Raw genomic sequence first — 277187 nt, 5'->3', positions numbered from 1 at the left:
AGGAACGCATTGATGTTTCGCAGCGAAACTACCTATGGGTCGTCTTAACAACCCGCGTGGAGTCATAACTTATACCAGCAGATATTACGCAGTTTTTAATTTTTGCGGGTTATATTTGTGAACACGAGTTAAGTGTGCGTATTACATTAGAATTGGTACCTCTAACGCTGGTACAGTCACATCGCTCGATACATGTACACGTGTTTTATTCTGTAGAGTGCGCTGATAAGAATACAACACTTTTTAAGGTCATTAAAAGTACGGCTTAAATAATTAGGAAGTATTCGTTTTCAGTGTAGTTTCATCGCAGTGACTATAGTGGAGATTATCGAAAAATTAAACTACATATTTGTTGAAATTAAATTATATACGAAACCGCTACTGGAGTATTAGGTAGATTTTGTAGAAGATTTCATTTTTCCCCCCTACCTATTCGCCAGTAGCCTAGGGGGGTTATTCCCGCTACTTTCGGAGGGGTAAGTGAGCTCACGAGCTCAACCTCAGAGTATTCGCGTTGAGTAGATCCGGCGAGAAACTCAGTAGGATGTGTCTAAAGGTTAGTTTACTCGTCGAACTATTCATCGTAATTGACGAGTTCGACGAGGGCAGTGACCGGTGCTTGAGGGTTCTAAAAGCACGGAGATCGGATAGGTAATTAGCGGCGGTCACAATAAGAGGTTTATTGTATCACGCCACTTTGTGGAAGTACATAGGTATTGACTCAAACTTATTGATTATTAATTATGGAGAAATCTAGCATGAATGAAACAACTACATTTTTTTTTATTGCCTAGATGTGTAGACGAGCTCACAGCCCATCTGGTGTTAAGTGGTTACTGGAATCCATAGACATCTACAACGTAAATGCGCCACACACCTGGAGATATAAGTTCTAAGGTCTCAGTATAGTTACAACGGCTGCCTCACCCTTCAAACCGAAACGCATTACTGCTTCACGGCAGAAATAGGCCGGGCAGTGGTGCCTACCCGCGCGGACTCACAAGAGGTCGTACCATCAGTAAAATTAAAATCATTTTCGCATATTATGAAGTTTTAAAAATAGCCACTTGTTGCTCTAACTACAAACTCTCTTCCCTGCATTAAAAAAGTTCTATTTTAATAAAAAAAAATAATTACTGTTTATTAAATATTAAATGTTGGCAACTTCTTGTTTACCACTTTCATTTATACATAGCGTATCAGAGAGGTTGACTTTGACAAATATCAATTACATAAATTACGTACCGTATTTAATTTGAGACTTAAATTTTGTCTTTTATTTTTTTAATTATTACTATGACATTGATTTTAGTAATATAATGCTTAAGGGCAAAAGATGTCGTGGGAAACGACCGTGATCATGTTTTCATTTTTTATTGTTTAGATGGGAGGACGAGCTCACAGCCCGTCTGGTGTTAAGTGGTTACTGGAGCTCATAGACATCCACAACGTAAATGCGCCACCCACCTTGAGATATAAGTTCTAAGGTCTCAAGTATAGTTACAACGGCTGCTCCACTCTTCAAATCGAAATGCATTACTGCTTCACGGCTGAAATAGGCAGGGTGGTAGTACCTCCCGGTCGTGGACGGGCTTGCGGTGCGCACTCTGCGTGCTGTGGGTCTCGTCTGCGGGGGAGTTGCTGGACTTCGACCGGGCGCGTCCGTAGGTGGCGGATCACGGGCCTCTGGGCAATAGTCACAGGGGCATCACTCCTTCTCTCCCGTTGTGTTACGGCGGGAGAGATTGAGCGACGCGGACCAAAACCAGCACCGGGGGCTACACGCTCTCCTCCCCCTTCACCTGCTGAAGGGTGGTTCTTCTGGAGATGCGTGGGCCTCCACTTTTTTCCCTTTTCTTTGTTACTTTATTGTTTTGTTTTTACTGTCCCTTGGTTATTTTTATTGATCTTAAGTTTTACCCTGTCTCTTTCTCTTCTTTTGTTTCCGTTCATTGTTTTATTTTACACGCTTTTCTATTCTTCTTCGCCTGTGGTTTTATTTTGTTTTATTTGGTTTTATTTTCATCTTCTTTCCCTCTCATACCCAATTCTAAGCTCTGACACCCGGCGAGAGAATGAATGGCTGGTGGGGGACCAGTCGTTAGGGTGTCCCAGGGAACCGTACCCCGGGTTAAAAAAATAAATAAAAATTTATGTAATGGCCAGTTTAAAAAAGTTATTACCCCAGGAGGGTACCTCCCGCTCAGCGGGAGGAGAATCCCTCCGTGTGGCCGACTCGTCGGACGCACGCTGCCCCGCGTATTCTGGGGGGGGCAAAAACTGCCTAGACGTCAGGTCCGGGAAGGACGGAGTTCAAAAGAAGAAAATTATGTCCGAGAAGGACCCTGAAGTAAGCTCCTTAAGAGCCGATGTCGTGTCGGACAACGATATGGCCACAGTTGGTTCGGCCCAGTCGTCGACCCATTCGTCGCCGACACGACGACGGCGGAAAAGGGTGCTCAATATAAGCTCGGACGGGCTGAGTAGCAGCTCCGGCTCGGAGGCTCAAGATCCGAAAGGTGTGAAGCCCAGAGCAGTCACGCCGTCAAAGCGTGGACGGGGACGCCCTGCGACCACAGGGCAGTACGTTGGCATGGCCGCTGCCAGGCAAGCGTACCTCAAGGCACAAAAAGAGGAGAAGGAGCTCACTGAGAGCGCGCGCACCACACGCCACAAGAGGAGAGCGGCTGAAGGGTCCGTCCCTAAGCCCGATGCCGAGCGTAGGCTCCATCAAAGTGCAGAGGTGGCCCTGATGGTCGCCGCCAAATCCAGCAGCCCGAAGGGCACGTACGTGCGTGCACTGAAGGAGTTAGCAGTCACTGTCAAGGAGGCCACGGAGGACCTTGTGGGCTACACCGCAGCCGAAGAGGCTAAGAGACTGCGAGCGGTCAACGTCAAGCAGGAGCAGGAGATCCTGCAACTGCGTAAGGAGCTCGATGAAGTTAGAAGGGAGTTGGCGAGGGTTTCGCAGGTGCTAGCGTTGCCCACATCGACTGCGACCCCGGCCCCGAACACCAAGGAGGAAGAGGAGGAGTTGCGCCTACAGCGCATTATGCGAGCTGTCGGCACTATGCTCGACGCTCGCTTTGAAGGGCTGGAGGCACGGCTTCTACCGGAGCCCCGAATGCGACCACCGCTAGCGGCGGACAAGCAGAGGAGCCGGGAAGAATCGTCTAATCCCCCTGTCGTCGTTGACGCTGCACCGGATGCGGCACCGTCATCAGTGCCACCGATGACATTGGCGAAAAAGAGGATGCGTGGCCCCAAGAGAAGTGTCACCGCGCAAGCGGCTTCATCCGAAACGCACACCTTCCTCCCGGCTCCAGCTTCCATGATCGAGAGCTGGTCAACGGTCACCCGTAGGGGTGCTCGACCGAGGGAGGAAGCAGTGAGGACGGTTCCAGCGGCAGCTATCGCTGAAGCGGAAAGGAAAGACCGGTCTTCTGTAAAGAGGAAAGAGAAGAAGCTGCGCCCTCCACGCACTCAGGCCGTTGTCCTCAAGCTGCAACCAGAGGCCGTGGAAAGAGGACTCACGTACCGCACTGTACTCGCCGAAGCGAGGGCCAAGGTAGATCCTGAGGCACTTGGAATACCCATCCAGCGCATCCGGTCTGCAGTGACTGGGTCTAAGGTGCTGGTAGTGGAAGGTGCAGACCAGAGCGCCAAGGCCGATCTCCTGGCCCAAAAGCTTCGTGAGGTTCTGCCCGCAGAAGGGGTCATAGTGACCAGGCCAGTAACGACTGCAGCCATCCGCATCAGCGGACTGGACGACTCCCTGATGCCGGAGGAACTTACCGCGGAGCTTGCCCGGATTGGCGAATGCGCTCCTGATGCGGTGAAGATCGGAGACATCAAGTATGGCCCAGGCGGGATGGGTCAAGTATTGGTCCGGTTGCCCGTCGTTGCCACGATGAAGGTTCTCGCCGTTCCAAAACTGAGGGTTGGTTGGAGCGTGCTCCGCGCTTGTTTGTTAGAGGCTAAGAAGCTACAGTGTTTCCGATGCCATGAGCTAGGGCACGTGAGCGCCCGATGTCCTTCGTCGGTCGACCGCAGCCGGGATTGTTATCGGTGCGGCCAGACCGGCCACGTAGCGGCCGGCTGCTCTCTTGCACCACACTGCGCTGTATGTACCGCTGCCGGCAGACCGGCGGACCATGTCTCCGGGAGCAAGGCTTGTGCCAAGTCCCCGAGACCGAGACTTAGAAGAGGAACTTCCGCTGCACTTGAAAATGCACGGAGGCAGCCCGGTACGGCTATGGAGACATCGAATGGCGTCCTGCTATGACAGGTGTCCTTCGATTCCTGCAGGGGAATCTCAACCATTGCGCCAGAGCTCAGGACCTTTTGTTCCAGAGCATGGCGGAGGGGTTGACCCATCTTGCGGTGGTCGCCGAGCCGTATCGGGTCCCTTCGAGCCCCGATTGGGCGGCCGATTTGGAGGTCCGAGTGGCAATCATCCGGCGTTGTTGTGTGGGTGCTCCGCCTACGTTTGCCGTTGTTGAAAGAAGTCGCGGCTTCGTTGCCGTCCTCTGGGCCGAGATATTCGTGTTGGGAGTGTACTTTTCCCCAAACAGGACGCTCGCCGAGTTTGAGGTTTTCCTCAGCGAGCTCAGCCGCGTCGTTGGAAGGTCGCACTTCCGACGGATTCTCGTTCTCGGTGACCTAAATGCCAAGTCATTGTCTTGGGGTTCCTCTAGGACGTGCCCCAGAGGTAGAGCGGTGGAGGAGTGGCTGGTCGGAAGCGGTCTCCTCATCCTCAATCGCGGTACGGAACTCACATGCGTGCGACGTTTGGGCGGGTCCGTGGTGGACGTTACATTCGCCACGCCTGACGTCGCATATCGCGTACGCGGTTGGGCGGTGATGGTTGGCGAGGAGACCCTCTCCGACCACCGTTACATCCGATTCAGTGTCGCCGCGACCCCGGTGGGTTCTGTTCGGGGCTTTTCCTTGCCCATCAGTGGCAGCGCTAGGGGTCCTCGTTGGGCCCAGAAGCGCCTCAACATCGAGCGTCTGCGCGAGGCAATGTCGCGGGTGTGTGACGCTGCTATGCCTCGCGTGAGAGCTCTCGCTCCTAAGCGCCAAGTTCATTGGTGGACCGAGGAGATCGCCAGCCAGCGCCGGCTATGCGATATTAGTCGTCGCACATACCAGCGATATCGACGACGAAGAACGCGCCGGGACCCCAACGAGGAGGACCGCCTGTACGAAGTGTACAGGACGGCGATAAGAACCCTGCGCTTGGCTATCGGGGAGGCGAAGGAGGCCGCCTGGAACGACCTACTGGCCTCGCTGGACCGTGACCCGTGGGGGCGGCCCTACAGGCTGGCGCGTAATGCGCTTCGCTGTTGGGCTCCTCCCGCAACCAGCACCCTGCCGCCGGAAACATTGCAGCGGGTAGTCGGGGGTCTGTTTCCCGATTTATCCGGGACGGCCTTCGTCCCCCCTGTGATGACAATGGCGCGGAATGCTGATAGCGAAGAGCTTGAGGACGTCTCCCAGGTGGAGTTCGATTTGGCTGTGCAGAGGATGCGGGCTAAGCGCACGGCACCCGGTCCCGATGGGATCTTGTCCCAAGCGTGGGCGCTCGCCTTGACAGGTGACGGCTTGGGGCCTGCCCTCCAAGGGCTATTCAGCAGGTGCCTCCGTGAGGGCAGGGTCCCAGAGCCATGGAAGACTGGTCGGCTTGTCCTTATTCCTAAGGAAGGCCGGCCACGTGACGAGCCAAGCGGGTACCGCCCAATCGTCGTGCTGGACGAGGCTGGTAAGCTCCTCGAGCGCATCGTCGCCAGTCGCCTCGTCCAGCACCTCGAAAGCGTTGGGCCTGACCTGGCTGCTAACCAATATGGTTTCCGGAGAGGTCGCTCCACCATGGACGCGGTCTTGCGCGTCCGCCACCTCTCCGATCGTGCGTGCTCCGAGGGGGGCGTGTTGTTGGCTGTGTCGATTGATATCGCCAACGCCTTCAACACGATCCCTTGGAGCACGATCGTGGAATCGCTCCGGTTTCACCGCGTCCCCCCTAGTCTCCGGACCCTGATAGAGGATTACCTCTCAGGGCGAAATGTAGTCTTCCCCGAGAGGAGGGGGTGGGGACGGAAAGCGGTGTCGTGCGGGGTCCCGCAGGGGTCGGTACTGGGACCACTCCTGTGGGACATCGGTTTCGACTGGGTCCTGCGCGGTGCTAGCCTACGTGGCGTCGACGTAGTGTGCTATGCTGACGACACGCTGGTGACGGCCCGCGGAGCCGACTACAGAGCCGCAGCGATCCTTGCGACGGCGGCGGTCTCCACCGTCGTTAGTCGCATTCGGAGATTAGGTCTTGAGGTGGCCCTCCGCAAGTCCGAAGCGGTGTGCTTTCACCCAGTCCGAAGGGGACCTCCTCCGGGAGCGAATCTCATAGTCGGCGGAGTATCGATCGCTGTCCAGCCGAAGCTCAAATATTTGGGCCTTGTGCTGGACAGTCGATGGCGTTTCGACCACCACTTTGGTGAGTTAGTCCCGAAGCTGCTGGGGATGGCGGGCGCACTAGCCCGTCTTCTCCCCAACGTCGGTGGTTGCAGCGCCGGCGTCCGGCGTCTGTACCTGGGGATCGTGCGCAGTATGGCTTTGTACGGCGCTCCCGTGTGGTCGCCCGCACTCTCTGCGCGCAATGCAGCTTTGCTGCTACGAGCGCAGCGGGTGCTCGCGTTGAGAGTCATCAGGGGGTACCGTACGATCTCCCGGGAGGTCGCCTGCGCCCTCGCCGGTTCCCTTCCTTGGGATCTCGAGGCTGAGGTAGCAGCTGCGGTATACCGGCGCAGAACACAGTCCCTGAGTCGGGGACGGACGCCCGGCCCGTCGGCTGTCGGTCGGTGGAGGCGTGCTGCGCGTCATCTGGCGTACGCCAAGTGGAGGGAGCGGTTGCTGGAGGAGCTTGGCCAAACTTCAGTCACTCGCCGACGCACCCTCGAGGCCCTGGTGCCCGTGCTGGAGGCATGGTCAGATAGACGACACGGCGTGCTCTCCTTCCACTTAACGCAGGTCCTCTCGGGGCATGGTTGCTTCGGGAGGTACCTGTGGAAGGTCTGCAGGAGAGAGCCACATCCGGGTTGCCACCAGTGCGGGCATCCGGACGATGACGCTCAGCACGCACTCGAAGCGTGCCCGCGTTGGGAGCGCTCGCGGCGAGACCTCATCGCGGTGCTGGGGAGAGACCTCTCCTTGCGGGCTGTCATCGCCCGCATGCTAGAGGACCAGAATTCTTGGGAGGCCATGACCAGGTTTTGCGACCTGGTCATGGCGTTCCGTGAGGCTGAGGAGCGCGAAAGGGAGTGGTATCCCTCTTCGGCTTCACAGCGAAGAAGGCGGAGTGGGCGGCACGGGCGCGAAGCTCCCGTTCATCTCCCGTAGGGGCTGTCGGGTGCCGGGTGCGGGGGTGCCCGGTACTCGGCTGTTGGTCCGGTGGTGAGGCGGCGCAAGGTGGCTCCTGTGCACCGCTCACGGTGTGTCTCCGAGACGACGTCCTGCGGGATTTTCCCGGGGATGGAGTGCCGTCCTATTAACAGGATGGGTACCGGCGACGGCGAGCCTTCGGCGCGCACTGTGCGGTACCGTGGGTTTCGTGGAGTCGGAGTGGTGGGGCTCGATGGGGTTTAGTCGGTAGTCGTTCTGCGGGGCAAGTGCTTCCTTTTTCAAGGCGTAGTCTCCTGTGAGAAATTGGGGGAGGTGAAGGACCTCGGCTCTTCTCTTCTCCCCTTCTTCCTCTCAGGAGGCGCCGGAGTCCGACATAACCCGGTCCGTTACCCCCCTCGACCGGGTATCCGTAAATGGATTCCCCAGCGTTAAAAAAAAAAAAAAAAAAAAAGGTGGTAGTACCTACCCGCGCGGACTCACAAGAGGTCCTACCACCGGTAAAAACCGGTAGGTGAGGTATTAAAATTTCAGATACCAAAAACAACAACAAAAACAATTTGACCATTATGTCTTGAGATATAAGGGCGTGTTTTGAGAAACGATTGTCTAGCGAGTTAAGCTTGCATAATCCGGCTGACTGTGTTGCTTCCATAGCCGAGAATCAATCAAATTGGATCTTTTAAAATCGTATTTGGGTGACTTTATCTTTATCCGAATAGTATTATGGGTCAGTCGACATTTTTTTGAATGCCAATCAGCATCACTGGATGTGGGTTGCGCTATGCCGATTATTGTGGCGAATCTTGGGAGTGGCATATGTCCAGCAGTGGACGTCCGTGGGCTGAGAAAAAAAAGCCAGTATCCCGCTGCGTAACATATGAAATAAATTCTCAATTATATTGTATGCAGCCTTTCAAAAAAGAGCTTATCGCAAAAAAGGTGTACGGTGGTAACCACCACAATATTCGACGCTTGAAAGGCAAACGTGACTAAGCGACAATAACTACTTTGTACTTAAATGATAGGCAATAACCATACTCGATGCGCAAAAAATATATATTTCTAAGTCTATTAAAATCAGTTCAATCCTACAGCTAGATTCGTTAAAATATAATTTTTTTCAGGTATTTCTCAGGTATATTTTATATTAATTTCAACTTTAAATTAGTCTACTGTAAAGTTCACGTATTGTCGCTTAGTCACGTTTGCCTTTCAAGCGTCGAATGTGCAAAAGTAGTCATAAAATATATGTCGCAGAATGTGCCGATATCTTCATTATTTCTCGACATAGTAGGCGTGTGGTCAGTAATCGTGCAAAGAGATTGCGCAGCATGAAACGATGACAGTTCCAAGACGTGTTCACTCTTCCTAAATCAGGCTACTGTTTTTCCCTTACTATGCTGATAGCCTTGAGAGGCTATTTCAACTTCGGCTTGACGTGTAGATGAGGTCGCGGGGCTCAAACCACGAGGTGTTGCTAGCAGTGGCCCCAGCAAGAGCAGTGTTTCGCAGAATCTGCCTCCGGATCGGAAACGCGACCCACTGAGAAAGCGTCAGACAACGAATGTGTCTCTATTCCACTCGAGCGTTGATACCTCGACTCTGCCGAAGGACACCAACCGAAGCTGATGATGAGCAGCTCGCATCCACTAGGTGGCACTTTTTTGCTTCGCTTGTCATGTCGGGGTCTCTTTCCTTCTACTTTGCCCGTCACAATCAAGAAGGAAAGAGACAAAGAAAAAGAGAAAGAGAGCAGCTGAGGACCGGACGAGATGGTAACAGCTCACGAGACGGGCAACGGTCAAGTTTCAGGGACACGACCTTCAGCAATGAAGAAAACGACGAAGAAGAAGTCATGTCGGGATGCGGCGCATAAATATCGAGGCGATCAAGATATCGCACATTTTACCCAAGGAACTCAGTAATATAAAGCTGTAAGGTGTCCGACCCGCATCAATAATTCGATTTATTTTCAATCCGAGCCCTTACCGGAAGCAGCCGAGGGCTGTTTGAGACATTTCGTGTATTTTTACCTCAATATATGATTACAGCAGCGAGAAGAATGATAAATATTTGAGAATTAGCAAACATGTACCAGAATTACTTTTATGGTTTACGTAAAGATATTATGATGTGAATTTAGATTTATTGCTCATACCTTTTAGTTTAATTATGGATACATCATTCCAACTGTAGCTTCTTCTGTGCAGTCAGGGTCTACAGAGGCTACTACGCTAAAAGTCTGAACGATTAGGTTCACGTAATCCAAAGGAAAGCCAAGTGTTTTGGATCCCGCAACAAGCTTAATCAGACTTAATCAGGCCAAGGGTTAATAATTTATTAGGTTAATAATCAACGAGACTAGTTATAATAATTCAATTTAATTAACAACAAAACATTAGTACACAGCTGTAACAATGCGTTAACTATGCTAATTCAATTACTTTAAGACTAATACTTAGTATCTTTAAATGCGGAGCAGCGATACATAATATAATTTAACTGTTAGCTATTAAATAAATAAATAAATTAGTGCTATTTACAGTGCTCGTGGGTACCTCAGAAATCGAGTTAACAATTAATGTTTTTTTTACACTGGCAATCGAGCTATTACACTATTTCTGTCACTCATTATTCCATTTTTGAATTTGACAGCTTGCAAAATTTGACAACGTCAAACGTCAATGTCACTTCAAAAACTAACAAAAACGATTAGACGGTGTTTCTTTCGTAATGAAAGTACAAGTACATTTCTTGTTCAAAACCATACATATGGCTTGATTTCCAAAAATCGTGTAATAGATCTCTGATTCACGTTATCCGTGTGGAAGCTGCAACCTCATTCATCTGTCCGCCGTCACGATTAATCCTTTTTGACGATAGTCTGAAATTGGATTTAAATTTTAATGTAACAGTTATTATAGGTCTACTAGAATCTGATGGCAAAAAAAAGTAAAAAAAATAGCGATTTTCATATGGCAACAAAAAAAAAATGTCATCTGTCAAAATTGTAATTTCGAGGAATTGTTTTTGGTTTGGCTTCAAATTTCCTTTAGAAAGTGGTGAAAATGTCGAAGAAACCTCTTCGATCGCAAGCAAGAAATATTATTTTCAATGTTTATCAAAGAATAATAATTGATGAACAAGGTGCAGAACAAACACAATCGATATTGAGCCATGTGCAAGCGTTGACTGGTTAGTAGGAATGACACGTCTTGATACTTTGGTTTATTGCATTTTCACATATATTATGCATACTAAACTTTAGTTTATTTCAGGTGTTTTAAGACGAATTGTTGCTGAAGGCAGATCTAACAGAGGCGTATTTAGCACGCCCGATAAAAAGAAGAAAGGTGGAAAAAATACTGCGTCTTCCTCGTCTTCCTCTTCCGATGAAGACTTTTATGGATGTGCAGTATTTGGAACCATTTTCAAGTTCTGATAGCCTATAATTAATTTATGAATTCATGAACAGAGTCATTGGAGTTTTCATCTAAATTTCGAACCCCACGTTCGCCACAGTAAGATTTTCAAACATTACCTATCCATGATCATTGCATAAATTTTTCTATTTGCATGTATTACAAACAGAATCAGCCGCTATAAGAAAAAAAAGTATCAAAACGCTTTACTCCAATTTTCCCAGTATTGCTAGCGTCAATTTCTTTTTTCCCTTTTTGCTATCAGATCCTGGTAGACCTATACTTTCCAAGTGATCGAAATTCAACCATAAACGGCCGTCTGGTGTAGTGGTAAGTGACATGGTCACTACACAAGGGGGTCGCGGGCAAGGGAAAGTATTTGTATGAAAAATATAAATGTCTTTTCCAGGGTTATGGATGTGTCTTAAATATATGTATTTGTATAATAAAAATCTTACATTTATTTCCGTTATCTGGTACCTGTAACACAAGTTCTTTACGAACTTATCACGGGACCAGTTAACGTAGTGTGATTGTTAGTAAATATTTATATTTATTTATATTTATAATTACTATCTTGAAAACTTAGATTTATTTGATCTCATACTATTATCCATTTTGTAATTTGTTTGGTTAAAGATGTATACAAGATCGTGTGTTCGTCAAAAACCTACCCGTGGGGATTAGACTTTCACCATGAGTTATTCTGATTATAATTTTCTAGGGTTTGATTTTTATTACACGATGTTATTCTTTCACCGTGAAAGTCAATCGTGAACATTTGTTAAGTTCGTATTTCATTAGGAAAATTGGTGTGGCCCGTGGGAACACTTATTCTTTGGGCCACGATGACACAAAAGTCACGCCCTAACGCTAATTAGTCACGATATTTGTTAGACAAGGATAGAGTGTTAAGAAGCAGTTTTTTTTTATTGCTTAGATGGGTGGACGAGCTCACAGCCCACCTGGTGTTAATTGGTTACTGGAGCCCATAGACATCTACAACGTAAATTCGCCACCCGCCTTGAGATATAAGTTCTAAGGTATAGTTACAACGGCTACCCCACCCTTCGAACCGAAACGCATTACTGCTTCACGGCGGAAATAGGCGGGGTGGTGGTACCTACACGTGCGGACTCGCAAGAGGTCCTACCTTTAGCTATAAACATAACTAAACATTCTGTGCTGTACTCAGTAGAAGCAGTCTAAGTAAAGCATAGTATTATCGTTGTAAAATCATAGCACAGTTAAAACATTAAGCCCAAAGAGGTGTGGGACTTTCAGTAAGCTAATGAGAAATTTATCTTAATAAATTTCCTGTGCGCTCTAACTAGTTAGGTACTTATTACACTGAACTTTGATCTTTGGATTTGCAGTCATATACACATGTTAGTTAGTGTTGTGAAACTATTTTGTGGAGTGAAGTGTTCAAGATTACCAAGAATAAAGGTGAAAGGATCGAGGACTTTTGAAATCAGTTGAAATTATGCATAAGGCTTGGGTCGTTGTAAGTGGTGCATTGCGCTGCGGAATTGGTTCTGTAGTGTCGGTAGAGCAATCTAGATCAGTGTTTCTCAACTACTTTGCTGCTCAACTGTACCCTTTTGTGTTCTGCTAAATTTTAGAAATCTTAGAGTAAAGTTTAAAGCGGAGTGAATTGTAATTAATCTTTAATGCACCCGAAGACCCAGTCCAAAGAGTTTTCTACATCTGACTCAAGTTTTGATCGTCTCTCCTGCACCATGCTCTGAAAGAGACCCTAATGTCCAAAATATTGCAAGTCCTTCGTGCCGTCATCCATGTCTTAAATCAAAGTAGCAATGCATGCCACCAATAAATAGCATGTCAATGATATTGTTACGTCATTAAGCGTAACGCCATGTATCGCCGAATAGCCGAACGAGTATCGAAATATCTAGTAACATCTAGAACGCTCGAGAAGTACAACGCCATCTATTGCCAGATAGCGGAAGCACACATCGAAGGTACTTGACGTGTAAGGAATGAGTTCGACGATTCTAGGGATGTCGTAACGACTACAAAAGCTTTGCAGAGATGGCACGCAGTCAGTTAGTAATCGGAGCTACTCGAAGCGAGACAGCGAGCTGATCACCTGAAGCGAAGCGGAAGAAGTGAATTGAGAATTTTAAAGTGTTTGTGAAGTGGTCTTAGTGTTGTATACAACAGTTTTAAGTTGCACTTCGGTAGATTTTTTTACTTATCACGAACCTCAGCGAGTAACAATATATACGATAAAGCGTGGGGGAGAGCACGCAATCTTGTGCAACGTTGATGATTATGCTATCGGAGCAACAAACATCGACGACGACTGTGATGCTTCGGTAACTCAAAAAGCTAACGATCTACTTGCAGACTTTCTCGAGGATCGGGGTTTCTCGGGGATACCGTAGGCTGGTAACTTTGACCTAAATGCCAGACGCTGTCGAAGGCCTTTAAGATCAAAAATCACAGCTTAAGCTTCGTCCTTGGTACCCAAGGCTTCGCTCAACGGTGTGTAAGGTATACAAGAAGGTCGCCAGGTGGGCGACCGCAACGGAATTTTTACTGATCAGCTGGCGAACCTCAAGATGCTTCAGGAGTTGCGTATATAAATACGCTTATTCGCTCAATCAACTTGGAAGCCAAGCAAATTAAAGCAAGAAGCCCAGTTACTCTTCTTGGGGATAAAGTAGGTGGTCTTTTTTCATAGAAGACGGAACCTTGTTAGTGGTACAAGAGAGGTGTTAACTAAGAGGCGCATGTTTGACAAAACCACTGCGAAGATGCGATCTGATCCACTCAATTTACGTACGTTTAGATGTAGCGATCCACAATGGGAGCTTTAGAAGAAGGAAGGGATAAACGCATCCCCTGAAACACCATGTCTTTATGTCCATCCGCGCACACATCAGGATGATCAAAGGAAAAGCAGCAAAAAATACCGCCCAACTCTTTGGCATCTAGTTATGGTTCGTTGCGAGAGAGCGTTATGGCAGCACGGATAAGTCAGTAATCAGACGATCCAAGTGGACCGTCCACCTCCACACTATATTCAGCTGGGTGAGTGGTCAACAGTATGCTTAGTGCGAGTTTTTTAACGTTCTCGATAGCGTAAAAGTTAGCTCATATTTGTATGGAATGGGATCGTTTGCGTACGTTTGCCGCTAGGGGCGCTGTTCCAACTGCATACAAAATTGGCTTAACTTTTACGCTATCGAGAACGTCAAGAAACTCGCAATAAGCACACAGAACGTTCAACAAAGAAAGCTCGTATCTTTCAATATCTGGAACAGGGTAGGGCTGTGTCACCAGCTGGGAGAGGCTGTAGGCCAAGGCTGAAGGCTAATGCTTCTAGAACGCAATCACTTTACATCTTGAGTGTTAAAGTTTCCAAGGACCACCACCTCCGCAAAAAAATACTGCTGAAGCACGCGGTCAGACACCTCTGTGTGTCGTAAAATTTTGATATCGTTAAAAGTGTGCTGCGAAAAACTAAAGGTTGAGAATCACTGATTTATACAATCAGATTTCACGACATGGCATCACACTTTGCGCAGCGCTGTCCCATGTGACTCATAAGCAGCTTCGAAAGATCTCACTCCTCACATTCAGTTTGCAATTTCATAACGCTTTTCAGTTTAACTCCGTCGTAAAGCACCAGAATCATAACGAACGTACAATTGATTATTCTTTTTTCAGCTTTATTCATCGGAAATATGCTCTCAAAACGTGGTTCTGTTACGAAATATTATTTTGAATAACAATGGCGATAATTTTAAGGTTCCAATTTATTGAATTATTTGAAAAAAATATATTGCCGTCTGCATTCAATTACACTGATTCATTTTCTTTTGTATTCTAAAGCTGTTATTTCCTTCAATGTTACTTTTAGCTTAGCTTCCGGAATTTGAACTTAAAAAAAAGAATAATAATACAAGAGCTCAAAACTTTATCCCCGTTGAATATCATCTACCTTGGCAAATGCGAGCGAAGTTTTAGCTGTACATTAGGGAATGTCTTAATTTTAACGCATGACAACTTATTGACAAAACTAGACAGGATATTTGTATCTAGACTACGTAGGTTCGTAATTTTGTACAATAGTACAGATCTTACCAAATTTAATGCAGCAATATGACGCAAATTACTAAATTCTATGGCTTTGAGCTTAACAGTAGAGGATGAGAGACCTAAGAAGAAATGGATGGATTCCGTGAAAGACGATATGTGTAAGAGGGGAGTGAGCGAAAAAATGGTATATGATAGAAGAGTATGGAAGGAGAAAACATGTTGCGCCGACCCCAGGTGACTCTGAGAAGGGCCAAAATAAAATGATGATGATCTTAACAGTAGAAGTAATTTCTAACAAGTGTTAAATACGAATTAATTTCAGAAAGCATGGAACCTGGTACAGAATTAAAACTCCGCCAGTGTCTAATCATTTGATACACCTAACACGAATTGTTCATTACACTGACCTGATATTTCACAATTCTTTACAATTGCTTCTAAATGTTAACGATAACATTACAAATTCCGGTATAACAAATTCACAAAAGAAAAACACAATCTCTTACGGAACAGTCTATCAAACTGAAAACCCCCATAGCATATCTAGCTAATGGATTCTCCGCAAGGCAATCCGTCAATCTTTACATTCAATACTCCGTTCAGTCTTAATTTGTGTATCTCACCGTTTTCAGTGAAAAAGACGGGGCTTTTATCGAAACTCACGAAGGCTGTGTAAGGAGTGCTGTCCAGTTGAAAACAGAAGATATATTGTTACTAGTCTTTATGGCTTTAGATTTTATCTCATCATATATTGTGAATTTAAGTTAACTAGTGGTCCCTTAGTAGTCGGAATTCCACTATAATTAATTGAAATTCTAAGTTTGAACATTATTAAAGTTCTATTGTCAAAGACCATTTTTATTAATTTCATATAGTATTCATAATTCACTATTCACTATTCATAATTAGACCAAAGACTTTAATAATAAACAAAAGTGTCTAAATTTGTGTATGTGTGTCAAATACAATATGGTAGTGTGTGTAATGTTTTTTTATTGATTTAATGTATTTTTTATAATTACAGAAAATATTAACATTCTGCACTCCTTCTCTATATTCTTTATAAGTTTGGGAAATATCATACTCGTGCGCAATTTTCGTAAAAAGGGGTACAAAGTTTTTGCTTCACGTGTTAATATAATAATACAGATTGCACAAATTTGTTCAAATGGTTTTTGGGATGAAGGTTGTGAAGTTTAAAGCCTTTAAGTGTAAATTATTTAGGGTTACGAGGTACACATTTTATTTGTTGGAAAACTATTTGAAGAGCTCATAACTTACGTATTATTAAGCGTCTACTGCACACAGATCTAAACGTGAATGCGGTCACCAAATTTGCGTATAAGGGTAAATGTTGCAGAAATTGTTTTAGAACATCGGTAGGTACTTCAATCCAGTGCATATGTTAGTATTATTTCACTTAATTATTACTGGTGGTAGGACCTCTTGTGAGTCCGCGCGGGTAGGTACCACCGCCCCGCCTATTTCTGCTGTGAAGCATTAATGCGTTTCGGTTTGAAGGGTGGGGCAGCCGTTGTAACTATACTGAGACCTTAGAACTTATATCTCAAGGTGTGTGCCGCATTTACGTTGTAGATGTCTATGGGCTTCAGCAACCACTTAACACCAGGTGGGCTGTGAGCTCGTGCACACATCTAAGCAATAAAAAAAAATAAAAAACTTAAACTTAGAATACTTAAACGAAATATACCTGAACGGAGATGACAGAAGATTTATTGTTATATATAAGACAACTAGCTGACCCGGCAAACGTTGTTTTGCCATATATGCGCCATCTATTGATTACTTACTCAACCCAGTCGAAAGGTATCGACATCTGTTAGAATCATTTGGAGTTAACAGATAATTGTGACTGTCAAATAATAACAGACAAATAATTAGCAATAAATTAAAATTGCGACTATAATTTGAGATTTAAACTATCCTATCTCTCAAGTTGGATCGAACTGCAAATGGTGTGCGAATTTTATTATAATCGGTTAAGTGGTTTAGGAGTCCATTGAGGACAAACATTGTGACACGAGATTTATATATATTAAGATGAAAATAACATAACTGTATTGAAATATAGCTTTGATGAATCTATGATAGCATACGCTTTTAGTGGTTGTCAATCATAAGCTTTGTATTCCTGATTTTCACTTCAAATTAAGATGGCTTTATTTTGATAATCTTTTATCGTAAAATCCCTAAATATCCGTATATTTTATTAGAATTCGTGTTTTTTGATGCAAACAAGTTTCTTCTTTCTTCTTCTTTCTTAAAAGTCTTTTTAAAAGTTATTAATTGGTTTTTAATTCAGTTAGAGAGGTGATTTGATGAAATAAATGCGGAAATATTGATTATAGCAGAAAAGCCATATACAAGTCTAGAATAGGCATCTCTAATTTCATCTCTTACGGTTTTTTGGCTATCACCAATGTAATGAACAAACCAAATTAATCTATGTAAATGATAAACGATAATACAAGTTGAAGAATGATTATTTTTTAATGAAAACAGAAAATTAGGTAAACAGAAAGAAATACAGACAGACAACGTCAAAAAGCCATGAATAAAAACTAAATCAGCTATCAAAATAGCAAAGAGGTCCGCAAAACCAATATTTCCTCATTGAAATGCAAAAAGAGAAAGAAGTCTACAGATGCAAACAACAAATGCAAAGAGATCTGTCTATGTTATTCATGTTGCTGACGTTTAGAATCGATGATAAGTACTTACCACTGGGTGACACCCACTTATTACCCTTTGACGGAAGAATCAGAATATAAGTGTCAATAGTCATAGCAAGTGATTTTGGTAAACTGATTTACAAAATCACACCCAATACAAGTATGCTTTACACTAAACACCCACAGTTTAGAATTCAGAGCGATGCATTTTGTTTAAAATAAGAAGTAGGTTATTTAATAATTAAAGAAAATAAATATGTATCATGCTGTGTCAAGGTGTAGGCTGATTTGTTCTGCAATAAATATAGCAATTAATATCATACCTGTTATGAATACGTGCAGCTATTCCATTACAGAGGCAAGTTTTCAAAAGTCCTGTCATACCCCGCCGAAGCACCCTGGTATATTTACAATTTGGGTTATATATTAGGTTAGAATACCGCCAAACCATTGACAATGTTAGTGTATTATTTTAAACCATTTTAACTTAACGATAAATGAAAAAGGATTGTGTGGTTTTATGAAACCATGGTTAAAAGTGAAACTTTTTTTCACATTATAGACATATAACTCTGACAAATAACATTTACATTAAACACAAAAACAAACAAAATAGCGTGGAGCATTGGCACAAATGAGTCTATACACTACACGGTCAGCTGCTGCGAACTATAGGCGCCGCCATATTAGCCTTGGCTGCTCTGATGAGCGCCTTTCATTTTATCCCTACTCCGCGACCGACCGTCACGCGACATGCAACACACAGACGAAAAAGTTTGAGACGATGTAATAAAAAGTTTCACTTTAATAAAATATATTAGACGAATTTGATTTGGGAAGAAACAGCTTGAGTAATTAACTAGCAGTGCGGAACTAACTAAGTAATGGCTAAAGTCTTAAAGAGATTTTAAATGTATCAGATTCTAAATGTTTGCATTTGTGAATAGATTTTATGAATGAAGAAAGATGGACTAACGCAACGCGGCTGACTGAGTTTTGTCTCTTCCGCTTTAAGCTTAATGCGAATGAACAAAAGTTTAAAATTTGTATTGACACTAGTGTGATTTTCGTGGATTATGGAATGTTACAAAGCATTTACTAACGAATGCGTCAAGAACATTTATTGAAGACGCTATTCTGTCGGTGCATGTGTGCTAATTTTTTTTAATTAATAAATCTGCTGTCAATAAAGATGTTCCGAATTTTAAAGCAACAGAATTTTTTTTTATTGCTTAGCCCATAGACATCTGTGACGTAAATGCACCACCCACCCTGAGATATAAGTTCTAAGGTCTCAAGTATAGTTACAGCGGCTGCCCCACCATTCAAACCGAAACAGGCAGGGTGATGGTATTTACCCGTGCGGACTCACGCGAGATCCTACCACCAGTAATTACGCAAATTATAATTTTGCGGGTTTGATTTTTATTACACGATGTTATTCCTTCACAGTGGAAGCCAATCGTGAACATTTGTGTAGTACGTATTTCATTACAAAAATTGGTACCCGCCTGTGGGATACAAACACCGGTGCATCGTTAGATACGAATGCCCCGGTCATCTTATCCTTTAGGCCACGACGACTTCAGAAGTATAAAACTAATTAAATTTATTCATGCATTCCCACCTGATGAGTGAATAGCTTCTTAAGTCCAATAACGGTGGCCAAAAGTAAAGCGATCTTGGATATAAGGAGAGCCTTCCCGACCATAAGCGTGAGCCCCTTAAAGAACAAAGCGCCGAGGACCCCAATCTTCATGGCTGCCAGACCTATGAAGGGTCCAATTTTGTTTTGCCGGCGACCTGTTTCGATTGCTTTCGGTGCTTTGAGAGATACTCCTGAAATTTTAAATACGACATTAAATTTGCGTTTAGAAGAAAGCTTTTATGTGCGAATTACATCTTGGCTACAATCCCTATCCTATCTACCGCTTTTGCTATTGAATACTTTACAGCTTTTAATATGAATTTAATTCGAACTTAATATAAGAACAGACCGCAAGCAAGCAATAGCTTAAGATTATTTGTTAAAGTTCCGATTCTTCCATTTTGCTCTAAGAGCACCAAAGAGAATTGGTGCTATATTTCACATGAAGTTCAATTTATTGGGATTCACGAGATCAGGTTCTATTTTTAACCGAAGTTCAATATGGTCGTTTGGCGGTGAAGTTTTTGTAATCTCGCATCTTATAACACAGGTACCAATTCAATATAAATAAAATAAGCCCTAATACTATTTATCATAAACCATAAGATGATGTTAATGCATTTCAAAATAACAATAATCTATCGAAGACCTGTTAATGTATATAATTAAATATTCTATTAGCGCACATACTGAGAGCACTCTGAGAACAACCGAAATTAACTAAGATTCCTTCCCTAAGTGCCCTAATTATAATTTGATACGTGACATATAATTACCGTGTACGTAATAACAAGGTATAGAATTATTCAAGGCTTGGTAACTGTAAATATGATAAAAACAGTTTTCATCATGGATTTGGTTTAATCATTTTCTTCTTGGAAACGCTTGCCAAAATCATGATCAAATTGAATTAAATCACGGAAATGTTATGTGGAAGTCCCGGCGATATTAGAAGCGCTCTCTCTCTGGAGGTGGTAGGGACTAGTTTGGCATACTCGTGTTATTTTTAGTTGTCATTACGTGACTAGAATCTATAGTGCTAAGGACTTGCAGCAAAGGTGGAGACGACTAAATTTGTATAGAGGTCTTATTGTGATTATTGTAAGGCTAAGAATTATATTGATTGATTAATTGGATGGTAGCAATTAAAATGGGCAAGGCCGTTCGTCACTTGGCACATCTAATGGGTTATCAATGGGGCAGCCCGAGAGACCAAATCAAAACAGGAAAATTTAATCCAAAATGAGTTGGTTTCGATATCAAAAAATTTAATTTAACATGAATGCAATTTGCGCTTGTATAATGTCAAAGTATATTTAATGTCGGATCCAACAGCGTCACAGTCCTGAGAAGAAATGTCTCAAACATACCTAGTCATTATTGCCATTAGACATGAATACCTATGTTGTTAGTATAAGCAGAAGGACGGTTCATCATCTTGTGACATCTATGAGCTATGAATCCATTTGTACCATTTCTCCAAAACCACTTCTACCCATTTATATTATACTGGCGATCCACCCTCGCTTCGCTTAGGAAACTGCAATTTATTATTGATTTCTCCACTATTTAATGGATATTATTACACGTATAAACCTTCCTCTTCAATCACTCTATCTATTAAAAAAAAAACCGCACCAAAATCCGTTGCGTAATTTTAAAGATTTGAGCATACACAGGGATATAGGGACAGAGAAAGCGACTTTGTTTTATACTATGTAGTGATAAATATACTCAAAAGCACTGTTTGACTTACCAATACCGAAGTTTCCATCATTGTTCTCTTTACCAGACATCACCAGGTCCGCGTTGTTCAGTAGCCTGTACCTCAGAGACCTGGTGGTCGCGAAGTTCCATAGCTTATCCATGATAAGTTGTTGGGCTTGGTCTTCGATAGTCGAGCCGGCTCTGGCTAGGGATTCTGGTTTCACTGGCAACGACGCTGCTGCGCCATTACTAGAAAGTAATAGTCCTTTTTTTAAAGAGGAATTCGAAGCTCTGCTCACAGTGTGCTTCGTGGTAGGAATAGGTATGATGGTCATACAACTACATTATGCCTCACCACCACAAATTACACCTTTTTATTTGTGGCCCTCATATTTGTTGCGTTATTAAGTTTCGAGTTACGATTTGTGTAGTAATGGATGTCTAAGGTGTATTTTTTTTATTGTATAGATGGATAAACGACAGTTAAAATACTATCTACTTCCATTTGGCTTCATACAAAAGAAGATCGTCGATATTTACAGGATTGTTGAAAATTCCGTTCTAACGAATGGTTTAAAACCTTTGGGTCTACGAAAGGACTTTCATTATTTGTTCTATTTATATTTGTATTGTATATTGCACGGAGAGTGCTCTGGGGAATAGGTTGAGATGATCCAATCACCTCATTTTTATTTACTCATTTATTTATTTACACTTCATGCATTGTATACATTGGCGGACTTAATAATTGAGGCATTCTCTAGTTTTCATCCAAAGGGAATTCAGAGGGAAAAATGCATTGAACTATAAATTTTACCATCGCACTGCCCGTCATTGGAGTAGTGTTCACCCATACTACATAGAACCACAGCGTTAATCCAGTAGTGTGCTTCTGGAGGTATTTTCTGCCACGTACCGATGTGAGTTCCTCTCTGTGTTTCCTCTCTTCAAATGAGGTTTGTGGAGGGTACGCAATGGTGGGCAGCGAATTGATTGAGCTCCTGGCTTTACTGGCATCCATGAGCCACGGCTACTACTCAGTATCAGACAAACCCACTGAGTTTCTCGCCGGATCTACTTAGTGGGTCGGATTTCCAATCCGGTGGTAGATTCTGCGAAGCACTGCTCTTGCTAGGGCCAGTGCTAGCAATACCTCTGGTTTGAGAGCTCACCTACACGCTAGGGTAACGCTGATATAGCCTCTCAAGGCTATTAGCATAGGTATGGGAAAAAATACGCCATCTTGCTTTTCTCTGTCATCCTTTTTTTCCTTTTCTTACCGTTTTCTGTCACTCACATCTTAACGGTCCGTTCCACAGGAGATATAGCTAACACTGGTCCTAGCAAGAGCAATGCTTCGCAGAATCTACCACCGGATCGGAAACGCGACCCACTGAGAAGATCCGGCGAGAAACTCAGTGGGCTGTGTCTATGGGTCAGTTTATCGTCGCTTGCGAAGAAGGGTTCGGCGAGAACGGTGCTTGAGGTACCTAAAAGCACCGTTAATAGATCGGGAAGATGGCGTAGATGATTGAATGAGCAAGGCTTTAAAAAGATGTCACTAATTTTTAATATAATAACAGAGAAGATTTTAGAAGAGAGCAATAAAATTGCAACAGTGGAATAGTTTTATTTGATGTGCCATGATCCCAATTCTACATATATATTTAAACATTTATATAAGTATGTTTATTATTCTCTGGTATCCATCTACCTTCAGAAATATTAACAAAAAGCACAGATTTATCAAAATCAGCCGGCATTTTGAACATTGTACTCGCTTTACCACGAATAATTGAATTAGCATCCAAACGACGTGAATACGTAAATGCAGCCGCAGGAACCGTAATGGAATTATTATCTAAAATATACATATAAAAAGGACGTTTGTCATTGTTATTGCCAGTTTTTTCCAGCAAGAAAGCGCCTTTTACTATCTCTTCACCCGTCACCGCAGCGGAGTTCGTTTCTGACATTGCTGATATTCGATATGAGCGACGATAACCACTCACCATCAGTTGAGCCATTAATTTATGTTTTTTTTATCATTGCTTAGATGTGTGGACGAGCTCACAGCCCACCTAGTGCTCATGGTTACCGAAGCCTATGGACATCTACAACGTAAATGCCGTCATTCACCTTGAGACATGAGTTCTAAGGTCTCAATATAGTTACAACGGCTGCCCCACCCTTTAAACCGAAATGCATTATTGCTTACAACATAAATAGGCGGGGCGGTGGTACCGACCCGCGCGGACTCACAAGAGGTCCTACCACCCGTACTTATATTGGCAATAATAATGTAAAAGCCTCCCTAGAAAGGCGTAGCTCCTTCACAGCAGTAATAGCCTCATTAGTCGTAGCTATCAGTCCAAACTTTTAACAGAACTAAATAGCCATAAATTTTATGAAATGTTTCACTGCATTTCTGCGTATTAACCGAAACAAATCCACAAACAGCTACAGGTACACAGCATGCAGAATATTCTGTTCAATCTGCATCGGGTCATCCAGGCATCCTCTGATGCGCTTACAAAATTTGTGAAATGTGAATTTTATTTGGGAAATATGTTTCGGTATAGCCTTTGAGAATTCGGTTATATTGTAAAATAGGTCCGTGATATCACTATTCCGCTGAATTTAGTTTGGTGGTTTGTAACAAACCTATTTCAATAAGATAGCATTGATTTGGAATTGGCCATCATTAGCTGGTTTATATTTTGGTTTTAAGAACATTGTAATTTTCATCGTCTAACTTTGCTTGGACTGGGAATAGACTATTTCTTTTGACTTTCTCTTATTAGTTTTCTATTGTTTTTTTCTGTGTGAAAGACAATAAATGATTTTATTATTTTAGATTATTAAATTATATGTTATACGAGAAACCTTATAAAGGCTCTGATGGTCTATGATTATCCTTAATTACTCGGCTAATAAGACAATAAAGTATTAGATTCCAGATGGGCTGTGAATTTACCTATCCACCCATCAACAATACGTATGACAGTTGGATAATTGGTCATCATACCTCTCATCGACAATCAAGACGTCGTCACTGATCTGGACTGCGGCAGTTTTCAGCATCCTATCGACGTATCCGACCAGCTCGTGGACGATGCATGAGGATGTATCTCGGGCAGCGCACTTGGCACTCAACCCCCGCTTGATGGTCTCTTCGGAGGGCTGGAAAAGAATTGTTAACCAAAGTTTATTACCCAAAGACCAATATAACCAAAGAATTTTATGGCTGTATATTTATTTGCCACCCATAGAGCCTATGTTTTTTTTTTTGTATTGCCGTTGCAGGCAGATGAGCATACGGCCCACCTGATGGTGTTTGGTTACTGTCGTCCATGGACTTCAGCAAAACCAGGGGCAGAACCAAGCCAATGCCCAAAAATAGCTTATATCCTCCCTTAGCTATCGCGCAAGTTACGTTTCACTAGTTTTTAACAGAGATAAAAAAAACTTAAGATTCCTAAGGTTTTCGTCAGACATATTATACTGTTGAATTTGTTAATAATTAGCTATTAAATATATACGAAAACCTCACATACGTTTGGCTAAATTATTCGGCAATTAACATTTTTTTTTCCTGAAAATGTAGTCTATACGTTTAGGTGATGTTACAAAAGCAAGTATGCGATATTTTTGAAAGGCCATTAACGCAATGTTATTTACAAAAGCTTCCCAATAATTAGCTTAATTAAGCCGAAAAAAATTAGCTTGCAATAAATCTACGGACCAATGTAATTACATAAAATCTATAAAATTAAGCAGTAAATTTTTCTAACGCGAAAATAGTCGTAAATATGAAGTCGATTAGGTTTTCCGCACACAAAATAATAGGAAACCAGATTCGAACTGCTTTAATTTGGGTAGCCGAGCTCACACCAACTAAGATAGCTATTGCATCAACAGGGCAGTAGAGGCTTATGGATGTCAGAAATATTAGGGGTACAGCAGTGCCACTTTTTCGGACACATCGTCCGAGTCTGGGAGACAGACATGAATTAGGTCGTGGGCAGAATGCATGCAACCATACGCAAGCGGTGCGCATCCTTGGTACGCAGAGTACGGGCCAGCTCCAACACGGTCCTGGCCATGATTGCAAACAGACTGGACTGCTCCTATATAAGACATTGTTGTAATAAGCACCTGTCTCTCATTAATCTAAAAGAGTGACTGGTATGGTGGCGGTTACTCAGTTAACATTATTTCATTATTTATTGTATTACTTCCTTTATTAATTTTAATTTTATATTAGTAGTTGACAATTTTAATTTTAATAATTTTGATTTGGTTTCATTTTTGTTTGTTTCTGTTTTTAGTTATTTTGATAAATTGTAATTTTAGTTTTACTGTATTTTGTATTTATGTTGTAGTTATGTGAAATTTTATGGGCTTAAGTTGCCCGAAATAAACGCATTTCATTACATTTCATTTCATTTCAGAACACTAGCCAGATGGTGAGGTCTGGTTAAGGAAGTGGTTGGTGGTAGTCTATACCATGCGGTCTATGCCACCCATGATCGAACACTGTGTTAAAAGAAAGGAAAGGAAAGTCACATGTGGTCGAGATCTTCAGTTTTCAGGGAACGATGAAGCAGAAGAAGAGCCACCGCCCAAAGATAAGGACTCTCTTCAAAACCTATTTGAAGAAGAATAAACCATAGTACTTGGGGAACATGGCTCAGTGAAGTTTGTTCCAATTTTGGTTGATACGTTGAAAAAATTACTTGACTGATCTTTAGCCATTACGATCACCATAAGCTCTACTCTAGTGACGGATGAAGGTAAAAGGAGGTGAAGGCCATCATTGGCTCTTAAAGCGACAAATGACCGCCGACCCTAATGGAAGGCGTGCCGGAAATGCTACCATTTCTCAGCGACCAACTGTACATAATTCCTGACCCCAAATAATCTAGGTAGCACTTATAGTCGGAACGACCCCTCGTGTTTTTGAACGCTTTATGGTATAAATAAACGCGAACACGATTAAGCTTTTTCCATTTAATATATATTTGTGGGGAAAGCGTTTCGAACTAAAAGAATAAGTTCGAAAAGAATAAGTTGTTCTATTGTATCTTATGCTTTTAAGATGAGTCTTCGTCGATTGGTGATGATAGGATTATGGACCCGCTAATGTATATATTTTTAACCCACAGATATATATAGCCCACTGAGTTCTCGCGGAATCTTCCCAGTGGGTCGCGTTTCCGAACCGGTGGTAGATTTTGCGAAGCAACTCGCTCCTGGCCTTTTCATTTTTCATTATTATTATTATTTTTTTAATTGTATTTTTTGACTTGTTTTTTCTTTTATTGTAAATATTTTTATTTATTTAAAAAAAAAAGTATTTGAGAAAAAACAAAAAGCCCGCTGTGTTTGTTTCGCCGGTTCTTCTCAGGACTGTGGGTTTTTTTGGAACCGGTGGTAGAGTTAACATTGTTATTTGTATTTTGACATTGAACAAGTGTGTCATACTGACATCTAAGTTGCAATAAATGATTTTGAATTTGAACTGCTCTCCTACTAGTTCGGTGAATCTAGAATAGCCCCTCGAGGTTACTAAAATAGGTAGAACCAACCAAAAAATCTTGACTAATTATAATCTCTCAAAGAGTAAACGAGCGAACTGAAAGACCAGACTAAGCACTTTACAAGATACTGATTGTGTCGCATCGCTTTTAAGCAGCAGCGTGAATTAATGCTAACACCCTAGAAGCCTTTACTTAATAGCTTAAGTTAGTCGATAATGATCTTAACTCACAATCAGTTGGACCGTTACTATGAATGGCTTGAATTAACACCTCTAAAGTTTGCCGTTAATTTTCGACCACGAAATCAAATTAAGACATTATTACGTCGGTTTCATTTTGATATATCTGTTAAGATTAACAAAATATAATTGGGAAAGATGAAAGAATAGCATGTGTATACTCGTATTGTTTAATAATTAATATTATATTATTATAATTAATATAAGTCATCTATATATATAAAAAAGAATTGCTGTTCGCTAGTCTCGCTAAAACTCGAAAACGGCTGGACCGATTTGGCTAATTTTGGTCTTGAATTATTTGTGGTAGTCCAGGGAAGGTTTAAAAGGTTTAGATAAATATGAAAATGCTTGGATTTAAATAAAAATAACAATTTTATTTTCCCTTTGACGTGTCTCCCGTCGGACGGATTCCTTTTCTTTGTGTCTTTTATTTATCGATTGAGGCACTACGAAGTCTGCCGGGTCAGCTAGTTATAAATAAAACACAAGATTACCTTATGCAGAAATGAGCTTCTTAGCTAAATATAGTCAAGCTGAAGTTACGGATATCGTTTAGAAAATAAATTAACTATTCTAATGGAGTTGAAGTCGTTGTGGCCTAAAGGATAAGATGCCCGTGCACTCTTATCGAGCAATGCGGTTGTGCCGGTGTTCGAATCACGCAGACAGATACCAATTTTTTTTTAAAGGACCTAATTTGCACTGTCTTTCACACAAATTGCACGACGAAAGTATAGTCTGCGGTTTTAAAAAAAAAAGGGTGCGCGTGCAACTTGGTGCACATGTGAGAAGTTAAACTTCTTTTGCGGTGTGAGGTAATGTTGTTTTCATTATTTCATTATTGTTCATTTTTCTTCCTTAAATCAAATTCCTGTTGTAATATGGAATGCTGTGTATAAAAGAAATGGCGTCTTCACCATTTATATTATCATCATCATCAACAGCCCACAGTCGTCCACTGCTGGACATAGGCCTCTCCCAATCTACACCACTGAGCCCGGTCTGCGGCTCTCCTCATCCACTTCTTGCCAGCCACCGTGCGGAGGTCATCGCACCATCTATATTATATATATTTTAAATTGTATATAGAAATAATAAAATATATTTTTTAATTCTTCATTAAACATAAAATACAAGATAGTTAATATTATGTTACTGTCTACAGGAGCGATGAGAAACTAATAACAAGCTACCTAGTGGTTGAAGCCCGTAAACAGAACGTGTATAAGAGAAAAGTCCTAACTCGCTCTCTCCCTCTCTCCAAGGTCGAGTGGTTCGCGAGACGCTGTCTATTTTCTCACTCTCACTCGTCCTAAATTGTATCTTTTGTCTTTATCTGTAACGAATCTGTCGCAAGTTAAATTTTACTCTCAACGCGCCTAAAGAAGTTTCACTTCACAAAACGCAATGTGGTAGCGCGTATTCTATGCCCGCATTGGTAGGTACCACCATAGTGCATATTTCGGGAAGAAACAACTTGATTTTAATTTCGTCTGAAAATCACTACATAGTATAAAACAAAGTCGCTTTCTCTGTCCCTATATCTGTCTGTCCCTTTGTATGCTTAAATCTTTAAAACTACGCAACGGATTTTGTTGCGGTTTTTTTAATAGATAGAGTGATTGAAGAGGAAGGTTTATATGTATAATAACATCCATTAAATAGTGGAGAAATCAATAATAAATTACAGTTTCCTAAGCGAAGCGAGGGCGGATCGCCAGTATAATATAAATGGGTACGAGTGGTTTTGGAGAAATGGTGCAAATCGATTCATAGCTCATAGATGTCACAAGATGATGAACCGTCCTTCTTCTTATACTAACAGCACAGGTATTCATGTCTAAAGGCGATAATGACTAGCTATGTTCAGACATTTCTTCTCAGGACATCCACTTCCCAGGAAATACTGTTATCAATAATAAATTACAGTTCCCTAAGCGAAGCGAGGGCGGGTCGCTAGTTTATAATAAGCTCTTTAATTCATAAAAGAAAGCATGTATGCACACCATTAATTACTGGCGAAATGTGAAGCCGTTAATTGCCGTAACTAACTGTCAGTGCAGTAGCGATGCATTCATGCGCGAGTCACAGTCGATGCGGCTAAACTACACACAGGCGATCTGTTCCGATGATTTGTTGGACATGTTACAAACAATAATTATAAATTTTCACTTAAAACTATGTAAGCTTAGATGTATATTTTTTTGTTACTTAATAATATTATGTACATATGTACACATTTTTCATTATTGCAATTTTATTTTTATATATTACTAGCTGACCCGGTAGACTTCGTAGTGCCTCAATCGATATATAAAAGACCTAAACTTTTGTATAAAATAAACTTAAAACAGACAAAAGGCATCGTCCGATGGGGGACACATGAAAGGAAAAACAAAATTGTAATTTTTATTTCATTCCGAGCATTTTCATATTTATCTACCTTTCAAACCTTCTCTGAACTTCAAAATTAGCCAAATCGGTCCGGCCGATCTCGAATTTTAGCGAGACTAATGAACAGTAATTCATTTTTATATAGGTAATTATATAGATTAATTAAAATAAATTACGGAATACTATAACGAATCTTCTTGTTTACGTAACTAAAGCTAACACTAGCAAAATAAATATTCAACTATTACTTATGAAGATTTCTTAAGTTATATTATGTTCTTGTTAATAGAATCTCACAACACGTATTATGATATGTAGTGCTTTCTCTCTGTTTGTTATGCGGTCATATGAATGTAAAAATGACCTTATTTCAATACGTTATTAGAAATACCAAAAAAAAATTATCATAATGAAACATAACTATGATTTTGTGACGGCAAACATTATTTTATACTGAGATACTTTAGATTTGTGGTTAGTTTAAAAAATATAAATATGCAAGCACCGAACAAAATACGATGATTTAAGTCAATCAATCAATTGTAATTAATCAAGCCGATGTAACCGAATCGCAATTAACGTGTTAAGTTTAAAATAACTAATGCGATCGACTTATACCAAAGTTGTATCATTAATAAAGGACTTCAAACTGTAGTGAGTCAAGTATTCATGTTTTTTTATAAAGATTACTGGTAGCGCGATGGCTTTTCAGTTTCACAAGGACAGGTGGGCGAGCAAAGGGTAAGCCAGGAGGCATGGGATTTGCTAACGGCTGCCCTAAAAACTCAAGAGCAGCTTGCTTCGCGAATGAATCTAGTATCAGATAGAAATCGCGACCCGCTGAGAAGACCCGGCGAGAAACTTATTGCCTGACCTGTCTGATGGTCGAACCAAAGGTCCGTACGTCCCTAATTATATCGAAGGGGTAATGAGGCGTTGAAATAACCAAGCCGTATAATATGGTGCTTGAACAAATGAGTTCTAATTTAGACGGTAATCCCTTTTACTAATATTTGGGCCTATTGTGAGTCCCCACTTATAAAAGTACGCCGACTATCTCTGCCGCAAAGCGTTCGTCCCAATTTTGATAGTAGGTCAGCTATTCCATACATTTGAGTACGAGCACAAGTTTTAAGATAGGTAGTGTTGTTTACATATATGGACTGCACATACACTGTTTTAATACGTTTATGTTTTTTTTATAGCTTTGGTTGGTGGACGAGCTCACGGCTCACCTGGTGTCAAGTGGTCACCGGAGCCCATATACAGCTACAACGTATATGCCGACACTTGCTTCGGGAGCTAAGTTCTAAGGTCTCAGTTGTAACAGTACAATAGCTGCCCCGCCCATTCAAACCGAAACGCATTACTTCTTCACGGCAGAAATAGGCAGGGCGGTGATATCGACCCCTGCGGACTCACAAGACGTCCTATCGCAAGGATGTTTTCTAATAATACTGCTTTCACTGTTTTGCGGCTAGATTAGTTCACGATCAGTTGTCAATTGGGTATCGAGGACTAAAGATGCTCATTACCAGCCCCTTTGAGAAGTGACGTCAAACTAAATTGTGTTTATAAATTTGCTACCCACCCGGCTTGGCTCGGATTCATTCAATCGACTACGCAATTAGCAATCACGTGTATTTATAATTTTTTAAAGTACAATTTTCATAGATGATCTTATTCGCTTTTTAATTAATAAAATTTCTATATCTCCTACGAGATTCGGACCTCAGAATAGTCGCATGGGTCAACATATAACGTTTAATTTTCCACTCAACAAGGCACCGGCCAAACATGGTTCAAATGAAACTTGACCGCATTAAAAACCCTCCAAATTCCTATAAGATCTCGCTCCAATCAATTTGATTTTTATAATAAAAGACAGCTTTGATAAAGGCTTTAAAAGACCCTCAACCGAACTTGCCGATAAGTTATTAAATTTCAATCTCTTTCAACGAAAGCTTTATAATGATTAATATTCAAACAATTGAATGGAAGGTTAAAAGGGTCAATTCCATTATATTTTTCACTAAAGAGCTCGATAATAGAGACGTATAAGGAGATAAGATACTAAGGACGTATCAGCATCGCCAGGAGGTGGCGTCCTTTAGGCCATGACAAATTCAACAACCATCCGGCCTGTTTCTAACGCGAAGCTGTCATGCATTGCAGTTAGAAGGATGGGGTATTCCTTACACAATATAACTAAGACTTAAGCCCCAAGATCAGTGGAAGTATTCACGTTTTGATTTTTAATGAGCCCCATAACCCCCATTACACACTTTAATCAGATGGACGCTAGCTTCTTCGCAATCTAGGAAATAAATAATGAATTGCTTAAGAAATATAAGTGCCTCGACTCGAATATTCTGAAATAATTATTTTTACTAATTTTTTTATTTTATTTATTTTAATTATTTTTACTGGTGGTAGGACCTCTTGTGAGTCCGCGCGGGTGGGTACCACCACCCTGCCTATTTCTGCCGTGAAGCAGTAATGCGTTTCGGCTTGAAGGGTGGGGCAGCTGTCGTTACTATACTTGAGACCTTAGAACTTGTATCTCAAGGTGGGTGGCGCATTTACGTTGTGGATGTCTATGGGCTCCAGTAACCACTAAACACCAGATGGGCTGTGAGCTCGACCACCCATCTAAGCAATAACATTTTTTTTATCTAAGAACTACGAAATAGCTAAACAGACCTAGATAATCACTGATTCGTCTTAAAGCACGTTTTTGCTAACAGTAATGTGCAGTAGTTAAGTGGGATCACTTTATTCGTGTGATGCCGAAAGATTTAATTGTTAAATCTCTATCTTGTAAAACAATTTAAGTCTAATCACAAATTATGTTGTTCACACAACAACTGCTCCACCTAGGAACATACAACATGCCCAATCATTTCTGTAAATTGGTAAAAATTGGCAGGCCATCATTCATGAAACCGTGTTAAGAAAAAATAGGACGCGGTTGTATGGATCAATCTCTTAACGCACCGGGCAATCAGCAGCACCTCTGGCCAATATGATTTCGGAAGTAATTAATCTTAAATTCCGATCATTATCTTTACTTAACTTGAAGCTCAGGTATTTGCCGCGAATTTAAATAGTACACCCCATAATTAGGTTATATTAGTGATACATAAGGTATGGAATAAATGCATATCCTAAAGTTTCAGCAATCGCCAAATTTCAAATCGATCAGATAAATGACTCATGAATACTATAGCCCATTTTTAAATGAAGAACTCACCTCATTACTGATGTCATTTTAATTGACGACGCCAAAACCACAAAATTATTTTTGTATTAAAAACTCAACTCACTGCAATGAAGGGTGCCGAACTCACAAACTCATTTTTGAATTAAGAACTCACCTCATTACTGTGGTCACTGCAATGGACGATCCCAATGAGCCATATTGACAGAAATACCACGGTTTTCATTTTATTTTCGATCAGTGAACAAGTAGAACACCAGGGAGACTGATTTATGAAAATGCAGACTAGTGTTGCGAAGCAAATACAAGCGTGAGTGGTGCTGCACGATTTTAAAAGACAATGCATTTGTGGATCGAGTGGGGAGTTACATATTAATGTGTCTGCAGAGAAAAAAAAGGTTAAATAAATTAGCAAATTCAACCGATTTATATTGACCAAAACGTTAAGAGAAAATTAGTAAAACTAATGTTGAAAATTTTATTGTACTTTCTTTGAATCGTGGGCGACTCAGAATCTGAAAAATGGGCGATTTTTATGATCAGAAATTTTGCTCTGGTATTCATAATTTTGGTATTTTACATTATTTCATATTATGATATATTTTTTGTTCCACCTTTTTAATTAGAACACGATTGACTGATTCACGGCACAAAAGAAATATGTTGGCCCAAAAAAGAGGCTTCTTTACAAAGCACAAGTCCTAATTTACCACGCTTGGGGTCCTGCGGTCAGTTGACCGAAACTCTTAAACAGCTAGCTTCTTCCAAGGAATTCCCTTGATAGACAAGACATTCCAATGGCCGGGAATTCCTGTTTCTAGCTATTTTGAGCCGTGTAAGGGTGCGAATTTGAGTCTCTTTATACTCTATCGTAAGTTTCATACTCTGAGGAGCTTGGGATGCTATGCTACTACTATCTTTTTCTTTTTATCATCATACTTCTCGTAACCGTTCTAAAGTTCCTCCAACTCACCTCGAATCACTTTTTTTTTATTGCTTAGATGAGTGTACGAGCTCACAGCCCACCTGGTGTTAAGTGGTTACTGGAGCCCATAGACATCTACAACGTAAATGCGCCACCCACCTTGAGATATAAGTTCTAAGGTCTCAGTATAGTTACAACGGCTACCCCACCCTTCAAACCGAAACGCATTAATTACTGCTTCACGGCAGAAATAGGCAGGGCGGTGGTACCTACCCACGCGGACTCACAAGAGGTCCTACCACCAGTCACTTAGACCCTTTCAGAGGTCATTACTTCCCGTACTATCAAACTTTAAAGTCTTTCTTTAAACATGGATTAAGCAAAGTAATGTACTTTGGTTTTGTATTTGGAATTACTTGTGGCCGCAGTATCGTTTATCTCTAAAAGCTATATAAAAAAATAGTGCTTTTTGTGCTGTCTTTTGTTATGGGATTTGTCTAGTGGCCTTAAACAACAATTACCTACGCCAAGAAATTCGTGATCAGCGTTAAGCTTGGATATAATTAAATGAAAAAGTACTTTTACTTCAAAGACCATGATTTTTTATTTAATTACGTAATGAACATTTGTAATTCAATTCGCGTGATCACTAATTTTTTTTTCAACTATAATCTATCTATCTATCTATAAATATAAAAATGAATTGCTGTTCGTTAGTCTCGCTAAAACTCAAGAACGGCTGGACTGATTTGGCTAATTTTGGTCTTAAACTATTTGTGAAAGTCCAGAGAAAGTTTAAAAGGTAGATAAATATGAAAATGCTCGGAATTAAATGAAAATAACATTAAATATTTTACACAAAAGCTTAGGTCTTTTATTTATCGATTGAGGCACTACGAAGTCTGCCGGGTCAGCTAGTAATATATAAAAAAATGCGACAGTATGTTGGTTTGCTCGTTCTTGTTTCGCTCAGCGTTGAGACAGCGGATCGTTGTGATATTTTGTATAGAGACAGTTTATGGATCACAGGTTGATGTGGGTTACTTTAATTTTGTAAAGATAATCCTAGAACTGCGATGAATTGTGAGGAATATCTAGCAATTGCAATGGTTAACAAACAAACAGAGATATGATTGAATCAAATGGAATTTCATCAATGTCTGTTACGACTACTATTTAACTCATCTTGTTTAGATTCTATAGATTATCTTTGTCACGAACGATTTAGTTTGAAAAGCCATCGCATTTTCTTTTTCAAACGAGTTCTGAAGGTGTATCTCTGTCGTATACAAAAGCTGGACCGCTCTCACGTTTGTTGTCAATGGACTCCTAGTACCAGGCGGGTGGTGACCACGCCTGTCAATCTAGAGAAGGTAATAAAAAAAGCGATCAGGGGTATGAAATTCAAAGGTATTAAACATGATCGGTAAACGAAAAACTAAAAGATCAAATGAAAAAAACCGTCGTCTCATACATTATTGAAGACGCGCATTACAGCGGGGAAACTGATGAAAAAAAACACTTTGAAGCGATCGTAGGGTTGGCAGGTTTCAAATAATATTGAAATAATTTATTTTAATATTTTTGTTGTTGAGATTACAGTTTAATTATTAGTATTTTTAATTTGTTTTTTGTGTAATATGACATTTCGTTGGTTTCATTTTAATTATAAGAGGATTCCATTATGTACTAATTTAATTAATTTTTTTATCGTTTAGATGGGTGGACGAGCTCACAGCCGACCTGGTGTTAAGTGGTTACTGGAGCCCATAGACATTCACAATGTAAATGCGCCACCCACCTTGAGATATAAGTTCTAAGGTCTCAAGTATAGTTACAACGGCTGCTCCACCCTACAAACCTACTGCTTCACGGCAGAAATAGGCAGGGTGGTGATACCTACTCGTGCGGACTCACAAGAGGTCCTACCACCAGTAAATAACTTATTAATTTTATATTGACGAAATCAGCTGATCTTATACAATGGACGGGCATGTTGTGAGCTTAGACGCGTAAAAAAAAATACTTAAATAGCTCCCGGTTCATTATCAAGACTATTAAAATGTTAAAAAAATATGTAGCCATAGTGATGCCAACTTCATTTGCTAACGTCTCTTATATAGTTATATTTTACTGCTTCAAACCCTCCATCAAATTACGCTGGATGCAAAATTGTCACTCGTAAAAATTTAAGTACGGTTTTCGTAAAAACTTGGAGTAAGGATATAACTGTTAGGCCATGTGTATTTGTAGCAGCCTGTCTTTAATATAAAAACTAATTTGTTACTATAGCTCGCGAAAATGTTTTGATAGTCGTCGTGGCCTAATAGATAAAACGCACCTGTCCTGGTGAAACTGGAAAGGCCTTCGGGCCACCAGTAATCTCTCAATCATAAAAAAAAAAGATAAAACGTCCGGTCTACTTGTATCGAGTGATGCTACGGTGTCACGGACACGTACCAATTTTTCTATTGAAATACGCACTTGATAAATGTTCACGATTGCTATGAATGATGAAGGTGTGATCAAAATCAAATTTACCAACATATAATTTGCATCATTAATAAGTACTCAAAGTTTTAAGGTTTATTGAATTTCCCCCTTAAAGTATATCCATCTTGTTGTCGTCGTATACATTGAAGTCGTCGTGGCCTGAAGGATAAGACGTCCGGTGCATTCGTGTTGAGCGATGCACCGGTGTTCGAATCCCAAGCGGGTACCAATTTTTCTAATGAATTACGTACCCAACAAATGTTCACGATTGACTTCCATGGTGAAGGAATATCATCGTGTAATAAAAATCAAACCCGCAAAATTATAGTTTGCATAATTACTGGTTGTAGGACCTCTTGTGAGTCCGCGCGGGTAGGTACCACCACCCTGCCTATTTCTGTCTGCCTATGCGTTTCGGTTTGAAGGGTAGGGCAGCCGTTGTAACTATACCTGAGACCTTAGAACTTATATCCGAAGGTGGGTGGCGCATTTACGTCGTAGATGTCTATGGGCTCCAGTAACCGTTTAACACCTGGTAGGCTGTGAGCTCGTCCACCCATCTAAGCAGTAATAACAAATGTTGAGTATTAGTGGTATTATATAAGCGGCAGATACCTTGTGTGTGCGTTGTCTAACCACAAAGTGAATACAAGAACAAGGATATTGGGCATTGGTTATCCAGATCAAGACGACTGTAGATTGTCTAGTGCCGTGGTTGGAGGTGACTAAAGACACAAGCTTCCAAGGGTCAAGATGCCGATGAAGTATCGGTTTATAGGCTGGTGTGCATTAGAAATGATACCGCTACGCCACAGTGAAACCACCCTTCGTGCCGGCCCAAATGGTAGGCGATATTATAAAGTAATTGACTATTGTATAGCTTCTATCGGAGCGCACGTCTTTGTAATCTATATATTAATGCGTGAAGCAAAAACTTTGGACATATTTTTACGAAAATTGTGCGGACGAAAGCGTATGAAAGTTCTCTCACTTTTAGAGAATATAGAGAAGGAGCGCAGAATTTTAATCTTTTTTTATTTAGCATAACAAATACATTAAACCAATTAAAAAGCATTACACACACTACATACCATATATTTAACACAACACATATATATGAATATAGATAATATACTGTGTTTATTGTCAACATTTTGTTATTGTTTAAAGTCTGTGGTCAAATAGAGAATATTAATATTATTTTTCTTTAATTTATGTGTTGAACGCGAGCTACATAGTAGGCGTAGTGGGGGTGTCAGGTTATTTTCGTTACGGAATTTCTTGATTCGGTCGCCGCGCTCAAGGCCCGCGATTAAATCTATGCAAATAGCTTAAAAAGCCAGTGGTTACCCTAACGGATGATTACTTATAAATAGCGACGGTGGAAAGCGACACGCGATGCACGAAATACTTTTCATGTACTCATCAATTATGTATTCGTATGTACATTGTGATTTTACTTGAAGTACGCTGAAAATTCGTGTTCACTTTCTTATCGAGACGAGAGCTTGTCAGCGTACGTCAGACAATCGTGCGCTCGGCATCTGTTACACAATCGACTTTAAATCGACGTGGCCTAACTTAACATCAAGTGGGCTGTGAGCTCGTCCACCTACCTAAGCAATAAATATAAATAAAAAAGATTTGTGGTGTGGGACACCGGATAGGAACGAAGTTCGTTATTATAAAAATATTAATTTTAAGTTCTATTCGAGGTATAAAGAAAATAAAACTGGAGGTTTCGCAACAACCCACGGTCATTCGGTAACGTGCGAACTTATTGTGGTACACTTCATTCACGGTTGTTTGCATAAGATAAGATTGCGCAAACGAACGCTCTGAGATCGCGTTTTTTTTTATTGTTTTGTTGGGTGGACGAGCTCACAGCCCACCTGGTGTTAAGTGGTTACTGGAGCCCATAGACATCTACAACGTTAATGCGCCACCCACCTTGAGATATAAGTTCCAAGGTCTCAAGTATAGTTACAACGGCTGCTCCACCGTTCAAACCGAAACGCATTACTGCTTCTCGGCAGAAAAAGGCAGGGTGGTGGTACCTACCCGCGCGGACACACAAGAGGTCCTACCACCAATAAAGGCCAGGTCCCAGTATACTCTCTTTTTTTTTTTAAGTTCACACATTACACTCAGGCCACGGAGATATGGTATATATTTCAGATTACATTAGTATTACTAATGGCCTATTAGGTCTGTCATTGAAAGTCAGTAAAACTAATACAGCATAGCAGACCGGTATTTATTGCCTGGCCATCAGCGCGCCTTCTATATCACACTAAAACCTAGGTCGTAAAATTTTTATACTTCAAAGCTCACGTACATATAAAGATAGAAGGCCCTAAATGCTGCCAAATATGAAAGGGATACATTTAGTTCTAAATCAGTTTTCGTGTTGTATTCTTTTTAATTAAACAGATTATTAAATTACTCGACCCGAGATTCTCGTGTCGGAATGAAATGAATGAAAATTCTAGTCGTTTGAGTTAAAAATATTTTCCGTGACACACTGCCTTTTAGTTTGGTAAATAAGTAAATGCGATTTATTAAAGTTATACTTCTTTAGGCGCGTTATGAAAAATTGATGAGAGTGAAATTTTACGATTCGCGCGCACCGTGACACAAATTAACAGAAATGAAGTTTCCCACTAAATCGCTCATTACAATACGACCGACGTTACTTGGCGAGTCTGAATATAGCCGCAGGTGAACTTTCCGAACCGTACCGAGAATTACCGAATTTATACGATGTCAAGAAAAGGGATGTCCAATATGCGTATTTGAGGATGTTGTTTAATCGATTTTTTTTCAAATTGACTAAAATTTAAATAAAAAAAAAGAAATAAATTTAATAAAAATAAAGTATAAGTTTTTACGCGCGTACATAAATACACGCACCCTTTTTATTTTTGTGGCGTAGATAGTTAAAGTAAAAGATCATGGTGCTTAACAGTTATACTGTAAAGAAACAACATCCTATGTTTTGAAGTGAAACTTCTTTAGAATCGTTGGGTGTGATTTCAAACTCGATGAAACGTAACGAAAAAAGAAAGTGCCGCGATTGGCTTGCCGAAGCGTATTTCTCTTGCTAAATCAAACTTATCTGGCGTAGGCTTACCGTGATTATACAGGCGGTTCCCCCAGGGTGAGCCTGCTCCATTGCACTGCGGAGTGATTGACCCTTGCGATTATTTAAATTTTTTTTTCACTTCTGCTGAGCGTGACTTGTGCACACACACTTTTTTTTTGGTCAGGAGGAAATAGTCACATTTTCGCCCTCCACTGGGGATGGAGGGCAGGGCATGTCGGATTCGAACTTACTAAAACCTCCTGTCGCTCAACAACGAACGTCCAAACCTCGCATGAGACAGAACTCATGAAAAGGCAAAGGGGGGAAAGGGAAGCGTTTAGTGCGGAGCACATCTCTCCCATCACCCTCCCCCTAATTCTAAGTTATTACTGTTATTTCTTTTTTTTCCTACCTTCTTTTTATTCGCTGGTAGTCCGAGGGGCTATTTCAGCTTTTTCGAGTCACTGGTTGAGCTCACTAGGCTCAGCTGACACCGGTGTTATAGTGGTAGGAGTAGGTGAAATCCAATTTTTTTTTCAAATTTTCCACACACTGAAAAAAAAAAGGTGAAGTGCATAATTGATGATCAGGTCTTATAAGGATTCTAAGTATTTTATATATAGCCTAAGGCCGCATATAGCCTAAGATATAGTAGTAGTATAGTAGTATAATATAACACACACTATTTAAAGTATGCTCTTATTATTTTTACATAGGAGCCTTTTAACGCGGCTTGCGGTTGGCTGATAGAAATCGTCACGAAACGAAAAAGCGTTATGCCACGTCCAAGCGACGGTCTCTCTCTATCCCTTTCTATTATGTTTAAGTGTATATATGCTCTGGAGCTATGTATATGGTACATGGAGTGTTCTGAGGAATTGTTTGAGAAGATTCCATCATCTCGTTTTTACCATCGCACCGCCCGCCACCGGAGCAGAGTTCATTCATACTGTCTAGTGCCACTGCGGTCATCCCCAGTGCATTTTCAGAGATATTTTTTGCCACGTACCATTTGGCTTTGGAATGAGCTTCCCTCCACGGTGTTTCCCGAGCGCTTTGACGTGTCCTTCTTCAAACGAAGCTTGTGGAGAGTACTTAACGGTAGGCAGCGGCTTGGCTCTGCCCCTGGGATTACTAAAGTCCATGGGCGACGGTGACCACTCATCAAGTTGGCCGTATGCTCGTCTGCATATCCTATTTGGTACAGACGAACTTTTCGTGGGGGCGGTTGTATCTCAATAATTCATTTAGTTTTTTCACACAATTACATTAGATGAATAATATTTAACAATAGGCAGCAGGTTGGCTCTGCTCCTGGCATTGCTGATGTCCATTGGCCGTGCGCTCGTTAGCCGGCAAGGGCAACAAAAAAATTAATCCTGTGAGTTACGAACACCTTTTAAAAATTTGATGGCCCATATTAACACAATATATTTTTTGTACTACGAATATGCTATGCGTCCTATACGCCTGTGTGAAACATCTCGTAAAAAGCTTTTACGACTCACATTGTTCCACGCCGTATTGTTCGGCTGTATTCAGTCGGAATACTTGTGGCTATGATTATTCGTATTTACCCGTCCTCATCAACTCGAGTGGTCGGGACAGCGTAATGAGCAAACGAATTCGCTGGAAGAACGAATTAACTGTGTGTATAACAATATTCTTTTTTAAGTTCAGTTGATTAGGAAGTGTCGTGTTTCTGAACGTGACTTTAGTCAAATGTCAATGTAATTTGTCGTTAATATATTATATATTGAAGTTAATATGTTATATAGTATAATTTGAAGTCGTCGTGGCCTAACGGATAAGACGTCCGGTGCTTTCGTGTTGAGCGATGCACCGGTGTTCGAATCCCGCAGGCGGGTACCAATTTTTCTAATGAAATACGTACTCAATAAATGTTCACGATTGATTACCACGGTGAAGGAATAACATCGTGTAATAAAAATGAAACCCGCAAAATTATAATTTGCGTAATTACTGGTGGTAGGACCTCTTGTGAGTACGCGCGGGTGGGTACCACCGCCCTGCCTATTTCTGCCTTGTAGAAGCTACATACGAATGCACCGGATATCTTCCGGTGCATTCGTATGTAGCGAATATATCACTATGCTTGACGATTCGCAATACAAATCTTGTCGAAAAGTGAGACCAATAAAGGGAATTTTCTGTTTTTCTTTTAGTAGAATTTGTGATTGATTGGATATAGATATGAGGTTTACGACGAAGAGAAAATCTTTCACCGAGCGGGTTATATTGCTCGGTAGACCGACAGTCCGAATGTTGTTGTTCGGAACTTGTATATATGCAAGCTTATCTTGAAAATGTCGTAAGCGAGATTAAGGCATCTGTCAAATATCTTGTGTTGTAACATAGCCACAAAAAAACACTGTATATTTATAACAAAACAATTACATAGAATAATTCTCATAATTTAGACATTTTCTCAAAGGCAGACAGAATATAAATTTAATTAATGCTTCATACGTACCTAATATAATTTAAACGTAATACATGCTTTTATCTCAAAATTCAGGCGAAGATACAATGTTTGATGTTCTAAAATTTAACAGACAGAATATCTTAGTGAAAGTACATATCGTATTCCAATTAACTTAATGCCTGCAAATAAAACGATTGTTTAATAGTTGAGAAAAAAGTTTAATAATAAATGAGGAAGAATTATTTGTAGTTGAACTATTTGACGTATCCATCATTGTCATATTTAGAGAAATTATTTAATTTATTGAATATTAACGTAGTTGTCTTTATATACTGTTTGTCTATTAGAAATAATTACTTTTTATTTATTGCTTAGATGGGTGGACGAGCTCACAGCCCACCTGGTAAAGTGGTTACTGGAGCCCATAGACATCTACAATGTAAATGCGCCACCCACCTTGAGATATAAGTTCTAAGGTCTCAAGTATAGTTACAACGGCTGCCCCACGCTTCAAACCGAAACGCATTACTGCTTCACGGCAGAAATAGGCAGGGTGGTGGTACCTACCCGCGCGGACTCACAAAGGTCCTAAGTCCTACCACCAGTAAAATGCAGGCAACCGTAGATTTCTTCAAAGCAAATTTGGATGTAACTTAGATTGCCTGCAATATTTGATCAAATTACTATTTGATATGCATGCAAATGGTGTGCATTCATTATAACAAAAATGCAGCTTGAATTTGATATGAGCGAATACATAAAAATAATATTAATTTGTTGTTTGACAATTCATTGGGTAATTGTTAATGCTGCTAATTGATTTTTAAACTCCTGCAATTCTAAAATTCTATATTTTCTTGGTATTGTACATCTGAAGTTAATTTAAAATGTGTAATGAATAAAATTTAACATTATTAGTGTTTAAATTTAACATTAAATTTAACATTTTTAGTTAAATTTAACATTATTACTGGTTGTAGGACCCCTTGTGAGTCCGCGCGGGTAGGTACCACCACCCTGCCTATTTCTGCCGTGAAGCAGTAATGTGGCTCGGGCAGCAGTAACTCGGGCTGTGAGTTGTAGTGTATGAGTAAGTTGCACACCAAAGTCTTCTTCGTATTTGACAAGTTCGAAAAGCACGGTGACCGATCCTAGAAGAGCCTAAAAGCACCAAGACTAAATAAACCGAACAGCTGAACTATTTAACGTTGCCCCTTACAAAATCAAGCAGCAATTTATCGTTCTGACACTAATGTGACAATAAAATGCTATTAACTAATTCCACATACGCTGTGTTGTATAAACAAGGGTTGTTGAAATCAATTTAAATCCCAGAAAACTAAGCCAACCGAAGGAAGGCGAAGGTACTCATAAAAATGCGTGTTATCTCGCTATTGTGGTCTTCTGTCCCCGGGCCACTGTTCTGGATTGCTGTAGTCGTCGAGTTTAAAGACACATGGACACAACGCTCAAGTTTGATTAGCAAAGTTCTTGCGAAAACAGTGCCGCGCACGCAACAGCAAAAAAACCGATTTATTTCAAAAATACTGGGTTTTTTTTTCCGCGCGTGGTTCGAAGCCTCGACCCAGTTCGCCTTTTTCACCCGTTAGGAGGCGCGTTGTAAATTTTCACAAAGCCGAAAGATGGCGTGGATCAAGCAAGGGGATATTTAGTCGGTTCCCTAATCTTGGCTTGAAACATGAGATGTAAAGTACCACGCCCAAATTAGTATGGAGCTGAAAGTCAGCAATGCCCTGCAATGCCCGAATTGCAGCTCTATGCCATATGATCGCTTTTTAACAGTATTTATATGATATCTAGATTTAATGTCATATAAAGCACAGGTTCAAAAGATATTGGAAATTAAACATGATAACTTCCTAGTGGTTTTTTATACATTTTATCGCTTACAGACAACATTGCTATTAGTTTTTTACTAGGAGCTTCATGATCAGTATTGGTTTCTGGTGATATTAAGATACAGGTTGCGAAGAAAATAAAAAAGTAGTTAGGTAAGTGCTTATACTGTCAATGAAGGATAGGTGAACAAACAAATAGTCCCATAAATGGCGTTGGTAAAAAGTAAAATCTATATATGTATGAAGTTTATTATAAAATCATATTTTTATTTGGTTTTGTTGTAAAGCAGTATATTATTATTCGATTATTTAGTAATCACTTTTATGACTAATATCAATCATGTTGAGTTTTACATAGGCCAAAAGACGTGATTCCAGACCGTAATAAATAAAGCATGAATAAAATTAATGATTAAAAAAACGATGATACGTACTGCAATGACAATAAGAAGTCTTATTTTTTTAATTTTTTTATCCAGTGCTTCATATGATTTAAAATTAACAACATAACTCTAGTTTTTATTTATTAGAGCAATTTTGTAATATATTTTAACTAAGCATTTCTGGGGCAAGAAATGGGCATTGTCCTTTACTGGATACATTGAAACAAACTCAATCATTCATTGTTTAAATCATCCCATCTTGCCCTCGCTGTATATAGTTTTAGAACAGATCTCTTAATGGAATCACTGGTTTCAATAACAAGACAAACAAATTTAAAAATGTAGTTTTTATTATTATTTACAAATAAATTAATAGAAATAATAATATAAATGCATTCAAAAGTATAAAATTATTAATCTAAATAATATTTAATACTGCGATTATTAACGAATTAAAACTATAATAAATAAATAAATTATCAGTCACAATTTCCCTTAACCCGTACCACTCGAAGAGAAACTTCCCGTGATCTCGGGTGAAAAAAAGTCACAAACATAAAAAATATAATCCATCCCTATTTTAATAGAAAATCTGAAATAGCTGAAAGATTTGTTTTAAGATCAGCTTAAACTGATACTGTAGGCTGGTAAGCCTGAGCAAGTCTGAAAGTGGCACCTGTGAGAGAGAAGCTAAGAAGTGCGCGTTTGAGATACTATGGGCATGTGATGAGACGAAATGAAAATGAGCTTGGTAAGAGAGTGATAACTATGAATGTGGAAGGATATAGAGGAAGAGGTAAATCTAAGAAGAAATGGATGGATTGCGTGAAAGATGATATATGTAAGAGTGGAGTGAGCGAAGAAATGGTATATGATAGAAGAGTATGGAAGGAGAAAACATGTTGCGCCGACCTTAGGTGACTAGGAGAAGGGTATAAGAATGATGACTGTGGGCTGATAAGCATAATGAATAAATTGTTATTGGGCATTATTTGAATTGTCTACGTTCAAGCCACTGCCGGACTATGGTATAAGTCAAATAGAGAGAGAGTGAGAGATAGAGAGAGAGAGCGATCTCTTCCAGACAATCATCAGGTGGACAAGAATCATTTGGAAACGAATTACGCGCGGTGTACCAATCCTATAAGTCCCCTAAGTCAAATATAATCCGAGTTAAGACTCTAATGTCTTGACTATAAGCTGACCCACCGTTTTCCATGCAGTATGTTTGAGGGCGTAAATGACGCTTGTACCTAACTCAGTTTTGTGACTTTCTTACACCTGTGCGAAGTCAGGAGTGTAATTAAGCAACAGCGCCCGGGGCTGTGATGTACATAGGGGCTGGTGACGGCCTGTTCTTTGGAGAATACGCTCGGTTAGACGCCCAGTCTTTTCCCCCTGCTCCCGAGGAGTAGGCGTAGCTGCTGCCGTAGTCCGAATTGAAGTCGCTGCTATCGGAGCTGCCGAAGTAGGAATAATGCGGCATGGAGTGGTGCTGCGGAAGAAAGGTACATTCATGAATTGACTGACTCGGTGATGTCCCTGACTACTGTACCGAGGGTTGTGGGTTCGATTTATACATCGGGAAAACATGTTTTTATTTATTTATTTTTAATTGCATACGAGTTACCGGAGCCCATAGACATCTACAATGTAAATGAGTTTTAAGGTTTTAGTAAAGTACAACGGCTTCAAACCGAAAAGCCTTACGGCTTCACGACAGAAATAGGCAGGGTGGTGTTACCTACCCGTGTGGACTCACAAGAGTTCCTACCACCGATAAATCTAACATTCCTTTAATCCTACGATACGTCAAGAGAATAAGTAAACATATATGTTATACTTAATTACTCTTTTAGTGTATTTGTTTCCAATAGTAGAGTGAACTTTAAGGCGTACCAAATGATAATTTACATTAAATATAAGCAGTAGACATAGACATTGTGCATAGCATATCTGTATATTGGTTACGTTGTAGATGTCTATGGGCTCCAGTAATCACTTCACACCAGGTATGCTGTGAGTTCGTCCAAATATCTAAGTAATAAAAAATAATAATAAAATGAATAGAAAGAAAAATACAAAATAACCTATCCATGAGTTGTGCACACGCTATGTTTGTTATTTCGGAAATAAGCATTCAAGACGAACTGTTTAAAAACACCCCGTATTTCTGAGAGGAATTTCATTAAACTTTACCGGAAAAAAAAAACACACGTGTGGCACTCGAAGACTGCCGCGGTAAAGCTATTGCATAGCATTTTTTATCAACTTATGCAATTACAAGTCGACAATAATAATTTAATATTAAAACAACAATAAAATAAGATCCGGTGAGAAACTCAGTGGGCTAACTTTCAATGAATCTGCTACATTGTGAGTATTCCATTTTGACCGCGTACTCACTAGAAGGCGCTACATGGGATAGAGACACGCCTTTGGATGCTAGTTTTAACTCTCATTCGTCCAGAATCAACGGTTTAGCTAGTTTATTTTTAATGCCACTCCAATCACTGAATGAGTAGTAGGAGTAGTAATAAAATTCTTCGACTAAGCGATAGAAAATGGTACGCCCAACGCATTGTAATATGATATAATTTTCTATTTTACAATTCCGTTTGTCGCCGATAGATGGCGCTTGACGCAAAACCTGAATCGCGCTATCGTTGTGTTACCCACGAAATTATACCACATATTTTGATAGTACATAAATCGGAGTTTAGACTTCTTACTTTAAACACTACACAAGCGCAACGTGTGAATGTGTTGAACGCGAGCCACATAGTAGGCGTAGTGAGTAGACTTGCGCAAAACATCACTTTCCAATGTAATGTGATATGACATCACTTTTACAGACAGGTGATATTACTCGAAAACATTACACATCACTCTTAACATTACTCGGTGCGTTCAATAGATACTGTGACGACGAATACATTGTATCTATACACCCGAATCATTACCTAAGTGATGTGTATCAACACATGTCATGTGTCATTGCAGTAGTGTATTACAATACAAAGTATGAACTTTGTATTGTAATACACTGTTATATTACTTGACAGAGATTGACTTACTTAATAATATAATAATTTTATTTACGTCGTGGCCTAAAGGATAAGACGTCCGGTGCATTCGTGTTGAAGCGATGCACCGGTGTTCGAATCCCGCAGGCGGGTACCAATTTTTCTAATGAAATACGTACTCAACAAATGTTCACGATTGACTTCCATGATGAAGGAATAACATCGTGTAATAAAAACCAAACCCGCAAAATTATAATTTGCGTAATCACTGGTGGTAGGACCTCTTGTGAGTCCGCACGGGTAGGTACCACCACCCCGCCTATTTCCGCCGTGAAGCAGTAATGCGTTTCGGTTCGAAGGGTGGGGTAGCCGTTGTAACTATACTGAGACCTTAGAACTTATATCTCGAGGTGGGTGGCGCATTTACGTTGTAGATGTCTATGGGCTCCAGTAACCACTTAACACCAGGTGGGCTGTGAGCTCGTCCATCCATCTAAGCAATAAAAAAAAAAAAAAAAAAAAATTACTTAATATAATTTATTGTGGGATGAACGGATTTCATATGGCGACTTAGACTGCAAATTGAGCTCCACAATAATGTTAATATACGAGAGCAGTAGATGCATTGTTTCGGCGCGATATCCTCAAATTGCATCCAAGGAGGACTGTACTTTCATTTAGACGCCGTTATTTCTTTCACTTATTAAACACGCATTAAAACAAATAATAAAACTATCTTCAAACAAGTGCTTAAGTAATTCAAATCAAACACAAAAATTAATATGAAATATTACTAAACAATTACGAGCGATTAGCGATTTTACATAAGTTGCGAATAAAAAATTAAGTAAGTACTTGCGGGAAACTACCGGCTGGCCGCATGAAAAATATAAACACAAATACCTATATTAAAATTCAGACGTACCATAGGTATAAAAATGTACCTAGCGGCCAGGACATACGGTTCCAAATCACTAGGAATAATTCCGTGTCGCTTGCTCATTTATTTTGCGTCGATCGGTCTGTCTCCCTCGCTCGGTTCCGTTCGTGTATTAAGCAACATTACACGACAAAGAAAGAAACATGTTGGGTGATGGTGTGATGTTTGTTTCCTTCGCGTAATGTGTGATGTTGCATTACATCGTAGAGTAATATTACCCGAGTAATATCACTCGCATTACTTACACATGTCTAGTAGTGAGGGGTGTAAGGTTTTTTTTCGTTATGGAATTTGGGAATTTCACGATTCCGCGCTCAAGGCCCACGATAAAATCTATGCAATAGCTTAAAAAAACAAAATCAAAATAAATCAAATGAACTTGTTAATTTATCGAAGCGATAACGCCCGTGCATTTTATTGAAAATAACAATCGATATAAATAAAAGCTTTCGAGTTATTTCGAGTGTTTTAGATAAGGAAGCCCATTTGACCTTCCATATTACTTGCTTATTGAAAAATGTTAAAAGGACTGCGAGACATGATTAGCATTCACTTATTGGAACGTGAGAAAGGAATTGCGAGAAATACGATTAAATTCCGATATCCTTTATTGGTGTTATAAGGAATCGATCAAGGACCTTTAAAGTATCATAAAGGGGATTGCCCACTCTCCATAGTGTGCTAGGCCCAAGATGGACATCAAATATTACTATAAAAATGTACTCATTCAAATTCTTAAATGTATTGGATATCTAAAAAATATATTGAAATTGGCGCCACTATTATAAAAAATATAATAAAAATAAAAACTCGTTTTGAGGTTAATTTTCAATATAAATAAGTGTCGGATTGTGAGATACTTCAAGAACTTTTCTTTTCTTAATGTTTAAGATGTTCCTAATGTATTTTTATCCAACAGGGTATAAAAAACACACTTGATTCTTTAAATATCTATATTTTCTTCATCTTCATACACAATTAGTATCATCTAAAAATAGCAAAAGAGAGCATATACACGGTTTTAAATCTCGATCAGGGTAAAACCACAATTCACACAATGTTTTTAGTCGTAGTATGAAACGTTATTGATAAAAGTAAAATAAATCGAAGAAAAATCAAAACACATCCATTTTGTACGCAAGCACAACACCACAAGCAGCAAGCGAAGTGTCAGTCAGTCAGATTAAATTCAATGTTGTCAGTATAAAGAAAAATAATTACATGAAATTCATATATCGATTATTTTTTTAAATAACCGATAATTGATTTATATCTTAATCTTTTTTTTACGAGTACACATTATTTTTTATGTTTTTGTTTTAGTTGTACATATTTAAATAACAACTAGTAAAGTTTTTTTTATTGCTTAGATGGGTAGACGAGCTCACAGCCACCCTGGTGTTGCTAAGTGGTTACTCGAGCCCACATACATCTACAACGTAAATGCGCCATCCACCTTGAGATATAAGTTCTAAGGTCTCAAGTATAGTTACAAGTTAAAGTCCAATGGGTATGTCTTCGATGTTATTTTATGTGCATAAAATCCATTAAAGTCGATTGATTGATGATAATACTTAAAATGATTTATTTATATGTTTTATTTATATACTCAAAATATTTACTTCATACGTAAAAGGTTTTGAAGCTGGCAATATTTTTCCCGCAAAAATAAAAATCCTTGTTTTTTCAATAGAGTTACTTTTTTTAAACTACTTATTGTAAACTGTAGTGGCGCTTATTTGCAAGAAAGTAAATGCATATTTATTTATGACACAATTAATGCACTAAGTATTTTTTCTGTAATCTATTGTCCGCTTTGGGCCTAAAATGGGCCATCCCCTTTACGATAGGTAGATAAATGATATTCAGTTTTATCAAGTATTTTTGTTTATTTTTAATGATACGCAATGTAATTTTAAATCCGCAAAATTATAATTTGCGTAATTACCGGTGGTAGGCCCTCTTGTGAGTCCGCACGGCCTATTTCTGCCGTGAAGCAGTAATGCGTTTCGGTTTGAAGGGTGTGGCAGCCGTTGTAACTATACTTGGGACCTTGGAACTTATATCTCAAGGTGGGTGGCGCATTTACGTTGTAGATGTCTATGGGCTCCAGTAACCACTCAACTGTGAGCTGTGAGCTCGTCGTGACGTCAAAAACACACTGAACTAGTCGGGGACGCGAGACCGCGTGGAGTGCTTCGTGGTTTGTAGGCGCCGCTCGGAGCCGCTTCGGCAAGCCAATCGCGGCACACTTATTTTTTCGTTTCGTTTCATTTTGTTTCATCTTGTTTGAAATTCCATCACAACGATTCTAAAGAAGTTTCACTTCAACAAAATCTTAGAAGTTTACAGCAATATCTAGTGAGTCTAGTGAAAGAGGAATTAAGCTGATTCAGCCGAAGAAAACACAATTACATCAAGATTAAATATTACTACGTTTGCTTTATATGATTAAGAATAAATTGAACACGAAAAATGCCGACAAAAAACGTATTGTAAAGAAATATGAGGCAAAATAATACAAAAGATTCACCGTTCACTCCTTTGGGATCATATCGGAGGGAAACCGTCATTCAAAATGTCTAAGCATCTAGCTACTAACATGGACGTTAAAATTTTTCGATAGAGCTTCATTAAAAGCTCATCGTTTTGTTTAAAGCTGTTACAGCAGCCTATGTCAACGCGAATCTCACTGCAAGCTATGAGGCATTTAAAAAAAATTCTAATTGTCTTTATGACTGGTTTTATAGAAAAGTTCCTGGTCACCTTCCTAGTCGAATTCGTGGTTTACGACGATGAATTTGGCGAGCAAACTAACCCATAGACACAGTCTACTGAGATTCACCGGAGCTTCTCAGTGGGTCGAGATTCCGATTCGGTGGTAGATTCTGCGAAGCACTGGTCTTACAAGGGCTAGTGTTAGCAAATTCTCTCAGGCTCAAACTTTTTTTGTTGGAATGAAGGATTACTGGTAGTCCGGAGTCCTTTCCAGTTTCACTAAGACAGGTGGGCAAGCAAAGGCGCAGTCAAGAGGAAAGGGATTTGCTAACAACAGTCCAAGTGCATCTGAAGGAGATCTAATAACTCAAGGGCAGCTGTTGAATTCATCTATTTGCCTGGGCGTAGCTGGAATAACCCCTACCAGTGAATAGGTAGGAAAAAAGTGTGTTTGTGTGTGTGTGCAAGTCACACACGGTAGAAGTGAAACTTAGAAATAAGATATAGATATACTGACTATCTCACTACACAGGAGCATACATATGGACAATGTTTAGTAGACGATAGTGGGGATGCTACGAAGAGTCGCACAAAGAGGAAACCGAGAACGTCTAATGAATTCTATCTCATTCTCTCGCCGGTTGAATCCTATACATTTATGTGTTCGTGTCTCTACGGACTTATTTTTTCGTTTCATCGAGTTTGAAATCACAACGATTCTAACGAATTTTCACTTCAAAAAATACGGTAGTACCGTATCTGACCGGCAGATGCTGTTTTAAAATAAAACAATTCGGTTTTACTCAAGAGTATAATATGGAGAGCGTATTTACAAATGCAAACAGTAACAGTGCAAAATAAAAATCTAGGAAGTTTACCGTAAATCAAAATTAGTACATACGACGTAACTTATACGCGCAATTTGAAAATCTATTAAGTTTGATGTGGTTTGAATAAATAATAAATATTTGGTTATCTATATATTAATACGTGAAGTAAAAACCTTTGTATCCCTTTTTACGAAAATTGCGCGGACGGAGGAGTGTGAAATTTTCCACACTTATAGAGAATATAGAGAAGAAGTGCACAATGCTAATATTTTTTTTAAATAATGCATAAAAGATACATTAAATCAATAAAGAAAACATTACACACACTACATACCATGTATTTGGCGCACACACGCATGCATACTATTTATTGTCAAACTTTTGTTCTTGAGGTCTGCTGTCAAATTGAGATTAAATATTGTTTGTCTTTGTTCATATTTTTTATAGTGTAGTCTTGGCGAAATTTGTGATTATAGAAGTATAAAATACAATCATAATAGTGTACAAACTTACAATTCCAATTAATTATAATCGAATTTCGACTACTGCGGGACCTCTAGTTTTTAATAACTTACTCAACTCAACTAATTTATTATATTATAGTTTCATTATTCATTCCTTGCAGTGTGATAAGTTTTTGAAAAAAAGTCTGAAATATATTGAAATTTGGAGATGACGTTCCTTTCCTTAATTTAACGTCCATTTATTTTCGTTTAGTTTCGGTTCAAAGCGACGGCTATCTGTTTTTGCACGCGAAAATATTTGTTAGGATAAAAGATATATAGATCAATGTATTTTTTTGTGTTTCGCGCTGCCCATATTTGTTTACTTTCTATTTACATTATCGTGGAATTCAATAGCATATTTTTGCATTGCTGCTTAAGCAAGAACAGATCCTGGATTATTTAGTGGAATGATTGTAGGACGCTAACCAGCTAACGAGATTAATGTATTCTTCTTCAAGCAAGCTATGTCGAAGAGTTATGATTGAGGAATGAATGATTAGCGTTGAGAATTTCGCTTGCTGTTTCTGATGCTTCTAGCATCGCTGTAGCTTCGATTAAGAGAATGTATGTAATTAAATTGAACATATATTATGAATAGGTTGCCTTATCAATGCTCATTTAAGTCGTTTTCATACACATAAAACAAAATCTTTTTTTTTTTAATTTAAGAAAACAAATCAGTGGAATTCATTTTGCGTTTTCAATTTTCAAAATTTCCAACAACAATAAAGTTCGAGAAAAAAACGTCGTTCGCGCCATTTTAAATACATATTGTTGTTGATATTTCTATATCTGTTCGGTCTTGTGGTTTGTCACGCACGAATTGTCGGTTATGAATCGTGGGAAAATTTGAATCGATATGAATGCTCAGAAAATTACAGTTTTTTTTTAGCTATTGCATAGCTTTTATCGTGGGCCTTGAGCGCGGCGACCGAATCATGAAATTCCGTAACCAAAAAAAACCTAACACCCTTCCCTCCGCCTGCCATGTAGCTCGCGTTCAACACATTCACACGTTGCGCTTGTGTAGTGTTTGTGAATAAGCGCGCGGCGTGACGTCACACTGCATGCGCATCATGAAAAGTCTGCCCATCTCTCTCTCGCGCGGTCTAGCTTATGAGTGTGAAGGGGACTGTTAAGGTTTTGCTTTTATTAATGTTTAATATAGCGTGGTCTTGTTTTATTATTGTTTTAATATTAAATTATCATTGTCTAATTATAATTGCATAAGTTGATAAAAAATGCTATGCAATAGCTTTACCGCGGCAGTTCCCGAGTGCCACACGTTTTTTTTTTCTTACTTATTCGTTGGTTGCCTTCTCGCCGAGGGGTAGGTGAGCTCACGGGCTCAATCTGAGAGAATTTGTTAACACTAGCCCTAACAAGAGAAGGGTTTCGAAGAATCTATCTGGTGGTAGGAGCTCTTGTCAGTTCGGGTAGGTACCACCACCCTGCCTATTTTTGCCGTGAAGTAGTAATGCGTTTCGGTTTGAAGGACGGGGCAGCCGTTGTAACTATACTGAGACCTTACATCTTATATCACAAGGTGAGTAGCGCATTTGCGTTGTAGATGACTATGGGCTCCAGTAGCCACTTAACACCAGGTGGGCTCATATAAGGAATGAAAAAAAAAAAAAAACATTGTACCGACTCCGAATCGCGACCCACTGAGAAAATCGTCGAGAAACTCAGTGGGCTGTGTCTATGGGTCAGAATATTATATTGAGTGTTTCTCAGACAAGCGTATAGTAATCGTTTTTCTGTGGTTTTTGGGATCTGTAGATACAATTAAAACCACTTTTTTTTCTTCTGGAACGAAGTTCCTTATGGGACGGTGCGGAGGGCTACCCTAACCAGAAAAAAACGTCCGTAACGTAAGATTTTTATTAATAATGCACACAGTGTACGACTTAACTTTGTAATAACGTACAAAAAATAACATATTTTTTTATCATTCAATTACCACGATCTCAGAGCGTTCGTTTGCGCAATACCTACACTAACTCTTATGCAAACAACCGTGAATGAAGTGTACCACAATAAGTTCGCACGTTACCGAATGACCGTGGGTTGTTGCGAAACCTCCAGTTTTATTTTCTTTATACCTCGAATAGAACTTAAAATTAATATTTTTATAATAACGAACTTCGTTCCTAACCGGTGTCTCACGACACCACACGTCTTCTTTTTATTGCGCTTCTAGGCAGACCAGGATATGGCCCACCTGATGGTGAGTGGTACCGTCGCCCATGGACTTCAGCAATGCCAGGGGCAGAGCCAAGCCACTGCCTACCGTTACTTTAACGGATTAAGCTCGCCTCTTTTATTACCATATTTTAATTTTTTGACGTTATCAATAAATACCTCACAATTTTCGTCCAGGTTCAACTGGTTTGAATTGTGTATAAAGCTACCAGACGTATGGACACAGAGTAGTTTAATATAAAGAGAGAGATAGAGAGAGACTATTGAAGTGTAGTGTATATATCTCTTCACGTGAACGAATGAGATAAAAACAAAAAACAAAACATTCTATAGTTGAGAACTTTTGCGGCTTCAATGCATCGATCGAAACCAAAACGTCGTATGTCAGGACTGCTGAACGAAACTGAACCTCTGGAATATGGTAGCAAAGACTTTTTGGCTAGTCGCAAAATTTTCATAAAAGACCGTTTGGCTTTGGCGCTGTTATTCAATAATAAACTTTCTAACGTTCCGCTAAAGTTTTATATTGAAGTCGATACATGCTATGTTTACCAGTGATTTCCATATCCACCCTGTATTGTGGTTATATTATTGGCTTCATTAAATTAAATATTAAATTTCTTAAAGTACTTAATTTATTAGCCTTAATGCACATTAATTTAAGTGAGCGGACTTTTTTTTTATTGCTTAGATGGATGAACGAGCTCACAGCCCATCTGGTGTTAAGTGGTTACTGAAGCCTACATCTACAGCGTAAATGCACCACCCACCTTGAGATATAAGTTCTAAGGTTTCAAGTATATTTACAACGGCTGCCCCACCCTTCAAACCGAAACGCATTACTGCTTCACGGCAGAAATAGGTGGGGTAGTGGTACCTGCCCGTGCGGACTCACAAGAGGTCCTACCACCAGTAAACCTACATATATGCCATTTAATTGCCAGCATCCATGGCTGACAGTTATCACTTACCACGCAGGTCATTTGTTTATCTGCCATTGACTTCTAAAAACTCGGCGACAAACCCGATAATAAGCCATGAAATAAGTTCACGATTAGAACTCGCCTTGAAAAAATTAAAATTGTCTTCGCTGAGCTGACTCATTTGCACTTACTTTGTCACGTCCTTACGGATCCATTAGATCCAATAGCTCTTGCATTAGATACCTTCAGCTCTAACACTAGGAGCAGGCTGAGGAACCCCGGTAACAGTACTCGTCGAACTCGACAAAGAGTTCGACGTGCAACCTAACCCATGAATCAGCTCGCTGAGTTTCTCGCCGGAACTTCTCAGCGGGTCGCGATTCCGATCTGGTAGTAGATTCATTCGCAAAGCAGCTGCTCTTGAGTTGTTAGGTCTCCTTCGGAGGCGCTCGGGCGGCTGTTAGCAAACCCAGCCCTCCGGGCTGAGCCTTTGCTCGCCCACCTGTCGTGGTGAAACTCGAAAGGCCTCCGGGCCACCAGTAATACTTCAACCATAAAAAAACTTACTTTGCAAGCCTTTAATGTGCTCAGTAGATTCGGCAGGAGGAAAGCAGCTGCCAGCAGCAGCTTCTTGATTAGCATTACTGCCAGCAGGATTGGAAGCAGCAAGAACTTGCTCTTGATCACAGCGAGCAACGTTAGCAGCGGTATTACAACAGCCAACTTCTTCTTTTTACCACGACCTGCAAATAATATGTGATGAAACTATAAATTTTTGTTGTTTTTAAGCTATTGCATAGCTTTTATCGCGGGCTTTGAGCGCGGCGAACGAGTCAAGAAATTCCGTAACGAAAATAAAACCTAACACCCCCACTCCGCCTACCGTGTAGCTCGCGTTCAACACATTCACACGTTGCGCTTGTGTAGTGTTTGTGAATAAGCGCGCGGCATGAGGTCGCACTGCATGCGCATCATGAAAAGTCTGCCCATCTCTATCTCGCGCGGTCTAGCTTATGAGTATGAAGGGGACAGTTAATGTTTTGCTTTTGTTAATGTTTTAAAATATAGCGTGGTCTTATTTTATTATTGTTTTAATATTAAATTATTATTGTCTAATTATAATTGCATAAGTTGATAAAAAATGCTATGCAATAGTTTTACCGCGGCAGTCCCCGAGTGCCACACATGTTTTTTTTTATTTGCATAGATGAGTGGATGAACTTACGGCCCACCTGAATTAGTGAGTGGAGCACACTGACATCTACAACGTAAATGCATCACCCACCTTGAGATATAAGTTCTAAGCTCTCCATATAGTTACAACGGCTGCCCCACCCTTCAAACTGAAACGCATTGCTGCTTCACGGATGAAATGGGCAAGGTGGTGGTACCTATCCGTGTGGACTCACCAGAGATCCTACCACCAGTAATTACGCAAATTATAATTTTGCGGGTTTGATTTTTATTACACGATCTTATTCCTTCACCGCGGAAGTCAATGTGGAACATTTTTAAGGTATGCATTTCATTAGAAAAATTGGTATCTGCCTGTGGTAATCGGATACTGGCGCATCGCTAGATACGAATGCACCGGACGTCTTATTCCTTTAGGCCATGACGACTTTTATACCTCGGTCTAGTCATCTTTTTTCGTTAAAACAAATTTAGAAAATTCGCATATTAAGTCAATTTCTGAACGAATGTCTCATGATTGTTTTATTGAGAGCACGCTCAGTTTAATTAACCGTGATTAAAATAAAACGGTAATGCTCTTATTTTATAAAATCGATTGCCGAGATTTGTTTCGTTTCCGGATTGGAGGGTCACGGCCCGCATTTCCGAACCACTAAGCAGTGACCTATCCGTATTTGTGTCGATTACAATTATACCGCTCTTTTGTTGGGTTAATTACGAGATTTCAATCGTTTTCCATTGCGATTCCATCTTTGGTCGTAAAAAGTGGCACACTTTTGCTAGTAATAAAGTAAATCTGAAGTAAAAGTGGCACACTTTTGCTAGTAATAATGTTAACGACGATGAATTACTGGTGGTAGGATCTCTTGTGAGTCCGCACGGGTAGGTAACACGACCCTGCCTATGTCTGCCGTGAAGCAGTAATGCGTTTCGGTTTGGAGAGTGGGGCAGCCGTTGTAACTATACTGAGACCTTAGAACTTATACCTCAAGGTGGATGGCCGCATTTACATTGTATATGTCTATGGGCTCCGATAACCACTTAACTCCAAGTGGACTGTGATCTCGTCCACCCGTCTTAGTAATAAAAAATAAATAAATGGAATAGTCGTTTTTGGAAACATATACTAATACCAAGTATATACCCGTAATACTTTGGAAGGGTTAAAATTACTGACAAAACCTACAATTTCCTATGTTGAACCTTTGGTTTTTACAACCATATTCGCCAAATATTACTGAGAATATGTAAACAGGGGCGAAGTCACGTCTGAAAGTTATCGGTTGATACCATTAACACGGTGTCTGGTTTAATGTGGAGGATGAAGCGGAATATTTCCTTTAAGAATAAGCGAGGCAGCCTTTGCCCAACATATATTATTATAAAAAAAATAATAATAAAAATAAATAAATGAATATCAGTGAATAGGTAAATACGCATATTTGTTTAAATAAATGATAGACACTTTTCAGTTATCTCAGTTGAAAAACCCAACCCGATTCTCATGAAACTAAAGTAAAATTTCTATACTCCTAAATGATTTCAACAATAATGTCTTAAAAGTTAACACTGATCAAAGTAAATTAGCAGCTGACTCTGATATTTAAACCGCCAATATTCGCTGATTTGTTTTTAAAGCCTTAAGTTAGTGGTAGGAGATTAGTAGTCTAAAAAAAGACATCTGTTTCGCCTTTACTCCGACCTTGAATCACTAAAGTTATCAATATCATCAGGCGGGCCGCGAGTTAATCTACTTCTATAACGTGGGCTATAAAGTGGTTTAAAGATTATTCACCTACCATCCTATGGGTATCGGAATCGATTTCCAGAGATCTTTTCTGCTACCTACCATCCGGCTTTGGAATGAATTCCACTCTGCGTTGTTTTCCGAGCGCTATGACATGTCCGTCTTCAAACAAGGCTTGCGGAGAATACTCAATGGTATGCAGCGACTTGGCTGTGCCCCTGACACTGCTGGCGTCCATGAGCGACAGTGACCATTTACCATCAGGTAGGCTGTATACTCATCTGCCTAAATAGGCAATATAAAAAAAATCTAGTCTCAAACTGAAGGTTTGAATTTAAATCATGTTTTTGCTTGGACGGTTAAGCAGCTCCGCAGCCCTTAGATATCACAACGTAAGTATCGCCACCCACTTTGGGATATAAGGTCTAAGCCTTAAATTGTATACTGTTCCATCCCTCAAATAGGCAATGGTTGTGGTAGCCACTTTGGCTTACAGCACGACTAATCACTGCAGTTAATGAACACGTTTCTAGAAATAGAAATATCAATATAGTTTATGTCGCTTGCAGCTTGCGCCACACGTAAAGTAAAGGGCTTAGCCCACAAGGTTACCTCGATAAAAACTTTTCAAATATAACTCCACATAACCGTATCTGTATGAAAATCTTCTAGAAACTCGAAATACTATTGGGTTTGTTTTTCGAAACAATAGGATGTTGCATTATGCATTATCATAGGGTGTCTGAAAGCGAGATCATTCGTAGGCATTCCCTGCTCTCCCTAAAAGATTAATTATACGTAATGTTAGAAAACAAAATAAGGTGAATCTTATCTTCAGGGTTAGAGTCCGGCTAAATAAGTTTCCCGATAGTTCGACCCTCTACAAAAACAAGCTGGATAATACCAGTAATATAGAGTTACTTCATTGTTATTCTATATAGGTAGGTTATAGGGAGTATTTTTGTCAGAGTATTAATAATGTACGATTTTTGGTACACACGCACCGGTATCAGCAAATCAAGAACAGGTATGTAAATCTGTTTCTGGTTCCCCCAGCACAGAGAATCCTAGCTTGAAGCCGACGGCCTTTTTTTCCTATTCTAGTAGAGGGTTTATACTGGATTCACCAAGCGAGTAGGTAAGGGCTCTAACCTGGTGACGTTGCTAACACTAGCCCTAGCAAGAATTTGCAGCTTCATAGAATCTACTACCAGTTTGGAAACGCGACCCACTGAGGAGATCCGGCTAGGAACTCAATGGGCTGTGTCTGTGGGTTAATTTACTCGCCAAACTCTTTGTCGCAAGCGACGGGTTCGGCGAGAATGACGACCGGTGCTTGAGGTACCTAAAAGCACCGTCAGTGGATCGGGAGGATCCGAAAGGACGACCGTATGTGATTAGTCTCGGATTATATTTCATTGATGTAGTTCGTATTTCTGTTCTTCGCTTGTTGTAGACCTAATTAAAGCCACTTACACGGTTTAATCTTGCGTTTTTTGTCATTGTTATTGTCATGGTTTTTCTTTCGGACGTTTTCGAACACATTACAGTATGCGCGATCAAGGACGTTTTATTTATTTACGTATATCACACATTTAGCGATACTCAAAGTAGTGGATTCAGTAATGCATCATTAAATACTCTGGTTTTAGATCGATTTAAATGGCCGATGAGAAAATAAGGTAAGGCGAGATATCGGGGACGAGGTGAAAGTGTTTGCGGTTTAGTAGCAAACAGACCGGGGAATGACCCTAGGGACGGCTTCGTACATAGTTACCGCTTAATTAGGGTTGTTAAATTCCAGTTATCCCTTGCCCCAAAAATAATATTCTATATATGGTAATATAGCGTTTTGGAGATAGGCTTTATCTTACTTCATTACCGCTAAATAGAATATGAAATGCACGAGTATTCAACCATTGCACCGTATAAGTTTTGAGGAATAATCGGAGATCCAGCATATTTTCTTCTGTTCTGGATTTTTCTTTTTAGCGATCTGGTCCAGCGCATCGTTGATATGACCTTCCAAGTGTTTCCACTGTGTATCAGCGTTAGCGTGAATGTGCGTTGGAGAATCCTTCAAGATAACCTCTAAGGTACAAGTGGCCACTTTAAGTAGACGAAAAAAATAAATTCAATAATATCTGAGAGCAACCTTTTATGAGTTAAAAGCTTCAATTAATTTCTAAGGGATAATTAAAATTAATTTAAGATACCTCTTGAAACAAAATATCGGTGATTTTTTTTTGTAATTAAATCAATACAGACTTTTGCTTCGACCACACGATACAGTACGAGGAGAGTCCATAGTTCTTATAAAGAGCGAAGTGTAGCCCTTTATAATAATTAAGTTGAACTATTAAATCTTCCATTGATTTGAGGCGTTATAGAAAGCAATGCGTGGTGTCGTGGTCTAGATTCCCAAGATACATAAAATATGTATAAATCGTATTTAGAAAAAAAAAACTACTTTATCTTTCTGTTTTTAAATTAGATAGGTAAACGAGCTAACAGTCCATCTGATGTAAAATGATTGCCGAAACTAGTTTTTTATTTTTTTTTATTGCTTAGATGGGTGGACGAGCTCACAGCCCACCTGGTGTTAAGTGGTTACTGGAGCCCATAGACATTCACAAACGTAAATGCACCACCCACCTTGAGATATAAGTTCTAAGGTTTCAAGTATAGTTACAACGGCTGCCCTACCCTTCAAACCGAAACGCATTACTGCTTCACGGCAGAAATAGGCAGGGCGGTGGTACCTACCCGCGCGGCCTCACAAGAGGTCCTACCACCAGTAATAATAGATATTACAGCGTGACTGTTTTGAAACAGAAATAGGCAGGAGGGCGGACATTTATAAAGTAAATGGTTTTTTTTTCTAGGATCAGATGTGTATCTGTCAAACGTCCTGTATTCTTCTGTTGCTAAATACTGGTTTTAGACAAAGATATTTAATGCTATGGCATAATTCTAGTAGCGATGGTGGGCTTATAGTCTCACTAGTCTCTGCAATAAGAGCAATCGCCAATCCTCTTTCAAAATCGAGGGCTCTTCTAAAGCATCCCCTGAACAGAATTGCACAGTTTATTGACAAACGAAATATCAGCTATAGACTAAGTACTCTAAAAGACCGGAAAACATCGTTAAAAGACAGGAAATTGGGTCCACTTCAAACCCAAACCCGCTCGCAAATTTAAAAGGCTGTGTAAATTGGCGAGTGACTTTGAGGTTGTGTTTGAGTGTTTCGCAGAATTAAACTTTACAGCGAATCAATCTAAATTGATGGTTTTCGTATTAATGAGTACTGTTTCCTAAAAAAAAAAAGAAACGCAAAATTGGTGTGATTCTAGTTAGTGATCATCGCCAAATGATAGAGAAACTATCTTGGGTAAGCTATTGTGCATGGGGAAGATATAGTGCTATCTATCTAACAGCACGTGTGGTAAGCCTGTGTACCATAGACTCCACTACCCTGCCCATATGTGCTGAAAAACAGTCATGGGTTCGGGTTCATTGATAATTCGACCTCATGTCTCATGATGTCTGGCGGTAACTACGTTGTGATGTCTATGAGCTCTGGTTACCACATCATCAATTTATTTCATTTTCAGATTCACTGCAAGCTAAACTATTATTATAAAAGCTCACCATCATCAGCCGTTTCCTCCTCCACGGTTCTGGCTCCCTCTGGTATTTCCACCTTCAGACCTTTGACGTTCAGGAAGTCCTGCACCAGCCGCATCAAGTATTTAGCAAACTCGGCCCATTCAGACAAGAATCCTCTTGGTTTTACGTCCCTTACTGTTTTCTTCACGCCCAAGCTGTTGATGGTTTCCACATCTAACGGGACCAGACTGAATAGGTTTGTCTTGATCGTTTCGTTGTTGTTATCTCCAAAAAAGGTTTCCTTGATGACTTTGAGGCCCTTGTACTTGACACAAGAAATAGCCTCTCCCTTAACAAAGCAGCTGTCCTTGACGTACCGGAGATATCCATCTTCGGTCACATTTGACCGGGACAGTTGCAGTGTCGCCATGAATAAGACGATGAGTAATCCAGACATTTCTGGAAGAAAGGCAAAGGAAAATTTACAATAATATGGACAAACAATCCATATTCAAGGGTCTAAAATAGTATTTTTGAGACAAGGACTGATTGAGCCAGATGAGAAATCACCAAATCTTTGACGAGGGTCTGACTATGATTGGGATTGAAACTTGGGATCCCGTGGGATTGCAGTCACTAACCACTAAGTTTAACTTGCAGTTGATGCTATCTGTCATCTCAAAGCTGACATTCGTATTATGATCATGACATTAATTGAACTCAGGGCAGACTGACATCTATACTTACATATAAAAATGAATTGCTGTTCGTTAGCCTCGCTAAAACTCGAGAACGGCTGGACCGATTTGGCTAATTTTGGTCTTGAATTATTTGTGGAAGTCCAGAGAAGGTTTCAAAGGTAGATAAATATGAAAATGCTCGGAATTAAATAAAAATAACAATTGTGTTTTTCCTTTGATGTGCCCCCCGTCGCCGCGTCGGACGGATTCCTTTTGTTTGTTTTAGGTTTATTTTATACAAAAGTTTAGGTCTTTTATTTATCGATTGAGGCACTACGAAGTCTGCCGGGTCAACTAGTAATTTAAATAAAATACCTGCCTAAGCTATTAATTGAATTTCTTTTACTATCGTAAATTAGATTAGCTGATTGTTCTAAAGTTGGAGTCTAAAGGCATCACCATGATAGTATTATCCTTCAAATCGAAACGCACCATGCTTTGCAGCAGAAATAGGTGGGACTCATGAATTAACCCGTGCGGTTCCTATTTAAAACATTATGTAAAAGCATCTCAAGAACTAAGTTTAATTTCCGACCACATTTTTATTAAATGAAGAGTTTCAAGCCTGCAGAAAACTTTACTATCTCGAGCTTTAAGCCGTTTTGTGGAAGTCCTAAAGTTGGGTCGTTAAGCTTTTAACGTGGCTTAATTAATAATGAGCTTTATTGTCTTAGGAATACGGGTTGTGCGCTACTCTGATTAAGCATTTGAAAACTATGGCTTCACTTTATGAAGACAGGAGTAATTAACGTGTGAAAATTAATTTTCTTCAAATGATATAATTAGTTCATATACATAGTTGTAAAATGTCCGGTCTATGTTTGAAAAAACCTTCTACTCATACCAATTGAGAAATTATATTCGGTAACTTCAGACAAACCTATATATATTACCAAGAGCCACCCATAATCTGAAAAAAGTTCTGAACAGAAAAAGATCTAACGAACTTAGTCAGAGCCAATTCAAACTATCTGAACCGCTAAAGACCGCAAGCAATCGAATCGTTTTTAATACGCTTTTATCTTCAGACGTGAGAATGTTTGTAGCGGAATCTTTGAACTTGATTTGGACCCCCTTCAAAACGTCGGATTAACTCGAAATTTGGTATACTTATTAAGGACCGATGACAATTCAACATAATATTTTTTCTACAAAATGAAGCAGTGACGATGCGAATATGAAAAATAAACGACTGGAATTAACGGCTCGATAAAATAAATAAAATATTATTATATTTCTGAGATTAATTGAAAATTGTATTTTTTATACACGAACTCACCCGAGACGCCTCTGATGAATCGTTTTGTAAAACCAGAATGGTCACAGAAGTTAAATGGAAAATAATTTTGAGGCAGTCTTTCGTTGAGTGAGCATTCATCAAAAGGGAAGGGAAAAAGAGATTAATCGACCCTGTGAAGAATGATGCGAGGACCTTTGGTGTGACATGTTTAAATGTCAGAACAAAAGGATGCCAAGAGAGACAATGATAACATTGCGCCGATCCAGTATCACTACATAGTATAAATCAAAGTCACTTTCTCTGTCCCTATGTATGCTTAAATCTTTAAAACTACGCAACAGATTTTGATGCGGTTTTTTTTAATAGATAGAGTGATTGAAGAGGAAGGTTTATATGTATAATAACATCCATTAAATAGTGGAGAAATTAATAATAAATTACAGTTTCTGAAGCGAAGCGATTGCGGGTCGCTAGTTATTCCTATATAGCTCATAATAAAGCAGTGAATTCTAACTATAAATTGTAAAATTAGTCTCTTCTGCAACTCCATAGTTTCTAAGAAATGTGGATGTCCATGATGATCTGAAGCTTGACTCAGTCAGTAAATATTTACAGTCGTAGTACATTGAGCCACTTTGAGAAGACGGTACGACATGAAAATCCTCCTGTCGTGGCTGCAGGAAATTACATACCCGATCCTGTGGACCGAATGGTAAACAGTCGATGTCGCTTCTTACTGGTGGTAGGACCTCTTGTGAGTCCGCGCGGGTGGGTACCACCAACCTGGCTATTTCTGCCGTGAAGCAGTAATGTGTTTCGGTTTGAAGGGTGGGGCAGCCGTTGTAACTTACTTGAGACCTTAGAACTTACATCTCAAAGTGGGTGGCGCATTTACGTCATGTATGTCTATGGGCTCCAGTAACCACTTAACACCAGGTGGGCTGTGAGATCGTCCACACACCTAAGCAATAAATAAAAATTATATAAATAAAAAATAAAATATAAATAAAAATAAAAAAAACTATTTTCAGTCTCTTGCCTTTCGCATCCAATCATTACCAGGTATTTTGACCAGGCCGTCAGTCCATTTCATTGATTTTCTGGCCACGTTAGGACATCTAGTACGAGGTATTCACTCCAGAACTTTTGTGCCCCACCGGTGGTTAGCGTGAAATTATATTATTAAATTCCAGTAAAATTACTACTTAGTATTTGTTAATATTTGAGAAATTTAGTAATAAAAGTTTGTTTGTTGGTCTATACATAGTACAGCGCTGCCCATGCTTACTGACAATATGCCCATAATTAACAATGAGCCGGTGTTCGAATCTTACGGACAGATACCAATTTTCCTAATTAAAACAATACATATCCACGATGACGAAGTAAGATTCCGTTTTGCTTAGATGGGTGGACGAGCTCACAGCCCACCTGGTGTTAAGTGGTTACCGTAAATGCGCCACCCACCTTGAGATATAAGTTCTAAGGTCTCAGTATAGTTACAACGGCTACTCCACCCTTCGAACCGAAACGCATTACTGCTTCACGGCGGAAATAAGCGGGGTGGTGGTACCAACCCGTGCGGACTCCCAAGAGGTCCTACCACCAGTGAAAAAATAAACAAACCTACAAAAATAATTAACGGTCTAATTAAGGGTGTAGGGCGTCTTTTGAGCCCGCACGGATCGTGAAGCGGTAGTGTCTTTCAGTTTGAAGGGTGGGACAAGCTTTTTCTATAGAAATGGGGACTTAGAACTCATGTCTCCAGGTAGCAAAATTTGTTTTGATACACCGACAATCTGATGTTGTTGTTCGGAACTTGTATATTTGCAAGCTTATACACCGTATTTTTTTTATTGCCTAATGAGGGTGAACGAGCGCACGGCCCATCTGGTGCTAAGAGGTTACCGGAGCCCATAGACATCTACAACGTAAATGCCACCACCTACCTTGAGATATAAGTTCTAATGTCTCAGTATAGTTACAACGGCTGCCCCACTCTTCAAACCAAAACGAATTACTGCTTCACGGCAGAAATAGGCAGGGTGGTGGTACCTACCCGCGCGAACTCACGAGAGGTCTTACCACCAGTAATTACGCAAATTATGGTTTTGCCCGTTTGATTTTTATTACACGATGCTATTCCTTCACCGTGGTAACTGATCGTGACCATTAAATTAGTTGAGTACGTATTTCATTAGAAATATCGATACTCGCCTGCGGTATAACAAATGTACACGATTGACTTCCACGGTGAAGGAATAGCATCCTGTAATAAAATCAAACCCGCAAAATTACAATTTGCGTAATTACTGGAGGTAGGACGTCTTATATCTCCGCATGGGTAAGTACCACAACTCTGCCTATTTCTGTCGTTGTCTGAGCATACGAAATCTGAATATCGTGTTTGTTTTAAATAAATTAGAAAAAATTCAAGTATCATCTTGTAGGTTCGCAATGTTTAATTAGTACTTCGTTTAACATTAAAACTAATGAATAAAGAGAGACACTTCTGAGCACCTACTGCCGAGAACTTAGTTTCTAACAGCACTTAAAACGGAGTTTAAATTTAATTTGAATGTTGCAGTCCATTAAAAAAACTAGGCGAAATTTAAAATTACCACGGAATTCTGTTTCAATCTGTCTTTTCTGCATTAATTAATAAATAATTAAGCATTATGGAGAAGACTTTCTCCATTAGATTATAATGGAAACACGGCAGTAGCTTAACACGTTCAATAAACATTTCCATAGAGTCATCATTTGGGTCTATTTTAGCAATAGTCGGTTTGGCGGAAGCTCCGGCATTGTTAATATCCATGAAAAAACATGACCACTCACAATTAGATGGGTATGCTTGTTGGCTTATAGTACGAGTACTGTCAGATATTGTAGTCACTGTACTTGCTCGACTGCAGGGGTTTTAATTCGTTTCACCACTTTAATAGCGCTTTTAGTAGGTCAAATGAGGCTGGAAATTGTGCTTCACACAGCAACGACACCGAACAGATCTTTGGGCGGTTTTGGCAGATCTGATCTAGTTCTAGTCATGCTTATTTGGTATAGTTAGCTAAATAGATATGTAGCGACGCATTAAGAGCATACTCTGAGTTTCTTACTGATTGTTTTCAGTAATGAAATTGTATTCTGGAACCGATGGTAAAGCTGTGGCGATTGAAAGCGCTCGTAAAGGTCTAGTTGAACAATTTTAATTGATTTTGTCACTCCATCTTACCAAGTACGTTCGCGATTTGAAATAATCACCCAATGATTAAAAACGTGTGGCACTCGGGAACTGCCGCGGTAAAGCTATTGCATAGCATTTTTTATCAACTTATGCAATTATAATTAGACACTGATAATTTAATATTAAAACAATAATAAAACAAGACCACGCTATATTAAGCATTAATAAAATCAAAACATTAGCTGTCCCCTTCACACTCATAAGGTAGACCGCGCGAGAGAGCGATGGGCAGACTTTTCATGATGCGCATGCAGTGTGACGTCACGGCGCGCGCTTATTCACAAACACTACACAAGCGCAACGTGTGAATGTGTTGAACGCGAACTACATGGTAGGTGGAGTGAGGGGTGTTAGGTTTTTTTCGTTACGGAATTTTATGATTCGGTTGCCGTGCTCAAGGCCCAGGATAGCAGCTATGCAATAGCTTAAAAATCTGGTCTTTTTAGTTTTGTTCTATTTGCTTCCAAATCTCTGTAACATGAGTAAGTAATGTAACTTGAGAAAACTTAGTTTCAAAAGCACATGTAGGTACGTCGAAGTCAATGATACGACTATTCGAATACTTGGAGAAATGTTTCACGTGAACATTAGAAACATAACTCACTTCACGATTGACAGATTTAATGCTTTTAACTTTTTGTAGTAAGTTAAGTAGTAATTAATACCACACTCGTTTATAATTTTGCCATTTGTCGGTACATCACATCCATTGCACTCAAGGTCTATTGACCTCTTTTATTTGATGTGTGAACGAGCTCACGGCCCACCCTGTTTTAAGTGGTTACCAGAGGCCACAGATATCGCAACGCCCATGCTTTATTTCCTACCCAAGTTTAGTAACCTTAGAGGGTTATGCCAGCGTAACCGGTCGAGTAGGTGAATCGATATTATACTATTACAATTACGATACGATACGATACGATCACGATACCATACGATACGATACGATTACGATACGACTACGATACGATACGATTTTGAATCGATGTTAATGCTTAGTATTACAGTTTTTTTTCCTACAAATTCATCGGTTGCTTAAAGGGTTATTCCGGCTTCTTGCGCACGGGTAGGTAAGCTCACGGACCTCCCACTTGAGGACGCTAACATTAGCCCTAGAAAGAACTACCACCGGCTCGGAAACGCGACCCTCTCAGAAGATCCGGCGAGAAAGCCAGTGGGCTGTGTCTGTGGTTTAATTTACTCGCCAAACTCTTTGTCACAATCGACGGGTTCGATGAGAACGGTGACCGGTGCTTGAGGTATATAAAAGCACAGATAGTGGATCCCGAGGATCCGAAATGACGTGTTTAGAGCGACGTCAATTTTTACTATCGCCAATACTGCCCGTATTTAACTATAATAGCTGCCCTTCAAAGTAGAACGCATGGTTGTCGCGCGACTGATATGGGCAGGATTTTGAAATACATTCTGCTAGCCCACCACGCGTGTGTCTGAGACAGTTAAAAAAAACAGAGATAAAGGCAAGGCTGTAATTATTTAAGAAAATGAGTAATGGAATAGGTAATTCAAATTAAAAGTGTTTTTCATAATATGACAAACATAATTCAAGTTAAAAAAAATTCTACCTCCGGTCCCAAATGTTCATCCAAATGTTCTGAACCGGTGAAAAAACTCAACGGGCATGTCTTTATAATGAGCGTCTTGTTAATTTTTTAATTCATCAAAAAAATAATTCAAAGATACAAAACAAAAGGAACATTACCTAATTACCGTAATAGAAATGAAACGGCGGGGAGCGAAAGCCTCTTCCCAACCCCCGTGTGCTTTTTTAAGTCTTAAAAGTTTGTCGTCGTTCCATTTTTTTGCACTAAACTTTAAGCTTGGAAAGACAAAATGATTTTACAAATAATTATTTATTTTATGATAACAGCTGATGCGATTGACAATCTATGTATGTTATAGTTTGTGTGTTTTGATGTTTGGTACTTTTTGCTGGTGGTAGGACCTCTTGTGAGTCTGCATGGGTAAGTACCACCACCCTGCCTATCTCTGACGTGAAGCAGTAATGCGTTTCGGTTGGGTTCGGTCGGGGCAGCCGTTGTAACTATACTGAGACCTTAGAACTTATGTCTCAAGGTGGGTGGCGCATTTACGTTCTAGATGTCTATGGGCTTCAGTAATTACTTAACACCAGGTGGGTTGTGAGCTCGTCCACCCATCTATGCAATAATAAAATAATAAAAACGGAAAAAAATGCAAGACTACTTTCTAGCTGTCATCATCATCATCATCTTGATCATCGATCAATCTGTCATCGGAGCTCATGTGCAATGATGTAGATTAAAAGTCTTAATCTCTGTAATCAAGTTTTTTACATATTTTTTTCTAATAAGTGTAAATAGAATTTTTTTATTTAGTGAAAATTACTGGATTTCATATTTCTTAAAATTATTCATTGTATTTTTATTCAAATCTTACTATTCTAATTTTAAGATTTTGTCAACTATTGCACTGTCGATTGCACCTATAATTGAGGTGACATCTGCCATGTACTTATTGTCAATTTGTCAATATTTTGTATTGATGATCACTTTGTTAGTGCAACTAAATAAATAAATCTCGCATTAGGATCATTGCCGCAGTTACTGTTTCATCTTTCAAATCGGTTTGTGATTCCCACTTTAGGACACGGTACACGCCACACCACTAATGATTAGCTGGGAGGTTAGAAGTTAGGGTGTCAAATAGGAAAATAGGTGAATCTTCTGGCACTGCTTTAGAATTCTAGAGAAGCAAAAGCGTGATTGCGTCTGAGACTGGTCAAAAGTAAAAATTGCATTTGTAAGTGAAAGTCAAATTGCAATATGAAAAGTATTAACTAATGGACACATTAAAAAATAAAAATTGTCTGGACAAATTAATTCTGTAACCACACATCGCTAACTCACCTATTGTCGAACCGCAAAGCCACGGACTCAAAAGACCACTTCACTTTTGAATATGAAATACAAAAACATCAACTTTCAAAATTTGGAACATGAAATTTCTGAAAATAAGCTTTTGAATTTTGCTCCGTTCCACCCGACGATCATTTGATAAATGACTTATTTACGTCGCTACAACGCTATTTAAATGATCCGCAAAATGATCTACAGACGATTTAGCTGCATAGTGGAACGGATATAATCCGAATCATTTCGATTTGTTTAACCGAGTACCGTCTGCGGTTTCGTAGGACCTCAATTTGTATTTTAACTTGAATGATTACAATATAATGATACTTTCTTCGTAATTAAAAAAGTTCATGCGCAAAATACGTGACCACGCCAACAGGTATTTGAAGCACACGCATGCTATTATTATGCACGTAAATGCGACAAAATGTGTGCTTAGATAAACTAAAGACCATGATACTTCGCACGTGAATGGTACGCTCTATACCGCTGGATTGTATGTGCGATTTGTTTGTATTTAACATAGATCGACTGGCGAACAGCCCTAGTGTTGTTAAGAGGTAATTGGAGCACATAGACATTGCAATGTGAATGCCGCTACCCACCTTAGAGAAATGAGATTAATGTCGAATTTCTATGGTAATAACGCAAATTGTCACTTTTACTTTTGATTTGTATTATATGATGATCTTCCTTGAAAGTCATTCATATATATCAGTTGAGAATCTTTTTCATTAAAAAAAAAGGTAACTGTCTGTGGGATTCGAACACCGGTATAGTGGCGTAACTTGATACGAACACAACGGGTGTCTTATCCTTTAGGCCGCGATGACATAAAGTCAACTATCATTTACTTAACTATGCTTAGTTGGACCGCTTATTTTGGGGCATTTGGAACTCCAAGACTAATAGTAACATGGATAGCTATTATGAAATAAATGTAGAGAAAATTTATCACCGGCACGATCCCAATAAGGTCTCAATTATATAGTATACTAGTTGTACCCGTCCGCTTCGCTGGGCATTTAAAATTAATATTATTATTTCTCATCCCCACAAAGACTCTCATGATTAACGCTCCCGCAACTGGTGTAGGGAGTCCAACACTCATATAAATATTAGCTTATCCATTAAGTACATGTATTTTCTACATGGATACCAAGTTTCAAGTCAATCGGATGCATAGTTCAGTAATTATAAAGGAACATCCGTAAATAACACTGCAGATTTATATATTAATATTGATATAACCTCTATTATAGTACATTATAAGGTGGATTTCAGATTGCTTAGCGACAGAAATTGGTAGGGTAGTGGCACGCTCTATGGGAGCTCATCTTATTTCCAACCCCTACTAATACTGATTGGCAATTGCAGTACATTGGTATGAGAATCAGATAACGCTAATAATTATTGATGGTGTATCCTCTAGTTGGAAAGAGATGGGTTGGTGCTGATCTAGGTGTCATGCAGGGCCTATTTAATTATTGGTTCTATCAGATGGTTTAAAGCTGTTGTTATGTAAGCTAGGTCAGGTAGGCCCCGTATTCCGTATCCCAAAGCCATTGGATACTGTAAAGATCTACCTAGTGAAAACACGTGTTGGTCCTCGTCAACTCTCAAGCCGACTTTGAAGTAGCCCGCCACTGTTAAGGAGCGTGATCCAACTTTTTGCTCCAATTTTAACTCCTTCCGTTTAGCTTTGGTTTAATTCCTTTGCCTCCTTTTAGGATAGGTGAGCTCTCAGGTTGAATCCGTTACTATTCGTCCACGTGTAGTTGGAATATAGTCCCTTAAACTATCAGCAAATAGGTAGGGAAAAAAGTGGGATTGCAGAAGAGTTTTAGTTTCAAACTCCACGATAATTCACTGTCAAGAGTCATCCAAGATGGGAGGAATAAAAAACTAATAACTCTGACTAACAGAAAATTACATTCTTTGAATGGTGTCTTGTAATAGAATTTTCCTCGTTATAAAGTTTCACTTACGATTTCTAAGCAAATATTTATTCCGCATTGATACCACAACGCTGTGTACTCTTGTTACATTATCTATATATTAATACGTGAAGCAAAAACTTTGTATCCCTTTTTACGAAAATTGCGCGGACGGAGGAGTATGAAATTTTCCACACTTATAGAGAATATAGAGAAGAAGTGCACAATGCTAATATTTTTTTAAAATAATACATAAAAGATACATTAAATCAATAAAGTAAACATTACACACACTACATACCATGTATTTGACGCACACACGCATGCATACTAATTATTGTCAAACTTTTGTTCTTGACGTCTGTGGTCAAATTGAGAATAGATTAAATATTGTTTGTCTTTATTAATATTTTTTATAGAGTAGCCCTTGGCGAAATTTGTGATTATAGAAGTATAAAATACAATCATAATAGTGTACAAACTTACAATTCCAATTAATTATAGTCGAATTTCGACTACTGCAGGACCTCTAGTTTTGTTAAATCAGTAAGGAATAGCACACGTGTAAAAGGACACCTATAGACATTAGTAATGTCAGGAACACTGTAAATACTTTGGCCACCGCTAAGGGCTATTTTGTCAATGAAAAATTTAAAACTTTCTTTCTGACATTTCTCTTTTTGATTCTCTTTTGTGATTATTCAGAAAATAATTAATTATCTTAAGTGGCAGCCTACTTCACATTGTTGATCAAAATCTCCTATGTACTTAAAGCACTATTGTCAGACTTTAATGCGATTTGTCTTTTGGACGCTATAATAGTATACAAGATCCTCAATTGATTCCAAAGAAGACAAATAATGCAGCTACTGCAGTAATGTTATGTGCAAAATGCTTCACTGCCTAGAGACGAACAAATTGAACATTAAATCAAGTCTACTTTTAAAAAACAAAGAAATACCCTACATATGAACAGGTTTTAGGACAAGCCTATAGACTCACGAAAATAGATAGTAGCAAATATAAACCTTATTTTAAAAGAGCTATGATCCACGTTACTTACTTATGATGCAGATGAATGCAGGCTTAAAAGCTGAAAATCCCTCTTGTGCACACGCATTAAAGTCAAAGAGCGTAAATCAGTTCATGCTTACTTCTGGAACCTAAAGCTATGCGACAAAAAACGTGTTTACGAAGACTGCTGTAGTCTGTGGAGAACAAAAGAACCAAAAAAAGTGGTCTTGATATTTTTCTAAATTTTACGGAACCGCTCAAAGATCAATGTATGCAGGCTGTTTTTTGTTTTTTTTTTAATTCTTAGATGGTTGGATGAGCTCACAGCCCACCTGGTGTTAAGTGGTTACTGGAGCCCATAGACATCTAGAACGTTAATGCGCCACCCACCCTGAGATACATGTTCTAAGGTCTCAAGAATAGTAATAACGGCTGCCCCACCCTTCAAACCGAAACGTATTACTGCTTCACGGCAGAAATAGGCAGGGTGGTGGTACCCACCCGCGCGGACTCATAAGAGGTCCTACCACCAGTAATTATAATTTTGCGGGTTTGATTTTTATTACACGATGCTATTCCTTCATCGCGGATGTCAATCGTGAACATTTGTTAAGTACGTATTTCATTAGAAAAATTGGTACCCGCCTGCGGGATTCGAACACCGGTGCATCGCTTCAACACGAATGCACCAGACGTTTTATCCTTTAGGCCACGACGACTTCATAAATATTGTCACACCGGTAAGAGTAACGCCATCTATCGCCGAATAGTCGAACGAATATCGAAGGATCTAGTAGCATCTAGAACGCTCGAGAAGTACAACGCCATCTATTGTCAGATAGCGGAAACATAGTACTCGGCTTTTGTGGAATATTCTAGACGATTCTAGGGTTTTCGGCTTGACTATAAAAGCGTTGCAGAGATGGCACACAGTCAATTAGTAATCGGAACTACTCGAAGCGAAAAAGCGAACGGATCACCTGAAGCGAAGCGGAAGAAGCGAATTGAGAATTTTAAAGTGTTTTAAGTGTTGAATATAGTTTTAATTTATACTCGGTGGAATTTTATTTATCCCGAACCCCAGCGCGTAACAATATTGATTGGAATTGGAATATTGATTGATTGAACATACACAGTACAAAGGCCTACGCGACTGAGCAAAAGGAAATCGTGCGGTTTTCATCTCGCGGTTTAAATTTTGTGTAGTAATTTATTTAATGCACGCCTTAAATAAAATGTGAAATAGAACGTAAAAAATATATTTAGACTAGCTTTTGCCCGCGACTTCGTCCGCGCGGAGTAGTTACTTTGGCATAACGCTAAATTTTACCCGCGACTTCATTTACGTAGAAAGTGAAAATCTTTTTGAATAGTAAAACGTTAAGGAACTATTTAAGGTACCAAAATCACGCTTTTTAACCGACTTCAAAAGAGGAGGCTATCAATTCGACCACCATTTTTTAACTTTTTTTTTGTTGCCTCTGTAGGCAGACGAGCGTACGGCCCACCTGATGGTAAGTGGTTACCGTCGTCCGTGGACTTCAGCAATGCCAGGAGCAGAGCCAAGCCGCTGCCTACTGCTTAATACTCTCCACAAGCCTCGTTTGAAGAAGGACATGTCATAGCGCTCGGGAAACACCGTGGAGGGGAGCTCATTCCATAGCCGGATGGTACGTGGCAAAAAAGACCTCTGGAAACGCACTGTGGATGACCGCAGTGGCTCCAGGTAGTATGGATGAACTCTACTCCGGTGGCGGGCGGTGCGATGGTAAAAACGAGATGTTGGTATCATCTCGAACAATATAATTCCTCAGAGCACTCCCCATGAAACATGCGGTACAAAATACAGAGGTAACCGAAGTCCCTCCGCAGACTCAGAGGTTCCAAACGATCCGTGAGAATGGGATTATCGATAATCCGAACGGCTCTCTTCTATGTGTGTTCACCGATTTCTCGAGAATGCTTGAACCGATTCTGTGCTCTTATCTTAGCGTGATGTTATATATCCTATAGCCTTCCTCAATAAATGGGCTATCTAACACTGAAAGAATTTTTCAAATAAAACCATTAATTCCTGAAATTTGCGCGTTCAAACAAACAAACAAACTCTTCAACTTTATAATATTAGCATAGATTTGCTTACTTACTTTACCAATGGCACGAGAACGTGTCAAAAAATACATGAGATATTTATTAATTACAAATATCAGGTTATTATAGGTTATTATATACTAATGTATTAGTACAAACGGCCGCACAGTGGGTCGATACTGTGATTTTAGTGACTTAGGGACCAACTTTGTTTTTTTATAATTTTTTTTATGTAGATGGATAGAGCTCGTTAATCTCAATAATAATTGTTTTGGGCAAAAATTACAAAAACTTTATAGTTTGGTCAGAAAAATGTGTTTTGTGATTTTTTTGTATGGAGCGGGTCACATTAAATTAAATTCCTGCTAAGTACCGCGAGGTCCCGCTTTGAAACTTTATTTTCCTTATACCTTGTCTAGTCTACTATCATTTGATGCTATGAACATGTGCATAAAGTTGCAACTCTGCCAAATAAATGGATCGAACAAAATTAATAAATACATAGAATAAAAACCTTTTTTTTTTTTTTCGTAAGTGCTTTTAAGTTAAATTTGATATGGATTAGTAAGTAAAAGCACGTAATGATACCCATAATTACATAATACCTAACAACAATACATTTAGTAGGTCTCTAATTAAGCAATCTCTCTAATTATTAAGATAGTTAACATTATTTAATGAGGATAATTAGTTAAGTAGCCATTACTGGGTAGTAAAAAATATAGTAAACATTTGTTTGTCTCTGGAAGTATAAAGTGACCATGTTTATTATATACTAACTAGTGTTCGTTTATTCGTACTACTACTAACATCTCGTGATTGTCGTTGTGATCTTGCTGTTTCCGTTATAATTGATAATTTTGTTAACAATTTAGGATTATTTTTGATTTTAAGAGAGCAACTACAGTCGCTGTCTGATAATAAAAAACTCTTTCAATTCCTACAAAATCAAATAAACGTGACCGAAGAGAAAAATGTTGAGCTCCAAAAATTCAGTACGCAATTTTGTTCAAATATAAGTGCAATATGGAAACGAAGTAGTCGCATGTTAGCACAGTTTATAAGAAAAAAATGTGATTGGTTAGAATGTGCAATAAACTGGCCCGAAGGAATGATACCTGAAGCTATCAACACTGCACATGAAAGGCTCGAGATTTCTAATACTGAAGATGTTGAAAATGTACCACCCTCAAATGTACTACAGAAGCCTCGACATCTATTTTTGCACCTCGAAAACCTTTTGAAGAATTGGGATCCAGGCAAAAACGAAGGCGCATTGAACAAATTTACCAATCGCTTTCGTTATCCCCGGATGAAATGAAAGCTAGAATGAAACACTAGAAATGAAGATGTAGGAGAAATAATGAACCACTTGTCAAATCACCCCGAAGATCTAGAAAAAGTTAATGAGTATTTAATTACAAGTAAAGTGAAAAGTAGTACATATTCTCCCGATAAGGCAATATTAGTTTCACTTAAATTAAGTGGCAGTATATAAACCTAAGAGAAGCAGCAAGTGAAAATGGGTCTGATTTATACCCTTCTTAATATAAAATTAAGCAAGAAAAAACCAAATGTTATCCAGGGAAAGACGAGGTAATTATTACTGAAGAAGGAGCTGCTATTAAAATGCAAGCATTACTAAACTTGGCGCTATATAGGCTTTTAGATGTGATTACTTCGGATTTGGACTCTGCAAGAGAGCTACTGCTTATAAGCAAATAGGCTTTGATAGAGCCCCAGGTCAAAGTAATTATAAACAAAAAACTGAAACAGAGTTTGATGATTCATCTATTTTCATGGTCAGTCTAGTTCCTATAAGGCTTCAGAAATTTGATGGAACAATTGTTTGGGAAAACGACCTCATCAACTTTTTATTGCCGTCCAATAATGTTTAAATTTACAAAAGAAACGCAGTCAACAGTGACAATTATAAAAGCTAGCATAACAGAAGAAATAGAAATACTTCAGCCATCAAAAATCAAACAAGTTGAAGTTAAGCATCAATTGCACATGATGATGATGGACGGCAAAATAACCTCATATTTTTCAGAAACATTTTCTGCTGTCTGTGATATTTGCAAAGCAAAACCGTCAGAGTTTTTTGGAGTGACTTGCTTATCAAAGAGAAAATAATGAAGAAATATTCCAGTATGGAATGCCATCTTTACATGCCTGGATAAGATGCATGGAGTGCTTACTTCATATCGGTAAATATAATTTTATTACTTCACAATTTTTTTCATCGTATGTAGTTTCCTGTGAGATTATTTTTTATATGACACTTTTTTGTTTGCGTCTTATCGTTTGGACTTCAAGAAATGGGGTTGCAAGGGGGGATGACAAAGAAAAAATATCAATCAGAAAGAGCGCTATACAGCAAGCTATGTTTAAAAAGGAATGCGGTTTACTTATAGATGTTGTCAAGCAAGGAGTAGGAACAACCAATGATGGCAATACTGCCAGAAGATTTTTCAGGGATGCAGAAGAAACAGCCCGCATAACAGGAATACGTAAAGATTTAATAGAGAGGCTTCACGTGATTCTTCACTCTGTTGCATCTGGAGAGCGCGTTTCCAATTTTTCGGAATTTTTTAGATATACTGCAGAATTGTATGTTAATATATATCCCTGGTATTATATATGCCTTCCAGTATCCATAAATTGTTGGCACATGGCAGTGATATATAATAATGAAGAACTTTGGTGCCATTCGTATAGGTGAACTCTCGGAAGAGGCAGCGGAAGCTCGCAATAAAGATTTTCGGAAATATACAGAGAGATGTTATTCAAGAATGAGAAGTAGAACGTCGACTAATGAGGATATTTTACACAATCTTCTTTCGTCTTCTGACCCAAAGATCAAAAGGTGAAACAAAATATATAATATTTAGAGAGATTGCATAATTAGAGACCTACTAAATGTATTGTTGTTAGGTATTATGTAATTATGGGTATCATTACGTGCTTTTACTTACTAATCCATATCAAATTTAACTTAAAAGCACTTACGAAAAAAAATATAAAGGTTTTTATTCTATGTATTTTTTTTTTTTTTCGATCCATTTATTTGGCAGAGTTGCAACTTTATGCACATGTTCATAGCATCAAATGATAGTAGACTAGACAAGGTATAAGGAAAATAAAGTTTCAAAGCGGGACCTCGCGGTACTTAGCAGGAATTTAATTTAATGTGACCCGCTCCATACAAAAAAATCACAAAACACATTTTTCTGACCAAACTATAAAGTTTTTGTAATTTTTGCCCAAAACAATTATTATTGAGATTAACGAGCTCTATCCATCTACATAAAAAAAATTATAAAAAAACAAAGTTGGTCCCTAAGTCACTAAAATCACAGTATCGACCCACTGTGGGCCGTCTGGTGTAGTGGTAAGTGACATGGTCACTACACAAGGGGGTCGCGGGTTCGAATCCCGCCAAGGGAAGATATTTGTATGATAAATATAAATGTCTTTCCAGGGTTATGGATGTATATTAAATATAACTATATGTATGTGTATAATAAAAATATTATATTTATTTCCGTTATCTGGTACTTGTAACACAAGGTCTTTACGAACTTATCACGGGACCAGTTAACGTGGCGTGACTGTTAGTAAATATTTATTTATTTATTAGTACGTAAGTTATTGGTATATATTATTGGTATATAAATCAAACTTATATATATCATATTATATTTAAACCGTATATATCTGTTTATTGTATGTATTCAAAAATCACTCGAATTTTCAGTGTTCATCTTTCTTGTGTAAGCTGAATAAAAAAAACAGCTGAAAGTCGATAATCGAATGTTGTACATTTTTAAAAGAATAACCTCAAAGGTGCCACTTGAAAAAAATTTCACTCAAAAATCTCAAACAATGAAGGTTCTATGTCAATTTTCGAAATACCTATTATAATATTAGGGCAATTTCATACTTTCGTCTTCGCACATTAAAAGTGTACAATTTCCAAAAATTTTCGAAATTGAGTTAAAATGCGAAATCATTTGGTATTACCAGTATTTTTCTCATAAATACTGTCAAAAGAGCGTAGTTTAGTTTTAGTTTTTTTTTTTAGTTTACCTATATTTTGACTACTATTTACAAAATTAATACATAACTTTATCTTACTTTAAAAGACAGATAATGTAACTGGCAAAAACTAAAGAATAAATGTTGCAAAGATGATTAATATTAAAAATATCATATGTTAAACCTTTAAAACACTCTTATGTAAAATTTAGTAAGTTTTGAGATTATACAGTTTTAATGCGAGAAGACGCTTCAACCTCTAGACAAACACACCTAGGTACTGAACAGCAATCACCTTGTCATATATGGACTCTAACCGCGATATTAACCTTAACAACCTAGTTCACTCACTACCTCCTAAAATCTACTATTAAAGTCCAAATAAAATTTTCAGTAACCTTGACAATGAATTACGACATATTTTACTGGTGGTAGGTGGTAGGTGGTATCTCTTGTGAGTCCGCATGGGTAGGTACCACCACGCTACCTATTTCTGCCGTGAAGCAGTATTGCGTTTCGGTTTGAAGGGTGGGGCAACCGCTGTACTGTCAACACTGTGGCCTTAGAACTCATGTCTCAAGGTGGGCATTTACGTTGTAGATGTCTGTGGGCTCCGGGAACCACTTAGATCAGATGGGCTGTGAGCTCGTCCATCCGTCTAAGCAATTAAAATATATTTGAAGAAGCATTCATTTGACTGTAGTATCCATGTCTTAGTTTCTATTTATCTACTATACATAAAACCATAGGTATAATTCTTGTTTACATTACACCATAATAAGACTTTCGTGACTTTAAAGCCAGATAGGTATTTGATGAATATATTAAATATATTACATATTTTTGTACTGTAGTCCAAACTAAAAGAACAAGGTTTAGGGTATAATTTTAATACAAAAAGGCAGCAGGTGCTTGTTTGTTTATCCAAATCGAGTTGGGTGGATTTCGGTAGAAGTTTTACTTGAATTTTCCTTATAATTTAGTATTTTATTTAGACAATTTACATGGGCATGAATGACTCAGAATATTTTATCATCAAAAATTTTCAATATTAATACTGCACTAACGAGATTTTATGTTCTATTGGTTATTGACTATGATTACCGGATCAAGGATTTCGGGATGGATCTCTCATCATTCAGTATCTGCGTAAAGTTTATTTGATGTTATCTAGATTCAGCTTCATCTGATGAAGATGGACAATTAACACCACAAAATGGAAATGACCGCAGGGCGTGAGAAGTAGAGGTCGCCTGGGTGCCCAGTGGCAGGACGAGATTGTATCCAAAGCAGAAAGAGACTGGATGACCATTGCTAAAGATAAGAAAAAATGGGAATCTTTGGAGCATTCTTTGGAGACTTTTACCCTGTGGAGGTCCACATTAGAAGAAGATTAAATTGCATGAGTAGTAAATTTATTATGGTTACTTAGTAATATTATAATGGATATTATAATGCAGTAATATTATAGTGGATTAAATACTAATAGTGAGTCCCAAGTAGGGGTGGTTGCAGAGCACAGGGAGCTAAATCTCTCGTCGGCTCCACGCCATAAGAGGAGACTAGGTAGTACGGGTTCGGTTTGCCTTGTTCAGGTCCCGTAGGGGCCTCTATGTGCTTGGTGCGGAGTTGCTTGGTACTCGACCGAGAAGTCTGGTGGTGAGGCGGCGCATAGTAGTTTTGGTGCGCTACCAACAGAATTCGTAACATCGATGGGGTTTAGCTTTGAGACGAAAACCCGTTCTATTACCAGGACAGGTACCGGCGAAGGTGGACTCATGGCGCGCATGGTGGCGAGCTTAGTCAGTAGCCGTTCTATGAAGCAGTTGCGGGATTGCGTGCTTTTCGACTCTTGCGTGCTTTTCTTAAGGACTAATTTATTTTGAGGCGAGGAAGTCCGACGTATTCCGGTCAGTATCCCCCTCAGCTGGGTAATCGTTAACCGAGTTCATCAATGTAAATTAAAATAAGGATCGCATGCTTTGATTTAGATATAGATCCGCAACAGTAGCAGTGTTTCAACAGTGCTCTCATTAAGTAATCTAATTTAAAAAACTGTTGTAGCCCAATAGTATTATTGCATATCGAAAATCTGCACGGACAACTATCTATCTACCTATAGTATAATAGTAGTAATATAATATAGTAATATATTTAGTATACCTAGTATATCTAGTATACCTAGTATATCTAGTATACCTAGTATATCTACTATACCTAGTATACCTAGTATACCTAGTATACCTAGTATACCTAGTATACCTAGTATACTTAGTATACCTATAGTATCCTATCTATATCTGCCGGGAAGCAATCCAGAAAGGCACTCCAGTTGAAGGATAGGTCATTGAAGGCAGCTCAACCATGATCTTGTCTGTCCATCATAGCCTGTCGATGAAAACAAGTATTTTCTTCATTTTCCGCTTGCCGTATACATAATTAGATCGACAATTACGTTTTAATCTCGCGTTTATTATTGCCATTATATTATTTTCGACGTTGCAATACCTTACAGTTTTCGTGGTCGCGAATAACTATCATCGATTATTGTGCAAAGTACCGTCTATATTTTCTACTAACGGCCCGCTCCAGCTTCGCTCAGGGTCTTTAATAAAAAAAATCCAAATTAACAATCATAAATACACACACATCAACCCTTCTATTTGCGTCAGCTTAATAATAAAGAAAATCATAAAGATAGTTTTGAACAATCTTGGGTTACATTATTGGAGTTTTAGCAAGGATCCCTATTTTTAAAAAAAGAATAATAAAAAATAAAGAAAAATAATAAAAAAAGAATATAGCCTATGTCACTCGGACATAGTATAGCTTCCAAACAGTGAAAGAATTTTTCAAATCGGTTCAGTAGTTTCGGAGCCTATTCAATACAAACAAGCAAACAAATCTTTCCTCTTTATAATATTACTAGCGGCCCGCCCCGGCTTCGCTTGGGAAGTAGCGTACGCGATGTAAAGAATTTTAGGTAATTTTTTTACACATTGAATCACATTATTGGAGTTTCAGTAGGGATCCCTAATTTTTTGAAAATATGTTATAATAAATATAGCCTATGTCACCCGGGGATAGCGTAGCTTTCCAACAGTGAAAGATTTTTTTATATCGGTTCAGTAATTTGGGAGCCTATTCAATACAAACAAACAAACAAATCTTTCCTCTTTATAATATTAGTATAGAAGTATAGATTAAAAAAAAGATTCCTAGACTTTTACGTTTCATTCTACACAGAACGAACTAACGGTACCTTGAGATCTGGCAGTTAATTCTGACTCGGACTTTCATTGAATTTAATTAAAAGAAGAATATACGAAAGACAATAATTTTAAATCAATGCATATTGATTTCCTACCGCATGAAGCGATCACGTTACAAAGTCAAAACCCAGGGACGCGGTTAATTTATCGAATAATTAAGTACACAATAAATTGAAAAGGGTTGTGTTAAACTAAGGGTCGGAGGGATGAACCCGAAGTACCCGCATTTGTTTTGTATCTGTTTCAAATAATAATATTAATATTAATACGTCTCGTTTAATACATATTATATTAGGATAAAGAAGCTTTGTGTATATAATTTACGAAATTTTAATTACTAGAGGTCCCGCAGTAGTCGAAATTCGACTATAATTAATTGGAATTGTAAGTTTGTACACTATTATGATTGTATTGTATACTTCTATAATCATAAATTTCGCCAAGACTACACTATAAAAAATATTAACAAAGACAAACAATATTTAATCTATTCTCAATTTGACAACAGACGTCAAGAACAAAAGTTTGACAATAAAAAGTATGCATGCGTGTGTGCGTCAAATACATGGTATGTAGTGTGTGTAATGTTTTCTTTATTGATTTAATGTATGTTTTATGCATTATTTAAAAAAAATATTAGCATTGTGCAGTTCTTCTCTATAATATTTTCTATAATTGTGGAAAATTTCATACTCCTCCGTCCGCGCAATTTTCGCAAAAAGGGATACAAAGTTTTTGCTTCACGTATTAATATATAGATATTTCGACTATGTGTGTTACCTATGAGATAGGCAGGGTGGTTTTGAAGTCGTCGTGGCCTAAAGGATAAGACGTTCGTGCATTCGTATCTAGCGATGCACCGGTGTTCGAATCCCGCAGGCGGACACCAATTTTTCTAATGAAATACGTACTTAAAAAAGTTCACGATTGACTTCCACTGTGAAAGAATAACATCGTGTGATAAAAATCAAACCCGCAAAATTATAATTCGCGTAATTACTGCTGGTAGAACGTCTTGTGAGTCCGCACGGGTAGGTACCACCACCGTGTCTATTTCTGCCGTGAAGCAGTTATGCATTTCGGTTTGAAGGGTGGGGTAGCCGTTGTAACTATACTGAGACCTTAGAACTTATATCTCAAGGTGGGCGACGGCTTACGTTGTAGATGTCTATGGGTTCCAGTAACCACTTAACACCAGGTGGATTGTGAGCTCGTCCACCCATTTAAGCAATAAAAAAATAAAAAAATAATATCTATACGCTCTCCTTTGAGACTTCAGTATAAGAGGTGCTTATTGCGAGTGCACTGTTTATTTTACTTATTACCCTACGGACGCCAAGTGAACTCTAGAAGGAATATAATAAATTGCTTTCGAGAAAATATTAAATTTAAAAAATTACTCGAGTATACATTTTGCTTTTGAAGTACGCACATAATATATATAGGAACTGAATAACACGGTGCGTGTGTTTTATTGTAAATATGTTTTGTAGTTTATCGCCTAAGGCATGCGCCGCAGCTAATGCTATCTTGTGCAAGCTATGTAATAATAACAGAGTTTTAAACTCCTTTACTTTCCTGTTTAACTTTATTTACGTGATAGGCGTAATAGCATCAGCTAGCTCATAAAAAAAGGAATCATTAGTTAGCAAAGCAAAAAAAAAATACATGTGTGCAATTCACACGTGGTAGAAGTGAAACCTTCAAAAATTAAAATCCAATATTCTAAATGTCTAACTATATGTAAAATTTTGTCATTAGTAAATAATAGTAAATCATCTTTTATAGTATGAGGCAGCGCCCTCTGTGAATTGATATTTTAACTTCACGTATAATGCTAAATTAATATTCACTACAAGAGGTTTCATACACACGCTAGTATTAAAAAATCTGCTAGATGGCGCTGTATTAAAAAAACTCTCTATGGACTTATTTTTTCGTTTCATCTAGTTTGAAATCACAGCGATTCTAATGAAGTTTCACTTCAATATAAATTAGTACGTTTCCAAAGCAATGAAGAAACGCGTGATTGATCATTGCTTTTTTGCACTTAAAAACCTCATAGGCGCATACCAATGACCTTACGGTGCCTGGTTTCCAATGGTTATGGTCATCACTGCTGTCAGAGGCACATCTGAGTTGTTCCCGAACACTTTAGAAAAAATGTCAAACGTTACTGGGAAATAGATATAAAGCTCAGGCAACACTTTAGAGTAGACTCCAATCCAGAGCCAAATATGGAAAAATGATCTTGAAGAATTGGTTGAACAGTACTTGGTTGAAACAGTGGTTTTAAGTAATATAGATGAAACCGCGGACGATGCGTTTAAAAAAAGAAGATGAAGGATGTGTGTGAAACGTTAGTTCTTAGCTCGTTAGTTTCTTCGGTATTGCCGGTTATCTTTATGACGCGTACATTCGATCTGGACACACCATTCGATTTCCACCCGGGGATGGATACGGAACTTGCCCAGCATGGTATCTTTGGTGCCTGCAAAGGATTAAATAAGCGAATAATTGCACATACGCACCTGTGACTACCACATCGAGTTTCTGAACGCGTGAACTGTTTTATAGAATCACTGTCACGTCATTTCGGACGCTCCCGATCCACTGGTGGTACTTTTAGGTACTTCAAGCACCGGTCACCGTTCTCATTGAACCCATTGCTTGCGACAAAGGGTTCGGCGAGTAAATTAACCCACATACACAGGCCACTAAGTTTCTGCGAAGCAATGCTCTGGTTAGGGCTGAGGTTAGCAACATCTTCAGGCTAGATCCCCGTGAACTCACCTATTCGCCCGGTAAATCTAGTATGACCTCTCGAAGTCACTAGAATAGGTAAGAAAAAAAGGGCTCGAATTGCTTCCGTTTTCGTGTAATAGAAGAAGTAGAATGGTTGTTGGCTTACTTAATGCTCGGCTCCCGCTTGTAATCGATGTGTGTGCATGGAATGTCGCTTTGCTCTGTCATTGATCTAAAACGTGGATATCGATTAGCCTGTCAAATGCCATGTATGTAACTTATCTCAAAGACGGTACAACGAGTTCATTTCAAACAAGTAAAATCAATCTTTTTTTATATGTATCTTCGCTTGATAAGTGTACCGCACACCTTAGCTCACCGTTGTTTACGTAATCATCTAAATTTATTATCGCCCTTTGCCGTTTCACAAGCTTATCGGGCGTGTTAAAACTATACTAAAGAACGGATCGTAATGGGGTATTTCTACAGCGGTAATGTCTTATAAATATCGGTTTCGTTTTTCAAATTTATTTTAAGAAATGCTTAAAATCAGATCGTGGACTTCAAGGATGTTAATACCATCAAACTAGAATGCGTTCGATATTTCCGCAGTCTTACAGCCTCTGGTTCCATTTGTTCGTGTATCTTTAGCATCAGTGATCATTAGACTAAAGGCTCTAGCTGCCGAAGAATATGGCAACTCTGTTTGTTTATTTCAGTCGTAAGAATTAACTTGACCATTGGCCAATTTTGAATTGTCACCAATTGTAATAAAATACCATATTGCGTGAGGCTTTTGGACTGTTTGAAGAAAGGCAGCAACACGTTCGTGCTGTGTGACGTAATGAGAAAACTGAGTATAAATATTAAAGCCTTATTTGTTTGTATTTACAGCTTTGTTAATATTAGCACTGTTTATTGTTGCGACATCTTCGAAAAAGTACAGGGAGGAGAAAAAAAAGTATCCAAAGGACACGCCGTTCTGGGTGACTAACTTCTTCGTGAAAGGATGCAGGAACTTTTTAGAAAACTGCCCTCCGTCTTATAAGTGAGTTGTTGGTTTATGGTCTATATATAATAGGGTCGTAGGGCATATTGTAAAAACGGGTGGCGGTAGTCATCATACAACGCAAGATATTTGACAGATGCCTGAATCTCGCTTACGACATTTTCAAGATAAGCTTGCATATTATTATATACAAGTTCCGAACAACAAAATTTGGACCGTAGGTCTACCGAGCAATATCACCCGCTCGGTGGAAGATTTTCCCTTTGTCGTATACCTACACACGCATGGGTGGGTACAAACTGCCTGCCTTTTGTGGCTACGAAGTAACTCGATCTTTCAGTTTTAAGATTGGAACTTGGTCTAAGCAACTGAGACTTTACTTTGGGATTAATTCATGTCTATGGGATCCGCTAATAGTTTAACACCAGATATCTTATAGTTCTTGCCGATCTGAGATAATAATTAACTCTCAGACACAGCCCACTGAGTTTCTCGCCGGATTTTCTCAGTGGGTCGCGTTCCCGATCCAGTGGTAGATTCTGCAAAGCACGGCTCTTGCTAGGCTTCGTGTTAGCATCGTCGTCAGGTTTGAGCCCCGTGAGCTCACCTACTAGCCACGGTTACGCTGAAATAGCCTCTCAAGGCTATCAACTTAGGTAGGAAAAAAAAATGATAATAATTTACTGTTTTTATGTCAAGAAAACAGCTGGTCTGCGCTCAGAACTACGATGGTGATTACAAGAATTTCCCTAACTACTGCGAAATGCAGTACGAAAACTGCAACACGTGGCGAAGTGAGTTATGTTTTATTATCTCTCAGTAATTCCGGGTTTGATTAGTGAAGGACCACAGAACTTGGAATTCAGTGGACAGTGTATCTTAAGCATCATCAAACGCATGAGGCTGAAGATGCACAGCGTATTAAGTGAAGCGTATTTGTCAGGTTCAAAGCCCCCAATCCGGTACAAACCCCTTTAATTTCCGTTTTTTTTTTTTTTTTATTGCTTAGATGAGTGGACGAGCTCACAGCCCACCTGATGTTAAGTGGTTACCGGAGCCCATAGACATCTACGACGTAAATGCGTCACCCACCTTGAGATAAGTTCTAAGGTCTCAAGTATAGTTACAACGGCTGCCCCACCCTTCGAAACCGAAACGCATTACTGCTTCACGGCAGAAATAGGCAGGGCGGTGGTACCCACCCGCGCGGACTCACAAGAGTCCAATTACCAATACTTAATTACGTTAATACTTATTAATTCCTTAATTCATAATACCTTACCTCTTTCGGTGTATTATCCGCGTACATAGTTAAGTACATCGATCATACAGTGTACACAAGGCGTTACAAGTTCTGATTGCCAAATTTGCATGCCGATGAAACTGAAGCGTCGAAGACATGATACGTGATTATACTGAGATTGTCGTGGAGATACGGCGATCTCGTGAACTTCATGGTAATAAACTCCTTATCCAATATACACCAGTATCGATTAAATGAAACTAGGAAAATTTAAGACAGCGATTACTTGTATCAAATAATTCGCGTCCAAGCTGTAATTTTACACTAATTTTTAAATTTTAGTTATACATAATTTGCGTAAAACTTTAGGTACTCGTAACTCTTGTTTTTAAGCCGTTCAAATTGTAACCGGTATTTCAACACATACGTACTAGTATACTATCGTACTAATAAATAAACTATTTATTATTGTTCATTTCAATTTCCATCTCAATCTTAATCTCAATCTCAATCTCTATCAGTCTCAGTCTCAGTCTCAGTCTCAATCTCAGTCTGTCTCAATCTCAGTCTCAGTCTCAGTCTCAGTCTCAGTTTCGGTCTCAGTTTCAGTCTCAGTCTCAGTCTCAGTCTCAGTCTCAGTCTCAGTCTCAGTCTCAGTCTCAGTCTCAGTCTCAGTCTCAGTCTCAGTCTCAGTCTCAGTCTCAGTCTCAGTCTCAGTCTCAGTCTCAGTCTCAGTCTCAGTCTCAGTCTCAGTCTCAGTCTCAGTCTCAGTCTCAGTCCCAGCCTCAGTCTCAATCTCAATCTCAATTTCTCTGACTGTAATAATAATAACTGTAATATAATAACGCCTCATTTAGTCTACGGAAGCTGGTGACAAAATCAGCATGACTTTAAACTCTATTGCCATAAGCAAACATTCCTGCAAAATCTTCGAATGACGCTTACGACAATTCCTAGAAAATTTATATATTCAACATCGTCCGGTTCAAATTCAAAATTCAAATTCAAAATCATTTATTTCAACTTAAGATGTCAGTATGACACACTTGTTGAATGTCAAAATATAAATAACTAGCGACCCGCCCTCGCTTCGCTTCGGAAACATTAAAACACAAATGAAACCAAAAAAAAAAATTAAAAAATAAAAAAGTAGCCTATGTTCATCAGGGACAATGTCGGCTTCTAATGGAAAAAGAATTTTTCAAATCGGTCCAGTAGTTTCGGAGCCTATTCGAAACAAAAAAACAAACAAATCTTTCCTCTTTATAATATTAGTATAGATATAGACAATGTTAACTCTACTACCATCCATCGCTCTTCCAAGCGATAATTTCTCAGCTGAAGATCTGCACTTTGTACTCTTGTACTATTTAGTACACTTTTGAAAGACCATCAAAATTAACTCCACCGCGGTAATTATGGTAAACAAAGAGCACTGACTCACAAAGTGTTTAGCTCAATTCTAATAATATTTAACTACCCGCATATCTGTTTGATTTGTTTACACGATACCGTTTGATCTGGTCGTGCCGCGCCGCTTATTTTCACAGGCCACCTGCGCCGTTCATAATACTTTTACGCACGTCAGAATATGAGCGCCGAAATCAGCTCAGTTCGTTTACTAAATATACGGATATTTTTATTTTTGTAACGTCCCGTATCATGGCTTTGTCGCATTTAGCAGATCGTGCTTAGCCAACTTCGACTGGATCTAGAGCATTCTTTATTTTACCATGAGTTTATTTATTTGCACCAACAAAGTTATCATCAACTAGCGACCCGCCCTCGCTTCGCTTCGGAAACATTAAAACACACATGAAACCAAAAAAAATAAATAAAAAATAAATAAAAAAAAGTAGCCTATGTTCATCAGGGACAATGTCGGCTTCTAATGGAGAAAGAATTTTTCAAATCGGTCCAGTAGTTTCGGAGCCTATTCGAAACAAACAAACAAACAAATCTTTCCTCTTTATAATATTAGTATAGATATCATCAATATATTATCAAAGTGATCATCGACCAATTGACAAGAAGTACGTGACAGTCACCTCAGTTGTAGGAGGGAGAGAATTGACAATGCAATAGTCGACGACATCTTGAAATTATGAATATATTAATACCTAACTGTAATGCATAAGTGAGCGTACGGGGTATGTGGTGTTCAGTGGTCATAAGACCAAACAGAGACCACGACTGAAATGCCTCTGGAATTAATGGTAATAAAATTGAAGTTTCAGTGTCACGGGCATGGTTCCCATCTATACAGTCTTACCACCACTAATATCGCGGATGAGAATGCTACTACTACTCGGCATGAGCAAGAAGTAACTGATAGTAGCCAGAGTTGATCTAGACCGCGTCTTCTCTGTTGAATGATCTGGACAAATTTCCGTTCTATCTAAGTTTTTGCCCGTTTCTCTCCTTAAGCCGATGTTTGCAGGTGGATTTAGGCGCATACAACGATGTTGCCTTTTATTTTTGACAAGTTACCTCTAAGCACTAAGTTTTCAACTCGGGTTATTTAAAATTCAGTGGTTTACCTCGAACCGGTAACTACTTAATAATTGATCCTGCTTTTGTTACTAACCGTCAATCCGTTCACAACTGAAGTAATGAATGTCAATATTATTGACAGTATACGTCTGCTTTCCTGTTTTATTGAAGCCGATAAATTGTGTCTTAATTTTGTCTATTCTTTGACAGACTGGAGAATCTTCAAAAGGGAAAAATGTTGATTATTTTTAAAATGGAATATAAAATAAAAGCATTACTTTGTCTATTGTCTGTTTTTGTGCATCGTAAGTAGATCCCGTAAATGTCATTTTGTGTTTTATGTGTAACCAATTAATAACTGTAGGTCTGGACTCACTTACATATCAAGGATCTCAATTTAAATTCAAGCTTATTGTACTCGTGTTTATCTGGCCCTGGATGATCGAGGTCTACAGATTTACGAGAATCATCCATTGATTTAAAGTCATCGGGAATTAAAGAATAAGTTTATCATCAACCCCTATTTCTTTACTGCTCGATATGACCATGTACTTAACAAATTTTAATGTTCACGATTGACTTACACTGTGAAGGCATAACATCCTGTAATAAAAATCGAACCCGCAAAATTATAATTTGCGTAATTAGTGGTGGTGGGACCTCTTGGAGTTCGAACGGGTAGTTCACCCTGCCTATTTCCGCCGTGAAGCAGTAATGCGTTTCGGTTTGAAGGGTTGGGCAGCCGTTGTAACTATACTGAAACCTTAGAACTTATATCTCAAGGTGGGTGGCGCATTTACGTTGTAGATGTCTATGGGCTCCGGTAACCACTTAACATCAAGTGGGCTGTGAGCTCGTCCACCCATCTAAATAATAATAAAAAGACCTCCTTACTGTTGAATGTCTACATTCAACCCCTATCCGCCAGTTGCAGCCGAGTCAGTCAAGAGTAGAACAGCTTAGTGTGCTCAATCTCCAAATCTTAGCCACTTTTGTCTCTGGACTGGTCCAAACCTAGCTGAGTGAAAGCATCTTACATTAATTTTCATTAAAAGAACAAGAATGACTCACCAATCCATCCACCAATGACCCAAACATCTCGCTTGTAAATTTAGAGCCTTTTTTTCTTTATTTAAAACTAGCGACCCGCCCTCGCTTCGCTTCACGCGATCAAATTTTCGAATTCCTCCGCGACAATCTTATAGATATCTTGTTAGTGCAGGAGACCTGTCTTAAGCCCTCGCGTCGCGACCCGAAAGTCGCGAACTACGTCATGGTTAGGAATGACAGACTCACCGCCTCGAAAGGCGGGACTGCCATTTACTATAGACGGGCCCTGCACGTTGTCCCTCTCGATACTCCCTCGCTCTTACATATCGAGGCGTCAGTGTGCCGTATCTCGCTGACGGGACACCAGCCGATCGTCATCGCATCCGTTTATCTCCCCCCGGACAAGCCCCTCCTGAGCAGTGACATCGAGTCACTGTTCGGCATGGGAGACTCCGTCATCCTGGCAGGCGATTTAAATTGCCACCACACTAGGTGGAACTGCCATCGTACAAACGTTAACGGTAGGCGTCTCGACGCGTTTATAGACGACCTCACCTTTGAAATAGTCGGTCCCCCAACTCCAACATGTTATCCGTATAACATCGCGCTCCGTCCGAGCACTATAGACCTGGCATTGCTTAGGAACGTAACTCTGCGCTTGCGTTCCATCGAAGCAATGTCAGAGCTCGACTCAGACCACCGACCTGTCGTTATGCAGCTCGGTCGCCCTCACAACCCAGTCACTGTTACGAGGACCATGGTGGATTGGAATAAGCTGGGCACGTGCCTAGCCGACGCCGCTCCGCCAATCCTCCCTTACGGCCCGGATTCGAATCCATCCCCCGAGGACACCGTCGAATCCATAAACATCATTACCGATCACATCTCTTCCGCGATCATTAGATCTTCAAAAGAAGTCGATGTGGAGGACAGCTTCCACCGCATCAGACTGTCCCCCGATCTTAGGAATCTCTTAAGAGTTAGGAACGCGGCAATCCGGGCCTACGATCGTCTTCCCACGCATTCAAACCGGATTCAGATGCGTCGTCTACAACGCGAAGTCCACTCCCGCTTAAGTGACGCGCGTAACGATAATTGGCATAGTTATTTAGAACAACTCGCGCCCTCCCACCAAGCATACTGGCGACTAGCAAGGACTCTCAAGTCCGAAACTACCGCTACTATGCCTCCTCTCGTACGCCCTTCAGGCCAACCACCGGCATTCGATGACGATGACAAGGCTGAGCTGCTGGCCGATGCACTGCAAGAGCAGTGCACCACCAGCACTCAACACGCGGACCCCGAACACACCGAGTTAGTCGACAGGGAGGTCGAGCGCAGAGCTTCCCTGCCGCCCTCGGACGCGTTACCCCCCATTACCACTGACGAAGTTAGAGACGCGATCCACAACCTCCAACCTAGGAAGGCACCAGGCTCCGACGGCATCCACAACCGCGCGCTAAAATTTTTGCCAGTCCAACTGATAGCAATGTTGGCTACAATTTTAAATGCCGCTATGACGCACTGCATCTTTCCCGCGGTGTGGAAAGAAGCGGACGTTATCGGTATACATAAGCCGGGCAAACCGAGAAACGAAACTTCTAGTTACCGTCCGATTAGTCTCCTCTCGACGATAGGAAAAATTTACGAACGTCTCCTTAGGAAACGCCTCTGGGATTTTGTTACCGCGAACAAAATTCTCATAGACGAACAGTTCGGATTCCGCTCAAAACACTCGTGCGTACAACAAGTGCACCGCCTCACGGAGCACATTCTGATAGGACTAAATAGGCGTAAACAAATCCCGACCGGCGCCCTCTTCTTCGACATCGCGAAGGCGTTCGACAAAGTCTGGCACAACGGTTTGATCTACAAACTGTACAACATGGGAGTGCCAGACAGACTCGTGCTCATCATACGAGACTTCTTGTCGAACCGTTCGTTTCGATATCGAGTAGAGGGAACTCGTTCTCGTCCCCGTCAACTGACTGCCGGAGTCCCGCAAGGCTCCGCGCTCTCCCCGTTATTATTTAGTTTGTATATCAATGATATACCCCGGTCTCCGGAGACCCATCTAGCGCTCTTCGCCGACGACACGGCTATCTACTACTCGTGTAGGAAGATGTCGCTGCTTCACCGGCGACTCCAGATCGCAGTAGCCACCATGGGACAGTGGTTCCGGAAGTGGCGAATAGACATCAACCCCACGAAAAGCGCAGCGGTGCTCTTCAAAAGGGTCGCCCTCCGAATATCACTTCGAGCATCCCACTCCGTAGTAGGCGCGCAAACACCTCCGCCGTTAGTCCCATCACTCTCTTTGGCCAGCCCATACCGTGGTCTCGAAGGTCAAATATCTAGGCGTCACCCTCGACAGAGGGATGACATTCCGTTCCCATATAAAAACGGTACGCGACCGCGCCGCGTTTATTCTAGGACGACTCTATCCAATGCTTTGTAGTCGAAGCAAACTGTCCCTCCGCAATAAGGTAACTCTCTACAAAACTTGTATACGCCCCGTCATGACGTATGCAAGCGTAGTGTTTGCTCACTCAGCCCGCACCCACTTGAAATCCCTTCAGGTTATTCAATCACGATTCTGCAGGATAGCCGTCGGAGCGCCATGGTTCCTTAGGAATGTGGATCTCCACGATGACCTGGAGCTCGACTCTCTTAGTAAGTATCTACAGTCGGCATCACTGCGCCATTTTGAGAAGGCGGCACGACATGAGAACCCTCTCATCGTAGCCGCTGGAAATTACATACCCGACCCAGTAGACCGAATGGTAAACCGTCGACGTCGCCCAAAGCACGTCATTACGGATCCTCCTGATCCATTAACGGTGCTTTTAGGCACCACAAGCACCGGTCACCGTCCTCGTCGAACCCGTCGCTTGCGACGAAGGGCTCGACGAGCGAACTAACCCATAGACACAGCCCACTGAGTTTCTCGCCGGATCTTCTCAGTGGGTCGCGTTTCCGATCCGGTGGTAGATTCTGCGAAGCACTGCTCTTGCTAGGGTCAGTGTTAGCAACTCTCCGGTTGAGCCCCGCGAGCTCACCTACTAACGTTAGGGCGAAGCTGAAATAGCCTCTCAAGGCTATCAGCATAGGTAGGGAAAAAAAAAAAATAAAAAAAAAAACGCTTCGCTTCGGAAACATAAAATTTTATTATTGATAGCTGAGTTCCGCGATGCTATCCGCGGTTATTGTCGTACTTCGGGTGACACCGCGGGGCGAAGCTAGTCTTAAAAAAGTAGTCTTAAGTTACTCTTTATATCATCAGTGAAATTCTTGTCAAAACCAGTCCAGCCGTTCCAGAGATTAGCTAGAACGAACAGACAGACAGATAGGCAAACAGACAGACAGACAGATAAAAATTGTAAAAAATGTTATTTTGGTGTATGTACCGTATATTTGTTCATATGCATTTAGTAAAAAGCGATTATTTCAATATTACAAACAGACACTCTAATTTTATTTATATGTATAGATTAGCAATGTTATATCAAAATCATTGTTCTAATACCAAACCAGCGATGTTTCCTGCGGAAAACAAGGTTAAGGCGAAAGCTTGCAAGGTTTTTCTCGAAGTCTCTAACCGCGAAGGCTTTTCTGAATGCAAAAAACAAAAATGAAGTCCGGCTATGCGCCGAGAAAGGTTCCCTTGCGGTAATTCAATGAGGGAAAGCTGCTCCCAGATCGACTCTTGATCTCCTCCGAACAGATGTCGAAGGAAAATATTGTGAAGGAACAAAAAATTGTTAATTTTTTTTCGAGACGCAAATAAATTATCAGTGTGGCGTTTATTATTATTTTATTACTAGATGACCCGGCAGACATCGCAGTGTCACAATCGATAAATAAAAGACACATCAAGAGAAAAACAAAATTGTTTGTTTTTATATAATTCCGAGCATTTTCATATTTATCTACCTTTTAAACCTTCTCTGGACTTCCACGAATAATTCAAGACCAAAATTAGCCAAATCGGTCCAGCCGTTCTCGAGTTTTAGCGTGACTAACGAACAGCAATTTTTTTTTTTTTTTTAATTATCTTCAGTGTCACTGTTTAAGACGATAGTGAATCCTAGTCCTGCGAAATTAGTGCTCCATATAAGTCTTTTTTTTTATATTTACTAACAATCACGCCACATTAACTGGTCCCGTGATAAGTTCGTAAAGAACTTGTGTTACAGGTACCAGATAACGGATATAAATGTAAGATTTTTATTATACAATATACATCCATAACCCTGGAAAAGACATTTATATTTATCATACAACTATCTTTCCTTGGCGGGATTCGAACCCGCGAGACCCCCTTGTGTAGTGACCATGTCACTTACCACTACACCAGACGGCCGTTGTTTCATTTTTATTTAGAGATTAGGCGTACGGTTCCTGCTTCTGCTTATTTATTTTGCGGAACAGTAATAAGTTCGCGTATACATACGTAAATACATATATATGATATCCGAATAAAAACATACGGACCGTTTGCGGAACAATAAATGTATGGACGTAGTACGCTCGACGAATCTCCACATTGTCGTTATCCGTAAAAGCCACATTCAAGTTATGACGTATACGGGTTTCGGGAAAACGGTTCGAAAAAAATTCACACACAACTCGATACGACTATTAATTCATTCATTTCAATGTTTTTTGTTAATTTTTATATTTTTAAGCTAATCACATATTTTGTCACTTTTATGCAATCCATGAATTTCAGTTTGATTATTGTCTATTAACTTTCTATTTTTGTGTATCTGAAGTAAATCTGTTGTATTCTTTGTACGAGGAGCACTGCTGCTTGAGATACAGGTTTTATCACCTAGTTCAAGCACAGATGCACATTATGATTATGTTTCTACTTCTATGTTAATAATAAATAGATAAATAAATAAAAAATAGGTTGTCTGTAAAGTCGGTTTACTGACGATAGTTGAACGTGACAACGTCATAAGAAAATACTGATGGAATGGTTTCATTTTTCAATTATCGCAATTATCGTTGCTATAAACAATTGAGACCACATTCACTTTTCACTGAACTTCATACTTGACGAAAACATGTAAATGTATTATTGTATAGCAGCTGTCCACGCGGATGCATCGCTCACTCAAGTAGGAGAGAGACAGATGTCGAACGCGGAGGCCGATTGTGCCTCTTTGTCGCTCGTTGCGCGCTCTCGCTTGCACTTCAAGCCTTAAATGGAACGCCTCAATGAGTCATGTTTTTTCGTTCGTACAGCCGGCTCCATTGAATTATAAGACGTTGTCACGTGAAAAATAAATTATGGCGGTGTTCGATTCTCGGGGAGGTACCAATTTTTCTAATGAAACACGCACTTGACATATGCTCACGATTGGCTTCCATGATGAAGGACATTACACACATATTAAAATACACTAGTAGAATAATTGAAAGTTTGCACAAATTGGTACCAACGCTCAAATAGTTTTTTATTTTTTTTTATTGCTTAGATGGATGGACGAGTTCACAGCTCACCTGGTGTTAAGTGGTTACTGGAGCCCATAGACATCTACAACGTAAATGCGCCACCCACCTTGAGATATAAGTTCTAAGGTCGCAGTATAGTTACAACGGCTGCCCCACCCTTCAAACCGAAACGCATTACTGCTTCACGGCAGAAATAGGCAGGGTGGTGGTACCTACCCGTGAGGACTCACAAGAGGTCTTACCACCAGTAAAAAGAAAATTTCTGCAGGTAAGCAGTGTTGTTTCAGTTTGCATAGTACAATCAAGACTCCAACCTCATGCCTCAACGATGGTGGCGATATCCACGTTGTGATACTCATGACCTGTGGCACCCGCTTAACAACAGGTGGGTTGTGCATTCGTTCACCCGCATACGCAACAATTTCATTAAATTAGTATCGGAGGAATAACATAGATTCTTCTGAGGTTTTCTTTGCAATACTTAACGTCAAGTCAACAATGGTTTTATTGCCCGGCACAGCTGTCTAGTCTAGATTTTACTGTCCATTTTATTATTACAACTCCATCATGGGAGCCCCCATAAAACGTAGCGTGGGCGTAGCAGCAAACATTACAACAGTATAAGTACATTGTAATCACGTATTGAGTTCCAAGGCTATTGTTAATTTTTTTATGTCACTATGCTTGAGGATTCGCAATACAAATCTTGTCGAAAAGTCAGACTAATAAAGGGAGTTTTCTGTGTTTTCTTTTAGTAGAATTTGTGATTGATTGGATATAGATATGAGGTTTACGACGAAGGGAAAAATCTTCCACCGAGCGGGTGATATTTGCTCGGTAGACCGACGGTCCGTATGTTATTGTTGGGAAATTGTATATATGCGAGTTTATCTTGAAAATGTCGTAAGCGAGATTCAGGCATCTGTCAAATATCTTGCGTTGTATGATGGCTACCGCCACAGATATACGTATTTTTGGTGAGGATCCGACTTCATAAAAATAAAGATTAAACTAATGTTTATTTTTATTGCCCTTGTAAGCAGACGAACATACAACCCACCTGATGGTGAGTTAGCGTCGCCCATAGACTTCAGCAATACCAGGGGCAGAGTCAGGCCGCCGCTAAAATGTGAATATCGTCAATCAATTCATTTAATGTGCATTGTTAAGGAAAACTTAGTAACTACTGGTCAAATCTTGATAAAATTTTAATGAGGCCACACGGAAAGCACTACTAGCTTGCAATGAAATAAAATATTTCTCAAAATCGATTCACCTGGAGAAAGTTCGGAAGTAACACACTGTTAAAAAATGAGGTAGGTGGATGTAAGTAGTAAGAATTTCTTGCATGAAAACTTTTTGGAACGAATTTCTTGTGAGACGATGAGGTACCCTAACCGGAAAAAAACGTCCGTAACGTAAGATTTGTATTAGTAATGCACACAGTGTACGACTTAACTTTGTACAAAAAATAACATATTTTTATTATATATTTTTTATAAAACATTGTGAACAAAACAAAGTTGAGAACTTCGTAAAGTAGCTTTTTTTTCATTTTTATCAATAAAAAAATCATAATAAAAAATGTATACCCGAATGATTATTTTCTTTATATCTCGAATAGAACTTAAAATAAATATTTTTATAATAAGGAACTTCGTTCATATCACGATACCACACATCTTTTTAATTTTTAGACAGTTCTGTTCTTTTCAGAAACCAGGAATAGATTCTTGTCTAGTTTCTATTAATACACTCACAGTCGATTGGGTTTCCTTCACAATAGATATTACCATCATTGTGGAAACCGAACATGAATATGTATCGAGTATTCGTTTAAGTCAAAAAAAAAAGCGTGTGCGATCGAGAATTTCCAAGAATGAAGACCCTCACTACAAAACAGGTATCTGTGTTGGAAATTTTCCATTTAACAGATAATAGAAAAAACCTTTTACAAATGTGTCACACGCTGACTATAAATATGTATAAAACGACTAGGGGCCCGCTCCGGCTCCGCTCGGGTCTTTAACAAAAATTTCAACGATAGTTGACGTTGTTTTATTTTTTTAAATAAAAGAACTCTTATTGCAGCATAACTATAATAGTTAGACATATGCTGTCGTGACACTTTTTGTAAATAACAATGTGTTCTACAAAGTCGTAGTACATTATTTTATTCTATCATCAATAGTTTTCGCAGGGCACGCGATTTAAAGAATATTTTACGTAATTTTTTTACACCTTGGGTTATATTATTGAAGCTTTATTGAGTATCCCTAATTTTTTCAAAAAAGATTATAGCCTATGTCACTCGGGAATAGCGTAGCTTCCAAACAGTGAAATAATTTTTCAAATCGGTTCAGTAGTTTCGGAGCCTATTCAATACAAACAAATAAACAAATCTTTCCTCTTTATAATGTTAGTATAGATATAGTTATAGGCTCACTTATTGTTAAAAACTTTACCGTATGTAATCGATACTTTGGCCAAGGAAGTAGAAATTAGGTTAAATTAGCTTACTAGCTTTTACTGACAGTTCTGTTGCATTGACATGGAGAAATACACCTTTCGTTCTTCAATGGATAAATAAAAGACCTAAACTTTTGTATAAAATAAACTTAAAACAAACAAAAGGAATCCGTCCGACGAGGGACACATCAAAGGAAAAACAAAATTATTTTTATTTAATTCTGAGCTTTTTCATATTTATCTACCTTTGAAACCTTCTCTGGACTTCCACAAATAATTCAAGACCAAAATTAGCCAAATCGGTACAGCCGTTCTCGAGTTTTAGCGAGTCTAACGAACAGCAATTCATTTATATCTATATAGATGTTATTCCTTCACCGTGGAAGTCAATCGTGAACATTTTGTTGAGTACGCATTTCATTAAAAATTAGTACCCACCTGGGATTCGAACACCGGTGCATCGCTCAACACGAATGCATCAGACGTCTTATCTGTTAGGCCACGACGACTTCTAAAGTTAGTGCTACAGCATCTCAATTTTGATATTACACCGTGTAGATCAAAAATGAAACAACGAAATGATAAAGGATATATCTTGAGTTCTTCATACATACATCTTCGGATCTTTTCCATTTATTTTTATCATTAATCACTCTGCCTTATATTGTTGCGATAAAGAAATCTCGTGTTGAGCAATTTGTTCTTGTCGCTTTTTGAGATTAACATCATTGTGGGTGGGACGCGGAGTGAAATGTGAATTACGTATTCTATTACAGTACTAAACATAGAGTCGTAGCATCTACAGTGAAATTTTGATGGTACGATTCCCGCATTCTAAGGCTCAATCAAATCGTTATATACTCGCTCCAGATTGTCTAAGTTCCGTTTTTGTTATTGACCTTGTCGACAGACGAGGGTACGGCCCATCTAATGGTGGGTGGTCAGCGTCGCATATACTCTAGTACCTCCTAGGCGTGGACACCTCGTATGGGGTTCAGCCCCCGGCCCAAAAAAAAGGCAATCTGACCTCGTCTGTAATCCAACAATATTTCACACCATTAACCGAAAATTAAAAAAAAAAACCATTGACACTAAACTTATCTAGCCTTAGCGATAATTCTCGACCCAGCTGGAGACTTTACGATGGCGCGATCCTTATCAGCTCAAGAGAATTTGAAGGCCTAAGCCTCCCATCGTAAAACCGGATCAGAGAAACGACATGTTGATACAAATATTCGGGTTCCTCGTTTTATGGCTGGACGAGGGGGGCTACAATCAATTTTGGATTAGGTTAATTTGACAATTGACCTATCTGAATAATTAAGGTCGGTTTTTGTAGGCTTTTTTCGGGTAGATGTAATTATTGTTCTTGGCATGATAATATGACGAACTCACAGCCGACTCACTGCAAGTGATACTGGATTTATTCATTCGATATTATTGTGATGGTAGTCACTATCGCTCAATAATGTTAGCTGGATCAAGGACAGAGAAACTCGTGCCGATGGTTCGAAATTTTAACAAAAGCTCAAAATGTAAAACAACTTTTAAGCATGTCCGTGATTTTGATAAACCCTAATACATACTATATAGCATATAATATAACATTGAAGACGTAATAAGATTTAGTACACATGATTTCAAAGTTTGTTCCAATGTGTAATGGATTACTGTTATGAATGTAACAATTTTTTACAATGAACCGATCAAAAACTTCAAACGGTTTTGCATAAAAGTCTTTTCAGAATAATATGAGTCCACGCTTAAGTTGATGATAGGCTCAAAAATAATTAGACGATTTATTAAGCGCTGGCTAGTATGGGTGCTCCTTTAAAATTCAACTAGACGATGACCGAGCTATGCTTGTTTTTTTTTTTTCGCCATCTTGTTGTGCCTTTAAGGCGGTTAGTTGCCCTCAATTAAGAAAAAATAGTATTATTATTCGCCAATAGATGTCGGGAAGAGTTGATTATTGAAAACACGAATAAAACAACATTTTCTGAAAATACATCGTAGCTTAATCGATTTATCGCCCCCGAAATCCCCTGTATACTAAATTTTATGAAAATCATTGGAGCCGTTTCCTAGATTCAGATTATATATATATAAATATACAAGAATTGCTCGTTTAAAGGTATAAGATATTTTTTATAGACAATTTGCATATATATTTTTTATAAAATTTCAATCAGTGGAAACGAGCAGGAGCATGTTTCAATAACGAGTTCCTTTGAGAACAATCCCGTAGTTTTATCGTTTTTACATTAACCGATACGACAATTTTATTATAATAGTAGCATCGACACAAGACGAATGCTCGATTGCGTCTATTAAAATTTAAAAATTAAAAATAATCCGTCTTAGCCTAAAGGATAGGATGTCCGGTGCATACGTGTTGAGCGATGCACCGGTGTTCGAATCCCGCAGGCGGGTACCAATTTTTCTAATGAAATACGTACTCAACAAATGTTCACGATTTACCTCCTCGGTGGAGGAATAACATCGTGTAATAAAAATTAAACCCGTAAAATTATAATTTGCGTAATAACTGGTGGTAGGACCTGGTGTGAGTCCGCAGGGGTAGGTACCATTGCTCTGCCTCTTTCTGCTGTGAAGCAGTAATGCGCTTCGGTTTGAAGGGCGGCGTAGCCGTAGTTAAACGGAAGACCTTCTCATGTCTCGAGATGGGTGGCGACATAGATGTCCATGGGCTGCGGCTACCACTCAACACCAGGTGGGCCGTGAAATCGTGCACCTATCGAGGCAAGACAAAAAAAAAACCCACTTAACTTCAGGTAAACCGTAAGCTCGTCATCCCACCTAAGCAACAAAAAAACTGGTTACCAGTGCATCAGCATAAACCAATGGTACGACACGAGTTTTCGTAAGAAGCGTCCTTGGTAAGAAGCGAAGAAGTCCTTAGCATTGCTAACGTCGTGACCACTCACCATCAAGTAGACTCAAAAAGAAAATATGCTGTCGAATCAAACTACGGTTCATATTATTTATTTTCACACATAATTTACGCATATTTGTCGTAAAAAATAGTTTTAAGGTTGTCGATGTCGCCCAAAACACGTCATTACGGATCCTCCCGATCCATTAACGGCGCTTTTAGGTACCACAAGCACCAGTCACCGTCCTCGCTGAACCCGTCGCTTGCGACGAAGGACTCGACGAGCAAATTAACCCATAGACACAGCCCACTGAGTTTCTCGCCGGATCTTCTCAGTGGGTCGCGTTTCCGATCCGGTGGTAGATTCTGCGAAGCCTTGCTAAGGCCAGTGGGCCACTCCAGTTTGAGCCCCGTGAGATCACCTAAATGTTAGGGCAAAGCTGAAATAGCCTCTCACGGCTATCAGTTTATGTAGGAAAAAAAAAAGTTTCAAGTGTTCCGATATCGGTAGCTTTGCATCGACGATATAATTATCGTTATCGTGTCGGTCAATAAAAAACACTCTTATATAACTTTGACTTTACAACGATCTTGCAATGTTTGATTTTCACAAGAGTTCAACGTTTTGTGTACGTTGCGAAATTCCCCGAAGAAAATTCTTTTGTTTATATTTTAAACATTCTCTCCTCTCTCTACACAAAATAAAACATAAATATATTTCATACTTTATAAATTCAAATACAATTATGCATTAAAGGTGTGGATAAAATAATAAATTAAGGGCTGATCTAAATCCTTTTTACAAAAAAAAAGACTTAAATTTTCGGCAAAGGAATCGCACGCCGCTGTTTCAATACTAAAACTGTTATTTGAACGCCATTGGGACTAGGCTTTTAGTAAGCCGCGATTCCGATCCGGTGATAGATAAACTCGTGAGGCAGTTACCTTTAAGCTATTTAGCTGCTCCCGAAGGTGCTAGGGTAGTTGTTAACAAGCCTTCCCCCCCTGACTGAGGCTTTGAGTTCGCCCGTTCCTTCGAAGATCTGTTCATCGCAAAAACAATCAATAGAAAAAAAAACACGTGTGGCACTCGGAGACTGCCGCGGTAAAGCTATTGCATAGCATTTTTTAACAACTTATGCAATTATAAATCGACAATAATAATTTAATATTAAAACAACAATAAAATAAGATCCGGCGAGAAACTCAGAGGGCTAACTTTCAATGAATCTGCTACATTGTGAGTATTCCATTTTGACCGCGCACTCACTAGAGGGCGCTACATGGGATAGAGACACGCCTTTGGATGCTAGTTCTAACTCTCATTCGTCCAGAATCAACGGTTTAGCTAGTTTATTTTTAATGCCACTCCAATCACTGAATGAGTAGTAGGAGTAGTAATAAAATTCTTCGACTAAGCGATAGAAAATGGCACGCCCAACGCTTTGTAATGTGACATAATTTTCTATTTTACAATTCCGTTTGTCGCCGATAGATGGCGCTTGACGCAAAAGCTGAATCGCGCTATCGTTGTGTTACCCACGAAATTATATCACATATTTTGATAGCACATAAATCGGTGTTTAGACTTCTTACTTTAAACACTACACAAGCGCAACGTGTGAATGTGTTGAACGCGAGCTACATGGTAGGCGGAGTGAGGGCTGGAAGGTTTTTTTCGTTACGGAATTTCACCATTCCGCTCTCAAGCCGCGTTCAAGTCCCACCATAAAATCTATGCAATAGCTTAAAAAAACACCACTCAACTGCTTAAAATTTACATTGAAATAGCTTTTAAGCGCGACTCATGTTCCTCGTGTCTATTGAAAGGAGAGACGGCTAGCACTCACCTTGACAAGGATGGAACACACAATTTGGTTAAGGCACTAATTATGGTAGGCAGCGGCATGGCTCTGCCCCTAGCATTGCTGATGTCCATGAGCAACGGTGACTACTTACCTTCAGGTGGGCCGTATGCTCGTCTACCTACAAAGGCAATAAAAATAAAAATCTTATTATTACAAAAACGGTTCTGCTGTCATGCTGATTAAAATCAATGGGCTTAGTGAAGTCTTTCATGGCTGCTGGGCCAAGGGACCTGGGTTCGATTTCCACATCGGGCAGCTTTTTGTGATGAAGAGGTTTGTGCGAAGCCTAGTCGTACGCTGATGATGCTGTGACAGAAGTTAACCTGGAGTTCCAGCAACAGCCGGACCAAGTGTTATCGGAATCAGGTGGCCCAAGCAACTAGATTACAGATAGACATTCATTTTCACACATTATGTTAGAACAAAATATATAGAAGAAATAAATCGATTTCGATGATAAGGCTCCGAAGTACAACCAGAAAAAATTAGAAAACTTATTCTATCCCTTTTTCGCAACACAAGGTAAGCATAGGTCATATGACGTCATGATTCGCTATAGTGTCCTCTCTGTCTTGATGAAATTCCAGGTCACCGTCCTCGACGAACCCGTCGCTTGTGACGAAGGACTCGACGAGCGAATTAACCCACGGAGTTTCTCGGTGGGTCGCGTTTCTGATCCGGTGGTAGATTCTGCGAAGCACTGCTCTTGCTAGGGCCAGTGTTAGCAACACTCCCAGTTTGAGCCCCGTGAGCTCACCTACTCGCCGGGACATAGCCTCCCAAGGCTATCAGCTTAGGTGGGGAAAAAAAAGATGTGTGGTATCGTGGGATACCGGATAGGAACCAAGGTCCTTATTATAAAAACTAGACGATGACCGATGATTTTTTTTTTTTTTGATAAATTGTATTTTTTAGAAATTATATTTAAATACGAATTACATATTTATAAAATGATGAAATATTCCAAGATCGTTTAGGCATTTTTAAGAGCATTTTTAACAACGCTATCTGCTGAAATAAGCAGTTAGCTGCTCTCAATTATGAAAAATAGTATTATTAGTCGCCAATAGATGTCGGGAAGAGTCATAAAGTTGATTATTGATAAAGTTGATTATTGAAAACACGAAAAAAACAACATTTTCTGCAAATAAATCGTAGCTAGATCGATTTATCGCCCCCGAAATCCCTTGTATACTAAATTTTATGAAAATCGTTGGAGCCCTTTTTGAGATTCAGATTATATATGTATAATATATATATATATGTGGGAATATTTAGGTGTAACCATTGGCCACACCGACCTGACAGATGACAGATGGTGCATGAAGTATAAGTGACAGATTGATTAAGACGAAATAAGAAAAGACGTATATTTTTGTGAACTGATGATTAAATAAAATTTAACAAATTCGCTAATTTCATTGTGCACCGCGATCCCACATATATATATATACAAGAATTGCTCGTTTAAAGGTATAAGATATTAATTTTAAGTTCTATTCGAGGTATAAAGAAAATAATTATTCGGGTATACATTTTTTATTATGATTTTTTTATTGATAAAAATAAAATAAAAACTACTTTACAAAGTTATCAACTTTATTTTATGCACAATGATTTATAAAAAATATATATGTAATAAAATAATATACAAAGAAACAGTACTATATATTAGACACTGTATAGCACTCACACTAGAACTATACATAAATAATAAAAATCTTATGTTATGGACGTATTTTCCCCTCCGCATCGTCCCATAAGGAAATTCATTCCAAAATTAAATTAAAATGTTTACAAAATCATGTAATTTTTGTAATTACTGGCGTGTTTTATGCCAGCACAGAGAAGTGCTCTACCTAAGGCGTTCATGAAACCGTATTTTTTTAATTAATTAATATGCATTTTCTTTACAATTATGAAATTTTAATATGGTAAATTTTATGATTCAACCCGATGTTCGCTTACACGATTTTATTAGCTTGGTGTATACGTAAGTATGCTTGTATGTAAATGATTTTTTTAAAGTTTTTTCAACGATCTAAACCGTCGAATTAACTTTAAAATTTTGCCACGAATCAATGAATTTGCATGCAATTAAGAATAAATAAATTTTTGATTATATGCTATATAATCGTGTGCTTTGCTGTTTTAGCGTGCTTTTTTACTTCTTAAGCTATATATGTAATATTACTTTTTAATCCTTGGAAACCATTACACGCTATACCCGGTGGTAAGTAGTAGTCAGCGCCACGTGGGCAAACGCCAAAGGCAACGTAACTACCACGATTTATTTTGAGATATCAGGTCAAAATCTCAATTGGACTGGATGCTAGAAATTTACAAAAACTTTGATTAATTTAATCAATCGTATTTTCTCTCGGCAATTTGCCTTTACACGTGTAGCTAGACCAAGAAAAAACTTCATATTTTTGAAGTGAAACTTCTTTAAGCCCGTTGAAAGTAAAATTTAACCCACAACAGATTCGTTACGGCTAGAGAGAAAAGATACAATTTAGGAAGAGCGAGAGTGAGAAAATAGACAAAGCGTCTCGCGAACCACTCGACCGTGGGGAGAGGGAAGGGACAAAGTAAGCTAGGTCGTTTTTCTTATACACAGCATTCTCTATTACGAGAGAAATTTGATTTAAGGATGAAAAATTAAGAAGACCACTATACTACACACCGCAAAAGAAGTTTCACTTCTCTCATGTGTACCAAGCTGCACACTTTCCATTTTTGTTTTTTGTCAGAAATAGACATGAGCGAGCGTAAGTACCGATGCTCTGCTAATATCTAATTAGAGTACAGGCACTAAGCCCTATTGTCAACGATTGCCAGCTCCAATATGTCAACAATTCGTGAAACGTATGGTACGTTTGTACGAACATTGGACCAAAATTCTCACTTTTTTTGTGCACAAAGGCGCGGGCTCCCCTCGTATAATATGACCAGTACTAATTGTCTACGTTGGTAGCCTTGCTTGGTCTCGTGTTGGCTGAGCTCGGCCAACAGAATTTATAGCTAGCTTTACAACATAAGGAACTTATTCAATTGTAAGACGTTCGAAAATTCAATTACAAAGACGATCTAAGGGTTCGATCGCGCGCACATCGTGAATGTAACACACAATTAAAGGGAAATGGAAGCCATTACCGGGTACAATAGAGATTGACAGTCGATTGTTGGTACACAAACAATGTACAACAGAATACTCATAAAATATATATTGTTTGACGGCGAATCCAAAACGTTGCAGTCATCAGAGATCATCATCTACTTACATTTTATTCAGATGCACAATAACACCACATATAGCTTTACTGGAGATAGCTTACTGGAGCCCATATTACTGGAGACCTTAGAACTTTTATCTCAAGGTGGGTGGCGCATTTACGTCGTAGATGTAAGATTCAACACGTACGCCAAGAGTCAACCACGGAAATTTGATTTATTTCAAAGTAATGGCATAGCTTTCTTTTCTTTGAGACAACTTTTGGACCTTCTGTAATACTTTTGATGCAAGAATGTTCATTATTCGTAAAATAATGACCTGAATGTATTCATCTGTGATATATTAGTGAAGGACATTGCTGAGAGTAAAATAAGTTATTATATTATTTTTTTAATTTACATAGCTGTACTTAACGCAAAAGCAACTCGTTTGAATTAATCACCGATTTATAAAAATAATAATAATACTAATCTTACTGGTGGTATCACCTCTTGTGAGTACGCACGGGTAGGTTTACTGGTGCATCACTGCTTCACGGCAGAAATAGCCAGGGCGGTGATACCTACCCGTGCGGACTCACAAGAGGTCCTAATACCATTAAAAAATTGGTTTATATTCTCTTTAATGTATGTAGGTATCATTGGGTATTATTATTTTTTTGTTTGTAATAACAATTTACTTTTTTTATATTGCTTTAGTATAATACAATCTTTTTATTACTACAATATCGATATAAACTTATAAATCGAGTGTTACTAAGTGAATATTCCATTGACAGTTTTCTCTTTTTGTTCTATATAAGCAAAGAAAAAGTTCACAAGTTTATTATTTACGTTATCTTGATTAAAATCTTTTGTTTTTCTATCGGTCTACTGGGAGTAAGGTAGCAAGCACAGAGAGAGAAGTCATATTATCAGGACCACATTGCGTCATATTTTTATTTATTTTTTATTGCTTAGGTGTGTGGACGAGCTCACAGCCCACCTGGTGTTAAGTGGTTACTGGAGCCCATAGACATCTACAACGTAAATGCGCCACACACCTTGAGATATAGATATGGTTAAAGCTACAATAGCTGTTTAACATTTTAATACGCTTTTATTAGCTTCAGACGTATGTATGTTAGTATGTAACGGAATCTTTGAACATGATTTTGACCTCCTTCAAAACGTCGGATTTACTCTAAATTGGGTATACTTATTAGGGATCGATGACACTGCATATTAAAAAAAATATAGAAACAAATTATTAATAAATTTGAATTAAAAATAGTGTAAGAAAAAATGATTTTATTGTAAAAAAAGCGTGGGGTGCATGGTATCAGTAGTTATAAATATTTTATGAACAGATATGACTAGAAGGGTTATTTTGATAATATCCTGAAAAGCACCTCAAGCTTTTTTTACAATAAAATCATTTTTTCTTACACAATTTTTAATTCAAATTTATTAAAATTTATTTTCTAGTTTTTAGTTGGATTTTCTATAAAAGCGTATTTTGTTAGTTTTTTTAAGCTATTGTTTATTTTGTTTGGAACGTGTGACTGCTTCACCGCAGACGTAGGCCGAATTGTGGTCGCTACCCATGCGGACTCACAAGACGTCCTACCGCCAGTAAATTCTTGATGAATATAGAACTACACCTTATAAGATAAAATCGATCATAGCTGTGTTAAAACAGAGATAACTACGTCAATTACTTAATAGTAGACGGTAGGTAGCGGCTTGGCTCTGCCCCTGGCATTGCTGAAGTCCATGGGCGACGGTAACCACTCACCATTAGGTGGGCCGTATGCTGGACTGTCTACAAGGGCAATAAAAAAAATCGAAAGTATATTTTATTTTTAACTAGCTGATCGATAAATAAACGACCTAAACTTTTGTATCAAATAAACTTAAAAGAAACAAAAGTAATCCGTACGACGGGGTACATATCAAAGGAAAAACAAAATTATCATTTTTATTTAATTCCGAACATTTTCATATTTGTTTACCTTTTAAACCTTCTCTGGACTTCCACAAATAATTCAAGACCAAAATTAGCCAAATCGGTCCAGCCGTTTTCGAGTTTTAGCGAGACTAACGAACAGCAATTCGTTTTTATATACATATAAGAAAGGATTTTATTAGCTTCATCCATATCAATCTACATATTGCAACACTATTTACTTAACTAAACTTAATCAGCTTTATCTGTTTCGTTAATGTTATGATTATTGTTTAACTATTATAAGCGTAACGGATGTAAATGATAGTTTAAGACGGTATTAATGAGAATTGATGCACAAACTTTCTACTGTAAACACGAGTAGTACTGCTCTACTAGAGTTAGTGTTAGCAATGTCGTCAGGTTTGAGCCCCGTAAGCTCACCTTGTGAATCTAGAATAACCCCTCGAGGTTAATAAAATAGGCAGGAAAAAAAAAGTCGCAAAATTTATTCATTTTTAAAATTATTTTTACATAAATTTTCAGTTGTATCAATATTATGTTTAAACTCCACTTTTAAAGGTTTTTTTTTATGAATTGTAAACACATTTAGATACTTTTTCATCGCCTCCGTGCAAGCGGTTCAAATTATGAATATTCATTTTTAATTTTAAAAAAACGTTCTCTCGGAACACTTAGTTCGCGCTCAGAAGAGCATTCGAGCCGAATCCAGAATTTGAGCTCATCTTTCTAGACGAATTACGGCATTTACATCGTCTATAGCAGGGTTTCCCAAACTTATTTTGTCTACTGCCCACTTTGGGAATAAATTCATTTTTGGCGCCTCTCTTTTTTCACCTACCTAAAAACCACTATAGTGAGAGCTCAGACGGTGTCTAAAAGAAGAAATTACACAACGCCTCCCAAACCTCTACACAACGCTCCCTTTTCTTCCGGATCTCTTACCGCCCCCTTTAGGCCTGCAGCGCCCACAAGGGGGCGTTATCGCCCACTTTGGGAAAGGCTGGTCTATAGTATAAACTAAAAAGCACGTGAGGTACAACCGATTTCGCTAAAAAAATCAAACAAAAAAACTATAAGCCGTCGATCACACGCTTTATTATTTTGTTTACGAATTGAAGAGGAAAACGAAAAATAGATTTTATTTTTATTTTCGGCTTATCATTTTGTCTATAAGCTTGTCGTTGTGTCATTAAAACGCGTCTCCGGCTGCGACGGTGGCATCGCAAATAACGACTAATGTTTCAGCGCGACGCTCAGTTTATCGTATTGTTGATTGTACTTACATTGCCCGAGATACGGATAGAACAGTACGATAACGCGTTATTTAATCTACGCTATTTATGCTCATAGTTAGCGGACACCATGAATAAATATAATCTTATCATTAATGCATGTAAAACTCTACGTATTTTGTAAATAGACGTATTATGGCTGTTCCAATTTTTCGTTGGATTGGGTGGCGTGAATTTATCGGCCACATCTGAGATCAAAATATCAAATATATTTTTTATGAACAGTTATGATTTATTCCGGAAATACGCAACAGTAGTAGCAATATCGTTTAACTAATCTTAATATTTTTATTATTTGTAAATTATTTGTACATTGGCTTTGTTATTAACCTTGGCATGCAAATTGATTTGAGTGTCTTTAAAATTCACCCGAAAAATATCTTTATTGATTATATCCTGTTATTTCAAACACCGATCATTTTTCACAGGCAGTCCAAACAAGATCGCGTGACTGAGTTCACTATACCGTTCTCTGTATACAACGCTTCAGGTTTTCAGAGCTCAGTCGTTCAGCAATTCAGTTAGCGTGTACACTCCGAGAGGACCGCACGTCCCTTCAGTTCGAACCTAAAAAATTAACATTCGAAACTTTCATAAAAAAACATCGATTTTGGTTTTAAATTATTGTTCGCGATTTTTCGGTGGTCAATCGTGTTATTGCCAAAATAGGTGTGACGGTGGGTGATGGTGAGGTCCGGGAGGTATGGTCAGACCGGCCGCCGTGCAACGGTGCCGATGTCAACTGGACAGTATGCTATTTCCACATAAAAGCCATACTCAACATCCTCATGCCTTTTTATGATGACATGGTTAGTTTTAGATTAATTTTTCTTAATCCCTAAATAGCACGCTTTCAGGAACTTTAAAATTAAATCGAGACGCTTTAAATCTTGCGTAAGCTTTAGCATGGTCATGTATCAACATTCGGTTGACTGGAGCTTCTGATATTACCGTGAGATCAGCGTGATACGTGTGCTTATGAGAAACATGCATACTAGTCATCTGGGGTACTATTCATTATTCAGACGCTTCACGAGAATAGGTTAGCTCACGGCCCACCTGACGTTAAGTGGATGCTTGAGCCTTAATTACTGCAACCAGTATGCCATCACTTGTGTACACGAGGTGTAAGCTTTAGTTATGAAACCGAAAATCGTGAATGCTTCCGAAGTGTGCTTCCAAAGTTTTGAATAACCGATTAAATAGGCAGAACTAAGTAAATAGACTCCAGATACTGCTTGTGCTTTTTCCGTGAACTTTTCAGCGAATATAATTTAAGTTAGTATATTTTTTTATATTCATCTCGTCGTAGTTAGCAAAGGAAATCTTATTCTCTAGTGATCACCACCGAGATCTGCACCACGAGGATGTCTTTGTTTATTTATTTTGAAGATAAATAATTTATATTTATTGCTAAGCTCAGTACCAACAGTCACAAGAGATTGATCATTTAAAAAAATCAGTCTTACTTGACAGTACTAGAAAATTTATAGTGAATGTCAATTTGTCAACAAACAAAGTAAAACTCTGCATTTAAGGCGTCTGTTAATATCAATTGTGGTAATATAATATCAGAACGAAATCGTTATAAGGCGGTCAAATGAAAAGCTTTTAAGAAACTTAAAAGCTAACTGCGTCTCAAATCATGTACAAGCTTTCACAGTCGCGAGTGATAGCAAAATATCTTCGTAACAATAAAATTAATCTTGGTTTTTCTAAAATCATTTTAATTAGCGAAGAGTACAAACATCAAAGTGTCTTTATATTTAGAAATTAATTTTTATTACGTATTTATTTTATAAAATCGCGTCATAAAATTGCAATTAACAGTGGAAAGGTGTGATGGCAGAGAATGCCTGCAGTTGTAGCAACAAAACAGTTAATAAAGGGGCTATATGCATGAGAGAATATTGAATCAGGAAGATGATTGTAACTTTCATCATCATCACCATCATCATCAGCCCACAGTCGTCCACTGCTGGACAAATACCTCTTCCAATCCACACCACAATAGGTACTTAACCTAACTTTAACTCTAGTAACTTTTTTAATACCTAATAATATCCGAAGCGTCTATGTTACGACCAGAGAAGGCCACCACTACCACATCGATGTTAATCGGCTTGTTTTTATTGCTTAGATGGGTGGACGAGCTCACAGTCCACCTGGTGTTAAGTGGTTACTGGAGCTCATAGACATCTACAACGTAAATGCGCCACCCACCTTGAGATATAAGTTCTAAGATCTCAGTATAGTTACAACGGCTGCCCCACCATTCAAACCGAAACGCATTACTGCTTCACGGCAGAAATAGGCGGGGCGGTGGTACCTACCCGCGCAAACTCACAAGAGGTCCTACCACCAGTAAAGCTTATTAATAAAAAAACTAGAGGTCCCCAGGCCGGTCACCGTTCTCGTCGAACCCGTCGCTTGTGACGAAGGGTTCGGCGAGTAAATTAACTCATAGACACAGCCGACTAAGTTTCTCGCCGGATCTTCTCAGTGGGCCGCGTTATATAAAAAACAAAAACAGCGCCATCTTGAAAATAAAAGTCATTGATATTACACAGACAAATTTATTTACATTTAAAACGTTTATATTCACAGTGCTATCTATGGCTTGTATATGAATATATCGACCTCTGAAGGCCAGAGTCACGTTTTATGATGAAACATGACTTATCTACCTGGAGCCACTGCGGTCATCCACAGTGCGTTTCCAGAGGTCTTTTTTGCCACGTACCATCCGGCTATGGAATGAGCTCCCTCCACGGTGTTTTCCGAGCGCTATGACATGTCCTCCTTCAAACGAGGCTTGTGGAGAGTATTAAGCGGTAGGCAGCGGCTTGGCTCTGCCCCTAGCATTGCTGAAGTCCATGGGCGACGGTAACCACTCACCATCAGGTGGGCCGTATGCCCGTCTGCCTACAAGGGCAATAAAAAAAAAAATTAGTGTACGAAGATTATTTGGAGGTTCATAATTTTGCAAAATTGATATAGGATTTGTTACCAAAGTACTTTTGTCTTATGTATATTCATTCATACGTGGTGTGAATACTGAAAATAGTTTTGTGATTGAATAAGTCAATGAACGCCGACGTACCTAATTTGTTATTGGAAAAAAAACAAGTATTTTAGGAATGACTAGTGATTAGTATCTTTCTTATTTGCGTGCTAGATTTTATAATAATACCGGCTGACCCGGCAGACTTTGTAGTGCCTCAATCGATAAATAAAAGACTTAAGCTTTTGTATAAAATAAACATAAAACAAACAAAATTTACCACCGCATCGGTATCGCGATCCACTGAGAAGATCCGGCGAGAAACTTGAGCTCAGAGCCCACAATGGAATTTACTAGTGGTAGGACCTCTTGTGAGTCTGCACGGGTAGGTACCACCACCCCCCCTATTTCTGCGGTGAAGCAGTAATGCGTTTCGGTTTGAAGGGTGGGGTAGCCGTTGCAACTATACTGAGACCTTAGAACTTATATCTCAAGGTGGGTGGCGTTTTTACGTTGTATGCAAATAAAATTGTTAAGTATCTTTTTTAAATTTTGATAAAACCTAATTAAAAAAATTTGATAAATCCTAGGGAACGTAAAGGTTAGCTTCACGGCTTAATCTCGTATTTTTTATTGTCATTATATTATTTCTGACGCTTCGAATATTTCACGGTTCTAGTGATGACGGACAACTAAATTGTCCAAACGTCGACATCTGAATTTTGCTCAAAGCGTTCGAAGTGACAGAAATAAATGTTTCCACATAATAATATTTTTATCATCAATACATAAATAATAATATATTCGCGTCTAAGCGTTGGTGATGTAGGCGTTCACTAGAACTCATTTCACGTTTATCTTATCCAGAACTTGCGTGAAATGTTTCAAATATATATTTTATTGCTTAGATGTGTGGACGAACTCACAGCTCACCTGGTGTTAAGTGGTTACTAGAGCCCATAGACATCTACAACGTAAATGCGCCACCCACCTTGAGATATAAGTTTTAAGGTCTTAAGTATAGTTACAACGGCTGCCCCACCCTTCAAACCGAAACGCGTTATTGCTTCACGGCAGAAACAGGCGGGGTGGTGTTACCTACCCGCGCGGTGATTATTTTGTACAAATTCAACATTTCAATTATCTCGACAGTTTATTGTACAATAAAACGCTTTGAACCCTAACATTTTCCTTTTGGAGTCAAAACCACAAAGTCCGTTTGATACCTAAACGAAATTTTCAATTTACCCTTCCTTTTAAACTCTGTTACATTTGTTTAAAATGAAATCAGAAGAGTTTAGGCTTTATGACTCAATTTACCATGTTTTATTTCCATTGTAGACACTTATTATAGACTGACAATCCGTGGGGTAAAAAAGTACTGGAGTGGAGATCTCGTACTGGACATTATAACAAGGGTAGTTAACCAATGAGATGTGGATAGACGACCTGGTCATAGTGGCTGGTAAGGATGCGATTTGATGCGAACCCGGTCACTGCCCTCGTCGAACCCGTCACTTGCGACGAAGTGCTCGACGAGTAAACTAACCCATAGACACAGCCCACTGAGTTTCTCGCCGGATCTTCATAGTGGGTCGCGTTTCCGCGATCCGGTGGTGGATTCAGCGAAGCACTGCTCTTGCTAAGGTCAGTGTTAGTAACATTTCGATTTGAGCTCCGTGAGCTCAACCACATGCGTTAGGGCGAAGCTGGAATAGCCTCTCAAGGCTATCAACTTAGGTAGGAGGAAAAAAAAGATGCGAAGTAGACCTTGTACTGGGCGTCTGGGTAGACAGCCAATGAAGTAAGCCGACGACCTGGTCAAAATATCTGGTAGGGTCTGAATGCGAAAAGCAAGAGACCGAAAAGAATGGAGTACATAATATGAAGAGACCTACACTCTGCATTGGGTGGATATGGGTTGAAGAAGAGAGGCAGATTGGAGTATACGGCTCTCCTATTTGTCAGTGGGTACTGGTACTCAATAAGCCACGGATGTTGATGCCTGTATTTTTTTTTATTGCTCATGTAGGCAGACGAGCATACGGCACCACCTGATGGTGAGTGGTTGCTATTGCCCATGGACTTCAGCAGAGCCAAGCCGCTTCCTACCATTCAGTACTCTCCACCAGCCTCGTTTGAAGAAGGATATATCATAGCGCTCGGGAAATAACGTAGACGGGAGCTCATTCCAACGCCAGATGGTACGTGGCAAAAAAGATCTCTGGAAACGCACTGTGGATGAACGCAGTGGCTCCAGGTAGTATGGATGAACTCTACTCCAATGGCGGGTGGCGCGATGGTAAAAACGAGATGATGGTATAATCTCAAACAATTCCTCAGAGCAATGTCAACTGTATCTGACACTGACACTCAGGAGTCCAGAAAAGCCTTGGATTATCTACGCGTGTCATCGTTGGTAGCTAACACGAATATTTAGAGAGGGGACCAGATGTCCTATTATCTGCCGAACGTAATCTTCAGTCGCAGATAAATACACGATGTTTTTATCAATACTTCTTAACCTGCTGTAAAGATAAGGTTCCAATAGCCAAAATGTTTTGTCAAATTTACATGATAATATGATGTGTTTTATAATTTACGATTAAAAATATATTTGTTCGTTGTTGAGTTTATCAATGGTTCACGGTAACTCTTCGATTCGAAGTAGGCCGGAAGCTGGTCTGGTCTACTTACGCAACAGTGAAAACTGGAAAAATATAAACACGTCGATTGGAAAATTTCCCAAACCTTCTTTATATCTATACATAAAAGTATTACTTTATTTATATCAAAATACAGTTTAGCTCAGTAAAACTATAGCACAAATTGAGTTGCTCTATAAAGAGAAACAACACATCTTTTTATATTTTAATATTTCAAAATATGCTTTTATATTTCTACTGTTCCTTCTAATGTTCTGATATTTCAATATTCGAAATTCTATTTATGTCATCTAAAGATGAATGTTATAAATAACATATTAACTTCTTTTAAGATTAATCGTATAGAGGTTACATACATATAAATAAAATTGGGGTGTCTGTTTGTAATATTGAAATAACCCCTTTTTATTACATGCATATTATAAATATATATTATATACGGTACGAATACGTACACCGAAATAACATTTTTTACAATTTTTATCTGTCTGTTCGTTCCGGCTAATCTCTGGAACGGCTGGACCGATTTTGACGAAACTTTTACTGATTGGTAGCTGATGATATAAGGAGTTACTTAGACTACTTTTTTTAGACTCGATTTTCCCCGCAGCGTTACCCGCGCTACGACAATAACCACGGGGAACATCACGAGACTCTGCTATCAATAATAAAATTTAATGATTCCGAAGTGAAGCAAGGAGAGGCGCTATTCTTAATAAGTTTATTAAGGAAAGAAAAATTGTGATTTTAAACCAAATCAAATTTATATCAATGTGGACTGAATTTCTAGTCAGCTATTATATAATTCGTATTAGTATTTCAAGTGTTTATAAGAAATTGGCTCTGTCCCTGGCATTGCTGATGTCCATGGGCGACGGTAACCACTCACCATCAGGCCGTATGATCGTCTGCCTACACGAGCAATAAAAACATGTAACTATACCAAGACCCTAGAACTTGTATCTCAAGGTGGGTGGCGCATTTACGTTGTAGATGTCTATGGACTCCAGTAACCACTTAACACCAGGTGGGCTGTGAGCTCGTGCACACATCTAAGCAATAAAAAATAAAAATAGAAAACATTTTGCGAAGGATGTCTTGTGAGTCCGCACGGGTAGGTATCACCACCCTGCCTATTTCTGCCGTGAAGCAGTAATGCGTTTCGGTTTGAAGGGTGGGGCAGTCGTTGTAACTATACTGAGACCTTAGGACTCATTTCTCAAGGTGGCGGCATTTACGTTGTAGATGTCTATGGGCTCCAGTAACCACTTAACACCAGGTGGGCTGTGAGCTCGTCCACACATCTAAGCAATAAAAAATAAAAATTAAAAACATTTTGCGAATTTGTGTTTTTCACGACACGCTGCTATACCATAAGCATCTTTAGTGTGAATTAACTTAAAAAAATAGATATCCCTAGCGACATTTAAATCCTGATATTCGACCACAGAGGATAATAACCCAAAAAAAATTGCATCCAAATTAAGCGCCAGACTCAAACTGCTTATCATCGAATGACCTATCTATACACGCATCATAAATGTTACAAAGATATACGTAATCGTGCTATTGATATTTAATAATAAATTATATCGACATTGTAACATTATATGGGTATTACGTACAACCGCGTATAGACGATTTGGGAGCTAAGCATGTTTACGGATAGTGTGACGATATTTTTGCTATGTTCACTGTTGCGTTAGGAGTCCAGACCGGCTCCCGGCCTATTTAGAATCAATTAGGTCGTCGTAGACAACTTGGAACGTCTGATGGTCACTGGGAAAGTAGAAGGAAAACGTCCTAGAGGCCGGAGCCCCAAACGTTGGTCCGACCAGATCTCCGAGCAAACCAGCGGACCACTTAGCGCTGCACTACACCAGGCAACTGACCGGAACCGATGGAGGCTGACAGTAGACAAGCTAAAACGGAGTCACGATCCTCAGCAATGAGGGAGCGATGGAGAAGAAGAAGAAGAAGGTCGTCGTGGCCTAAATGATAAGACGTCCGGTGCATTCGTATCTAGCGATGCACCGATTTTCGAATCCCACTGGCAAGTATCCATTTTTTGTATGAAATACGTATTTAACAATTGTTCTGGATTCACTTCCACGATGAAGGAATAGCAGTGTGTAGTTTACTAAACAAAACCGCAAAATTATAATTATCTTAATTACTGGTGGTAGGATGGCTTGTGAGTCCGCGCGGGTAGGTACCACCACCCTGCCTATTTATGCGGTGAAGCAGTAATGCGTTTCGGTTTGAAGGGTGGGGCAGTCGTTGTAACTATACTGCGACCTTAGAACTCATTTCTCAAGGTGGCGGCTTTTATGTTGTAGATGTCTATGGGCTCCAGTAATTATTTAACACCAGTTGGGCTGTAAGCTCCTCCACCCACCTAAGCAATACAAAATAAATAAATAAAATAGTTTATCGCAACATATACATATCACAAACCGAATACCCACTGACGCGTAAATAATGATGACTATGTAAATATCACGGACGAACTTGGAGGCGTTGGCCTCAAAAAGATACTTCACTCGTCGAAGCTTCGCAGAGAACGTTAACACTTCCCAAGCGAGCTGGGAAGCCATTGCTTATTCAGTATGGATTATAAAGATTCGATTAGAACCACATACGGGAAACAGCAAATTCCGTTAGGTCTTTGGCAATATATTGCACTCGCAGAAGTCGATTTTCTCATTTAGGTATTCATTTAGGCGGGAAATTGAATCGATTTGAGGTAACGGTCCGGTTCGTAATATAGTTAGGAGACCTCTTAGAAGACCCATCTAAAGACCTCTCAGTGCTCTATGTTTTGAAGTTTCATATGACCGAACTAACGAGAGATATTTTTACAATCTTTATTAAACATCTACTACCTATCAAAGCTGAAAGGCGATTGCATGCAGCAGAGATGCAAATGTTGCGATGGATGTGTGGAGTAACGAGAATGGATATAATACGGAATGAATATGTTAGAGAAAGTTTGAAAGTGGCACCTGTGACAAAGAAGCTGAGAAGTGCGCGTTTGGGATGGTATGGACATGTGATGAGACGAAATGAAAATGAGGTTGCTAAGAAAATGTTATCTATGAATATGGAAGGATATAAAGGAAGAGGTAGACCTAAGAAGAAATGGATGGATTGCGTGAAAGACGATATGGATAAGAGGGGAGTGAGCGAAGAAATTGTATATGATAGAAGAGTATGGAAGGAGAAAACATGTTGCGCCGACCCCAAGTAACTGGGAGAAGGGCAGGATAATGATGATACCTATCAAAGCCAATGATCGGACATTTACTCCACTATGCTTTCTTAACCATTGTAATGGCGGTACCATTCATCATTTTCGGTATCAAAGGTAAGCAAAGTATCGAGCATTGTGATGTCGCCTTTTAAACATGATAATATAAATTGGATTAACATAAACCGAATCCACATTTGATTCAACTACGCTTTAGTGCCTCTTAAATTCATAGCTCTCGTATATATTTACAATGGTGCTGATTGTTACGACTGTGTCTAAAGTTTTAAGTCCCATCGTAAATAGCTGTTGTGGGGTTTTATAGGATGTATATTACCGTCTACATTGATACAAAGCTAGTCTTAGTTCAGTATCGATTTTTTGTTTTACCTATTCGCTGGTAACCTAAGAGGCTATTCGAGTTACGTCCGGACGGATAGGTAAGCTCACGGGCTCAACATGAGAGAATTTGCCAACACTAGCCCTAGCAAGAGTGCTTCGCAGTATCTACCACCGGATCGGAATCGCGACTGACCCACTGAGAAGATCCCTATTGTATTGTATTGATCAATTGATTGACAGCATTGAATTGTCTTAGCTGTTATAAAATAAATAATAGTTTAAGAAACCTAACAAAATACGCTTTAATAGATAATAGTTTAAGTAAATAATTCCAACTAAATAAATAATAGTTCAAAAAGCGTGGGGATATTATCAAAACAACCCTTCTACTCATATCTGTTCATAAAATATTTATAACTACTGGATACCATGCACGCCACGCTTTTTTACAATAAAATATTTTTATCTTACACTATTTTTAATTCAAATTTATTAAAATTTATTTTTCATTTTTTAGTTGAATTTCAATTTTTCCATCATTTTTTTAATTTTTTTTTAAATATTGAATTGTCATCGGTACTTAATAAGTATACCAAATTTCGAGTTAATCCGACGTTTTGAAGTGGGACAAAATTATATTCAAAGATTCCGTTACATACTAATTAATATTACTAACATACATACGTCTGAAGCTAATAAAAGCGTATTAAATACCAAAATACGATACGACTGTCTTCCACAATATACAAATGAGTTTCCTCTAAATGTACTCCAGCAAAATACACGAGAAGTAGCTTAAGGCTATTAGGCAAAAATACGTACAAAATATACGCCGCCTAAATAAAAATGGCAAAACACGGCTGGTTAAAACTAGAATTGAGAGAATATATTATTTTGCTTTTAATTAACTAGAGAAGCTTGCTGTAATCATTTCCAGTACGTACGGCAGTTTTGTCTCATACAGCTATGTGATTATTATTTTTTATTGGTTAGATGGGTGGACGAGCTCACAGCCCACTTGGTGTTAAGTGGTTACTGGAGCCCATAGACATCTACAACGTAAATGCGCCACACACCTTGAGATATAAATTCTAAGGTCTCAAGTATAGTTACAACGGCTGCCCCACCCTTCAAACCGAAACGCATTACTGCTTCACGGCAAAAATAAGCGGGGTGGTGGTACCTACTCGCGCGGACTCACAAGTGGTCCTACCACTAGTAAATTTCACCTCGAATTCCACCTCGAATGGCACCAACCTATCTCTTTTGAGGGGAGGGGAAGAGGCAGCAGCATTCTCTGAGTATTATGCCAGCGTAATATAATCGCCAATCAACATTTAATAATGGTAAGGTCCGGCGGCTAGGTGTCCTCTCCCCCGGTTAAAGTTATGGGGTGACCTATCGAGTCGAGGTTGGTAAAATATCGCGATCCAAAGTGGCAAGCTGATTCTAGTCCAGCGGATTCCAGTGGATTGATGGGCCGCTATACCGTGACGTCTTAAATAGTATCATCTACTTCGTCGCCCAGGCGTCCTTGAAGTGAGGCGAGCGTAGGCGTGGTAATCCTTCCTATCTCTCCCAAGTTCTGTGTCGAGTGGATTTCGAGTTCTTGGGAGAGAGTGCTAAGGGTGTTCCATGGCGAGGGGCCGTTCCCATCTTAGTCGTCCCACAAAACCACGTGCCCCATTAGCATGAGGACTTCGTAAGAGATTCAGCCAATTCGACCAAAAAAAAGGGTGTCACCATCCCATGTAATTCTGTCATTAAGCAGTCATGCATTCCGATTTGAAGGGTTAAACAACTATCTTTCTATACGATTAGGATTTCCCCTTCAAATCTCAAGATGGGTGGTGGATTCACGTTGTTATATCTATGGGATCCTGTAATCACTTAAAATCAAATGGGCGTAAGCTTGTTCACTCACGTACGAAATAAATTTAGAGAAAACAAAACACTTTTGTGTCCCGGATGGCATAGTAGTCGTGCAAAATCAATTGACTTTCTGACTGAATTCAAGGTTGGTTGGTGATTGGAAACCCAATATATTAAAGCGACTGGTGGTAGTGGTAGTGGTGGTAGTGGTGGTGGTGGTGGTGGTTTACTGGTGGTAGGACCTCTTGTGAGTCCGCGCGGGTAGGTACCACCGCCCCGCCTATTTCTGCCGTGAAGCAGTAATGCGTTTCGGTCTGAAGGGTGGAGCAGCCGTTGTAACTATACTGAGATCTTAGAACTTATATTATCTCAAGGTGGGTGGCGCATTTACGTTGTAGATGTCCATGGGCTCCAGTAACCACTTAACAACAGGTGGGCTGTGACATCGTCCACCCATCTAAGCAATAAAAAAAAAAGCGAAACTGTATTATATCGTGTACCAAAAAAAAAAAAACACAATTGCTACAAGAAAAATAAAACCAGATCCAAATCTTGTATGTTCCGCCCCGAAATTCAATATACCACGAATATGACATGTTACATTAGTTTTATCGTTCGGTCCCAAGAATCGCAGGAAAAAAAGAATGTAATTCACGATAATCGCCAAACTAAATCTGCAAGGGCTCGGCTAATAGGGCTGAAAGAAAGTTTGGTCAGCCTTTTTTTTATATTCCTTTATTATATTAATATTTATTCGAAGCTTAGGTAGTAGCGTAAATATCGCAACGAGCCAGTACTTCGAAGCGTGAATAGCGCTACAATAATTGCTATTCTATGATCAAAATAGGAGTCATTTATTTGGGCAAGAATGTAAGAATGGATAGTGGCTATGTTTATTTCGTCGCAGAGGTTGTTAGTAGGAGTAGGAGTTTTTTTATGGCTTAGATGGGTAGACGAGCTCACAGCCCACCTGGTGTTAAGTGGTTACTGGAGCCCATAGACATCCACAACGTAAATGCGCCACCCACCTTGAGATATAAGTTCTAAGGTCTCAAGTATAGTTACAACGGCTGCCCCACCCTTCAAACCGAAACGCATTACTGTTTCACGGCAGAAATAGGCAGAGCGGTGGTACCTACCCGTGCGGATTCACAAGAGGTCCTGCCACCAGGAGTTGCGCATTCTTCTTCAGCTTAATTGCATTATGATAATTTTGATAGAAGACAAGCCCTTAATAACAAGGGTATTGTGCGATTTTTTTTTCCAAAATTAGCCGTTGTTATGTTGTTCGGTGGGCATGCTTCACTACATAGTATAAAACAAAGTCGCTTTCTCTGTCCCTATATCCCTATATCCCTATATATATATATATATATATATATATATATATATATATATATAATAAAATCCATTAAATTGTGGAGAAATCAATAATAAATTACAGCTTCCGAAGCGAAGCGAGGGCGGGTCGCTAGTTATAAATAAAATGAAAGGAAGACAGACAGAATCAACTTAAAACCAGGAAGGTAGTGGACAAAGAGAAGTCTGTCTTTAAACACATACTCTAGAAATTCTCGTTGCGCTCTCTTGAGAATTCAAAGTGAAAACAAATAGTTTTTTTTTTTTTTTTTTTTTTATGATTGAAAGTTTACTGGTGGCCCGAAGGCCTTTCCAGTTTCACCAGGACAGGTGGGCGAGCAAAGGCTCAGCCAAGAGGGGTGGGATTTGCTAACAACTGCCCGAGCGCCTCCGAAGGAGACCTAACAACTCAAGAGCAATTGTTTCGCGAATGAATCTACTACCGGATCGGAATCGCGACCCGCTGAGAAGATCCGGCGAGAAACTCAGCGGGCTGATGCATGGGTTAGGTTGCACGTCGACCTCTTTGTCGAGTTCGACGAGTACGGTTACCGGGATCCCTAAGCCTGCCCCTAGTATTAGAGCTGAAGGCATCTAATGCAAAGGTTATTGGATCTGATGGATCCGTAAGGACGTGTCTAGGGCGTCGACGGTGACTGGCTCCTGCATGATCAGGATTCGGGGAGTAGTCAGCGGCGGCAACGATAAGGCGATTATCATGACGCATAGCCTTATCGAAGTATCGTTCCGACGCTGACTTCATGTATTTCCGAATTGATTCGAGGCCCAGGTCGTCGTGTAGGTCAACGTTCCTCACGAACCACGGAGCCCCGACAGCTAACCTGCAAAAGCGGGATTGTAGGGATTGGAGGGTGTCTATGTGTGTGCGGGCCGCGTGAGCGAACACCACACTCGCGTAAGTCATGACGGGCCTTATGCAAGTTTTGTAAAGTGTCACCTTGTTCCGAAGGGACATTTTACTCCGCTTACAGATCATGGGGTAGAGTCTACCGAGAATAAACGCGGCACGGTCACGGACTGATTTTATATGCGGGCGGAATGTCATCGATGCATCCAGGGTAACGCCCAGGTACTTGACCTTCCTGGCCCAGGGTATGGGTTGTCTAAAGAGAGTAATCGGGGGTGTGAGATTCCTCCTCCTAATCCGGGAGGAAATTCGTGTGGAGCTTCCCCTCTGAAATAGCACCGCAGTACTTTTCGCTGGGTTGATGTCTATGCGCCATTTTCGGAACCACTGTCCTAGGGCTAGGGCTGCGCTCTGAAGCTTCTTCGCGATTAGGGACTTATTTCTACTAGAATAGTAAACAGTCGTGTCGTCGGCGAATAAAGCTAAATGGGTCGGCGGCGACCGGGGAAGATCGTTGACGAATAAGCTAAATAGGAGGGGTGAGAGGACAGAGCCTTGCGGGACTCCAGCTGTGAGAGGTCGTGGGGAGGAGCGGGTTCCCTCGACTCGATATCGAAAAGAGCGGTTCGACAAGAAGTCCCGTATGATGAGCACGAGACTATCCGGCACGCCCATGTTGAATAGTTTGAAAATCAAACCATTGTGCCAGACTTTGTCGAACGCTTTTGCGACGTCGAAGAAGAGAGCTCCCGTGTATAACGGTTTTGGTCGATTAAGCCCCACAAGAATGTGCTCCGTGAGGCGGTGCACCTGTTGAACGCATGAGTGATTTGTACGGAATCCGAATTGTTCATCGATAAGAATGCCCTTGGATGAGACGAAGTCTCTGAGGCGTTTGTAGAGCAGACGCTCATACAGTTTGCCTAGAGACATGAGGAGGCTAATCGGGCGGTAGCTCGTCGGATGATTTTTTGGTTTACCGGGTTTATGTATGCCGATAACGTCCGCTTCTTTCCACACCGCGGGAAAGATACAGTTCGCCATAGCGGCATTGAAAATAGATGCCAACATCACGATGAGTTGGACGGGTAGAAGTTTAATAACGCGGTTGGATATACCGTCAGAACCGGGAGCCTTGCGAGGACGTAGGTCTTTGATCAAGTCTTTAACTTCCATCGGGGTGACGGGTGGTAACGCATCAGAGGGTGGCAAGGAGGCTCTGCGTTCTACCTCACTGTCTACTAATTCTACATGAACAGTTACGGGAAGAGTGCCCGTACAATTGACAGTTATGGCACTGGCTAGGAGTGCCTTTTTTATGGGGGGCTTCGACAGCGATACCAGAGAGCCTACAGACGGTCTGTGTGTTAAAGATTTTCTTACCCTCGGGGGTAGGCTGGAGAGCGACTAGAACCATATTATATGGCTCCCTACCGCGACCGGTGTGCATACGGTGCACAGAATTCACTGGTAGGCCTTGTTCTAACAGGTCGGCTTTTACGAGCTCTACATCTAACTCTTTAGGGATTCCGCGTATTACAACGCGGAGTTCGCGCTCCTCCTGGAGCGTATACGTATGGAAACTTATACGCTCCTTACGGAGGTAAGAAGAGAGGGCCCTATGGTCGTCGGGTGTTTGAACCTTAATTTGAATGCCGTTCGCGAGGTTACGGGCATTCGTGAAATTTATATTTTTGGCCTTAAGGGCCAGGCAAACTCGATCCCAAGCTGCCTTCTCCTGAAGGATAACCGGGGGAGGGGTCTGGGTTTTATTTTGTGCCACCGGACGCGGCGACGGAGTGGCACGGGCTGGGGGCGCAACGGGAGTCTGAGGGCGGGGGCGCGACGCGTTCACGGCTTTGCTAATTTTAGCGGCCGCGGGAGCTCGAGACTCCGCGGCACGCTTCTTACCCTTCTGTACCAGGGTGAATCCATCCGTCGATGAGGCGGGGGCGAGGTCGACCTCCATGTCCGAGTCAGAGTCGGAGCACGAGGAGGCGGGTGCAGGCGACCTACGAGCAAGTGTAGGTGTTTTAGAGGGCGCGACGGAGGCCGCGGATGATCGCTCAGCTGAAACGATGGTCACGGCGGACGACGCAGCAGCTTTTCTCGCCAGTATAGGCGACACGGGAGCGGCAAAAACAAATAGTATTCCGACCCTAAAAGTACTGAATGTGATCTCAAGAGGAAAAACAAATGAAATTTAGGGTAAGCACAAAACCTAAGTTCTGATTTGATTATCGAATGTTATCCGTCCGAGCGGGACAAAGTTGCACCAACAATGAGAGTTAGGGAAGCTATTAACATATTTTCTTGTATTTTGTAAACGACTAGCCGTGCTCGCCCGTTTCGCTGCGCATTTAAAATTAACATGATTATTTGTTGTCATTATTATTTATTAGGGAGTCCAACACTCATAAATAAATATTAGCCTATCCATTAAGTACATGTATTTTCTACATGGATACCAAGTTTCAAGTCAATCGGATGCATGGTTCAATAGTCATTACGGAACATCCGTAAAAACCACTGTAGATTTATATATTAGTATTCTATTATATTTTAAAATAATTCTTCACACTAAAATTATATCGTTACATCTGGTTGCTTTGTGATTGAATTACTCAAAATAATTCCTTCACCGGTATGATCTTCTTGGACACATGCTATGATCGTCTGGATTTAGAAAAACTGGTATCGGTCCAAAATCTAAATTTAGATAAAATAGTTAGTTATTAGGCTGCATTCCAATTCCAGTTTGAGGCATGAGTATTACAACCCTGTTGAGACACCCACCTCATGTTTCAAGGTAAATGGTGATATTCACATTGTGAAATTTGTTCTCTTCTTAGTTGGACACTCTTGTCAGAGTGATTGTGGTTGCTCTGATGATGTACACATAAAAACATTTTTAGGTCCCCAATGTTTTCAAGGATTGTCTTCCTGGTGATACGCTTCCAGATCTGACGGTTCGAATCGTTTTGAGTCATACATACACTGGATCATAGTATTCCAGTTGCTTCCTTTGTGTAATATCTGTTGTTGATGATATTTAGTGACCTCTATAATCTCAGGTCTAATATAAAAATGGAAAAAATTACGTCATCAGCATTTTTTGGACCACGAATAATTTATCTCTTACCAACAATAGTATCAAATGACGTTCTATCTCTAATCTCCCATTCATCGTTTCACTGTGAACAAAAGGAAATTAAGGGAAGTTTGAAAAGGGTTACTTCCTTGACATCAATGACGCGGTCGCGCTTTTAAGTGGTAGCTTAATTTATTAACTACTAGCGACCCGCCCTCGCTTCGCTTCGGAAACTTTAAAACACACATGAAACCAAAAAAAAAAAAAAAAATTAAAAAAAGTAGCCTATGTTCATCAGGGACAATGTCGGCTTCTAATGGAAAAAGAATTTTTCAAATCGGTCCAGTAGTTTCGGAGCCTATTCGAAACAAACAAACAAACAAATCTTTCCTCTTTATAATACTATTTATTATTATAATAATATAGTATAGATTCGTAAAACATTGAAAGAATAAAGTGCTTTTAAAATTTATAGATGTATTTCGTGTTTATACTCAATCGCTCACTGCCCTGCATATTTCTGTAGTGAAAAAGTTATTTTTTATTTTTTTTTATTTCTTAAATGGGTGGACGAGCTCACAGCCCACCTGGTGTTAAGTGGTTACTGGAGCCCATAGACATCCGAAACGTAAATGCACCACCCACCTTGAGATATAAGTTCTAAGGTCTCAAGTATAGTTACAACGGCTGCCCCACCCTTCAAACCGAAACGCATTACTGCTTCACGGCAGAAATAGGCAGGGTGGTGATACCCACCCGCGCGGACTCACAAGAGGTCCTACCACCAGTAATTACGCAAATTATAATTTTGCGTATTTCATTTTTATTACACGATGTTATTCCTTCACCGTGGAAGTCAATCGTGAACATTTGTTGAGTACGTATTTCATTAGAAAAATTGGTACCCCCCTGAGATTCGAACACCGGTGCATCGCTCAACACGAGTGCACCGGACGTCTTATCTATTAGGGCACGACGACTTCATAAGTTATCTATTAAGGCTTCTCTTGTTAGAAGGATTGTTACCCCTATTTCAAGGTTAGACTTTAGGTACATTAGAAATACAATTAGTACTTACCCATGTATTCCAACTACGCCAGCAGATAAGCTAATAAAATTTTCGACTTTGCTTTCATTACCCGATGTTATTTCTTCATCAAGGCGAATGCGTTTGGCAATTACGTACGTATTTATTTAGAGTAAATCACATTCAGTATTTGAGCGAACGAAGAACCACTCAGCACGAGTGTGGGGGAAATTAGTATAATAAACGAATAAGCATATCGAGGGAAGGAATTGGTTAGAGCGACATTTTAGGAGAGCCAGTTTTGAAGTCGTCGTGGCCTAACGGATAAAACGTCCGGTGCATTCGTGTTGAGCGATGCACCGGTGTTCCAATTTCAGGCGGGTACCAATTTTTCTAATGAAATACGTACTCAACAAATGTTCACGATTGACTTCCACGGTGAAGGAATAACATCGTGTTATAAAAATCAAACCCGCAAAATTATTATTTGCGTAATTACTGGTGATAGGACCTCTTGTGAGTCCGCGCGGGTGGGTACCACCACCCTGTCTATTTCTGCCGTGAAGCAGTAATGCGTTTCGGTTTGAAGGGTGGGGGAGCCGTTGTAACTATACTTGAGAGCTTAAAACTTATATCTCAAGGTAGGTGGCGCTTTTACGTTGTGAATGTCTATGGGCTCCAGTAACTACTTAACACCAGGTGGGCTGTGAGCTCGTCCACCCATCTAAGCAATAAATAATAAAAAAAACATTTAAAGTTTATAATTTGGAAAAGATATAATGCCAAAAAAGACGTCTTCACCTATTCGAATGAGATAAACATAATTGAAGTTCTATTAAAGTTTCAACATCGAATTGTTGATGTTAATATTATTAAGCGAAATGTAGCTTAAACCCAAAATAACCTTTCACTCCTCGATATTATATCCCAATATTTATAATACAGTAACCTATAATACGTGAAGTATGTTTTTTTCTATTTATTTTTGGAACGAAGTTCCATATGGGACGGAGAAGTATCCTAACCGGGAAAAGCCGTCCGTAACGTAAGATTTTTATTAATAATGCACACACTGTACGACTTAACTTTGTAATAGCGTACACATTAGTAATGCCCACAGTGTACGACTTAACTTTGTAACGTACAAAAAATAACATATTTTTTTTCATTCATTGACCACGATCTCAGAGCGTTCGTTTGCGCAATACACTAACTCTTATCCAAACAGCCGTGAATGAAGTGTACCACAATAAGTTCGCACGTTACCGAATGACCGTGGGTTGCTGTGAAACCTCCAGTTTTATTGGAGTTTACTCCTTTAGAATCGATTTACATATATAGGCCCGGGGTATGAAAATTATGGGGACCAAAATCGTACTAGCATGTCACACGAAATGCGTTATGCGCCTGATTGCGCATGTCACACGAAATGCGCGCCGGGCTGCTGCGCCGGCAGTCCGCCACAAAGCCTCGTACTGATCGCGCGTTTCTCTCATTATTGTATTTTCATATATTTGTTAGTCGTTTGTTTTGTGTCTCGTTAATTTGTTAATAATCTGTAGTGTATCGTGTTGTCGTAATATAGAACTATTTCTCGTATTGTTTCGTTTAATTTTTTATATCCAGTAAACTCCAGTCGTGCGTCGGAGCGGACACACACACTTTTTTTTCTTTATATCTCGAATAGAACTTTCAATTAATATTTTTATAATAAGGAGCTTCGTTCCTACCCGGTGGCCCACGACACCACACATCTTTTTTTTTATTGCTTAGATGGGTGGATGAGCTCCTAAACCCATAGACATCTACAATGTAAATGATGTAAATGCCGCCACCCACCTTGAGACATGAGTTTTAAGGTCTCAATATAGTTACAACGGCTGCCCCACCCTTCAAACCGAAACGCATTACTGCTTCACGGCAGAAATAGGCAGGGTGGTGGCACCTACACGTGCGGACTCACAAGAAGTGATACCATAAGTAATTACGCAAATTATAATTTTGCGGGTTTGATTTTTATTACACGAAGTCAATCGTGAACATTTGTTAAGTACGTATTTCATTAGAAAAATTGGTACCCGCCTGCGGGATTCGAACACCGGTGCATCGCTACATACGAATGCACCGGGCGTCTTATTAACTGTTCGTAAAACATTGAAAGAATAAAGTGCTTTTAAAATTTATAGATGTATTTCGTGTTTATACTCAATCGCTCACTGCCCTGCATATTTCTGTAGTGAAAAAGTTATTTTTCATTTTTTGGAGTTTACTCCTTAAGAATCGATTTACATATATAGGCCCGGGGTATGAAAATTATGGGGACCAAAATCGTACTAGCATGTCACACGAAATGCGTTATGCGCCTGATTGGCTCCTGATTGCGTGATGCGTGCGCGCGCCAATCAGGAGCCAACGCGCGGCCGCGTTATCGCAGGTGACGCCGGGCTGCTGCGCCGGCAGTCCGCCACAAAGCCTCGTACTGATCGCGCGTTTCTCTCATTATTGTATTTTCATATATTTGTTAGTCGTTTGTTTTGTGTCTCGTTAATTTGTTAATAATCTGTAGTGTATCGTGTTGTCGTAATATAGAACTATTTCTCGTATTGTTTCGTTTAATTTTTTATATCCAGTAAACTCCAGTCGTGCGTCGGAGCGGACACACACACTTTTTTTTATTTCTTAAATGTGTGGACGAGCTCACAGCCCACCTGGTGTTAAGTGGTTACTGGAGCCCATAGACACCTACAACGTAAATGCGCCACACACCTTGAGATATAAGTTCTAAGGTCTCAAGTATAGTTACAACGGCTGCTCCACCCTTCAAACCGAAACGCATTACTGCTTCACGGCAGAAATAAGCAGGGTGGTGATACCCACCCGCGCGGACTCACAAGAGGTCCTACCACCAGTAATTACGCAAATTATAATTTTGCGGATTTCATTTTTATTACACGATGTTATTCCTTCACTGTGGAAGTCAATCGTGAACATTTGTTGAGTACGTATTTCATTAGAAAAATTGGTACCCCCCTGAGATTCGAACACCGGTGCATCGCTCAACACGAGTGCACCGGACGTCTTATCTATTAGGGCACGACGACTTCATAAGCTATCTATTAAGGCTTCTAACAAGATCATTGTTACCCCTATTTCAAGGTTAGACTTTAGGTACATTAGAAATACAATTAGTACTTACCCATGTATTCCAACTACGCCAGCAGATAAGCTAATAAAATTTTCGACTTTGCTTTCATTACCCGATGTTATTTCTTCATCAAGGCGAATGCGTTTGGCAATTACGTACGTATTTATTTAGAGTAAATCACATTCAGTATTTGAGCGAACGAAGAACCACTCAGCACGAGTGTGGGGGAAATTAGTATAATAAACGAATAAGCATATCGAGGGAAGGAATTGGTTAGAGCGACATTTTAGGAGAGCCAGTTTTGAAGTCGTCGTGGCCTAACGGATAAAACGTCCGGTGCATTCGTGTTGAGCGATGCACCGGTGTTCCAATTTCAGGCGGGTACCAATTTTTCTAATGAAATACGTACTCAACAAATGTTCACGATTGACTTCCACGGTGAAGGAATAACATCGTGTTATAAAAATCAAACCCGCAAAATTATTATTTGCGTAATTACTGGTGATAGGACCTCTTGTGAGTCCGCGCGGGTGGGTACCACCACCCTGTCTATTTCTGCCGTGAAGCAGTAATGCGTTTCGGTTTGAAGGGTGGGGGAGCCGTTGTAACTATACTTGAGAGCTTAAAACTTATATCTCAAGGTAGGTGGCGCTTTTACGTTGTGAATGTCTATGGGCTCCAGTAACTACTTAACACCAGGTGGGCTGTGAGCTCGTCTACCCATCTAAGCAATAAATAATAAAAAAAACATTTAAAGTTTATAATTTGGAAAAGATATAATGCCAAAAAAGACGTCTTCACCTATTCGAATGAGATAAACATAATTGAAGTTCTATTAAAGTTTCAACATCGAATTGTTGATGTTAATATTATTAAGCGAAATGTAGCTTAAACCCAAAATAACCTTTCACTCCTCGATATTATATCCCAATATTTATAATACAGTAACCTATAATACGTGAAGTATGTTTTTTTCTATTTATTTTTGGAACGAAGTTCCATATGGGACGGAGAAGTATCCTAACCGGGAAAAGCCGTCCGTAACGTAAGATTTTTATTAATAATGCACACACTGTACGACTTAACTTTGTAATAGCGTACACATTAGTAATGCCCACAGTGTACGACTTAACTTTGTAACGTACAAAAAATAACATATTTTTTTTCATTCATTGACCACGATCTCAGAGCGTTCGTTTGCGCAATACACTAACTCTTATCCAAACAGCCGTGAATGAAGTGTACCACAATAAGTTCGCACGTTACCGAATGACCGTGGGTTGCTGTGAAACCTCCAGTTTTATTGGAGTTTACTCCTTTAGAATCGATTTACATATATAGGCCCGGGGTATGAAAATTATGGGGACCAAAATCGTACTAGCATGTCACACGAAATGCGTTATGCGCCTGATTGCGCATGTCACACGAAATGCGCGCCGGGCTGCTGCGCCGGCAGTCCGCCACAAAGCCTCGTACTGATCGCGCGTTTCTCTCATTATTGTATTTTCATATATTTGTTAGTCGTTTGTTTTGTGTCTCGTTAATTTGTTAATAATCTGTAGTGTATCGTGTTGTCGTAATATAGAACTATTTCTCGTATTGTTTCGTTTAATTTTTTATATCCAGTAAACTCCAGTCGTGCGTCGGAGCGGACACACACACTTTTTTTTCTTTATATCTCGAATAGAACTTTCAATTAATATTTTTATAATAAGGAGCTTCGTTCCTACCCGGTGGCCCACGACACCACACATCTTTTTTTTTATTGCTTAGATGGGTGGATGAGCTCCTAAACCCATAGACATCTACAATGTAAATGATGTAAATGCCGCCACCCACCTTGAGACATGAGTTTTAAGGTCTCAATATAGTTACAACGGCTGCCCCACCCTTCAAACCGAAACGCATTACTGCTTCACGGCAGAAATAGGCAGGGTGGTGGCACCTACACGTGCGGACTCACAAGAAGTGATACCATAAGTAATTACGCAAATTATAATTTTGCGGGTTTGATTTTTATTACACGAAGTCAATCGTGAACATTTGTTAAGTACGTATTTCATTAGAAAAATTGGTACCCGCCTGCGGGATTCGAACACCGGTGCATCGCTACATACGAATGCACCGGGCGTCTTATTAACTGTTCGTAAAACATTGAAAGAATAAAGTGCTTTTAAAATTTATAGATGTATTTCGTGTTTATACTCAATCGCTCACTGCCCTGCATATTCCTGTCTTGAAAAAGTTATTTTTCATTTTTTGGAGTTTACTCCTTAAGAATCGATTTACATATATAGGCCCGGGGTATGAAAATTATGGGGACCAAAATCGTACTAGCATGTCACACGAAATGCGTTATGCGCCTGATTGGCTCCTGATTGCGTGATGCGTGCGCGCGCCAATCAGGAGCCAACGCGCGGCCGCGTTATCGCAGGTGACGCCGGGCTGCTGCGCCGGCAGTCCGCCACAAAGCCTCGTACTGATCGCGCGTTTCTCTCATTATTGTATTTTCATATATTTGTTAGTCGTTTGTTTTGTGTCTCGTTAATTTGTTAATAATCTGTAGTGTATCGTGTTGTCGTAATATAGAACTATTTCTCGTATTGTTTCGTTTAATTTTTTATATCCAGTAAACTCCAGTCGTGCGTCGGAGCGGACACACACACTTTTTTTTATTTCTTAAATGTGTGGACGAGCTCACAGCCCACCTGGTGTTAAGTGGTTACTGGAGCCCATAGACACCTACAACGTAAATGCGCCACACACCTTGAGATATAAGTTCTAAGGTCTCAAGTATAGTTACAACGGCTGCTCCACCCTTCAAACCGAAACGCATTACTGCTTCACGGCAGAAATAAGCAGGGTGGTGATACCCACCCGCGCGGACTCACAAGAGGTCCTACCACCAGTAATTACGCAAATTATAATTTTGCGGATTTCATTTTTATTACACGATGTTATTCCTTCACTGTGGAAGTCAATCGTGAACATTTGTTGAGTACGTATTTCATTAGAAAAATTGGTACCCCCCTGAGATTCGAACACCGGTGCATCGCTCAACACGAGTGCACCGGACGTCTTATCTATTAGGGCACGACGACTTCATAAGTTATCTATTAAGGCTTCTCTTGTTAGAAGGATTGTTACCCCTATTTCAAGGTTAGACTTTAGGTACATTAGAAATACAATTAGTACTTACCCATGTATTCCAACTACGCCAGCAGATAAGCTAATAAAATTTTCGACTTTGCTTTCATTACCCGATGTTATTTCTTCATCAAGGCGAATGCGTTTGGCAATTACGTACGTATTTATTTAGAGTAAATCACATTCAGTATTTGAGCGAACGAAGAACCACTCAGCACGAGTGTGGGGGAAATTAGTATAATAAACGAATAAGCATATCGAGGGAAGGAATTGGTTAGAGCGACATTTTAGGAGAGCCAGTTTTGAAGTCGTCGTGGCCTAACGGATAAAACGTCCGGTGCATTCGTGTTGAGCGATGCACCGGTGTTCCAATTTCAGGCGGGTACCAATTTTTCTAATGAAATACGTACTCAACAAATGTTCACGATTGACTTCCACGGTGAAGGAATAATATCGTGTAATAAAAATCAAACCCGCAAAATTATAATTTGCGTAATTACTGGTGGTAGGACCTCTTGTGAGTCCGCGCGGATGGGTACCACCGCCTTGCCTATTTCTGCCGTGAAGTAGTAATGCGTTTCGGTTTGAAGGGTGGGGCAGCCGTTGTTATATCTCTTTACTCAGCGCTTAAATACACAAAAAATATATATTGAATATTGATTCTCATAAAAGACAAAACTCTGCAACTTTTTAACAAAGCCTTTCTGTCCACCTTCATTTTCGAATCAAAACATTAGCAGACAGAAAATCAATTACTCGAGAACAACGCACAGATTTTTAATTTAATCTTTTAATAACCATAATATTTACATTCTGTGTGCGATGTTAGGTAGCGCTATTAATGTTTGCACACATACAATAAGTCGTACAGTGGTTCTCAACTTTTTTAGCGCGCATGACATATCGGAGGGCGTTTGTTTAATTTCTAGTAATTTTAACTCAGGAAATGTTTTTGGCTCTAGTAGAAGTTTTCTCAATTTTTAGATGCATAGTCTTCGTTATATAAGGGTGAGAAAATATTTTTTAAAGTCTCAAGATCTTTAACAATGTAAATAATATTAATCACCTTATCCTTATTTGAAGCCGCATCTAAATTGGTTTGTTGGACTCAGTTGTCAATTAAAGTTGCGTGTGATCTGAGCTTGATAGACCGTTGTAAGTGAAAAAAAAAGTTAGTTCCATGCACATGAAAAATAACATGAAACCTTTACAATTTTAGTCTGGTAAAATGGTAATGAAATCGAATCAGACAATTCTGTATTCAACTAACCAAACAAAAACACCTGAAGAATTCAAGAAAATTGGATGAAAATGTAGAATCAACTCAATTCGCTTTTTTTTGTTTACAATTAGCTTCAACACTGTATTCATGAATAATCTCATTTCTAACGCTATGATTCATATTTCCTCGAACAAATCGACAAGAAATAAAAGTGGCGTAAAAACATCGGAAGAATGTACTTTAATATTCATGAATTTCAAATAAGAATTCTCCCGAGTTATTTTACAGCTGAAAACCATCAATCCATGTGAATGACAAAAATTGCTTCCTCTAGCATATATTTCTTCTGTAAATACTATATTTATAAGATTATAGGTTCTAAAGAGCTCAATCCTACATTACACAAAAGACTTAGTTGCTTATTCAACAAGTTATATAATATTAAAATAGTAAAAACGTGTGTGTTCTAATTTCCATACGGTGTCGGGTCTAAATTGTTTAATTACAGTTAAGGGATCGTTTATAAACGGGAGAAAGAGTTTAACATTTTTATTCCGATTAAAATACACCCGGTTGAATTATTTCAACCTGCTGGTGAAACCGTGGAGCATAACTGAATAAGATTATATAATTCTAAACACTGGACGTATCTGTCAGTTTTGATTAATGACGACAAAATGAATAATATAACCAATTTGTGGGGACTTCAAAGTTTAGGAGCCACTGTCCTAAATTATCAGGTGTTATGTCTGTAAAAATTTTCTGGTACGCAATCAAGTCTGCGCAATATCAGCCCTGAGTTATGGGTTTAATTAATATTACGGCTTTTACGTACGCCGTTCCGTAATGTTTATTACAGAACTTGTTTGTCAAAGAATATATCGTCTTTTCGCATTGAAAGTGTACAATTTCTTAAGATATTCGAAATTGAGTTAATATGCGGAATCATTTGATATCACCAGTATTTTTCTCATAAATACTGTCAAAAGAGCGTAGTTTAGTTTTTTTTTTTTTTTTTTTAGTTTATTTACCTATGTTTTAACTACTATTAAAAAAATTAATACATAATATTATCTTACTTTAAACAACAGATAATGTAACTGGTAAAAAAAAAAAAAATTTGCAAAGATGATTGATATTAAAAATATCACAATGTTTTAAACCTTAAACACACTGTCCCGTAAATTTAGTAAGTTTTGAGATTATACAGTTTTAATGCGAGATGACGATATGTATGCTTAAAGGAATGAGTGTGTGGTCCGAAGCGATCGTGCGCTGTTTTTAGTCCATAAAAACGTGCTCTACTGTCTTTTTTGAGTAATTACACTGAGCAATTATTTTTTAGTCGCAGATCAATTGGAATTTTAGGCAGCTGCTTGGCTAGCCTCTTAGGATAGCTGATGGGGCGGTGAAGAGATGGGGCAGATACTCATCTGATTAAAACGGGTAGGTACAACCACCTCGCCTAATTCTGCCGTGAAGCAGTAATGCGTTTTAGTTTGAAGGGCGGGGCAGCAGCTATACTGTTAAAACTGAGACCTGACAACTCACGTCTTAAGATGGATGGTGCTATTTACGTTGTAGATGTCTATGGGCTCCAGTAGCCACTCAACATCAGGTGGGCCGTGAGCTCGTCCACCCATCTAAGCAATAAAAAAACCTTAACTCTAACTGAAACTGTATCAAGAAAACATTTTATCAACGCAGTTGAGATTTTTGTCATGATTTAAGATAGACATTAGAATTCATGATATTTTGTTTATGAGGTTTGGAAGCTTCGAGAAAGCTGTCTGATTGATTGCACAGTATTTGGATTAAACAAAATTAGGGGCTCGAAATTACGGACGTAGCACGCAATGTGCAAAATAATCGCACCGGTTAAATTAATTAAAAATTACGATCTTCATTAGCTGCAAAGAACATTTCCATAATGTATTCAAGAAATATGAAAGGAATATTATTCTTTCCGGACGGCTTGGGGCTGAAAGGTTTTTACTCTTAATTAGCGTTTTTCATTTCGCATTAATTGTACAAAGCTGTACAAAAAAAAATTTGAAGCAGACTTTCGTATTATTGAAATTCATTTTAGCCATTTCTCGTTTATTGCCTTGAAACAAAATTATATCAATAAAAAACAATGCAAGGAAAACATTTAAAAATAATGCCAATTACTACACTTGAGACCTTAGAACTTATATCTCAAGGTGTGTGGCGGTCAGTATAGTTACAACGGCTGCCCACCCTTCAAACCGAAACGCATTGCTGCTTCACGGCAAAAATAGACAGGGTGGTGGTACCTACCCATGCAGACTCACAAGAGGTAGCCACCCAATGGGTAGTGGTATCTTTTATCCACTTTTATAAAAATACCTACAAAAAGCGTCTAAATACCATTATGGTTACGTCAGAACATGTTAAATACCGAAATCATATTTCCAATAAGCCATGATTCTCAGAATCAAAATTATTTTCGTTCAACTAGGCGTTTACAGATTCTGATGCTTTCAAATAATCATGACTTCACTAACAATTTAGAATGCAGTTTCAGTACTGAGAAGAATCGACAAAAACTCAAGGATATAGTCTCGACCATTTATATTCCAAAACAGAAATCCAGATTTTGTATTCTTATAAAATTTTGATTTTAAAATTTAAAATTGTCGTAAAGATACGCGCAGGGGTTCGGGATAAATAAAACTCCACCAGAGTACAACTAAAAACTGTATTCAACACTTAAAACACTCAACAAACACTTTAAAACTCTCAATTCGCTCCTTCCACTTTGCTTCAAGTGATCCGTTCGCTGTTTCGCTTTGAATAGTTCCGATTACTGACTGACTGTGTGTCATCCCTGCAACGCTTTTATAGTCGATGTCACATCCCTAGAATTATCGAGGATATTCCACACATTTCTAGAATTGTGTTCCGCTATCTAACAATAGATGACGTTGTACTTCTCGAGCGTTCTAGGTGCTACTAGATCCTTCGATATTCGTTCGACTATTCGGCGATAGATGGCGTTACTCTTACCGGCGTGGCAGTAAGATAACTTATTAGCAAATCGTTACACAAATATATTGGAAAGAGACACTAGTAAATTAGGCGTATTAGCTCGGGTCTGTGACTGGAGTTTACTGTTTAAATGGGATAGTCATTGATTTTACAATAGGTAAACAAGGTGAATAAATACATCTACTAAAACATGTATAAATTTTACTATGTAAAATTATGTTAGGAGCCGTCGTGGCCTAACGGATAAGACGTCCTGAGCACTCCGTTTGAGCGATGCACCGGTGTTCGAATCTCAGGCGGGTACCAATTTTTCTAATGAAATACGTACTCAACAAATGTTCACGATTGACTTCCACGGTGAAGGAATAACATCGTGTAATAAAAATCAAACCCGCAAAATTATAATTTGCGTAATTACTGGTGGTAGGACCTCTTGTGAGTCCGCACGGGTAGGTACCACCACCCTGTCCATTTCTGCCGTGAAGCAGTAATGCGTTTCGGTTTGAAGAGTTGGGGCAGCCGTTGTAACTATACTGAGAGCTTAGAACTTATATCTCAAGGTGGGTGGCGCATTTTACGTTGTGGATGTCTATGGGCTCCAGTAACCACTTAACACCAGGTGGGCTGTGAGCTCGTCCACCTATCTAAGCAATAAATAAAATAAATAAATAGTACATTAGTTATACAAACGCTACCATCTATGAATTTTTTCTATTTAAATAGCACCAACCGAATTTATTTACATGATACATTTAAATTTACATTAGCGTAGTTAAAATGATTGACTCTCAACTAATATTTTCAACGCTGTGCTAATTATTCCAGTACTATATTAAATTAATGCCATCTTTGCCAAAGTTTGGAACATTAACTCAATGTGTAGCAAAATATATGCAAATTTTAATGTGAAAAATAACTCTTAAAGCAGAAACAAGATGGTTCAAGACAATTGAATACAATACAACATTTTTAACGTGTTGTGTTATAAAATATATTTTATTCTACTTAAGTAATAAAAAATGAAACTTTTTTGGGTGCTTTTCAGGATATTATCACAATAACTCTTCTACTCATATCTGTTCATAAAATATTTATAACTACTGATACCATGCACCCCACGCTTTTTTTAACGATAAAATCATTTTTTCTTCTCTTCCTATTCGTACACTCTTGACAGAGTGGTTGTGGTCATGCATCAGTCGGATACGACCTGCTCATGACTCTCGTGGGAAATTAGTGCAGTGGTTTCCCGTTGCCTTCTGCACCAGCATTTTAGGGGGTTTTTGATCCCTAAGGTTTCTGACGCCTCTTCCGTACAGGTTGTCCTGACGGGTGTGTATGGTTATACCGCCATTGCTCGGTCGCCATTGCCCCGTTCGTTCTCTAGCAGGGAGCACCACGGCAACCTGTTGGTCGCCGCCGCCATCCGGCGCGTGCAGGTGGGGTTGTCAATAGGGCCGGTGAAGGTAGCATTCCGATCTCCCCTTACTCCCCATTTTTTCTTACACTATTTTTAATTTAAATTTATTAAAATTTATTTTCTATTTTTTAGTTGGATTTTCTATAAAAGCGTATTTTGTTAGATTTTTTTAAACTATTATTTTTAGTTATTTTAGTTTGTAGCAATAAAAAAAAAAAGTTAGGTTTTATTATAGTATGTCTTTAATATCGTTACTAAATCCTTTTCTTTCTTTTTTTTTATTGCTTAGATGGGGAGACGAGCTCACAGCCCACCTGGTGTTAAGTGGTTACTGGGGCCATAGACATCTACAACGTAAATGCACCACTCACCTTGAGATATAAGTTGTAAGGTCAGAATAGTTACAACGGCTGCCCCACCCTTCAAACCGAAACGCATTACTGCTTCACGGCAGAAATAGGCAGGGCGGTGGTACCTACCCGCGCGGACTCACAACGGGTCCTACCACCACTATCCTGTATTAAATACGTAAAAAATAGGTATTTCAAATAATAAATAATAGTTGTGAACAGAGAAAAAAGTAATATTGTAAACATGAAATAAGTTTTCTATAGGTACTTGTATTGCATGTTTCGATAGTCAAAATCTGTGATCAAAACCTGAAGAAGACTTCGCTATCTAGTTAAGACTAAAGTTGTCATTGTCTCGCCGCGTGTTCTGATAGGTATTTCTCTCTGGAACCTTAACGATTAGCGGCTTGGGTCATAGATACCTCTCCCAGCCGCAATCAATTTTTTTTGTTGTACATACTGTTGCATATTGCATAGCGCTGTCCTTTTTTTGTATATAGTGAATTTAAAATTGTATTTGAAAATACACAAAACAAGCTTAGAAGATCTATATATTAATACGTGAAGCAAAAACTTTGTATCCCTTTTTACGAAAATTGCGCGGATGGAGGAGTATGAAATTTTCCACACTTATAGAGAATATAGAGAAGAAGTGCACAATGCTAATATTTTTTTAAATATTGCATAAAATATACATTAAATCAATAAAGAAAACATTACACATACTACATACCATGTATTTGACGCACACACGCATGCATACTATTTATTGTCAAACTTTTGTTCTTGACTTCTGTTGTCAAATTGAGAATAGATTAAATATTGTTCGTCTTTTTTAATATTTTTTATAGTGTAGTCTTGGCGAAATTTGTGATTATAGAAGTATAAAATACAATCATAATAGTGTACAAACTTACAATTCCAATTAATTATAGTAGAATTTCGACTACTGCGAGACCTCTAGTTTTAATAAATTTCTATGATATTTTTGGAAAAGCGTTATTGTGTCTTTTGCTTTTTGCCTTTTCATTCAGCCACGGCACGATGGATCAATATCATGTTGTAGATAAAGATAGTTTATGGCCGAAGAGTGCTGTGAGCGACTTTTATCGTAAAAAAAGTACACTTTCACAATTCCAAATTGAAGCCGCAAGCAGATCTAGCAAAAGCATTTTACGGTTCGTTAGACAAGTTTAAGGGTATATTTTAAAGTTTGAGTAATGTAATGTTTGAGTAGTGTTGTAATCTTTTGATTTTATTGCTATGAATTACGGGCTCCTAATCTTTTTTATTACACAAGATGGACTAAGAATATTATTATAATACAACTGTAACTTCGAGCTCTTGTCTCAAGGTCTTATGAGTTCGTCGTGGCCTAACGGATAAAACGTCTGGTCCATTCGTGTTGTGCGATGCACCTGTGTTCGAATCTCAGGCGGGCACCAATTTTTCTAATGAAAAAATGTTCAGGATTGACTTCCACGGTGAAGGAATGACATTTCGGTTTGAAGGGTGGGGCAGCCGTTGTAACTATACTTGAAACCTTAGAACTTACATCTCAAGGTGATTGGCGCATTTACGCTGTGGATGTCTATGGGCTCCAATAACCATTTAACACCAGGTGGGCTGTGAGCTCGTCCGCCTATCTATGCAATAAAAAAGGAGAATACTGGTGTTATGATGTCTGTGAGCTCCGGTAGCCACTTAAGGGGCGGTAGCTCGCCAAGAGAAATAAATAAAATCTTTATCTTATTTGGTTATCTGGCTTATTGTCATTCATTAATAATATAACATTTTTCACAACGACGCGTTTTTTTATCTACACTTTTCTGCATTTGATCAACAACATTAAAATTTTAGTTTTAATTAAACCAAAAATTATCTCTACCGAAAATTCGCATTCATAATTCGTTTCACAAAATTCAACAGCAGCATTTCAGTAAGAAGCCCGTCAATAACTCACAGAATGATTCGCTATTCTGTAAATAGCATGGTAGATTAAAATGCGCTTTATTTGACACAATGAGCTTCGTTTTATTATTACGGACCAAAGTTGCTCATTTTATCTTTACAGTACCCAAACGGAAAAAGTGTACAAGCTCCTTCTAAGCTTGTATTAAGACAAGTGCCTACGCCTTAACTTAACAAACAATAACTGAAAATCACTTTTTTTATTGCTTAGATGGGTGGACGAGCGCACAGCGCACCTGATGTTAAGTGGTTACTGGAGCCCATAGACATCTACAACGTAAATGCGCCACCCACCTTGAGATATAAGTTGTAAGGTCTCAGTACAGTTACAACGGCTGCCCCACCCTTCAAAACCGAAACGCATTACTGCTTCACGGCAGAAATAGGCAGGGCGGTGGTACCTATCTGCGCGTACTCACAACAGGTCCTACCACCAGTAATTACGCAAATTATAATTTTGCGGGTTTCACTTTTATTACACGATGTTATTCCTTCACCGTGGAAGTCAATCGTGAGCATTTGTTGAGTACGTATTTCATTAGAAAAATTGGTACCCGCCTGCGGGATTCGAACACCGGTGCATTGCTTCAACACGAATGCACCGGACGTCTTATCTTTTAGGCCACGACGACTTCATAGCTCATACTGCCTATTTCTCCTGCGAAGTAGTCCTGCGTTTCGTTTTCAATAATGGGACAGCTTACTTCACTGATCACTTTACACCAAACAGGGGAGTGCTCTGAGGAATTGTTTGAGACGATCCCCTCATCTCCTTTTTATCATCGTACCTCCCGCCGTCGGAGCAGAGTTCATCCATATTATCTGGAACCGCTGCGTTCATCGACAGTGCGTTTCCAGAGGTCTTTTTTACCACGTACCATCCGGCTATGGAATGAGCTCCCCTCCACGGTGTTTCCCGAGCGCTATGACATGTCCTTCTTTAAAAGAGGCTTGTGGAGAGTATTAAGTGGTAGGCAGCGGCTTCGCTCTGCCCCTGGCATTGCTGAAGTTCGTGGACGACGGTAACCACTTACTATCAGGTGGGCCCTATGCTCGTCTGCCTACAAGGGCAATAAAAAAAAAGCGATTTACCCATTAAGCAATAAAAAGAATCATTAATCTGAATAGATAATCGGACTATAGTTTAATAATAAATCTGAACATCGGCTAGCCATGTCTATTCCTGGGCCAACGTAAATTCACACCTACATTACTTCTACTTGATGTAACCAATACAGGAAATCGGACCTGTATCTGTAGTTTATTATTAACAAGGCTAAAATAAAAACAAAAATCGGGGAAGTGTGTTTCGAACTACGCACAGTCTTGAATTGAACCTTCGACTTTAGAATGAGCTCCCCTCCACGGTGTTTCCCGAGCGCTATGAATGTCCTTCTTCAAATGAGGCTTGCGGAGAGTACTTAACGATAGACAGCGGCTTGGCTCTACCCCTGGCATTGCTGAAGTCCATGGGCGACGGTAACCACTCACCATCAGGTGGGCCGTGTGCTCGTCTACCTACAAGGGCAATAAAAGAAAAAAAACTTAAGTAAATGCGCATTTATGACATATATTTTACATTGCACCAATACGCCGTCTAATAAAACCAAATAGACAATATCGATCAATTCGCGTAATGTTGATTATCAAGTAGACGATTGAAGTCGTCGTGGCCTAAAGGATAAAACGTCCGGTGCATTCGTATGTAGCGATGCACCGGTGTTCGAATCCCGCAGGGGGGTACCAATTTTTCTAATGAAATACGTACTCAACAAATGTTCACGATTGACTTCCACGGTGAAGGAATAACATCGTGTAATAAAAACCAAACCCACAAAATTATAATTTGCGTAATCCCTGGTGGTAGGACCTCTTGGGAGTCCGCACGGGTAGGTACCACCACCCCGCCTATTTCCGCCGTGAAGCAGTTATGCGTTTCGGTTCGAAGGGTGGGGTAGCCGTTGTAAATATACTGAGACCTCAGAACTTATATCTCAAGGTGGGTGACGCGTTTACGTTGTAGATGTCTATGGGCTCCAGTAACCACTTAACATCAGGTGGGCTGTGAGCTTGTCCATCCATCTAAGTAATAAAAAAAAGTATTGTGCTCTTAAACAGCTAAGTAAGAGCTATCGGCCAGCTTTTACCACGAAGAAGTCGTACGTTCTCCTCAAGACCTCACGCTTCAAGACAACATAAAAACTTATCTAGTTTTAGTGAGAATTAAAAAACAACAAAAAAAAGTTAATTGAAATTATCTGTTTCAAGAATTATCGTGCTTTAAATGGAGCTTAGCAAAAGAAGCTTACACACGCAATCTATCTAGTCTGCTGGGGAATTTCTCGATCGAGAAATTTCTAGAATCTTGAATCGATCGAAGCTTAATCTAGCAGAAAGTCATTTAGCTAAGTTACTATTTCAAAAATGTTCACACATTTATATTCATCTTGACTTTCTTTAGACAAAGCATTAACTTTAGTATATTTTCTATTTTTAAGGTTATTTTTATGTTCAAATAATCAAATCAAATGTCTTACAGAAATTTCAAAAAATTGCTCACTCCGTCATATTTCTTAAGGAATTTACTAGTTGTTCTTATTCGTAGATCTTGAATGGCAACAATGAGACCCGCAGGAGTTGCTCATTGGAAGTTGTTGTGCAATTCAAATAATAAAAACCAACACAAAACCTTAGATTAAGTTTGTATTTCATTTACTAAAATTCAAACTAACATAGCTTTTGATTATAATTGCTACTAAAACAATATGAGTCTCTGCAAGTTGAAATAAAGTGATTTAAATTCATGAAGTCTTACTTAGAAGTTCAATAGAACAACTTTCGGTGATCGATATACCCAGCGAAGAAGCTCTGCGAAGGATTTCTTTGTGTCCAAATTTTTTTCATCTTCTTCAGCCCGTGTCCACCCAATTCTAACTGTAGGTCTTTTCGAATGCACCCCATTCTCTTCGGTCTCTTGCCTTTCTCATCCAGTCCCTACCAACCATTTTGACCAGGTCATCGGCCCAACTCGTTTGACTGTATGCCGACGTTACGACGTCCAGTACGAGGTCTCCACTCCAGTACTTTTGTGCCCCACGGATTGTCAGTGTGACGGCATATGTGGCTGGCCCACTTCCACTATTTCCGAGCAATCATTTTGGCTATGCCAGTCAAACCAGTTCTTCTACGGATTTCGGTATTGCACACTCTATCCCGTAGAGAAATGCCTAACATAGCCCGTTCTGTGGCCCTTTGCATGACTTGCGTGACGTGACGTGTCCAAATAATAATGCTAATAACAACGTTTTAAACCAGTTTTCGGGACAAACGCAAGTACCGGTTTTTGATCTCGATCGTGCTAATACTAAATTCTTTCGTGAATAATTTAAATGCCGCTTTGAAGGGTGGGTATGTCTATGGTACAATATAATGGAGAATTCGAAATCACGTGTCAAGGTTGGTCACGTTATGATGCCAATTATAAAATTTAAATTTAGTTTCTGGCCTTTTTTATTATTATTATATTTATTTATTTTTAGCTTAGATGGGTGGACGAGCTCACAGCCCACCTGGTGCTAAGTGGTTACTGGAGCGCATAGACATTTGCAACGTAAATGCGCCACCCACCTTGAGATATAAGTTCTAAGGTCTCAGTATAGTTACCACGGCTATCCCACCCTTCAAACTGAAACGCATTACTGCTTCACGGCAGAAATGGGCGGGGTGGTGGTACCTAACGGTGCGGGCTCACAAGAGGTCCTACCACCAGTACATTCAATTAACTCTCTCCTCTTCTTTATCGGTTTTGTAAACCTCTAGACTAAATTCATAGTGTTCGATTAGTGAATTCGGCTTAGCCACGTGCTCGTCCGCCGTGATAACATCATAAATTGCAGAGAATCGGATTTATTGTCCATCCATTTTCAAACCGTGACGTCTTCAATAAATACATCTTTCTTTCTCTATTTCTTTCACGTCAGTTACAAGGTGCACAATGTTAAATTGACCATAAATTTTCTACACACGAAGACATTTGACTGTCTCTCTACCTCTTCCGAGAGAGCTGTTTTTGTTAAACTAAATATTATTATACTTCCGCAATAAATATACCAATGTCGATAAGCAGGAATGTATAACACTAAAGATACAATGAAATTTGCGATAAAAAGAAATATATTCAAAGAAAACGAATAAAAAATAATTTATTCGGCCCAATAAAAATTCCTGACCTTATAAATTCGACAAATAAATTATTAGGAATAGGAAAAATACTTTCGGGTTTTTTTTTACAGATATCTGTGAATTATGTTCCACCTCATAAATCATTTGTTCGAAGGTTTCGATCGTAAAGATTTTTGAATCTGAGACAGACCAACGGCGTCTTTAGTTCCTAACGATATGAATAATTGATTATTATTCTTTTATAAGACTGTTTTTAGTACGGATTGGAGTTCTGAATTGGATTGCAATTATATTGTTAAACCATGATACCGTGCTTAGAAGTTTTGTGTGCGCGTTTTTAACCATTAAATCAGACTGTGGAGGAAGGAAGGCATAATTTGAAGACGAAAAAAATAAGTAATTCTAATACATACATCCCAAAAGTTTACATTCGAATCCGTTTCTTTCTAAATTCGTCGATAGATTTATATTTAACATATAAACATTCATGAGTATCTGTGTTGAATATAGCCATAAAACAACGTTATTTTTGGTAGCGTTTACGTATGCTTTCTGGAGTGGCAATATAGAGATAAATAATGGATTGAGAGGACGGCCACACCTTTTTTTTATTGCTTTGGTGGATGGAAGAGCTTACAGCCACACAGTTACTGGAGCCCACAGTCATCTACAAGGTAAATGCCGCCGCCCACCTTGAGATATAAGTTCTAAGGTCTCAGTTACAACGGTTGCCCCAACGTTCACACTGAAGCGCGTTACTGGTGGTAGGACCTCTTGTGAGTCCGCGCGGGTGGGTACCACAACCCTGACTATTTCTGCCGTGAAGCAGTAATGCGTTTCGGTTTGAAGGGTAGGGCAGCCGTTGTAACTATACTTGAGACCTTAGAACTTATATCTCAAGGTGGGTGGCGCATTTACGTCGTAAATGTCTATGGGCTCCAGTAACCACTTAACACCAGGTGGGCTGTGAGCTCGTCCACACATCTAGTAATAAAAAATAAAAATAAAAATGCTTCACAGCAGAAATAGGCAAGGTGGTCTTACCTACCAGTGCGGACTCACAAGAGGTCTTACCACCAGTAATTACGCAAATTATAATTTTGCGGGCTTGATTTTTATTACACGATGCTATTCCTTCACCGTGGAAGTCAATCACGAACATTTGTTAAGTACATTTCGATTCGTAGGGTAGGTTTTGGGTATGCTAGGGCTTGTCCAACTTTCTCTATCTAGAAGCAGTGGTACATTCAGCCTCGAATAAGAAAATAAACTGCGACATTAAACGATCGCGATCCATTACTTTGATCTGTGCCTAAACGAGAAAAGACAAGACAAGAACTCAAACTAATGCTTTTTTTTAGCAAGGATACTGATTCTGACCAGAAATGCAACCAGGATCCCGTTGTAAAGAATCACGTAAGACTGAACGATCGAAGGTCACTTGAACGGTCTTTTGTACTATTGTTGTCTTATATGAGAACGGTCAATTCGTTCTTTTTCGTCTTTTTGTCCGTTTTTTTCGAAGTAAAAAAATGTACTGCCGTGCCGCTGGTCACGTCCGCCCTCGTTCCATTTCTTTTCGAATTATTTTCAAATCTCTGTCTTAGTCTGTCTATGTCTAGTCATTATAGGTCTTATGTCCTGTCAAAGAGGTTGCACGCCAGGACAAATACCATCAGATTAATTGACAAATCAGAACTGTATTTGTGCTGGGAAAAATAGCCCACAGTTAGTAGGACTGGCGGTAAAACGAGACAAGGTATATAATATATAATACTTTAGAACGAAGTTCCTGGGATGCGGAGGGGGGGGCGGGGGGGAAGTGATGGGACGATGCGGAGGGATACCGGGAAAAAACGTCCGTAACGTAAGATTTTATGTTTGTTATCTCATAACTTTTGTTTGACTAGGTGAATCGATTTTGATGGTTCTTTTTTTATTAGAAAGCAGACGCTTTCCGTGTGGTCTCATTTCAATTTAGTCCAGTTCTGATAATGGTATCCATGAGAAAACCATATAAGCCTTAAATTAGCATTTAGTACGTGCGCGACAAATAGATCAATATCACGCCAACCGATTTTGATGATTACTGTTTTAGTGTATATTAATTTGTTTTGGAATATCTTTTTTTTTATCAATAAAAAAATCATAATCAAAAATGTATACCCGAATAATTATTTTCTTTATACCTCAAATAGAACTTAAAATTAATATTTTTATAATAGGGAACTTCGTTCCTATCCGGTGTCCCACGACACCACACATCTTTTTTCACCAGCGGGTACTGCGTCCTTGCTAATAAGCTATTACTGTCACTGACAGACACTGGATATGACAATAACAACCGCAGAAAAACTGCTGCATACCACTTGGGAAATCTCGAAACCTTGTTTGAAGGAGTCTATACGAATATTATTGTGTAAGAGAAAATTGGGATGCGAAGGACGTTTATTATTTTCTTACTTTTACACGGGAAGTTTTCACTTGTGTTAAAATTCAAACATTTTTACCTAGTACCGTTTTTATGTATCCTGTGTCCTTTTCTATGGTACTATGTTGTCAAAGTATGCATAATTTTATGTAGATGGGTTGAGTAGTTTAGATGTGAACGCAATATATTATATGCATGGTTAGATTGGTGGTGAAGCGAACATGCGAGAATAAAAAAATGAGAAATCCACCCTAAATGTCACAATTGGTGGAGAGTTCTAATCCATACTGTCATCAGCCTGCGGAGTATCTCGCTGGAAGAAGTCAGAGGGTCGCGATTACGATCTGGTAGTAGATACATTCGCGAAGCAGCTGCCTTTGAGTTGATAAGTCCCCTTCGCAGGCGCTCGGGCAGCTGTTAGCAAATCCCATCCTCTTGGTTGAGCATTTGCTCGCTTCCCTTACGAAAATTATATATATTTTGATTTTATTTTTATATAACGATGTTATTCCTTTTTACTGAAGGACTTCCTACTATACTGAGATCTTAGAACCCATAACTCAAGGTAGATGGCGGCATTTACGTTGTAGATGTTTATGGGCTCCGGTAAACACTCAATATCAGGTGAGCCGTGAGCTCGTCCACCCACCTATGCAATAAAGAAATAAATAACAAAATCATGGAAGCCATTCGTAAATATATGTTAAGTGCGTATTTCATTAGAAAGATTGGTAGCTGCTCGCAGGATTTGAATACATTTATGGTCACATTGCTTGCTATGAGTACACTGGACGCTTATGGAGAAAATGATGTTTAACATAATACGTCATTTCTTCATACTTTATAATTTTTCGATCTATATAAAGATCTTAAACGGAAATTCGGATCACACAACTTACCTTGGGTAAGAGAGAACTCGAAGTTGATCGAGTCGTATGGATAACGAACAGACCCGGGCGATACAGTAAATCTATCATTGGAGATCATTACATCGTTTACACAGATGTCTGTGCCAAGGACCCTCAATAAATGTCGATTTGTTTACATTTAATTAAACAGAACAACAAATGCTAAATGCTAAATGACGTCACTCCGCCAATAAAACCGGGCTCTTGTGAGAACATTTGAATACAGTTCGTTGCCAGACTCGCTGCTTTGTAAAATACTTGAACATCCTGTTTTATAGTCTTTTATTGCCTAGATGTGTGGCGAACTCACAGCCCACCTGGTGTTAAGTGGTTTCTGGAACCCATAGACATCTACAACGTAACTGCGCCACACACCTTGAGATATAAGTTCTAAGGTCTCAGTATAGTTACAACGGCTGCCCCAGCTTTTAAACCGAAACGCATTACTGCTTCTCGGCAGACATAGACGGGGCGGTGGTACCTACCCGTGCGGACTCACAAGAGGTCCTACCACCAGTAATAACGCAAATTAAAATTTTTCGGGTTTGATTTTTTTTTTTTTTTTTTTTTTTTTTTTTTTTTTTTTTTTTTTTTTTTTTTTTTTTTTTTTTTTTTTTTTTTTTTTTTTTTTTTTTTTTATTGCCTTTGTAGGCAGACAGGCATATGGCCCACCTGATGGTGAGTGGTTACCGTCGCCCATGGACTTCAGCAATGCCAGGGGCAGAGCCAAGCCGCTGCCTACCGATTTTATTCCTTTTTTATCTTTTATTTATTTATTTATATCCGATTTTATTACACGATGTTATTCCTTCACCGTGAAACGTAGTCCATCGGGATTCGATTCCCGGTCGTCAGAGTCGTCATTCAACTGTCCTTGTTATATTTTTATAAGATACTAACTTTTCCCCGCGACTTCGTCCGCGTGAAATAGTTACTTTGGCAATATGCTAAATTTTACCCGCCTCTCTTCATTTACGTGAAAAGTGAAAATATTTTTGAATAATAGAATGTCAAGGAGCTATTTAAGTTACCAAAATTTACGCTTTTTAACCGACTTCAAAAGAGGAAGTTACAATTCGACCATAATTTTTTATTCATGTATGCTCACCGTTTTCTCGATAATGCTTGAACCGATTCTGATAGTTATTTTTTCTTTTTTTTTCGTTCGAACGGGTAGACTTCCCGAATGGTCCTGTTTCCGCAGCGCGCGCAGTAGAAACTCTCAAAAAGGAAAGAAGCCCCGATTTTGAAACCTTCTTTATTGTTGCTCCGCCTGCATTGGTTTTAGCGTGATATATATAGGCCTATAAGCCTTCCTCGATAAGTGGACTATATTTTTTTTTTATTGCCCTTGTAGGCAGACGAGCATACGGCCCACCTGATGGTGAGCGGTTACCGTCGCCCATGGACTTCAGCAATGCCAGGGGCAGAGCCAAGCCGCTGCCTACCGTTTAATACTCTCCACAAACCTCGTTTGAAGAAGGACATGTCATAGCGCTCGGGAAACAACGTGGAGGGGAGCTCATTCCGTAGCTGGATGGTACGTGGCAAAAAAGACCTCTGGAAACGCACTGTGGATGACCGCAGTGGCTCCAGGTAGTATGGATGAACTCTACTCCAGTGGCGGGCGGTGCGGTGGTAAAAACGAGATGCCGGTATCATCTCGAACAATTCCTCAGAGCACTCCCCATGGAACATACGGTACAAAATACATTGAAAGAATCTAACATTAAAAAAATTTTTCAAATTGGACAAGTAGTTGAGATTAGCGCGTTCAAACAAACAAACTCTTCAGCTTTATAATATTAGTATAGATTTGAATTTCGCAGACTGGGATTCCTGATCTTTGTAAAATATGTGTATGTTTCGGCTCTCCTAATCCATTGGATTGTTGATCGATATGAGTACTTGTCTCGTCTCAAGTGATTACAGAATTCGATATACATTATAGATCGAATTCCTACCGTCTTGAAAGATGAGGCTTGTCTAAGCTGAATTCAATCGCAACCGGGCCACTATGGCTCGGTTTCTGCGCTGGCCGCAACGCACCGTTGCCATCAGGGTCATTCGCGGATATCGCACCGTCTCCTTCGAGGCGGCGTGTGTTTTGGCGGGGACGCCGCCATGGGAGCTGGAGGCGGAGTCGCTCGCTGCCGACTATCGGTGGCGCAGCGAGCTCCGTGCTCGGGGCGTGGCGCGTGTCCCCGAGAGTGAGCTGAGGGCGCGGAAGGCCCATTCTCGGCGGTCCGTGCTCGAGTCGTGGTCGAGGCGATTGGCCAACCCCACGTGGGGGCTACGGACCGTCGAGGCGGTTTACCCGGTCTTTGATGACTGGGTGAATCGTGGCGAAGGACGTCTCACCTTTCGTCTGGTGCAGGTGCTGACCGGGCACGGATGCTTCGGGAAGTACCTGCGCCGGATAGGGGCTGAGCCAACGACGAGGTGTCACCATTGTGGACACGACCTGGACACGGCGGAGCATACGCTCGCTGTCTGCCCCGCTTGGGAGGTGCAGCGCCGTGTCCTGGTCGCAAAGATAGGACCTGACTTGTCGCTGCCTGGCGTCGTGGCGTCGATGCTTGGCAGCGATGAGTCATGGAAGGCTATGCTCGACTTCTGCGAGTGCACCATCTCGCAGAAGGAGGCGGCGGGGCGAGTGAGGGAAAGCTCTCCTCACTACGCAGAAACCCGCCGCCGCCGAGCAGGGGGTCGGGACCGGGGTCGTATCCGTGACCTGGCCCCCTAAGAGCTAGGGGTCCCACCCGTTTTGTGCGGGGAGAGACCCAGACGTGGGGTGGCGTGCTTGCACGCTCACCCGCAATAGGAAGCCGGGTGATGGCAGACCGCGTTCCCCCGACCGCTCTGGGGGAAGGTGTAACGCGGCGCCATCAAAGCGGGCTCTCGGCCCGCTGAACGAGGGAACCGGTGGTCGTTTCGCTGGCGGCCACCGGTCCGGCGTCCGTGGGACGGTGGGATGGATGTAATGTGCTCTGCGTCAACCCTGTCCCGCCGTTTCAATAGCCCCGACTGGGCTCCGGCCCGGTCCGAGGTAGGGCGCCGGTTGTGAGCGGCAGGAGTTTTTAGTGAGGTTCAACTCCCACATACCCCACCTGCCGCGCGGGTGGGGATCCGGCGATTTTCTCCTGTGGAAAAAAAAAAAAAAAAAAAAAAAAAGCTGAATTCAATAGCTTCTATTTCAATTCGACGACATGACTGTTTCTTTTTTTTTTTATTGCTTAGATGGGTGGACGAGCTCACAGCCCGCCTGGTGTTAAGTGGTTACTGAAGCCCATATACGTCCACAACGTAAATGCACCACCCACCTTGAGATATAAGTTCTAAGGTCTCAAGTATAGTTACAACGGCTGCCCCGCCCTTCAAAACCGAAACGCATTACTGCTTCACGGCAGAAATAGGCAGGGTGGTGGTACCCACCCGCACGGACTCACAAGAGGTCCTACCACCAGTAAAATTGATGGCAAAATCAGGGAGAACGGTTCTACCCATCAGTCATGACCATCAGTCAAATCATAAGAAATTGAAAATTTCGTCTATTGTGTATTGTTGGAAACCCAACAAAATTGGTATAAAGCCTTTTTTATTGTTGTGGTTGTGGTTTTGACATTACGTTTGAATTTGAATTTTGGAATGTCTTAGTTTTGTCAATTCTCTTTTTTCCGTGCTATTGTACGCGATTTATAAAATTGTAAAAATATACAAATTTTATACGTGCAATCCTCGCGAGTTTATTTATCAAGTTCCTTGTCCATCCTAATCATACAGTCCACTACATGTATTACATAATCGAATATTATTTATTATTCATAGTTTCTTAAGAGAATCTGTCAACTCCAGATGTGGTACGACCGTATTGGTGGCGCTTTGATATGATTTATGTACCACATGATGCCAACGCAATTGAGTCCATTGTATTCTAAATATTTTTGCCGAAAAATTATCTAAAAAAGAGTTTAGAATTAGAGAAGAGTAATGGACTAATTAGTGAATTCCGGTACCATATGACTGTCGCAAGATGTCATTGTGTAAAATATACCCAATTATCGCCTTCTTCTTCTATATCGTTCGCTCACTACTGAGGATCGCGACCACATATGACGTTCTTCCACTGTGTTCGATCATGGGTGGCATGGACTGCATGGTAGAGACTACCACCAAGTGCTTCTCTTGCCAGATCTGACCATCTGGCTGGTGTTCTGCCCACGGCACGCTTGCCTTCTATTCGACCCGTAATTTTGAGCTTCTCTAATTCATGTCTGGGAGACCGCATGATGTCATCGCCTAATGGTAATATAACAAAAACCTCCTCGAAGTACCAGCAATAGTAGCAATGGTTGATCTACACAATCGAAACGATTTAGAAAAATTCTGATGTACAACTTTCCAAATAAACATTTATTTTTCAAAACCTTATGCGGAAATCATAGTTTCGTGCAAAAATAATTTCATATTATAAATGTCCACATACAAAATCATTATCATTAATGTAAGATTATTTTCATTAAATAATAAAGAGTCTGTATATAAATAATAACTAACTTAAGTTTATAAAATGATTAATTCGATTCCTAAAGCTTACTCAGAACTGCTTTTACCATCACAGCCTTTCCCTCTTGCAATATACGAAATCTTTAGCTTCATAATAATAATATTTTCATTTCTCCAAATTAATCAGATCAACAAAAAACCTATTTTAAATCCAACGCAATGCATTTTATCTTTCTAATAAACTTAGAAAAAAACATTCTTTAACAATTTTTTTAACTTTCCTAGTACGGTACAGATCATGTTTCTGATGTTTGGCTTGCTACGACAAACATAATGGAGTGGATATTTGTCAATTGACTTTGTAAATATCGGCATTCCTTACTCGTACTGCCAATTTTCCGGTCATAATGGCGGAGTTAGGGACTATAAGGCCGAGTCCTTGATGCCTATTCAGTGGAGGTCTGGACTGATGAATGAATAATAAATAAATAATGCTTTGTTAAAAAAAAAGTTGTGTGGTCTCGTGGGACACCGGATAGGAACGAAGTTTCTTACTATAAAAATACTAATTTTAAGTTCTATTCGAGGAATAAAGAACATAATTCGGGTATACATTTTTATAATTTATTTTTTTGATTAAAAAAAAAACTACTTTATAAAGTTAATTATTCACAATAATGAGTTATAAAAAATATATAATAATACTATACAAAGAAACAGCTATTTATATGAATAATAATAATAATAATCACGTAGACACTGTATTGCCATCATACTAAGACTATACATAAATAATAAAAATCTTACGTTACGGACGTTTTGTCCCGGTTACGGTACCCCTCCGCATCGTCTCATAAGGAACTGCGTTCCAAAAACATCATTTTGAAATACCTCTTATAGCTTTCGGAAGGCCACGTTTTACGTAACAAGTAGGTACTTCATCGTTGATTATAATGATACTTAATAACTCCATGGTTTGTTTTATTTATAATCATTTTTCGAATTTTAATATTCGAACGGAATTGTCTAGCAAATAGTTTTTAGTTTTTTTTTTTTTTTTTTTTATTGCTTAGATGGGTGGACGAGCTCACAGCCCACCTGGTGTTAAGTGGTTACTGGAGCCCATAGACATCTACAACGTAAATGCGCCACCCACCTTGAGATATAAGTTCTAAGGTCTCAGTATAGTTACAACGGCTGCCCCACCCTTCAAACCGAAACGCATTACTGCTTCACGGCAGAAATAGGCAGGGCGGTGGTACCTACCCGCGCAGACTCACAAGAGGTCCTACCACCAGTAATTACGCAAATTATAATTTTGCGGGTTTCACTTTTATTACACGATGTTATTCCTTCACCGTGGAAGTCAATCGTGAACATTTGTTGAGTACGTATTTCAATAGAAACATTGGTACCCGCCTGCGAGATTCGAACACCGGTGCATCGTTTCAACACGAATGCACCGGACGTCTTATCTTTTAGGCTACGACGTCTTCAACGTCTTATTCTTGTTATTCTACGTCTTATTCTACGTGTTATTCTTCATTCTCACATTCCAATGCCACGCGTTCCCCTTAAGTAAGCATCAAAGTTTTTAATTACAATCGCGATTCTCGGAGTGCCTATACTTGATTTATGTGTGGAAATATAATAGGTCTTTATTAAAACCCTGTTAGCCGTGATATATGGCGATCTGCAACACATTAAATTTATATTGCAACCAGCAGACCACCCCAAACGTGATCGGATTACGAACTATTTTTCTAGTTTGCACGATACAATAAAAATCTTCCTAGATTTTCTGGATAATCCTATTTAATAGGAGATTTATAACGCGCTTGTTATTGGTACATAAGGTTGTTTATTCTTAGCTGTCGTTTTTATATATCATTTATCCTTAGACGGGTAAACAAGCTAACTGTAACTGTACTGTTTGGAGCCTCTGGGTCTGCGGAGGGACTTCGGTCCCTCTGTATTTTGTACCGTATGTTCCATGGGGAGTGCTCTGAGGAATTGTTCGAGATGATACCAGCATCTCGTTTTTGCCATCGCACCGCCCGCCACCGGAGTAGAGTTCATCCATACTACCTGGAGCCACTGCGGTCATCCACAGTGCGTTTCCAGAGATCTTTTTTGCCACGTACCATCCGACTATGGAATGAGCTCCCCTCCACGGTGTTTCCCGAGCGCTATGACATGTCCTTCTTCAAACGAGGCTTGTGGAGAGTATTAAGCGGTAGGCAGCGGCTTGGCTCTGCCCCTGGCATTGCTGAAGTCCATGGGCGACGGTAACCACTCCCCATCAGGTGGGCCGTATGCCCGTCTGCCTGCAAAGGCAATAACAAAAAAAAAAAATTTGAGACCTTAAAACTTATATCTCAATTTTTGCTAATGGGTGGACGAGCTCACAGCCCACCTGGTGTTAAGTGGTTACTGGAGCCCATATACATCTACAACGTAAATGCGCCACCCATCTTGAGATATGAGTTCTAAAGTCTCAGTACAATTATAACGGCTGTCGCATTCTTCAAACCTAAACACATTACTGCTTCACGGCAGAAATAGACATATTTGATAAGTGTATTTCAATTATTTTAATTGACTTTGACAAGGACAGCACGAATGTCAGAGTATAGCTAAACATATTCTGCTTATCGCTGAGAAATTTACACAAATCTCTTTTGGAAAAAGATCCATTATGATGCTTGAGAAACAATGAGAAAGAGAGCTGTCTTCAGAGTTGAATGGTACTTAGCGAAACGCCACTACCTTACGCTTTGTGGCTGAAATCTCTAGTTACAGGAAAATAAACATGAAAAGACATGCTTCAAGTTGTCTATGAACACCGATGCTTCTTAGAATCCGTCAGCTCGACTATCCAAATTTGCAGGATTACATCGAGAAGTAGGTTATAAAAGACCCAAGAACATATTTAAGACATTTTTACGGTTTTTTATTGTCTTTACATGCACGTATACACATATCTATATATATAAAAGAAAGTCGTGTTAGTTACACTATTTATAACTCAAGAACGGCTGAACTGATTTGGCTGAAAATTGGTGAGGATGTAGCTTAGAACCAGGAGAAGGACATTGGATACTTTTTATCACGTTCCCGTGGGACGTGACATAAAACGTGGTATAACAAAACGCAACTGATATGGAATAACAAAACGCAACTGACAGCTAAACATAATATATTCAATGGATAATTATAGTAGAATTTTGAAGTTAACCGGTTGATGTCAACTGACAGCTAAACGTTCTATAGTTAATTATAGTAGAATTTTGCATTTAACCGGTTGATGTGTGTGAAACAAACCGTGTGGCGGAACAAAGTTCGCCGGGTCCGCTAGTATATATATATATAAGTATAGTTTGCATAATTACTGGTGGTAGGACCCCTTGTGAGTCCGCGCGGATAGGTACCACCACTCTGCCTATTTCTGCCGTAAAGCAGTAATGCGTTTTGGTTTGAAGGGTGGGGCAGCCGTTGTAACTATACTGAGAACTTAGAACTTATATATCAAGGTAGGGGGGGGGGGGGGGGGCATTTATGTTGAAGATATCTATGGGCTCCGGTAACCGCTTAACACCAGGTGGGACATGAGCTCGTCCACCAACCTAAGCAATAAAAAACATATTATTTCGGACATTTTGAATACAGAACAGGTTTCATGGTCACTTACAACTAAAGTCTTAATTTATGGACATTCTAATATTATATTTTGGTAACTGCTATCTACTATTCTACAAAACAAAAATTTTTGTAGGCTAATATTCTCCAAAAACATTCAGTCGTAAAAATAGTTTAACCACGTCTACGGTTTGCGAAAGTGGAAGAAAGCATTATAAGCACAAGAAATACTCGCTATAGAAGCTTTGAGTATATATAAAGCTCGCCTCGACAGACAGACTTTAACATAGGCGAGATTATAATTATGGTAATTGCTTATCACGAGAGTCTATTTTCTTTTTAACTTCATTAATTTCTTACTTTACTAAAGAAGATGTTGGCCTAATTACATATTTTGGTTTTTATTTATTTATTGAGTAGATGTGTGGATAAAAGGCGTGGGACGCCGTAGTTGGAGGCCGGGTTAAACCGTACAAATGACACCTTAGACCTCATGTCTCAAGACGAGAGTGATTGACGGACCTCAAAACGGTCTGGTAGCCACTAGGCTACAGTGAAGGAATAACATCGTGTAATAAAGATCAAACCCGCAAAATTATAATTTGCGTAATTACTGGTGGTAGGACCTCTTGTGAGTCCGCACGGGTAGGTGTCACCAACCCGCCTATTTTTGCCGTGAAACAGTAATACGTTTCGGCTTGAAGGGTGGAGCAGCCGTTGTAACTATATCAAGACCTCAGTACTTACATCTCAAGGTGGGTGGCGCATTTACGTTGTAAATATCTATAGACTTCAGTAACCACTTAACACCAGGTAGGCTGTGAGCTCGCCCACCCATCTGTGAGTTTGGGTGGCCTGTGAGTTTGATCATCCGTTCATGTAATAAAATAAAGAGCGCATTTATTCTTTTAATTAACAAACAATATATTGGATATACCGTGCGATTTTTCTTTTAAAAATAGAAAAGGATTACCATACATTTTTTATCTCAAATTGTTAAAGTAAACGATCTCACACAAAGAAGTTCAGAGGGATAAAAAATCGCTATTGCTTCAACGCTAGCGTTCGTTCTGACAGAACACAGATTCCTATAATTTTAACGTGTTTAATGCCCCACGTCATATTAATTATGAAATTTTGTTTTATTTATCGAATGAGCGATGCTTGGACTAGTCAAGAAGCGGTAGATGTCAGGGTAAACGATGTAGGTAGATTATTTTTCGTGGATATTTTCGTTTGGAACAATAAATATTCGTTAAGTATTGTATCGGTTATTACATTGTTCAGACCTTGTCCGCTCTTTTGATGTGGATTTTGTATCTATATAAACTAGTGTTCCCCCGATAGTCGAAATTCGACTATAATTAATTGGAATTGTAAGTTGGTACACTATTATGACTTTACTGTCAAAAACTACTTCTGTAATCACAGATTTCGTCAAGACTACACTTTAGACAAACATTAATAAAGACAAACAATATTTAATCTTTTTTTTTAAGAGATTTTATGACCTGGTAACTGAGACCTTTAAGTCATGTCTTATTTTAATTTATATTATTCATATTTTTATGAAAAATGATATTATGGAGTGAAATGAAATGAAGATGATTAATTTGAGACATTAATCAACTGGGACGAAATTAAATGAAATGAATTGAGATGATATGGGATGAAATATAATCTTAGTAAAATGGTGGTCATTTACTATGATTTTTTCAGTGGACTTTTTGGAGGATCCCGAGAAGTTACGTCCAGCGGTTTTGTTTCATTTTCCCACATTTGTGCACTTTCACAGATATTAAACAGTTAATGAACCACCATTATTACACATTTGAGCCCGAAGAAACACTAAATAGACAAAATAAAACAAATCACACAACTTCACTCCTCGCGTTCCCGCCAAAAAGTCCCAATATTTAATCTATTCTCTATTTGACCACAGACTATAAGCAATAAGAAAAGTTTGACAATAAACAAATAGTATGCATACGTGTTTGTCTTAAATAGATGGTTGTGTGTGTAATGTTTTTTTTTAATTGATTTAACGTATTTTTTATGCATAATTAAAAAATAATAATTCTGCACTACTCTATATTCTCTATAAGTGTGGATAATTTCATACTCCTCCATTAGCGCAATTATCGTAAAAAGGGACACAAAGTTTTTGCTTCACGTATTAATGTATACATGCCGCTGGATATTTTCTACTATTTCCGACCCATTTAGAGTAATTCCGATCTGTTTTCAATCATAGCTATAGCATGAAAGCCATTTAAAATATTCCGGCTCATCTAGATTAATTGATATGTTCGAAGTACTTGCTATATAGGTCGATGATCAGTCGAGGCGTTAAACCGCGTGCGAGGCGGTTTCGTCTCTACTGCAAGATAAGTCTAGAATCAGCTAAGACTTATAAATATTTTCTTCAGATTTGAAAGTAATAGGGTCGATTTTTTTGTTCTCTATATACTAAGCTGTCTATAGGAAGTTTTTATTGAAGTTCATTTTTTTTTTTTTTCCTACCTATGCTGATAGCCTTGAGAGGCTACTTCAGCGTACCCTAGCTTGTGTAGGTGAGCTCGCGGGGCTCAAACCGGAGAATTGCTAACACCGCCCTAGCAAGAGCAGTGCTTCGCAGAATCTACCACCGGATCGGAAGCGCGACCCACTGAGAAGATCCGGCGAGAAACTCAGTGGGCAGAAGTTCATTGATCGAGCAGATTTGTAGTTAAATTCAATATTTTAGGCAGTCGGTTGTTGATTAGGAAATGTGACATAGGAATCCTTAGCTAGTATCATGATTCTTTGACTACATCTTATACTTTATAGTAACCCGAACGGGACGATACATTATTTTTTTATTGCCCTTGTAGGCTGACGAGCACACGGCCCACCTGATGGTGAGTGGTTACCGTCGCCCATGGACTTCAGCAATTTCAGGGGCAGAGTCAAGCCGCTGCCTACAAAACTGTTCACATTATCAGTTCAGTTTCAAATCACATTAACTTTTCGAGCCCTTCATACATTTCCGGGTATGATGCAATATTAAGTAATATCTAAAATCCCGTGCAGAATGTCCATAACCTTTCCTGTCAATCCAAGAGGGGCTTTATTAAAATTCAGGAAGTGTGGGAATTTTTCGATGCTTCCAATACGCTGTGCGTGTGACGATTCTTAAAATTGCGCTTTTGGTCTAAAAATAGGAAGGTTCATAGTTCTCACGTTACTTCTTTGAGACTTTCGCCTTTATTTTTAATTTCATTTTTTTTATTGCGTAGATGGGTGGACGAACTCACAGCCCACCTGCTGTTAAGTGGTTACTGGAGCCTATAGACATCTACGACGTAAATGCGCCACCCACCTTAAGATATAAGTTCTAAGGTCTCAGTATAGTTACAACGGCTACCCCATCCTTCAAACCGAAACGCATTACTGCTTCACGGCAGAAATAGCAGGGCGGTGGTACCTACCCGCGCTGACTCACAAGAAGTCCTACCACCAGTAATTACGCAAATTATCATTTTGCTTCCCCGTAGAAGTCAACTGTGAACATTAAAATTTGTTGAGTACGTATTTCATTAGAAAAGTTGGTATCCGCCTGGGGTTCGAACACCGGTGCATCGCTCAACACGAATGCACCGGACGTCTTATACTTTAGGCCACGACGACTTCCTACCTACCTACTGCTGCCTATCAAAGCCGTGCCTTTCAAGTTAAACTTATAAACAGCAGGAAATATTATATTAAATGCCTTTATGTCCGCATACAGAAACTTGAAGCTGTTCAAGTTTCCAGGGATCGGATTATACGTGGCGTGTATAACTTTACGACGCAATTCAAATATGGGACAGCTGCTCTCAAATAGTTTAACGGTTGTAAAATCGATTAATAGTCTACTCGATTTAGGACTATAAGGATATCTGGTAGCGCAAACAGGCTTGTATTGCCCAGGCATACGAGCGTGCGGTCCCCCTGATGGTGAGTGGCTACCATCGCTCATAGACGTCAGCAATACTAGGGGCAGAGCTAAGTCGCTTTGGACAGCTGGCATGGTGACCATCCTTCCAATATGAACGTACATATCTGAATCACTACATAAATGCAGAATGCGATAAATCCTAGATAAATAAATAAATAAATATTTACTAACAATCACGCCACGTTAACTGGTCCCGTGATAAGTTCGTAAAGAACTTGTGTTACAGGTACCAGATAAGGGAAATAAATGTAAGATTTTTATTATACACATACATATATTTAATATACATCCATAACCCTGGAAAAGACTTTTATATTTATCATACAAATATCTTCCCTTGGCGGGATTCGAACCCGCGACCCCCTTGTGTAGTGACCATTCACTTACCACTACACCAGACGGCCATTTAAGATGGATTAAAAGTCTTGTAAAAGAAAGGTTTCTTCTTCAATTCTTACCAATAATTGTTACCAATAATTGCGCATTGATGAAGTTTTCGTTAAGTATCTTTATCACACAACTAGCGACCCGCCCTCGCTTCGCTTCGGAAACATTAAAACACACATGAAACCAAAAAAATAAAATATTTTTTTTTTAAAAAAAAGTAGCCTATGTTCATCAGGGACAATATCGGCTTCTAATGGAAAAAGAATTTTTCAAATCGGTCCAGTAGTTTCGGAGCCTATTCGAAACAAACAAACAAACAAATCTTTCCTCTTTATAATATTAGTATAGATATTAATTATTCATGATAATTCTTCAGTATTTAATGTTCGTATTTTAGGCTATTCGCACAATGTTTTTAACTGCTTATATGGGTGGACGAGCTCACAGCCCACCTCGTGTTAAGTGGTTACTGGAGCCCATAGACATCTACAACGTAAATGCGCCACCCATCTTGAGATAAGATAATTCACGATTGTTCTCGATGCCGTCGTTTTCAGGTCGATTAATGGATGATAAAATTTGTTTGCCATGTTTTGATGTTTTTGTCACGCACGTTTTATGTTTCCGGAACCCATAACGCATAAAATCCCCGCTTTTGGGCAACGAACGTAGGCGCTTACTATGTAACAAACACAGATCGTCCTTTTTGAAGTAAAAACTTCTTTAGAATCGTTGTGATTTCAAACCGGATGCAACGGAAAAAACGACAGGTAAGAGACACAAATACAAAAATGTGTAGGATGAAGCCGGCAAAGAATGAGACAGAAATATACATACTATTTAATACAGCGCCATCTGTGAGATTTTTTAATACTAACGTGTGTATGAAAGCTCTTGTAGTGAATTTTAATTTACGATTATACGTGAAAATAAAATATCAATTCACAGAGGGCGCTACCTTACAATTATTTACTAATGAAAAAATTTTACATATACTTAAGACGTTTAGGATAATTATATTTTAATTTTGGAAGATTTCACTTCTACCACGTGTGAATTGCACACATGTTTTTTTATTTTTTTATAATAACTCGTAAGCTATATTCGTGCTGAAAATTTATCTCGGCTTTTTGAATTTATTATGTCCACCCAATGATTTTCCTCTTTTTATATATAAAACTAGGTTTTGCCCGCTACTTCGTCCGCGTGTATTAGTTACTTTGGCATAATGCTAAATTTTACCCCTCACTTCATTTACGTAGAAAGTGAAAATATTTGGAAACATTCTTTATTGGTGCTCCACTTGTATCGGTCTCATGATATTATATAGCCTATAGCCTTCCTCAACAAATGGGCTATCTAACACTGAAAGAATTTTTCAAAGCGGACCAGTAGCTCCTGAGATTAACGCGTTCAGACAAACAAACTCTTCAGCTGTAAAATCTATATAAATAAAAATGAATTTTCTGTTTGTTAGTCTCGCTAAAACGCGAGAACGGCTGGACCGATTTAGGTAATTTTGGTCTTGAATTATTTGTGAAAGCCCAGAGAAGCTTAAAAGGTAGACAACTATGAAAATGCTCGGTTTTCCCTTTGATGTGTCTCCCGTCGGATTCCTTTTGTTTCTTTTAAGTTTATTTTACACAAAAGTTTAGGTCTTTTATTTATCAATTGAGGCACTACGAAGTCTGCCGGGTCAGCTAGTATAAGTATAGATATCATTGTGTTCACCACTCCCCAGTGCCCTGATAAGAAAGAAGCCGCCCTTAAACAATAAAAAAACACTGACAACATGTTTGCTTTAGATCAATACATTAGTGACGTATTGAAAACAAGTTTTCCAATGTTGGGTCAAACGGAATACCGGGAAAATGTTGAAAGCTTCCCAATCTTTCGGGGCATAAGATTTATTGCTTGTCAAACTTTCTACGGGAGACTTCGTCAATATCATTAGTTTTGTTTGAGCATACGTTAATAAAAAAACATGCTCCATGATATCAATAATATTATTGATCAACCGGATCAGAATCTCTTGGAATATAAATCAAATATTGAACATGCGAACAACACATTGCGGTCATCTGCAAAATTAAAATATAATGAAAACAAACAAAGTTCGCAACATATATACTTACTCAGTATAATATTGTAACATCTATATATTAATACGTGAAGCAAAAACTTTGTATCCCTTTTTACGAAAATTGCGCGGACGGAGAAGCATGAAATTTTCCATACTTATAGAGAATATAGAGAAGAAGTGCACAATGACAATATTTTTTTTAAATAATGCATAAAAGATACATTAAATCAATAAAGAAAACATTACACACACTACATACCATGTATTTGACGTACACACGCATGCATACTATTTATTGTCAAACTTTTGTTCTTGACGTCTGTTGTCAAATTGAGAATAGATTAAATATTGTTTGTCTTTTTTTTTTTTTTTTTTTTTTTTTTTTCGGGTAGAGGGCCGAACCTCCTACGAGGTCCCCGCGCAAAAGGGGCGCGCGGGGTATGTGAGACTCAACGATCTGCATGGTGTTGTGAGCAGACCGCGGGCCCAAGGATTTTAGGACCCACCCACTAAACGACTCCCCTGCACTCTTACACCCGACGCCCGATCCCCTCCGAGGTCAGAACTCGGATGAGGTAGGGGGGCTACCGCGGTCAACACTACAACCAGACGGCGCGGCTCACCCCAAGGACGCCCAGCCGACGGAGCCTTCGAGGCGAATCGAAGGCTCTGAAACGTCGGCCGTCTCGGTACGGCAGCCCGTCGGGCCGCCCAGACGGTGCCGCTGGTGTCCCGGAATACCCCGCTGGACCAGAACCAGCCTGCCGGGTCGGGACGCGATACACCGTCGACCGGTCGCTCTATTCACTCCACGGCAGCGCGCTAGAGTGCTGGTAGCGCGCCGCGCGGCCTCACCCCCTCAGGTCGCCCCTTGACCTTCACCGGGGGGAGGCCGCCACCTACAGGGGCCGGGACGTGCGGGCGTATTCCCGCCTCCGGCCCCCGGCTCGACGGCGACGGATCGGTGCGGAAAGGGAAGAGCTCTCCCTCTCTCGCTCCGCCGCCTCCTTCTGCGAGATGGTGGACTCGCAGAAGTCGAGCATCGCCTTCCAGGACGCGTCGCTGCCGAGCATCGTAGCCACGACGCGCGGCAGCGAGAGGTCCTCACCTATGACCGCGACGAGGGCGGCGCGTTGCTCGTCGAATCCAGAGCAACGCGCCAGCGTGTGTTCCGCTGTGTCATCCTCGTCGCGGTCCGCGCAGTGATGGCACTGCGCCGTCGGTTCCCTTCCGGCTATCTTGTGCAAGTACCGGCCAAAACAACCATGGCCGGTCAACATTTGCGTCAGCCGGAAGGTGAGGCATCCGCGGTCGCGGCCCACCCAGTCCGCGAGGACCGGACGGACCGCCTCGAAAATATTGTTTGTCTGTATTAACATTTTTTTATAGTGTAGCCTTGGCGAAATTTGTGATTACAGAATTAAAAAATACTATCATAATAGTGTACAAACTTACAATTCCAATTAATTATAGTCGAATTTCGACTACTGCGGGACCTCTAGTAGTAACATATTGTCTCTCAAATCGTTGACCACTAATACTGGTTAGTTTACCTTTGTTTTCATAATAAGCCAAAAAGCTACTTTCGAAAAGGTTTAGTGTATCACTGTTAGTCAAGCACATTGGGATTGTCAACTGGTCAACTTTTTATTGCTAGATACCCATCTATTTTTTTGGATGCATAGATAGTTAATGCCCTATATAGGTTATGGCTTGCCTGATGAAAGATGGTTATCGGAGTACATAGACTTCTTTTTTTTAATTTTTTTTATTGCTTACATGGGCGCACGAGCTCACAGCCCACCTGGTGTAAAGTGGTTACTGGAGCCCATAGACATTTACGACGTAAATGCGCCACCCACCTTGAGATATAAGTTCTAAGGTCTCAAGTAAGGTTAGTTACTGGTAGGGATTATAATGGCAACTATCCTGCACTTATATGTATACCAGTTATACTCAACATCACGTTTGCTGTTGTGTGGTCAGATGCCCGTAGACATCAAGAAAAACCGTTTAAAAATAATAATAATGATGGTACTTGTCCTCATGTAAATATACAAGATAATAATTTATAAAAAAAACAAATCCAGTAACGTTGTTTCAAGGCAATCTTTATAAAAATGTTCAAATTTCAGCCAACGCAAAAAAAAACATCATTCCACCGCTTACAAGCAAATTAACCTGGATTCTAGTTTTTAACCTCGATTTTATATACAGTATTCTCCTGGCTTTTTAGCCGAATATGCACAACGGTCTAAGTAGGAGCTTGTTTTAGTCATAGTACTGTAATTTGACCCGTCTACTTTGAATGGAGGCTAATGTTAATTTAATGTTATAATTATAAAAAAGCATTTGTATGAGTGTCTTCTTTAAGGAGTGATCTTAGAAAAATTCGAGCCTTTTTAATTGTTTTTTTTTTATTTATTTTTTATTGCTAGATGGGTGGACGAGCTCGCAGCCCACCTGGTGTTAAGTGGTTACTGGAGCCCATAGACATCTACAACGTAAGTGCGCCACCCACCTTGAGATATGAGTTCTAATGTCTCTAGTATAGTTACAACGGCTGCCCCACCCTTCAAAACCGAAACTCACAAGAGGTCCTTTTTTTCTTCTTTTTTTTTTTTTTTTTCCGGGTAGAGGGCCGAACCTCCTACGAGGTCCCCGCGCAAAAGGGGCGCGCGGGGTATGTGAGACTCAACGATCTGCATGGTGTTGTGAGCAGACCGCGGGCCCAAGGATTTTAGAGCCCACCCACTAAACGACTCCTCTGCACTCTTACACCCGACGTCCGATCCCCTCCGAGGTCAGAACCCGGATGAGGTAGGGGGGCTACCGCGGTCAACACTACAACCAGACGGCGCGGCTCACCCCAAGGACGCCCAGCCGACGGAGCCTTCGAGGCGAATCGAAGGCTCTGAAACGTCGGCCGTCTCGGTACGGCAGCCCGTCGGGCCGCCCAGACGGTGCCGCTGGTGTCCCGGAATACCCCGCTGGACCAGAACCAGCCTGCCGGGTCGGGACGCGATACACCGTCGACCGGTCGCTCTATTCACTCCACGGCAGCGCGCTAGAGTGCTGGTAGCGCGCCGCGCGGCCTCACCCCCTCAGGTCGCCCCTTGACCTTCACCGGGGGTCACAAGAGGTCCTATCACCAGGCGTTTTTTTAAATTTAATGTTGTAATTAAAAAAACGCCTTTGTATGAGTGTCTTCTTTAAGAAGTGATCTTAGGAAAATTCGAGATAAAGCCTTTTTAATTGGATCCACTGCATTTACCCGCCTTGTGTTTCCAGATCTTTCTTCCGCTACATACAATCCGACTTTGAAATTAACGTTTTTCCATAGTGTTTCTCGAGCGCTATGAATACTCAGTACGCAACGGTTTAGCTCCGTATTTGGCGTTGATGACATCTATGAGCATGAATGATGACGTACTATTAAGTGGATCACATGTTCGCTTTGTCTATCAAAGCAATAAAAATGCAACTGAAACTCCTAAACCACTTAAACAACTACGAGGGTCCTAGTTTCAGCATCACAAATCTTCTGCTGGCTAAAATTACCATACTGTTTCTTTATTCTATGAAGCAGTTCGTCTTTCAGCTTTGAAGAGTCGGGCATACTCTGTTTTTCATTTTCCTGAAAAGCCAGGCAATTATCCGCCAAAAAACAAGGTGAAAAGACCAAGCGCCCAATCTGACGAGTTCGTTCCCGGCACACAACAGAACTATTATTTACTCGGCCGCGATTCCAGCCCGACGGTAAGGTGCGTGCTACACTGATAACTCAACTTTTGTCTGCTATAGCGGATTTAAAAAAAATCTACAGTTTGAAATATAATCTTATCCTCAGGGCCACATAATTACTTAACAGAAGGAACTGGTATTAGTGAATTTCCGAAAACGTAAAGCTCTTTACCAGCAAACTTCAAATTGAATTTGAATATTTTAACATTAGAGTCCGAATATGCGGCAGACGGCCCGCGCTTCTCAAAGTTTAGTCGAATAATTTAAATAATATTAACGATTCAGTGACTAGTAAGTATATTTGGAAAATGAACTGACTGGTAACAATGGCTTGTTTGAATCGATCATAAATTGTAGAGCTACATGGCTTGCATAATAACTGTTGGCATGCAAACGTATTCTTCAAACATAATCGCGTCCCTCAAGGAATCTCTATATATAAAAATGAATTGCTGTTCGTTAGTCTCGCTAAAACTCGAGAACGGCTGGACCGATTTGGCTAATTTTGGTCTTTAATTATTTTTGGAAGTCGAAAGAAGGTTTAAAAAGTAGATAAATGAATGAAAATGTTGGGAATTAAATAAAAATAACAATTTTGTTTTTCCTTTGATATGTCCCCCGTCGGACGGATTCCTTTTGTTCGTGTTAATTTATTTTATACAAAAGTTTAGGTCTTTTATTTATCGATTGAGGCAATACGAAGTTTGCCGGGTCAGCTAGTAATAAAATATAGTTAAGGGCCTTTTCAATTTTAATTTGCAAGAGTTAATCTGCATAGATATAAATTCATCTATCTAGAAATAATCCCATGGCGATAGTAAAATCGTTCTTCGAATAATATATCTGAAAGCTTTCAAAAGATTGGATCGTTCCAGGTAATGTTATTGTTCTATGTTAATGTAATAGGTTCTAGATGGAAGTGCGTTTTAAGCTCCCGCATTTGAAATGTGTGACTAAGGTTTTTATTCATAGCTGCTAGAGGTTGGCTCGTTGAACTATCCGTGCAAGAAAATGAAGCGGTCGTAGAAGAATCTAGACTGAATCTGAACGGTCTAGACACAGAAGGTGTATGCTATACGCCAGAATCCCCTGGTCCAATGGGTAGTAAAAGGCAATTAAGCACGACACCGGAAAATGGGCATTTTTCTTTTTTCCTGCCTAAGCTGGCGGTATAAAGAGACCATATCAGTGTAACCTTAACTAGTAGGCGAGCTCACGGGGCTCAAACCTGACGACGTTGCTAACACGTACCCTAGCAAGAGCCGTGCTTCGCAGAATCTACCACCGGATCGGAGACGCGACCCACTGAGAAGATCCGGCGTGAAACTCAGTGGGCTGTGTCTGTGGGTTAATTTACTCGCCGAGCCCTTCGTCGCAAGTGAAGGGTTATACGAGAACGATGTCCAGAAAATGGGCAGCAGCATCTTGTTACTATTATACTACTACTATGTTACTATTATGAAAGAGGGTGACAATATTCACATTATGAGGTCTATGTAGGCAAGTCATAACCTGTATAGGGCAGTAACCCATCTATCTATCTATCTATGCATCCAAATAAGTAATGAAATCTACCGAAAAGCAAGAAAGCGGTACATTACCATCTATCCATTTATATAAGCTCTGAACTTTTTCGTGCACCCCTTTAATGTACCCTTTAAGTAGCAATCCTGGGGTTCTCTGTGAAACATTATTTTGATTTGAGAATTATTTTCTACTCGCTTTCTGATGGATTCACAAAGAACTAAGTTTTCTTCAAATATGTACATGCTACCAACCCATCCTTCTTCCTTAAGGAATGGTATTGAAACCATTTCTGTATTATTATTGTATTTCATTATATAACTCATAAGTAAGTTTACGAAGTTTTGAGTGATGAAACTATTCTAAACACGGTGAAGGAATAGCATCGTGTAATAAAAATCGAACTCGAAAAATTATAATTTGCGTAATTACTGATGGTAGGACCTTTTGTGAGTCCGCACGAGTAGGTACTACCACCCCGCCTATTTCGGCCGTGAAGCAGTAATGCGTTTCGGTTTGAAGTGTGGGGTAGCCGTTGTAACTATACTGAGACTTCAGAACTTATATTTCAAGATGGGTGGCGCATTTACGTTGTAGATGTCTATGGGCTCCAGTAACCACTTAACACTAGGTGGGCTGTGAGCTCGTCGACCCACTTAAGCAATAAATAAAAAAACTACATTTCTCCTTTTTAACGTGTGTAATTTCAAAACAATATATTTTTGATTAGCACACAATGGATACTCTGTCCAAATATTAGTTTTACAAGAACGCGGGCTGGGCTTTTGCGGATCAGTCATTTCCAAGGTCAGGAGCTTTTTATTTGTATTACCACATTGAAATTGAAAGCCGATACACGCATGCAGATAGTTTACACAGACGACCAGACGACCGGTCAACATAGCCAGCGTCGCCCTAAACACGTCATTCCGGATCCTCCCAGTCCACTTTCGGTGCTTTTAGGCACTCGAACCCGTCGAATGCGACGAGTGGTTCGATTTGCAACTTAACCCACACACACACAGCCCACTGAGTTTCTCGCCGGATTTTCTGAGTAGTTCGCGATTCTGACACTGTGGTAGGTTTTAGCGAAGTACTGTTGTAGGGTAGATCTTAGTAAAGGGTTTTAGTTGAGCCTTAGCTCGCATGCCAAACCTGCGAAACCAAAGAAGCTCCTCATTGCTATCGGTAATTTGGCAGAAAAAAAAAGATGTGTGGTGTCGTGGGACACCGGGTAGGAACGAAGTTCCTTATTATAAAAATATTGATTTTAAGTTCTATTCGAGGTATAAAGATAATAACTATTCAGGTATACATTTTTTATTATGAATTTTTTATTGATAAAAATAAATAAATAAATTACTTTACAAAGCTATCAGCTTTATTTTATTCACAATGATTTATAAAAAATATATAATATAATAATAACATACAAAGAAACAGCAAACTTATACAAATTTATATAAATAATAATAATTAAGCCTAATTATGTTATGTATATGATAGCATAGAAAACCGTCATCAGGTAGATTATACATTAGATACTGTATAGCCATCATACTAAGACTATATATAAATAATTAAAATCTTACGTTGCGGACGTTTTTTCTCGGTAGGCTACCCCTCCGCATCGTCCCATAAGGAACTTCATTCCAAAAATTAATTATCTATTAATATCACAAGATCTATGGCAGACTCGATGGTACAGTAGTTAGATGCTTTGACGTTGGGCCGAAGGTCGTGAGTTCGATTCCCACATCGGGCAAACAGTTGTTTTGTTCGCTCGTCGTCTGGGTCTTTGTGTGTATATTTAAACCTTTATAAGTATGTATGTACCAATAATACAGAGAATCCTAATTTGGGCTCGAATGACCGTGCGCGATTTGTTCCCTAGTTATTTTTTAGTTATTTATTTATGGCTGTATTCATCCTGTGACGTAACCGACGTCTTGGACTCCACTTAACAAGCAGACAGTCGTTCACTCACCCAGAGCAATATAAAAAGAGTAACAAAAATACAAATAGAAATATTCTCACTGTGCCCATAACTTTACAATTTTAGCATTCTTTGGCTCGTTTTTGACCTAGTTATTGAAAAAAGATAAAAACTCGTTTTTTAAAAAGACACCGCTGTACGCTCGAAGCGGAGAAAATCTGCCGACGTTATTATGAAAGGCTATAAATTTTGCTATTGCAATGAAAGCGAAGTTTTGACGTCAGAGCCTGCTAAGCCTACGCGGGTCGGTGCCACAGTCTTGTGTATTCTTGTTGTAACAGGGCTGTTCTTTGCAGCTTAAAAGGCCTAGTCAATATTCTGATTGAATGAATTTCCTAATGAATATCGTATCAAAAGATTGAAGCCTTGATTATTTCCCCAGCTACTGAACCAAATTTTGACTTAGGAATAAAATGGAGGAATAAAATGATCGGGTCTCCGACCGTAGTCAGAGTATGAGCTACGACCAGTACATAATATAGCGGCTACGGGATCAGGAATTGGGTAGAAAGGCAACTGTTGGGGCTTATAATATGCGCCACGACCAGTAGGTACTTGAAATAGGGAGCTACAGTTTTAGGAATAAGGTAGAAAATAGGATGTTGATATTCCTATAATTTGTTCATAGGGAGGGGAGTTGCTGTAGATGAAAAAGACTGTGATGTGATTTTTTTATCACCTACGGTACACCAACACGCGTCCAACCTGACCCGATGAGTAGGCCCGTCTTTCAAGGATAACAGCAATTACAGAGACATAGCCAAACGGATACCTATAGTTGAGAACTCAACTTTGAAACTTCTCTCTCTCTCTCTTAATTTTCAAACTTCAACAGAGAAAGCTATGTCACAGCTTTCAGAAATGAAAGTGAAAGTGATTTCATTTTTTTTTTATGGCGTAGATGGGTGTGAGGCGGATGCGAGCTCACAGCCCACCTGGTGTTAACTGGTTACCGGAGCCCATAGACATCTACAACGTAAATGCGTCACCCACCTTGAGACATAGGTTGTAAGGTCTCAGTATAGTTAAAACGGCTGCCTCACCCTTCAAACCGAAACGCATTACTGCTTCACGGCAGAAGTAGGCAGGGTGGTAGTACCTACACGTACGGACTTTTTTTTTTTTAAGAGATTTTATGACCTGGTAACTGAGACCTTTAAGTCATGTCTTATTTTAATCTATAATCTTAATTTTATGAAAAAAGATATTATGGAGTGAAATGAAATGAAAATGATTAATTTGAGACATTAATCAACTGGGATGAAATTAAATGAGATGATATGAGATGAAATCTAATCTCAGTGAAATGGTGGTCATTTACTAAGATTTTTCAGTGGACTTTTTGGAGGATCCCGAGAAGTTACGTCCAGCGGCTTTGTTTCATTTTCCCACATTTGTGCACTTTCACAGATATTAAACGGTTAATAAACCACCATTATTACACATTTAAACCCGAAGAAACACTAAATAGACAAAATAAAACAAATCACACAACTTCACTCCTCGCGTTCCCGCCAAAAAGTCCCGTACGGACTTACAAGAAGTCCTACCTACCTACCTATTTACAAATTATAGTTAATTTTGCGGGTTTGATTTTTATTACACGATACTATTCCTTCACCGTGGAAGTCAATCGTAAACATTGGTTAAGTACGTATTTCATTATAAAAATTGGTACTCGCCAGCGGGATTCGAACACCGATGCATCGCTAGATACGAATGCACCGGATGTCTTATCCTTTAGGCCACGACGACTTCATAAGTGATTCAAGGAATTCCAGGGAGTAGGGTAATTTTTATTTCGGTATTGATTAGTGCAATGCTAAAATCGAGATCATCTGATAAATATTCTCAATTCCTCTTCACAGTGAAATAAACGCTATAAAATACATAGTTAATGACACACGCTATGTATACCGATAAAACCTAATTTCCAGTCTGTTATAGTAATAGTAGTATTATTATCACTTTCATCTCCTTATTTAATATAATTACTAGATGTTACGACACATTACTTATTGCAATACTTTGACTTCTATCATTAACAATTGCTCACGCTAACAAGTTCGATAATAATCCCGCGAGTCATTCATGTTTCCGTCAGTTCATACAAAAATACTAGATTGCTGGGTTCATTTACAACGTTTTTAAATGGAATTCAAAAGTTGTTGGTTGACTGGCGGCTTACGTGATTTTCCTGTTGATTCTAGTTATTCCGAATGCTTTTTAAAATGTAAAAAAAAATATTTTCATGAATAAGACATCTGCAGGATTGGATGTCTCATGTATTAGTGGAAAAATTGTAAATGCTGCAGACTTTATTAAATAAATATCATGTTAAGGTTAAATTGGGTTCGTTAACATTCGACTGTGGTGCAGTACTTAGCGCCTAGGGTCATGGTTTCGATTCCCACATAGGGCAATTGTGTTAATAAGAATGTTTATCAGCCTCCACTACCAATAACACAAGGAATCTTAAGTTGGGGCTGAATAACCGTGCGTGATTTGTTCCCAGTTATTATTATTATTAACAGACATAACCCATACCCATAGCCGCAAGCACTTATGCACTACGGGTTTTTTTTGTTTCCACTGGAGAAAATCATCGGATCCCTACCCGCGTGGCAGGTGGGGTATGTGGGAGTTGAACCTCACTAAAAACTCCTACCGCTCACAACCGGCGCCCTACCCCGGATCGGGCCGGATCCCAGTCGGAGCCATTGAGACGGCAGGACAGGGTTTACGCAGAGCATATTACATCCTTCCCGCCGTCATTTCGGGGAGAACGGTTACCATTCCTAGCGATTTCAATTAAATTATTAAATAACCCATTTTTAATACGACTTCGATGGTATTGAAATTGAAAATAATTTAAAAGAAACTCTCCCTCTGCTCACAAACGTAAGAAATCAGCCAAAGAAAGCCTGTGAGAACGTTCACGTAATATTTTCTGTTAACAGCCGTCTGGTGTAGTTGTAAGTGACATGGTCACTACACAAGTGGGTCGCGGGTTCGAATCCCGCCAAGGGAAGATATTTGTATGATAAATATAAATGTCTTTTCCAGGGTTATGGGTGTATTTTAAATATGTGTATGTGTAAAATAAAAATCTTACATTTATTTCCGTTATCTGGTACCTGTAACACAAGTTCTTTACGAACTTATCACGGGACCAGTTAACGTGGCGTGACTGTTAGTAAATATTTATTAGTTAATATTTATTATTTATTTATTCTGTTACAATAAATTATAGTTATTTTGGCGATATATATAAATATTTAAAACACAAGCCACACAATAGCGTGTCGTCGGTTGGTCTTAGGACTGTGGCCCTTCTTGAAAGCGATGGTAAAGTTCCAATGAGTACGCTAAAATAGAATTATAAGACAAGAGTAAGATCGTGCTCATCTGCTCATCCTTTTTTTCCTAACTAAGCCGATAGCCTTGAGAAGCTATTTCAGCGTAACCTTAACTAGTATGCGAGCTCACGTGGCTCAAACCTGACGACGTTGCTAACACGAACCCTAGCAAGAGCCGTGCTTTCCAGAATCTACCACCGGATCGGAAACGCGACCCACTGAGAAGATCCGGCGAGAAACTCAGTGAGCTGTGTCTGTGGATTAATTTACTCGTGAGGCCCTTCGTCACAAGCGACGAGTTCGACGAGAACGATGACCGGGGCTCATCCACGTCATATCCGAAGCTCACATAAAGACCCAAATTCATCAACATCAATCATATGATCAGATACTAGGATTAAGTTAAACTTTGATTACATTCCGCGAGAGCCGCCTCTGCTATTTGAAACTTCTCAATTTCATTGCAAGAATAATGCTTTTTGAAATTGAATTTCGAATAGGGTCAACCCACGCAGCGCAAATTGACATTGATATGGTGTCCCTACCATTCCCATTGCCAGAAGATGCTATGTTTAGTTTGAATCTTAGTTAATGGGGCCTATATTTGTTGCTTTTACGGCTCTAGGTGAATACAATATGATCTCGTAGCGTTTTAAAGGGATGTTGGTGTCACCTTTACCCAAACAGACATGAGGTCGAAAGTTTTTGTTGTATATTGTTGACTCGGTTGTGTCCCGAACATAGGTAATGAGCGGGAGCGACCATTCACCATCAAATGGTCTTTATAATCGTTTGTCCAAAAATTCTCCAAAATAATTATAATAACAGCTGTCCTGCGCTCCAAACAGGAATGTGAATAGAACATTACCTCCTCGTGGTACCTACACGTGTAGAGCCCCAATATGCTCCAATCCCTAATGGCATTCCAGATCTACAAGTTTTGAATGGTAGGACGTCTTGTGAATCCGCACAGGTAGGTACCACCGCCCTGCCTATTTCTGCCGTGAAACAGTAATGCGTTTCGGTTTGAAGGGCGGGGCACCGTTGCACTGTAAAAAACTGAGACCTTAGAAGTCACATCCCAAGGTACGCCGCGGCATTTAACACCGGTAACCACTTAACACCAGGTGGGCCGTAAGCTCGTCCAGCCTGAGCAAAAAAAAAACTAAGCATGTAGTGTATAATCAATCACCCGATACAAAAACACGTTCCAACGAAAACTACGTCAATCGGAATATTCGTAGTGATCCTAACAATTATCTTTATTACATGTCCCTGATTATCTAAACATACAGAAATACAAATATTTATCAACCGTTATTATTGTATATAGCGTCACCGTACAATATTTTTCACTCGTAGAAACTTTTATCTTGTGACGTCTCTCTACGCTTATTAACTCTGTGGGGTAAATCGCACGCTGCTCTGTTTGTTTAATATACAACGCTTACGGGCCGGTCAGTGGTTCTCAAATTAGGAATGACTCCTTTTAAGCCAATGACATTTTAGGTGAGGAAGTGGCCTTCAATGTGATTAATGTTTGTGCTCTTGTTTTCAAGAATTTTGGAAACAGGAGCGGCGTTGATAAAAACTAATAATGAGTTTTCGTGGATTTGTTAGTAATTTATTTAGATATCCCTTACCAATAACCAATTCTAGGGTTGAGGGCATTAAAATACTTTTGTGTGCTTATTACGAGTTTTTTAACGTTCCCGATATCGTAAAAGTTAACTCAAATTTGTATGGAGTTGGAACGTTTGCCTACGTTTGCCGCTAGGGGCGCTGTTCCAATCGCATACAAATTTGAGTTAACTTTTACTCTATAGAAAACGTTAAAAAAGTCGCACTAAGCACCCTAGTCGCTTAGAGTGATTGAATAATAATTACTGGTACACGTGTAGGTAATTTTCCGATTCCATATTTCCTATAAATGCAGGGAAACACAGTATGAAACCTTTAGAAAAATAACCAATTAGCACAATTACAATAATGAATTAAAAAAAATAAAAACCGAGAAATAAAGTCGATGCTCTTCTCTTATTAACTAGCTTATTTTCTTATTTTCTGAGGGACGTATCCGACATGTTTTTTTTATTGAAACACAGTTGACTCGATTGAACTCTTTCAGTAAATTATATTTATTTTTGGCATATACACACATACATACACTTGGCATATACACAAGACCACGGGAATAAATAAATAAAATTTTTGGTGTTCCGTTTGATGCTTAGAGAACATTTCTAAAAGATAGATGTAACGTATTATTGTTAATTAAATTATTGAGAAAATAAATAAAGACTTCGACTAAAAGTAAATATAGGTTTCAAAAAGACTGACTACAAAGTCAACTACATCGGAATGAAAAACAACGTTGATTTTTAACACGATATTATTAGCTTGAACACTTCAGGATCTGGTGTATTCGAAACGCTTTCACTGGTGGTAGGACCTCTTGTGAGTCCGCGCGGGTAGGTACCACCACCCGGCCTATCTCTGCCGTGGAGTAATAATGCGTTTTGGTCTGAAGGGTAGGGCAGCCGTTGTAACTATACTGAGATCTTAGAACTTATATCTCAAGGTGGGTGGCGCATTTACGTTGTAGATGTCTATGGGCTCCAGATGGGCTGTGAGCTCGTCCAACTATCTAAGCAATAAAAAAAAAGCTTCCAGTTCTGGAAGCACGTCTCATCACGTCACTCATCCCACTGAGTTTCTCGCCGGATCTTCTCAGTGGCTTAGTATTCCGATCCGGTGGTAGATTCTTCGATGCACTCCTCTTGCTAAGGGCTAGTGTTAGCAAATTCTCTCAGGTTGAGCACGTGAGCTCACCTACCCGTCCCAGCATAGCTGGTATAGCCTCATAGGCTACCGTCTAATAGGTAAGGAAAGAAAAGGAAGTGTGTTTCCACAAGGGCAGTCTTCGAAATATTGAGGACCTAATGACCTCTAAGACTATCTAAGATTAGATAGACTAGCTTGACCTATATTTTTTTTTTTTTTTTTTTTTTTTTTTTATTGCCCTTGTAGACAGACGAGCATACGGCCCACCTGATGGTGAGTGGTTACCGTCGCCCATGGACTTCAGCAATGCCAGGGGCAGAGCCAAGCCGCTGCCTACCGCTTAATACTCTCCACAAGCCTCGTTTGAAGAAGGACATGTCATAGCGCTCGGGAAACACCGTGGAGGGGAGCTCATTCCATAGCCGGATGGTACGTGGCAAAAAAGACCTCTGGAAACGCACTGTGGATGACCGCAGTGGCTCCAGGTAGTATGGATGAACTCTACTCCGGTGGCGGGCGGTGCGATGGTAAAAACGAGATGCCGGTATCATCTCGAACAATTCCTCAGAGCACTCCCCATGGAACATACGGTACAAAATACAGAGGGAACCGAAGTCCCTCCGCAGACCCAGAGGTTCCAAACGATCCGTGAGACCGGGATTATCGACAATCCGAACGGCCCTCCTCTGTATGGAGTCAAATGGAAGAAGCTGGTATTTGGGAGCCCCGGCCCAGAGATGGGAGCAGTACTCCACGCGAGGCCGGACTTGTGCTTTATAAAGCAAAAGCCTTTGTCCAGGCGTGAAGTACCGCTTCGCTATATGTATGTACTTCTAATGTTTGAACGTAATTTTCACCAGCTTTGTCCTGATATCTTGACCAGATTTACTCGTGTAGGACTCCGCTTCCAACAGTCAGGAAATAATACACAGATTGCAGTAGTTTATTTATTTCTGTATTGCTTTATCTGTAACTCCACTTGTACAATCTTTAGACATCTGCTCACTACCGAATACACTGCTTTCTGTCCCGTTTTTTCGGACTACCGCCTTTTTTATTATGTCACGACCCCACTACTGGCATTGCTACCACCAACAGTGTTGCTATTTGGCGATCCGAAAATTGCCTTAACTGCAACATGATAAATTTTATTTTAATTATTTTATAACAAACCTTACACTCGCTTATTTAAATTTTTGTTCGACGTGCCATTTTTTTTTTAATGTCAAACTTTTTTAATCATGCTATATTAGAGTATGAAACCTTTTCACCATTTACAAAATGCAATAAAGGATTTAACGCCAGAACAAACATGAAAAGGTAAAGATTTAAGCTCGACTAAGCTTCATATGTGAAAGCTCTCCGACGTATGATCCTTTCGTTCAGCGCTAAGCCATTATATTGTTAAGAATTCTTTCTTGAGCTTTCGTGGCGTGCGAGTGTAATCAAAGCTTTCGTTTGAGTATGAAAGCTTTGTCAGTGTAGAAGCTTGTTAATTAGAGATATATAGAGAATTTTCTTGTTGGCTTTTGTGTAATAAAATACTTTGGCATTTAAAAAATATATTTATAACCATTTTTAAAACTATTTTAAGACTTAAAGTACCTAATAATAATATAGTGCGAGTCAGGGACTTTTTTTTGTAATGTCAGATGGGTCAACGACCTCACAGTTCAGTATTAAGTGTCACGATAATGATAACAATAGTATTTCAGTATACCAATATTATTTCTAAAAATCAAAAGCAAAACTTTTACTGGTGGTAGAATTTCTTGTAAGCCGCGAAGCAGTAATGGGTTCCGATTTGGATAATGACAGCCCTTGTATAATAAAACTGAGACTTCGAACTCATGCTTCAAGATGGGTGATGGCATTTTCATTCTTTATAACCTCAATAATATAATAACCATTTAACATCAGATAGGGTGTGAGCTCGTTCACACGTCTATGCAACAAAAAATATATATATTGGATCTTCATTTTTCTTTGCTTATCATTGCTATGATCTAAATCCATTTAAGAAGATTCGTGTGAAAGAATATATTATGTATCTTTCAGGTAAATCATTCAAATAACTCTTAAGTTCTGCATTTCCATAATAATAATATATTAAATCAATTTAACGAATAAAATATGACTTTTTTATCTTTTGGTAATTGAAAATCTTAATGGTAAGGTAATTTAAGGTATGGTAAGGTAATTAAGGTAATTTAAGGCAAATTGTTTATAATGATAAGAAGAAAGTCTTAGAACCAAAAAGGGATGATTGATATGGATATAATTATGTAAATTATAAGCCAAGGAAGGTTGACGTTGGGCAAGCAGCCGGTCGCAAAATAAACGAAAAAGAAACGCTGTAGCACCACATTATACGGGATATGGGAAAGAAGATTTAAATATATTTTTTTATTGCTTAGATGAGTGGACGATCTCACAGCCCACCTGATGTTAAGTGGTTACTGGAGCCCATAGACATCTACAACGTAAATGCGCCACCCACCTTGAGATATAAGTTCTAAGGTCTCAGTATAGTTACAACGGCTGCCCACCTTTCAAACCGAAACGCATTACTGCTTCACGGCAGAAATAGGCAGGGCGGTGGTACCTACCCGTGCGGACTCACAAGAGGTCCTACCACCAGTAATAATTTATTATCTTAATTAATAGCCTTCGATACAAAGATTAATATGATTTTTAATATTAAAGTATTGCAAAAAAATACCAAGAATAGCAATAATAGAAGAAACAGTTTGAACTGATGAAATGTTTTTTCTCGATAAACCATTGGTCCGAATGTTGTTGCTTGCTTAATCTATACTAATATATAAATCTACAGTGGTTTTTACGGATGTTCCTTTATAACTACAGAACCATGCATCCGATTGACTTGTAGCTTGGTATCCATGTAGAAAATACATGTACTTAATGGCTAGGCTAATATTTATGTTGTTGGAACTCCCTACACCAATTGCGGGGGCGTTAATAATGAGAATCTTTGTGGGGGTGAGAATAAATAATGTTAATTTTAAATGGCCAGCGAAACGGATGGGTACCGCTAGTATGCAAATATTTTGTATGCTGTAACTGTACCCGCTATAAGTTGAAAATGAAAAATCACGGTCGTTGTACTTCCAATTTCGGGGCGAAGAATAACAAATCTAATGCGAACGAAACCAAAGAGCACACGCAGTATGTAACACAATAAATACAAGATCAATTATTAGATTAAGAAGTTATTGGATTATCATTGGTCAAGCGAACCCAATCAAACTGGCACATCGATTTAGTTCATTGCCTTTTGATTGGCGTAAATCAGTATTAATAATCTTGAAAAGGAAAAGGAAAATCTAATAACAATAAAACCATCTTATTTTAGGTTCGAGAATCTTCCGCTTAATCGAAATGACGGGTAAAGTAACCTGAATGGCTGATTCATCCTTCAAGTTAGCACGCATGTTTGGCTCGCGGCAGAAGTAGGCATAGAAATAGAATAATGGTGTTTACATTAGCGGCCTTACAATGTGATCCGCCACCAGAAAATTGCCTACAGGTTTAGTGCAATTCTATATTAGGAATAGCCGATACTCAAAATCACTTAAAGAGTAGTGGAGAGGGCTGAGCTTGGAGTTTTCCTATAAGATTGATTCAGGAATGAGGGGATTTACTGGTGGTAGGACCTCTTGTGAGTCCGCGCGGGTGGGTACCACCACCATGCCTATTTCTGCCGTGAAGCAGTAATATGTTTCGGTTTGAAGGGTGGGGCAGCCGTTGTAACTATACTTGAGACCTTAGAACTTATATCTCAAGGTGGGTGGCGCATTTACGTTGTAGATGTCTATGGGCTCCAGTAACCACTTAACACCAGGTAAGCTGTGAGCTCATCCACCGATCTAAGCAATAAAAAAAAAATGATTCGCAGAAGAACCAAGATAGCTAAGAAGGGCCTAATGATTGCAAAATTCAAGACACCGCACTTCTTTGTAGGATTCTTTGCAGGGTACATTGCTCAAAGAACATATAGCCGTTGGGGCTATAAAGTGGTGACCGTGGTTTGGAAATCGCTGCGTGGGTTAGGCCTCCCACGAGATGAGTTGACGAACTGCTAAAAGCCGCGGTAACCCACTGGATGCGGGCTGCGCAGAATCGGTCAATATGGCGAACCTTGAAGAACGCCTATATCCAGTAGTAGAAGTCTGTGTTCGGATGAGACGCCCACAGAGTTTCTCGCTGGATCTTCCCAGTGGGTCGCGTTTCCGATCCGGTGGTAGATTCTGCGAAGCACGGCTCTTGCTAGGGTTCATGTTAGCAGCGGAACACACACTGGCGCGTTGCTCTGGTTTCGACGAGCAACGCGCCGCCCTCGTCGCGGTCATAGGTGAGGACCTCTCGCTGCCGCGCGTCGTGGCTACGATGCTCGGCAGCGACGAGTCCTGGAAGGCGATGCTCGACTTCTGCGAGTCCACCATCTCGCAGAAGGAGGCGGCGGAGCGAGAGAGGGAGAGCTCTTCCCTTTCCGCACCGATCCGTCGCCGTCGAGCCGGGGGCCGGAGGCGGGAATACGCCCGTACGTCCCGGCCCCTGTAGGTGGCGGCCTCCCCCCGGTGAAGGTCAAGGGGCGACCTGAGGGGGTGAGGCCGCGCGGCGCGCTACCAGCACTCTAGCGCGCTGCCGTGGAGTGAATAGAGCGACCGGTCGACGGTGTATCGCGTCCCGACCCGGCAGGCTGGTTCTGGTCCAGCGGGGTATTCCGGGACACCAGCGGCACCGTCTGGGCGGCCCGACGGGCTGCCGTACCGAGACGGCCGACGTTTCAGAGCCTTCGATTCGCCTCGAAGGCTCCGTCGGCTGGGCGTCCTTGGGGTGAGCCGCGCCGTCTGGTTGTAGTGTTGACCGCGGTAGCCCCCCTACCTCATCCGGGTTCTGACCTCGGAGGGGATCGGAGGTCGGGTGTAAGAGTGCAGAGGAGTCGTTTAGTGGGTGGGCTCTAAAATCCTTGGGCCCGCGGTCTGCTCACAACACCATGCAGATCGTTGAGTCTCACATACCCCGCGCACCCCTTTTGCGCGGGGACCTCGTAGGAGGTTCGGCCCTCTACCCGAAAAAAAAAAAAAAAAAAAAGGGTTCATGTTAGCAACGTCGTCATGTTTGAGCCCCACAAGCTACCTACTAGTTAAGGTTACGCTGAAATAGCCCCTCAAGGCTCAACTTAGGTAAGAAAAAAAAAGGATGAGTATGGCGACGAATCAGTACTAGGCGCCCATCAAGGGGAAAGACTTCGTGACCACTCAATGACCCTTTGAGTGGTCACACCGATATTTAACAGACTTCGAAAAAGGCTTTACTCAATTAGGGATGTTTGTTTAAATACTCAATCAAGTTAACCATTTATAAGAACCGAGAGCTTTCATCAAAAAAAGTTCAAAGAAGCAAAAACTACTTAAAGTAAATTGAAGTGAGCGTTTTGAAAGCTTCGTAAAAAGCTCTGAAATAGATCAAAGAACAAACAGAATCACTCGGAACATTAAGTTATTTGTAAAAGTTTCTCCTTTATTCTCATTTCATTAACGTAGAACTTCTGAGTTTTCTGTTACCCAATTTCCTGAGTCTTATGAACGCTGCTGCCTATGTAGAGCCATATTGAGATCACTGCTTTATCTTTGCAATCCGAAATTTCCAAATGGACTCTATATGGTACTAATCCGTGTGGTAAGATACTCTGCGAGTATGACTCGACCGCGGCTCTAGATGCTGTCCAAATTGTCATAGGCTGTCTATTTTTGCGATTGATTAGCCGAACAAATACCCCAAGACCTTTCAACGATTTAACCCTTAAATCCATTAATGCTTACTGATGTTAGGGTATGTTATGAGATCAATAGTTATTTAGCCAAATGATTTATACTATATTATTATAATCCTAGAACTATATATTTTTATTTTGTACCTCAAACCGTCACAAATGTTTATTTTTTTAACAAATAATTTTTTTGTTACAGGGGCTTGACCCCAGCGTGAACCTCACGTTGAATGCTTCAGCGAAACAGCTTATTGAGGCTTCAAAAGGCATCCAAGACCCAAACATACTCCTGGAGAAGTTTTCTCAGAATCGAAAAGTCGACGATCCAACGAGATCCTTACTGATAGCGTTTTACATCATCCTGGTCGTGATCGGAGCTGTGGGGAATGCACTCGTCATATTATCTGTAAGTAGATGAACAAAGGATTTTAGACCTAAAGCTTATGATTACTAGCTCTCATGGAGGTGAAAGTACCAATTACACTGGAATAGTCCCAATCCAAAAGTCGTGGCCTAAAGGATAAGACGTCCGGCGCATTCGTGTTGAGTGATGCACCGGTGTTCCAATCCCGCGGGCGGGTACCAATTTTTCTAATGAGATACGTACTCAACAAATATTCACGATTGACTTCCACGATGAATGAATAACATCGTGTAATAAAAAACCAAACCCGCAAAATTATAATTTGCGTAATTACTGGTGGTAGGACCTCTTGTGAGTCCGCACGGGTAGGTACCACCACCTTGCCTATTTCTGCCGTGAAGCATTAATGCGTTTCGGTTTGAAGGGTGGGGCAGCCGTTGTAACTATACTGAGACCTTAGAACTTATATCTCAAGGTGGGTGGCGCATTTACGTTGTAGATATCTATGGGCTCCAGTAACCACTTAACGCCAGGTGGGCTGTGAGCTCGTCCACCTACCTAAGCAATAAAAAAAAAAGTTACACTCGAATCGGCGGTGTGGTACATACTATTTCTTCATTGTTAAAGGATCAGATGTGATATGTTTACTCAGAAATTTTTGTAGCTATCACAGGATTTAATCCCGAGTATAATTATAATAGCATACGCAATCAGATCTGAGTATACCGAGAAATGCATCAAATAGTATAATACTCATACATATCGTATGAATTAGGTAAATATCTAACATGAGGATACTTCGAGTGTGGACAAATAGTAGCTTGCTCGGCTAATTGGCTTGGGATTTTATAACTGTCTAATTTCAGATTTATCCTTAATTTACTTGCCGAGGCTGTGAACAAGTGTCTTGGGCTCCGCGTAATATATCAGGCTACACACACGGATTCAAATTGAAAATCATTAAAATTAAAAGTCGTAACAGAGTTCCAATGTCAAAACAACCACCGACTCGAAATAGAGCCAGCGGGCTCCTGTTTCCATCCTTTTAAAATAAGACTAACATTACATAATTACAACAACAGGGATAAAATAAAAAGACACATTATATGAAAGTGAATGTCTAATATGATTAAGGGAGTCACTTTTTTTTATTATTGATGACAACATCAAAAAGCATCATACCACAGATACCTAAGACATACGTTTGAAGCCTTCGGATCTACGGAGGCACTTTGTTTTTCTCTGAATGTTCCATGGGGAGTGCTCTGAGGAGCTAATGGAGATGATCGCACCGCCCTTCATCGGAAGCAGAGTTCATCCATACTAATTAGAACTATTGCGTTCAATGACAGTGCCTTTCCAGAGATTTTTCTGCCAAGTACTATCAGGCTTTGAAATAAACGTTCCTCCACGCTGTTTCCTAATAATTTCCCCATCAGGAACAGTAACCACTCACCCTCAGAAGAACCATATGCTCGTCAGGCTACAAGAGCAATAAAAAAAAATTACCGCCAGCCGGTCAGGACTAAAACTTTTCAAACACCTCAGTCCTTCCCCGTGAGTTTTACGCAGGTTTTTATTATGTTTTCCTGGTTGTTAGATTCGGTACATTTATTTTTGCGGCAGAATTTACTACTGACCTTTATTAAAACAAGGAAATACAATGGACGTTGCAGTAAAGGTTATTACGTCATCATTCCGTTGTGGACTTTTCATAAGCAGAAAATGTGGTACCCAAGGGATATTAATTTTGTTTTTATTGTAGTACTGGGCAAAAGTAATAACCTACTTCTTGGTAGGATTTTTATGGCCACTACAAGGCGAATTTCAACATTCTTGCTGTAATAAATACACAATATTATAACCAGACTCGCTTCTGACACCATTTGAAGACATTTTTGGGCTTCACAATATGTCTTACGTAAAACCGGTATAGATGGGCACAATAGGTTTTGGCTCCTTTTATAAATATCACACGATAGTATTTTCAGAACTGTTATAAAAACCAGAACGCAATCTTCTAGGTAATTTAAGAAATTTAATTGTAAACATTTTGACTATATTTTGGGAAGATATATGACAAAGGGAAGATCTTCCACCGAGCGGTCATAAACATCCAACTTCTTAAGTATCTTGAGGATCACCAGCTGATCAGTGACCGGCAGTACGGTTTCCGTCATGGTCGCTCAGCTGGCGATCTTCTTGTATACCTCACACATAAATGGGCTGAAGCCTTGGAAAGCAAGGGCGAGGCTCTCGCTGTGAGCCTTGACATTGCGAAGGCCTTCGACAGGGTCTGGCATAGGGCACTTCTATCGAAGCTTCCAGCATACGGGATCCCTGAGGGACTCTGCAAGTGGATCGCTAGCTTTTTGGATGGACGGAGCATCGCAGTTGTAGTCGACGGCTGCTGCTCCGATACCATGACCATCAACGCTGGTGTTCCACAAGGTTCGGTGCTCTCCCCTACGCTTTTCATACTGCATATCAATGACATGCTATCTATTGATGGCATGCATTGCTATGCGGATGATAGCATGGGGGATGCGCGATATATCGGCCATCAGAGTCTCTCTCGAAGCGTTGTACACGAGAGGCGATTAAAACTTGTGTCTGAAGTGGAGAACTCTCTGGGGCGGGTCTCCAAGTGGGGTGAACTGAATTCAGTTCAGTTCAACCCATTGAAGACACAGGTTTGCGCGTTCACTGCGAAGAAGGACCCTTTTGTCATGGCGCCGGAATTTCAAGGAGTATCCCTGCAGCTTTCCGCGAGTATCGGGATTCTGGGGGTCGATATTTCGAGCGATGTCCAGTTTCGGAGTCATTTGGAAGGTAAAGCCAAATTGGCCTCTAAAATGTTGGGAGTTCTCAACAGAGCGAAGCGGTATTTCACGCCTGGACAGAGACTTGCGCTTTATAAAGCGCAGGTCCGGCCTCGCGTGGAGTACTGCTCCCATCTCTGGGCCGGGGCTCCCAAATACCAGCTACTTCCATTTGACTCCATACAGAAACGGGCTGTTCGGATGGTCGATAGTCCTGCTCTCGCGGATCGCTTGGAACCTCTGGGTCTACGGAGGGACTTCGGTTCTCTCTGTGTTTTATACCGCATGGTCCATGGGGAATGCTCTGAGGAATTATTCGAGATGATTCCCTCATCTCCTTTTTATCATCGCACCTCCCGCCATCGGAGCAGAGTTCATCCATATTATCTGGAACCGCTGCGTTCATCGACAGTGCGGTTCCAAAGATCTTTTTTGCCACGTACAATCCGGCTTTGGAATGAACTCCCCTCCACGGTGTTTTCCGAGCGCTATGACATGTCCTTCTTCAAACGAGGCTTGCGGAGAGTTCTTTATGGTAGGCAGCGGCTTGGCTCTGCCCCTGGCATTGCTGACGTCCATGAGCGACGGTGACCACTTGCCATCAGGTGGGCCGTATGCTCGTCCGTCTACAAAGGCAATAAAAAAAAAAAAAAAAAAAAGCGGGTGATTTTGCTCGGTAGACCGAAGTTGTTGTTCGGAACTTGTATATATGTGCTTTATCTTGAAAATGTCGTAAGCGAGATTCAGGCATCTGTCAATTATCTTGCGTTGTATGATGGCTACCCGCCACAATATCATAATGACCCATACCACCTGCCAATTGAGTATCTTCAATTGCGAATGTCCAATGAATGATTACAGCACTGTGTTACAAGCCATTCATGAACCATTAATAAGTAAGTGTCAACTTAAAAATGGTAGCATCTGCTGCAAGATTCAAACTACGAAACCATCTTACCCTTTAGATCATGAAGGATTTTAATAAAATTAGAAGAAAATTTACATTTGACAGAAATTACTGGCAATTTTTTTAGTGACGTTAATGACAATCACAATCGTTAGAGCCCAGATTTCATTAGAACCGAATAGAAATAGAACCGAAAAGAGATAACAAAATCGAATGTTTTATCAAGGTCGCCAATTCCCTATCAGTATACGCCCCCTAATATTAAATTCTAAACGAAATCAAACACTTTGTTCAAACATATGCTTGGTTGTTTAATAGTGATTTTATTTTGTCTAATGAGATATAGCTTTCAGTTTTTGGCTAAAAGTAGTATTACAGCAAAGGTACAAATCTCTATATGTGCAAACTCGTTTGGAATCTCTAAATCTACGGATTGCTCTGAGAATTTGTTTCAAATAAGTACGTCACCAGCGCACTACCGTCAGAGATATCTATTTCTACCTTAAACCAATTCGTTCATCTACAGTCAGAGATTAATTTTATGAGGAATCATCCAACTTTGGAATGAGCCCCCTTCTACGGTGTTTCTTGCTTTGGAATGAGCCCCCTTCTACGGTGTTTCTTGCTTTGGAATGAGCCCCCTTCTACGGTGTTTCTTGCTTTGGAATGAGCCCCCTTCTACGGTGTTTCTTGCTTTGGAATGAGCCCCCTTCTACGGTGTTTCTTGCTTTGGAATGAGCCCCCTTCTACGGTGTTTCTTGCTTTGGAATGAGCCCCCTTCTACGGTGTTTCTTGCTTTGGAATGAGCCCCCTTCTACGGTGTTTCTTGCTTTGGAATGAGCCCCCTTCTACGGTGTTTCTTGCTTTGGAATGACCCCCCTTCTACGGTGTTTCTTGCTTTGGAATGAGCCCCCTTCTACGGTGTTTCTTGCTTTGGAATGAGCCCCCTTCTACGGTGTTTCTTGCTTTGGAATGAGCCCCCTTCTACGGTGTTTCTTGCTTTGGAATGAGCCCCCTTCTACGGTGTTTCTTACTTTGGAATGACCCCCCTTCTATGGCGTTTTTTGCTTTGGAATGAGCCCCCTTTCTACGGTGTTTCTTGCTTTGGAATGAGCCCCCTTCTACGTTGTTTCTTGAGCGCTATCACATACCTTACTATAATCGAAGATCGAGGAGAACATTAAGCGTCAGAAACTGGCTTGGCTATACCCTAGTATTATAGCCGTATGAATTCTAAAGCAATAAAAAGGAATTCCAATACACGTTTTAAATATAACCACTTCATCAAAAATATCTAAGACCACTTAATAGCATTAAGATGCTTCAACAAGTGTTCCGAACAATCAAAAGTTAAGAGGTAGCCAACTTTAAGCTCAGTAGCTCTTCAAGTATAATAATATAAGCGAACGTTCACTTATGTTCAGTATTTCTTATTGCTTTACTTGAAGAATTAGAGAGAACTCGTGAATTCCGACTACATTCGTTTATCATCGATTTCTATGAATTTTCATTAATAACATCTTCAGCACTATTATCTACTATAAGTCTTTTTACAAAAAAAAATATGATGTAGAAAATCATAAAGAAAATTCTCAAAATAAACTTTACCAAGAGCTCAAGCAAGCATAATAATATTAGAGCTAATTTTTATTTATTTACTAGCGGACCCGACAGACGTTGTCCTGCATTCAAGTCTATCCAGCCGTTTAGTTGCAATATAGATAAATAACCTAGATATCGACTGCAGCACCATCTGCCAGGCTGATTTGTAAATCTAAACTATCCAGGGCGCTATCCAAATCGGTCCAGCCGCTTAGGAGGAGTTCAGTGACGAACACACGCACAGAAGCAATATATATATTATATTTACTAGCTGACCCGGCAGATTTCGTAGTGTTTCAATCGATAAATAAAAGATCAAAACTTTTGCGTAAAATAAACTTAAAACAAACAAAAGGAATCCGTCCGACAAGGGACACATCAAAAGAAAAACAAAATTGTTATTTTTATTTAATTCTGTGCATTTTCATATTTATCTACAATTTAAATCTACTCTGGACTTCCACAAATAATTCAAGACCAAAATTAACCAAACCGGTCCAGCCGTTCTCGAGTTTTAGCGAGACTAACGAATAGCAATTCATTTTTATTTAAAGAGATACAGATAGATAAAGATTTAATTAGACGAGATGCATAAAATTTCACAGAACTTACAGTATTAAAAAAATCCACCTGTTGATTAGTTAAGTGAAAACCTAGTCTTATCGTGAAATGACCCTCTTTCTTTGACCTAAGCGCTCAGAGATAAAATTAAATAATCATTATATTATTATCTTGACGTTTGACGCATCGATTACAATATAATACTAAGGCTACAGATGTCTGAATTTGAGATCTCTCAATCGGTTGCTTAATTTCTGTACGGACTTGTAGACTTCAGTACTTAAATTTTGTCAAGACGTTGTCCTGTTTGCGGAACTATATAGGTGTGATCTTATAATTAAAATAAAAAGATGTGTATAGTTCGAAATTTATTCATTTATCAAGGAACTTGGGGAGCGGGAACATATTGTTACGCCGCTAAGAGTAACGCCATCTGTCGTCGAATAGCAGAAACGAATATCAAAAGAACTAGTAAAATCGAGAACGCTCGAGAACTGCAACGCCATCTATTATCAAATAGCGGAAACACATATCGAAACGACTCGCCCTATCAGGAATGTTCTCGATAATTGTAGAGTTGTAGTATCCATTATAAAAGCGTTGCAGAGATTATACGAAGGCAGTTTCTTAACCCCAGCACGTAACATTATTTTTGTCGAAAGATTGAAAAGTGTGAATAAAGCATACACAAACTCAGGAAAAAAATATACGTATCATATATACGGAACTTGAAAGGTAGCAAGCAGATAGTATCGGCACTGCTCAACAGCAACAACAGCCTTCACCTATCCTGCCTTAACAGAAGAAGAAATCTAAATTAAACTCTGACTTCTTTGCAGGTGGTGCGAAAGCCGGTCATGAGAACAGCAAGGAACATGTTCATCGTCAATTTAGCCGTGTCCGATGCCCTGGTCTGCGTGGTCGGAACCCCGCTGACTCTTATGGAACTCCTGACCAAGCATTGGCCGTTACCGGACTGGCCAAGTTTGTGCAAGGCGTGTGGCGCGATCCAAGCTATATCGATCTTCGTGTCCACTATATCCATAACTGCCATTGCCCTTGATCGATATCAGGTAATTAGTGAATATAAAAATGAATTGCTGTTCGTTAGTCTCGCTAACACTCGAGAACGGCTCGACCGATTTGGCTAATTTTGGTCTTGAATTATTTGTGGAAGTCCAGAGAAGGTTTAAAAAGAAAAAATATGAACTATATGAAAAATATTTTATTTATCGATTGAGGCACTACGAAGTCTGCCGGGTCAGCTAGTTAGTGAATATAATGTTGGAAGAGTGAGAGAAATTATACAAATACTAGCCGTACTCGCCCGCTCCGCTGGGCATTTAAATTTGACATTATTATTTATTGTCGTTATTATTAGGGAGGCCAACACTCATATAAATATTAGCCTATCCATTAAGTACATCTATTTCCTACATGGATACCAAGTTTCAAGTCAATCGGGTGCATGGTTCAGTAGCTATAACGGAACATCCTTAAAACCACTGTAGATTTATATATTAGTATATATTTCTGGTCATGCATGTTATTGAGTTATATTATGTTCTTAAAATACCATATCACCATATCACGCAAATAGTCACAGATAATATCAACCGCGATCGACAGCATAGATTCAAAGTCAATTGTAAAATGCTGTTCTGAAACACCAGTGTAATACAGAAAAAAACGAGACAGTACTGGTGGTAGGACCTCTTGTGAGTCCGCGCGGGTAGGTACCACCACCCTGCCTATTTCTGCCGTGAAGCAGTAATGCGTTTCGGTTTGAAGGGTGGGATAGCCCGTTGTAACTATACTGAGACCTTAGAACTTATATCTCAAGGAGGGTGGCGCATTTACGTTGTAGATGTCTATGGGCTCCAGTAACCACTTAACACAAGGTTAGCTGTGAGCTCGTCTACCCATCTAAGCAATAAAATAAAAAGAAAAATGATTAAATAAGATAAGATGTACATAAAGTTTCTATAAATAAATCTCTACAACTAAGTTGGCCGATCGATTTGACTTTATTCGATCGTTAGCAAACTTAACCGCTGGGCCTAAGGGATGGTAAACACGGTCGTGGGGCCATCCGCTGATAAAGCGCAGGTCGGCCGGATCGTGAACCCTGTGTAGCAGTTTGATCTCACAGCCCTTTTTTTATTGCAATGATGAGTGGACGAGCTCACAGCCCACCTGGTGTTAAATGGTTACCGGAGTCTATAGAAATCTGCAAGGTAAATGCCGCCACCCACCTCGAGATATAAGTTCTAAGGTCTCAGTATAGTTACAACGGCTGCCCCACCCTTCAACTCGAAACGCATTACTGCTTCACGGCAGAAATAGGCAGCGTGGTGGTACCTACCCGTATGGACTCGCAGGAGGTCCTACCACCAGTAAAACGCCCTAAACCGAAACTAAATAATGAAATTTTAGCAATTCGATCTCTCACCACGCGAACTGTATCCATTTATCTTTGAGTGTTGTAATGAACCCAACACTACAAATTGATAAGGCCCACTCGATATTGTTGATAAGTGACGGCTATAAACTCTGCAATAACATATGTCATGTGTGACGGCCGTAAAATTTGTGTTCTCCCGGTGGTTATTTTACGAGGTGGATCGTTAAATGTATTGTAGACGTATTACTCTAAAGTATTATGTAGTAAAACTGAAACAAAATAGAAAAATAGCAACTTAAAAAAGACTAAGACCTCATATCTTAGGAGGTATGATCCACGACCCGGAAAAAAGGGCTCATAGGTATTCTAGTTGCTTTATCTCGCTGTCCATCACTTAATCACTTAACATCAGGTGAGTCATGAGCTCGTCTGCCGTTTTATAGCTACAGAAAGGACATTAAAATTTTAGTGAGTCATGAATCAGCAGGGTCATGTTTTATTGACCGGCTAATTTAAGTGGCATCACTTACTAAATACAACCTTCTGTAGAGAAAGATGAAATTATAAAAACTCTAACTATTGTCCTCAGTTGATCGTCTACCCCACCAAGCCTGGCGTTCAAACAATAGGAGCGCTTGTCACTATGTTCTTCATCTGGGTAACAGCATTCATCCTTGCTTCACCCCTCTACATCTTCCGGAGCCTCAAAACGCACAAACTCGGCATCGCCGGTATCAGCTCTCTAAGTTTCTGCATAGAAGACTGGCCTATCACTGACGGTAGAGCTATCTATTCTCTCCTAAGCCTGATCTTTCAATACCTTCTACCGGTTCTGGTCGTCGTGATGGCCCACATTCAGATACATAGAAGACTGCGAGGCCGAAGAAGGACCACGAGGAAAACGCCAGCAATATTAATAGCCATAGCAGTTACATACGTCATAAGCTGGCTACCACTTAATGTATTTAATCTGGTGGCTGACTTCAGTTCGGCGCCATTTAAAGACGAGAAGACTATGACGGTTACTTATGCTGTCTGCCACATGTTTGGCATGTCGAGTGCCGTTTCAAATCCTTTACTCTACGGATGGTTAAATGATAATTTCCGAAAGGAATTCGAAGAGATCCTGACGAAGTGCTGCTGCAGGAAGAAGCCTTTAGTTAACGGCACGAGGACTACTAATCGGAGGATGGAGACGGAATTGACTGCGCTGGCACAGTTGGAGCATACCGTGACCGGGAACACCAAGACGTCGCAGTGCTCCCAGGTTTTCTGACTAAAAGCTTGCTGCAAATAACACGAATCTTCCAGCTTAGAGATGCAGAGCATCTGAACTGATGTTCCATATAAGACTTTAGTGTTAAACGTGTAAAAAGTTCCTTGTTAAAACAGTTTTAGTGTTAATGTGTAAATAAATGTATTTTTATGTAAATAAGTCATTATGATTAGATTTGAAGTAATATTGTACTTGGCGTTTTAATGAGCCCAAAACGTGAAGTACTGAAATATTGCTAATATAAATAACGATATAATGTACGAAATAAGCACTTGATGTTTAAGTTTTGTATATAAATAAACTCTTTGATGATTAGAAAATAATTTGTTCTTGTATTTATTAATCCCTCTGTCTGTCTGTTCAGTGGAAGTTTTTGACGGAATTAATTTGATAGGAACTGTACAAGAAATAAGCTGATAAGCTCAAAATTGCGCACTCCCGTTCTGAAGGTTAAAACGCGTAGCTTATTAATGTCGATAGCAGCTTGGAGTACTGCTCCCATCTCTGGGCCGGGGCTCCCAAATACCAGCTTCTTCCATTTGACTTCATACAGAAGAGGGCCATTCGGATTGTCGACGGATCGTTTGGAGCCTCTGGGTCTGCGGAGGGACTTCGGTTCCCTCTGTACTCTGTACCGTATGTTCCATGGGGAGTGCTCTGAGGAATTGTTCGAGATGATACCGGCATTTCGTTTTTACCATCGCACCGCCCGCCACCGGAGTAGAGTTCATCCATACTACCTGGAGCCACTGCGGTCATCCACAGTGCGTTTCCAGAGGTCTTTTTTGCCACGTACCATCCGGCTATGGAATGAGCTCCCCTCCACGGTGTTTCCCGAGCGCTATGACATGTCCTTCTTCAAACGAGGCTTGTGGAGAGTATTAAGCGGTAGGCAGCGGCTTGGCTCTGCCCCTGGCATTGCTGAAGTCCATGGGCGACGGTAACCACTCACCATCAGGTGGGCCGTATGCTCGTCTGCCTACAAGAGCAATAAAAAAAAAAAGCTTTGTATTTTACTAAAAAAAATACCGAATATTTAATTTAAAAAAATACCTAAAAATAGTTTGCAATTTACGTACATGCGTAAATACTGATGGCAGAATGTTGTATGCTACCATCCTTCCTAATTTTGGCTCGTTAAAATAACGAGTTCTTGTTTGAAGCGTGAAGAAGTCATAACTTCCATACATTCGCCATAGCGACAGAATACAATTGACAACAGTAACTCTTGTCTCATGGTAGGCTATGATCACTAGTAACCATTAAACATTCAGAGTGACCATGAAATAGCCCATCAAGATATTTTATACCAAAAAAACAAATATGTGAGCCGTCACGGGACGCCTGGCAGATGTGAAACATCGACATTATTTTGTAAAACTAATATGCAGAAAAGAACAGATTGTGATAGGAACTAAATATGTCATAATGATAAAATAAAATATTACGAAAAAATAATTTGTTTTCAAGTAAAACACAAGTTAAGTGTACTGTAGTAAACAACACTGTATACACTACGGAGTATACACTATAGATATCCGAGCACAGTGTAGCGAGAGAGATGGCTTAGCGCCGGATCGAGTGGGAGAGAATCGCACAGTCGATTGCGCATGGCGACGCGTCGCCACACCAGAAATCGGCTGTAGATGTTTCACATCAAAACAAGACCTAGCGCGCTTATCGCTTAATTGCGTCAATTTAATTAGAAAAAATCATGGCGCGTACCATTAAAACGATACGCAAATAGCATTATTGAACGATAAATTACAAAGATTAATTTTATTGTTCGCATAAGCTGAAGTCCGGAATATTCCATCAAGCAATTCGCTAATAGGTTTCAAGCGCTTTGATAAAGGATACTTACTGAGTTTCAATTTTTTGCTTGTTTTTCCTGGTATAAACTAAAATGGAATATTAAAATAATGGTCCAAATTTAAATTTACTGAAGCTTTATCTCTTTAAAATATGTTAAAATCTCTAAAATCACCGATCTTTCTGTATTTTTTTGGTGAGTTTGATTGAAATTTAATAACATAGCATGCAAGGAATTGATTTTCTCATTAAATTATTTCGGCACACCTGGCTAGTCTCAAGAATATTATCATCGTGAATGCCGTCATCCTCTTTGAGATATAAGGTATTTTTTATAAAGATACTATTATAATAAACCTGGTCAGACGTCGCTGTGACCATGTCTCACTTCTCTTCGTCGCTTCCTCATTACTGAGGGTCGTGACCACCTTGGTCTAGTTTTTGCACAAGCTTCCTCCAATGCTGCCTGCATTCGGCCTGCTTAATGGCGCCCGGAACGCTGATGTTTGTGGCCTCTTTGACAATGTCCGTCAACCTGGTTGACAATCTTCCTCGACTTCTCTTTCTTTCCACGTGACCTACAACTATTAGTTTTTCCAAGTTGTCAGGATTTCGTCTTGCCACGTGTCCGAAGTACTTGAGGAGACGCCGCATACAAATCGTAGATAGACGGGTCTTGACGTTTAGCTCCGAGAGAATTGACACATTTGTTCGGCGCTCCGTCCATGATATGCCCAACATTTTGCGCCAATACCATGTCTAATTGTGTGAAAAACATAAATTTCTTGAAACTGTTCTCACATCGTCTACGTTGATGTAATTACGAAGGACACCTTTATTGGACTGCCAACCACAACTGTACCAAGTTTCATTACAATCAGATCTACAGATCAGGAACGCACAGGATATAAACATTGGTCTATCGCCACCCATTATAAAATATACTTATCCAGCTCCAACACTAAAGCATCTATTGGAAACTTGAAGCTCACAGATAACAAAAATCTTCAAACAAACAATTTGCAACAACAAAAATGTGTAACCATACATTGAGATAAAAACTATCCTTTCTTTCAAGTTAGAACAAAGCACACATTTAGCAAAAAAATACGCTAAAATTGAATATTTAGTTTCGGAGTTCACCCAGGACAAACAACTAAATTAAAAAATATCGTGTGTCACAATGACATATTTTATCATGACGAATTTAAGCTCATCTACCTTCGTTGACAATAAAACCGACAAATAAATCTTAACTAAACATCTCCAAGTGAAAATTATATTTTAGTGATTCCCCAACAGTCGATAACAATAGATTTAGAGGCAATTAATCCAGATCCAGGAAGGCCATTTCCTCCGGAGTTGATGTTTCTTTTTGGGAACAAGACGAAACACGAGCTGGAGATTGAAGAGTGCATGGTGGAGTTTGCGGAATGTGTAGCAATTAAGGCTTTCAGGTAAGTTTATAGGTATTGTAACGCGCTGGGGTTCGAGATACATAAAAATTCTACCGAAGTACAAATTAAAACTCTATTTAACTTAGAACACATAACGAACTCTTCAAAATTCTCAATTCACTTCTTCCGCTTCGCTTCAGGTGATCCATTGGCTGTTTCGCTTCAAGTAATTCCGATTACTAACTGACTTCGTGCCATTTCTGCAACGCTTTTATAGTCGATACACATCCCTAGATTTATCGAGAACATTCTGGACAAGTCGAGTAGCTTCGATGTGCGTTTCCGCTATCAGACAGTAGATGGCGTTGTACTTCTCGACCGTTCTCGACGTTACTAGTTCCTTTGATATTCGTTTCGGTTATTTGGCGATAGATGACGTTACTCTTACTGGCGTAACAGTATCTTTATTTATCTAACTAATGAATCTATTGTACCATGAGATCTGACTTCAAATCTCGATAAGTGTTATACTGACACTTATCGAGATCTGTGAAAATTATTTGGTATTTAAAGAGAACTCGTTTTTCTCTTAAATACATTTTGGTTAGATTTAGATCGTTGATGGAGGAATAAGGCATCTATGATTTAAGGATAAGAAGCTTTATGTAGCCGTAGTCATGCTTTTATGCCATTTCTACATCCAGGACCACGTAACTATTTTACCGTAAAGTAAAATAATGCTACGCGCTGGGGTTCGGGATAAATAAAATTTCACCAAAATACAACTCAAAACTGTATTTAACACTTAGAACACTTAAACACTTTAAAACTCTCAATTCGCTTGTTCCGCTTCGCTTCAGGTAATTCGTTCGCTGTTTCGCTTCGAGTAGTTCCGATTGCTGACTGACTGCGTGCCATCCCTGCAACGCTTTTATAGTCGACACCTCATCCCTAGAATCATCGAGAGTATTCCACACATCTCTAGTATTGTTTCCGCTATCTGACAATTGATGGCGTTATACTTCTCGAGCGTTCTAGGTGCTACTAGATCCTTCGATATTCGTTCGACTATTCGGCAATAGATGGCGTAACAACAATAATAAATACTAAAAATCATTTATTGCCTTTCACACAAATTTAGATTAATACATTTAGATAAATAAAAGAAAGAAAGAAAAACAAAGGAAAAAGTAATAGTTACCGATTTAAAAGGTAGTATGGCCATCAAAATGATTAAGCCTATGTTTGACCTAATGTCTCAAGATGGATATTGGCGATTCTCCGAGTACCAGTTAAGGATTCGATGGACGTGCCCTAGTGTCTATGAAGGTCACGTCACCTCCGTTATAACGCTCCATCAGGCTTGCCTTTGAATACGAAAATCGAATATTGTATTATATTTTACGATCACGTATGACGCTGTAGGGAATGACAATTTTCTTGACGATTGTACAAGTATATATATGTACGTGATATAAAAACTGCTTCCTATTTAGAGACAGTTATTTGAAATAATAGTGTACTTAGTCAAATTAGACGCAAAAGAACTTAATATTCTAGCAGTAGATACAGTTAGAATGATCGCAGTGAAATCTTCTAGGCAAAAACCGATTTGCGCAGAAGATAGAACACAAGCCAAAAAACTCTTTTCCAGCTTATGCGAAATGTCTTATGAAAATTGCAGATCATCGGGTAAGTACATTCTAATATTATGATGCTTTTGCATGTTCTATACAATCGGATTGGATAGGGAAGGCTTTGCAATATCAGAAGTCCATAGATATCATAGTGAGATTTTTTTTTTATTTTTTATTTTTACATATGTGAACGAGCTCACAGCCCACCTGGTGTTAAGTGGTTACTGGAACCCATAGACATCTACAACGTAAATGCGCCACACACCTTGAGATATAAGTTTTAAGGTCTCAAGTATAGTTACAACGGCTGCCCCGCCCTTCAAACCGAAACGCATTACTGCTTCACGGCAGAAATAGGCGGGGCGGTGGTACCTACCCGTGCGGACTCACAAGAGGTCCTACCACCAGTATAAGGCTGAAGTGTCTGTAATATAGTACCTAAGTAATATGTGGCTGTCCTTGCATCATTGGGATAAATAGATATTCACGCATATTGGAACATAACACACATTCGATATTACCTTTAGATATTTGCACGGCTTAAAACAGTTAAGGTGAGCAATCTTTCCTCAATTAATGACCCTTAGTCAGGCTTTCACTTGTTACCGGAAACACATAGACGAGAAAGTAACAAATACAGTCAATTCACAAACATGTACCAAATAACTTTAAAAAAATCGGGTATTGATTTCTACTAGAAAATTGGAAACTAGTTCTGATGGCAAGTTGGGTCCGAACATTAAATTGGCTAGAGCATTAATTTATTAATCTATTACTTACTTTCTTAACATTGTATTTTTTTAAATAACTTTTCTCAGGCACTTGGAGTTACTATAAAGATACCAAATGTGAAAAAGGTTAAATACAATACTTATTTGTTGAAAATTTTTGACTTATTTGTTTATTTGCGTTCATAATTAGCTAAAAGTCACATTTTCTGATTTAAAATTCCACTTGAAGCTGTGAAAATAAAGTTTCAAAAACAAAAGTTACCCTTAAAGGAAACTTCATTTCTAATGCCTCAATTTGCCTCAAATTAGCCCTCAAAGACTAACAAGAGTATTATTAGTCCTTCCTGATGAAAAGTAGTCATTGTTTTTTCAAGTTCTCAAGTCTAAATCCTGCTATAAGATTCATGGAGCATAACCTTCAAAAATAAATTAAGACTACAGGTTTCCATTATCTACATTACCAGACTAATCGTAAAAACATATTAACGATAAAAAGTTTCAAAAATGTAAAACGTTTTTATCCTAAAATCGGTTCATTTCTATCAACAATGCCCTTAAGAATATTATTTTTGAAAAGTCCTTGGCATGGCGCGATCGCAAGACACCTTAATCCCTATTGTTTGAGCCCTTGAGACATGACGGAACATGCAAAATTTGGCCAGTCAGCCCTTCGCAAGACCCCGCGATCGAAACTTAATACTGCTTCAACATTTATACGGGGTCGTACTTGGACCGTTACAAGTGTTTTTTTAAGGAATAGTTTATTTGCCAAATTCACCACTAAAAGTGTCATAACGAGAAATCTTGAATGACCCATCCTTTCTTTGAATCTATGCATCCTTGTTGGATGAGAACGACAAAGTTTTGAAGAGCATTCGTCAGGATAAAGGTAAAACTGCTATAATACTCGTGACCCCGTGTGGATAATTCAATTGGTTAGATCATTACTACGTAAATTATTCCGTATAACTTAATATAATTTATCAAATGCCCTTTGTGAATACTAAACACTTTTACGATGGATATTGACACAATGGTACGCAGATTTGAAAATTATCACGCTGATTTATGTACAGCTGGGAGACAACGAATGTGGCATAACTGGAGCTGTCTTTTTCAGTGCACCATGCTGCGTCATCATTGTCCAGAATTTTCTATTGGATTTACTGATGGCAGGACCTCTTGTGAGTCCGCACGGGTAGGTACCACCGCCCCGCCTATTTCTGCCGTGAAGCAGTAATGCGTTTCGGTTTGAAGGGTGGGGTAGCCGTTGTAACTATACTGAGGACCTTAGAACTTATGTCTCAAGGTGGGTGGCGCATTTACGTTGTAGATATCTATGGGCTCCAGTAACCACTTGACGTCAGGTGAGCTCGTCCACCCATCTAAGCAATAAAAAAAAAAAAATATATATTGTCGTAAATTTAATGGTTAGCGCCTATTTAAGTGGTTAATGGACCAGTGATATCATTGACCACCATCTTGAGACATGATATCGTAGTCACATGACGGCGACAAAAACAGGCTGCATGATGGTGCAGTCAACTTGATGACTTTGATTCAAATTTTTTTCCAATCGCATGACGTATTTATTACACTTATTGATGCCAATGTCAAATATTATATTATATTACATTACATTATATTACATGTACATGGTATTATATTACATGAGTTTTTATAGATTTCAATTAAATAAAATCGTATAAAATAGGTCTATATAAGAACAAAGAATACACATATATAAGAGAGTATACTGCACAACGTGGTTGGAGTACACTAATACATTTATTTACGTTCAGATCGCACAGCTTTTTCCGAACAGGTCATAACCGCTTCCCTGGGCTTACGTCTGTAAATTTCGATAATTTCGCTCCGACCCTGGCACCTGATACTCTACGAGCAAACTGTGATGCCGAGGGTACAACAGTGTAATTTCCTAGTCACAGAAATAAATTTACATATTATTCGCGAAAGTTGTGAACTCGTTCAGATTCTTTATATTAATACGCTTTTATTAGCTTCAGACGTATGTATGTTTGTAACGGAATCTTTGAACATGGTTTTTTCCCCCTTCAAAACGTCGGATTAACTCGAAATATGGTATACTTATTAAGGACCGATGACAAATCAATATTTAAAAAAAAAGTGCGTGCGTACAAAGTACATATTATGTCAGAAGTGAAACTTTTTTGGCGAACTAATTTATGAGTCTTGCTTATATTTATACAAACCTAAAACTTTCGATTTCCGAGACTTAGAGGAAGGGAAAAAAGAAGATATGTTCCCGCCAAAAGTCTGTCAAATGTCAATCTCAAACCTCAGTGTTGACAGTCACATTATGTTTAGATTTCTAAATTGTAAATGACTAATGTTTTGCCAATTGAATTGACTAATTTAATTTCATGCTATTTGATTAATGTTTCAAATAAATTTTAATTTTACCACCTGGTATTAAGTGGTTACTGGAGCCCATAGACATCTACAACGTAAATGCACCACCCACCTTGAGATATAAGTTCTAAGATCTCAGTATAGTTACAACGGCTGCCCCACCCTTCAAACCAGAAATAAAGAGGGTGGTGGTACCTACCCGTGCGGACTCACAAGAGGTCCTACCACCAGTAAAAAACCGTGACCGTATTTACGGAGCTTTTAATTGTTAACTAGGCGTCTGGGGACGTCTGGGGTCTTAGTTTGTTCAATTATTTAATTTTATTTTCTATTTTTTTGTTGGATTTTCTATAAAAGCGTATTTTGTTAGTTTTTTTAAACTATTATTTAATTTAATGTAAGTTCATACAATATCGTCAAAGTATCATGTACCATGAAAAGAATATGACGTTTTTGTTACGTCAAATTGAATTATTCAATATGCAAACGAGATAAACATCGAAGGGTATACTGGAATCAAGATGGTGCAGCATCTGTCCATATTGGATATACAGATTTGAGAGAATTGTGCCAGCATCCAACAATGAAGTGGCGTTTGAGGCATAGTGGCATTTTTAAATAAAGTAATTCATAAATTTACTAATGCTAACGTTTTTTTTTTACTGCTTAGATGGGTAGACGAGCTCACAGCCCACCTGGTGTTAATTGGTTACTGGAGCCCATAGAAATCTACAACATAAATGCGCCACCCACCTTGAGATATAAGTTCTAACATCTCAGTATAGTTACAACGGCTGCCTCACCCTTCAAACCAGAAATAGAAAGGGTGGTAGTACCTACCCGCGCGGACTCACAAGAGGTCCTACCACCATTAAAAAACCGTGACCGTATTTACGGAGCTTTTAATTGTTAACTAGACGTCTGGGGACGTCTGGGGTCCTAGTTTTTTCAAACTGGCCAAGTTATGTTGCGCATAGTCTTGTGATTATCTCAATAAAAAACCTCTTTAATAAAAAAAAACTTAAGGTTTAATTTAAGATATTTTTAATATTAGCACGGATTCCTCTTGACCATACTCCATTCTGAAAACACAAAAAATTCTATCAATAAAAACAATTTTGTGATATGTACTTATTATGTTCTTAATTTAGCTGCGTAGTTGCGTGGACCATTTCATCCTCCACTTGTTTCAAACAGAAAGTCATGATACTTTTCAGCAGAAACATAGAAGATGGTGCTACCTACCTGTTTGGGATTACAATACATCCTAACACCAGTAAATTTGTCATTTAGGTAGGACCTCTAGTGAGTTTGTACGAGTAGGTACCACCGCCCTGCCTATTTCTGCCATGAAGCAGTAATGCGTTTCGGTTTGAAGGGTGGGGCAGCCGTTGTAACTATACTTGAGACATTAGAACTTATATCTCAAAGTGGGTGGCGCATTTACGTTGTAGATGTCTATGGGCTCCAGTAATCACTTAACACCAGGTAGGCTGTGAGCTCGTCCACATAACTAAGCAATAAAAAAAAAAAAAAAAAAAAGATGATTGTGATCGCAGGACGCTGGTATCAATACTGCTATCATTTTCCGAACAGTACCTTATTAGGATTTTACAACACCCACAAGAATAGACGGGGTATTTATATTCTAGACCATGGCGCCATACATTTACGTAGCGTTATGTAAATTTAATTCATTCCTGCTTATCGTTCAAATAATGATTAAAACCATTATTAAATTATTGACGTCACAAAAACGATATTTTATGTATGATTTTTTATTCCTATTATACATAAAAAATAAGCAGTAAAATTTCGGTTATTCCCATATAATATTGGGTGTTCATAGTGCATTATGCAATTTTCTGATTAATTTTAAACAAAAATCTCGTTATCGTATTCTAGAAGATTTGTGTTAGAAGAGGGTTCATCATCATCATCATCATCATCAACAGCCCATAGTCGTCCACTGCTGGACATAGGCCTCTCCCAATCTACACCACTGAGCCCGGTCTGCGGCTCTCCTCATCCACTTCTTGCCGGCCACCGTTACACGTAGAAGAGGGTTAGTTACATGTAATTTGTATCTAATTCGAACGCCTGATGGCTGGGAAGAGCAATAGCTGATGCAGCGTTCGATTTACAATACGCACTAGGAGGTAATTTGACAGTATATCTGGTGTCACTATGGGTGGATTATGGATCCCACCAAACTCAACGTTCTTCTTTTTTTTTTGGTCAGATGGGTTGACGAGCTCACAGCCCACCTGGGGTTAAGTGGTTACTGGAGCCCATGGACATTACAACGTAAATGCGCCACCCATCTTGAATTATAAGTTCTAAGGTCTCAAGTATAGTTACAACGGCTGCCCCACCCTTCAAACCGAAACGCATTACTGTTTCACGGCAGAAATAGGCATGGTGGTGGTACCTTGCCGCGCGGACTTACAAGTGGTCCTACCACCAGTAAAAAGTATGACAGTGTATCTGGTGTAACTAGTGGTAGATTATGGATCCCACCAGACTCGACGTTCTTCCTGGCAATAATGCGCTTTATATTGGAACACGGGGCATCCAATCCACAGCCTAATTGCTCGTAAACATTTTATTCATGCTGGTTTGTCGACACGCACATTGCACAACTGATATTTCGACATGACTCCAAGCGAAGCCCTACTGGTGCTTGAAGATCCATAGGATTCTGTAACCGCTTAACATATGGACGGTCACGAGGTCATTTACAATCATCTAAACCAGGGGTTCTCAAACTTATTTTGTCTACTGCCCACTTTGGGAATAAATTATTTGTTAGCACCCCCATTTTTTGACATACATAAAAACCACTATAGCGAAACCTTAGTCGGTGTCTAAGAGTCCTCCTAGATGAAATTACAAATCGCCTCCCAAGCCTCTACACAACGCCCTCAGTTTTTTTGCTGGGTCTCTTACCGCCCCCTTTAAAGCTTGCAGCGCCCATAAGGGGGCGTTATCGCCCACTTTGGGAAAGGCTGATCTAAACCTATGTAAATAAGGGTCAGTAACCAGAATTCTCAGATCGGAACGCGTGACTACGTCGCGGTAGAACTAAGCCGGATGGTAGCGCCTCTATACGATACTAATAACCCTCAGACACAGCCCACTGAGTTTCTCGCCGGATCTTCTCAGTGGGTCGCATTTCGGATCCGGTGGTAGATTCTGCGAAGCACTGCTCTTGCTAGGGTTCGTGTTAGCAACGTCGTCAGGTTTGAGCCCCGTGAGCTCACCTACTAGTTAAGTTACGCTGAAATAGCCTCTCAAGGCTCTCAGCTAGGTACAAAAAAAAACGATACTAAGTGTGACTTACTTCTCCAGCTATTGCAATTCTCGAACTCCATCTCGCAATAATTATTGAAGGTCTTATATTGACCGTCGTAATGGCGGGCGCATATGAGGGTTTGCCTGAAAACGTGACCTCATAAAACACAACTATAGGACACATGAACAACAAACAAATGAAAATCTGTATGAAAAATAAAAAATATTATTTTCCTCGGTGGTATAGTAGTCTTGACTGTCGCAACGAGGGTCGTGGGTTCGATTCTCATATCGGACAATTAGTCGTGTGAAGGTATGCTTGCTCTTTGTTTAGCTGCTTATGTATTACTCTTGTGAGTCCGCGCGGGTAGGTGCAATGCAATTCGGTTTGAAGGGTGAGGCAGCCATTGTAACTATACTGAGACCTTAGAACTCATATCTCAAGGCGGGTGGCGGCATTTACGTTGTCTATAGCTCCGGTAATCACTTAACAACATATGGGCCGTGAGCTCGTCCACCAATCTAAGCAATAAAAAAAACCTAACGCCACTTGGGCTGTGAGTCGGACCATAGAACTATAAGGCAAAAGAGCAACATTGAGACAAAAATACGGAAGTTTATATTATGTTGCCATACCAGCGACCCGCCCTCACTTCGCTTCAAAAACTGTAATTTATTTTTGATTTCTCCCCTATTTAATGGATGATATTATACATACTAGAGGTCCCCCGGTAGTCGAAATTCGACTATAATTAATTGAAATTGTAAGTTTGTACACTACTATGGTTGTATTTTATACTTCTATTATCACAAATTCGCCAAGGCTACACTATTAAAAAATATTTATAAAGACAAACAATATTTAATCTATTCCCAGTTTGACAACAGACGCCAAGAACAAAAGTTTGACAATAAATAGTATGTATGCGTGTGTGCGTCAAATACATATTATGTAGTGTGTGTAATGTTTTCTTTATTGATTTGTTGTATCTTCTATGCATTATTTAAAAAAAAAATTGTATTGTGCACTTCTACTGTATATTCTCTATAAGTGTAGAAAATTTCGTACTCCTCCGTCCGCACAATTTTCGTAAAAAGGGATACAAAGTTTTTGCTTCACGTATTATAATATATAGATAAACCTTCCTCTTCAATCACTCTATCTATTAAAAAAAACCACATCAAAATCCGTTCCGTAGTTTTAAAGATATAAGCATACATAGGGATACAGGGACAGAAAAAGCGACTTTGTTTTATACTATGTAGTGATAAATCGTATAGAAAGTGTTTATTATCTATATATTTTTGTGTTATTTTGAACGTTTCGAATGATTTACAGCTTTAGTTATGTCTGGCGACTGGAGAAGTTTCGAGATACTACTAGAAATAACATCAACAACTTAAAATAACATTATCCAGCAAGCTCGACTTACTGTATTACCGGATTTTTACGCTTATCCACTCTGTTGTTTTAAAAAAAAAAAAAATCGGCATTCTTTAAAGTCGGTTTACTGACGATAGTTGAACGTGACAATAGATATTTTGTATGGATATAGAGAAAAGGAGGTAAATGGAAATTATTAATAAATAAATATTGGACCTATAAATATTGGACGAAAACATGTAAATGTATTATTGTATAGCAGCTGTCCACGCGGATGCATCGCTCACTCAAGTAGGAAAGACACAGATGTCGAACACTGCCGAACGCGGAGGCCGATTGTGCCTCTTTGTCGCTCGTTGCGCGCTCTCGCTTACACTTCAAGCCTTAAATGGAACGCCTCAAAGCGAGGTAACGCCGCATGAGTCATGTTTTTTCGTGAGTGCAGCCGGCTCCATCGAATTATAAGACGTTTTCGCGTCAAAAAGGGAAAAATAAACTTACTTGTAATTATTAGGACATTGAGTTATAAAAATCGCGCAGCCCTTATCGATCAAATCAGACTTCTCGAAGACTGTCTTCTTGGGATAAAACTGAAACTTATACGGCTCCTTCTGTAACTTGTTGACGTAGCTACACGATACCGTCACCACAACTGGAATTACAAACGGTGTTAGCGACTGTTACCTGGTGTAGGATATTGACCCTAATGATCTAGGCATAAAGGCTCATAATCCATCGATATTCATTAGCTATGCAGACACTAAAATTGCTCTAGCAAATTCAGGAGCATGCGGTATTTTAATTGGGTGTGGCTCAAAAACATTCTGTAAAATGTTATTCTTTTTATTTATTTATTGCTTAGATTGTTGGACGAGCTGACCTGGTGTTAAGTGGTTACTGGAGCCCATAGACATCCACAACGTAAATGCGCCACCCACCTTGATATACAAGTTCTAAGGTCTCAAGTATAGTTACAACGGCTGCCCCACCCTTCAAACCGAAACGCATTACTGCTTCACGGCAGAAATAGGCAGGGTGGTGGTACCCACCCGCGCGGACTCACAAGAGGTCCTACCACCAGTAAAAGTTTTACAAAGTGTCAACGGAAACAGAATTACAATAACACGATGTAACAGATAAAAGTGAAATAAATAAAACTTACATACGAATATGATTATCCTGCGTAACATACTTGTATAGTATTCAATTTTCCGCCTATTTTAAATAGTAATTAAACTTAAATTCAATTAAGTTTTAATACCATTAAAAGTGTTCGCAGTGTAGTGGGTATGACGTCAAGTTTTTTTTATTTTTTTTTATTGCCTTTGTAGGCAGACGAGCATACGGCCCACCTGATGGTGAGTGGTTACCGTCGCCCATGGACTTCAGCAAAGCCAAGGGCAGAGCCAAGCTGCTGCCTACCGCTTAATACTCTCCACAAGCCTCGTTTGAAGAAGGACATGTCATAGCGCTCGGGAAACACCGTGGAGGGGAGCTCATTCCATAGCCGGATGGTACGTGGCAAAAAAGATCTCTGGAAACGCACTGTGGATGACCGCAGTGGCTCCAGGTAGTATGGATGAACTCTACTCCGGTGGCGGGCGGTGCGATGGTAAAAACGAGAGGTTGGTATCAAGTATACACAGCAGTTCCAGTGTCTACCAATTTTTGTACACGTCGTATTTTGTTTGTTGCTTTCGAAGACAGACTAGCTGTTTTTTCTTGTTCAGACGTGTGGAAGAGCTCACAGCCAACCTGGTGTTGGAGGTTACTGGAGCCCATGGACATCTACAACGTAAATGCCGCCATCGACCTTATGATATGAATTCTAAAGTCTCAGTTTTAACAGTACAACGGCTGCCCCATCCTTCAAACCGAAGCGCATTACTGCTTTACGGCAGAAATAAGGGCGGTGGTACCTACCCGTGCGGATTCACAATACGTCCTACCACCAGTAATTACGCAAATTATAATTGTGCAGGTTTGATTTTTATTACACGATGTTATTCTTTGACCGTGGAAGTCAGTCGTGAGCATTTGTTAATTACGTATTTCATTACAAAAATCAGTACCTCACTGCGGGATTCGAACACTGGCACAGTTGCGTCGCTCGATACGTATGCACTGGACGTCTTATCCTTTAGGCCACGACGACTACACCTTCTCAATATCGTACTACTGAATCATATACCGTCATTATCAAATTTAAAATACATTTCCGCTTATAATTTTTTTTTATTTATTACAATATATTGTTTACATTACTAATTAGATTATATTATAATAATATTATTATAGTGTAGTAGTACTACGTTAAACAATCTAAAACTAAGTAGTAAGAAGGACTTTTGGGCAGAGTAAGTCTAAAGACGCGAAATAATAAGACATCTCCAACAAGGTAATAAGTGAAGTGTGTCCTTCGTCCTTTGTCGTAGCACCTTACTTACGGAGCTCACTAAGTGTCATCGTGTAACCAACACTAGCCCCTACTTCTTCAAAATTCCAGACTATTCTTCCATTGTTCTATTAGCTTTTGAAGATATTCATGTTTATATGTCTGCGATACTATTGTCGATATTTCTGCTGTATTTTTGTCCTGGCGGCTAAGCAGTATCCCTGTTTCTCTATTTCTCTCTTTGGTCTCACAATCACATCCTTTCTATGATATTTCTTTTTAAAACTCTATCGCTCTATCTCACTCTGCTCTACTACGACGCTCTATCTAATTTTATTCGTCTTCCTTTGATTCAGAACTGTCGACTAGTCCTTTAGCCTTTTGGAGTACGTCGATTGCTGGGCCAGCGCTGATGATCGAATCGCGAACTCTCTGACCCACACCTTCCTGTAAATGTACAATTACTTCATAAATAAATCCGTCCAGCCCAAGCGTTTTAAACTCCTGAGATGTTTTTGGAACGAAGTTCTTTATGGGACGATGCGGAGGGGTACCCTAACCGGGAGAAAACGTCCGTAACGTAAGTTTTTTATTAGTAATGTACACAGTGTACGACTTAACTTTGTAATAACGTAAAAATTAGTAATGCACACAGTGCTGGACTTAACTTTGTAATAAAGTACAAAAAATAACATTTTTTTTATCATTCAATGACCACGATCTCAGAGCGTTCGTTTGCGCAATACACTAACTCTTATGCAAACAACCGTGAATGAAGTGTACCACAATAAGTTCGCATGTTACCGAATGGCCGTGGGTTGTTGCGAAACCTCCAGTTTTATTTTCTTTATACCTCGAATAAAACTTAAAATTAATATTTTTATAATAAGGAACTTCGTTCCTATCCGGTGTCCCACGACACCACACATCTTTTTGTGGTTTTGTTTTTATTTATTGCCCTTGTAGGGTAAACGATTATACGGCCTACCTGATTATGAGTGGTTACCGTCGCCCATGGACTTCAGCAATGCCAGGGGCAGAGCCAAGCCACTGCCCACCGTTAAAACTAAAATTGCATATATATAAACTATTATAAACGTCTATGCACTAAAGATAAATTGTCTATATTACATAATAAAATATTATAAAATTTAAGATTATTGCTTTTTTTTGGCACGAAGCAATTAGTAGAATCACCGATTATTAAAATTTGTATTGCATGAATAATATAAATTTATCATTATTTCCCTATACCAAGTCACTACGACAAAAATCTCTTGAAAAACAATATTTACACATCAGTCCTTAAGGACGCAAATGTGTTATGACATTCTATATAGATTTTTGTTTATATCCAAACCAGTGAAATTTGCGCTTAGTGCGAGTTTTTTTACTTCTCGTTCGCGTCAAAGTTAGCTCGAATTTGTATGGAGTTGGAACAGCTTATCTTTTTCTTGTTTTCCCCTACCTAAGCTGAGAGCCTTGAGAGGATATTTCAGCGTAACCTAACTAGTAGGTGAGCTCACGGGGCCCAAACCGACGTTGCTAACACGAACCCTAGCAAGAGCCGCGCTTCGCAGAATCTACCACCGGATGAGAAGATCCGGCGAGAAACTCAGTGGGCTGTGTCTGAGGGTACAGTTTTGCTTCGTCTGCGGCTAGGACGCGATCGAGGAGTTAAAAAACTCACACTAAGCACACAGGTCCTACTTCGCTGTGACAACTGACAAACGAAGTGGTACCAGACACATTAGAATTACTAATAGTATTAGTACGCCATCTCTGGGACATTGATGGAACGATGCAATATCAATTTTATCATTTTATCGATCATCTAACAAATCATCTCATCTGTGAACACAAAACCTGATAACAAAAAACGGAAGACTAAACACTAGAACAAGGAAAAGTAGTTTAATATCTGAGAATCGTAAAATCAACTTACAAACATATTGATTTTTTTTGGAAACCATTCTGATGCAATTCTTGAGGATTCGTGGGGATATTTGGTTTAAGCGCGTTTTTTGCAATTTTACAAGAGAGCCATTTAAAGTTTTAAAATTGGATAAAATATTATAGCATAAAAACTTCTTCAGCTATTTACGTGGTGCAAATGTAATTGACGTTCAATTTACTGGTGGTAGGACCTCTTGTGAGTCCGCGCGGCTGGGTACCACCACCCTGCCTATTTCTGCCGTGAAGCAGTAATGCGTTTCGGTTTGAAGGGTGGGGCAGCCGCTGTAACTTACTTGAGACCTTAGAACTTATATCTCAAGGTGGGTGGCGCATTTACGCTGTGGATGTCTATGGGCTCCAGTAACCGCTTAACACCAGGTGGGCTGTGAGCTCGTCCACCCACCTAAGCAATAAAAAAAAAAAAATACGTACTGTTGATGCTAATATCAAATAAAACGCACTTAATTACAAAGATAATTGGCGCGTACTATCGAAATGTCGCTTAAACCAAATAGCCTTTCTGCCCTCATACTGTACAAATTCTCAAAATACTATGTACATATTATTCAACTCATGACAATATAACGCTTCAAAGGAGAAACGTAAAAAAAAATTCAAAACTTACAAGCTCTTTAAAAAAGTCCCAAGCGGAAGCACAGCTCACAATCATTATGCAAATGATGGCGATAAATACTATTTTTGTAAAATACATTTTCGAAACGACTTGTGGGCTCTACGGAGTCTATCAATCGAATGATTAGCAGTAAGAATCAGTCGGGTTTTTATTCTTGGATCAAACTAAAAACACCAAAATATATTTACCTTCCATCGTGAACTTTGCAAAACAATTTAACCTTTATCACCGAACGCTAAGAACTATTGTATATTTCAATGAAATGCAAACTTAAGTTTGTAAAATTCAAGTATTGAATTGCGGTTGAAAATTGAAATCATATTGTTATGCTATTCAATAATAGTCTTTATTGGGTTGACAAAACGATCGTGTTTCTTCGTGAGATATCCATAGTAACGGTAAAACAAAAGTTCAAAATGTCATCGAAGCGACTGACCGCAGTAAAGTCCCGAACAGGCGTGTTATTGTTGATATTATAACATTTATCTTATTTATAGACTGTGTTATTTAATAATGACAAGTGGTCACTCGGTAATCGAAATTCGTATAATAAATTTAAATTATAAACTCTTCTATATCGTTCCCTCACTACTGAAGATCGCGACCATATGCGACGTACTTCCAATGTGCCCGATCATGGGTGGCATGGACTGCATGGTACAGACTACCACCGAGTGCTTCTCTTGCCAGATCTGACCATCTGGCTGGTGTTCTGCCCACGGCGCGCTTGCCCTCTATGCGACCCGTAATTATGAGCTTCTCTAATTCATGTCTGGGAGACCGCATCATGTGTCCGAAGAAGCTCATAGCACGTTCCCGGCAGATGGAAGAGAGTCTTTTTTCGGATGTCTAGCTGCCTTAGAATGGACTCGTTTGTTCTCATGGCAGTCCACGGTATTCGTAGCATCCTCTGCCACACCCACATTTCAAAGGCATCGATCTTTTTGATATTCCGGCTTTTTATGCACCTTGTCTCCGCCCCGTAGAGGAATATGGGAAAGATCAGTGCCCGCACCAAGCGCACTTTGGTTTTAGATAATACACATAATAATGTTCAACTTTTAAATTATAAAAGTTGAACATTATTATGATTCTATTGTCAGACTATTATACTTCTATAAACACAGATTTCGGCAAGACTACATTATAGATAAATAATATTAAAGACAAACAATTTCTATTTTCAATTTGATCACACAATAACAAAAGTTTGACAATAAACAAATAGTATGCATGCGTGTGTGTGTGTCAAAAAGATGGTAGTGTGTGTGTGTTTTTAATGTTTTTTTTAATTGATGTATGTATTTTTTATGCATGATTAAAAAAAATACAATATTCTGCACTCCTTCTCTATATTCTCTATAAGCGTGAGAAATTTCATACTCCTCCGTCCGCGGAATTCTCGTAAAAAGGGCCCAAAGTTTTTGCTTCACGTATACAATATGAACTGAGATACTAAATACTCCACTTTGTTTCTATTCAACAAAAGTTTTTTTCTTTTTGTTATTGCCCCTATAGGTAGATGAGCATACGGCCCACCTGATGGTGAGTGGTTACTGTCGCCCATGGACTTCAGCAGTGCCAGGGGCAGAGCCAAGCCGTTCCCTACCGAAAACTTTTTTTTCACAACAATTCTTCTTGAGTTGTTATGCTTCATTCTATCCGTGGTGGTTGGGATTTTTGTTTTTGGTCAGGAGGAAATCGCCGGAATTCCGCCCTCCTCTGGGGATGGCGAGAGGAGCATGTCGGAGTCGAACCGACTAAAACCTCCTGTCGCTCAATAACCAGCATCCAAAACTCGCCAGAGGCAGAACTCATGAAAAGGCAAAGGGGGGAAAGATCTCTCCCATCACCATAATCGTTATTGTTATTGCTCTGGATGGCTGAAACCTGTCACGGCCCATCTTGTACGAAGTGGCTACTGAAGACATAACATCACAACTGAAATGCTCCCACCCTCCTTAAGACGCGAAGTTCAAGTCTGAATACTATTGTAAAATATAAACCCTCCAAACCAGCACCTAAGATTTCTTGGCGGTAAAAATAGGTAGGCGGCTGATATCTACTCACACTGGCTCGTACGTCGAATCACTCTACATATGAGTACTTCAGTTTGAGCCCCGTGAGCTCACCTACTAGTTTGGTGAATCTAGAATAATAACCCCTCAAGGTTACTAGGTAAGAATAAAAAAGTGTACTCCCGGCCCATGGTGGCGCCATGAACGCCCCATACTTTACATGGAAGGGAGCATTAAGGGTGCCGTAGTAGAATTTGCGCTATTACTGGTGGTAGGACCTCCTCCTCCTCGTGAGTCCCCACGGGTAGGTACCACCACCCTGCCTTGTTCTGCTGTGAAACAGTACTGCGTTTTGGTTTGAAAGGTGGGGCAGCTGTTGTAACTATACTTGAGACCTTAGAACTTATATCTCATGGTAGGTGGCGCATTTACGTTGTAGATGTCTATGGGCTCCAGCAACCACTTAGCACCAGGGGGACTGTGAGCTCGTCCACCCATCTAAGGAATAAAAAAATTAAAAAAAGAATTTCGCAAACCCCCACTATGGAAATTTAAATGCTCCTTATTCACAGCGTTAACAGCATAACATTTATTGTTCTGCCTATCGAGCTACAATCTCACGACTCAGTTGGAGCCCACGGTCATCAATGAGTGTCAAGTCACGGATGCTTTATACTCCTCAGTAAAGGTTGAAGGAAAGTTATCAATAAAAATACATTTAAACTGTTTTCTTTTTATTAATGTCTCCAAAAGGCACTTTTATTGGAGTCAAAAACAAACTGAACTATTACTATATGATACACTATACATTGTAAGTATATACTTCTGAACTATTTGTATTCTATATAAAGCAATTTGTGAACGCGAGCTGACCTGATCCAACAGAACAAACCCACTCGATATGCAATTTGTATCTTAACACGAACTTCATCCAATGGAGTTCTCTTGATTTTATTAACAGGGGAAATACTGTTCCGAACTAGTTGTGCGAGGTTCAAGCTGGTCACGTCAGTCTGCGAGCTGTGATGGGGACCGGTGTGCTGGGTCTAGCCGGACGCGACGGCGGCAGCTGCGCCTACCGTCGCCACCGCCGGACCCGCGCTGATGACGGCATCTCGCGTCCTCGCCACGGCGCGCTCCTGAAAGACAAGGATTTATGAAAGGATCATTTGATGTCCATCTTGGACCCAGCACACACATAGAGAGTGGCATTCCCCTTTGCGTGATAAACCTCTTTTTTAAGCATAACTTACTATTCACTAAGCACTGTAAGCAGTAAAGTGCTATTTAAAGTTGCTTATGCGGATTTATTAGCAGATTTAATTTGCATTAATGCATAATTTGCAGAATTAATTTGCAGAAAAACTGTACACTATTTTATTTATTTATTTGGGAAACCAACAGCACAAAACATGGAATTATTAAACAAAAAAATAAAAAATTGCAAAAACAAAAACGTGACAAGTTTCCAGTGTCAAAATCATATATAAGGAGTAAAAGAACAAGAGAAAAAAAAATTAAGTTTACAAGAAAAAAAAAAACACAATATGCTCATATATACATCCACCCATAACACATGAGTATACATATGTATATATACTATAAAACTTAATAATACACACCGGACCTAAATCTCCTTCAAAATACCTTTAAAATATTCCAAAATAGTATAGCAGTATACGAAATAAGCCTACTGCTTAATACTCTCCACAAGCCTCGTTTGAAGAAGGACATGTCATAGCGCTCGGGAACATCGTGGAGGGGAGCTCATTCCGTAGCCGGATGGTACGTGGCAAAAAAGACCTCTGGAAACGCACTGTGGATGACCGCAGTGGCTCCAGAGAGTATGGATAAATGAACTCTACTTCGGTGGCGGATACGATGGTAAAAACGAGATGATGGAATCATCTCGAACAATTCCTCAGAGCGCTCCCCTTGGAACATACGGTACAAAATACAGAGAGAAGCGAAAACCCTCCGCAAACTCAGAGGTTCCAAACGATCCGCGAGAATAGATTATCGAATTAGGCTTTGGAACCGCGGCTTAGTCCAGAACTCAGGGATTTTGTCAAATGTCCTGGCTCTATGGCCCTTTGGGGTTCGGAAACCACTCGACTCATCAAAACCGTATTTTCTATAAAACAATTGAATTCAAACGAATCTGTACTCACGATTTCCTTGAAGAAGTTCCAAGGTTTCGCTGATGCGGTCGCGAAAACAACAACGAACAAGAAAAATATGATTCTCGTGAAATTCATTTTGATTTTTCTACTAAAGCGGGGTTCGAGTGCCGAGTCAGGAACACAATATGTAGATCGATGCCTCTGCGGGCTTTATATAGTCAAGAAGTGTTGATGAAATAATCTATCAAAGTATCATTTACGTGTGAGACAGCGGCGCTCGCGACTTCGCTTGTTTACTTTTCTTTTTGGTTTTTTACTGCACTAGTTAGTAGGCAGACGAGCGTACGGCCCACCTGATGTTGAGTGGTTACCGTCGCCCATGGACTTCATTAATCCAAGGGGCAGGCCAAGCTACTGCCTACCGTTAGGTACTCTCCACAAGCCTCGTTTGAAGAAAGACATGTTATAGCGCTCGGGAAACATCGTTGCAGTTGTCAGTCAACAAATGAATAGTGCACCTGATGATAAGTGATCTCCGCCAGTCAGGGATATCAGCTATATACACGTCAATCCTCGCCAAATCACATGTGCCCATGGAAACCCAAATGAAATTGGTTTTTCGGATGTCAAACTATAGAAATGACATAGATTTTGAAAATAATCAGTTTCAAAATTAATGTAAACAATATTGCAGATTGCAAAAGTTGGAAACCAAACTTGTTACATTGAACTATAAGGGCTTTGTTCAGCGTGAACAGTCGCATGACGATCCCCTTCAACTGAGTTGTTCATGATGAAAGAAAGTACCTCGTTTCATGGTGGTTCAGTAGTATGTAAGTCAGCGAGGATACCACCTCATAATTGTCGCGATTACCCAGTGTATGTGGATAAAGGCTCTGATAACTAACTTGTATGATGTGCGCTCAATAGCCTGAATTAAAAGTCAAGAAAGGTCCAAGATATACTTTATTTTATTGCATAATAATAACCTGACTCATAATCCACCTGATGGTAAGTTGTTAACGGATCTTGAGGCCTGAGGTTAAAATTATTATGGCCGTCTCACCCTTCAAAGCGAGGCTCATAACGGCTTAGCAGCAGCAATAGGCAGGATGCTGGTAATAGCTCAAGCTGCCTTATGAAAAGCTCTAAGATTAATAAATACCAATTGATGATCACAGTATGCTTGTATAATATTAAGATGCCTCTCATTCTACGTGTCATTGTACAATATTCCCGTATCACTCCAAGCATTATGATTCGGAGGGTAGACAGTAATTATACAATGCAATCTATACTTCGAGCGAATGCCTCAATTTGGATGCAGCGTTCACATTGGTATGACCTTGAGCTCGGAAAACAAATTATATAGAGTTCGTGAACTCATCTGCGTCCACAAAAGGACGACTCCTCTCGATGTTTCGAAATTCTAAGCAGGAAATATATCAAATATATAAAAAAATATTTATAATTGAGAGACAGTATGTTCATGTGCGAACAAAGACACATTGTAACGTTATTTGTTGAATTCATTTTATGTATTTTAATTACGACACGGTTTTAAAAGGCATCTTTGAATGCATTTTCAAAAGCCTTCAAGACTAGGCAGTACCTCTCCTATCCATCTCCTAATAAAGATTCCAAACAGAATTGTCCTCATTCAGATGTTAAACTCGTTGAAGCATGTCCTGACTTAATTCCAACATCTCCCTATAACATCACACTCCCGTACTGGAAAAAAGTTCTTTTTTATTTTTTTATTGCTTAGATGGGTAGACAAGCTCACAGCTCACCTGGTGTTACGTGGTTACTGGAGCCCATAGACATCCACAACGTAAACGCGCCACCCACCTTGAGATGTAACTTCTAAGGTCTTAGTATAGTTACAACGGCTGCCCACCCTTCAAACCGAAACGCATTACTGCTTCACGGCAGAAATAGGCAGGGTGGTGGTACCTACCCGTGCGGGCTCACAAGAGGTCCTACCACCAGTAAAGAATATCAAATGCCAATTCGGGCATACCGTAACGCGGCGTACTGTTATAGGGATTTGGCCGAAGGCCTTTTTAAAAAAAATGAAATTAATAAAGAATAGATTTATTTAAATAAATTGGGCTCAATTTAGGGCAAGTGTCACGCGCGCGGATGATGGTTTCAAACTGACTTGAATTATACGAGTAATTATAAAGAGATTATAAAACTGCTGACTTTGTGATTTGTAATGGGGTTCCTTAGCACTATTGTATACGGGAACCATTTATAACAGCCCCGGGGCCGAGAGTAAACTTACCCCAAAAGGGTTAAGTTTAGGAAAAAGATGTACGGAGTTTTGGCACACTAAGGGAGACGGCGGCGACTTCCGATAATTCTTCGGTTTTTTCAATATTTAATTTAGTTTTGAATTTTAAAAGACGGTGACAAGTGCCCGATTTTACAACATTATAAAAAAGAGCTAAAATAAAAATAATAACTATAATAGAAATAATTATGGTTGTATATGAATAATATTCGCCGTATAGAACAATATGCGGCTTTTCATTAATCGTATCTAAACTTTTTATAATATTATTTATCTGTGTATGTTGTTGTGAGGTGATAGAATCAAGGTTAAAATTAGATAAATTTAATAAAGGCAATTTAGTTTTGTATAGAGTTACAGAATTACAGCAAGAGTCGTTTAAAAGGTTGAAATTTACAATAATTGGTTGAAATTTTATTATCTTTGAATATTTTGGTATTAACCTTGAATCTTTATAAAATGCTACACAATGTATGGGAAGGTTAATGATGCCTGTACCTACTATTATTATCTCTGTACTGGGTTGGTCTTGACAATCTATGGAGAGTTTATAAGGTTCTGTAATTACAAAGACCCACCTATTATTGGACAGTGGTTGCAAAATATCTAAATGACCTCCAAGAAAATTAGTTTTACAAACATTAGGTACAGAGTTTAAGGCTTTAGAAATAATTTCCGATTCGCAGATCGGGGATCTAGAACTGGAATAGGCATCTATGTTTTCACAAATGTAGTTTAAATTATATATTACCTTACAACTAATTAAACTATTCAACTTACAATAATGATTTCTATTTCTAGTGATGGCGATATATTTAGTTGATGGAATGATAGTTGCGTATGTTTTGTTAGAAATAATGACTGGATATGGAATACTATGGTATAAGTGATAATCTTTTGAATCGACAAGTGGTACTTTTAGAACAAATACAATTTTATTGTTATTATAATAGGTAGCGATTTCAGATACATTCATTAGTGTATAAATATTATCTAATGACAAACTTATGGGGAATTGGTGATAATCAGCCAAAAATCTATAATTGTCTACAAGCTCTGAAAACAATTGTTTCGGGGTTATTATAGACGGATATAAAATATTTGACTTGCTGAACATAATTGCGTTAATAATATCTTGTAATTTAAACGATAGTGTTAACAAACTGCTCTCTAGAACGTTCAATATTTCGTTAAGTTTTGACCTTTGAAGTAGATTGTCGGAAAGTAATGTGGAGTTTTGTTGTGCATGCATTAGAGTATCAATTGCACTGTTTAGCTGTTGTTCATTGATATTGATTTTATTTAAAGTATCTTTAAAAGAAGAGATGGTTGATGTAGTTACCAAAATATTTTGTTTGATTAATTTAGATAATTTAGTTTGGTCTTTTTCTATAACTTGAATGGCATTACTATAACGTATGGCATCGTTTTCGTCCATTGTACCGAACAGATGTTTGGACAAAGTACCGACTCCACCAAACCAGGCCGACCTTTTAGTTCTAATTTCGATTAAGTGTGATATTGATTCAAAGTCGCGAACTATGTCATTATATCTTATTGATAACGGCTGGTGTAAGTTTAAACATTCGACATTGGAGTAGAGAGCACTTTGCCTACACAGAAATTTTGAACTGCCTATCACACCGTTCAGATTTATAATGTGTGGTTGTATGTAAGAAATATCTACAGGAACTATTACACTAAGATGTCCGTCTATTATTTTGAGTGACCCGATAGGGTCAAAGTATATACCAGATGTATTCATTGAGGGTTCAATGAATGTTTCGTGTGCTGAAGACAAGGAACTGTAAAGGAATAATAACTATACTAAATCTTAATATACGTATCTTACTATAGTTATGTATTAAATATAGTTATATATTAAACACTTATTAAACATATATAATAATAATTTCATGCATTACATCGGCGTGCTAGTTTTATTTCATCATAGTGATGAATTACATGACGCCTATTTATTAATAAGGTTAAACTATTCCTACCGTTTAATTTAATTATTTTATAAGGACCCTTCCAGATAGGTGAAAGAGCCTTGCGCATTCTGAGGTGATTTTTCAAATAAACGTAGTCGCCAACATGATAAGTTACTGGGCGAGTGTGGGCGTCGTAGCGGGCCTTGGAAGACTCTTTAGATTTCAGTGTATGTTTAGTAGCTTGTTCTCTAGTGACTTTAAGGCGATGTTGCAGCATTCGAATATAATCAGGGTAAGTTGCATTTGGAGCTGGTTCATAAATGGAGTTTGGAAGAACGGGTTTGTGACCGAAAATTAACTCGTAAGGCGTATAATTTGTTGTTGAATGGGTTGCAGTATTATATGCCAACATGGCTGTATATACATATCTTGGCCAGTTGTCCTGGTTTTCGGATACGTAGGATTTCAAATACTCTTTCAATGTAGAGTGGCTCCTTTCTAATGCACCTTGCGTCTGTGGGTGATAGGGAGACGACCAGAGCTGTTTAATTTTTAAGAATTTGCATGTTTCTTTAAACATTTCAGAAGTAAAATTTGAACCCTGGTCGGTTAAGATGGTTTTGGGAATGCCAAATAAGGAAATAAAGTGAATCAGACAATCGCTGGTTTCTTCAGCGGTAGTACTGCGAATGGGATATGCTACAGAATATTTAGTCAGATCGTCTTGAAGGGTAAGGATGTATTTAATTTTTGCTGTACCGGATTCGGGGAGAGGACCAACTATATCTAGGGACAATCTTTCGAAGGGAGCTGTTGAGGTGGTCGTTATCTGCATTGGTGCACGGTTGATTTTCCTGAGCGCTTTATTAGTTTGACATTGATTACAGTTTTTAACATAATTTTCTATTTCACTACGCATGTTCTTCCAATAGAATTGTTCCCGGATTTTATTGAACATTCTACTAGAACCGAGGTGTCCGGCGACAGGTAAGTCATGATTTTCGCGGAGAATTTTTTGGACTTCGGTAGGGCAAGGATAGTATATTTTATTCCTATAAATGTGTATTTGGATACCGGTATTATGGAATAAGTGAGCAAGTATGTTGTAGATTTTTACATAAATATGTTTATCGAACGGGTTCTTGAAGTCAGTGATGCTTATTTTATCGATAGTTTCATTCATGGATATTAAATGGTTTCTAAGGGCTTTTAATGACTCAAAAATGTCACTGTAGGTGCAATTATCAAAGTGATGTACCTTTATAAATAGAAAGTAATAGTTTTTATCATTAAGTAAAAGGTTTTTGTAGGAAAGTAAGGTTTTCTCTGAATTCGTGAATGATTCTGAATCTGGTGAATTTAATAAGATTTCTTGAACATAGGGAATTGACTCATCTAAATCAAGGGATGCAGGTATTACGATAGTTTTGTGTTGGCTTTTTATTATACTATCATTATGTTCAAAAATGGCTGTATCGTATTTAAAGCTTGAAGGAGTTTTTAAGAATTTAGTATAGGTGTCGTCGAGATCAGGTAAGTTATGGGGGCTTATTAAAGTATTAGGTTGTTGTAGAATAGGAGCTTGACTACTAGAAGGTTGGGGTTCATTTTCTATTATTGGATTTTGATCAGTGATTTCAGGTACAATTTCTGGTTGGAGCAGAGTATCAGGTAAATTGTTAGGACTTGGACTTAGAGGCGTAAAATCAGGGACTTCGTCATTAAAGGGACTGATGTCTAATGGACCCAGATCAATCAGTTCATTTTCATTTAAGTTTTCAGGATTTTCGGTATAGACAGGATTAACGGGATAACGAGATAGAGCGTCAGCTGCTGAATTTAATTTGCCTTTTCTATATATAATTTCGTATTCAAATTCTTGTAGTTGGAGACGCCAACGTTGTAGTTTGCTACTTGGATCAGTATGGTTAAATAGCCATTTTAGTGGACGATGATCTGTTACTATGGTGAACTTACGACCAAATAAATACGGTCTAAAAGAATTGCAGCCCCAAACTATAGCTAGCAACTCCTTTTCGGTTGTGCTATAGTTAATTTCACATTTATTTAGTGTTCTGGATGCATAGGCTACAGGGCGGTCTTTACCTATAGGACCTTGCGAAAGGATAGCTGATATTGCATAGTTCGATGCATCGCAAGTAAGGTTGAATGGTTTAGTAAAATCTGGGTATATTAATACAGGAGAGGTAATGAGTTTATCTTTGAGCGTTTCGAAAGCTAATTGTTGTTCGTTGGTCCAAAGAAAAGATGCATCCTTTTTCAAGAGGGATGTGAGTGGTTTTGATAGTTTGGAGAACTCTGGGATAAAGCGTCTATAGTATGATATTAGTCCTAAAAAGGATTTAATGTCCTTGGGGGATTTTGGGATTGGAAACTCTTTAACGGATTTTATTTTATTAGGGTCTGGTTTTAGTCCTTCCTCGCTAATTATATGACCTAGGTAGCCGACTTCTTTTCGTAGAAATTCACATTTGTCTGGCTGTAATTTTAGGTTAAATTTACGTAGTCTATCGAATATTGCACCGAGGTTTTCAATGTGAGTTTTAAGGTCATGAGAATAAGACACAATATCGTCTAAATACACAAAACAGCGCTCACCTTGTAGGCCAGTGAGCACATTGTTCATTAAGCGCTGAAAAGTTGATGGGGCATTTTTTAGGCCAAAGGGCATCCTTGTAAATTCAAAGTGTCCTTGAGGGACACTAAACGCGGTTTTGCAAGCGTCTTTTTGAGTCATTGTTATCTGATGAAAGCCGGAAGCGAGATCTAATGTTGTGAAGTACTTTGAGTTTCCTAATTGGTCAAGAATTTCGACAATGTTAGGTATGGGGTAAGTCTCACCAATAGTAATATCGTTAAGTTTCCTATAGTCAATTACAATCCGCCATTTCTTTTGACCAGAGGCATCGGTCTTTTTTGGGACAATCCATATAGGCGAGGACCAAGGAGATAGAGAAGGTTGTATGATTTTTTGGTCGAGCATTTTTTGTATTTGTGAGTTTACTTCTTGTTTATGAATCTCAGGAAATCGATAGGATTTGACATTAATAGGTTGATCGGAAGAAGTTCTAATCTCATGTTGGATGGCGTCAGTCGAGGTGAGTAAGTCATCAGGGAGGTGAAATATATCAGAATATTTAGAGCACATATCGTAAAGGGCTTCACTTTCTTCGCTATTTAAATGTGATACGCGTAATAATTTAAGGACATCATTAGTTCTATCTAAGCAGGTTTTAGTTGTGATTTGCGATTTACAGAGTTCATAGTCAACTGGAAGTAGAGTAAGTTGAAGTTTAGAATTTATAATAGCAGGTTTTTCAGAGGTATTTAAGACAGTAAGATTTACACGATTGTTATTTTTTACCTTCACTAAGCAATTAGCAATATAAAGTGTATCACTTACGTGTTGATCAAGAATGAGACCTTCTCTTAGCTCAGGATTTGTAACTGAGCACTCAACAGTTACCTCTGAGCGAGGCGGAATTTGGTAAGTGGGATCCGTGAAATTGAGTTTAATTTTATTTTTATTTAAGTAGAGAATTTGGCGATTGTAATCTATAGAGCACTGAAAACGGGTGAGTAAATCTGTGCCTATTATTCCGTCATAGGGTAAATCTATTTTGTCTATTACGTGAAAAGTGAAAGGAATTGATTCTTTTCCAAATATAAGTTTAAGATCAAAACTACCCAAAGTAGGTACGGGGTCTTCCGTACTATCTATACCTTTTAATTTAATTATATTATTTATGAGATTTATGTGTGAAAATGATTGAATAGATGTTTTTTTTTATGAGGCATACGGAGGATCCAGTGTCAACAAGGAAAGTGAGCGGCTTGAAGGATATAGATGTCGAAACAAGTACATGGGGTAAGGATATTTTACTAGAAATACAAGATAGTTCATAAATTTTACTTTCGTTTTGTTTTGTAATTGTATTTTCAATGATATTGCGTTTGTGTTTTGATATTGGATGAATGTAGACACTTGCTTGGGGCTGGTTACCCGTGTGGTCTTTGGAAATTGAATTACGGACACTTGTTTGGGGCTGGTTACCCGTGTGGTCCTTGGGAATTGAATTATGGACACTTGTTTGGGGCTGGTTACCCGTGTGGTCCTTGGGAATTGAATTATGGACACTTGCTCGGGGCTGATTACCCATGTGGTCCTTGGATATAGAAAAGGTGTCTTTATCGTTACAGTTAGCTTGAAGTTGCGGTTTGGGCCTCACGAGACACCTTCGTGAGTCCCTTATTCGTTTAAATTCTGATTAAGATTATCTTGTGCATAATCTGTGCTAGATGATGGTTGCGGCTCGAAATCATCGTAGGTATAATTTTCGTCAACTAAACAGTTTACGCGAGCAGGATTAGGTTTAAAGTTTTCTCGAATTGGACGTTGTTGAAAATAGGGTTGAGGTATTTTGAATCGATTATTATTGTATTCACGTTTTTTACAGGTTTCGATTGTGTGGCCTTGGGTTTTGCAGTAACGACAGTACAGACCTTGGTTGCTTTGATTGTAAGGTCTCTGTATTTGAGGTTGAGGCCTAAGATTTCCGTTGAAGTTGGGAGGTTTGGAGATTTGGAAGGGTTTTGGGGACTGGCGTTGTGGCATGGAAGGGTTACGTTTGTTAAATAAATTTAATATTTTCTCCTCGGCAATTGCTAAATTAATAGCTTCGTTGAGGTTTAATGGATTTTTACCTCTGACTAAATTAGAAATTTCAGGCTTAAGGCCGAGTAAAAATGTATGAAGAGCTAAGTCTTCCATGGCTGCTACGCGGCCGCTAAGCTCAGACTTCTTTTTATTGGATAAGGTTACTTCTGTTAATAATTTTGAGAGGCAAGTTTCTAGGCGTAGAGAAAATTGGCTGACGGGTTCACTAATGCCTTGACGGCATTCTTGCAAATCGGTTAATAAATGGGCGTAATGCTTTCTTTCCCCAAATTGTGTCTTTAGAAAATCACGTAACTGGTCCCAGCTACTGAATTCTTTTATTGAACAGGCTATTTCGGCTTTTCCCTCTAGTTGTGATAATATAAATTTAAAAAGAATTTCTTGTTGTGGTTCTGACGCTAATTCAATGGCATTACTACAGTTAGAAAGAAACGAATTTAATTTCTCGCGTGTTCCGTCAAATGGTTTAATAAATTTAAATAATATAGCAATCGTTACGTTATCGGTTTTTTCTAGTTTAAATTGAGACTCCTTTTGAGACATAGCTAAAAGTAATTAATACACACAAATGAAATAGAATAAAATATAGTGAACAATGATACTATACGGTGTAATAGGCAGCCACCTAAGTAATTTGATACACAGATAGCGTTGAGTAGTTAATGCAGGTGTGGTGAGTGACAAGTATAATTCTAAGAATTGACCCGTGAGAATATAATGTTAAAAACAATATTGGCAACTTATGATTAATATTATTAAAATTATTTTCTTTTATATTATTTCTAATTCTTCAATTCGTCAAACACAGATTTTCAGTCACGATGATTCACTTTAATTACGCACTTGATTATTTTCAACTGATATTGATATGCACTTTCACTATGGAGTAAATTGGTAAATAAATTCACTTACAGGATCACGCAGCAACAGAGGTATAGGAACATGACTGGTTCACCTTGTTTTCTTTCAGGAAACGCCACACGCCTTAGGACTCGCAGATTTTCCACAGGAACAACAGGTAGGTTTGATAATTATTTTCTTTTCAGGAGCGTAACGCGTAACAAGACGAAAGCAAGCTACTTTCGTTTTTAAATAATACGTTTTTCAGGAAACTGGTATATTTTATTTTTTCAGGGTCGAGACTAAGTGTTCGCCAGGATAATGCGGCGTATTTGAGCACGAAATTCTTCTTAATTATTGGAATTGAGATGGATATGAGTTTGATGCACTTCTTGACACTCGCGGCAAAGTCACTTTAGTTTTCACTTTTAGTTTTTCACTAATTAATGAGCCCGGACGGAGACGTCCCAGGGATACCTTAACCTTCGGTATCCCACCGCTGCCACCAAATTGTTATAGGGATTTGGCCGAAGGCCTTTTTAAAAAAAATGAAATTAATAAAGAATAGATTTATTTAAATAAATTGGGCTCAATTTAGGGCAAGTGTCACGCGCGCGGATGATGGTTTCAAACTGACTTGAATTATACGAGTAATTATAAAGAGATTATAAAACTGCTGACTTTGTGATTTGTAATGGGGTTCCTTAGCACTATTGTATACGGGAACCATTTATAACAGTACACACAGACAGACAAAACCAGCTACTTACCTTATGAGGTTGAACTTATTGTCATATGAAACAAAGTTTATCAAAGTCTGAATAAGTTCATGTAAGCATTTCGTGAGGTTCTTCCCTGCAATCGTTTCGAGTTAATGTCCTAATTATCAATTTATTAATTAAACAAATTTAGGATATAGTTCATAGTTGATAACAAGACACATGCAGTCTAAACCCAGAGTCATTATCCTAGATCAGACCGCACCATTTCAAATTCCTAATAAACAATCTTAAGCTATCTACTTATCTATACATATAAATTAAATTGGTGTGTCTCTTTGTAATATTGAAATAGGCGCTTTTTACTTCATGCATATGAATATTTATACGGTACATACACCAAAATAACATTTTTTACAATTTTTGTCTGTCTGTCTATCAGTTTGTTTGTTCCGGCTAATCTCTGGAACAGCTAGACCGATTTTGATGGGACTTTCACGGATAGGTAGCTGATGATATAAGGAGTAACTTAGGATAATTTTATAGACTAGCTTGGGCTTGCGGCGTCACCCAGGGTTATTCTCGTCGCGGGACTCAACTATCAGTAATAAAATTTTATGTTTCCGAGGCGAAGCGAGGGCGGGTCGCTAGTCCATTATAGATACAGACTAATAAGTTTTTTTCAAAGAAAACTATTAAAGGTTTGGCAAATGGAGTTGTATTGTTAGTTCTTCCACAATTTCATATATCTTTAATGGAGGTTAGATAATGCATTTGACATCAACATTTTTATAATGGTATGTAACATGTGACGTATTATTAAGCGGTAGGCAGCGGCTTGGCTCTGCCCCTGGCATTGCTGAAGTCCATGGGCGACGGTAATCACTCAACAACAGGTGGGCCGTACGCTCGTCTGCCTACATGGACAATAAAAAAAAACGTAGACATAATTGACATTGATTTTAAGTAGTAATCTGATTCATTTCAGTATAAGTGAATATTGCAATTAAAATTTAAAATACCACAAATAAAATTGTATCCTAATGTCTGTCATTGATAGATCGACTGCGTATTGAATAAGACAGGGATCAATTCCCTTATATTAGCAAGAAATTTAGCAAGACTTTTAAACAAATTGGCCAAGAGGCGATAACTTCCAACCTTTTATTTCATCCTATCCACTAACAATTTTATAAAACGCCTGCAGTTCTAACACTAGAATCAGGAATAGGGACCCTAACCACTGTTGAAGTCATTGAAGAGTTTGACGTAAAACTTAGCCTCTAGCATCACCCTGCGGAGCTTTCGCCGTCACACCTCAGGGGGGCGTGCTTCGCGAGGCAGCTGCCCTTGTGCTATCAGGTCTCTTCCAGCTCAGCATAAACCATCTATGAAGCTATAGAGGCCTCTTAGCAATGCTTCCAGTTTTAAATCCCATGTGTCGAAAGAAATACCGTAGCTCTTGGAAGACACCGTGGTGTTACAAGTTCGCAGATCTGGATGTTGGTAACATTATGACTATTTCTCATACGCAGTAATTATGCTAAGTAGACTCATGAGTAGGAGATCAGTGATATAGGCTCGATGTGTTGAGACTGTATTTTTCAAGATGGACAGGGATATTGACTTAGAACTTTATAAAGGAGGAAATTCAAATATGATCCATACCAGTTTTACCATTTTCAGTCGATGAGGTCTAAAAATCGACCCCTATTAATTGTTAGAAGTTTTTGATGATAAGACCTCGATTATTTCCCGATACTGTTTAAGTAGGTAGTGCTACATGCACTAAATTGTCATAAGAATGACGCATATTTTAGTAGGAAGTATCTTTGTTGAACTTTAAAAAACTTCAACCAGTCGATAAGCATGCACCCGTTTGTCCTGGTGGAACTGGGACATCCTCAAAGCCACCATTAATCCCTCCCAGCCTCCAAAATGAATAAATTCGTAAATACAATATCAAACTCTGCTAATTGAATATTGCTTCATTTTTGAAAAAGGGCCATTTTTCGAAAAAAGTTTGGGAATCCCTGGTCTAGTGGATTAGACATCCAAAAGCTACTTTATTTCAAATCGACTATGAGCTCGGAGTGCTGTTCCTACGAAGTTTATTTTTATTTTTAATTGCCCTTGTATACAGATGAAAATCCGGCTCACCTGACAGTGAGTGGTTACATCGCCCGTGGACTTCAGGGGAAGAGCCAAACCGCTGCCTACCGTTAAGCACTCTCCAAGATCTTTACTTGAATACTTTATAAAATAATTCCGGGATGAAGGAATAGCATTGCATAATAATACTTGATAATTCAGTGACTTCAGCTGTCAGTTGCCGTTAAGGGTAGCGTGTGTCCGGATGTGCCCACCCATATGTATGAATAGTGGGAGCGCTCCTTTATAAGGGCCAAGTGAAAATAAGACCTCCTATCTCAAAGACAAGTTCGAATCAAAGCATTCACTTCATTCAGAAATAAAAGCACCCGTATAGTCCTAACAATACAGTTCATGTTAGCTTAATTACATAATCACAATTTAGTCTTGACTACTGTAAAACTTAAAAAAAAAAAAAATCTTGGTCTTTATTCAATACTAGCGGCCCGCTCCGGCTTCGCTCGGGTCTTTAACAAAATTTTAAAAATAAAAAATTATAATACACACACATTATCCCTTCTATTTGCGTCAGGTCTCTAAAAATAGAAAATTATAAAGATAGTTTGAATATATTTTTTTTTTAATAAACTATTATATTCCTTTAAATAATATTTGTTTTTATCAATTTTTTTATTATTTTTATATTATTATTTTTCTAGTTTTCGTAAAAAGGTCATACATACAAAACAAAAGCCATTGAGTTTATTGAGTCAGAGCTTCCTTGTACTGGCTGAGCCCTTGCTTTGTTCGAGCCCTTGCTCGCCCACCTGTCCTTGTGTAACTGGAAAGGCCTCCGGGCCACCAGTAAACCCACAATTATAAAAAAGCTACCCTGTGAACGATTTTTAACGTTGTTTTATTTTTTAAATAAATGAACACTTATTGTGGCATAGCTATAATATTCGGAAATATGCTGACGCCACATTTTTTGTAAATAATAATGTGTTCTACAAAGCTATAGTAAATTATTTTATTCTATCATTGCGTTACATTATTGGAGTTTTAGTAAGGATCCCTAATTTAAAAAAAATAATGAATTCAGCCTATGTCACTCGGAAATAATGCCAATTCAAAAAAAACAAACAAACAAACAAATCTTTTCTTTTTATAATATTAGTATAGATAATTAATGTTACATTTTCTGGAATAATTTAAGCTCTATCCTTGTCCGAGAGCTTTTGTTTGTGCCAGGGTGTTGACTGCTGGAGCCGCGCTGATGACGGCGTCTCGAACCCTCTGACCCATTTTTTCCTATTATAATAAAGTAATTAATTAGCACAATTTCAGTAATACTTCCAATACAACCTCACATAAAGATTTACTGTCACTAATTACGCAAATTTAGTAACTTTTCTATGAATACCTTCATCGGGCAAGTCGTTCGTAAACACGTGTCAGGGATGCGTTTCCTTAGTAATATACTATGCCTGCTATCTGCTTGCAGATTTGAACACGCTTGAGTCAAGCCACAGCCGCTTTTAGTAAAAGTAGCGACTTATTAGTTGCGCATTCGGTGGACAGCATTTCGGACCAACGTATCAATTTTGCAAGAACTCAATCTCCTGGCGTCTGTCATCCGAGTATCTTCGCAGAGTCCTTGAATACTTCGGTCACATTGCACGGGAGAATGGTAGCAATCTCGAGAGGCTCATCGTGACCGGTAAGGTGGATGGGAAAAGATCTCGGGGGCGCAGCCCAATACGTTGGTCCGACCAGATCCGTACCGCTCTTGATTCCACGTTTCACAACGCCCTCCACACCGCCAGAGACAAGAATAAACGGAGAAAGATCGTGCGTGATACAAAAGGGTGGTCACGACCCTCAGCAATGAGGAATACGACGCAAGGAGGAGGAGAGACTTAGTAGACGATATAATATATTTTTTTCGTACCTATTCTAGACATCTAAAAGGGCCATGCTAGGTTCCCTGTTTTTTTTTTCCTACCTATGCTGAGGCCTTGAGAGGCTATTTCAGCTTCATCCTAGCGTGTAGGTGAGCTCTCGGGGCTCAAGCTGGGAGTGCAATATCACTGGCCCTAGTAAGAGCAGTGCTTCGCAGAATCTAACTCCGGATCGGAAACGCGACCCGATTACATCGGGTGATTTAGCTAATGTGTAGCCTAATGACTCAAATCTAAGTCTGAACACAGGAGTACTGCTCCGAAACTACAAATAAGATTTCAATAGATTACAGTTCAATATAATCTGTAACCCGCGCACTTGTAGGGAAGAACCGTAGGAACAAAGACCTCAGGAGAGTAATGCAGACGTCCTTATGTAGTAACAATATGGTTCAATTTCGCGTAGCCCCAAGAAACAGGTATTATCAGCAAGAGCGTATAAAAGCGCGTCCATGTCGGTAGAGCAGTATTCAGTTCGTTGCAGCTCGTACGTTGAGTTTCGATTTCGCGAAAATACAAAATGAAAATCTCGAAAATTTTCGTTTTCGTGTTCGCTATTGTTTTCGCCACGGCTTCGGTCTCGGCAGCTCCCGGCAACTTCTTCAAGGATCTTGTGAGTATTGTCCTAGATGTTAGCGGATCGTAGATTTGATTGAAGAAGCCACTTTCGCTGTTTGATCGCCCCACTTACTGTAAAATACATTTGAAAAGGTATATTTTTTTAAAACATCTTTTAATTTACCTTGTTCGTAGATTGTGGCTTATTAATCCAACTTCCACATCGGTGAAGGTGGTAGAAAATTTACCTTTTTTTTATTTATTGCTTAGATGGGTGGACGAGCCCACAGCCCACCCGATGTTAAGTGGTTACTAGAGACCATGGACATCTACGATGTAAATGCTCCACCCACCTTGAAATATAAGTTCTAAGGTCTCAGTATAGTTACAACGGCTACCCCACCCTTCAAACCGAAACGCATTACTGCTTCAGGGCAGAAATAGGCAGGGTGGTGGTACCTACCCGTGCGGACTCACAAGACGTCCTACTACCAATAATTACGCAAATTATAAATTTGCGGGTTTCATTTTTATTACACGATGTTATTCCTTCACCGTGGAAGTCAATCGTGAACATTTGTTGAGTACGTATTTCATTAGAAAAATTGGTACCCGCCTGCGGGATTCGAACACCGGTGCATCGCTCAACACGAATGCACCGGACGTCTTATCCGTTAGGCCACGACGATTTAAGTGTCGTGTGTTTTAATCTAAATCAATTTATTATTATTAAAGTGATCATGCATTTTGTTGGCCGGCAAAGAATGCCTGAAGCCTTAAGCCCATCAATGTTAAAAAATACATGAGATGTAATAAATAAATAGTATTAAATTTTGGATCTGGGAAACATAAATATGCATCAGTTTTAAGGCTCTAGTTGACTAGACGTTTTGATCTGGAGTTAAGTGGTATGTGAATCCATATGTCCATAGACATCATGTGGTGAAAGTCCGGCTACCTGGATTGGTGTTTGATTTTGAATTATAAATTAAAGAATCAAGGAAAAATAGCACACGGCCATCAGCTAGCCCCAAGCTATGATCCCCTGTACTATGAAAACAGGATATTGCTAAACATACATAATTGTACGATTTCCTCCTCCTTCAGTCGATCGCTCATTGCTGAGCATCGTGATGCGCCCGCCTGTGACCTTTTTTTGTAATTTGTAGCCACTTATGTCGGTCTGTGGCACAGTGAAGTGCGTGGCTCAGTCTCATGTCCAGACACTCAGACACTTGGTCACTCCATCTTTTTCGGCTACGACCTCTGGATCGTCTTCCAATTGTACGATTTAATATATGCATATATGTATACAGATTCTACATACTCTAAATACCATGCAAAATGCAACCAAACAGCGTCACACGATTGCTTTTCCGATGTCGGATTCGAACCCACGATCGCTAACTCAGCAGTCAGGGCGCGAAATACAGCGCCACCCATTCACCATATTGTATTGAAATTGTGCTAATTAATTGCTTTATTATAACAGGAAAAAATGGGTCAGAGGGTTCGAGACGCCGTCATCAGCGCGGCTCCAGCAGTCGACACCTTGGCAAAAGCAAAAGCTCTCGGACAAGGATAGAGCTTAAATTATTCCACAAAATGTAACAACATTAATTATATTGAATAAAGACAAAGATTATTTTATGTTTTCTTTTTTTGGAATGAAATTCCTTATGGAACGATGCGGAGGGGTACCCTAACCGGGAAAAAACGTCCGTAACGTAAGATTTTTTCTATTTAGTTTGTTATCGACAGATGTCGCTGCACGTAAATTCGACAATTCCTGAATCGCGGTGACGAGATGCTACACAGTTGATAGACGTTCTCATATTTCTCTAATCTCTTGCTAAATCATACTTACCTAGCGTAGCGGACATTGTGATCATGCAGGCTGTTCCCCAGGATGAGGCTGCTCCGTTGCACTGTGGAGTGGTTGACCCGCCCTTGCGATTATTTTTATTTTTATCAATAAAAAGTTATAATAAAAAATGTAGAACCGAATAATTACTTTCTATATACCTCGAATAGAAGTTAAAATTAATATTTTTATATTATGGAACTTCGTTCATATCCGGTGTCCCACGACACCACACATCTTTTTATTCGAAGTTTTACAATGTTCAAGACTAAATTATGATTATGTAATTAAGCCAACATGAGCTGTATTGTTAGGACTATACGGGTGCTTTTATTTCTGAATGAAGTGAATGCTTTGATTCGAACTTGTCTTTGAGATTGGTCTTATTTTCACTTGGCCCTTATAAAGGAGCGCTCGCACTATTCATACATATAGGTGGGCACATCTGGATACATGCTACCCTTAACGACCACCAATTATTTTATAAAGTATTCAAGTAAAGATCTTGGAGAGTACTTAACGGTAGGCAGCGGTTTGGCTCTTCCCCTGAAGTCCACGGGCGATGTAACCACTCACTGTCAGGTGAGCCGGATTTTCATCTGTATACAAGGGCAATTAAAAATAAAAATAAACTTCGTAGGAACAGCAATTCGAGCTCATAGTCCATTTGAAATAAATCAACTTTTTGATGTCTAATCCACTAGACCAGGGATTCCCAAACTTTTTTCGGAAAATGGCCACTTTTCAAAAATGAAGCAATACTTCAGACCTCATAGCCAAGTTAAAAATCCTATTCAACTAGCATAGTTTTTGATATTGTACTTACGAACTTATTCTGTTTGGAGACTGGGAGGGATTACTGGTGGCTTTGGGGATATCCCAGTTCCACCAGGACAAGCGAGCGCACGCTTATCGACTGTTTAAAGACTTTTAAAGTATAACAAAGATACCCAACAACCCGCGTCCGAACCTCGCATGAGGACGCCGGACCAGCGGTCGTCGGCGCCACGACCACCAGCCCTCTCGGTCGGCAGGCTATCCGGAGCCCGCCTAGATGGCGCCGGTTAGAATGGGTTATCCTACGGAATACCCCGCTGGGTCAGAACCAGCGTGGGTCGAGGATAGCCGGCCTTCCATCACCCGGATGCTCTTGCGTAAAACGCGTGCAGAGCAGCTTGCACGTCATCTTCTTAGGCCCCCTTCGCCGGTCCCCAGACCGACATATGAAGGGGACCCGAAACACTTAGAGGGCCAGGGCTTGGGCGAGATCCGCCTCCCTGGCCCCCGCTCGACGGCGGCGGGCTTGCGCGTCTCTCACGCGCCCCGCCGCCTCCTTCTGCGAAATGGTGCACTCGCAGAAGTCGAGCATCGCCTTCCACGACTCGTCGTCGCCAAGCATCGATGCCACAACACTCGACAACGACAAGTCGTTTCCTATTTTTGCGACGAGGACACGGCGCCACCCCTCCCATGCGGGGCAGGCGACGAGCGTGTGCTCCGCCATGTCCAAGTCGCAACCACAATGGTGGCACTCTGCCGTCGGCTCGACTCCGATCCGGTGCAGGAACTCACCGAAGCAACCATGCCCAGTGAGCACCTGCGTGAGCCGGAAAGTGAGGCGTCCTCTGTCACGATTCACCCAGTTCACAAGAACCGGGCGAATCTCCTAGACGGTCCTACGACCAGCCGAAGGATCGGCCAGCCGTCTGGACCATGACTCCAGCAAAGATACCTCCTACTAAAATGTGCGTCATTCTTACGACAATTTAGTGCACGTAATACTACCTACTTATACAGTATCGGTAATGATTCGAGGTTTTATCATCAAAAACTTCTAACAATTAATAGGGGTCGTTTTAGACCTCAGCGACTAAAACTGGCAAAATCGATATCGACCATAATGGGATTTCCTCCTTTAGAAAGTATTAAGTCAATAGTCCTGTCCATCTTGAAAATTACAGTCTCAACACATCGAACATGTATCACTGATCTCCTACTCATGAGTCTACTTAGCATAATTACTGCGTATGAAAAATAGACATACTTAATGTCGGTAGCCAGATCTGCGAACTTGTAACACCACGGTGTCTTCCAAGAGCTACGGTATTTCTTTCGTCACATGATATTCAAGGAGAGCCTTAAGCAATGAGCAGTACCTTCTATGCGTCCCCGACGTTACTCATGTGAATTTCATGTCAAGATATCCGCACATTCGTCTGCCTTTGAAGACGTTTAAAAATCTATAAGTTCATGTTGTACCTCACAGCGTTTATAGTGGTAATTATATTGCATAAAGAGTGTCCTACTCAAAAGGACGAAACCTACCCAAAATTAATTTATAGGTATCAGACAATATCACTCTGCGATACCAGAGACGTACATTACTCAGAGAAATAATATGTTGCTCATTACTCGGCGAATTCCTTAGTCGCATTTTATGATAATTACGGGTTGAGATTAGGTGGTACTATGCCAGTGAATACCACATAGTCACTGTTAATACCAGTCACATTTAGCACATATTATTATCGTATGTCAGGACAGTGCTGATCCAGATCGACAAAGCCAATAACGTACATAACCTTTCAATTACTAACTGAAAATTATCACCGAATTCCGCGGAACGTCAAAGCACGCATCACTCGTTGCGATGTTCATGAAATGCCGGTATATCACAAAAACGTGAGGCCCAAGAGTCACACAGTTACGACAGTTAATCAGCAAACATTTCGCATTGAACGCGCATAAACTCTAAGAGACAAGAATAAACATACCAACAGCTGAACATCGATACGTTTTACAAGACACAGGGTTACTGTTTATTTTATTTAAGAATAGAAGCATTGCTGAGAGGCCTCTATAGCTTCATAGATGGGTTAGGCTGAGCTGAAAGAGACCTGATAGCACAAGGGCAGCTGCCTCGCGAAGCACGCCCCACTGAGGTGTTCCGGCGAAAAACTCCGCAGGCTGATTCTAGAGGCTAAGTTTCACGTCAAACTCTTCAATGACTTCAACAGTGGTTAGGGTCCCTATTCCTGATTCTAGGGGTAGAGCTGCAGGCGATTTATAAAATTGTAAGTGGATAGGATAAAATAAAAGGTTGGAAGTTATCGTTTCTTGACCAATTTGTTTAAAAGTCTTGCAAAATTACTCGCTAATATAAGGGAATTGATCCCTGCCTAATTCAACACGCAGTCGATCTACCAATGACAGACATTAGATACAATTTTATTTGTGGTATTTTAAATTTTAATTGTAATTTCCACTTATAGTAAAATGAATGAGATTACTACTTAAAATCAATGTTAATTATGTCTACGTCACATATATTATAACATGTCATGTAATATAATGTTGATATCAAATGCATTATCTTTCGTCCATTAAGGATATATGAAATTGTGGACAAACTAATAATGCAACTCTATTTGCCAAACCTTTAGGAGTTATCTTTGAAAAAAAGTTCATATTAGTGATAATAGATAGAAAATAGATTAAAAGATAAGTAGATAGCTTAAGATTGTTTATTAGGAATTTCAAATGGTGCGGTCTGATCTAGGATAATGACTCTGAGCTTAGATTGCAGGTGTCTTGTAATCAACTATGAACTATATTCTAAATTTGTTTAATTAATAAATTGATAATTAGGACATTAACTCGAAATGACTGCAGGGAAGAACCTCACGAAATACTTACAAGAACTTATTCAGACTTTGATAAACTTTGTTTCATATGACAATAAGTTCAACCTCATAAAGTAAGTAGCTGGTTTTGTCTGTCTGTATGTACGCCTCGTTGCGGTATGCCCGAATTGAGAGTTGATATGGTTTTTGCCATTAATCCAGAAATTTCTTACTAAAGTCTAAACACATTTTAATAATATACTGCAAAGGAAAGTCAGTGTTTGTTTGTGACACCAAAAATATTACATTGCTTGGTTAAGATTCTAAGACATTATAAAATTACAAGCGGATAAATACTTCATTTGCATGTAATTTTCATCTAATATATGTGTAGACAGTCGCCGGCTTTCGTGGAAGTCAGTGCAGAGTCGAATGGAAACCGCAAATCGATCTGTGAAACGTACTATGGATAAGTGTGCGTTGTATTCCAAGAAATTCTCTCCAGTACGGGAGTGTGATGGTATAGGGAGATGATGGAATTAAGTCGAGCAATTCCTCAGGACACGCTTCATGGAACATTGACGTAAAAGAGAAACCAAACATTGGCGCTTCCATAAACCAAACTGAATGAAAACCCATCAGTTATGAACGAGTTCAACATCTGAATGTGGACAATTCTGTGTGGAGTCTTTATTAGGAGAGGTACTGCCTAGTCTTGAAGGCTTTTGAAATTTCATTCAAAGATGCCTTTTAAAACCGTGTCGTAATTAAAATACATAAAATGAATTCAACGAAAAACATTACAATGTGTCTTTGTTCGCTCATTAAATAACTGTCTCAATTATAAAGATTTTCTTATAATATATTCGATACCTTTTCTGCTTAGAATTTTTGATAGTCGATGGAGAGGAGTCGTCCTTTTGTGGTCGCAAATGAGTATATTTTGTACCCGAGCTAAAGGTCATATTAACGTGAACACTGCATCCAAATTGAGGCATTTGCTCGAAGTATAGATTGCATTGATAATTACTGTCTACCCTCCAAATCATAACACTTGTGGTGATACGGCAATATAGTACAATGACACATAGAATGAGAGGCATCTTAATATTATACAAGCATACTGTGACCACCGATTGGTATTTTTACCAATCTGAGAACTTTTCATTAGCCAATTTCATTTGAGCTTTCATGGGCACATGTGATTTGGCGAGGATTGACGTGTATATAGCTGATATCCCTGACTGGCGGAGATCACTTATCACCAGATGCACTATTCATTTGTTGACCGACAACGGCAACGATGTTTCCCGAGCGCTATGACATGTCTTTCTTCAAAGGAGGCCTGTGGAGAGTACTTAACGGTAGGTAGTAACTTGGCTCTGCCCTTTGGATTAATGAAGTCCATGGGCGACGGTAACCACTCATCGTCAAGTGGGCCGTACATTCGTCTGCCTACTAACTAGTGCAGTAAAAAATTCAAAAGAAAAGCAAGTCGCGACAAGCGAAGTCGCGAGCGCCGCTGTCTCACGCGTAAATAGCACTTTGATAAATTATTATTTCATCAACACCTCTTGACTATATAAAGGCCGCAGAGGCATCGATCTACATATTGTGTTCCTGACTCGGCACTCGAACCCCGCTTTAGTAGAAAAATCAAAATGAATTTCACGAGAATCATATTTTTCTTGTTCGTTGTTGTTTTCGCGACCGCATCAGCGAAACCTTGGAACTTCTTCAAGGAAATCGTGAGTACAGATTCGTTTGAATTCAATGGTTTTATATTGGACCGGATACCAAAGGGTCATAGAGCCAGGACATTGGACAGAATCCCTGAGTGCTGGACTAAATCGCGGTCCCAAAGCCTAATTCGATAATCTCATTCTCACGGATCGCTTGGAACCTCTGAGTATGCGGAGGGTTTTCGCTTCTCTCTGTATTTTGTACCGTATGTTCCATGGGGAGCGCTCTGAGGAATGTTTGAGATGATTCCATCATCTCGTTTTTACCATCGTACTGCGCCACCAAATTAGAGTTCTTCCATACTAACTGGAGCCACTGCGTTTATTCACAGTGCGTTTCCAGGGATCTTTTTTGTCACGTATCACTGGACTTCCTCCAAGTCACCACTAAACCCACCCACTTTTCAAAAAGAATAAGTTCGTGCGTACAATAGCAAAAACTCTGCTAGTCGAATAGGATTTTTAATTTGGCTATGGGCTCTGAGATATTGCTTCATTTTGAAAAAGGGGTCATGTTCCCAAAAAAGTATGGGAATACTTGGTCTAGTGGATAATGCATCCAATAACTGCTTTATTACAGGGGGCCATGAATTCAGAGTGTTCCTACGAAGTATCCTTACTTGAATACCTTAGAGTGTTATGCCAACTGAGGTTCTCAGCTTTGTAAAATATTTCTACCTATTCACGTTTTATAGAAAATCTAAATAATTTTGTGACTTTTCGAATAAGATTACCTCTCTGTCGATCCTTTATGATTTCGAATAAATCATCATGCTTTCCTATTACCCTCTGCTGGGGTGTAGGGCTCAAATCAAATTTTTCCATTTGTATCGGTCTTGGGCAGTCTGTTCCAGCTCCTCCCACGTCATGCCTAAGACCCCTAGCTCCTGCTCCACCGAGCGACGCCAAGTTGTTCTGGGGCGGCCTCTCTTCCTTTTACCAGACACTTTCCAGGTCAGTGCTCTCTTTGATAGGTGTGTATCGGGCTTTCTCAGAGTGTGACCAATCCAATGCCACTTCCGCGTAAGGATCTCCTTCTCCATTGGTGTCTGCCTAGTGGTCCTCCACAGCTCCTTGTTAGTGATCTTCTCAGGCCAAAAGATTTTCAAAATCTGACGCAGGCACTTATTCACAAACACTTGAAGTTTTTTGATCAAGTCCTTGCGAACAAACCAAGTTTCGCTCCCGTACAGCAATACAGACTTTACATATGAGTTGAAGATCCTCACCTTTGTTCGTCTTGTTAAGGTTGAGGAACTCCACACTGGCCTAAGTTGACTAAACGCGGCTCTGGCTTTATTTATACGAGCCGCAATGTCTGCCTCGGTGCCTCCCCTATCGTCCACAATGCTGCCCAGGTAACAGAAGCTTCCCACCTGCTCGATGTGCCTCCCTTTGATCGACATAGGAGCCGAATCGGTGGTATTTATGCGCATTTCTTTTGTTTTTGAGAAATTATTCGAATAAATACTTAAAAATATCTGGCAGAATTTTCGATGTCGGTTTGGGCAATGTTTTATGAGGTTAGTGTATTTTTCTAATGACAATTGGAGATATTAATAACTTCTCCGTTTTCACCAATCTTTACTGAGAGTATGAGGTATTAAAGCGTACGCCACATGACTCCGATCTGATGTCTTAACGTGGGCGGTATTCATGCGGATAATTCATCGGGATTCGATATCTACTCGAAGGTCGCAGTTTAACAGAAATAACTAAATAACTTTATACTGTTTTTCCTCGGCTTCCGCTCGTCGTTGACACAAACAGCTATCCTGTTACGGCTTAATCTCCTGTTTTATTTATGTACTTTGTACTACATATTATTACCGATATTTCGTATATTGAATTAAAAAAATTATATGTGCTAATTATATCGCAAAAGTAGCTTGAATTAGCACTTTACTGTTAGGATGTTTTACTGTTTTACTGGTGGTAGGACCTCTTGTGAGTCCACGCGGGTAGGTACCACCAGCCCGCCTATTTCTACCGTGAAGCAGTAATGCGTTTCGGTTAGAAGGGTGGGGCAGCCGTTGTAACTTTACTGAGATCTTAGAACTTATATCTCAGGGTAGGTGGCGCATTTACGTTGTAGATGTCTATTGGCCCCAGTAACCACTTAACACCAGGTGGGCTGTTAGCTCGTTCACCCATTTAAGCAATAAAAAAAAGGATCCTGTCAGAAATCCTTGTCTTTCAGGAGCGTGCCGTGGCGAGGACACGCGACGCCGTCATCAGCGCGGGTCCGGCGGTGGCGACGGTGGCGGCAGCCAGCGCCGTCGCGTCTGGCTAGTCCCAGCACACCAAACCCCATCACAGCTCGCAGACTGACGTAACCAGCTTGAACCTCGCACAACTAGTTCGGAACAATATTTCCCCTGTTAATAAAATCAAGAGAACTCCATTGGATGAAGTTCGTGTTAAGATACAAATTGCATATCGAGTGAGCTTGTTCTGTTGGATCAGGTCAGCTCGCGTTCACAAATTGCTTTATATATAAGTAGAATACAAATATTTCAGAAGTACATACTTATAATGTATAGTGTATCATATAGTAATAGTTGATTTTGTTTTTGACTCCCATAAAAGTGCCTTTTGGAGACATTAATAAAAAGAAAAAAAGTTGAAATTTATTTTTATTGATAACTTTTCTTCAACCTTTACTGAGGAGTATGATTGATGACTGTGGCCTCCAACTGAGTCGTGAGATTGTCACTCGATAGGCAGAGCAATAAATGTTATGCTGTTAGTGGTGTGAATAGGTGCATTTCAATTTCGATCGTGGGGGTTTGCGAAATTCTTTTACGGAACCCCTAATGCTCCCTTCCTGTAGAAGACTAGCTCAACAATTAGCCGACTATTCTAGAACGATTATACAAGTTTGTGACTGACTGTTTGTAACTGAAGAGAACGTTTGAATAATGATAATAAATACAGTATTTATCCAGAATTGTTATTATTGCTCTCATACAACGGAGGAGGAAAGCCAAAAAGAGATTCCGAGAGTATTGGGTGCATCCTCAGTAATAGGATTAGTTAGTAGTGGAAAATTTTACACAATGCATTCCGAATTACTTAATTACCCGAAACTTTTTTTGCCTTTTATCGAATCAGTATAACCGGTTTTAATAAACTTGTCATGATAATTAGAGCAGCAATAGCGAAAGAGGATACAAACTTAAGACTCTTCGCTAAAACTCAGGGCTAACTGAACTAACAGTTTTTGAAGTCGTCGTGGCCTAAAGGCGTCTCCTTTAGGCCACGACGACTTCATTCCGGTGCATTCGTATCTAGCGATGCACCGGTGTTCTAATCCCGCAGGCAGGTACCAATTTTTCTAATGAAATACGTACTTAACAAATATTCACGATTGACTTCCACGGTGAAGGAATAACATCGTGTAATAAAAATCAAACCCGCAAAATTATAATTTGCGTAATCACTGGTGTTAGTTAGGATCTCTTGTGAGTCCGCGCGGGTAGGTACCATCGCCTTGCCTATTTCTGTAGCAGTAATGCATTTCGGTTTGAAGGGTGGGGCAGCAGTTGTAACTATACTGAGACCTTAGAACTTATATCTCAAGGTGGGTGGCGCATTTACGTTGTAGATGTCTATGGGCTCCAGTAACCACTTAACATCAGGTGGGCTGTGAGCTCGTCCACCCATCTAAGCAATAAAAAAAACTGAACTATCAGTTTAGTCGGCCGACTAAACAATCGGCAAGTGTACGGGCGGGGTAGAGCGCCGTTGGGACTTATTGGCGGGAACGCGAGGAGTGAAGTTGTGTGATTTGTTTTATTTGGTCTATTTAGTGTTTCTTCACGTTTAAATGTGTTATAACGGTGGTTAATTAACTGTTTAATATCTGTGAAAGTGCACAAATGTGGGAAAATAGAAAAAGCCGCTGGACGTAACTTATCGGGATCCTCCAAAAAGTCCACTAAAAAAATCTCAGTAAATAACCACGTTTTATTAAATTTATATTTCATCCCATTTCATCTCATCTCATTTGATTCCATCCCAGTTGATTAATGTCCCAAATTAATCATCATGTCATTTCATTTATCTCCATATTATTATTATCATTTTTCATAAAAATAAGAATATAAATTAAAATAAGACATAACTTAAAGGTCTTAGTTACCAGGTCATAAAATCCCATAAAAAAATATGATCAAGCGTTCGGCCGACAGATGGCTGACAGTTTAGTTTGGAGGCAATCTGGAATCCCATCAGACTGATTCATCGGCCGATTAGTAATCGTTACGATTTGCGCACTTGCATACATCTCCATACTGATTAAGACGCCGACTTAATTATCGACCGATAGAAAATCTGTTGTCTGCGGGGGCTATAAGACAATTAATAATTTTACGCCAGTAAGGGTAACGCCATCTATCGTCGAATAGTCGAACGAATATCGAAGGACCTAGAAGTGCCTAGAACGCCCGAGAAGTACATCGCCATCTATAGACAGATAGCGGAAACTACTACTAGAGATGTGTGGAATATTCCCGATAATTCTAGGGATTAGGTATCGGCTATGAAAACGTTGTACAGATGGCACGCAGTCAGTCAGTAATCGGAACTACTCGAAGCGAAACAGCGAACGGATCACCTGAAGCGAAGCGAATTGAGAATTTTAAAGTGTTTGAAGTGTTGAATACAGTTTTTAGTTGTATTTTGGTGGAATTTTATTTATCCCGAACCCCAGCGCGTAGCAATAAATTAGTTTTTGTATGACATAGTTTACGAATTATAATTTTTATATTTTTAATGTGATCTACATTGTCGATACTTTAGCCACGGTCTTTCTTACCCATTATATATGAAAGTTTGTATGTTGTGATTACCCATAGTACGAAAAACCTTATAATGAATAAAGGAAATTTTAAAATAGTTTTTCTAATGTCAGTATATTGCGTCCCTACCTTTGATGAATATTATTTGAACACTAAAGAATAAGTTTGTTTTTCGATGGAGCAATTAGGTTGTTTAATGGAAACAAAAATTCAAAATAAAGAAATTTTATTTTTATATAATAAATTAAGAAGTCTTTCACAGTCTATCGAGCGGTTGATTGTAAATAATCAAATTGTTTTTTTTTTCTTATTGTCTTTTTTCTTTTTATTTCCCGTGAGCGATGGTCGCCGCCTGCCCTACCACCGCGACAGCTGGTCCAGCCTTGATTATCCCATCACGAATGTTCTGACCCACCTTTTCCTGCAACACAAATACAACAATATATAATCTGACGTCAAACGAACGAGATTATTGAACAAAACAGTGTTTTTTGCGAAGCAATTAGTACTAGTCATCATCTCAAAAAATTTCTAACACACTCGAATTATACTAAGAAAGAATGTACATTTTTTAAACTATTTTTCATGGTACATAACTATAGATACAAATTGAAGTCGTCGTGGCATAAAGGGGGCCACGGAAGCCTTAGGCCGTGGCTTAAGATGTCCGGTGCATTCGTGTTGGGCAATGCATCGGTGTTCGAATCCCGCAGGCGTGTACCAATTTTTCTAATGAAATACGTACTCAACAAATGTTCACGATTGACTTTCATGGTGAAGGAATAATATCGTGTAATAAAAATCAAACCCGCAAAATTATAATTTGCGTAATTACTGGTGGTAGGACCTCTTGTGAGTCCGCACGGGTAGGTACCACCATCCTGCCTATTTCTGCCGTGAAGCAGTAATGCGTTTCGGTTTGAAGGGTGGGGTAGCCGCTGTAACTATGCTTGAAACCTAAGAACTTATATCTCAAGGTTTTTGTGTATTTTACTGGTGGTGGACCTCTTGTGAGTCCGCACTGTGACTATACTGAGACCTTAGAACTATATCTCAAGGTGTGTGGCGCATTTACGTCGTAGATATCTATAGGCTCCAGTAACCACTTAACACCAGGTGGGCTGTGAGCTGGTTCATGCATCTAAGCAATAATAAAATAAAAAACTTACGATTTTCTTGAAAATCTTCCATCTCGGTTCCGGAGCGGCCATAACGCTCGCACACACCAGAAACACGGCGAAAACGTAAAACAGAGCTCTTGAGAAATTCATTGTGACTCCAAAGAATACGTTAGTTGAGAGGCGATGTCAAACGGTGCAATGCAACGCTGCGAATGAGGCTCTACCTGGCTGACGCGTCATTTATACCTGAAAATTACAAATGTCCACACCCGTCTTCGAGTGGTTTGCTTATTGATTCTAATCTCAATGTTGTTGAGATAAGATAGTACTTTCTCTCAAGAGCTTTTCAATGCAGCGCAGCGCTGTTGTAACTTGATCGAGGGGATCCCCTAAGTCCAAACGTACATATGCTTTCTCATTTGTTTTTGTTTGTATTTGAAGTCTGAGTCATGATTTACGCCTTAATCGTGCGCCAAATGCAAATTAGAAAAAACATTGATACACTAGCAACACAGATTCATTCTATTGTAAGCTGTTGTAAGCTGTAATGTAGCTATCTTAGCTCGCTTAGAAAGACTGCTTTGTGCGTGCGACTCATAATACAACTTCGCATATTATATATTACTAGTGGACCATAATTATTAATTTAAATTAAAAGATTGAACATTATTATGTTTCATTGTCAAAGAATTTACTTCTATAATCACAGATTTAGCCCAGGCTACATTATAGAATATTTTTTTTTATTGCTTAGAAGGGTGGACTAGCTCACTGCCCACCTGGCGTTAAGTGGTTACTGGAGCCCATAGACATCTACAACGTAAAAGCGCCACCCACCATGAGATATGAGTTCTAAGGTATCAGCTTAGTTACAACGGCTGCCCCACCCTTCATACCGAAACGCATTACTGCGTACCCGCGCGGACTCTCGAGAGGTCCTACCACCAGTAAAAAAATTGTGTTGTGTATTCTCTCTCTCTCTCTCTCTCTCTCTCTCTCTAAAAGCATTATAAAAACATGATTTCTAAATAACTTTTTTTTTTTTGCTTAGATGGGTGGACGACCTCACAGCCCACCTGCTGTTAAGTGGTTACTGGAGCCCATAGACATCCACAACGTAAATGCGCCACCCACCTTGAGATACAAGTTCTAAGGTCTCAAGTATAGTTACAAACTTCAAACTAAAAACAACTTCGATAACATTCACTTATTGTAATAATCGAATAAGTAATGTAAGGAGTATTCGAGATATTTAGATATAAGTTAATTACAGTGAATTCTAAAATTCTCACACGTCGTCAAGTAGAACATTTTATAAATATTTTGTAGTTAATGGGAATATTTTATGATTACCGGTATGCAGTAAAAATCTCATTCCGATAGAGGCACCCGTCACGCGCGGACGTGCTCATCGACCACTCGATCGCCCGGCCTTTGTTCGCCCGGCTTTTGTTAGCCCGGCCATTGTTCGCGCGGCCTGTGTTCGTGGTACATCTGCCGACTAAGTGCTCTTCCTGGAAGTTTTTATTTGTTTTGTTTGCTTTTGTTATTTCTGTGTTCGTGGTACATATGCCGACAAACTGTCTTCCTGGAAGTGTTTAATTGTTTTGTTTCTTTTAGTTATTTCCGTTTTGTTGTGATTTTTCTTTGTCCTGCAGTAATCGTGCCGCATCGCCACCTGTGTTCAATAGAACCGCTCAGGTCCGAGAAGTTGGGGCCTCGCCGCAAGGCGAGTGTTTTCTAAGACCCAGGGTAGCCCCACCTGGGCACGTAGACATCATGGACGCTGTATTTGCGGAATTTCTCCGGCTTCGCTACCCAAAGCTCACTTCCGAGTTTCAGGCCTTCAAGGCCGATCACACTGCGAGCCCTCTCGTGGACTCCACTGAGCTCACTGCTCCTGCGTCGCCTGTACCTGCGTGCAAAGCTTCTGCATCGAGCACCGCAGCCTCCGTCGTGCCTGCCGTTCCCGCGTCGCCTATACTGGCGAGTAAAACTGCTGCGTCGTCCGCCGTGGTCACCGTTCCAGCAGCGCGATCATCCGCGGCCTCCGTCGCGCCGTCCAAAACACCTACTCGTAGGTCACCTGCGCCCGCCTCCTCGTCCTCCGACTCTGACTCGGAGATGGAGGTCGACCTCGCTCCCGCCTCATCGACGGATGGATTCACCCTGGTGCAAAAGGGTAAGAAGCGTGCCGCGGAGTCTCGAGCTCCCGCGGCCGCTAAAATTAGCAAAGCCGCGAACGCGTCGCGCCCCCGCCCTCAGACTCCCGTTGCGCCTCCAGCCCGTGCCACTCCGTCGCCGCGTCCGGTGGCACAAAATAAAGCCCAGACCCCTCCCCCGGTAATCCTTCAAGAGAAGGCAGCTTGGGAACGAGTTTCCCTGGCCCTTAAGGCCAAAAATATCAATTTTACGAATGCCCGTAACCTCGCGAACGGCATTCAAATTAAGGTTCGAACATCCGACGACCATAGGGCCCTCTCTTCTTACCTCCGTAAGGAGCGTATAAGTTTCCACACGTATACGCTCCAGGAGGAGCGCGAACTCCGTGCCGTTATACGTGGCATCCCTAAAGAGTTGGATGCCGAGCTCGTCAAGGCCGACCTTCTCGAACAAGGCCTACCGGTTAACTCCGTACACCGCATGCACACAGGCCGCGGAAGGGAGCCATATAATATGGTTCTCGTCGCCCTCCAGCCTACCCCCGAGGGTAAGCAAATATTCAACATCCGAACGGTCTGTAGCCTTTCCGGAATCGCAGTCGAAACCCCACACAAGAAAGGCACACCTAGCCAGTGCCATAACTGCCAACTATACGGGCATTCTTCCCGTAACTGTCACGCGCGCCCCCGATGCGTCAAGTGCTTAGGCGATCACGCCACGGCCCTATGCACTCGCGATCAAAAAACCGCGACAGAACCGCCTAGCTGCGTCCTGTGTCGAACACAGGGTCACCCCGCAAATTACCGCGGATGCCCCCGAGCCCCGAAAATAAATCGCCGCGTCGCCCGCCAAAACCGCCTCCGAGCTTCCGGCCCAGACATCAAAGCCTCGGCACCCTCTGTGTCGCAGGCTAAGCCAGCGTTCGTTCCGGCGCCGGTGCCCAGTGTCTCGGCCTGGGCGAAACCGCTGCCGTACATGAACACGGCTACAACTCCCTCCTCCGCGATTCGTCCCGCCCCCGCGACTCGTCCCTCTCCCGCGACTTGCCCTCCGACCGCGTCCGACAATCTCGCTTTAGCGATCGACTTCTTTCAGTCGATCAACTTTGAGCGCGTTAACGCTTTGGGCGACGCCATTCGCTCTGCCTCCACTGCACAACACTTTATCGCCGTTGTGCAAGAATACGCCGACGTATACGCGTCATTAAATACGTACGTCCTCCCCTCACTCCGCCGGTAATCAATGGCGTATATTAGTAGAATAAAGCCCCTATCCGTAACGATAGGATTTTTTAACGCTTACGGTCTCGCAAATCAGCGTGATCAGGTTTCTGACTTTTTGCGTGACCATCAAATTGATATCTTTTTAGTGCAGGAGACCCTACTTAAGCCCGCGCGCCGTGACCCTAAAATCGCGAACTATAACATGGTCAGGAACGACAGGCTCTCTGCTCGTGGTGGTGGTACCGTCATTTACTATAGAAGAGCCCTGCATTGCGTCCCACTCGATCCTCCCGCGCTCGCTAATATCGAAGCATCAGTGTGCCGAATCTCACTGACGGGACACGCGCCGATCGTTATCGCGTCCGTTTATCTTCCACCGGATAAGATCGTTCTAAGCAGTGATATCGAGGCGCTGCTCGGCATGGGGAGCTCTGTCATTCTGGCGGGCGACCTAAATTGTAAACACGTCAGGTGGAACTCACACACCACAACCCCGAATGGCAGGCGGCTTGACGCGTTAGTCGATGATCTCGCCTTCGATATCGTCGCTCCGCTAACCCCGACTCACTACCCGCTAAATATCGCGCATCGCCCGGATATACTCGACATAGCGTTATTAAAAAACGTAACTCTGCGCTTACACTCGATCGAAGTAGTTTCAGAGTTAGATTCAGACCACCGTCCCGTCGTTATGAAGCTCGGTCGTGCTTCCGATTCCGTTCCCGTCACGAGGACTGTGGTGGATTGGCACACGCTGGGCATCAGCCTGGCTGAATCTGATCCACCATCGCTACCGTTTAGCCCGGACTCTACCCCGTCTCCTCAGGATACCGCTGAAGCCATAGACATCTTAACGTCACACATCACCTCGACATTAGATAGGTCATCGAAACAAGTTGTAGCGGAGGACTTCCTTCACCGCTTCAAATTGTCCGACGATATTAGGGAACTCCTTAGAGCTAAGAACGCCTCGATACGCGCCTACGACAGGTATCCTACCGCGGAAAATCGTATTCGAATGCGTGCCCTACAACGCGACGTAAAGTCTCGCATCACCGAAGTCCGAGATGCCAGATGGTCTGATTTCTTAGAAGGACTCGCGCCCTCCCAAAGGTCTTACTACCGCTTAGCTCGTACTCTCAAATCGGATACGGTAGTAACTATGCCCCCCCTCGTAGGCCCCTCAGGCCGACTCACGGCGTTCGATGATGACGAAAAAGCAGAGCTGCTGGCCGATACATTGCAAACCCAGTGCACGCCCAGCACTCAATCCGTGGACCCTGTGCATGTAGAATTAGTAGACAGTGAGGTAGAACGCAGAGCCTCCTTGCCACCCTCTGATGTGTTACCACCCGTCACCCCGATGGAAGTTAAAGACTTGATCAAAGACCTACGTCCTCGCAAGGCTCCCGGTTCCGACGGTATATCCAACCGCGTTATTAAACTTCTACCCGTCCAACTCATCGTGATGTTGGCATCTATTTTCAATGCCGCTATGGCGAACTGTATCTTTCCCGCGGTGTGGAAAGAAGCGGACGTTATCGGCATACATAAACCCGGTAAACCAAAAAATCATCCGACGAGCTACCGCCCGATTAGCCTCCTCATGTCTCTAGGCAAACTGTATGAGCGTCTGCTCTACAAACGCCTCAGAGACTTCGTCTCATCCAAGGGCATTCTCATCGATGAACAATTCGGATTCCGTACAAATCACTCATGCGTTCAACAGGTGCACCGCCTCACGGAGCACATTCTTGTGGGCCTTAATCGACCAAAACCGTTATACACGGGAGCTCTCTTCTTCGACGTCGCAAAAGCGTTCGACAAAGTCTGGCACAACGGTTTGATTTTCAAACTATTCAACATGGGTGTGCCGGATAGTCTCGTGCTCATCATACGGGACTTCTTGTCGAACCGCTCTTTTCGATATCGAGTCGAGGGAACCCGCTCCTCCCCACGACCTCTCACAGCTGGAGTCCCGCAAGGCTCTGTCCTCTCACCCCTCCTATTTAGCTTATTCGTTAACGATATTCCCCGGTCGCCGCCGACCCATTTAGCTTTATTCGCCGACGACACGACTGTTTACTATTCCAGTAGAAACAAGTCCCTAATCGCGAAGAAGCTTCAGAGCGCAGCCCTAGCCCTAGGACAGTGGTTCCGAAAATGGCGCATAGACATCAACCCAGCGAAAAGTACTGCGGTGCTCTTTCAGAGGGGAAGCTCCGCACGGATTTCCTCCCGTATTAGGAGGAGGAATCTCACACCCCCGATTACTCTCTTTAGTCAATCCATACCCTGGGCCAGGAAGGTCAAGTACCTGGGCGTTACCCTGGATGCATCGATGACATTCCGCCCGCATATAAAATCAGTCCGTGACCGTGCCGCGTTTATTCTCGGTAGACTCTACCCCATGATTTGTAAGCGGAGTAAAATGTCCCTTCGGAACAAGGTGACACTTTACAAAACTTGCATAAGGCCCGTCATGACTTACGCGAGTGTGGTGTTCGCTCACGCGGCCCGCACACACATAGACACCCTTCAATCTCTACAATCCCGCTTTTGCAGGTTAGCCGTCGGAGCTCCGTGGTTCGTGAGGAACGTTGACCTACACGACGACCTGGGCCTCGAATCTATACAGAAATACATGAAGTCAGCGTCGGAACGGTACTTCGATAAGGCTATGCGTCATGATAATCGCCTTATCGTAGCCGCCGCTGACTACTCCCCGAATCCTGATCATGCAGGAGCCAGTCACCGTCGACGCCCTAGACACGTCCTTACGGATCCATCAGATCCAATAACCTTCGCACTAGACGCCTTCAGCTCTAGGAGCAGGCTTAGGGACCTCGGTAACCGTACTCGTCGAACTCGACAAAGAGTTCGCCGTGCAACCTAACCCATGAATCAGCTCGCTGAGTTTCTCGCCGGATCTTCTCAGCGGGTCGCAATTCCGATCCGGTAGTAGATTCATTCGCGAAGCAGCTGCTCTTGAGCTGTTAGGTCTCCTTCGGAGGCGCTCGGGTAGCTGTTAGCAAATCCCACCCCTCCTGGCTGAGCCTTTGCTCGCCCACCTGTCCTGGTGAAACTGGAAAGGCCTCCGGGCCACCAGTAATCCTTCAACCATAAAAAAAAAAAAAAAAAAAAAGTAAAAATCTTTAAACTCATACAGTAGGTATAATTGTTTCGCAACGACAATCTTCAAGATTGTGATGTATATTTTATAAAAAAAAAGCATATAAAATAGTGACAGTTATTAATAATTATGCTTTATGCTCCCCTCTTAATTGGGAAGTAGAGATGAGACATCCATTTTACATTAGATTTGAGACTTTGATCTTTTGTCACAAGATGTAAAAATGGGTGGTGACATAATGACAGGTCATAGTTTTCGCTAATAATTTAACATCACATGGTCCGTGATATTGTTCACACATCTATGTTAAATAGTGGCCCCCTGGGAGTCGAAATTCGACTAACTATAATTAATTGAATAATTGAAAATTGAATACTATTAAACTTCTATAATTACAGATTTTGCCAAGACTAACTTAAAGACAACTAGGTATTAATAAAGACAAACAATATTGAATCTATTCTCAATTTCACCACAGAATATAAGCAATAAGAAAAGTTTGACAATAAACAAATGATATGCATTCGTGCGTGTGTCAAATACATGGTAGTGTGTGTAATGATTTTATTTATCGATTTAATGTATATTTTATGTATAATTAAAAAAAATATATTAACATTCTGCACTCTTTCTCTATATATTCTCTATAAGTGTGGGAAACTTCATACTCCTCCGTCCGCGCAATTTTCGTAAAAAGGGGCACAAAGTTTTTGCTTCACGTATTAATATATAGATAGAAACTATTATTAACACCACAGAAACGTTAGGGTAAATCCTGTCATAGTCAGTGTCTATTGACAGGAAGAGTTGCACTAAGCACGTCATTACGGATACTCCCGATCCATTAACGGTGCTTTTAGGTACCACAAGCACCGGTCATCGTCCACGCCGAACCCGTCGCTTGCGATGAAGGGCTCGACGAGTAAATTAACCCATAGACACAGCCCACTGAGCTTCCCACCGGATCTTCTCAGTGGGTCGCGTTTCCGATCCGGTGGTAGATTCTGCAAAGCACTGCTCTTGCCAGGGCCAACATCACTCCGGTTTGAGCCCCTACTCAAGGTGAGCTCACCTACTTGCCTGGCTACGGTGGCATAGCTTGGCTAGCCATAGAATTGAGCTAAAAAGAGGGTAGACAGATTATTGTCTTCTTTCAATAACCAGGTGGGGAATTAGTATCCCGTGCAAAATCTGTTCAGCGACTTGGATCATAGACACATCTGAATGTATCCCATACTCACTTAAACCCGACAAACATTACACTCCTTTTTCAAGCAGTCGGGTAAAGTAATTGCAAATCGCTCAGCAAAAAATACTTAACACACTTTTGAAGTGTATTTTTTTTTTTCATAATCTCCTCTGTTGACACTTGATATATATAATTACACAAATATAATTCGTGTCAGAGTTATTGCCACAGAGATTACAATATGTCTGCTCTTATCCTGGTTATTGTAAGCTTAGAATTTTATCTAAATGCTTTATAAACAATAATATAAGAACCTGCATTTCTGGTCTTTACGGGTCATTGCTCCTGGACAATCAATCAGCAGCAATCCAATACCGTACCGAAACGGAGATAACTCAAAAGAATAAAATTATAATAAAATGCAATTGTGTTTCATTTACTGCATCGGTCCGTTCCTAGTTTAAAGGTCTCTGCCCCTGGCATTGCTGAAGTCCATGGGCGACGGTAACCACTCACCATTAAGTGGGCCATATGCTCATCTACTGATAAGGTCTAAATTGAAGTCGTCGTGGCCTAAAGGATAAGACGTCCGGTGCATTCGTGTTGAGCGATGCACCGGTGTTCGAATCCCGCTGGCGGGTACCAATTTTTCCAATAAAATACGTACTTAACAAATGTTCACGATTAACTTCCACGGTGAAGGAATAACATCGTGTAATAAAAATCAAACCCGCAAAATTATAATTTGCGTAATTACTGGTGATAGGATGTCTTGTGATTCCGCCCGGGTAGGTACCACCACCCTGCCTATTTCTACCGTGAAGCAGTAATGCGTTTCGGTATGGAGGGCGAGGCAGCCGTAGTTATAAGTGAGACCTTAGAACTCATGTTTCAAGGTGTGGCGGCGTTTACGTTGTAGATGACTATGGGCTCCAGTAACCACTTAACATCAGGTGGGCCGTGAGTTCGTCCACCCAACTAAGCAATAAAAAAAAGTTGCAAACCTAAAATATATACGTCGCAAGAAACGCAAAAATTATGCTTCCCAGCAAAGAGTGTTTTTACGTAATAACCTACCATTAGATCTTATACGAGATCGTCCCTGTTCCCATTTGGTTAGTATAATGTTTTCCTCTTCCCCGGTTTCATAAATAATTTATCAGGCTAACTATAATTAATTAGTACCTACGTTCAAAGTATTTACATAAAGCAAGCGTATGCTCGTATTGAGATTGTGAAAAGTAATGTACTGCCTGTCTCTTCAACTTGCTCTTATTCAGTTCTGAACGTCGAGAAAACACATGATTTTTTTTATCTATTTCTGAAGCAAAAATGCCCGTTTGTTTGTACGGGTTTTCAGCAGCTGACGTAAATAAGTTATAGACATAGACAGACCAATGAGTGTTGTCATTATTTGGTCATAATAATATTGTCTCTCTTCTTCAACCCGTGTCCACCCAATGCTGAGTGTAGGTATCTTCGAATGCACCCCATTCTCTTCGGTCTCTTGCCTTTCTCGTCCAGTCCCTACCAACCACTTTGACCAGGTCATCGGTCCACCTCGTTGGCTGTCTGCCCACGTTACGGCGTCCAGTACGAGGTCTCCTGTGTTAGCATAAGAAATATAAAACCTGAAAAAAGATCATTATGTAAAAATTGAAACGATTTTAAAAAATAGATGTGTAAGCTTTAGGATTGTAAGACTGTACGCAAAAATTAAGTAAAAACTCCCGATCCATAGCCCTTACATTAGGTAAAAATAAAAATAAATAAATAAATTCAAACGTAATAAGCCATGTCAACGCCATGGACAATAATTGTGAAGGCAAAATTAGAGGTTTTAGCTGGTTGGAGTCCAGCACTACCCGAGCCCTCCATTCTCGGGTCTCCATCATGGATTTTCCCTCCTGTTTTGCCTACATTTAAAAAAAAAAAAGTACGACGTCTCCACTCCAGTGCTTTTGTGCGCCACCGATTGTCAGTGCGACGGCATGTGGCCGGCCCACTTCCACTATTTCCAAGCAATCACTTTGGCTATGTCAGTCAAACCAGTTCTTCTGCGGATTTCGGTATTGCGCACTCCACCCCGTAGAGAAACGCCTAACATGGCCCGTTCCATGACTCTCTGCGTGACTTGCATTTTGATTGTCATAATAGTGTCGTTACTAGACGTAGACTAAAGAACGGATGAAATAAAATAAATACAAAAAAAGAGAAAAAAGAAGACACAGAATAGGCTTTGACACGTCGCAGTGAATGAATGAGATATAGCCCTAGACGTCAGGCCGGTCCTCCTACTCGCGTCGTTTCCTCACTGCTGAGGGTCGTGACCATCGTATTTCGAGAGGCCGATGGTCATAAAACTCATGGCAAATTAGCAGCATGATAAGAGAACGTACCATCCGGCTATGGATTGAGCGCCCCTCCGAGGTATTTCCCGAGCGCTATGACATGTCCTTCTTCAAACGCAGTAGGCAGCGGCTTCGCTCTGCTCCTGGCATTGCTGAAGTTCATGGGCGACGGTAACCACTCACCATCAGTATGCTCGTCTGCCTACAAGGGCAATAGAAAAAATCGGCTTTCTGTAAAGTCGGTTTACTGACGATAGTTGAACGTGACAACGTCATAAGAAAATACTGATGGAATGGTTTCATTTTTCAAAAGAAAATTTTAATTTTATTTGTTTGATAGATATTTTGTATGGACAATTGACACCACATTCACTTTTCACTGAACTTCATACTTGACGAAAACATGTAAATGTATTATTGTATAGCAGCTGTCCACGCGGATACATCGCTCACTCAAATAGGAGAGAGACAGAAGTCGAACGCTGCGGAACTCGGAGGCCGATTGTGCCTCTTTGTCGCTCGTTGCGCGCTCTCGCTTGCACTTCAAGCCTTAAATGGAACGCCTCAGAGAAAGGTAACGCCGCATGAGTAATGTTTTTTCGAGCGTGTAGCCGGCTCCATCGAATTATGTCACGACAAGACTTTGTCACGTCAAAAAAAACCTGCTGCGCCAACTTCTTATAATGTGGAATAAGCAGCAAGAACAAGAGTAAAGATGTCGTTATTATAAATACATATCCGCTATGCTATGTTTCTATTTGTGTTGAAAATTTTCAATATGTAGCCAGAGCTATCATAGAAAACAATATATTTGACAAACGCCTGAATCTCGCTAAGTTTACATACAAATATACATGTTCCTTCATCGTTTTGTCAAGCAATTTCACCCGCTCAGCAGAAGATCTTTGTGGTATTCCCTCTAATCCTACACAGACTGGTGCCGTGAAAACAGCACGCTAGTTGTAAATGTTGATTAGCAGATTCCCTGCATATTTTGCATTGTGAATCTAGCGTGAAGTTTGGAATCTCCCTTAAAATACCGCTAGCTAATTTATATCATATTTTTAAAGTAATTCGCGAAAAACTTGGAGAAATATCATTCCCATGAACCCAATTTCAACAGTTGTCATTGTTATAAAACGTAGAATAGATTTATATAAAGTCTGATCGTATTAAGATATCGTTTATCACTCAACCTGCTTTCTTCTACCGCAAGAGCACCATGATTTCTGGTTGGAACAGGACAGCTATAGTTTCTGGTCTAATAGTCTCTGTCGAATGCCCTCACATCTCATGATGAATAGCATCTTTGACCATATGGCGTCTATTGTATAGGAAAGGCTTACGAATGGCCCAAAAGTGCTAAAAGATCATAATGAGTAAAGATGATGAGCTATTGGGCTTCTTCATTGTTATCGTGTTCGTGAAAACTAAGTGTGAAAGTGTCGTCACATAATTTGCGTGGAATTCGTAAATAATGACGTCACTGTACAAATGAATGCACGCTTTGTCCATCAAAAGAATTTTATTTAGATGTATATTAAGGTAGTAATGGTTTAAGGATTGGTTAATAAAAAATTGTGCATTGAATTATGTACAAAATATTTTATTTATTTTCAATTTTACAACATAACGTTTATCACTAAGAAAACTTTGGCAGACATTAATTTTAAATTATATTTAAAATTGAACGTCTTATTATTAAGTCTTAAAGCTGTAATTTAATTACATATTAAAATTAACGAGTAGATTAAATAATACTAGTATTTATGGCAGTCGTTTTAAAGATCATTTTCCTATAGCTTTAGCCGAACCGAGGACCTCGATCGCCGGGCCCGCTTTGACGATGCCGTCACGGATGTTCCTGCCCATTTTTTCCTGAAAAAATAAAATAAAACAATTAGTCTGTGGAGCTGCTCAGAAAAATTTTATACGTATTTCTTCATCAAAAACCTGTCTCTTTCTGATCAGAACGTCTAGAGACCCTAGACGCAATTGATAACCGAACAATAACTCAAACATAATAACTTTAACATTTTTAATAATGTAACATTTAACTATGCGATTTAATAATTAAGATTAAGTCAATTGAATCGTCAAGAAAAAATGAACTCTAATGAAAAAAAATCATCCGCTTTTAAATAAAGAATCATTAAAATCGGTTCACCTTCAAAAATTTTCTAAGGTAACAAACATAAAAAAAAAAGTCGAAATGAGAAACTCCTAATTTTTTTAAGTCGGTTAAAAATAATAATTATACATCAACGAATAAAGAACCACTTACAATTTTCTTGAAGATCTTCCACCTGGGCTCGGGAGCAGCGCTGGTCATGCTCAAAGCCAGCACCAGAGCGAAGACGAAGGATAGGATCTTTGCGAAATTCATTGTAAGTTTATGTAAATTCAAAGGCGGACGTTAAGACACAAGCGGCGCTGTACTGATCACTTGATGTGCACTATCAGAATGTAATTAATTCAGACTTGTTTCTCTTTATATATACAAATTCGCGTGGTTTGTTGTTAGACGCTCTCGAGCGCAAGATAACGGGTCAATTGAGGTTAAACACAAACAACAGAGGGAAGTACCGCCCGCTCTGATAAAAGTTAATCCCCCAATTAATGCTCTCCCAGTTAATGAGAATCTCGCATTTTTAATAAAGGTCAACCGGAAAATGTGTTCCTCACGTTTGAGAGGCAATCGTGGCTTAGGTAACCACAACGATTCGAACTTGTTAACAAAGTCATTCTCCAATGCAATGTACTAGGCGAGTATGTTTTTATTTTTATTTTTTATTGCTTAGATGAATGGACGAGCTAGCAGCTCATCTGGTGTTAAGTGGTTACTGGAGCCCCTAGACATCTACAACGTAAATGCGCCACCCACCTTGAGGTTAAGTTTTAAGGAGGAGTTCACAGCCAAACTGGTGTTAGAGGTTACTGGAGCCCATAGAAATCTACAACGTAAATGCCGCCATCGACCTTAAGATATGAGTTCTAAAGTCTCAGTTTTAACAGTACAACGGCTGCTCTACCCTTGAAACCGAAACGCATTACTGCTTCACGGCAGAAATAGGGAGGGTGGTGGTACCCACCCGTGCGGACTCACAAGAGGTCCTACCACCAGTAATTACGCAAATTATAATTATGCGGGTTTGATTTTTATTACACGATGTTATTCCTTCACCGTAGAAGTCAATCGTGAACATTTGCTAAGTACGTATATTAAGAACTGACACTTGTGTGATACTTGTCAGTTATCTTGACTCAATGTATAAAGTTCGAAACGTCGCTAATAATTAATTGACTACAGAAAAACATTAACGAATAAAGGGATATTAGGATTATAAAGTGACATACATACTTATATACGTTTAAATATATACATAATTATATATACAAGGTGGGCCAAAAGAAATCACCCTATTGGAAGATGCTCTTATTTTTGTAAATGGCCGCCAATGCCAAATCTGTTTTGACATTTGTTGACTAGACAGGTGTAGAATACAAGTGAGCAAGCCATGGAGCTGTACACTCCCCAAGAACGCAGAATAATCCTGTCTATTGTTTTGCGTAATAATTCGTGCCTCGCAATTAGCCATCAGCCGGTCGTCCCTAACGCGAATTTTGGTCAAAGACCTGCGCATGTTCCTGTACAAAGTCCAGTCCGTGCATCAGCTGCTGGTTGTCGACCGCCAAACGCGTGTAACCTACACCCAAGCCATCCCTCAATCTCGAGGACGAAGTGGACGATTTTTCGACCAAAATCATATTGAGCGATGAGGCTCATTTCCACCTCAGCCGGTACGTAAACAAGCAGAACTATCGCTTCTGGGGTACAGAAAATCCACGAGTGATGCACGAGAAGCCATTACACCTGCTCAAAGTGACTGCATGGAGCGCTGTTCACGCTGGAGGAATCATCGTGGATTTTTTTTTCGAGAACGCCGCTGGTCAAACGACAACAATGGACGGTGCGTGCTATAGGGCCAATTAGAACTGGAGGACTTGTGGTTCCAACAGGACGGAGCAATGGCACACACTGCACGAGCCACAACCGATATTCTGAAGGCGGCGTTCCCGGGTCGCCTCATCTCTCGTTTTGGGGATTTGCACTGCCCCGCAAGATCGCCCGATTTAACCGTTTCAGACTTTTTTGTGGGATTTTTGAAGTCCCGAGATTACGTGAACAAGCTCGAGACCCTTAAGAACAACATTCGAGACGAGTGAGAGAATCTGTCGCCCGAAGTTCTTGCCGAAGTGATGAAAAATGCCATAAAACGAGCCCGTAAAGCAATCAATTGTGACGGCGCTCATTTGGCCGATATCATCTTCTCGACTTGACCAATAAAATTCTAAAAGTTCAAATAATGATAATCAAAAAACGGAATCTTATCAGAATCTATAACTATATTGCTGCCGTCTAATAGGAAGGTCATTTGTGCCTTTGCGATAGGACTCTGGTGATCTCGATCTTACAAACTGTGTGAAAGCATTTTGTACTGCCTCCTGGGAAGTAAACTTTTTATCACATAAAAAATTGTCCAAATCACGAAAAAAATGGTAGTCCGTTGGTGCAAGGTCTGGCAAATGCGGAGGGTGACGAATAGTTTCTATTTGCAGTTCCTGCAGAGTTAAAACGGTTTCTCGTGCTGTATGAGGTCTCGAGTTATCGTGGAGCAATAATGGTGAAGATCGATTCATGAGTCGGGGCTGTTTCACTGCAAATTTTGCTATCATTGTTTGGAGTTCGGCACAGTAGACATATGCCGTTGTTGTTTGACCAGATCGGAGAAAGCTATAGTGAATAACATCATGCTGAGATCACCAAACAGTTACCATTACCTTTTTATTGGTAACCTTTGTTTAAGGACACTTTTGCGGTGTTTGACCTGGGGTCAGCCATTGCATTTTTCGCTTACGGTAATCGTAAAGAATCCACTTTTCATCACGTGTCACAATTCGATCCAATATTGCTTCATTTCGGTATTGATTCAACAAGGCAACACAAGTTTCAGCACGCGTTTCTTTCTGCAGATCAGTCAAATCATGAGGCACCCATTTTTTATTTTATTGATTTGACGCAAATGAGTCATTGTTGTTGGTAAGGTAACATTAAATCATGCCGTTAATTCCTGGGTAGTTTGGCTCGAATTGCCTTCCATCATCTCTTGTGTGGGCGGTCTTCCACGTGGTTCGTTCTTCAAATCAAAATTTCCATCACGAAAGCGTTTAAACCAAAATCGCACGATGCGATCATTAGCAGTCCCCTCTCCAAACGCAACATTGATATTGCGAGCTGTTTCTGTAGCGTTAGTTCCGCGTCGGAACTCGTATTAAAAAATCACTCGAATTTTCGAAGTATTCATCTTTCTTGTCTAAGCTGAATAAAAAAAACAACCGAAAGTCGATAATCGACACATTTTTTAAAAGAAGAACCTCATAGGTACCATTTGAAAAAAGTTTCACTCAAAAATCTCAAACCATGAAGGCTCTATGTCAATTCGAAGTACCTATTAGACTAACCGTTATAATATTATGTTCCTAATTGCGTATCGTGAAAACAGCACGCTAGTTGTAAATATTGATTAGCAGACTCCCTGCATATTTTGCATTCTGAATCTAGCGTGAAGTGTGGAATCGCCTTTAATATACGTCATGGCGTCTATTGTATAGGAAATACTTGCGAACGGCCCAAAAGTGCTAACAGATTATAATGAGTAAAGATTATAAGATATTGGGCTTCTTCATTGTTATCGTGTTTATGAAAACTAAGTGTGAAAGTGTCGTCATAGAATTGGCACTCGTGAATGGTGACGTCAATGTAGATATTAAAAATGCCCTCTCTATATAGCAAAATAATTTAATTTTACTTCCGTTAACGTAAACAGCCAGAGATTGGATTGTGGAAGATGTATATTAAGGTAGTAATGGTTTAAGGATTCATTAATAAAAAATTGTGCATTGAATTAAGTACAAAATATTTTATTGATTTTCAATTTTACAATATAACGCTTATCACTAAGAAAACTTTGGCAGACATTAACTTCAAATTATATTTAAAATTGAACGTCTTATTATTGAGTCTTAAAGCTGTAATTTAATTACATATTAAAATTAACGAGTAGATTTAATAATACTAGTATTTATGGTATACGTTTTAAAGATCATTTTCCTATAGCTTTAGCCGAACCAAGGACCTCGATCGCCGGGCCCGCTTTGACGATGCCGTCACGGATGTTCCTGCCCATTTTTTCCTGAAAAAAAAAAAAAAACAATTAGTACCCGCTGAGAACAATTTTATTCGTATATTTCTTCATCAAAAGCCCTTTCTGTTTCTGGTCAGAACGTCTAGAAACTAGACGCAAGTGATAACCGAACGATAACTCAAACATACTAACTTTAATATTTTTAATAATGTGACATTTAACTATGCGATGTAAACCATAAGATTATGTCGATTGAATCGTCAATAAAAATGAACTCTAATGAAAAAGTACGAACGAATCAATTAAAAAGTTTACGAAAGTTTTTTTTTGCTTTAAAATAAAAAATTATAACAAAACAGAAAAGCGGCTTCAACAAAATAAAATCATCAATTAACAATAATTGTATATGGACTATTAAGTATAACCGAGATTGACCATATGAAATTCATCCACTTTTAAATAAATAATTATTAAAATCGGTTCACCTTCAAAAAATTTCTAAGGTAACAAACATTAAAAAAAAAAGTCGAATTGAGAAACTCCTCAAGTTTTTAAGTCGGTTTAAAAAAATTACACAGAATTGAATAAAGAACCACTTACAATTTTTTTGAAGATCTTCCACCTGGGCTCGGGAGCAGCGCTGGTCATGCTCAAAGCCAGCACCAGAGCGAAGACGAAGGATAGGATCTTTGCGAAATTCATTGTAAGTTTATGTAAATTCAAAGGCGGACGCTAAGACACAAGCGGCGCTGTACTGATCACTTGATGTGCACTATCAGAATGTAATTAATTCAGACTTGTTTCTCTTTATATATACAAATTCGCGTGGTTTGTTGTTAGACGCTCTCGAGCGCAAGATAACGGGTCAATTGAGGTTAAACACAAACAACAGAGGGAAGTACCGCCCGCTCTGATAAAAGTTAATCCCCCAATTAATGCTCTCCCAGTTAATGAGAATCTCGCATTTTTAATAAAGGTCAACCGGAAAATGTGTTCCTCACGTTTGAGAGGCAATCGTGGCTTAGGTAACCACAACGATTCGAACTTGTTAACAAAGTCATTCTCCAATGCAATGTACTAGGCGAGTATGTTTTTATTTTTATTTTTTATTGCTTAGATGAATGGACGAGCTAACAGCTCATCTGGTGTTAGAGGTTACTGGAGCCCATAGAAATCTACAACGTAAATGCCGCCATCGACCTTAAGATATGAGTTCTAAGGTCTCAGTTTTAACAGTACAACGGCTGCTCTACCCTTGAAACCGAAACGCATTACTGCTTCACGGCAGAAATAGGGAGGGTGGTGGTACCCACCCGTGCGGACTCACAAGAGGTCCTACCACCAGTAATTACGCAAATTATAATTATGCGGGTTTGATTTTTATTACACTATGTTATTCCTTCACCGTTGAAGTCAATCGTGAACATTTGTTAAGTACGTATATTAAGAACTGACACTTGTGTGATACTTGTCTGTTATCTTGACTCAATGTTTAAAGTTCGAAACGTCGCTAATAATTAATTGACTACAGAAAAACATTAACGAATAAAGGGATATTAGGATTATAAAGTGACATACATACTTATACATACTTATATACGTTTAAATATATACATAATTATATATACAAGGTGGGCCAAAAGAAATCACCCTATTGGAAGATGCTCTTATTTTTGCAAATGGCCGCCAATGCCAAATCTGTTTTGACATTTGTTGACTAGACAGGTGTAGAATACAAGTGAGCAAGCCATGGAGCTGTACACTCCCCAAGAACGCAGAATAATCCTGTCTATTGTTTTGCGTAATAATTCGTGCCTCGCAATTAGCCATCAGCCGGTCGTCCCTAAGGCGAATTTTGGTCAAAGACCTGCGCATGTTCCTGTACAAAGTCCAGTCCGTGCATCAGCTGCTGGTTGTCGACCGCCAAACGCGTGTAACCTACACCCAAGCCATCCCTCAATCTCGAGGACGAAGTGGACGATTTTTCGACCAAAATCATATTGAGCGATGAGGCTCATTTCCACCTCAGCCGGTACGTAAACAAGCAGAACTATCGCTTCTGGGGTACAGAAAATCCACGAGTGATGCACGAGAAGCCATTACACCTGCTCAAAGTGACTGCATGGAGCGCTGTTCACGCTGGAGGAATCATCGTGGATTTTTTTTTCGAGAACGCCGCTGGTCAAACCACAACAATGGACGGTGCGTGCTATAGGGCCAATTAGAACTGGAGGACTTGTGGTTCCAACAGGACGGAGCAATGGCACACACTGCACGAGCCACAACCGATATTCTGAAGGCGGCGTTCCCGGGTCGCCTCATCTCTCGTTTTGGGGATTTGCACTGCCCCGCAAGATCGCCCGATTTAACCGTTTCAGACTTTTTTGTGGGATTTTTGAAGTCCCGAGATTACGTGAACAAGCTCGAGACCCTTAAGAACAACATTCGAGACGAGTGAGAGAATCTGTCGCCCGAAGTTCTTGCCGAAGTGATGAAAAATGCCATAAAACGAGCCCGTAAAGCAATCAATTGTGACGGCGCTCATTTGGCCGATATCATCTTCTCGACTTGACCAATAAAATTCTAAAAGTTCAAATAATGATAATCAAAAAACGGAATTGAAGTTTTTTATTTAGAAAAAAAATGAGAGCCAAACAACATCGGATGACTTATTTTGGCCCACCTTGTAGATAATGAACATCTAACGGTAGGCAGCTCCTTGGCTTTGCGGTACGGTAACCACTCACCATCAGGTGGGCCGTATGCTCGTCTGTACAAGGGCAATAAAAAAATTTAAGACAAAAAGCAAACAGATCTGGTCATTCAATACACAATATTTGCCCACTTTGGGAATCGAACCCGCGACCCCCGGCGCGACCTACTGAGTCAGAAGTTTTAATTACGTTATAGACTAGCAGATATTTCGAAGAATCTATGGCCTAATTGGCAACGAGGCTAGATTGATTCGTAGTATAATCATTTATATCGTGACCTTGTAATGTTGTTGCTATCGTTCATACGTAGTTCGGTATCGAATTGATATAGAGTAATAAAAGCGAGAGCTGCATCATCGTGTGATTGCTGGTGACGAAAATACGATCTTATGTTGTGTTGACAAACTTAAGTTAATCAGAAAAAAAAGAATTAATTAATAACTTACTAGTAGTCCCCCAGTAGCCGAAATTCGACTATAATTCATTGAAATTATAAGTTTGAATATTATTATGGTTCTATTGTAAAAGACTTTACTTCTATAATCAAAGGTTTCTCCAAGGCTACACGATAGACAAATAATATTAAAGACAAACAATATTACATAATCTATTCTCAATTAGACCACAGACTTTAACAATAAACATATGATTTGTACTGAAAATTTGAAATTCTTTTTTTTTCATTAGCAAATTTATTTAATCAAAATATCTACCATTATTATCAGAATCTATAACTATATTGCTGCCGTCTAATAGGAAGGTCATTTGTGCCTTTGCGATAGGACTCTGGTAATCTAGATCTTACAAACTGTGTGAAAGCATTTTGCACTGCCTCCTGGGAAGTAAACTTTTTATCACATAGAAAATTGTCCAAATCACGAAAAAAATGGTAGTCCGTTGGTTCAAGGTCTAGCAAATGCGGAGGGTGACGAATAGTTTCTATTTGCAGTTCCTGCAGAGTTAAAACGGTATCTCGTGCTGTATGAGGTCTCGAGTTATCATGGAGCAATAATGGTGAAGATCGATTCATGAGTCGGGGCTGTTTCACTGCAAATTTTGCTATCATTGTTTGGAGTTCGGCACAGTAGACATATGCCGTTGTTGGTTGACCAGATCGGAGAAAGCTATAGTGAATAACATCATGCTGAGATCACCAAACAGTTACCATTACCTTTTCATTGGTAAGCTTTGTTTTAGGACACTTTTGCGGTGTTTGACCTGGGGTCAGCCATTGCATTTTTCGCTTACGGTTATCGTAAAGAATCCACTTTTCATCACGTGTCACAATTCGATCCAATATTCCTTCATTTCTGTATCGATTCAACGAGGCAACACAAGTTTCAGCACGCGTTTCTTTCTGCAGATCAGTCAATTCATGAGGCACCCATTTTTATTTTATTTATTTTATACTTATTGTACACAAAAAAAGAAAATACAATAAAAACAGATTTAAAAGAATGTCTAAATACTATGTACAAAGGCGAGGTTAACTCATTCATGAGTTTTCTTCCAGCAAACCATTAGCAGAGAGAAATACGATGTATACTTAAGAGGAGAAAAGTGTACAATATAAAAGGTATTAAAGCATGACATTTTTCATATTTTTTATTTTATTGATTTTACGCAAATGTGTCATTGTTGTTGGTAAGGTAACATTAAGCCATGCCGCTAATTCCTGGGTAGTTAGGCTCGAATTGGCTTCCATCATCTCTTTCAATTCATTGTTATTCACATGTGTGGGCGGTCTTCCACGCGGTTCGTTCTTCAAATCAACATTTCCATCACGAAAGCGTTTAAACCAAAATCGCCCGGTGCGTTCATTAGCAGTCCCCTCTCCAAACGCTACATTGATATTGCGAGCTGTTTCTGCAGCGTTAGTTCCGCGACGGAGGCCCTATTCAAAAATCACTCGAATTTTCGAAGTATTCATCTTTCTTATCTAAGCTGAATAAAAAAAACAACTGAAAGTCGATAATCGACACATTTTTTAGAAGAAGAACCTCATAGGTACCATTTGAAAAAAGTTTCACTCAAAAATCTCAAACCATGAAGGCTCTATGTCAATTCGAAGTACCTATTAGACTAACCGTTATAATATTATGTTCCTAGTTGCGTATCGTGACAACAGCACGCTAATTGTAAATGTTGATTGGCAGACTCCCTGCATATTTTGCATTGTGAATCTAGCGTGAAGTGTGGAATCGCCTTTAATATACGTCATGGCGTCTATTGTATAGGAAGGACTTGCGAACGGCCCAAAAGTGTTAACTGATCATAATGAGTCAAAATTATGAGCTATTGGGCTTCTTCATTGTTATCGTGTTCATGAAAACTAAGTGTGAAAGTGTCGTCATAGAATTGGCATTCGTGAATGGTGACGTCACTGCAGATATTAAAAATTATCTCTCTATATAGCAAAATAATTTAATTTTACTTCCGTTAACGTAAACAGCCAGAGATCGGATTGTGGAAGATGTATATTAAGGTAGTAGTGGTTTAAGGATTGATTAATAAAAAATTGTGCATTGAATTAAGTATAAAATATTTTATTGATTTTCAATTTTACAACATAACGTTTATCACTAAGAAAACTTTGGCAGACATTAACTTCAAATTATATTTAAAATTGAATGTCTTATTATTAAGTCTTAAAGTTGTAATTTAATTACATATTAAAATTAACGAGTAGATTAAATAATACTAGTATTTATGGCAGTCGTTTTAAAGATCATTTTCCTATAGCTTTAGCCGAACCGAGGACCTCGATCGCCGGGCCCGCTTTGACGATGCCGTCACGGATGTTCCTGCCCATTTTTTCCTGAAAAAAAAAAAACAAAGCAATTAGTCTGTGGACCTGCTGAGAACAATTTTATTCGGTTATTTCTTCATCAAAAGCCCTTTCTCTTTCTGGTCAGAACGTCTTGAGACTCTAGACGCAAATGATAACCGAACAATAACTCAAACATAATAACTTTAATATTTTTAATTATGTACCATTTTTCCAGATTGTTATGTTAAATACTTAAACTTATAATTTCTATGGTTGTAATTTGTTTTGTGCAAAAACAAAAAAAAACAAAAAAACAAAAAAAAACTATGTAATTTAAGCAATAAGATTAAGTCGATTGAATCGTCAAGAAAAAATGAACTCTAATGAAAAAAATCATTCGCTTTTAAATAAAGAATCATTAAAATCGGCTTAACTTCAAAAAAGTTCTAAGGTAACAAAAATTAAAAAAAACCAGTCGAATTGAGAAACTCCTCAATTTTTTAAGTCGGTTTAAAAAAATTACACAGAATTGAATAAAAAACCACTTACAATTTTCTTGAAGATCTTCCACCTGGGCTCGGGAGCAGCGCTGGTCATGCTCAAAGCCAGCACCAGAGCGAAGACGAAGGATAGGATCTTTGCGAAATTCATTGTAAGTTTATGTAAATTCAAAGGCGGACGTTAAGACACAAGCGGCGCTGTACTGATCACTTGATGTGCACTATCAGAATGTAATTAATTCAGACTTGTTTCTCTTTATATATACAAATTCGCGTGGCTTGTTGTTAGACGCTCTCGAGTGCAAGATAACGGGTCAATTGAGGTTAAACACAAACACGAGAGGGAAGTACCGCCCGCTCTGATAAAAGTTAATCCCCCAATTAATGCTCTCCCAGTTAATGAGGATTGCGCATTTTTAACAAAGCTCAACCGGAAAATGTGTTCCTCACGTTTGAGAGGCAATCGTGGCTTAGATAACCACAACGATTCGGACTTATTAACAAAGTGATTCACCACTGCAATGTACTAGGCGAGTATATTTTTTTTATTGCTTAGATGGGTGGACGAGCTCACAGCCCACCTGGTGTTAAGTGGTTACTGGAGCCCATAGACATCTACAACGTAAATGCGCCACCCACCTTGCGGTATAAGTTCTAAGGTCTCAGTATAGTTACAACGGCTGCCCCACCCTTCGAACCGAAACGCATTACTGCTTCACGGCAGAAATTCTATCCGATGATTTATTTGCAAGCGAAGTAAACTGTCCCTTAGAAATAAGGTGACACTCTACAAAACTTGCATACGCCCCGTCATGACCTATACAAGTGTAGTGTTCGCTCACGCGGCCCCCATACACTTAAAACCACTACAAATTATTCAATCCCGTTTTTGCAGGATAGCCGTCGGAGCCCCGTGGTTCGTCAGGAACGTCGACCTCCATGACGACCTGAACTTAGAGTCCATCAGTAAGTATCTACAGTCGGCATCAATGCGTCACTTCGACAAAGCGGCACGACACGAGAACCCTCTCATCGTGGCCGCCGGTAACTACATTCCCGATCTTGCGGACCGAATGGAAAGCAGTCGACGTCGCCCCAAAATACGTCATTTCGGATCCTCCCGATCCACTAACGGTGCTTTTAGGTACCTCAAGCACCGGTCATCGTTCTTGTCGAATCCATCGCTTGCGATGAAGGGCTCGACGAGTAAATTAACCCACAGACACAGCCCACTGAGTTTCTCGCCGGATCTGCTCGGTGGGTCGAGTTTCCGATCCGATGGTAGATTCTGCGAAGCACGGCTCTTGCTAGGGTTCGTGTTAGCAACGTCGTCAGGTTTGAGCCCCGTGAGCTCACCTACTAGTTAAGGTTACGCTGAAATAGCCTCTCAAGGCTATCAGTTTGGGTAGGAAAAAAAGTCAGAAATAGGTGGGGTGGTGGTACCCGTGCGGACTCACAAGAGGTCCTACCACCAGTAATTACGCATATTATAATTTTGCGGGTTTAATTTTTATTACCCGATGTTATTCCTTCACCGAGGAAGTCAATCGTGTACATTTGTTAAGTACGTATATTAAGAACTGACACTTGTGTGATACTTGTCTGTTATCTTGACTCAATGTATAAAGTTTGAAACGTCGCTAATAATTAATTGACTACAAAAAAACATTAACGAATAAAGGGATATTAGGATCAGAGACCGACATACATACTTATATACGTTTAAATATATACATATATAGTAAGTGAACATCTAACGGCAGGCAGCGGCTTGCCTTTGCCCCTGGCATTGCTGATGTCCATGGGCGACGGTAACCACTCACCATCAAGTGAGCTGTATGCTCGTCTGTACAAGGGCAATAAAAAAAAATTAAGACAAAAAGTAAACAGACCTGGTCATTCATTACACAATGTTTGCCCACTGTGGGAATCGAACCCGCGACCCTCGGCGCGATCCACCGAGTCAGTTAAAGAAGTTTTAATTACGTTATAGACTAGCAGATATTCTGAAGAATCTATGGCCTAATTGGCAACGAGGCTAGATTGATTCGTAGTATCAGCCGTTTATATCGTGACCTTGTAATGTTGTTGCTATCGTTCACATGTACTTGGGCATTGAATTGATATTGAGTAATAAAAGCGAGAGCTGCATCATCGTGTGATTACTGGTGACGAAAGTACGATCCGGTATTGTATTGTTCTATAAAACTGAGACTTAAGAGTGTTTTAAGATGGGTGGCGACATTTCCGTCGACATCCTTATGGACTCTGGTATAGAACCACCTAAGATCTGATCAACCAAAATACTCAGTTTCAGGCTTAACTGTACCAGACATAGACCTGACTGCTTCATTGCCGTAATGGATTTTATCTTCGACATGCTAATTATTGTGACAGCTAAATTTAATCCTTTCTAAAGCCATCCAAGAACTACGTCATTTCGGATCCTCCCGATCCACTAACGGTGCTTCTGGGTACTTCAAGCACCGGTCACCGTTCTCGTCGAACCCGTCGCTTGCGACGAAGGGCTCGACGAGTTAATTAACCCTCAGACACAGCCCACTGAGTTTCTCGCCGGATCTTCTCCGTGGGTCGCGTTTCCGATCCGGTGGTAGATTCTGCGAAGCACGGCTCTTGCTAGGGTTCGTGTTAGCAACGTCGTCAGGTTTGAGCCCCGTGAGCTCACCTACTAGTTAAGGTTCCGCTGGAATAGCCTCTCAAGGCTACCAGCTTAAGTAGGAAAAAAAAAAACAAAAACGTTAATTCGACTTGTGTACCTACTCTTAATGACACATCTTGTGGTTTAAAATCTGTCGTTGCAAAGGGTATGTCCCTTGAGCTTTCAAGAAATCATCGATTTTATTATTTATCCTTGAGTTTTTATTCAATTTGCTTGCATGGACAGAGTTTAGTCCAAATTACTGGACATGTGAATGTTCTTTGTCGTGGAGTCGTGATGTATTTTATTTTTATTTTTTTATTGCTTATATGGGTGGACGAGCTCACAGCCCACCTGGTGTTAAGTGGTAACTGGAGCCCATAGACATCCACAACGTAAATGCGCCACCCACCTTGAGATATAAGTTCTAAGGTCTCAAGTATAGTTACATCGGCTGCCCCACCCTTAAAACCAAAACGCATTACTGCTTCACGGCAGAAATAGGCCTGCTATCTGTATGTCTGTTATCTTCTGTTATAAATATCTGTTATATAACGACTGTCTATACTGCTACTTACTGCTAACAATATCTAGCTCATATTACCAAGGCAAAGTCAATCGGAATCGCTATGATTGTTAAAAGACTTTAATATTACCGAGTTTCTTACATGAGAGCTTTTTGTGATTAAAGGATTATCGGTGGTCCAGAAGCCAGTTTTACCAGGATAGATGACGAGTATTGATTCAACCAGAAGGGGTGTGATTAGCTAACGGCTGCCCGAGCGCCTCCGAAGGAGACCTTACAACTCAAGAGCAGCTGCTTCGCGAATGAATCTACTAACGGATCGGAATCGCGACTCGTTGAGAAGACCCGGCGATAAACTCAGTTAATTCATGGATAACACGAGACCTGTGAGCTTGGCCGCGTCCATTGTACTAATAACGTCATTATAGAGATAAAGCCAGTTTATCTGTGTATATTTGCAGTTCCCGGTATCTGTAGAGGTTTTTATCTCGCGTTCGACTTTTTTTTATTGCCCTTGTAGGCAGACGAGCATACGGCCCATCTGATGGTGAGTGGTTACCGTCGCCCATGGACTTTAGCAATGCCAGGGGCAGAGCCAAGCCGCTGCCTACCGTAAAACACGACATGGACACGTTGGAACCGTTACGAATTTGTTTTTTAACTACTGCATAGATTTGAGCGCGGCGACTGAATCAAGAAATTCCGTAACGAAAATAACCTGACACCCCCACTACGCCTACTATGTAGCTCGCGTTCAACACATTCACAGGTTGCGCTTGTGTAGTGTTTGTGAATAAGTGCGTGGCGTGACGTCACACTGCATCCGCATCATGGAAAGTCTGCCCATCTCTCTCTCGCGCGGTCTAGCTTATGAGTGTGAAGAGGACAGTTAATGTTTTGCTTTTATTAATGTTTAATATAGCGTGGTCTTGTTTTATTATTGTTGTAATATTAAATTATCATTGTCTAATTATAATTGCATAAGTGGATAAAAAATGCTATGCAATAGCTTTACCGCGGCAGTTCCCGAGTGCCACACGTTTATTTTTTATTTTTTTTTATTGCTAAAATGGGTGGTCGAGCTCACAATCTACCTAGTGTTAAGTGGTTACCGGAGTCCATAGACATCTACAGCGTAAATGCCGACACCCACCTCGAGACGTGAGTCCTAAATTCACAGTTTTTACAGTACAACGGCTGCCCCACCCTTCCACCCAAAACGCATTACTGCTTCACGGCAGTAATAGGCAGGGTGATGGTACCTACCCGTGCGGACAAGACTGCCCTAACTGGATAAACAAACATATTATATCAATTATAGCATATTTATTAATTATTACACCAAAAAGCACGTATATGTGCGTCATAGGTACAAAATATGTATTCATAATTTACGAGGTACATAATGTAAACACAGGCAATGAGCCGATAATATAATTTGCATCGGGACTTCACTGGTGAATGTCGTTAGAAACAAAACAAAAAGCATTACGCTTTAAGTAAGTACCGCTTATAGGCGACAAAATAAGGCTTACATTTGAATAAACATTACGATTCTAACAGCAAATCTTAGACGAGTTTTAAAAGCTATATATGAGTCGACTATTATCAAAGGCGGCAATCTGACTTTTGGACAATGATTGGTAAATCAGAAAAACAAATTATTGACTTTGTATTCCATTGGCAGTCACAAAACTCTTCGGAACGACATCTTAGATAAATAACAGGTTAACTATTAACCTTTATTTAATGCAGGTTTTGAACCGTATTCTTTGAAGGAGACGATTATATTCAAATAAATCTGTATTGACATATCAATAAAAAATTTTTGTCCAAATGTACAGATTGCCACCTTTGATAATAGACGACTCATATATATCGTCGTTGTCAAACCAAAATCTGCTATGTTGCACTTTTTGAGATTTATTTTTTTGATCTTTTCGTATAGTTCACAGCCCTATCTACCGTATAAAAAGAAACTGTTATCTGTATCTATTTAATATTTATCTATAGCTTTCATTTGATATAGTTTACTGATGGTAGGACCTTTGGTGAGTCCGCACGGGTAGGTACCACCGCCCCGCCTATTTCTGCCGTGAAGCAGTAATGCGTTTCGGTTTGAAGGGTGGGGCAGCCGATGTAACTATACTTGAGACCTTACAACTTATATCTCAAGGTGTGTGGCGCATTTACGTTGTAGATGTCTATGGGTTCCAGTAACCACTTAACACCAGGTGGGCTGTGAGCTCGTCCACAAATATAGGCAATAAAAAAAAAAAAACAAAAAAAAAACGTATTTACTCGTTAAGTAATTCAAAATAGAGTTTTTGCACATAGCAGGTTTTGGTTTGACAGTGACGATATATACAATTTACACTTGAATATTTCATTCTGACACATTAACAAAGAGTAGTAAGTAGGACTACAGAAATGAACTTTGTAAAGATCCTGTGCGTCGTCTTAGCGCTCATGCTGGCTTTGAGCATGGCGAGTGCCGCGCTTGAACCCAAACGGAAGGTCTTCAAAATAATTGTGAGTTAAGACCATCAAACCTTAGGCAACAGAATTAAAAGGTTGAATTTTCTATGTGGTGGTCCAGTTGATATTTAATGATAGTTAAAGCAAGAACTTCGGTCGAGGTTATTTTTTATTGCTTAGATGGGTGGACGACCTCACAGCCCACCTGGTGTTAAGTGGTTACCAGAGACCATAGATATCTACAACGTAAATGCCGCCACCTACCTTGAGATATAAGTTCTAAGGTCTTAAGTATAGTTACAACGGCTGCCCCACCCTTCAAACCGAAACTGCTTCACAGCAGAAATAGACCTACCCGTGCGGACTCACAAGAGGTCCTACCACCAGTAATTACGGAAATTATAATTTTGCGGGTTTCGTTTTTATTACACGATGTTATTCCTTCACCGTGGAAGTCAATCCTGAACATTTGTGGAGTACGTATTTTATTAGACAAATTGGTACCCGCCCGGGATTCGAGCACCGGTGCATCGCTCAATGAGCTCAGTGAGCATGAATGAGCAGCCACGCTATAGGAATGCTTAGACTCCGACAAGAGCCCCACCACACACCACCAGGGCAGAGCTTGTACTTTGCCCCAAGAACCACTGCCTTCATCTAGTGCTTTTCAGGATTTATACCTGCGAGGTATTTTCCATTTCATGTCCTAATTAAAACTGCTTTGATGGCCTCCTCACGCGATTATTTATAACTAGCGACTCGCCCTCGCTGCGCTTCGGAAACTGTTATCTATTATTGATTTCTCCACTATTTAATGGATGTTATTATACACATAACCCTTCCTCTTCAATCACTCAATCTATTAAAAAAAACCGCATCAAAATCCGTTGCATAGTTTTAAAGATTTAAGCATACATAGGGACAGAGAAAGCGACTTTGTTTTATAATAATATGAAGTGATAAAACATAATAATTTTCCGTCATTCCCAATACTTCACAGTTCACGCGGTCACAAACTTAAACTAAGATGTTAAATTGTGCTAATTTATTTATCCTGAAAACATAACGCCAAGTCAAATAAACCGCTAAAACTCAAGATACGGCTAATGCTTATGCATACAATGCCAAAAAAAATAACAATAAAGTGTTTTGACGAGAAAACCAGCTGATGGTAGTAAGATATGGTTAATTTGATTTTACTTTTCGCAGGAGAAGATTGGTCGCAATGTCCGCGGTGGAGTCATTACGGCAGGACCAGCCGTGGTGGTCGTTGGACAAGCGGCATCCGTCGGAATGTGAAGGAAAGTGAAATACGTACTCAACAAATGTTCACGATTGACTTCCACGGTGAAGGAATAACATCGTGTAATAAAAATCAAACCCGCAAAATTATAATTTGCGTAATTACTGGTCGTAGGACCTCTTGTGAGTCCGCACGGGTAGGTACCACCACCCTGCCTATTTCTGCCGTGAAATAGCTATGCGTTTCGGTTTGAAGGGTGGGGCAGCCGTTGTAACTATATTGAGATCTTAGAACTCATACCTTAAGGTGGGTGGCGCATTTACGTAGTAGATGTCTATGGGCTCCAGTAACCACTTAACACCAGGTCGGCTGTTAGCTCGTCCACCCAACTAAGCAATAAAAAATAAAAATAAAAACATATTCGCCTAGTACATTGCATTGGTGAATGACTTTGTTAACAAGTCCGAATCGTTGTGGTTATCTAAGCCACGATTGCCTCTCAAACGTGAGGAACACATTTTCCGGTTGACCTTTGTTAAAAATGCGAAATCCTCATTAACTGGGAGAGCATTAATTGGGGGATTAACTTTTATCAGAGCGGGCGAGGGAAGTACCCCTCTCGTGTTTGTGTTTAACCTCAATTGACCCGTTATCTTGCGCTCGAGAGCGTCTAACAACAAACCACGCGAATTTGTATATATAAAGAGAAACAAGTCTGAATTAATTACATTCTGATAGAGCACATCAAGTGATCAGTACAGCGCCGCTTGTGTCTTAACGTCCGCGTTTGAATTTACATAAACTTACAATGAACTTCGCAAAGATCCTATCCTTCGTCTTCGCTCTGGTGCTGGCTTTGAGCATGACCAGCGCTGCTCCCGAGCCCAGGTGGAAGATCTTCAAGAAAATTGTAAGTGGTTCTTTATTCGTTGATGTGTATTTTTTAGCCGACTTAAAAAAATGAGGAGCTTCTCAATTCGACTTTTTTTTTAATGTTACCTTAGAAATTTTTTGAAGGTGAACCGATTTTAATGATTCTTTATTTAAGAGCGGATGATTTTTTTCATTAGAGTTCATTTTTTCTTGAAGATTCAATCGACTTTATCTTAATTCTTAAATCGCATAGTTAAATGTTACATTATTAAAAATGTTAAAGTTATTATGTTTGAGTTATTGTTCGGTTATCACTTGCGTCTAGTCTCTAGACGTTCTGACCAGAAAGAGACAGGCTTTGATGAGAAAATACGTATAAAATTTCTCTCAGCAGCTCCACAGACTAATTGTTTTATTTTATTTTTTCAGGAAAAAATGGGCAGGAACATTCGTGACGGCATCGTCAAAGCGGGCCCGGCGATCGAGGTCCTCGGTTCGGCTAAAGCCATAGGAAAATAATCTTTAAAACGTACGCCATAAATACTAGTATTATTTAATCTACTCGTTAATTTTAATATGTAATTAAATTACAGCTTTAAGACTTAATAATAAGACATTCAATTTTAAAAATAATTTGAAGTTAATGTCTGCCAAAGTTTTCTTAGTGATAAACGTTATGTTGTAAAATTGAAAATCAATAAAATATTTTGTACATAATTCAATGCACAATTTTTTATTAACCAATCCTTAAACCATTACTACCTTAATATACATCTTCCACAATCCAATCTCTGGCTGTTTGTGTTAACGGAAGTAAAATTAAATTATTTTCCTATACAAAGAGCGCATTTTTAATATCTACAGTGACGTCACCATTCACGAGTGCCAATTTTATGACGACACCGTTTTAATTCTACACGAACTGCAATTAGAAACCATTCGTCACTCTCCGCATTCGCCAGACCTTGCACCAGCGAACGGACTACCATTTTTTTCGTGATTTGGACAATTTTATATGTGATAAAAAGTTTTCTGCCCAGGAGGCAGTGCAAAATGCTTTCACACAGTTTGTAAGATCTAGATCACCAGAGTTCTATCGCAAAGGCATAAATGACCTTCCTATTAGGTGGCAGCAATGTACAGATAATAATGGTAGATATTTTGATTAAATAAATATATTAAATGAACAAAAAAAAACGAACTGGTGGGGATCCGGCGATTTTTTTATTAAAAAAAAAGAAAAAAAAAAAGTCCGGTCTTCTAAGTGTTTCGGGTCCCCCTCACATGTCGTTCTGGGGACCGGCGAGGGAGGCCTAAGAAGACGACGTGTAAGTTGCTCTGTACACGCGTTTTACGCAAGAGGATCCATGTGATGGAAGGCCGGCTATCCTCGACCCACGCTGGTTCTGACCCAGCGGGGTATTCCGTAGGATAACCCACTCTAACCGGCGCCATCTAGGCGGGCTTTGAATAGCCTGCCGACCGAGAGGAGGCGTGGCGCCGACGACTGCCGGTCCGGCGTCCCAAGGGGAGGTGATGGGAGAGATGTGCTCCGCACTAAACACTTCACTTTGCCTTTTCATGGGTTCTGACTCATGCGAGGTTTGGACGTGGGTTGTTGAGCGACAGGAGGTTTTAGTCAGTTCGACTCCGACATGCATTAATTATGCAAAAAAATGCATTAAATCAATAAAAAAAACATTAAACTCACAACCATGTATTATTATTTTTTTATTTTTTTATTGCCTTTGTAGGCAGACGAGCTTACGGCCCACCTGATGGTAAGTGGTTACCGTCGCCCATGGAATTCGGCAATGCCAGGAGCAGAGCCAAGCCGCTGCCTACTGCTTAATACTCGAACATGCGACTTTAACTCGAACAGAATTTATGCGTGTGTGTGTCACATAATTATACTCTTCTGTTCATTGTTAAAGTCTGTAGTCTAATTGAGAATTGATTAATATTGTTTGTCTTTAATATTATTTGTCTATAGTGTAGCCTTTGATTATAGAAGTAAAGTCTTTGACCATAATAATATTCAAACTTATAATTTCAATTACTTACAGTCGAAATTCCGCTACTGGGGGACCACTAGTAAGTTATTAATTATTACAATTTGTTTCTGACTAACTTAAGGTTGTCAACACAATACGAGATCGTATTTTCGTCACCAGCAATCACACGATGATGCAGCTATCGCTTTTATTACTCTATATCAATTCAATACCGCAGTACATGTGAACGATAGCAACAAAATTACAAGGTCACGATATAAATGCTTGATTCTACGAATCTAAGCCCTAATTGCCAATTAGGGCATAGATTCTTCAGAATATCTGCTACTCTATAACGTAATTAAAATTTCTTTAACTGACTCGGTGGGTCGCGCCGAAGGTCGCGGGTTCGATTCTCACAGTGGGCAAACATTATGTAATGAATGACCAGGTCTGTTTGCTTTTTGTCTAGTTTTTTTTATTGCCCTTGTAGACAAACTAGGATACGACTCACCCCATGGTGAGTGGTTATCGTCGCCCATGGACATCAACAATGCCAGGGTCAAAGCCAAGCCGCTGCGTACCGTTAGATGTTCATTTACTATATATGTATATATTTAAACGTATATAAGTATGTATGTCAGTCTCTGATTCTAATAATAATATATCTTAATTCGTTAATGTTTTACTGTAGTCAATACATTATTAGCGAAATTTCGAACTCTAAGCATTGAGTCAAGATAACTAACAAGTATCACACAAGTACCAGTTCTTAATATACGTATTTAACAAATGTTCACGATTGACTTTCACGGTGAAGGAATAACATTGGGTAATAAAAATGAAACCCGCAAAATTATTATTTACGTAATTACTAGTGGTAGGAACTCTTGTGAGTCCGCACCTATTTCTGCCTTTTTTTTTCCTACCTATAAATTACGTGAGGTGTTTAAGGGGGGGAGGGGGTCGAGTCAAATCTCAGCTAATCTTACATTGGGAAGAGGGGGGGTCTCGGCAAATATCACGCAATTTTTTTTCTGACTGAAACAAAAAAGAAAATTATACTATTTTGGTCCATTTAATCCAGATTGTACATGCTTAAGATTTAATCTTGAGCATACTCGTAATACGATTAAGATCATTCACTAATTCGTTCGAAAGAAAATAATTTCATTTATACTTCGACGTTATACATTTAGACGAAAGTCTGGAAAAGGATAATTTCAAAAAGGCAGGGGATATTTTGGCTGAAATATGGTCTGCATTGACGGGCACGAAGTAGTCGCTGAATATATAGACCCGAATAATGACACTTCCAGCGTTCCAGACCTGCCAGCCGAAGAATGGTACACTGAGCACGTTAGAGAGAGCCAATATTTACTCCAGGTACATTGGCAGTTGGTTTATATCAAATTTTTATGCGTACCTGTTTTTTTATTTTTAAACGAGCACGAATATCAACAAATTTTTATTAAGAGTTACAAAGGGAAATTGTTATTAATTTTTTTTTTAGGTTGTAAAATGCGATGACCAGAAGTGCTGCAGCCCACGCCGGAGTGATCTGCATATGATTCTTCACGACCGTTTTCTGCCACCTCCATACCCTATCACTCAAGTTGATGGACATTTGACAATTCCGGACTTTCAAGAGCATGACGGAAAGTCATTTGCTCCATTTCTAATACACCACTGCTTACCGATTCAACCGCTGAATGCCTTCATCAGCACGCTTTATGATCTCTATTACCCAAGTGTACGTGATGATTTAGGGAAAAGATGCTGCAGTACATGCGGTATTTACTTTGCATCTAGCACAAGAGCTGCAGAGCACAGGCGATCAGCCCACATTGCACCAGCTAAGCAAGCGCATATGTTCCGCAAAGTGCGACCCTCACGGATTGTCACAAGACGAGCTAATGTGTTACTTTGTGCAAGTGCCAATGGCTTAGAGTGGCTAGATCAGAACGAAGTTGAAGGATGAGATGATTTTACTGAAAATCATGTGGACATGTTGGTTCCAATAGTCTCTCTTGAGACCGCGCATGATTCTCCATGGACTGAAAATTTAAAAAAACACCTCACGTAATTTATGGACGCCCCCTAAACTGATAGCATTGAGAGGCTATTTCAGCGTAACCTAAACTACTAGGTGAGCTCACGGGGCTCAAACCTGACGACGTTGCTAACACGAACCCTAGCAAGAGCCGTGCTTCGCAGAATCTACCATCGGATCGGAAACGTGACCCGCCGAGCAGATCCGGCGAGAAACTCAGTGGGCTGTGTCTGTGGGTTAATTTACTCATCGAGCCCTTCATCGCAAACAACGGATTCGACGAGAACGATGACCCGTGCTTGAGGTACCTAAAAGCACCGTTAGTGGATCGGGAGGATCCGAAATGACGTATTTTGGGGCGACGTCGACTGCTTTCCATTCGGTCCGCAGGATCGGGAATGTAGTTACCGGCGGCCACGATGAGAGGGTTCTCGTGTCGTGCCGCTTTGTCGAAGTGGCGCATTGATGCCGACTGTAGATACTTACTGATGGACTCTAGGTCATCATGGAGGTCGACGTTCCTGACGAACCACGAGGGCTCCAACGGCTATCCTGCAAAAACGGGATTGAATAATTTGTAGTGGTTTTAAGTGTATGGGGGCCGCGTGAGCGAACACTACACTTGTATAGGTCATGACGGGGCGTATGC

At 39.8% G+C, this 277187-nt stretch overlaps 15 protein-coding genes, 1 long non-coding RNA gene and 2 other non-coding genes across 20 annotated transcripts in view; 9 read left to right on the top strand and 9 right to left on the bottom strand.

Annotated features, from left to right (window-relative positions):
• Positions 1-9760: 9760 nt before the first annotated feature.
• LOC101740364 (uncharacterized) lies at positions 9761-32645 on the bottom strand. 2 transcript variants are annotated; one of them, XM_004926052.4, is made up of 5 exons: positions 32493-32645; positions 23965-24119; positions 20986-21185; positions 19209-19420; positions 9761-10279 (listed from the first exon to the last, which is right to left on the bottom strand). In XM_004926052.4, the coding sequence occupies exons 1-5, from the start codon at positions 32559-32561 to the stop codon at positions 10259-10261; spliced, it is 657 nt and encodes a 218-aa protein (XP_004926109.1). In that variant the 5' UTR covers positions 32562-32645; the 3' UTR covers positions 9761-10258. The 2 variants fall into 2 exon arrangements, with proteins under 2 accessions (XP_004926109.1, XP_062532355.1); XM_062676371.1 differs by lacking the exon at positions 9761-10279 and adding an exon at positions 17906-17979 and having other exon boundaries at positions 32493-32635.
• LOC110385175 (uncharacterized) lies at positions 10175-15934 on the top strand. Its single transcript, XR_002430492.3, has 3 exons — positions 10175-10590; positions 10674-10916; positions 15521-15934. It is a non-coding gene; the product is annotated as an uncharacterized LOC110385175 (long non-coding RNA).
• Positions 32646-43858: 11213 nt separating the features above from the next.
• Positions 43859-69493, bottom strand: LOC101744079 (uncharacterized). Its single transcript, XM_021347953.3, has 4 exons — positions 69361-69493; positions 61267-61683; positions 55242-55417; positions 43859-45021 (listed from the first exon to the last, which is right to left on the bottom strand). The coding sequence occupies exons 2-4, from the start codon at positions 61679-61681 to the stop codon at positions 44830-44832; spliced, it is 783 nt and encodes a 260-aa protein (XP_021203628.2). The 5' UTR covers positions 61682-61683; positions 69361-69493; the 3' UTR covers positions 43859-44829.
• Positions 69494-102905: 33412 nt separating this feature from the next.
• Positions 102906-103024, top strand: LOC119630658 (U6atac minor spliceosomal RNA). Its single transcript, XR_005246377.1, has one exon. It is a non-coding gene; the product is annotated as a U6atac minor spliceosomal RNA (small nuclear RNA).
• Positions 103025-109953: 6929 nt separating this feature from the next.
• On the top strand, positions 109954-192756 carry NGR-A4 (neuropeptide receptor A4). Its single transcript, NM_001134267.1, is given in 4 exon segments — positions 109954-110243; positions 182699-182905; positions 189595-189828; positions 191749-192756. Coding segments are annotated over 4 exon segments (1149 nt in total). The 5' UTR covers positions 109954-110222; the 3' UTR covers positions 192436-192756.
• An 8655-nt stretch (positions 192757-201411) lies between these two features.
• Positions 201412-206773, bottom strand: LOC105841627 (uncharacterized). The gene is made up of 4 exons (XM_062676372.1): positions 206247-206773; positions 205586-205736; positions 203750-203844; positions 201412-201488 (listed from the first exon to the last, which is right to left on the bottom strand). The coding sequence occupies exons 1-4, from the start codon at positions 206272-206274 to the stop codon at positions 201457-201459; spliced, it is 306 nt and encodes a 101-aa protein (XP_062532356.1). The 5' UTR covers positions 206275-206773; the 3' UTR covers positions 201412-201456.
• A 988-nt stretch (positions 206774-207761) lies between these two features.
• On the bottom strand, positions 207762-210174 carry LOC101740228 (cecropin-D-like peptide). The gene is made up of 2 exons (NM_001043459.2): positions 210061-210174; positions 207762-207926 (listed from the first exon to the last, which is right to left on the bottom strand). Exons 1-2 carry the CDS (start codon positions 210145-210147, stop codon positions 207813-207815), a joined length of 201 nt encoding a protein of 66 aa, NP_001036924.2. The 5' UTR covers positions 210148-210174; the 3' UTR covers positions 207762-207812.
• Positions 210175-212804: 2630 nt separating this feature from the next.
• Positions 212805-214397, bottom strand: Enb2 (antibacterial peptide enbocin 2). Its single transcript, NM_001098374.1, has 2 exons — positions 214259-214397; positions 212805-213226 (listed from the first exon to the last, which is right to left on the bottom strand). Exons 1-2 carry the CDS (start codon positions 214343-214345, stop codon positions 213134-213136), a joined length of 180 nt encoding a protein of 59 aa, NP_001091844.1. The 5' UTR covers positions 214346-214397; the 3' UTR covers positions 212805-213133.
• A 14847-nt stretch (positions 214398-229244) lies between these two features.
• Positions 229245-230960, top strand: CecD (cecropin D). The gene is given in 2 exon segments (NM_001043368.2): positions 229245-229366; positions 230804-230960. Coding segments are annotated over 2 exon segments (186 nt in total). The 5' UTR covers positions 229245-229273; the 3' UTR covers positions 230897-230960.
• A 5447-nt stretch (positions 230961-236407) lies between these two features.
• Enb3 (antibacterial peptide enbocin 3) lies at positions 236408-239169 on the top strand. The gene is made up of 2 exons (NM_001099840.1): positions 236408-236546; positions 238741-239169. Exons 1-2 carry the CDS (start codon positions 236460-236462, stop codon positions 238831-238833), a joined length of 180 nt encoding a protein of 59 aa, NP_001093310.1. The 5' UTR covers positions 236408-236459; the 3' UTR covers positions 238834-239169.
• Positions 239170-241555: 2386 nt separating this feature from the next.
• On the bottom strand, positions 241556-242677 carry LOC101739821 (cecropin-like). Its single transcript, NM_001043927.2, has 2 exons — positions 242512-242677; positions 241556-241763 (listed from the first exon to the last, which is right to left on the bottom strand). Exons 1-2 carry the CDS (start codon positions 242611-242613, stop codon positions 241668-241670), a joined length of 198 nt encoding a protein of 65 aa, NP_001037392.1. The 5' UTR covers positions 242614-242677; the 3' UTR covers positions 241556-241667.
• An 11430-nt stretch (positions 242678-254107) lies between these two features.
• Positions 254108-255443, bottom strand: LOC101739958 (cecropin-B-like). The gene is made up of 2 exons (XM_004926049.5): positions 254807-255443; positions 254108-254400 (listed from the first exon to the last, which is right to left on the bottom strand). The coding sequence occupies exons 1-2, from the start codon at positions 254906-254908 to the stop codon at positions 254311-254313; spliced, it is 192 nt and encodes a 63-aa protein (XP_004926106.1). The 5' UTR covers positions 254909-255443; the 3' UTR covers positions 254108-254310.
• A 3040-nt stretch (positions 255444-258483) lies between these two features.
• On the bottom strand, positions 258484-259802 carry LOC101740092 (cecropin-B-like). The gene is made up of 2 exons (XM_004926050.5): positions 259329-259802; positions 258484-258776 (listed from the first exon to the last, which is right to left on the bottom strand). The coding sequence occupies exons 1-2, from the start codon at positions 259428-259430 to the stop codon at positions 258687-258689; spliced, it is 192 nt and encodes a 63-aa protein (XP_004926107.1). The 5' UTR covers positions 259431-259802; the 3' UTR covers positions 258484-258686.
• A 4368-nt stretch (positions 259803-264170) lies between these two features.
• On the bottom strand, positions 264171-264863 carry CecB1 (cecropin B). Its single transcript, NM_001102561.1, is given in 2 exon segments — positions 264171-264260; positions 264762-264863. Coding segments are annotated over 2 exon segments (192 nt in total).
• Positions 264864-269798: 4935 nt separating this feature from the next.
• Positions 269799-273213, top strand: LOC101739681 (cecropin-B). Its single transcript, XM_004926047.4, has 3 exons — positions 269799-270487; positions 271995-272528; positions 272921-273213. Exons 2-3 carry the CDS (start codon positions 272427-272429, stop codon positions 273008-273010), a joined length of 192 nt encoding a protein of 63 aa, XP_004926104.1. The 5' UTR covers positions 269799-270487; positions 271995-272426; the 3' UTR covers positions 273011-273213.
• Positions 270328-271674, top strand: LOC134201494 (cecropin-like). The gene is made up of 2 exons (XM_062676373.1): positions 270328-270429; positions 271585-271674. Exons 1-2 carry the CDS (start codon positions 270328-270330, stop codon positions 271672-271674), a joined length of 192 nt encoding a protein of 63 aa, XP_062532357.1.
• A 117-nt stretch (positions 273214-273330) lies between the features above and the next one.
• The window catches only part of CECB1 (cecropin B2), a 5302-nt gene continuing 1445 nt past the window's right edge, over positions 273331-277187 (top strand). The window contains exons 1-3 of one of the 2 annotated variants that reach the window (XM_062676246.1): positions 273331-274585; positions 275805-275871; positions 275999-277187. The exon at positions 275999-277187 is cut by the window's right edge and continues 765 nt beyond it. Coding sequence is in view for 1 of the 2 variants with exons in the window: in XM_062676245.1 (XP_062532229.1) it covers positions 275740-275871; positions 275999-276466 (600 nt within the window). In the remaining variant the exon portion in view is untranslated. Of the gene's footprint in view, positions 274586-274991; positions 275872-275998 lie in introns of those variants that run through there. The other variant, XM_062676245.1, reaches the window with a different exon arrangement.
• Mir3299 (microRNA mir-3299) lies at positions 274339-274449 on the top strand. Its single transcript, NR_107583.1, has one exon. It is a non-coding gene; the product is annotated as a microRNA mir-3299 (primary transcript).

The sequence above is a fragment of the Bombyx mori genome, chromosome 26 (genome assembly GCF_030269925.1).
Source record: "Bombyx mori chromosome 26, ASM3026992v2".
Classification (NCBI taxonomy): Eukaryota; Metazoa; Arthropoda; class Insecta; order Lepidoptera; family Bombycidae; genus Bombyx; species Bombyx mori.
The sequence above is the reverse complement of the archived record's forward strand: the minus strand, read 5'-3'. Positions and strand labels throughout refer to the sequence as shown.

What these genes read in the sequence shown, in the direction of transcription:
- LOC101740364 (XM_062676371.1), bottom strand. Translation starts at nt 32,561, where the DNA reads ATGAAAACCGTGGTATTTCTGTCAATATGGCTCATTGGGATCGTCCAT. An exon ending in TGATGGAAACTTCGGTATTG is followed by an intron (nt 19,421 to 20,985) that starts GTAAGTCAAACA and finishes TTAAAATTTCAG; the next exon opens with GAGTATCTCTCAAAGCACCG. An exon ending in AGAAGCTATTCACTCATCAG is followed by an intron (nt 17,980 to 19,208) that starts GTGGGAATGCAT and finishes TAAATATACCAG; the next exon opens with GGTGCTTCGGCGGGGTATGA.
- LOC101744079 (XM_021347953.3), bottom strand. Translation starts at nt 61,681, where the DNA reads ATGTCTGGATTACTCATCGTCTTATTCATGGCGACACTGCAACTGTCC. An exon ending in GGAGGAAACGGCTGATGATG is followed by an intron (nt 55,418 to 61,266) that starts GTGAGCTTTTAT and finishes TATTATTTGCAG; the next exon opens with GTCGTGGTAAAAAGAAGAAG. An exon ending in GCACATTAAAGGCTTGCAAA is followed by an intron (nt 45,022 to 55,241) that starts GTAAGTTTTTTT and finishes TTTCTTCCGCAG; the next exon opens with CACCACTCCATGCCGCATTA.
- LOC105841627 (XM_062676372.1), bottom strand. Translation starts at nt 206,274, where the DNA reads ATGTTACGCAGGATAATCATATTCGTAT. An exon ending in CAATGTCCTAATAATTACAA is followed by an intron (nt 203,845 to 205,585) that starts GTAAGTTTATTT and finishes TCACGTTTTCAG; the next exon opens with GCAAACCCTCATATGCGCCC. An exon ending in GAATTGCAATAGCTGGAGAA is followed by an intron (nt 201,489 to 203,749) that starts GTAAGTCACACT and finishes TTGTGTTTTCAG; the next exon opens with AATGGAGTATGGTCAAGAGG.
- LOC101740228 (NM_001043459.2), bottom strand. Translation starts at nt 210,147, where the DNA reads ATGTATTTTACAAAAATAGTATTTATCGCCATCATTTGCATAATGATT. An exon ending in GGGACTTTTTTAAAGAGCTT is followed by an intron (nt 207,927 to 210,060) that starts GTAAGTTTTGAA and finishes GTACATTTACAG; the next exon opens with GAAGGTGTGGGTCAGAGAGT.
- Enb2 (NM_001098374.1), bottom strand. Translation starts at nt 214,345, where the DNA reads ATGAATTTCACGAGAATCATATTTTTCTTGTTCGTTGTTGTTTTCGCG. An exon ending in GGAACTTCTTCAAGGAAATC is followed by an intron (nt 213,227 to 214,258) that starts GTGAGTACAGAT and finishes CTTGTCTTTCAG; the next exon opens with GAGCGCGCCGTGGCGAGGAC.
- Enb3 (NM_001099840.1), top strand. Translation starts at nt 236,460, where the DNA reads ATGAATTTCACGAGAATCATATTTTTCTTGTTCGTTGTTGTTTTCGCG. An exon ending in GGAACTTCTTCAAGGAAATC is followed by an intron (nt 236,547 to 238,740) that starts GTGAGTACAGAT and finishes CTTGTCTTTCAG; the next exon opens with GAGCGTGCCGTGGCGAGGAC.
- LOC101739821 (NM_001043927.2), bottom strand. Translation starts at nt 242,613, where the DNA reads ATGAATTTCTCAAGAGCTCTGTTTTACGTTTTCGCCGTGTTTCTGGTG. An exon ending in GGAAGATTTTCAAGAAAATC is followed by an intron (nt 241,764 to 242,511) that starts GTAAGTTTTTTA and finishes TTTGTGTTGCAG; the next exon opens with GAAAAGGTGGGTCAGAACAT.
- LOC101739958 (XM_004926049.5), bottom strand. Translation starts at nt 254,908, where the DNA reads ATGAATTTCGCAAAGATCCTATCCTTCGTCTTCGCTCTGGTGCTGGCT. An exon ending in GGAAGATCTTCAAGAAAATT is followed by an intron (nt 254,401 to 254,806) that starts GTAAGTGGTTCT and finishes TTATTTTTTCAG; the next exon opens with GAAAAAATGGGCAGGAACAT.
- LOC101740092 (XM_004926050.5), bottom strand. Translation starts at nt 259,430, where the DNA reads ATGAATTTCGCAAAGATCCTATCCTTCGTCTTCGCTCTGGTGCTGGCT. An exon ending in GGAAGATCTTCAAAAAAATT is followed by an intron (nt 258,777 to 259,328) that starts GTAAGTGGTTCT and finishes TTTTTTTTTCAG; the next exon opens with GAAAAAATGGGCAGGAACAT.
- LOC134201494 (XM_062676373.1), top strand. Translation starts at nt 270,328, where the DNA reads ATGAACTTTGTAAAGATCCTGTGCGTCGTCTTAGCGCTCATGCTGGCT. An exon ending in GGAAGGTCTTCAAAATAATT is followed by an intron (nt 270,430 to 271,584) that starts GTGAGTTAAGAC and finishes TACTTTTCGCAG; the next exon opens with GAGAAGATTGGTCGCAATGT.
- LOC101739681 (XM_004926047.4), top strand. Translation starts at nt 272,427, where the DNA reads ATGAACTTCGCAAAGATCCTATCCTTCGTCTTCGCTCTGGTGCTGGCT. An exon ending in GGAAGATCTTCAAGAAAATT is followed by an intron (nt 272,529 to 272,920) that starts GTAAGTGGTTCT and finishes TTATTTTTTCAG; the next exon opens with GAAAAAATGGGCAGGAACAT.